General features: G+C 40.9%; 3 protein-coding genes and 1 non-coding gene across 10 annotated transcripts; 3 read left to right on the forward strand and 1 right to left on the reverse strand.

The window, feature by feature from the left end:
• Window positions 1-5,357: 5,357 nt before the first annotated feature.
• Window positions 5,358-5,463, forward strand: LOC114018707. The gene has a single exon (XR_003563978.2). It is a non-coding gene; the product is annotated as a U6 spliceosomal RNA (small nuclear RNA).
• Window positions 5,464-11,867: 6,404 nt separating this feature from the next.
• On the forward strand, window positions 11,868-29,424 carry LOC102934689 (dehydrogenase/reductase SDR family member 9). 5 transcript variants are annotated; one of them, XM_027819083.3, is made up of 5 exons: window positions 11,868-12,302; window positions 22,034-22,382; window positions 26,534-26,792; window positions 27,670-27,833; window positions 28,941-29,424. In XM_027819083.3, exons 2-5 carry the CDS (start codon window positions 22,064-22,066, stop codon window positions 29,165-29,167), a joined length of 969 nt encoding a protein of 322 aa, XP_027674884.1. In that variant the 5' UTR covers window positions 11,868-12,302; window positions 22,034-22,063; the 3' UTR covers window positions 29,168-29,424. The 5 variants fall into 5 exon arrangements, with proteins under 5 accessions (XP_027674884.1, XP_027674886.1, XP_037768324.1 ...); XM_027819085.3 differs by lacking the exon at window positions 11,868-12,302 and adding an exon at window positions 15,834-15,945; XM_037912396.2 differs by lacking the exon at window positions 11,868-12,302 and adding an exon at window positions 15,843-15,963.
• An 8,889-nt stretch (window positions 29,425-38,313) lies between these two features.
• On the forward strand, window positions 38,314-49,758 carry LOC102940068 (retinol dehydrogenase 7-like). Its single transcript, XM_037912820.1, has 5 exons — window positions 38,314-38,448; window positions 38,775-39,105; window positions 40,974-41,232; window positions 46,029-46,192; window positions 47,082-49,758. Exons 1-5 carry the CDS (start codon window positions 38,314-38,316, stop codon window positions 47,330-47,332), a joined length of 1,140 nt encoding a protein of 379 aa, XP_037768748.1. The 3' UTR covers window positions 47,333-49,758.
• Window positions 49,759-51,038: 1,280 nt separating this feature from the next.
• LRP2 (LDL receptor related protein 2) lies at window positions 51,039-233,258 on the reverse strand. Of its 3 annotated transcripts, none has more exons than XM_037912394.2 (79): window positions 233,042-233,258; window positions 210,243-210,350; window positions 207,414-207,536; window positions 204,701-204,817; window positions 191,062-191,172; window positions 190,816-190,929; window positions 190,522-190,638; window positions 189,091-189,234; window positions 182,873-182,992; window positions 180,406-180,534; window positions 179,372-179,541; window positions 175,374-175,597; window positions 174,068-174,274; window positions 172,076-172,278; window positions 171,043-171,183; window positions 170,458-170,661; window positions 168,179-168,371; window positions 165,107-165,232; window positions 164,626-164,756; window positions 163,573-163,710; window positions 162,366-162,647; window positions 161,058-161,297; window positions 159,190-159,309; window positions 158,661-158,777; window positions 157,569-157,946; window positions 156,369-156,617; window positions 154,842-155,053; window positions 153,548-153,732; window positions 152,039-152,267; window positions 150,242-150,419; window positions 148,120-148,248; window positions 143,857-144,023; window positions 137,806-137,949; window positions 136,672-136,781; window positions 134,986-135,163; window positions 133,608-133,821; window positions 131,631-131,870; window positions 130,874-131,062; window positions 128,413-129,333; window positions 126,964-127,129; window positions 125,331-125,489; window positions 118,608-118,897; window positions 116,253-116,456; window positions 115,583-115,825; window positions 113,903-114,028; window positions 110,882-111,001; window positions 109,379-109,510; window positions 108,268-108,469; window positions 107,323-107,618; window positions 106,207-106,723; window positions 104,676-104,828; window positions 104,234-104,404; window positions 102,262-102,485; window positions 101,618-101,795; window positions 100,309-100,505; window positions 98,109-98,354; window positions 96,165-96,293; window positions 94,762-94,881; window positions 93,996-94,112; window positions 93,551-93,667; window positions 91,870-92,007; window positions 90,825-90,947; window positions 89,459-89,587; window positions 86,457-86,588; window positions 84,622-84,753; window positions 83,295-83,438; window positions 82,268-82,433; window positions 76,900-77,028; window positions 75,484-75,704; window positions 74,841-75,017; window positions 73,635-73,754; window positions 68,567-68,657; window positions 67,935-68,002; window positions 67,672-67,792; window positions 64,864-64,993; window positions 58,173-58,283; window positions 57,406-57,513; window positions 53,974-54,045; window positions 51,039-52,577 (listed from the first exon to the last, which is right to left on the reverse strand). In XM_037912394.2, exons 1-79 carry the CDS (start codon window positions 233,133-233,135, stop codon window positions 52,416-52,418), a joined length of 13,977 nt encoding a protein of 4,658 aa, XP_037768322.1. In that variant the 5' UTR covers window positions 233,136-233,258; the 3' UTR covers window positions 51,039-52,415. The 3 variants fall into 3 exon arrangements, with proteins under 3 accessions (XP_037768322.1, XP_043381051.1, XP_043381050.1); XM_043525116.1 differs by having other exon boundaries at window positions 67,672-67,789; window positions 74,841-75,020; XM_043525115.1 differs by having other exon boundaries at window positions 74,841-75,020.
• Window positions 233,259-256,039: the final 22,781 nt, after the last annotated feature.

The raw sequence follows: 256,039 nt of genomic DNA on the forward strand, positions 1-256,039 counted from the left end.
TTCTCCTTGATGAAACCCCTCACCCCTTGGTTCACTCTACTTCCCTGTAAGCTAACCACCCTCCCCTCCTCCCTTCGATCACCACTTGCAGAGGCAATAAAGTCATTGTTACTTCACATTCATGCATTCTTTATTCATTCATCAGACAAATAGGGGGATAAGTACCAAGGTAGCCCAGGAGGGGTGGTGGAGGAGGGAAGGAAAATGCCACACAGCACTTTAAAAGTTTACAACTTTAAAATTTATTGAATGTCAGCCTTCTGTTTTTTGGGCAATCCTCTGTGGCGGAGTGGCTGGTTGGCCGGAGGCCCCCCACCGCATTCTTGGGTGTCTGGGTGAGGAGGCTATGGAACTTGGGGAGGAGCGTGGCTGGTTACACAGGGGCTGTAGCGGCGGTCTGTGCTCCAGCTGCCTTTGCTGCAGCTCAACCATACGCTGGAGCATATTGGTTTGATCCTCCAGCAGCCTCAGCATTGAATCCTGCCTCCTCTCATCACGCTGCCGCCACATTTGAGCTTCAGCCCTGTCTTCAGCCCGCCACTTACTCTCTTCAGCCCGCCACCTCTCCTCCCAGTCATTTTGTGCCTTCCTGCACTCTGACATTATTTGCCTCCACGCATTCGTCTGTGCTCTGTCAGTGTGGAAGGACAGCATGAGCTCAGAGAACATTTCATCACGAGTGCGTTTTTTTTCTTTCTAATCTTCACTAGCCTCTGGGAAGGAGAAGATCCTGTGATCCTTGAAACACATGCAGCTGGTGGAGAAAAAAAAAGGGACAGCGGTATTTAAAAAGACACATTTTATAAAACACTGGCTACACTCTTTCAGGGTAAACCTTGCTGTTAACATTACATACATAGCACGTGTGTTTTCGTTACAAGGTCGCATTTTGCCTCCCCCCACCGCGTGGCTACCCCCTCAACCCTCCCCCCTCCCCGTGGCTAACAGCGGGGAACATTTCTGTTCAGCCACAGGCAAATAGCCCAGCAGGAACGGGCACCTCTGAGTGTCCCCTGAAGAAAAGGACCCTATTTCAACCAGGTGACCATGAATGATATCTCACTCTCCTGAGGATAACACAGAGAGATAAAGAACAGATGTTGTTTGAATGCCAGCAAACATACACTGCAATGCTTTGTTGTACAATGATTCCCGAGTACGTGCTACTGGCCTGGAGTGGTAAAGTGTCCTACCATGGAGGACGCAATAAGGCTGCCCTCCCCAGAAACCTTTTGCAAAGGCTTTGGGAGTACATCCAGGAGAGCCGCGAATGCCAGGGCAAATTAATCCTTTCACATGCTTGCTTTTAAACCATGTACAGTATTTTAAAAGGTACACTCACCGGAGGTCCCTTCTCCGCCTGCCAGGTCCAGGAGGCAGCCTTGGGTGGGTTCGGGGTTACTGGCTCCAGGTCCAGGGTGAGAAACAGTTCCTGGCTGTCGGGAAAACCGGTTTCTCCGCTTGCTTGCTGTGAGCTATCTACAACCTCCTCCTCATCATCATCATCTTCTTCGTCCCCAAAACCTGCTTCCGTGTTGCCTCCATCTCCATTGAAGGAGTCAAACAACACAGCTGGGGTAGTGGTGGCTGAACCCCCTAAAATGGCATGCAGCTCATCATAGAAGCGGCATGTTTGGGACTCTGACCCGGAGTGGCCGTTCGCCTCTCTGGTTTTCTGGTAGGCTTGCCTCAGCTCCTTAAGTTTCACGCGGCACTGCTTCGGGTCCCTGTTATGGCCTCTGTCCTTCATGCCCTGGGAGATTTTGACAAAGGTTTTGGCATTTTGAAAACTGGAACGGAGTTCTGATAGCACGGATCTCCCCATATAGCGATCTCCCGTTCAGTCCATGCTGGAGCTCTTTTGCGATTCTGGGACTCCATCATGGTCACCTCTGCTGATGAGCTCTGCATGGTCACCTGCAGCTTGCCACGCTGGCCAAACAGGAAATGAGATTCAAAAGTTCGCGGTTCTTTTCCTGTCTACCTGGGCAGTGCATCTGAGTTGAGAGTGCTGTCCAGAGCGGTCACAATGGAGCACTCTGGGATAGCTCCTGGAGACCAATACCGTCGAATTGTGTCCACAGTACCCCAAATTCGAGCCGGCAAAGCCGATTTAAGCGCTAATCCACTTGTCAGGGGTGGAGTAAGGAAATCGATTTTAAGAGCCCTTTAAGTCGAAAAAAAGGGCTTCGTCGTGTGGACAGGTGCAGGTTTACATCGATTTAACGCTGCTAAATTCGACCTAAAGTCCTAGTGTAGATCAGGGCTAAGTCTACTACCAACAACTACTTCCTTGTTTTACAGTATGGCAAACAGACTTTGTTCAGACAATGACAATCGATCAGCCTTGTTAGGGTTAGGGTATTAAACTACAAAGAGCAGACATGTTTATTCATTATGATTATTATTTGTAAAGGGTTAGATGTTTCAGATGGGTATAACCAAAATAAATCCTTTGTTTATTAAGTTAAACACATTAAATGGACTAGTTCCTTGATCTCAGCTCTAATTGCTGTGTATTGTCACTGTGTTTACAGAACAGTAACTGACTGTACAAAGAAGTTTGTTGACTACCCAGTATTTCCAAAGGCAAACTCGATAATGTTTCTTTAACCTTTACATTCACACAAGTGTAATTATAAATGGAACTGCAAAACCGGATTGTGAAAATATATGTTCTGCTATGTAACGATGACTTCATTCCCAAGTTGATTTTCTGCACTGTGTGAGCAAATTCTGCGGAAATGCTCATACCCTCAATTCTTAAATATTTGAAAACTCACCTGGAAACTGCATTGCGCCAACAAATATGAGACTTTTTAAAATATAAAGCTAAGAGGCTCGATTCACTGGTACATTCCGGCTTCTTTCAACAGCTCTGTGAATGCAAAGCAGCCATGAGCCTGATTTAACTGGATCGGAGGAAAGCAGCCAAAGCAAATGAGTAAATCTGGCCCTATGATGAAAATCTATACGATGAAGCATTTCCACCTCAGAAACATAATGTCATAGTCTGCAGTGAGGGAGTCCGTTCTGAGTTAGGCAAAACTCCCTCTCCGTCTCTTTCTTTCTCTGCAACTGTAGTATTTAACTCTGTAAAATCATTTGAGATGGACCCTGATCCTGTGAACACTTGCTGCTGAGCCTGCTGCTTACTGTTGTGTGACAAGTTCCATTGAAGTGCTTGCCAAAATGCTGCATTGTATTGCATTTCCTATGTCAAATGTATGCGGTCAGCTAAAGATCACTGTGTTAGAATACATGAGATCACAGTCATTACATTGTTTTGTGTAACAGATCTGCTACCTTTCTAAAACAAAGAGCCTGCTTGCTCTGATGCTCACATGCCATCCCAGGTCACTACACTGAGAGCAAAACGTATGGTTAGTACTTTTATTAGGAAGGGCTTTGTTCTTTAAAACTTTCTGTAGCTGGCTTCCTGCCAGTCAGATTCAGGGCATGCTCCCTCATGTCCTCTGACAAACACCTGCTGACATCATGAATTCCGCCCCCCCCCCCCCCCCCCCCCCCGTTCTAGATGGCAATCAGAGAGGTGTGGCTTCACCCTGTAGGGGTATAAGCAAGAGTTCTGTAGTGTCAGTGACCTCAGAATCTTGAACCCATGGATCGAGATTAGATTCAGCCAGTTGATACAAATCCAACTACAGATCATCCTACACAGCTGAAACCTTCCAAACCCAAAATTCTGATGCATAAAGCCTACAGAAGGTTGCTTTAAATTATAAAAAAAAATTCAACAGGTAAAGGTGAAATGTCATTTTTCTCTCTTGCTACTGGCTTGGGCAAAGAGTCTCACTGGAGTTTTTGTTAGAACCAGACTTTGTGAAATGATCTGACTTTTCCTGTAACATTGTGAATGATCATAATAAAGAAGGAACCAATTGTTTTAAATAAGCATTTTTACCTTTCTGAAGCTCCTCAAAATACATACTCCTCAGCAAGCATCATTCTGCTGATTACCAGAAACAGATTAATACACCAGACTAACAAGCTGGGCAAGTGCTAGAACAGACTGTCCTTTTAGGGTTGGATGTCTAGCTTAGGGTGACCAGATGTCCCAATTTTATAGGGACAGTCCCGATTTTTGGGTCTTTTTCTTATATAGGCTCCTATTACCCCCCACTCCCTGTCCTTATTTTTCACATTTGCTGCCTGGTCACCCTAGTCTAGCTACATAACATTTGTAGCACTTTGCAGACTAGAGAAGCTGATATATGGTTTAGGACAGAATTAGATAATAGAAGATATCTGATCATCATATTTCTCCCCACCATGTGCAGAAACAACTAATGGCACAAGATGTATCAGTTATGGCATTAAAGTGAAATGACATTTTGCCGTAGCCAAACAGTCTATAAATATTAAACTTCTGATAAGCCAAAATCTCTAAGGAAATAGAAAGGAAAATGAATCCAGGGTCATTAAAAACAAATTATCACATTAAAATAACAAATGAAAATATGTTCTATACGAAGGAACTTTAGGTTCAAAGTCCAATCTTTCCATTGATTTCAGTAGTTTTGGATCAGGCCCTTTGTCTAGAAATTAGAAATAAGCCCTGAAAATAGGCATTGAAAAAAATGTCATAGATATCGTTCTTTGCTCTTTGAATAGTGAGCCTAGATTGCTCTGAAAGATTAATAGTAGTGTGCATGCCAAATAGTGACTCAACTTCTTGAGTAGTCCCATTGACACCAATGGACTCAGATACTATTCATTGGATACTATTCATCAGAGTATTTTGGGGCAAAAATACAAGTCACTTTTAAAATCAGTAAATTGTAGATTATTACTTTCAAATATTCAAAATATGACAGATTTGTTGCTCACCATAGATGTAAGAAAGAACCATAGAAGAAACCGCAAGGATCCAGTTCAGTGCAGTTAGCCAAAGATGTGTACACCCATTTCCAACCACAGTCTGCATCATTCTAACCCATTAACGGGGTCTGAAGCTTTTTAAGTGGGCAATGACTATTTGCACCTTGTGTCAGTAACCTTGCAGTCACCATGCTACAGTTCATTGACATAAAATGGAGAGTTTAAACTTGACTAAAGTAATCACAGCACACAAAGTCAGGGCACTTGGGCAGCAGTCCGCTCTGCTGTGGTTAAAACATACACCTCTTGAAATTATAGGAAGACAATATTATAGCATTACTCAGCAAGCAATGCTGTGGGTCAGAGTAGGTTAGTATCCCCATTGTAAACACCAACCTCAGCCTTAATAATTGGTTCTGTAAAAAAAATTGCTGAGTAATAGACATACTGGTTCAGAGGTTAAGTTTAGAGAGAATAAACATTTGGTCCTTACCCAAAAGCTTGCTTTTCTGCCCATACCCAGGCCTGAGCACATATACTAAAATTGGAACGATACAGAGAAGATTAGCATGGCCCCTCCGCAAGGATGACACGCAAATTCGTTAAGCATTCCCAAGCCTGATCTCTGTTCCCTCCTCTCTGACATCGGCTAAAACCCTTTGTCATCACGGCTAATAGGTTGAGTTTTCTACATCTAGATAACTAACATGTGACAGTAAAATCATAGTGGAGCCAAGCGCCCTGTAGTTCTTATCACGAGGCAGTGAGGCGAGGTCAGTGCAGTATCCCCCATCGGTCGTTGATCTTGCCTTGTTCACCTTATGGTAAAACTATGGTGGCTCATCTCCGCTAGATCTTTACAGCGAGACAGGCATTATTTAGCCTCAGTAAAACACATCTTTTTTAACAGTAAAGTCAAAGCTTAAGTAGCTAGCCAACCAATTAGCCTCACTACAACCCACCCCTCCTGCTGTGACCTTGCTTAGAAAGGCTCAGCAGGCCTCTGTCCTCTTGGTGACCCCCGGCCCCCTCAGCTTTCAAACACTTCTTCACAGGGCCTCATCGTGAAAGAGTCGCTAAGTCACGTTTTGATTTACAACCTTTATTTGTTCTGCTTATTTAGACAATGATTGAAGGGAGTCAGGGATTTGTTCTGCAGTTAGATGTTAACAGATCCTTCTCTGGAGCATCCAGTTGGATATGTTTGAATACACAGCAGGCTAAATATATTTTTAAATGTTTAAAACAAAAAGAAAAATGAACCCAGCCTTCAGATAAATTATTTGCTATCTTTAAAAGGAAGCAATCAGGTGGGTAAATAAAAGCATGACTATCTGTGGGGAGACAAACAAGAAATTTCAGGTTGGATGGGTGCTGCCTATGAGCAAAGGAATACATCATGGAGGTAAACACTAGGGAGGGAGAAGAGCTATTTAGCTAATAGACAATGTTTGCACAAGAACAAATGGGTAGAAACTCGCCATGAACAGGTTTGCTTGTAATGGGGTAGGGGGGACAGGGCTTGGCATGGGGGGCAGGAGTCCCTTCTGGGTTATGTTTTATGTTTCTAAAATCTCATGCTTCAGGCCTTCAGCTCGTCACCTGCAGGGGTCAGGAAGGAGTTTTCTTCCCAGTGCATTCTGGGGAGGGGGGGGTTAGCTTGGTTGGGTTGATGGTTGGTTTTGGTTTTTTGTCTATTTCCTCCGAAGCATCAGAGATGGCCACAGCTGAAGATGGGACACTGGATGGGGAGGACCAAGGCTCAGAGGTGGCACCAAGTATTCTCTCAGGTGTTTGTCTGGCTGGTTCTTGCTCACATGCTCATGGTCTAACTGATTGCCATATTTGGGGGCCTGGAAGGAATTTTCCCCCAGGCCTGATTGACAGATATAGGTTTTTTTCACCTTTGGGGTCTGAGTCACTTGCTGAGACCATGGGCTATATATATCAGTTCCTGCCTTTTCAGGGGCTTTGAGCATTGGTGCACCTCAGTCTCTTCTGTTTTCTTGTGGGCTATAATATTTTGATTTGGTTGTTGGGACCAATGTGGGGGTTCTGGGTTGTGTAGGAGGCATGAGATATACAGGAAGTCAGACGATGATTTGGTGATCCCTTCTGGCCTTAAAATCTATGACTACGACTATGATTCAAATATTCCCACTTTTTCAGTGCAAGGCAGGCCCTGTTTTGTGCCCAGTCACATCCAGCTTCATGTTTTCCAAACTACTAATAGTGCATCTGCCAAATCTAGCATTTTTCCTGGAACATTACTGCTTTCTGGCACTCTTTAGATTTGCTGGAAAGTGGGAAACCAATCTATTGCTTTCTCTGGGTTCAGTTCAAGTAGCATTTCTGTGTACTAAGTAAGAACCACAGCACTAAAACATGAAAGGCCAGGGCTGGGATTTTCAAAGGTATCTGAGGGAGTTAGATGCCAAAATCCCATTGAAATTCAGTCCATGGAATGTACACTACTTTTGCCTGAGGGATTCTTTTTACCAGGATCTAAGTTAAAAGGAATCATTTAACTTATTGTGTTGGTCTCAGTTTATTCTAATATTACTTTGCATGAGCAGAAGAAGGTCAAATTGCAATACATTTAATGTTTCCTTTTAACCAAAGTATTTATGTCACTGTATATGCAAAGTCACCATCTGTTCTTCATATTTCTTCCAACATCCTTCATGAGAGTAAGCTAGTGGGGAAATATCTTCAATATTCATAGACAGATTATTTCTCTCATGCATACGTTTGGCTGCCCTTTGGCAAACATTATTAAGTTTCCTATAGAAGGCACTCCCTAGCTCCAAGGTGTGACATAGTTGTTTACAATTAACTAAAGGAACTGGTTTTACCACAGTAGATTAGTATATTGTCCAAAAAAAATAACCCCCAAAAATCCCTAGTGGCAGTGATCCAATAAAAAGCTTCAAGCACAAGAGAGTTAGCCACAAACTGTGACTTCCTATTCTGGGTCATAGCTGTAGAGTACTCAGATGACCATATATTTCCAATATGTCACCACACATTAATTCCAGATTGACACACCAGATAACCAAGTTGCGTCCATGCTTTGGGCCAAAGTCTGCTGTCAGGTGTAGCATTCTGGACTATCTCTGACTGGCAGAGGACTTGGTTCAGAGCAGCATTCAAGTCAGGTTACTTTACACTCCGTCAGGGCCAGGGGCAAGATAACACTGGTCCAAGAGTCAGGAGCCACAATCAGCTGAGAATCTCCCAATGACTCACACACTCAAATTAAATTTTGAGTGGAATTACTCCAGATTCTCAGTTGTGCCCCTGACAGTAAAATCAGTCCTTCATCTGTCAACGTAAGGTGCTTCTAGGGAGATCATCATGGTCTCTTCTGAACACTGATGATAACACTTTGTGCTGTTCTAATGCCTTGCGTATGATGATCTCAAAGACTACTCAAACAAATCTTAATAAATTAAGCTGCACTGCAGCCCTGTGAGAAAGGAAGTGTTAATGTCCCATATTTACATATGGGAACTGAGGCACAGCTTGTTATTTTTGCAGTTTATTTTAATTCCTTCATCTCCAAACGATGGTCACATAAACACCACCCTATACCGGAAACCTACTGACCGCTATTCCTACCTACATGCCTCCAGCTTTCACCCAGACCACACCACACGGTCCATTGTCTACAGCCAAGCTCTACGATACAACCGCATTTGCTCCAACCCCTCAGACAGAGACAAACACCTGCAAGATCTCTATCAAGCATTCTTACAACTACAATACCCACCTGCTGAAGTGAAGAAACAGATTGACAGAGCCAGAAGAGTACCCAGAAGTCACCTACTACAGGACAGGCCTAACAAAGAAAATAACAGAAAGCCACTAGCCGTCACCTTCAGCCCCCAACTAAAACCTCTCCAACGCATTAGCAAGGATCTACAACCTATCCTGAAGGACGACCCATCACTCTCACACATCTTGGGAGACAGGCCAGTCCTTGCCTACAGACAGCCCCCCAACCTGAAGCAAATACTCACCAGCAACTACATACCACGCAACAGAACCACTAACCCAGGAACCTATCCTTGCAACAAAGCCCGTTGCCAACTGTGCCCACATATCTATTCAGGGGACACCATCACAGGGCCTAATAACATCAGCCACACTATCAGAGGCTCGTTCACCTGCACATCCACCAATGTGATATATGCCATCATGTGCAAGCAATGCCCCTCTGCCATGTTCATTGGTCAAACTGGACAGTCTCTACGTAAAAGAATAAATGGACACAAATCAGATGTCAAGAATTATAACATTCATAAACCAGTCGGAGAACACTTCAATCTCTCTGGTCACGCGATTACAGACATGAAAATTGCGATATTACAACAGAAAAACTTCAAAACCAGACTCCAGCGAGAGACTGCTGAATTGGAATTCATTTGCAAATTGGATACAATTAACTTAGGCTTGAATAGAGATTGGGAGTGGCTAAGTCATTATGCAAGGTAACCTATTTCCCCTTGTTTTTTCCTACCGCTCCCCCCCCACTGTTCCTCAGACGTTCTTGTTAAAGCCTGGGTTTGTGCTGGAAATGGCCTACCTTGATTATCATACACACTGTAAGGAGAGTGATCACTTTAGATAAGCTATTACCAGCAGGAGAGTGAGGTGGGGGGAGAGAAAACCTTTTGTAGTGATAAACACCCATTTTTTCATGGTCTGTGTGTATAAAAACATCCTCACTATATTTTCCACTTTATGCATCCGATGAAGTAAGTTGTAGCTCATGGAAGCTTATGCTCAAATAAATTGGTTAGCTCTAAGGTGCCACAAGTACTCCTTTTCTTTTTGCGAATACAGACTAACACGGCTGCTACTCTGAAACATCTCCAAACAGTTATTTCACCTTGTCATTTACAGTGTTAAAGCTGCAGATCATGAGCCAGTGTAGGGCAAGCCACAATACCACATACTAATACCTCTGCATCCTGCTTCTACTAGCATTTTGAGTAATTGTACTTTACCTCTGTTTAATTGCTAAAAAACCTATTTCCTCCCATTTCAGAGAACTCACATCTCTCAGCTCGCCAGACCTTCACTTCTGGACAGCAAGGCTTCGGAAGTAACTTTTTCTGTTTAGCCCCAAATGGTATCATGCTCCCGTGTCCAAATAATACAAAGTCCTAAAAAATAGAGACGCTGAACAACAGTGTGTATAACTGGTTCCAGAATTAACCCAGGAAACAGGATCTATTATTTTTGTTTGCAACTTAAATTATGGAGCAACTGTTTTAAGAAAGCTTATGCTTAAATAAATTGGTTAGTCTCGAAGGTGCCACAAGTACTCCTTTTCTTTTTGCGAACACAGACTAACACGGCTGCTACTCTGAAACCTGTTTCAAGGAAGAAATTTAAGCTATCTTCATTTTAAAAGTCTTCATTTTTAATCTTTTCTTGGAGTGTGTGTCATGTACTTTTATTAGTTTTCTTAATGCACTTGAATAATAATAATGAATAATAGATAAAAGACTTTAGAAGAAATAGAAGAGATGAGAAGGGGACAGATAGTTCTATGATACAAATGGCTTGGAAAAATTAGCTTTTTATCAGTAATTGTTGATAAAAATCAATTTCATCATACCCACAGAAACCGGAAAAAATATTTCCATCAGTAATCATCAAAATTTACATATTGGCAAACAAGAAAAATGCTGCTTAAGACCTTATTAGATTTTGATTTAAGGATATTTACTTTGTATATTTTGACTTGTAATTTTGGTAACTTGTGTTTTTGTTGAATCATATTAAAGAAGTTCTGTATTAAAATCACAAATGAATTTGATTCCCCATAGTTTAAATTCCAGGGTATTACTAATTAAGAGGTCTCTTGGCTTTCGGTACTGTTTCTCTCCCTCTATGTGTGGAACTTGCAAGCTGCTAATTGCATTAGTACATTCTAAGACAGAGTCTGTTCTCAAAGCAATTCACACAGAGAGAGACTCAAAGCAATACTCTATAACAACAGAAGCAGCACCCAGAGATTCCCCGCCCTTTTGTTGTATTAACAATTGTGATTAAAATAGAGATAGAGGATGTATGTGGATGGATGCTTGGTGTGGATAATACCTGAATGATCAGGGAGGTGCCAGCCTAAGAATCCAGTGTCCATCGGCTGAAGAAGGCGTCAAGTGGAAATAACCAGAGGACCCCCTGGAAGGCAGACTGGAATCCACCCAACAGCCTCAAGAATGGGAGAACCAAAGAACAAGATAACATCTAGCAGTACGGAGCCGTCACAGGAATGTGCTATCTGCTGATTGATTCAGCAACAGCATGATGAAGCAATTCCCATAGACTGGCATAGGAAGAAATTCCTATAAAAATGGACTCTAGAAAGTGAGAACTTTGGGGTCTGATTCTGCAAACCAACTTCCAGGAGCATCAGATGAGCATCTGAAAAGGCCCTGCTCCCTCCTCATGTCCAGGCCACCTGGCCAGTGGCTTGGCATGAGCAACTCTAAGGCTGGTAACTATGATAACAACCTTGCAGAACCTGTGTGTGTGTGTTTGTATGAATGAATGTGTGAATAAATATGAGATTGAATGGAATGTTATAGCTATAACTAACTGCTTACTATGATTCTTTCTGTATTCACAATAAATGTGGTATTTTGCCTTTTTCCCTTTAATAAGATCCTGCCGGTTTTTAATTTATTGTTTATATAATTATATGTTTAATTATAACATTTTAACGGTTATAAAGCTTTAACTTCTTGAATCTCAAAATCTACTGTCATTAAATGATTATTGTTTGACCCCATGTGATGGGCTCTCCACCCCAGACAGGACTGGAAGCTGTTAAGGTGGCCAGGTAGGCCTATTAGCTCACAGACTCATAAACTTTCAGGATGCACCTGAAGAAAGAGCCAGGGAGCAGGGAAGTGATTGCAAGCAGGTTCAGCTGTGTACGAATAAGCGGGGCCTATAAAGCCAGGAAGCTGGTAACAGACAGAGGCTGCTGCTGGGAAAAGGCAGTCATTCCCTGGGAAGAGGGAGGAGGGTTTGGAGGCAGTACACTGAAAGGAAAGGAGGGGAGCCAGAGTGATAGGAAGCAGTCCAGGGAATGAGCAGTGAGGGCTGGGAGAGGAAAGCCGAGAACTGCTGGGCTGAATGTCACTGAACTGGAACCCAGAGTAGAGGGTGTGTCTGGGTTCCCCCACCCACCACTGGGGAAGTGGCACAAGCAGGGTAGTGAATGGAAAGACTGCCTGAGTCACTGTGAGAATGGAAGGATTGTACCTGGAAGGGGGAACGTTGAGTGACCTAGCTGGAGGACTGAGTCACTAAGAGGATGCTGCTGTTCCTGGATGAGAGAGGAGCTGCGGACCTGAGAGAGAGGTGCAGCGATACAAAGGGGTGTTGACCTCAAGAGCTAATCCCCAGAGTGACTAGGAGGAGGTGCCAGACAAGTGGTGAGTAGAGCACCCTGTGACATCCCCTCCCCCAATAATTTCCCACAACTGTGAAAATGTAAGTCAATAAAAAATTAAAGTAAAAATAAACATTAATATTATCTATCAAAATTATAAAAAATACATCAAATTCTGCCAAGCCTAATTCTGACACTGGCAGTAGTAAATATGCAGTGCAAATTAGCATATGTTCATTGTAGCAGGAAAATCCCTGATCAGTTCACTTACACTGCATGGATTGGTGTTTCTTGCAACGGCAGAGTTATAAACAGAGGACAAGGTGGGTGAGGTAATCTCTTTTATTGGACCAACTTCTGTTGGAGTGAGAGACAAGCTTTTGAGCTTACACCGTGTTCTTCTTCAGGTCATTTATTTTCTATGTAAGCTTAAAAGCTTGTCTCTCACTCCAACAGAAGTTGGTCCAATAAAAGATATTACCTCACCCACCTTGCCATGATTATACACTGTCTTTAGTCAGAAGAGCTATAATACATTTAACATTAGCTTCTAAATGAAATGAAATGAAAAGAACCAACAATCAATCAAAGCTTCCATAAGATGAATGTTAAAAGCATTTATTTTTCTATGTGTGGCTTCAATGGGATATTGATCATTTCATTACCATGCATGTCAAAATAGTTTATTCTCATGTTGCCACTTCTGAGAACAACAGTTTATTTCTTCTGGTACTTCGAAAATGCTAAATCTGTGGCCTTGGAAAAAGACTACATACTTTGCTTAGTGTCTGACTTTTCTCACTGGTGTGTTCTCTTCAGTTATTCATCTAGCAATGAAAAGAAATCATCAGGTTACAAATACGGGAACTGCTCCTGAAGGCTGTGGAGCAGACAAAGTTTCCATTTAATGGGAGTCTTTGCTAGTGTTAGCAAAAATTGCAGGAGTGGGTCCAAAAAAAGAAAATTGTGGACAGACCAGCTGACCAGCTTAAAGAAAATACATTATTGCGACCTTTCCATTTCTGCATGATAAGAATGAAAGTAAATAAAATAACATGGCTCTATATATGCAGAGAGCCCTGCAAATCCATGGATATTTGCTTTTTATCTGCAGATATCCACGGATCATTTTTACCCTATTGTTTTAGGGTAACATTACATACTTTCATATCTTTTAAAAATTTAAATTAAAATCATAAGTTATTTAGAAAAAAGGAACAAGAAGATGGGTACATGACTGAATCGTTTGCAATTGTCTTTTTAATTTGCCATTCAGAATAATTTGTCATGTAATTTTGGCAAATAATTCTCAAACATTTCCAATAGTCAAAATTAGGCTATGTTGGTTAGTTTTGATTGGTCACATGGTATGATTCTTTTCCTGGATTGCATGAGCAGAACTCTTAGAATCAGATTTCCAATATAACTGTTCAGCTATTAATTCAAAAGGCACTTTCCACAAATATCCTTCAATATATTCTTAACATTTATCATTTTTCTTCCATTGCTACCAGTAAAATTACTCACTAAAATATTATAGAAAACATACACAAAACAGACAAGAACTCCACTGGACTTGCACACCACTGAAACCACTCTCACCAAAGTCTCACGAACTTCCTAGTTCAGAAACCAGTCTCTATTCTCATCCCGTTTAACCTGTCAGCCACTGTTGGCTTCCATGACCCTATTCTCCCCTGGTTCTCCTCCTACCTCTTTAACTGTGCCATCAGTGTGATCTTCAGAGGATCCTCATCATCATTCCTCCAGCTTTCTGTGGTGGTCCCACAGGGCTCTGCCCTTGATCCCCTCCCCCTCTACACTTTATCTCTGGGTAATCTCATCTGCAGACACAAATTCAGCTACCATCTCTATGCTGACAACCCACAGATCTCTCTATTCCAGACCAGTCTCCTTCTGTCCAAACTAAAATCTTAGCCTGTCTCTCTGACATCTCCTTGTGGATGTCTAGCCACCAGCTCAAGCTCAACATGGCTAAAACAGAGCTCCAAGCCTTTCCCCGAGCTCTCCCAACCACTTGCTTTCTCAATTGCTGAACACAACACCACCATCCTGCCTGTCACCCAGAGCTGTAACCTAAGCTTCAACTCAGAACTCTGTCTAGGTCCTCACATCCAGGCTATGTCTAAATCTTGTTGATTCTTTCTGCAAAACATCACTAAGATACAATCATTTCTACCCATCCAAGCAGCTAAAACCCTCATCCAGGCACTCATCATCTCACATCTCAATTACTGCCCATCCTTCTCTCTGGCCTTGACAAACTAATCTTACCTCACTTATGTCCATTCAGAATGCTGCTGCAAAGGTCATTCTCCTAGCCTGTCGCTTTGACCATGTCACCCCTCTCTGAGTCCCTCCATTGGAGCCCCTTTCTCTATGACATTAAACATAAGCTGCTTGCATTAATTTTCAAGCTCCTTTATGGTCTATCCCCACCCTACTTGTCGTCCCTCATTCACTATCAAGATGTTGACTGTCCCCTCCAATCAGCCCATGGTGTCAGCCTCCATCACCCACCGGTTAAATTCCCTAAAAGCCCCTTTGTGCTTTCTCCCATGCTGGCCCTCGTGCTTGGGAGGATCACCCCATAAACATCTGCAAAATTACCACATTCTCCTCCTTCAAAACCCTCCTTTGCTGTGATACCTACGTAACACCTGACTGCTGGTGTGCTGAGACCTCTGCCTATCGTGCTGACCAATACTGTCTCATTGTTTCCTTGTATTCCCCCATCAAGCTGTCTGTACCTGTCTCTTGTTTCTTATCTTATGCTTAGATTGTGTGCCTCTTGGGGCAGGGACCATTTTTGTTCTGTTTGTACAGCGCCTAGCACAATGAGGTCCTGGTCCATGACTGAGGGATCCAGGTGCTATGTTAACACAAATAATATTAAACGAACAATCCAAGCAAATTCATTTTTAAATGCAAGGAAATGGTCACGGTGAATTCTTTTCATTATCTGCCCCACTCTAGAATCCAGGAGTCAGGGGAAAGACACTTTTGCCCCATCCTCTCCCCAAACCAAGTGGCCTTGCAACCAGGTGCACAGGGCTGCAGCACCACTGAAGTTTGGCCATGAAAGCTACTTCACATGACAGAGAGGCAGCTGGGCCAAACCCGAATGGCACTGCCACTCCACACACCAGGTCACAATGTTAAGAGCAGGGAGCAGGACCCAGCCTCATGGGACACTGTTGCTGCAGGGTGCACTGACTCTCTAACCCTTCCTCCCCCCTGTGGTAATTTTTTGGAAGAATGGGAAGGGCTCATTTTCAGATTTTGCCGCACGTCCCCAAAAAGCTCTGTGTGGCCCTGCTAAAATCAAATCAAAGAACCTCTGAAACCAACGTAGCTGCCTACACTAACAGTGAAGTTTTGGCTCATTTCGGAGTGCACAGGTGAAATATATAATACCCAGCAATGGATCATATAACAAACATGAATAAGGAACAAACATTAATCAAGCTCATCCAACCTTCTAATGATCAAGACAGAACTGCTGTTTATGACAACTGACTTGTGAAACCGATGTAACCAGTCTTTTCCTGGTTCAGCAGTACTTCCTTAAGTAAGCACACACAGAGAACATATCTTCCCTAAACAGAGACAGAGAAACAAGGCAGTGACTACCTCCAAGAGACCATATCTCCCCTAAATCAGTTGTGAGTAAAATTTTTCATGTAAGCATTTTATTTATTCGGCTCAAACTTGTCTTTACATGGTAACCTTAGACATAGAGGGGAAGAAAAGGAAATGCTTTTCTGAATCTGATTCATTTAGAGTTACTGATAAATGTTTCCAGTTCGGTGATACTTTGCCTTTTACAATTGCCAGGGAAATACTTTCATCTGGTTTTGAAATTTTGAGGAACAACAGGGTACTTTTGTCTCTCCCTCTTATATGAGCTCACTGAGAGGCAGGGACTTAATCTACTTGCTATGTGTGCCCGCAAGGGCCGGCGGGAAGATACCAGCGAAAAGAGGACGCTCAGGCCCAAGAATAGTAAACTATGGTTTATTGAAGGAAGGAAGAACTTGCGCTCCAATCTGCACGGGGAGCCCCTAGGACGCACAGAGGGGCTGCCAGAGACTCTGGCCGTTTGGGACAGCTGACCAGACAGGACTCCGCCGGGGGCAGTCCTCTGCAGCGCTATATTCTCCACGCTTATCTTGGGGTTACCTGGGGTCAACAGCTGGTTGCAGTCTTACATGTATTATTTATTCTTATTACATAAACTGACTCGTTTACAGGCAAAAATATGCTGAGCTATGCTACAATAGCTTTTGGCAGGGTATGTCAAAGTTCATTGAAACTGCATGCATCCTCCACTTACATCCAGTCACGTACTCAGTCCACCACTTAGCTCCTCACCAATCTTCCGCAACCTTGCCCCTACACTATGCTTCTGAAAAAAGTTGTTCTCAGTTTGGATTAGAAGTATTAACACAAGATTGCCACAAATGCAAGATTCTTGAAGTGTGGCTGTGCACAGAAAGTGCTTCAAAGCTCCTGCTGGTTCAGGTATAGTGCCATGAAAATGTGTGTCTTCACTTTTTTCTTGGTGTTCACAGGAAACTTGCTAGAGATATTTAGTATTCACTTTGTCCAACACAGGTTTTACCCTCTACTTCTTTTGAGGTTTTACTGTTCAAAAGCAGAAGTGGCATCTCTGTTCTGTGAGATGCCACTACCTAGTTACAATATTTTTCCTTCATTGGTGCATGATTTTGGAGAAGGAAATGAAATACCCCAAGCAGAACTGAAGACAGTAAATTGACCATTAAGAAAAAGTATGTAATTTGTAACTTTGCCAGCTAGAAGAGAGGAGTTGCCTCTCTGAAAGGCATTGTTTGCTGATAAGAATCAATTTTCATTTCATTTAATGAAATGAAATTTCTTATATTTGTGTGGGGAATAAGTTGAACTGCTAGGTACAGTAGCTATAATACAATGGCTAAATCTATGTGCTCCTGTCTCCTTCTTGTGGCTGCCTGCATATAATGTATGTGTCTATCACCATCAGCCAGTGGAGTTACTCCTTCAGATCAAGGTGGGGAGGTCTGTGGTTTTGGTCCATAAACATCATAAGCTCTATCACAACTGATGACCTTGGAAGGGAGCTCATTACATAAAGCCAGCTTACTTTCTTGTGGTCTCACTCATAGAACTTCACTATACAGAGAAACATAATTGTACTGACTACAGCTGTTTGAAAATTTGGAATTTTCCTTTCACAGGACATTTTCACAATTCAAAATTACTTTTCATTCCAAACTGGAGCCAAAAGTCAAAATGTCAGAATTTTTCACAAAAAATGAAGAATTCTGAAAAGTTTCAAAGTGGAAATGTCAAAACAGAAAAATTAGGACATTTTCAATCGAAATGAAATTATTTGACGTAAAATTATTCTTTCAACTCAATGCTTCAAAATAAAAAAATTTCATTCCAAAATGTTGATTTGAAAAAGCAAAATGATTAGACTGAATTTCAGTCTAAAGGTTTGTTTACACTGTATACTCCTCATGTCAGGGAGTAGAGTACAGAAGCTGCAAACTCCTCCCAGCACAGGCATAAATAGCAGTGTAGATGATGAGACACTACTTAGGTGAAAAGAGACACACTAGAACCTTAGGGCATGTCTACACTGCAATTAAACACCTGCAGCTGGTCTGTGCGATCTCACCAGGTCCCAAAGCCCAGCTCCAGCCTGAACCTTAACTTCTATACCTCAATTAAACAACCCCGCAGCCTGATCCCCCCAGAGCAGTGGTTCTTAACCTGGGGTGCACACGCCCCTGAGGGGTGCGAGACGCCCTTTCTGGGGGATGTGAGACATGCCAGATTTTTTTAGATGGTAAATCATCGAAAACACAAATTAAGCCCAGGCACGTAAGTACAACAAACAGTTGTTTCGGAAAATGAAGGAATGACCATCGCAACTAAAGTGACAAAGCATTTGCAACAGCTGAGTGACTCTTTCCAAGGATATTTTTCCACTGTAGATCTTGATGTGGAAAAGAAATGGCTACTGGATCCATTTCTTTTTAACCTGGATTCCATCAACGATAGTGATTTGATGAAAGATCTCATTGAATTACGAGCCAATGGCCGAATCCAAATGGAGTTTGCGAAATGAAGCTTGGGAATTTCTGGTGTGCTCAACTAGCACCGTTTCCACAACTGATGAAGACAGCGCTGGAGATCCTTGTGCCATTTGTGACTACATACTTGTGTGAGAGGGTTTTCATCACTCTTACACATCAAAACAAAGGCCAGAAACCGCCTAAATGAGAGTGAAGACATGTGTGTGGCTATTTCAAAAAAAGTTTCTCGAACATCATTGAACAAAAGCAACAGCAGAAGAGTCAGTAAACTTAAAGTGTGTAATTTTTCATGTATTCTTAATTTTACTGCGAAATTAAAATAAATACCGTACATACTCGATCACAAGCCGATTCGTTTATAAGCCGACCCCCCCAAGATGGATAAGGAAAAATGGAAAATTTTTATGACCCATTCATAAGCCAACCCTATAATTCAGCGGTCAGCAAACTTTGGCTCCCGGGCCATCAGGATAAGCCGCTGGCGGGCCGAGATGGTTTGTTTACCTCTAGCGTCCACAGGCACGGAGGTAAACCTAAGTAAACAAAGTGTCCCGGCATGCCAGCAACTGGTGGGGAAATTCTGGAGGAAGGAGAAGCTGGGGTCAGGGGAGTAACCCCTGTGACCAACCCCAACATGACCCCACCCCTAGCCCGAGACCCCCACACTTTCCCCATCCCATCCTTTCCCACCTTAGCTGGGGCGGGCCAGGGGAGGATGTCTCTGTCTAGCCAGAGCTGCTCTGGCAGGCTGGGCAGCGTGGTCACAGCCTGCTCCGGCAGGCCAGACCTGGCGGCGTGGCTGCAGCATGTTCCAGTGGGCCGAGTGGCATGGCTGCAGCATGCTCTGGCAGGCGGGGTCGGGTGGCGCAGCCACAGTCTGCTCTGGTGGGCGGGGCCGAGTGGCATGGCTGCAACGTGCTCCAGCGGGCGGGGCCACAGTCTGCTCTGGTGGGCGGGGCCGAGTGGCGTGGCTGCAGCGTGCTCCAGCGGGCGAGGCCAGAGCATGCTCTGGTGGGCGGGGTCGCGCGGTGCAGCCACAGCCTGCTCTGGTGGGCGGGGCCGAGTGGCGTGGCTGCAGCGTGCTCCAGCGGGCAGGGCCGCAGCCTGCTCTGGTGGGCGGGGCTGAGCGGCGTAGCTGCAGCCTGCTCTGGTGGGCGGGGCTGAGCGGCACGGCTGCAGCCTGCCAGCCCCGGAGCTGCAGCTGCTTCAGAGGTTGTGGGGAGAGCAGTGTGGCCAGAAGCCGAGAGCCTCTGGCCCCGCCTCTTCCCTCCTGGCTGTGCTGCCTCTCCTTGCCCCCTCTGTTGGGGGGTGGGGCTGTGTCCCACCTCTCCCGCTCTCTATACCTGTTCATAAGCCAACCCCCTTCTCTTGTGCTTCCCTTTTTTACTAAAAAAATTCAGCTTACAAACGAGTATATATGGTATATAATTCTATCTCTTTCAGTCTATAATTATGATATATCTAGGTTTAAAGAACTGACCTACTTCAACAATTTTTGATAAGGGGTGCGAGAACATATTTTGAGAACCAAAGGGGTGCAGGCTGCAATAAAGCTTAAGAACCACTGCCCTTGAGAGTCAGCTGACACAGGCCAGCCAGTGGGTGTTTAATCGTGGTGTAGACACACCCTTAGATTGTGTATCCTCTGTGGCTCTCCACACACCCAAGCAGTGTCTCACCCATCTGCACTATGATAAACCGAATTATTTTTCCAAAGAAGCTGATTAAAGGTCACAGAGAAAAGCAACATTCTTTTGTGTATATATAAGTTTACATACTAGAACTCCTTCTTCTACTGTACAAAGGAAATATACTTAACCACACTGGGATCAAGCATTTGTTTATCTAGTTCAGTGACCTCTCCCCACAACTGAAGTCACAGGGGACAGCAAAGTTAAGCAACACAAATTAGTATATGTATGTATCCTGTTCTGCAACACTTATGTGCAACACCTTGCAATGCAAGAGGTTGCACCCACTTCCATCAAAGATATTTACAAGAAGACGAGCATAACATGTAACACAGGCCACTCTAGCTATAGGCAAATGAGGAAACAGCCTAGGGCAGCAGATTTCTGGGCAGCTCTCTAGGGTGGCAGATTTGGTCCAGCCGACTCTCCATCATAACAGAGAATCAGCTGGGCCAAATCTGAGTGGCATTGCAACCCAGGGTGCCCTGTCACAACACCATTCACTTACATTTGCCCTGGCTACTCTTCTGTCATGATGGAGGCGCAACCAGGCCAAATCTACTGCCCTAGGAGGGAGCAAGCACACTGAAGTTTTGCCTAGGGCAGCAGATTGTCTTGAGCAGCCTCTGACAAGCAGCCACATTAGCTAGGAAATCAGGCAAAAGATATATGGGTCCTTGTGTTTTAGGGCATAAAGTGATTACATGTGGGGATAAGAAAGGAACACCCCTCCCTCCCACAATACAATACAGGAACATCCCTCCCTCCCACAATACAGAACAACAGGTTAAATGCATGTGCTTTGCTTTTGCACTGTTTGTTTGTTTGTTTGTTTTTGTCTTCTTCCAGATGGAGAATTTGGCCAGAGTGAATGTAGCAGCAATGACTGCCTGCAGCAGTGAGATAGCAGTGTCTATATGCACTGTATAAAAATACTAAGTTACCTTCTCTCTGTTTAGCAGGTCTCCCAGATTATTTCATTGTGTCTTGTTTTCTGTGTCATGGCCCTAGATGAGGAGGTACAACCAATTGGTTTTTCACTCAAGTTATGATTGTAATGAATGGTGGTATGTCCATTGTTAATTATTTATTATTTGCTCATTATTCTTATTATTGCAGTCGATCCCAAAATGTGGTAGACTCTTACCAAACACAAAAGGCAACACAGGGTTGAATGGTCAGATTCACTTCTAAAGGAGCAGGGATGCAAATTGCACCCTCCTGAACTCATGGGACGAATGTACTAGAGGGGAAATTTACTCCCTGAGGGGGACAAGAGCCACCATCCTCCTCTGGGACTCTGTCTGGGAAAGATAGTCTTAGATTCCAGCTGGGAGGAGCTCTGCTAGTGGACTGTCCCCCGGAAATGCATAATCCCAGTAATCAGCGTATTTGTGATTATAATTATCTATTTTTACCTGTATTACCATAGCACCTAGGAGCTGTAGTCCTGGATCAGGACCCCATTGTGCGATATGCTGTGCTGGTCTGCTCCCTTCCACGATGGCCCTGCCCACATTTTTGGGGTGCTGCAAAGAGGAAGGTTGGGGGTGGCTTGTGCAGCTGGACCCCTGCTCCTCATAGACCTTGCACTGCCAGTTGCTTTATTGTGCTAGTACAAATCAAGGGGTGAGTGCAGCCCAGTCTTGTCAGTCTCCTTCTATACAGCCTTCATTTTTGCTGCCCTGCTCTAGACTCTTTACATCTCAACTATGTCTCCTTTGGAGTTGAGGCTCTGAAAAGGGGATGCAGTGTTCAACGGTCCTTTTATTCTGTAAAATCCCATCATAAAATTTTTGCCATGTTAGCTTTTGTCCTCATTTTAATACAAGCAATAATCCTATTGGTGCAGAACACTGAGGAAGTCGCTTCAAGGAGCTGTGTCCTCTCCTGTTTAAATGAACTCAGAACAAAAGTGGGGGAAAGCCTCCCTTCATTGGTTCTTTCTGTTTCAGGAGAAAAGGGACCAGAAGTCTTTAGTGAAAATGTTTTTCCACATCCTCATCTTTCTGGCCATCTTCTATTTGTGGTGGAGATGGAGGGCACAAGATGGGCAGAAGATTAGAGATCTCACAGACAAATATATATTCATCACTGGATGTGACTCGGGATTTGGAAATCTGGCAGCAAGGACTTTTGATAAGAAAGGATTTCGAGTTCTTGCCAGTTGTCTGACTGAAGCGGGAGCAGTGGAGCTAAAAGCAGCAACCTCAGAGCAGCTCCAAACAGTGTTGCTGGATGTGACAGATCCAGACAATGTTAGGAAGGTGGCTGAGTGGATTAAAGCTGAAGTGGGGTCAGCAGGTGAGTGACAGAAGATCTGGATTACTTCCTATGTAGCCCCTCCCTGAGGTGTGGCTCATACCTCCTCCTTTATGCTTGCTTCTTGGAACAACTGGCTTCTCCCCTCTCCTGAGCTCTTTTTAGTGATGCTGGTGTCTCCACCCAAGATGACTCCTCGCTGTGCCTGTGACACAAGGTTGCTGTCCCTGGAGAACATTAATACTACCATTGCTAGCAAGAAGTATAAAACCCAGCACATGCAAAACAATTAAATACATCAACATAAACCCCAGTAAAGAAATGACACATCCAAAAATAACAATATAACAGCAGTGACCTTTACTGGGAGCAGGAATATAGGATCTGGGGAAGGAAAAGGTTAGGGTTAACTAATAAGTACTAAAACATGAATAAATCAACCAATTCCCCACCTCTCGACATGCACAACACCTTCCAGCCCACAGCTGGCACATCGCAGGTAGGTGATATGGTGGGGGTGAGTTTGGAGATGAGTGTTGTAGCACTGTTGGCCAACTAAAACAAAAACAAAATGGTCCTCTTACAGTGTCTTTACCCTTAGGTGGGCAAAGTCTTGTCATGGCTCCCTGGTCGGGAGTCCAATGGAGGTCTTGGTGAGTTGGATCTCTATCACTGTGGACACTGGTCTCTGCAGAGCTGGAACTGCCTGACCCATGCACTAGATTCCACAGCAATTCAAAGATTCTCCTTTGTAGGGAGGGGAAGTTAATCAAAGATCCCCTGAGTTGGTCTGCTTCTCTCTCCGCTCCCAAACTCAAAACAGAGAGACAAAGGGACCAGTTTTTGTTTGAGTCAGGGACAAAGCCCCATCGAGGGGCTGAGCAGCCCTGGCTCATCACTGGCCCAGTAAACTGCTTGTCCATATCACCTCATCCACAAACCACCCTATTGACCTCAGCAATGGTTTCTAAACCATTCTATCCCTACCCCTGACTCCAAGCATGCTTGGAAATGGTGTCAGAGGGCTCTGGTAGCCGTTATTATTATAGTCCAGAGGGTAGGAACCCCGGGAAGCTCAGTCGAGAGCTCTAGGAGCTGAGCAAACTCCAAGGAGAGGTTACACTTACGTGAATTGCAACTGTTTAAGCGGCATGGATAAAAACTGCAAAATAGATCCCTCAGGATATTTGTTTGAAATTTATATTTGGCTGTGTTGTCTCTTTTATATCGCTTTCCACAAATATTCTAGTGGATGACTTCACTGGAAGGAATTTTTGTGGATTCAGTTAATTTTAGGTGAATATTGGAGAACATTGTTGGAAAGTAGACAAATATTCACAATGGAAACTGAATTTTATTGACTTAGATGGGACTGTTTATGTGTTTCAAGCTGAGCACATCCTTAAGTGCATTGCTGGATCAGTGCCAGAGTGATCAGCACTTTGCAGAACGAAGTCCCCTGTTAGAGAGCAAAGCAGCTGAGAAAAAAGATGACTACAGGGCATAGGCACCAACTTCCCCGCTTTCTGCTGGGTGCTCGACCCCTGACTCTGCTCCTGGCCCCGCCCCCCATTCCACCCCTTCAATGTGGCCCCGCCCCTGCCCAACCCCCATTCCAACCCCTTCCCCAAACTCCTCACCCCAACTCTGCCACTTCCCTGCCCCTATTCCAACCCCTTCCCCAAATCCCCGCCCCAGCCCTGCCTCTTCCCCGACTCCTCTCCTGAGCACTCCACATTCCTGCTCCTCCCCCTCCCTCCCAGCACACCACCAAACAGCTGTTTGGCAGCAGCCGGGGGGAAGTGATGGGAGGTAGGCAGAGGAGCAGGGACATGGCGTGCTCAGCTAGGGGGAGGAGGAGGAGGAGGAGGTGGGGGGGGTGAGGGGAGCTTGGCGGCCAGTGGGTGCAGAGCACCCACTAATTTTTCCCCATGGGTGCTCCAGCCCCGGAGCACCCACGGAGTCAGCGTCTATGCTAAAGGGGGGATATGAGTAAGGTCTATAAAATCATGAATGGTGCAGAGAAAGTGAATAGGGAAGTGTTGTTCACCCATTCACATTACACAAGAACCAGGAGTCCCCCAATGAAATTAATAGGCAGCAGGTTTAAAACGAACAAAAGGAAGTGCTTCTTCACACAACACACAGTCAACCAGTAGAACTCTTTGCCAGGGGATGTTGTGAAGGCCAAAAGTATAACTGGGTTCAAAAACAGATAGTTTAATGGAGAATAGTTCCATCAACATGGCTATTATTCAAAATGGTCAGGGATGCAACCCCCAAGTTCTGGGTATCCCTAAGCCTCTGACTGCCAGAAGGTGGGCATGAATGACAGGGAATGGATCACTCGATAATTGCCCTGTTCATTTCCTCTGAAGCATTTGACACTGGCAACTGTCAGAAGACAGGATTCAGAACTAGATATAGCATTGGTCTGAACCAGGGTGGCCATTCGTTTGCTCTTTAAGTATACCGTGAGAGCTATGTACAGAGTTAAAAGACTTTTAATATTGAATACTCTCAACAAACTGCTCATGAACAATAGACAGACCCATTATTATTTATAGAACTTTATTTAGTGGATCATTTTGAATATTAAATGCATTTTTTGAAAATTGGGCTCTGAGTACAGATCATTTTCAAATAGGAAAAGAGACAAAATTCATTGAACAAATTATTCATTTACATATTAATCACCTCGATCAGTTATTTATCCAGCCATAAAATATTTCATATGCAATCCCATATTAACTATCCAGAGGCTACCTTCATAGGACCCAATTCTGATACTGCTACTCATGTTAATTAATTGATTGCTTTGATTTCAATGGGGCTACTGGTGGAGTAAAAGCACTACTCAGAGGTAAGATGAAACAGAATCTGGCCTGTTGAACTATGCAGCTTGGAACTTGCAATATGCAACTTCCAGTCTAAGCTCCCTCGCTCCCTTTTTAATTGCTTATAACTTGCTCAAACAAGTTGTTTTGAGGTTGAAATTTTCAACGTTTGGTCTAAACCTAAAGGTGATTTTTTTTCTGTAATGTTGGAGGACTATCCGTTCAATTCTTTTTTGAGTTTTGTGATTATAAGAAAAATTCACTTTCCTATGTCAATATCAACACAAATGATGGAAGAACAAAACTTCAGATTTATCTTGTTTGAAAGGCTTCACTGAAATGTAAAAAATAATCCAAGTTTGAAAATATCAGTTCAGGATTTTTAAAGTTATGAATCTTTAAAGCTGGCAGTTTTACACATGTGTAATAGAAGAATTTTTTGGACACATTTCCAAAGATAAGAGGGCAGAGAAACCTGAGCTCAGCTCTTGGAAACTCAGTCTAAGGGCAGCTGAGTTAAGAAAGCACTTAGCTTCCGAAGGCAAATAACTACAAATCTGTTATGCCAATGTTAATACCAACACCTTTGTTAGGTGGTGCTTCACCATACTACATAGCTGTGACTAAAGAGAAGCCAGGATATGGGAGCTCCTTTGGGGAACAAATATTTTCTGGATGGAGCACCCATACAAAAAAAGATGCCTAAAACAGTTATGCAATTCAACTTTAACTGCTCTGTTAATACAGAAAGAGATAGAAGAGAAGCCATGAGAAGAGAGTCTACAGAATGACTCTGAGATTATTGTAACTAGGAGATGCAAGCCTTCCACTACAATCATAACATGAGTGGAGGGAGATATGATATTGATGTTTCCCATTTATTGTGCTGTCAGCTGTTTTCAAAAAGATTGACTTCAATTTTGGTTGCAAGTCTAGGTCTCTTATATTATACAGACCATCTTACCCCACCCTGATATTCTGGATATTTTACTTTTAGCTGTGTCAAAAATATTATAGCTCTTTGTTTCTAACACCTCACTGCCCCACTGACTTCCAAAGCCCCCAGACTTCCCACCCAACCACACACCTTCAAAGGTTATCAAAGGAAAATGTTAATACAGGTTGTGAAATGGTTTGGAAAGAGTGGTGGTGAAACGCAAGCATCAGGTAAAATGGTGAAGGCTGCAGGAGATATAGAGGTATCTTATGTATGAGTCCCTGCCCATCTTGTAATCCATCTGGCTCTCAGACAGTTCTTGATGAGTTCTCAGTCGGTTTGGCTCCTCTTTATATTACATAGAGGTGAATATTTGCTTCCTAAATCACTACTTTAATTTTTTGTTTGTTTCTGTGCAGGTCTGTGGGGGCTGGTCAACAATGCGGGGATTATGGGACCATCAGCGCCGACAGACTGGTTGAATATTGAGCACTTCAGAGCACCAATTGAAACTAATTTAATTGGCCTCATAAATGTTACATTACATTTGCTTCCCTTGGTAAAAAAGGCCAGAGGGAGACTAGTAAACATATCCAGCACTGGAGGTCGCCTGGCAGTCTGGGGGGGTGGCTATGTTCCTTCCAAGTTTGGGGTGGAAGGATTTAATGACAGTTTAAGGTACAGTAATGTTAATTTTGAGGAAATAATACATTTTTGATAATGCTGAGAGACTTGATAGTGAGTTAGTACCCAGCAGAGGGGTAACTGTCATTTAATGCTAGTTGGGGAATCTAAGAATTAAGAGGCCTTATTGGGTCTGATTCTCATTTACACAGAGTCTAGATGACTGCAGGATGCACTACAATTGGCATAATTTAAAATGCAAGGTCACTTATAAAGTCCCAGAAGCGCTATCCTGAGGAAATACCTGCCAGATAGTCGTGTGTTATAGTTAAAGTTGTCCTAACAAAGTTGGGCTGTAACTATTGCTTTTTCCTCAAGCCTCTTCAACTGAGTACATGGGCTTTTCTCAGCCTTTTAACCCTGATTTTTTTGCAGGTAGGGGTTTTTTTCCTGGGGGAGGGTGTTTTTTGTGATTGTTTTTTAAACAGCGCACAGCAAGATATTCCAGAATGCCTGGACTAAGAGCAGAACTTCATGTAATAGACAGGCAGTCTTATGGATGGGTGAACCAACTCAGATTAAAAAAAAGCAATGACCCATATTTTTGTTTAAAACTACAACAAAAGGCAACTTTTGAAGTTTAAAGTGTGTGTGTGTGTGTGTGTGTGTGTGTATAGTCTTGTATGTACAGCCCCCTTTGTGTATCATTGCAAAGGACATCAAATAAATAAAAACAGTGGCTGCTTCCCTGAGCTGTCTACACACTAGCTCACCACTAGATAACACTTACTTACAGTTTGATCTTGGCCTTACCAATACGCACAATGAGCTACAGAGATAGGAAGAGAACATTAGTGCAGATATAAATACATCAGCTATTAACAATGCTGTCTAAAATAGCAATGACATCATTAACTTGCTGTTTCTGCAGACGGGACATGAAAGCTTTTGGAGTTAAGGTTTCTTGCATTGAACCTGGGCTGTTCAAAACTGGACTATCCAATCGAAAAAAGGTCATCGAAGAAAGGGAGGCCATTTGGAATCAACTTCCTCCTGCCATTAGAAAACAATATGGAGAGGGGTATATACAGAAAGGTGAGACATTACTTGATTAGTTTGTATTGAAGGGACCATGGCATTTGCAGCTTCAGGATCCTTGGAAAATGGCCCAGACTTTTCTGATTTACAGTGAACCTCTTTCTTCTGAAATTGGATGTAAAAATGGAAGCTTAAAATGCTAGACGTCATAAAATGACTGTGCACAAAATAATCATTATTTTGTTCCTTCTGCCCCTTACGATTTCATCTGAGTTTTGAATGTCCAGCTTGGCATGTGACCCTTAAACAAACAAATATGCATATGCACATACCTTTGACCCAAAGATGCAAGCAGAAACCAATGAGAGGGTAGGAGAGAGATGTGTGTGTCTTCCCCACTATTACCAGTTTTCGGCAATTCAAGGACAAACTTTCTTTGCTCCTATTAGATACTATGGTGATGGAACCCATGGAAAAAACCTAAGGCCACATTCTGGCAATAGGCTCTGCATAGACAGATCCCTGCACCTGCAGAAAGCTCACTGCAGGATCAGCTCCTCTGACAGAGAGATTATTGCTGAATCCAGCTTGAAATGGGATCTGCTTATCCAATAACCCTTGGAAATTCCCTACACCCTCCTCCCCTAGTGTCTTTCTCTACAGCTGCCTTTTGTATCTTCTCCCATCCCAATGAGCCAGATTCACTGCTGACATCAGCAGGTAGACTCCACTGAAGTCAATGAAGTTGCACCCATTTACACCAGCACTGAACCTGGCACCAGAAATGTCTGTCCCCTTCAATTCTACTTCTGTCTCTTCCTTCTTCTGAGCAAATGACTGACTGACTTTCCACAGACGTCATGAGCCAGGCTTTGCCACCCTTGCTCAGTTTAAGTAGTACCCCACTCCACAAGTGAAATCAATAGGAATATTCAGGGAGCAAATTACTACTTAGCTTGAGTAAAAATGACCAGACTTGGTCCTTAGTATGGACCGCTTTTCCTCCTTGTCTTGGGGAGAACAGCAACTGCCATTTGGCTCTGCCATGCCAGAACTGAAAATCAAAGTAACCATCACAAATGCACGCTGAGGAAATGGGATAGAATTAGCTGTCCTTTCCTTTAGGTCCTGCCACTGAAGTGAAGCCCTCCTTGATTTTTGCAGATGCAGCAAGGAAAGAAAAACTGACTCAGAGGCTTCAGAACACAAACCTCTCACTGGTTGTGCAATGTATGGAGCATGCGCTAACGAGCATTAATCCTCGCTCACGTTACTCTGCGGGCTGGGATGCGAAGCTTCTTTGGATCCCCCTTTCCAGCATGCCTGCAGCACTACAGGACTTTGTACTCCTGAGAAACAAAGCAGAGCTTGCTGACCCAACTGCGGGGTGAATTCTCCTCCTTTATTTACACTTTCCCATTGAACTGGGGGGGCCCTGCTGTCTGAGTCAATGAGAACCGGCCTGTTCTTTTAGCCCTCTGCCTGCTGATCCAAACTGAGCCCGACACCTATTCTTTTTTATATTTCAAAAGGCTTTTAGAGTGCCTGTTTCTCAAATCTGTGATACATATTGTAGCCATATTTTTAATCTTATGTATAAGCCAGGCCACATTTATCAAAGAATCAATAAAAAAGGAAATGTTGCAAAGAAGTGACCAATCCTTCATGTGTCATCCAGCTTTAAGCACATAAAGTGTTATAAAGTGGGCCAAAAATCACCAGCTACAAACCTTACAATATTTCGTGTTGGATTTTTCTTTATTCTGAAAAATATGAAATAGAGAGGTCAAAATGACCAGTGATTTCGGGGGCTTACCTTGTGAAACCTAAAAGATGCCAGGTTTGCAGTCCGTGCTGAGCACCCACACTCAGATTGGGCACTTAGCAACTTTTGAAAAATGTAGGCCTCAGACTTTAGATTAAATTATTTCCAGGCAAAGAGACAATAACCCTGGTTTTGCTAAGTGCTGAGTGACTCCTGCAAGGGGGCTTTAACTTTTGTTAAAGTACAAGGGAAATGAGGGCACACAGTACATGACAGGAGGAGCTCAGTATTTTTCAGGATTGGGCTCCTTTAGGATTAGACATGACCAGAGTGCTCCAGAACGGCACAAAATTCACCTCAAATCATAACTGTTTGGTGGTTTGCCCAGGAAGTGGTTTTCCACTGGGCAGAAAACTGGCCAATGGCAAAGCCAAATGCTTTCTTTGGTCTGAGTTTGTTGTGACATGACTTGACTAAACATTAAGCTACCCCGTGCCTGTCTAAACATTGCAGTTTTCAATTTAACTTCTCTAGGGCTTGCAAGGTATCACTCTGCTTTCTGACTGCAGCTTGTATTTAGTCATCAGTGTGTTGAGTTAATCTATATTTTGCATGAACAGAATTGTGTAGGGGTTATTTCCTATTAGAACAAATTTGAGGTGTGCTGTACATATGCCTGTGGCTTAGCTATTCTTACTGCAGTGAGTATTAGTGGGCCTGCTATTGTAGATTTCTTTTAAAAATATTTGTACTCATGAAGGCAAAGGGACAGAGGGGTGGGAAAGCAAACTCTTTTTATTTAAATCATAGGCCAGATAGCTGCAGTGTGAGCATCCACCTGTTGCCACCCCACTAACCTTAGCCTGGGCCTGGAAGAGCTGCTGGTTTTTTAAGCTAGAGGTCAGTCGGTCCTTATGTTAGCCAAGTCTTTGGCTTCTACAGAACTGAGATCACCAGACTGCGCTCATGTGCCGCTTGTCCTCAGAACTGAACTGGAAAGTATTTTGTTCACTGAGGGCAGGTCGACACTACCACTTAAGTCGATATAACTTATGTCACTCCGGGATGTGAAAAAGCCACCCCCCCTTGAGCAACACAAGTTACAGTGACCTAAGCACTGTCCACACCGCCACTATGTTGGCAGGAGACACTCTCCCACCAACATAGCTTCTGCCTCTTGCAGAGGTGAAGTAATTATGCCAACGGAAGAGAGCTCTCCCATCAGCACAGAGCGTCTTCACCAGACGCGCTACAGTAATGCAGCTGTGCCGTTGTAGCACTTCTGGAGCAAACCAGACCCAGGCTGTTGGAGTGATTAAGGAAGCAAAGAAAATGAGTTGTATCTAACCAATAGAAATAATCCTGAATACATCAATGCCGCTTATCGTCCTACTCTGATCTTCATTATTTATATAGCCAACTACACCTGAGTTTGCATCAGTTCCTTCAGAAGCTCATTCATACTATCACCTGCTGGGATATCACAGATCTATGAAATCTGACAGTGAAAGTAAAGAATAAACAGAGTTTTGGGAGTGGGTAAGATGATCCTAAATGTGCCTTATGTGATGTAGCTATTTAAACAGCTGGCTCTTCCCCAAATATATTATACCAGATCTTATAAAGGGCCAGATTCTGCTGTCAGCAACACCATTGTAACCAAACTCCTCATTTACTCCATTGTCAATGAGAACAGTATTTGGCCAGTGACCTACCGGAAATGAGCGAGCCACACTTCCTTTCCCTGCTGGGGTAAAAGTAATTAATAAAAAAGAGCAGAAATTATTCTATTTTTATGGAAGTAAAACATGATTTCTGTTTCTGATTAAGCAACTGTATTCCCTGAAATGTTAATGGAATTGCCTGTATATAATAGCAGAACTTTTCCCAGTGACATTATGACTTTTCCTATTACTCTTTTTCAAGCATTTGATCTCATGTAGCTTTATGCAAAACTGGTCTCCAACTCTATTCTAATCCAATTACCAGAATCATTTTTATCAGTCTGTTCTTTAGCTTGAGACAGAAAGAAAAACAACTGGAAAGAGTAATCTACGGCCCATATTCTGGACCAATATCTAGCAGCCACTTGTAATAGTAAATGATTCAGAGAATACTCCATTTAAAATTGCACTTTAAGCAATGTTTTTATTGTCTCAATACCCTCTTCTGCTACCTCCTTCCTTTAATACAATGTTTACTAAGTCTAATGAATTGATTTGTTTGGTTATTATGTAAAATTAGTCAGTGGCCCTTCCTCCTTGTAAAATTTATTTCTGGGATATGCATGAATAATTTGAGTGCAGCTAAGTAGTTCTCTCTAGGGCTGACCTTCAGGCCACTACATTATGCAATACCTAAAACATTAAATTATCTGTTTACCTAGTTGCATATTAGCTTAAAGTGCTGGGGTATTTGAACCCCACTAAAGGCATTTTGCACACCAAAGCCTGTGTTAAGGATGTTAGCATTCCCCATGGATTCTTAATTCTGCACAGTATTATTAAAATACTTACGGGTACTCAGCTAGTTAAACTGTACACATATAATATTGCATCATGTTGTGGAAATAACTTTTAAACCGGAGTCTTCCATTCTAACAGTTGGGCTACTCCGTTTGAATATTTCATTGAAGAGAAAAAACCCCCATCATTCTTAGGGTTAACTTGTGGCTGACTCTGTGATAAAAAGAGGTACAGAAAGGGCTCAGAAAGTTTCCTCCTATTTCCTTGTGCCACTGTGCAGAGTGCTGGCACAGGCACTGTCCTTCCACCTACACCCCCCTTCCTTCAAACACACTTCCTCCAAAAAGGAAAATGGATGAAAGAGAGAATTCAGAAACATGGGGCCAACACAACACAAGCTAAAGTAAGCTGCTTATTGAGGGTCAGACTGTGACATCATTACTCCCACTGAGTAGTCACCGGCGGCTTGACTACACAGGAGGGTAATGCAGCTTATGGGGGTGTGATTTCCAAAGCACGCTAATATGTTGCGCTTTAATTGGTCCATGTAAACCCCAGTGATGTACACAAAAGGTTCCCAAGTGCACTTTAACGTAATGCTGTTTCAAACGGCAGTACGTTGAAGCACGCCAGGGAATCTTTAGTGCACACCAGCAGGACCCATTACTCTTTAAGGAGTCCCACTGACGGCTCAAAGACTAACGCACCGTTTGACATGAGTGAGGGTGTCACAGTCTAACCCTTTGTGTTTTCTTGCATCTTAGCCCCCCACATGTTCATCATTCCCTTTCTCCACTTTCACTCTACTTAGGACTCAGCCTTTTCCCCCTGAAAGTCAGACTCCTCCCATATAGGCCACTCACCAAAAATCTGAAACACTAGGTTGCTAAGACCACCCACTGTGTGCCATTCTTGTTTAAAATAAGCCTCCCTGTATACTTAAATAGAAAGTGCCTCTCCTAGTCGCTGTGATTTACAGCTGCAGAACATTTGCATCAGACACAAATAAATGTATTTACTTTGTTGTGGACCTAATTAAGAAATGTGATTCTACACAGATGCCCTTTGAATATTTACAGTCCAGAAAGAGCTACACAGCACAGTATGGGTATGTCTACACTGCAATAAAATGCCCGTGTCTGGCCTGTGTCAGCTGACTCAGGCATGTGGGGTTTGGGCTGCGAGGCTATAAAATTGCAGGGTAGATGTCTGGGCTCAGGTTGGAACCAGGGCTCTGGGACCTAAGGGCTCCAGCCTGATCCCAGACATCTACACTGAAATTTTATAGCCCGGCAGCCCAAGCCCCATGAGCCCAAGTCAGCTCTCATGGGCCAGACATGGGTGTTTTATTGCTATGTAGATATACCTTATGTTCCTACAACTTCTCCCAACTCTCAGAACAGACAGTTTAGCAACGTTTGGCCAGTCCTCAGTGAGTGGATACATTCTGCTTCCCTGATCATAAAACACTACAAACATGAACGGCCTGTTACTCACTCAGGGGCTGAAAATGGGAATGAGAAATATTAACCTTGATCAGTGACAAGGTGACAAGGATACTGGCAACCTGCAGGGCAATTTGGTCTCCTCTCTGAGTTTTGGGGGGGGGGGTGTCTGTGATTTAATCTTCTGCTGGTTTTGATCCTAGGAATTTGGGGACTCTCATTCTGTAATCAGATTTAATTGGTACTTCTTAGCCTCACGTTTTGACCGGCACCCAAGATGTGACTAATCTTTCAGTCATGCGCGGCTCTCTGCTAGGACATCTGCTGGTGCTACCTACCCCAACGGGAGCAGGAAGCTGTGGAGTGAAAGTGAGACCCAGGCCTCCTTCAACATTAACCTCCACACCCATGCTAAAAATGTACCATTCATTCCTCTTTTCCCTTCTCCCGACAATACCTAATCCATGACAGACCTTTACCTCTCACAGAGTAACTACTTAGTGTAATTTCCTCAGTAGCCTCTTGTGAGGGACTTTAACGAAGTCATTTTGAAAGTCCAGATCAATTGTGTTGACCAGTTCTCCTTTACGCACTATTTAGTTGACTCCGCCAAAGAATTCTAGTAGACTGGAAAGACAATTTTCCTTCCCATATCATATCAGATTGTAATTATTTTTTAGCTTATTAACCTGACACTGAAGTATGACTCACTGGTCTGTTATTCCCACAATCACCACCTTTTTCACATTGACTACTTTTCAGTCATCTGATGTAGTGACTGATTTTAATGAACTTGAAGGTACTTTAATAATATTTTGTACTCCTATAACATCTTTCAAGCTACATCTCTCAAAGTGCTTTATAAACCTAGATTAATTAAGCCCATAAAGCCCCTTCAAGCAGGTAAATCCTTAAATGTCCATTTTACAGATCAGAAATCTGAGGCACAGAGAGATGACAGGATTTGCTCAGGTCATACCGCAAATAAAAGTAGCTCAGGGGTAGGGTTGCCAATTTTGGTTAGATGTTTTCCGGGAGATTTCATCATGTGATAATCTTTAATTCCTGGAGACTCCAGGTCAATCCTGGAGGGTTGGCAATCCTATTCAGGGGTCCTGACTCCCACTTCCCTATTCTAGCCAACATACCACACTCCCTGTCGTTATAACCATGGTGTACGAAACATACACCTTAAAAATGTTCATGTGTCTAGCATGAAGAATGTTGGATTCTTCTTTGCGCCTGGGGATTTGTACATCTCATTTCCTTTCCCAATGCCAGCCTTCAAGTACTGTCATTTTTCCTTGTACTTTCTCAGGCCTAGAGATTCGATTACGAAATAAGCCTATGGAAGTGATGAGAAATGCCAGCTTTCAACTACGGCATTCTGTAGATGACAAGCTGTCTTGGGCCAGGCTTTACACTCTCTCTCAGAATGTCACAGCCCGAGCTCACATTTTGCCTAAGTAATTTCCATTCTGTTGTGTTCTCTCATATCTTGTGTTCTGAGGGTGCTCAGGAGACTGACAAATTATCTCTGTCACAGGTGAAAAAGCTACCTGTGTGGAAGAGTGCCATTTAGTCACTGGTTTGGGGAAGATAAGCAGGACTTTTAAACCCCTCCAAAAAGTTTTCACACGGTTCAGAACCCAGGATCCTCAGCATAAACAGGGAGTACTGAGTCTCCCTTTAGATTTTTTTCTACTACACCTGTTTTCAGTCAGGGAAGGCCTGTGACATCTCAAAATAGGGATGCAACCTGACAGCAAAAAGACCTAGAGAAATGCTCCTCCAGGAATAGCCTGGGACTTCTGATGGAGAATAGTGCAGTGGGGGGTCATTTTAACTATGTTTTGCATTATATGCTGACTATCCTGACAATGTTAAAGCATATGTGACAGACATTTTGAATCTTTGGGCAGGTCCAGACTGCCAGGCATGTACTGGGGAGCCGTACATCAGTCACCTTTTTTATAGAGAGAGAGAGGTGGAGTCAGAAAGAAGCAGCAGGAGAGACAGACTATGAGAAAGAGAAGAAGAAAAGATACAACTGGAGATAGAAATAAAAAGGGAGGAATGTCAATGAGGATTGTCCTGCAAAACAAGCGCAAATATCTCCTTTCCATCTACACACCTAAAACAAAAACCATTAAAATAGCAACTCACATGAGTAAGGGCTCAGCATTGTAAGGGCTGCACAAACTAGCTCCTAATTATTTTAAATAAAAGTTTAAATTCAGTGAGATTCAGTGTAATTCCCACCTCGGGGAAAAAAAATCCACCTCCACAATGCTACATGCTAATACAGGATTTAAAATATAAATAAATAAATAAATAAAATAAAGCATTGACCCAAGTCTCCAGGGAAAGTCACATAGTCCACATAGTGTCATGAATGGTGCAGTTTGATTCAGGAGTTCTAATTTAGCTAAAAGACACGTATATGGTCATAGAGCCAGAGAGGTCTCTATTGGCTACATTACATAGCAGGCATAGGAGGAGTAGGCATTTTCCTTTTCAGTTTAAATTTTCACTCAGTTAGGTTCAGAGCACTTTTCACAAGCAGTTATGCATTCATTTCAAAATCCAGAGTTGTCCAGCCTAGCCTGGGGCAGCTCTGCCTGTATGAGGGTAGAGAATACGAAGGGCTGAGGGTAAAAGAGGGAAGGACAACAAGGTACAGGTAGAAAACTCTTTTGCATCCAAATCCAAAATGTAGCGCACAAGATTTTGTGGCACCCAGGCGGGCAGCTTTGGGCCAGCTTATAGCAGTTTGTCCGCTGTTGTACATCTGCGTGGACGCTTTTCCCAGATGGGGGCTTGTAGACCTCACGGATTCTAAGCTTTTTGTTTAAAAAAAAAATTTGCTGTCGGCTCCTCAGAGACAGCGTTTATTCTAGGGGTCAGAAATAGGCCCTGTAGATCAGAAAAAAGAAATTGGCCCTAACCACGATCAAACACAAGAGTTTATTTTCCTCACCTTTTCTGTGCCCACAACTCCAATCAATGCAAACAGAAATTGTGCACATGTGTAGGGGGAAAAAAAACAAGATTAATTCCCAGAGGGCTGGATCCAACTCCTGTTAAAGTCAATGGAGGAACTGAAATCAATGGGAGTTGGATCGGGCCTCTAATGGGATAATTCTATCTCCCTAATGAGTCTTGATAATCTCTGTGCTTTGGGAATTACTGTATTTAGGCCAGCAAAGCTTAGACAACCGAGGTGGGTTACACAGGCATTTAGACTACACATAAGATTAATTCCCCTGGTAAGAGACTAAAATAGTCATCGGAATGTAAGTCATAATCAACAGCAGGGAGTTGTACCGGGCTTGTCAGCTATTGTACAGTGATCTCACCGTGCCACAGAGTACAGAATCTATGTTGAGACTTTCAGCAAGGTATCACTGTGCAGATCCTACTGAAAAGCCTTGTGAATTAAAATTTGCAACAACTTCTTCACTCCAGCACTAGCTGTAATTGGCAAAGACTCTGTTCTCTTGGAATCTTATAATGAGCTTGCAGATGACTCCCCAGAATGTAAGTACCAGCATCAGAACAAAACCAATGTGTAAAACTACAGGCTATATGAGTTTGCAGAGTAGTAATAGAACAAATTACAGTGGGAAAGAGGTGACAAAGTGACACTCAGATTTAAGTCACTACTTTTCCAAAATGATTTCTAGAGATTGTTATATAACAAACCAGCTATGGGTTCTGTCAACACTTTATTGACAGACGTTAGTGACTTGAGTCCTACAGACTAGAATCATTTTGTGCTTCACACAGTGTCCTGTTGGCTATTGCAGTTAGTGCAATAAAAGATAGTTTTTTTTCTATGGCTTTTAGAAAATGATGTGATTACTCCAATGGTCTGATAGGAATATGAACATGAGTAAGGATTACAGGGACCAGGCCTAATATTTCAGCATCTCCTCCTTGTTTTAATGTTCATTTATCCAAACAGTTGATTATTGTGTGATATTTTGGCTGTCTAAATGAATTTTAAAAAACAAAAGAATTCTGAATTCTAGGAAAACATAAAAATTGGAAAGGTTGGGGGCTCATTTAACTACTTCAAGGATTTAAAAATGATCAAACACATTTCTCTAAAATGTAATTATTTTTAAAAATGCTATGAAAAACTAACAGTAAAGGCTCAGATGTTCAATCTGGGTTCCTAAAGTTAGGCAACTAAAGCCAAATTTAGGCACCTAAGTAAAAGTAGACTTCAAAGTTGCTGAGCAGCCCCAGATTCCCTCAAAATCACTGAGAGCTGCAGCTGCTCTGCACTTCTGAAAAACAGACCTTTTCTGTTTAGGTGTCTGCAACTGGATTTGAGTATCTAGTTTTAGGCCTGCAAGTTTCAAAACACAGCCTCCTTGTCCCACAGCTTCAGTTTAATTCTTGCACCAACCCAAAGTGCAAATGCATCCAAAGCCAGCCCATGACAATGAAGAAGCATGTGAGAGTGTGGACTGTCCCCATGAATGAGAATGTTGTTGTATGTTTAAATATACAACAATAATCACGGTGGCAAATTGTACTGAACAACGTTTTTGAAGTCCACTTTCTCACAGTAAAGTCAGGCTGATCAGTGCTCCCATCAGCACTTGCCTGCTATAAGTATTTCCATTCATTTTACCACTTATTTAGTGAGAGGGAGATAGTGAGAGAGGGAGAACAGATTCAGATCCTGCTCTGAAGTGCTGCCTTGCTCAAAGACCAGAGGTTAAAGAAAGCAGATTGTGAGCACCAGCATTTTTGACATTTACAAAGCACACAACAAAGGAGTCAGTGCACTCAGCCAGTCTAGCCCAGACTTTTCTGTTCTTGCCCAGAGCTCACACAGTCTCTGTGCTATGAAGCGAAGAAGCACTGTGAGTGGCAAGAAGCAGATGATCATACCGAATTGCACTCCTTTGCAGCAGAATTCTTCTCTCTCCAGCAGTACCCTCAATAATCAGAAGCGTTCACAACAGGAGGCACTGCTGCTAGTGAGGGACATGCTTCCTTTCATCCTAAAACATTCTCCAATCACCTTGCAGACGAGGGAGAAGGGCAAGTGAAGCTGCATCTTGAAAACAATGGAAATGTATTGACAAGGAGGTTTAGAGAAAGGCTCTGCCGACACATATATTATTCATGGACACCATTCAAACTGTGCCCAAACATCTAAGCTTGTGCCCCATTTTACTCACAATAAGACAGAAAAAGCTGGAACTAGACACAAAGCCTTTTATAGGAGCTGTGTTGAACTTGGAGATAGATATAGTAATTGACTCCATTAAGTTTCCAGATCTCTAACATTATTTGTTTATAGGCCTTGCTTTCAAACTCAGCGCAGATAGGAATTTTGGCTTCCATACTTCTCCTCATTATTTGCTGGCTCATCCGAGACAGCCTTAAGGTGAAAGACCTGAATGGAAAGCACGTCTTCATAACTGGATGTGACAGTGGGTTTGGAAACTTGCTGGCTAAACAGCTTGACCGAAGGGGATTCCATGTCATTGCCGCGTGTCTAACAGAAAATGGAAGCCGAGAACTACTAGCCTGCACATCCATCTCACTGAAGACTGTGATACTGAACTTAACTGACTCCAGCAGCATTGACAATGCAGTGGAGTTTGTGAAACAAGAGACAGATGGGGAGGGTAAGTGGTATAGCCGCAGTCCATACAAATTACTAAACATACTCCAGTATAAAACAGAAGAGTTCTGGTAGTAACCTTCCATAATAACCGCACAGGAGCCTTTCTTGTGCTGATTAAAGCTGTACTTTCTTCAGTGCTATGGTTCTATCTAGTTAGGTATTTATTAGCACCAACCACCATAGTTCCAAGAGTGTTTTATGTTCCAAAAGCCAGTTTCAACTGCTGCCATTGTGTTTGCTCCTCACGTTTATCAATCAGGGGACTTCTAAGTATCAGAGTCCTTGATATTTTAACAGTCAGAAAATATACTTGTACACGTTCTTAAGTCTCACTCAGCTGCAGGTAAAGTGGGAGTGCTAATTGGAACTAATCAGAACTTCATTGACCTACCTAAGCAATCAATCAACCTGGCCAATTAAAAATACCTAGTCGAGTTCATGCTCTCCTCCTTTGGGAAAGCAAAGGGTTAGTTTTTTCTCTGTCAACAAGTCTGATTTTTGTAATGCTCACATAATGATGACGCTGACTGTAGCAATCAAACAGGGGCGCTGTCCAAATCCGTCATTCCCTTTGGATCGTTACTGCAGTGGTGTTTCCTTGTACCAGAGAGTGCTACTGCTGTGCGCGCCCGTGAGTTTAATGATGCGAAAGGGGGAAGAACATGGGTCTCTGAATGCCTGTGAACAGAGAGTTTAGATCATTACTTGGCTTCTGCTTTTGGCAGAAAATGTTAAAAACTCTGTCTTGGTTCCTAACCCAATGAATTTTTCTGCTCTGGCGAGACTCATCTTGCCAGGGACTTTTCTGAACTCCTCTCCACCTGCCATATATGGCAAGCACTGTGGTGTCAGGCTAGTCTATAAGGGACAGGCAACCGCAGCTGACACTCACTGTAATCCTCACTCTAACCATATAATTAAAGAGGCCAAGCACTGACTCAGAAGGGAGTCTACACTATCCTCTCTCTCTCTAGAAATAGGCCGTCCTGAGCAGGGAGCTGTAGGCATATTAATAACATGGCACTTACACAGCACTATTTATCCATAGAGCCCAAAGTATGTTACAAAGGCGGAGACACATTATTATCTCTGTTTTACAGATGGGGTAACGGAGGCACAGAGAGCTCCAGGCCCACTTAGCATATGTCTACACTGCAGTCAGGAGCAAGGCTCTAAGCCCAGCTAGGCGAACTCATGATAATGAGGCTCACTCTAGCATACAAAAGCAGCTGTGTGCATGTTGCAGGACCAGTGGTGGCATGGGCTAGCTCTCCCAGTGCTGCAATGTCACACACCTATTTTTAGCATGCTAGAGCAAGTCCCACTCGCACTAGTCTGTCTCCGTGGGCTGGAAGGCTCACCCCCACCTGCAGGGTAGACACACCCTTTGGGTCTAAAGAAAAGGAGTACTTATGGCACCTTAGAGACTAACCAATTTATTTGAGCATAAGCTTTCGTGAGCTTTCGAAAGCTTATGCTCAGATAAATTGGTTAGTCTCTAAGGTGCCACAAGTCCTCCTTTTCTTTTTGCGAATACAAACTAACACGGCTGTTACTCTGAAACCTTTGGGTCTAGTACTGAGAAGGCCTGGGAAGCCATGGCTCCAACTGAAATCATTTCTCCATTAATATTTACCCAGTTCTAATTTAGAACCATTGACTAAAGCATTAGGAAGGGAAAAAAAGTTTGCCAGCTGCACAGTATAAATTCAGAAAGTCATGAGGAAACCCAGTCAGCTATATTCATCTTGTTAAATGGTGTGCAAAATGTGAACTCTCGCAGTCTATTGCCATAGGTCCTGTCTCCAACCCCCCTCACTGCTGTGATATTGGCACATACCGAACGTGATATTTTTGGAATACTCTTAGGCCTCTTTGGTTTGGTAAATAATGCTGGAAGAGCAACGCCGATGGCACCCACCGACTGGATGCAGATAGATGATTTCCACACAATTACGGATGTTAATCTGATGGGGTTGATTGAAATCACCCTGAAGCTTCTCCCGCTTTTGAAGAAGGCTAAAGGAAGAGTAGTCAACATTGCCAGTGTTTTGGGTCGCTTGGCGTTTTTAGGTGGTGGCTACTGTTTGTCAAAGTGGGGCGTGGAAGCTTTCTCGGACATTTTACGGTGAGTCAGAGATGGATTTGTGATGCTAGTTCTGGATTTCAAATGCTCTACCGTTTGTAGCTCTTTGAATCTGAGGCTGTGGCTGAGTTCATAAAAGGTTAGAGACCAGATGTGAAATTCTGATCCTCAGCAGAGTTTGGGTTGTTCCCTTCAGCAGGGGGTTAGTTTGGAGCTTTCTCTAATTTTATCCCATTTTTAACAGCATAAACCTTCCTGTACAAAGTCCTAGAAATGCAGCTTTGACTCAGCTAACAAGGTGAAAACCCAGCAGAGTTAACATCTGAGATGCCTTGCTCTGTGTAGTCACTTTATCCCTATGTCTGAGGCTGCCTTCACCAGGGGGCACCCTCTTGTGACTGTGTGCGTGCTACCCTGAGTTTGATCCAGTTTGTCCCCTTCACACAGTCAATACTGATTTCTTGTTATGACCCCAGTCCTCCAGCCAGGCCCTTATTAGTCACTACCCTTTAGGGGTAATAAAGGGTGAGGAGGAGTCCAGTGGCTCTAGTGAAGGGTAGACAGTTCTAGGCCATGCAGGCCTAGGATCTTTTCTTGCTCCAAAGTCTTTACCATGCCTTGTGTTGGAGGGTAGTAGGGGAACCCAAGCCCACGGACTCCACTGGGTTACAGCTCAGGGACACTGTCTGAAGTAGCTTGAACCAGTTCCTCCCAGACCCTTGCTGCTCTCTGAGCTGATTCCTACCTCGCCTCCTTGCTAGGCTTTCCCCAGTGCTCTTGTTCTGGTTCTCCCTCTCAGGAAGTCTGATTTCCCTTGCAGCTCCTCGCCAGTCTGTGGAAGGGGTCTCCTCTCTGGAGTTCCTCTGGCAGCCGACCTGCCCTCCTGTCCTGCAGCCCTTTTATCTTTAGAGCTGTTGTGAGGCTACCAATCAGCCCCATCTGAGCAGGCAGACAATTTAACTAATAATTTCCCATGTGGAACTATATCAAATGCCTCACTGAAATGCAGGTGGAGTAGATCTACTGCATTTCCTTTGTCTAACAAATCAGTTCTCTTCTCAAAGAAGGAGATCAGATTGGTCTGGCACAATCTACCTTTTGTAAACCCATGTTGTATTTTACCCAGTTACCATTTATCTCTATGTCCTTAACTACTTTCTCTTTCCAAATTTGTTCCAAGACCTTGCATACAATTGAGGTCAAACTAACAGACCTGTAGTTTCCTGGATCACTTTATTGCCCTCTCTTAAAAATAGGAACTATATGAGAACTATATTCTTCTGACATAGGTACAACCCCCAAGTTTACAGACTCATTAAAACATTTTGCTATCGGCCTTGCAATTTCATGTGCCAGTTCCTTTAATATTCTTGGATGGAGATTATTCGGGGGGCCCCGATTTAGTCCCATTAAGATGTTTGAGTTTGACTTCCATCTCCGATGTGGTAATTTCTACCTCCACATCCTCATTCCTATTAGTCACCCTGCCACTATCTCGCTAAGATCATCATTAGCCTTATTGAAAACAGAGGCAAAGTATTTATTTAGGTGTTGGGCTACGCCTATATTATCCTTAGTCTCCCCCCATTCCCATTGGTTAGTGGTCCCACTTCTTTCCTTGTTTTCTTTTTATTTATATGATTGGTTTCAATTCCCTTTGAAAGTCCAACTCTGCTTGGCTTTTGGCAGTTCTCACTTTATCCTTACACTTTCTGACCTCCAAGAGGTAGCTTTCCTTCCTAATCCATCCCATCTTCCATTCCTTTTAGGCTTTCTGCTTTCTCTTAATCACCTGTTTGAGATGCTTGTTCATCCAGATTGATCTGCAGCCCTTCCCTACACATTCTTTCCCCTTGCTTGACATGCAGGCTTCAGATAGCTCCTGGAACTTTGACTTAAAGGAATTACAGGCCTCCTCCACGTTCAGGTCTTTGAGTTCTTTGGTCCAGTCCACTTCTATAACTAATTCCCTTAATTTTTTAAAGTTTGCCTGGTTGTAAGCCAGGACCCTAGTTGCAAATCTATTTTTGTTTATCCTTCAATTTAATTTAAACTGAATTAGCTCATGATCATTCGAACCAAGATTGATCTCTGCAACCAGTTCTTCTATGAGGTCGTCACTACACACCAATACCAAATCTAAAATGACATCACCGCTTGTTGGTCTGGCGATTATTTGGTGAAGAAATCTGTCAGCCATCACATCCAGGAAAATGTCAGCCCTACTATTGTTACTAGCGCTTGTCCTGTGATCTATAGCTGGGAAGTTAACGTTTCCAATAATCACTCAGTTCCCAATAGTATTTATTTCATTAAAAACATTACAGAGGTCTTTATCCATATCCAAATTGGATCCTGGAGGTCTGTAGCTTGCCCCAAGCACTAGCCCATGGGAACCTCTAGTAGCTTTCTTCCCCAAAGTGATTTTGCCCCAACAGATTCTGTCTTATCCATTCCATCACTTCTCATTTCTTTACAGTCTACCCCATCATTAATATACAATGCTACTCCACCACCTTTGCCTTTATTTCTGTCTTTCCTGAACAGCACAAACCTTTCAATACTCCAGTCATGCTTACTATTCCACCATGTTTCTGTTATCCCTATAATATCCGGTTTTACTTCCTGCACTGGTAGTTATAATGCCTCCATTTTGTTACTCAAGCTCCTTGCATTGGTGTACAAAACGTCTTAACTCTTGCTGCTTGGCTTCTCCCACATTCCTTGCCCAGTTGGGTACAGTCATTCTACTACCAGTATTGCCTATCTGACTCGTATCAGCACTATCCTTCCTCCTAATGTCCATTCTCCTACCCACTGCTGTTCCTTTCTCCATTGCTGTATCATTTCTTACTTGATTTTCCTCCTTCTCAATGTTAAAATCAGGCATGGAGATTACATGAGCATCTCCCAACTGTCCCTCCCCCTCCCCCGAGCTTTTAGTTTAAAGCTCTTTTAATGAGTTCTGCCAACCTCCATCCCAGAAGTCTATTTCCTTCCCTATTCAGGAGGAATCCATTCCACAAGAACACTCCTCTGTCCATTAATGACTCCCAGTGGTCAAACATCCCAAAGCCCTCCTTATAGCATGACTATCTGAGCCATCTGTTGATCATCATGATCTTGTCTCTCCTTCATTCTCTCCCTCTAGGGACACAAAGAATCCCACTGAAGGTCATTTGAGCCTCCATTTCCTTTAGGGTCTTCCCTAGCCTGGCATAGTCTCCTTTGATATATTCCAGCAGGAATCTAGCTGTATCACTTGTTCTCACATGAAGGACAATCAGTGGATTCTTTTCTGCTCCCATTAGGATCCTCTTCAACCTCAGATCCACATCCTGCATCTTAGCTCCTGGCAGACAGCACACCCTCCTGTTCTCTGGATCAGCTCTGGTGACAGGCCTATCTGTTCTTCTTAGTAGGGAGTCCCCAGTCGCATAGACTGGCCTTTTCCTGGTGATGGTGTGATTCTCCTCTGGCCTTATTCCGGTTCTTTCTGGCTGCAAGTCCTCTTGTCTTTTATTCTCCCTGGCAATCTTCTACAGTCCTCCTGAATCCCCCTCGGGCACTGAACTCTGTGTATCTCCATTGACTCTTCCCCTCTTCTTACAGGACTAGTTGCTCTTCTCTTCTTCCTTGCCCTCCCACCTTCAGTTACTGCCTGCTGGCCCCTTTCTTCATTCTCCAGCTCTGCTTCTGAGCTCTATTGCTCCTCTGCTAGCTGGTTTTTCCTCTGCCTGGTTCTTGTAATCACATGCTTCCACGGGCCTAAACTTCCTTGTTGCCCCTCGTATCCTTGACCTTTGCTGTCTTTACTATCCCATAATAATCTAAGCACTGGTGATGCTGGGCAGCAGTTTGGCCTTCGTACGTCAAAGATACTTACACATAACTTTGGAATATTATACGCAATGAGGATCTGTCCCTCTGCAGTCAATGTTGTTATGCTGATTTACAGAGGCTGAAGAGCTGATCCAGAGGCTCCTCTCAACAGGCAGGTAGAATTGGTAAAATTGACTGGGAGCAGTTGTGAACATTCAGATAAAGCAGAATATGCTCCAAGAAACAAATTTAGTGGCTGATGTACAAGAGTGTTCAATTCCATTGCATGGTTTGGAACGACACATGAATGAGTCAGGTCCCCATAGGTCTCTGAAGCTGCCCTTAGGTGGAGAGTGGCAATTTTCATGGTGAAGGAGCTAAACTGCAAAGCAAAATATAAACTGTAAACATCTGCTCCCTTTCTTATTAATTAACAGTAAATGAATTCACCTTCAGCACATGAATGTTTGGCCAATGAAATCTACAGAGCTGAGACTCCTAATCCAGTCAAATGATTCTGCCCAGCTGTGTTTTGCTTTGAGATTCTTTATGGCCTACCAGCAGAAGTAGATTATAACAGAGCAGCAGGAACTGGAAACATTTCTTTGTATTCTACATCTTTGAATAGAAATGTACAGCGTTTCAGCTAGATGTATGGCTCAAATAGATTTGGGAGTTACCTTGATCCTCACTGTTCCTAAGCAAACCACACAGAATAGGTGTTTGTATACCTGCTGCTACCTTCAAACGCTGTTTGCAGCTAGATTGTTTAGTTCTCTGTACAGTGGGTCTTTTCCTGTGATAGGTTACAACAAAAAGACAATATGCCATATAATAAAGCATATTTGCACTTTTTTGACATTTTTACATAACCAGAAATAAATCAACATTTGACCTTTATGTTCTGAAGGTACATGTCACTTTGGTTATTGCAGAACCAAATATTTAAAGATCATATAATTGTTGGGTCGGCCAGCATGAAAACATTTGCTATTGTATTTTATTTCCATTCCCAGGAGAGACATGCAGCATTTTGGAGTGAAGGTGAGCATAATTGAGCCAGGATGCTTTAAGACTGCAGTTACTAACTCAGAGGTCATTGAGAGAGACCTACTAAGACTTTGGAACCAACTAACTCCTGAGGTCAGAGAATCCTATGGAGATAAATACTTTGTTGAGTGTAAGTACGAATACTTAACATCACTGTACCGGAATGGACTTGGCTAACCTTAGTCATGGACTGACCATTATCTCTTTTGGAGTACAACTCTCCTGGTGGAGTGAAGGGCCTAGTCTCTTGGTGCACCTATTAGATGGGTGGAACATGTTCTGGTTCAGATAACTCTGGTAAAGAATGCTATTCAGCTGACCGAGTGCTCTATTGATAGCCTGGTAAAACATATTATTGTCCTTTGTCCTCAACTACTGACAGCTAGAGAGCCAGTGGCAGGGGATCTCCTTCATCCTAGGGGATAGTCACGTCTTTGCTTTGCAGGACACTCCTCACTCATCCAGACAATTCATCCCAATGTTCAAGAGTCAGCATACTTCCCAATGCTTTACAGAATAGCTTTTCTTTCTACATAGGATCTCCTATTCTGCTGTTTCACTAAAGAGTATTTTCTCTTCTGCTGCAGGATTTCCTGTTCTGCTGAAGATTAGTTTTGAGTTACTCTTACAGGGTACAAGAACATTTGTAGAGAATTAGAGGGCCTAAGGAAGTTTCAAGAAGAAAGAAAGTGAAGTTTACTTATTAAATATACTTAATTCAGGCTACAAAAGGCAGGGGGATAAACAGCAAAACTTGGAAACATATGTACAGTATACAAAGCCTGCAGTTTCATAGATTAATTATGGGCTAATTAATATTTGTTTCATGAGCAGCAAACAAGCAACTATTACTAACATAAAAATAGAATGATTTCTAAAGCTTTACAATACAGATAACAGTAACATTTGGGAGTGGAGAGCTTCTTTTTCTTTTACAGGGTTTTAGCTGTCAACTATTTAAAATTCTTTTATCAGAGAATGTTTCATAAGTATTCAGGGATTTATTTTCTTCCCTGCAGATGTCAGAGCTCAAAGATTTTCAATGAAAAGATTGTGCGACTCTGATATTTCTAAAGTCATAAAATGCATGGAGCATGCCTTGATAGCAAAATACCCCAGGACACGCTATGGATCTGGATGGGATGCAAAGTTCTTTTGGCTGCCCCTCTCCTATGCACCAACCCTTCTATCTGATATGATGTTGCGTATGCTGCTTCCAGCTCCAACAGTCAGTAGGAAATCAGCATCCTGTGTTCCACTTGATGTTTAATATTTGGTACTCTAGGGTCAAGGCTAAAGTGGTGATTGTTATTCTTTTCAAAATCAGCTATTCTCTTTCCTACCTATAACTACCTGACTGATTTAATTCTCTTCAGAAAGCACTTTGATTTTTATTGAGTTTCAGTCTGGAGAAAGTTTTTGTTATATTCATCAGAGATATATTTGCAGTATAACATTCACCTGCAGAGCTGGTCAAATAGTATTTATCAGATAACAAGTTTGGTGACTTTGGACCTTTTATTTCCCGAATCAGTCCTCCTATATGCAAATCTATTCTGCTCTTAAAGTCCAAACGTCAGCCTATGAATTATATGATGTTGGTATGCAAAGTGCAACATTGTTAATCCATATATTCTAGTGGGTAGAATACACATGTTCTTTAAGAACACATTTACTCAAGAACTGATACATCTATTCATGTTGAATATGGGTATTTGACTGAATCATGCCACTGAATTTAACAAAGCTGTGAACCTAAAGGCTTAAACTTGATCAAATCAAAGTAAACCCCTAGCGTTTGAAAAATATCCACAAAACGTTAGTTCCAGTGCTCAACTACATCTATGTGCCTATTTACCATTCAATAGGCAGCTACTATAGTGGAGATAATACACAGGTTATTTCAACAATATGTAATATAAGTGACAAGCAATCAAAGACAATTGTTATCCATTACCACAATATTTATACATTACCCTGATTCCTAATTTTAGTGTGGTTTTATCTGAAAAAGAATACATACATATATGATGCCTTTTATCCTGAGGGATCCCAGGGGGTTTTACATTTCACCCCATGCTAATGTCTGATGTGAAGCAGATCATTTTGTTTATGCTGTCATCGATTAATATTACTATATGCAATGAACTAAGCATAGTAAAATACTACTTGAGGTTATAATGCCTCTTGAGATTATAATGCTAAGTGCACTATAGGTTTTTTCCCTGATAAGCCGCTGGTCAGTAGCTGACATGATGGTATGCATGGTGGTTTGAAAACTGATAGGTAAAGGTTTTGCTTACTAGAGTTTTGAGTTGCTGATTAATGATTGATATCCAGGTCAATTAAGTTTACAAAAATATCATAGCAAGTCAGATTCTACGCTCTACCAAATGTCTTCAGAGAAAGCAAATTCATTTTACCTCAGTTGACGATAAACACACATTAATAAATATTTTTCCCTGTCTGGTCCGATGGCCTGAAAGATCCTCCATCTGAGAGAAACTAATGTCATTTATCGCCCTAACACTGGCAGATTACAAAGAGAGATTGAAAGCTCATAGAAAACAGACCATCTTTCAAACATCAATCTAGTGTTCAGAAAGGCAACAAGGGATAGGGATTGTAAAGCAAAGGAAATCAGAGAATAAAGCTGTGAAGAAATGCCTTAAAGCCTCTGCTGGACTGAGTACCATAGCTACTCTCCATTCAGTGACTCAAGGAAGGGAGGAGAAGCCTTTGCTATACATTTTACGGGAGAGGAGAGGAAGCCCAAACTGGTGCCTGGGGGTCCCTCTGCCAGAAAAAGAAAGGGCTTTTTTAAGCATTAGCAAACATATACACTATGTAAACAGTACAGCCCCGAAGAGAGTACATTTCATTTGTGTCTGACAACTTACAAATCTTGTGGAAAAAACAGTTATATATTTAAAGTGAACATGAGTTTTAGCAGTAGATTTTCAGTATGGCTGAAGCTTTATGTTTGTGGGTATAATTTGCAAAATTGACACCTGCGTTTTTTATGGGTGCAAAGGGAAGCCAGATTTGGGAAACGTAGGCCTTAATATCTTCTCTCTCTAAAAATTCAAGTATAAGATCTTTGTGGGTCTTTCCTTCAAAAAAAGAAGCCACTTTTTAAAAAACACCTTCCTTTGTAAAGTTCCCCAGATTATACTAGGAACACCTTAAAGTAAAGCACTGGGGTAAAACGGAGTTACCAACCCATTATTTGTTTTACTCAGGTCTGTAACTGCCTGAATATTCATAAAGCACTAACTACACTCCTTATGTCCTATTCCACCACATACTGAGCTCAGTGTAACGGCTTGGAAAGATCCTCTTTGAAATAGTCCCTTCTTTGGTAGTTCCAAAATACTGAGCAGAGAGATTATAACAGAACTATGTACTTGAAAAGGTTTACCAGTCTGAAGCCAGATCCTCGCTAGTATTAACTTGTGTAGCTTAGTTGAAGTCAATGGAGTTACGCCAATATATACCAACCGCCAATATGGCCCCTGATTTTACAGAATAAGAGATATACTGTACACGTTTACACAGGTTCATTTGTAAAATGCAATTTATTATACAACTTTTGTGCAAAAGGCACTGTTCATAACTTTTCCAGGATGTAACAATTCTTATGTATTGTAGGATATTGCATTATTCTTTAAACTGTGAATAAAATATATCATAGAAGAGTTGTAAAAATGATATGATTTACAACATTCCAAGCCAACTTTTGGGGTGAGATGCACTTACTCACGAAGTTAAAATTGCAAGCAATTAATGCATGAATGGAGTACATCTTCTGAATCATGCTTACGTGCAAATCTGTACCATCATTAAAATCAGTTCCCACAATAAGATCACACCCGCATGGGTTTCATAAATCAATGGGTACAGATTAAAACAGAGGGTTTGGCTTGAACAAAAGTGGATGTTTCTCCAAAGCAAAACCTTTGAGTAAGCTGCCTTTCAAAATCAACACAAAAGCTGTGCCAGCTACACCAATAATATTATTCCAGTTGGAGGAGGAATAAAGCAGGTGCAGCCAGCTCTATTTTCCCTTGGCACACAGACACCAGAAAGACATCCAGGTAAAAGGTCATATCGTGATTCTTGGGCCACGTATTTGGCTAGCACTCCCACAAGAACAGGAATATTAGGCAAACACTTGGTTCAAGAAGTAAGACACAGCATAAGGATGCAGGGAGACAAACCTTGACCCTCGCAAACATTTGCCTGAGCTGGAGGCTTCCAATGTATTTAACAAGTGAAGTTTAGCACAGCAATAGCAAACACATGTGTTGGTCTAAGATCCCAGTTTGGTGCATGTGGATTTGAAGTATCCTATTACTCTAATACACCTATGTTGACCAACACAGTGACAGGCATTCATCCTCATCAGAACAGAGACTACTGGATAGGAACTCATGAAGGATATTAACAATAGTGTTAGCAGCATGATAGCGTAGGCATTAACTTGCATGTATTTTGTCCAGGGAGGTCTACAATTACTAGTATGATATGCATATTGGAACGTACAAGCTGAAGTTTGGCCTTCTGTGATTTACTGGGATTGGAGAGCTGTACAGCCAGAGCATAGGCCTGGAAACCAGAAACTTTTCACCTCTAATCCCAGTATTGACATCGACTCCTTCTATGGCTTCCAACCAGTCAGTCTCTTTGCCCGTTTCACAATCTGTAACTGTGAATAATAGTTTCCTACTTTACAGGAATGAGTATTAATATGTTAAATGGGAATGATTTTCATCTCATGCTTTACCAAGGTATAACTGACTTCAGTACAGTTCTGATTTACCCCTCAGTGTGTAACTAGGCTCAAATGTTTGGAAAGTACTAAGTACTTTTATTAGTGTTCTCTAAAGCACTGCTTTTTTTCAGACTGTACTGAAAAATCCAGATTATGACAGATTTGTATGGTGCATTAGACTCAATAATTTGTGGATTAAGAATATGATAAAATAACACATTTATTAGATTTATTCAGCAGCATCATTTTCCAGTTATCTTTTCTAATCAAAATACATTTCAAAGTCATTACAACAAGCATTCTAAATAGGGATAGCATATATTTTGAGAACTCAGGCATAAAACAATCAAACAGCGGAAGTCTCATTGATTATAAATTTAGGAACCTGCAGTTATATGAGTAACTAGCCAGGAATGCTAAATAACATAATAGAGTATACGTTCCTGCAGTGGTGCTTAGACTTTCCTTAACCAGTTCATGTTATGGAAACTAAACTGGCTAATTAATGGAAAAGCTAGCAACATGTACAGTATATTCTGATAGAACATTATGGAAATAACCGGATGACCTACAAATATTGCATCAGTAGAAACTGTTTCCCTTTCTATTAATGTCCACCTCAGGAAATAAATAGTCAATAAAAATTAAATTTTTCACATGAAAAAAGCTGGTTCATTTTTAAATTAACCAGCATCTTTTGTACTTTGCTAGCTACTTCATTTAACACTACAAACGACTTCCAGAGACTCCAGCCAAGAACAGAGTTATTCCATTGATGATCAGGAGAAAATCTCATTAAATTAAGTATGAAATTACTGCCTGGTACTAAAATTTAAATATATCAAATCTTCCTATGTATGCTGTTAATGGGATTTTTTAATTGGAACCTAGAGGGAAAATACATGTCTTATGGATCTTGGGAGGAATTATTTGATTTCAACCAGACAAAATATTGCAAGAACAACATTCTGTGTAGGTAGCTATTCAGCCAAAATACGCTGTACTGAATTTTCCATCTTTTGTTTAATATGAGATATACAGAGAGAGAGAGAGAGGACAGAGAGACCCATTTTTATATACAGTAGTATATTAAATGGGTAGTAGAGATGCACAACGCACCAGTACAAGTTTAAGAAGGTGCTGTTATAAATATATGCTCTAAAAGTTTCTGTAAATCAGTAAACCTCTATATTTACCTTGATTTTTTTTAGTTAGATCATTTATATAATGGATTTATCCCTAAAGATGCAACAACCGATTCAGAACAGATTTCTTTAGCTACATCAACAAACAAGATAATCTTTCAAAAATTTACAAATGTACAATATATTTATAACATTACTTTCAGACAGCTTCAGTGCAAAGATATACATATAGTACACCATGATAACTGTTCATAAAAATAGCACTTGGCATTTATCAGAACAACAAGGCATAGCTTCAAAAGACGTCTTCAGCTATTGGCTAAACGGCATATATATTTTTTATAAAGCATTTGAATGTGAACCTTTTTCCTTCTGTTTATAAAAAATCTACGTGCAAATGGGTATGTCTAACTATTCTCTTACAGATTAACTAGTTATACAACAGAGTCCTCTTTAACAAGATTGGCGGTGTCTTTAAATGTATCCTCTGTTGCTGTATAAGCTAAAGGTGGGTCTCTCTTGAGAGTAATCTTAGGAGGCTGTGAAGGAGAGGGGAGAGAGGCATTTTCAGTGTCCCCTTCTTGTTCCTTCTCCATCTGAAACAATCACCATAAAACCCATGGTTTAACATGAACCGTTCACTGTAGGTTTGATTTCAGAATTGCTAAGCATTCATAGCTCCTGTTGAAGTCAATGAAGTAGGTAGATACTCAGCCCCTCTGACCACCCGCCCATATATTATTATTTAAACACGGGCTTCACCTCAGCAGGCAAAGCTGAGAAAACAATCAATCGCTAAACTAGTCAGGGCTGATCCTGCCAACAATTACTACCACCTGTGGTGTTTAACAATGAGTAATTTTATATGTCCATACACACTCACTACTCTAGATAATTATTGAGGTAACTGGCACTACTTATGAAGTAAGCATTATCTCTCACAGTAGTGTTTGCCGGGCTGGGTCCTTTGCTTTACAAATTCCCACTCACATCTCATACAGTATGGGACAAATAGGGTAAAATTTTCAAAAGCACCTACATGTCTTGGCGCCTAAGTCACATTTTCCAAAGTGACTGCGGAGAAGTTACTTTCAATGACACTTAAACTCCTACATGCCTAATTTGGGACTTAGGCTCCTAAGTCACTCCGGAGCATTTGAAAATTTTACCCACAGTGTGAGACTCTTGATCTGGCCCCTTTGTGCTAGGTAAAAGGGTCCTAAGCGCCAGTGTCCAGCCATGGGAGAATTCCCCTGAGGCAGGCACTGTAGAAAACCACTGTAAGGCTGCCTTACAAGAACCCCCTCACAAGCATGCCACGGGTGGGTTTGAGGATAGAGGGGAGAGCTCAGAGCAGGGCCACAGCTTGCAGCACTTCAGAGATTTTGGGCAGTGATGTGGCTCATAGGGCAGCACCAGGGGGCTACTGTAACTTAGTCTTTGTCTACACTACACTTTTGTCAGTAAAACTTTTGTCATTCAGGGGTGTGAAAAAACACACACATGCCTAATGACAAAAGTTTTATTGATGAAAAGCACCAGTGTAGACAGCCCTATGTCGGCAGGAGAAAGCTACTGCCTCTCGTTGGGGATGGAATTATTTTGTTGGTAGGAGAGCTCTCTCCTGTCAACAAAGAGCGGCTACACTGCGCACCTTTTAGCGGCATGGCACAGCTGTGTCGCTAAAAGGTGCATAGTGTAGACATAGCCTTAGATAGCCCTGGGGACTTATGCCAGCAGCCTCTTCAGCCCCAGGAACAGCCTAAGGTTGGGAGGGTGTAACTGTGGCTTTAAATCCACCCCAGCCCCTTCTCCCCGTGCTGCATGTGCTGTGCTGTGCCTCTTACTGGTGCAGCCCAGACTCTTATCCATAATCTTTATACTATCAAAACCAACATTAATTCATGCTTCCCACATCATCAGAACCAGCCCCGCTTGTGAGCTAGGTGAAAAGTGCAGGCTGAGAATGAGAGTGATACAATTAAGAGTTACCTCTGCATAGATTGGATTTTCAAAATTAGTACTTAGTTTCAGTTTTCTTTTGAAGAAACTCCACTTTGTTTCCTGAAAGATAAAAATAATAGAACTTTACTAATGAACTCTTTAGCAGAAGTTTTCTCCACTTTCATTTGCAAAATGACAATACCAGTGAGGGAGGGTTTTCAATAGCATTTCCTATTGGTTCTATCCGTAAGTGATTGTATTCAGGAAACGTTCAACCCATCCCCATTTTATTTAATTTTTTTTAATTAAGCTCTTTTGATGTAATTTTTTTAAAGCCTATCACAGATTCTAAGTGCTTTGACAATTGTTAAAATGACAACCCATCTGCAAAGGAAGAAACGAAAAATGTAACAACACAGTTAAAGTCTCTAAAAATGTAATTTCTCCTTCAGAGAGTATAGACATTGTTTGTCTGGGGTTTTCTGAAGGCTCATCAGAAAAAAACATATCAGATGGAACCCACAAATTGTTCCTAAAATGGCCAGTTATACTATTATTCCTGACACAGCCTCTAATCCTTCACCAGTCAACCAGCCTCAGAAGGCAATTCAGTGGATCTTTTCAGTACAGGGAAAATAAACTAGGTTTTCACTACCACTCACTTAATTCTTGTTTAAGTCACCGTATGGGCTAACAGTCATCTCCCTAAATCTACCTTTTAATACTCAATAATGTCATCCAAATGAACTCATCTTAGACTATTTCCCTTTCACCCCCCTTTTGTTGTTAGCATTATTTGCTTATTTGTAATACAGTAGTAGCTAAAGGCCCCAACTGGAATCAGGGCTCCACTGTTCTAGGCACTTTACAAACAGATGGAAAGAGATAGCCCCGGCCTCAAAGAGCTCATATTTGAAGTACACAAGACAGAAAAAGGGAAGGAGGGGAAACAGAGGTCAGGCAAGTCAGTAGCAGAGCTTAGAATAGAACCCAGTTCTCTTGAGTTCCTGTCCAGTTTCCGATCTAATAGGCCAATTATTGTTATTTTAACTAAAGCAGTATCCACAAGGTAAGACGACAGCAGATAAAATGACAACGTTTATTTATAGAGAGTAACTCTACATATGGACTCTACACAAATCAAATGGAAAAGAAAAACCAGGTGTGAAATTATAAAATGAGAAATTACTGTAACAACTGAGCAACACTCAAGTATATACAGGAATACAAATCCCTGTGAGCTCTGCCTGGAAACTGGGGTCCATCCAAAAGGAGCAAATTGTAGAATCAGGCCCTAAAAGAATGCTGACCTGTAAACAAGAGCCACATCACTAACGAAAGTAATTCAATAGATTTCTCTTAGCCTCAGTTTCCAGAGAAGTTCCAGGGATGCTCTATCATTCTGCAGCATCAGCATTTACACACACATGCTGTCAACTCAATGGGCAGGATAACTTAGCACCTAAGCTAAACACTCAGCCTTTCAGTCCACTCACCAGATAAGCCTGGGACTTTGCTTCCACCACAAGCAAAACCCTATCCTGACTGCCTTAACGGGCCTCCTCTGCCCCTCAAGAAACCTTCAATAGTGTGCACTTTGTTATCATTTTGTTAGCAACGGGTGTACAGCCAGCAAAATATTCTCTGGCGCATGCCCACTGAAATTCATTGTGAACCTCAACTGGTAATTTATGTGAGAGATGTGCTGAAGAGTAGGATAGCCTTTGCTTATATGTATTCTCAGAAATAATAATGTGACTTCCAGGAATCACTTGACTAAGCTAGGTGAGAAGATTCTTTGATGTCCAACACTGAAAATACTCAACAATACTCAAAACAACCGTTCTGTATGCAGCTGATGCATGAAATTGCAATGTTTAATGTTGCCATGGTTATAAGTAGAATATAAAAATATGATTAAACTACACACATGATAAACCTCTTACATTTTCATTACAATGAATCAGATTTCAGTTATTTTAGATCAAAGTGTAGTGTTACTGTCTATGAAAAATTGAACATTTTTATGCACATGTATTTCAGTAGGGATTTGTTTTTTAATTGTTGAATGTATGAATGTTTGTTAAAAATATCACTTATCTTGTGAGTGGGAGGGAGCAGATCCTCAGCTGGTGTAAGCTGTCATAGTTCCACTATTGTCAACAGAGCTATGGCAATTTACACCAGCTGAGGATCTCCCTTCTCACATTGCAACTTTCATGCTGAGAGAAGGCCCTGAAAAGAGAGGGTTCTCATGGAAACACTGGTAGGCTCTTCACTGCAGAGGTACAAATGCTGCCATTCAAATGCACTGTCAATGTCACAAGCATAGCCAGTGCTGGAGAGAAACAGAGAGAACCCTGTGAAGCCATCTGGGACTGAAACAGTCTTAGCAGGAAATAAAACTTGACAAATTTTAGCAGCTGGTTGCTACAACTGTCAAGCATACTCAGTATTCAGAAGTGTTGACATCTGTGCTGCAGAGACAGGGAAGAATAGCAAAAAGGATTATGGGCCATATCCTTTGAGGTACAAATACTTTCTGTGAGGTGCCAAATGCCCTCAACTCCTCTTTAAAGGCTTGTCTAAATGGCTGTAAACCAGATTTAAAGGTATGTAAGAGTGTCCACACACAGAGTCATATTGGTTTAACTAAATCAGTGCCCCACCATATCTTTAGTTACACTGGTGCAACTTTGTGGGTAGATCGGGTGCCTAATTAGAAACACACAGCTGGCCCATGCCAGCTAATTCGGCCTAAGGGGCTGTTTGATTGGGGTGTAGACATTCACAATTAGGCTGGAGCCTGGACTCTAGGACCTAGAGCCATTAGAGGGTCCCAGAGCTCAGGCTGAAGCCTGAGCCCGAACATCTACACCACAATTAAGCAACCCCTTAAACCCCATGAGCCTGAGTCAGCTGGCATGAGCCAGCTGCAGCTTTATAACTGCAGTGTAGACATACCCAAGTCAACATTTAATCCCTGTGGCAGTGCTGTGTTGGAACTGTGCCTGAGTGGAGCAGTTGCATAGCATGATCTCTGCACTTCATGAGGAGGCAAACTCTGCACAGACTGTAAATAGACTAACATGAAGTGGATACTTGAGTTGGACAAGGGAAGAGAACTCTTGCAGAGATGCTTTGACAAAATCCTTGTACAGGAGATGAAGAAGAACTTGCATGCTAGAATAGCAACAGCAGAGGGGATGAACTACAGCCTTGTTACTGTCATATAAAGCCTGATTAGTTGGACTTTGTGCAATGAGACGTGTCAATTTCACTCCAGGTCATTATTTTACGCAAAGTGAAAATTATCTTGCACATCTTTCCTGCATTAGGTGTGAGAGTTCAGTTATCCTAACACTGATCACAAATAAAACAGTGCTCTGAGTTTGCAGCACTGAAGGGTTTTCAAAGACTAAGAACAATACAGCAATGAATTAGCGCTGTTCTAAATTTTTAAAAGCACCATTGTGTTACCTGTTTTGTTTCTGTGCTTACAGGAGGTTGCTGTGCACTAGCAGATATTGCAGCAGAGTAGACAGGATTTTCAAAATTCTCATTTTCCTCACTATTCGATGCTGTTACCTGTTCATAAAAATAATTTAAAAGGGTAAAGATAAAGCCCTGGAACAATCCAATATAACCATTTAAAGTGAAAGCTCTGTCAAGGCCAACACAAAGCTGTAGGGGAGGGATAAAGAGAAATGATCTGAATCTCTCAAAGTTTCATACATGAGACATGTTAGTTTTCTCTTCCAACCTTGGTCCTAAAAATAAACACAGTTTTCTGTAAAGCGGTCAGATCCCCGGCACAGCTGACCATAAAGTTTAAACAGATTTTTGGGACCGTTCAGTATAAAAAATAATGAAATCTCTGGACACAACAAATACATTTGTTAAAATTCAGAAAATACTTAGAACCAAGCCATTTGATAGTAAAATTGAGAATTTTAAATTAATAAGATGGGGGGGAGGGGTAGCTCAGTGGTTTGAGCATTGGCCTGCTAAACCCAGGGTTGTGAGCTCAATCCTTGAGGGGGCCATTTAGGGATACGGGGCAAAAAAAAATCTGTTGGATGATTTATACAGTTCCTAGTAATGATGAGAAAAAGTTACGACCCACAGACAAACACTGATATAATAATGAAAAAAGAAATTGGAGAAAGAAAGATCCAGTGCATAGAAGAGGAACAAGGACGTAAGAAGAAGGAAAGAAGAAAAGCAACACTCAATTTCTTTCTTACACATGTCGGCTGAGCTACATTCACTACACTGGCTCCACCTTCTCTAGTTGTATACATTGGATTTTCAAATGTGATTGGCTGCTTCCCTGACTCCACAGCAAAGTTTTCATTCTGTGAAAAAAACCCACAGTATAATATACATATAACATAGCCAGCACTTTGTAATCTAATCGGTTAGCTCAGGGAGAAATACATTTTTATTTTTGTAAAGTTATATATGAAACTCAATGTGTAACTTTACCATGCATTACTCCACTCGACTTAATTGTCTATCAGATCACCGAGTACATCACATTCAAAGCCTGAACACATAATAATGGCTCATAGTCCATTTCATAGCTAGGCAAAAAAGAAACATTTCAATAATTTCCTCAAAATGTGTTACAAAGAGGAAGAATGGCTTCCACAAATCTAGCCTTCAGGAGCAAGGAAATGTCAAAAGAAGCATAATCCCAAAACAGGTGTTTCACTGTAGAGGCTTCAACGTGACATATAAATTAATCATTCATATCTGAAATACTAAAGAATGGGATCAATTCACATTACCCCATTTGGGAGATTGCTATATTTTTCTGCAGAAGAAACACAAGTTCATCTGCTCATTTAAAAACCTATAAATTATGTCAGAAATACACCATGTGTTTTTTTCTGCAACAGTAAGCTGAACTGCTTTATGAGTTCTTTCCCAGTGAATTGTGAGAGAGCTTGTCTGTCCTTTCTGGGCACATGGGGGGATTGTGGGAAAGCACTGGAGGACTTGCAGTACTTGAGTGGTTCTAACCTGCGTTCACGTGACAGAGTGACTACGTCAGCAGCTAACAGCAGCTAGTTGTACTCTGTGTTGGAGTGTACCAACCTCACACTGGGCCTGCAGGTAAATGAGAGCTGTGGGCACAATCAGCCTCACATCCGCTACACCTGCAGTGAGTGTCAAACCTGGAGGGAGAAGTTAAATGAGTTGAACCTGGCTCAGTTAGGGCCTGACTAGGAATGAGAGCAAATCTCTGGCTCTCACTCAATGAGAGAAGCCTGGTTGGAGTTAGGGAGCTGAGTGGGACAGCTAGCAGACAGGGAATCCCTGAAGGAAGGTACATCTGTTGGAGGAGAAGGTATTTGTGTGTGCTTGGTTTTGTATTGGTAGTATTTGTATGTGTAGAGGTTTGTAGGGGCTTTGTGCTGGGAGAGAAGCTGAGCCCTGATTAGGGGGCGGGGCTTCACTGACTAGGGGTCCTATAAAGGTAGCAGCCAGTCAGGCAGCGGCACAGACAGCTGCAGCGGCACAGGAGCCAGCAAACAGGGGAGTTTGAGTGGGAGTTTGTCTTGCGGTGCTTGTGTTGGGTTTGGTTTTGCTGTGGGTGGTGGTGTTTTGGTGTGGTTTGTGTTTCCCAGATTAACAGGATTTAGGTGGGAAGGATATGACAGATACAGAGGTGGCAGTGGGAGTGACCCATGTAGCAGAAGACACAATGAAGATGACTGGATGTGGAAGCTGTGGTATGTACATGATCCTGGAGGGGGCACCTGGTAAGAGTTTTGTCTGCATGAAGTGCCGTCTGATAGAGCTGATGGAGGAAAAGATCCGAGGTTTGGAGATGCAGGTGGAAAGTCTGGTAGAGTTTAGGAAGGGGTTTGAGCAGATTATGGAGCAAAGACATGAGGTATCTGAAGGGAAAAGCTCAGACTTGCAGATGGAAGCAGGACTAGGGAATTCTGAGGGGAGACTGGGTGAGGAAAGTGGTCAGTGGAAGCATGTGACTAAAAGAACTAGGCAGAGGAAAAGACGGGCTAGTGAAGGAGAAATAGAGCTTAAGAATAGGTTTGCAGAGTTGGAAAATGAAGAAGGGGCTCAGCAGGTAGTCACTGAAGGTGACAGGGCAAGGAAGAAGAGAGGTTAGTCCTATAGGAAAAGGGGAAGAGTTAATGGAGATTACACCAAATATGAGCCCCAGGAGGATACAGGATGGGTTAAAAAGGATTACAAGGGAGAATGGGAATGGAAAGAACTTGCAGCCAGAGGGAACAGGGGATAGACTGGAGAATAGCACAGTCACTAGGAAAAGGCAGGTCTATGTGATTGGGGACTCTTTACTGAGAAGAATAGATAGGCCTGTAACCAGAGCTGATCCAGAAAATAGGAGGGTGTGCTGTCTTCCGGGTGCTAAGATACGGGATGTAGACCTGAGGTTGAAAAGGATTCTAAAGGGAGCGGGAAAGAATCCCCTAATTATCCTTCATGTGGGAACAAATGATACGGCTAGATTCTCGCTGGAAAGTATTAAGGGAGACTATGCTAGGCTGGGGAGGACGCTTAAGGAAATTGAGGCTCAGGTGATCTTTAGTGGGATTCTGCCTGTTCCTAGAGAAGGGCAACAAAGGTGTGACAAGATTATGACTATCAATAGATGGCTTAGGCAGTGGTGCTATAAGGAGGGCTTTGGGATGTATGGCCATTGGGAGGCATTCATGGATAGAGGACAGTTCTCTCGGGATGGACTTCATCTGAGTAGGGAAGGAAATAGACTTCTAGGATGGAGGCTGGCACAACTGATTAAGAGAGCTTTAAACTAGGAATTTGGGGGAGATGGTTGGGAGATGTCCAGGTAATCTCCACGCCAGAATTAAGCATAGAGTGGAAAGAAAATGAAGTAAGAGTGGATACAGCTGTAGGTAGGAGGAAGGGCAGTGTAGATACAAGTCTAATAGGTTATACTGGTAGTAAAATAACCGTGCCTAATAGGGTACAGAATGTGAGTGAGGCTAAACAGCAAAAATTAAGATGTTTGTACACTAATGCAAGGAGCCTAGGTAACAAAATGGAGGAACTAGAGTTACTGGTGCAGGAAGTGAAACCAGATATTATAGGTATAACAGAGACCTGGTGGAATAGTAGTCATGACTGGGCTACAGGTATTGAAGGGTATGTGCTGTTTAGGAAAGACCGAAATAAAGGTAAAGGTGGTGGAGTAGCACTGTATATCAATGATGAGATAGAATGTAAAGAAATAAGAAGCGATGAAATGGATATGACTGAGTCTGTCTGGGCAAAAATTAAATTGGGGAAGAAAACTATTAGAGCCTCCCCTGGGATAGTGCTTGGGGTGTGCTATAGACCGCCGGGATCTAATTTGGATATGGATAGAGCCCTTTTTAATGTTTTTAATAAAGTAAATACTAATGGAAACTGTGTGATCATGGGAGACTTTAACTTCCCAGATATAGACTGGAGGACGAGTGCTAGTAATAATAATAGGGCTCAGATTTTCCTAGATGCGATAGCTGATGGATTCCTTCAGCAAGTAGTTGCTGAACCGACTAGAGGGGATGCCATTTTAGATTTGGTCTTGGTGAGTAATGAGGACCTCATAGAGGAAATGGTTGTAGGGGATAATCTTGGCTCAAGTGATCATGAGCTAATTCAGTTCAAACTGAATGGAAGGATTAACAAAAATAAATCTGCAACTAGGGTTTTTGATTTCAAAAGGGCTGACTTTCAAAAATTAAGGAAATTAGTTAGGGAAGTGGATTGGACTGAAGAATTTATGGGTTTAAAGGTAGAGCAGGCCTGGGATTATTTTAAATTAAAGCTGCAGAAGCTATCGGAAGCCTGCATCCCAAGAAAGGGGAAAAAATTCATAGGCAGGAGTTGTAGACCAAGCTGGATGAGCAAACATCTTAGAGAGGTAATTAAGAAAAAGCAGAAAGCATATAGGGAGTGGAAGAAGGGAGGGATCAGTAAGGCAAGCTACCTTATTGAGGTCAGAATATGTAGGGATAAAGTGAGACAGGCTAAAAGTCAAGTAGAGTTGGACCTTGCAAAGGGAATTAAAACCAATAGTAAAAGGTTCTATAGTCATATAAATAGGAAGAAAACAAAGAAAGAAGAAGTGGGACCGCTAAAAACTGAGGATGGAGTGGAGGTCAAGGATAATCTAGGCATGGCCCAATATCTAAACAAATACTTTGCCTCAGTCTTTAATAAGACTAAAGAGGATCTTAGGGATAATGGTAGCATGATAAATGGGAATGAGGATATGGAGGTAGACATCACCATATCTGAGGTAGAAGCGAAACTCAAACAGCTTAATGGGACTAAATCGGGGGGCCCAGATAATCTTCATCCAAGAATATTAAAAGAATTGGCACAAGAAATTGCAAGCCCATTAGCAAGAATTTTTAATGAATCTGTAAACTCAGGGGTTGTACCGTATGATTGGAGGATTGCTAACATAGTTCCTATTTTTAAGAAAGGGAAAAAAAGTGATCCAAGTAATTATAGGCCTGTTAGTTTGACATCTGTAGTATGCAAGGTCTTGGAAAAAATTTTGAAGGAGAAGGTAGTTAAGGACATTGAAGTCAATGGTAAATGGGACAAAATACAACATGGTTTTACAAAAGGTAGATCGTGCCAAACCAACCTGATCTCCTTCTTTGAGAAAGTAACAGATTTTTTAGATAAAGGAAACGCAGTGGATCTAATTTACTTAGATTTTAGTAAGGCGTTTGATACGGTGCCACATGGGGAATTATTAGTTAAATTGGATAAGATGGGCATCAATAGGAATATTGAAAGGTGGATAGGGAATTGGTTAAAGGGGAGACTACAACGGGTCCTACTGAAAGGTGAACTGTCAAGTTGGAGGGAGGTTACCAGTGGAGTTCCTCAGGGATCGGTTTTGGGACCAATCTTATTTAATCTTTTTATTACTGACCTGGGCACAAAAAGTGGGAGTGTGCTAATAAAGTTTGCAGATGATACAAAGCTGGGAGGTATTGCTAATTTAGAGAAGGACAGGGATACCCTACAGGAGGATCTGGATGACCTTGTAAACTGGAGTAATAGGAATAGGATGAAATTTAATAGTGAGAAGTGTAAGGTCATGCATTTAGGGATTAATAACAAGAATTTTAGTTATAAGCTAGGGACGCATCAACTAGAAGTAACGGAGGAGGAAAAGGACCTTGGAGTATTGGTTGATCATAGGATGACTATGAGCTGCCAATGTGATATGGCTGTGAAAAAAGCTAATGTCATCTTGGGATGCATCAGGAGAGGTATTTCCAGTAGGGATAAGGAGGTTTTAGTACCGTTATATAAGGCACTGGTGAGACCTCACCTGGAGTACTGTGTGCAGTTCTGGTCTCCCATGTTTAAGAAGGATGAATTCAAACTGGAACAGGTACAGAGAAGGGCTACTAGGATGATCCGAGGAATGGAAAACTTGTCTTATGAAAGGAGACTCAGGGAGCTTGGCTTGTTTAGCCTAACTAAAAGAAGGCTGAGGGGAGATATGATTGCTCTCTATAAATATATCAGAGGGATAAATACCAGAGAGGGAGAGGAATTATTTAAACTCAGTACCAATGTGGACACAAGAACAAATGGATATAAACTGGCCACTAGGAAATTTAGATTAGAAATTAGACGAAGGTTTCTAACCATCAGAGGAGTGAAGTTTTGGAATAGCCTTCCGAGGGAAGTAGTGGGGGCAAAAGATCTATCTTGCTTTAAGATTAAACTCGATAAGTTTATGGAGGAGATGGTATGATGGGATAACATGGTTTTGGTAATTAAATATTCATGGTAAATAGGCCCAATGGCCTGTGATGGGTTTTAGATGGGGTAAGATCCAAGTTACCTGGGAAAGAATTTTCTGTAGTATCTGGCTGATGAATCTTGCCCATATGCTCAGGGTTTAGCTGATCGCCATATTTGGGGTCGGGAAGGAATTTTCCTCCAGGGCAGATTGGAAGAGGCCCTGGAGGTTTTTCGCCTTCCTCTGTAGCATGGGGCACGGGTCACTTGCTGGAGGATTCTCTGCTCCTTGAGGTCTTTAAACTACAATTTGAGGACTTCAATAGCACAGATATAGGTGTGAGGTTTTTTTGTAGGAGTGGTGGGTGAAATTCTGTGGCCTGCATTGTGCAGGAGGTCAGACTAGATGATCATAATGGTCCCTTCTGACCTAAATATCTATGAATCTGCAACAGGGAGCCCAAGGGAGCTGGGAAGCAGTGACAGGAAGTGAGCCCGCCCAAGATTCTGCATGCTGGTGGAGGGGCCTGCAGGGAGCAATTCATAGTTTTATCATGTAAGACTCGAAAAACAGTGCTATTTCTCAGACACAGCGATACATCAGCCTGGATAAAATCTGACATGTCCAAAAACTGATAGAAACATCCAGGATTTGTACAGACTTCCAGCAGCAGTGAATTTCACAAGTTTACAATCCGATGCAGAAAGTCATTTTTCCTGTGACTGGTTCTGAATATTATGTCTGAAGTCTCAGTTATGTATAATATTACTGGGGGGCGGGAAGCGGGAACCCTTGTAACTTGCACATTTTGACTTGTTCCACGAGATGCCTGAGTACACAAAGACCTTTGCAGGGAGATCTAGTAATATCTGTAGAATTAAAGGACTAAAGTGCCCATTCATTCCCTGATGATATGCTGAAGTATTTCCAGAGTGATTAATTTAATTTCTACCACATAAATCTTGAGAAAAGTATATTATCTCAAAGAACAGTCTTTGCTTTCACTTCTTTAGAATAACCTAATTCAATATTCACTTCTTTGTTTATAGCGCATTTATCACCTCATTGTCTTTCTGTATAAAATTCTTCCGTGTGACACACAAAACAGTTACAAAACAAGGGAAAATGTTAAAGATGATTTTGGAATTGAGCCATACCATCTGCATTGCTCTGTCTATAGTAGAATCAGCTCCGAAGCCAGACACACCGATGTCCATACTCACATCCGCTCCAGATCGGAAGGTCACCCCATTGCCATTTTCAGTGGACTTTACAAGACTGCTTAAGCTTCAAAAATAAAAAATCAATTATTTGGACAGTAACCTTTTAAATCAAATGTTCTGTGTGATTGTTGCTAGGAAACTTGAAACATTCTCTCTATAGGCCAACTCCAGAAGGCTTACTTACTCTTCACTTCAGCGAACCTCTCATTGAATACAATGGCAGTTCTGGCCAAATAAGGAGTAAGAACCTCAGGGTTTAGTTATATACAAGATATACTGAGTCATTAAAAAAATAAAGGTATGCTGACTACAATTTGGTTAGTCTTATTTTCAATTTTGTTTTCCTGACAAATTCATAAATTCATTGTCTTTTTAAAACATTTTACAATTCAATAGTATAATTCTTATTAAAACCTTAGGGCCAGATTTCCATAGGGCAAAAGCCCAAAGCATACACAAAAATGTCATTATAATTGTATATCAAACTGGAGGATAAAATTTCAGGAATTGTGTGTATATATTAGTTGTCTATGCATACAAATAACCATTTAGGTTCCTCATGGGTATTTTCACGTAAATGCCTAATTTGCACATGCTGTTGGGATAACTGCAGGTGCAAATTAGGCTTGCAATTGTATGAGCAATGTTAGAAATTGGGTGAGAGGAAGAGTATAAGTTCTAAGTAATATGAACTGTGGCCTTACACATGAAGATATTAGCAGTGGTCAAAACCAGGACCTTCAGCAACTAAAACAGAGGCCTTAACTGTAGAGTTAACTCAGGTTATCTATACTCAAGTTACTTCTCTCGAGTTAACCTGGCTTGAGTGAAAGTACCCACACTGCTAAATAACATTAAAGTTGCTCAGTCCACACTGGCACTGACCTCACTCATGCGTGGCGATAAGACTTCTGGGGGCATATCACATGGTTCTTTGCATGTAAGTAAGTTGAGCTGCTCTATGAATTCTTTCCCAACGAACTGTGGGATAGCATGTCTGTCCTTTCAAGGCGGAAGGTATTGGAGGACTGGCAGCACTGGAATGGAGCCAGCCTAGGTCCATATTTCAGAGTGGTTGTGTTAATTTCTACTTTGAGCTTTAGACTATAACCTCCGATGGGCTAGTCATTTCAAGTTAAAAGCACCACCATGCTCCAAATAAGGATTTTTGTGTGTGGACTGGATTCAAGTTAGGAGCAACACTCAAGTTATAATTCAAGTACACTTTACAGTGAAGACAAGCCCTACGTGTTGAGCTAAAAGAGTATTCCTTTAGATGTCTGTAGCAGGCTTTTATAGTTGTTGGAACTGCCAGCAGAACACACGACCACATGCACTGAGACAGTGCATTACATAGGGAGAGCCTACTAGGAGGAGTTGAACAATGACAGACTTTAGTGCTAAGTCATACTCATTGAAAAAGATTTTAAAATGAGACCCAGTAGTTAGAGGAATGAGATTTAGAACTCTATTTCGGTGGACCCCATTTTCATGGAAATTGACACCAGTCAAAGTCAGGTAAGTGTTTTAAAACTTTCACTTAGTATCTGGTGACGCAATGACCATTTCCATGAAACAATACAGAAACAGAATATTACTGTCAGCAACCAACAGTTAGAACTCTAACACTTTTTCTCTCAGGGCTGTTCTACAACAGTTTTTGCACCCATTTAGCTGTATCAGCTCAGAAACCAATATAATTAAGTTAGTGTGATCACTAGTGTGGATGCAGTTATAATAGACATAGAAGTGTGTATATGGGGGTTGCTTGTTTTGGCATACCAATATAAACACTTTTTTATGAGTATAACTAGGTCCGAGTCCACATTACAAGTCGCACTGACTTAATTATAATGGTTTGGAACCCACTATAGTTACATTGGTTCATACACTGTACAGTATATCTATATACTGTAGTCTATACAGTCTGTAGACTAGCACCCAGGCACAAATTTGCGCGTGCACACACACACACACACACACACAAGTTTGATCTGCAGCTGAAAGTGTCATTTCTCACCCATGTACTTCAAGAACCAATTTTAAGTTTGAAAGGAAAAAGGAGTAAATGTTTTAAATAAAATAGATATTTTGAAAGAAATGTTTCAAAACCTGTTTGTGCTCTGAGCCCCTTCTTTTTAGAAGTATTTTCTTCATCTCCCTTCTTTCACTTTAAAATGTCAAACTTTTTAAAAAAATGATAATTCATGAAGTTGAGTTTCACTGGATTGCTGTGCTTCTAACATGGCCAGTGATCTGACAGAGGTCTCCTGCCTCACAGAAACATGAAACATGTGGGTATTTGGCATAGCATTGCTTGCAGGTGAGTACAACATTACAAAAGAGCTCATCTTTCTAATGGTTAAAGAGTTCCTGTATCTAACTTGCCTGAGTTGTAGTCTTATAACCTTTGATAAAGTAATGAAAATAAACATATTTAGCCATCCCTCTGAAATGAATACCCAGTCTAAAAAGCATGTTATATTTATTTATGTGAAAACTAATTGGGGCCCAGAGTAGTGTGACAATCTGGTAATCTTTGTTGTCAGGTATGACCAGCTTTGCTATTAACTGGCAGCAGAAATCTTTAGGAATTGCTTTAACCCTGCACTTCCCTTGTGTCAGTAAAACTATTATATAGTAGACATATCATATCCTTAAGAAACATTCAGTCACAAATGTAAACAAATGTAAACATCTGGTATACACACTCTAAACAACTACCTGTCTTGTGAAACGTACCTTGGTAGTTTGGGAAGTGCTGGTAAGAGGGAGCCTGTCCGTCTGTAGTTAAAGAACCCTCCAACTGCCAATGCTCCAATTATTATTATTAGAATGACTGTCAACAACACTGTTACTGCTGCTACGAGAGATAGAAGAGTAAGTAAATATTAAAACAAGCATACCTTAAAAGTTAAAAAGAGCCTATCAGAAGTATAAGGTTGACCTTAAACTGACACATGACTTAGCTCAGTCACCAAGTTTAATATATACTTGAAGCTTACTTGTTCCAGGAGGCACTCCCTTTGACAATCCTATTTCACAATAATTTCCCGTGTAGCCATCAGAACACCTGTGAATATAAGGGAGATAGTTTGACCGTCTGTCTTTTATTAAGTCTAGCGGGTAAGCTTTATTATTATATTTTGTAATGTTTACAGACAGGCAGTAGAGTTCAACTCACTTCATAGTAATTACATGTTTCACTGACTGTAAAAATAATATACCTATTATCTGCTCAGAAATAGACATACAGTAATGCTGAGTCAGAAACTAGAGTAATTAAAATCCGGAGATTTGGTTTCCGTGGAGCATTGGCGGCACCTACTGGCTTATACCTCTGTGCATTTACAGTTCTTTTCCCCCTTCACCAAATTTGCCTTTATTTTATAGCTTGTACTAGAGAACTCTTTATGGTTTGCTTTTTTTTCCTTTCCAAACCTTTTAGTTTCAAACTACTTATTTGCTAATGTTTTATGGTCATGTGCATTTTTCCTACCATTGCTACAAATATGCTATTATCAATGTGTTAAATCTTCTGTTAATGCATCATTGTAACTACATTTTGAAGAACTGAACCCTAGTGTGATGCTAAACCAGCAAACTCTGACCTACGACCACTACAACATTGACTTACTTGCATTTGGGAAGATCATTTTCATCAATATAGCATGTTCCTCCATACATACACCTACATGCTGGTGGCATTGTTGGAGGGGATTCAATGGCTGCAGAAATGGAAAGCCATGCATGTGTTAATAAGCCATACTCAGCAAGGCATATGCTACCATGCAATTTTTTAAAATGTACTTTTAGGGCCAAATTTCAATCAGGCTTGTAATTTTGTGCATGCAATCACCCAAACTGAGTGTGTGCTAACATTTGCATATTCAAACTCAGATGCAGTTTTTTGAAAATATTGCTCTTAAGGCCAGGGACATAGGTTACTATATTTACTGTCCTGCCAAAATACCATTTTTAATCCTGGTAAAACTTCTGTTCTTGCATAATAAGGGGTTATTCAGTAAAAATGGTTCAGCAGCATCAAGAAGGGTGCAGGTTTCAACATTTTTTCTTGCATATAAAATGAAGAAATGTAAATGAAAATTGATGGACACTGCAGTGTATGCTTCTAACACTGGAAAGTGGAAAGTGATGGACACAGCAAAGTCAGGTCAAGCAAATCTCCTGTTCCCTGCCTGCAGGGCTCAAAATTCAGAATGCAACATTATCCTACCTCATCTGTCCCAAACTCCTCTTTAAGCCAGCTGGCAGATTCCGTCCCATAGGGATGGGCATTAAGTGATTTGTCCAGAAATGATGCATTTATTTTTGGAGATAATGAGGGCAATAGTGGATGGAAACTTGCTTTTAAACAGGAGGAGGGAACCTCTGATGTGCCCCAATTAGGAAAATGACAAAAGGGGAGAAATCCCAAATCCGAGGAGTCGCCATTTATTATCTACATTGTGCTCTGTCAGCACAAAGCAGCTCAAGCTCCACATTATTCAGCACTGGAGCCCATTAAACGTCATGCTAGTGCTTCAGTCACTCTTCAGATATCACCTGAGGCTGCAACATTGTCTGACTTGGACCAAAGACACATCCATATAATATTGGATTGGTATGTTTTTTTAAGAGAAACCCACATTCTTCTGAGTAGCAGCCGTGTTAGTCTGTATCCGCAAAAAGAAAAGGAGTACTAGTGGCACCTTAGAGACTAACCAATTTATTTGAGCATAAACTTTCATGAGCTACAGCTCACTTCCTCAGAATGCATCCGATGAAATGAGCTGTAGCTCACGAAAGCTTACGCTCAAATAAATTGGTTAGTCTCTAAGGTGCCACTAGTACTCCTTTTCTTTTTCCACATTCTTCTGATGTTTTGATATTGAACCTAATGAAGATCTTCAAAAAGAGAGTAAGTTTCTTTAAAGTATAATTTTACTGGCCTTAATTCGAATTTCGGGAAATCTACACACTAAAAAGCATGGTACAAATATTACGGAAAAGGTCTGAATCCTCTATGCTTTTATAGTCTATAAATGAAAGATGCATTTTGGCTCTCTCTTCCTTACACTTACAACCTAGATATACTAGATGGGCTATAAAAGTTTTAACTACTTTTCAATCAGAAGTAGTCCATTCCTGAAACCTTTACTCAAGCAAAACTCCTATTCGTGTCAATGGTAATTTAGCTTATATAGGGATCCCTGATTTGGGGCTAAGGTCTCTCCTTCCAACTAGAGGCCTTAATTTGGGAAAATGATAAAAAAACAAGCAAAACTATATCTGACAGATATGACAATTAATTGGGTAAGCCCCACTGTGTAGTTAGGTATTACATAAAAAGCTTAAAGCAAAGTTCCAAACAGGAACAGAAAATTGAGTCACTGGGCCCAATATGGTAAAATACCTTTTGTTGTACAATTATTTTTTTCCAAAACAAAATCTTCACCTGGCTTCAGAGTAGCAGCCGTGTTAGTCTGTATTTGCAAAAAGAAAAGGAGTACTTGCAGCATCTTAGAGACTAACAAATTTATTTGAGCATAAGCTTTCATGAGCTACAGCTCACTTCATCAGATGCATTCAGTGGAAAATACAGTGGGGAGATTTATATACATAGAGAACATGAAACAATGGGTGTTACCATACAGACTGTAATGAGAGTGATCACTTAAGGTGAGCTATTACCAGCAGGAGAGCGGGGGAGGGGGGAAACTTTTGTAGTGATAATCAGACATTCTTGTCAACTGCTGGAAATGGCCCACCTTGATTATCACTACAAAAGGTCCCCCCTCCCCCGCTCTCCTGCTGGTAATAAATTTGTGAGTCTCTAAGGTGCCACAAGTACTCTTTTTCTTTTTGAAAATCTTCACCTGTTTTTCTTCGTCTCTGGCCAGATTATTTAAAGCAGTTTAATTAAGGGGAACAAATGTAGGCGCTATGAGCAATAAACAGAAAATTACTGTCATAAAATGTAGCTAAAGCAATTTGCAAGGTTGTTGCTTCAAAGTTCAAAACAAACTTGTGCTAGATACTAATGAGATGCAGTGGTAAACTGAAACATCTCCTTGGCCTGCCTGGAGATGATCCAATACTTAATGCTTAAATAGTATCTTGTGACAATAATAGGTCAAAGTACCATAAAGTATTGAGTAAATGTAAATCAGAGGTGGCACTATCTTTGTGGAGTTGCTTGTGAAATTGTCTATCACTGACCTGCAAAAAGACTAATGCAATTCATAGCAGACAGATTAACTCTTCTTCTATCTTGCCACTTCCCTATTTGAGGTTGGCAACTTTTGTAGCCTTCTTCCAAAACTCATGACTGTATACCTGGCTATCAGGCAAATTGGTCTCTCTAAGCTCCACCGATATCCAGTCCATGAACTGGGTCTTTTGCCTCACCTTTCATCATCTTCTGTCCTCAATTACTGCAAGGGTTTACCCAATGTAACTCTTGGGTCTCTGCTTGGCATGTCCATACCAACATAGACTAGCTCCCTCAACTTGTCATCAATTGGGGCAACTCTCATTAGGACCTTCTCAATCTCATGTAGCTGACTATCACAGAGCATCCAGCCATTTGACCATTTTAACATCTTCATTTCCATAGAGCAGAGCATACTGATTTCTTTTCTCATGGCTGGCCAAGTCTCTGTTCCATACATTGGGATGGATGAAATTACAACGCACTCTACCTTTTAACCTTATTAGCATCTTTTTTTTCACAGATAACTGGTGCCAGCTCCCACCATTTGCAGGAAGCAGCTTTGGCACAATGCTGGGCATGACTCAGGAGGGTACCATTGCCAGCAATCATTGACCTAGGTATTTAAATTCTTTCACTCTTCTAAGCTCTCTGCCTGTAATATCCTTCATGGTGGGTCCTCCTCCCTCTGCTATCATAGCCTCAGTCTTACCAATGTTCATTCTTAATCCTGCAGATGGATTAACTGTAGAGAAGTAGCCTAGATTTAGTTTCACAAGGACCACTTTGTTATAGTTATTGCCCATCAAGATGGAAATAAGATTAGGATATGTTTGGCTCATCTTTTGTACTTTTTGTTGTGATAAGGTGCTATCAACCAAACTAAGCCAGAACCCAGACTCCCTGGGTGCACAAAGAAGAGAACACCTGGAACCTCAGTTAACAGCTAAGTAAAATGGCAGCCCTCACACTCACAAAGTGCAAGGCCTTTTCCTGGGTATTGCCCCCATCTTATCTATTGAGGGTAGAGAGAGGTGGGAGCTTGCTCATGGGCCCCATACCTCTCTCTACCGCTTTGGGTGCGTGCTCAAGGAAGGCACAGCAACTGTGCTTCCCAGGTGCTCCTGATAGCACTGTGTGGTCTGGTGCAATTCTACAATTTAGCACTGAATGCTTATATTTAACAGGTTTGAATGATAAGCCAATTACTTGTAAATGATCTCTGGATGTATTTTGAGCATTGTGTCTTCTCTCGCCTGTATTGTATAAAAATGTTTACTGATCACACAAAAGAAAAATGTATAGAACTGTAATTATAATTTGCATTTTGTCAAACACTGATTCATTTTCCTATGTTTCTAAGGTTCCATTTACACTAATGTATATGCACTAATGTATACACACAAATGGTTTATAACAGAATAAAAGAATCTGGTTGCTCATGGATTAAACTTGTAGCGTAGCTGATGCCATTCATATCCGTTAGCCAGGCCAAAATCCTGGATTGACCAAGGCTTTTAGCCCAATTATGGAGTGTTTTTTAGAGCTGGGTGGGAACTGGATTTTCTGTTTCATGCAAAATTCCACGATTTCAAATTTGTTCCATTCCAAAACAGAATGAAACAAAAAATTCAGTTACCCACAGAATGAATTCGTTTTAATTTAAAAAGATTTGTTTGGGGTTGATCTAAATGTTTTGATAAAATTGAAATGTTTTGTTCCCATTTTGATGTTTAAAAAGATTATATAATATTATATCATATTTTTTAAATTTAAACAAACAGCAATTTTGAAACAGAAAATCAAAAAGTTCTATTCTGAAAAGGCCAAAAGACTTTCCGTGAAACATTTTGCTTTCAACAAATTAGCATTTTCCTACGAAGAATGTTCCACTGGAAAATTTCCTCCCAGCTCTAGTGGGTTAGGTTACATTCCATCTGTATCCATGTTGTAACTTGGTCCCCTGGCTATCGCTGTAATGTACACAGGACCTAACCTAGGCTACAAAATTTGAATCCATATTTGGAACCTAACTTCCCCAAAGCTCAAGGGTGTATGAGTCTTCAGTTCTGGTTCAACTCACTAAAAACAAATCGCCAGGGGTCTCTGGAGACAGCTGTACACTTAGTGAACAGTTTTTATGAATCAGTGTCTGTTTCACAGCTGGACCTGAAACCTGGCAAATTTTATAGAGTTGATGTTATTATATCCATTTCACAAATGAAGAAATTGAGGCACAAAGAAGTTAAGTGACCTGTCCAAGGTAACAGCAAGTCAGTGGTATAACTGGCTAGATAATTCACATGTCCTGGCTTCAGGGCTCCTGCTTTAACCACTGAAGCACCCTCCTCCCAGTTTGTATTTCTAATTCAAGAATGCTTTATCAGTCATGGAAAAGCTATATACATTCCCCCTCCAAATCAGAATGACATATTAAAGGAAAATAGGACTGAGTCAGTGGTTCCATTTGCAGTTGGACTATTCACTCTACCTGCATCACACTCTGTGGTGCTGCCTTCTATAAAACGAGCCCCTTGTGGACAAGAGCAAGTGTATCCCCCTGGTCTCAGCAAGCAGAGATGGCTGCAGACATCTTTACAAGGATTAGGCACTGAAATGCAGATATAATAGAGGTTAACTGGAGAAGCATTCTAGCAGCATTTCTGAGACATAAGCAGGGGGGTTTCCACCTGTCAGCAAAGTAGCTCATGATTGTTACAGTAATAAATTCTAAACCGAGTGCTTTTTCTACATGTAAAACAACCAAGATGGCTTATAAATATTGTATTTTACATTAAAGTCTTCTGTCTTCTTTTACATTCATTATAAGGGCTCGAAAGCTGTATTTAGCCAAGTGCACAAAGAGGTGAAGGAACAGAACATCTCCATTGTTTGAGCACCATGAAGCATGCCTACTAAAGGTACATCTATACTGCCAGCTTCTTTCCACCAGCTCCCTGCTGCTGGAGCCCTTCCCTGCTGCAGTGAAAGACTCCAGCAGCAGGGAAAGGCTTTGGCACAGGAGAGGCAGTGGGAAAACACTTGGCCAGCTCCCCATTGCTGGAGCCTTTCCCTGCTGCCTCCCCCTTCCCAGAGCCTTTCCTTGCCACTCTCTGCTGCTGGAGTCTTTCACATGTAGCTACACATCGTAATGTGGATGCACTTTGCGTTTCACTGTGGCATGTAGCTACATGTACACTACACACCACCATAGTGCAGACAAAGCCTTCTGGGAAGAGCATGCTAGAGTAGTATGAACTGCTCCTGGGCAGCCCTGCCATTACAGGAGAGTTAAGACAGAGGTGGTCTATACTGGAGGCAGTAACAAGTTGCCTGCACTTTGTGCTTTTGGAGTACAAATATAAATTATTGTTGCCTCCTGTGTAGAAGCTGCAGGAGGGGGAAAATGGACTCAGCCATAATTTTGTGCTAAATGACTGCAAAAGAGAAATGTACTGTTCTTCTGTATTTAAACCCTGCTTTATTTTATATGTTCCCCTCTCTCTATCTCTCTCTATATTTAATACACTTGTCAATCCCAGTTCCATCCTTATGCTTTCAAAAATACATACTTTTCAATGTGCTTAGAGATCTGCCTATTCCCAGGCTAATACTAAGCTTTCTGAAGGCATTGTTATGGATTTGGGATAGTAGTTTCCAGATAACAGGGAACAGAACACCTGAGACTGGTGATTACCTGACTGATTGTATCTATGCTGATGATAGATGCGCACTTGAGTGAGCCAAGGGTTTACAGTCAGCAATTTCACCTTTTCTCCATTTCCAAATTTATCTTCCTTCCAGACTTCACCTCTTTCCTTAGAAATCCAATATAAATGGCCTTCAAAGACATCAAGGCTGTACGGACTGCTGACTTCTCAAAGGAACAAAATTATCATCAGTTAGCAAAGAATCCCTAGCAGTATCGATGAGCCAACTATTCTTCTTCTTGAATCAAGTATTTTATTCATTAACCACTTGCATTTGTATTGATGGAAATGCGTGACTGAAAAGAGCAGGCCACTGTTCCTGCAAATTGATAACAACACACGTAAAACAACAATTATCCATCCAGTTTGTGCCATGTTCTGTCTGTTTTGCTCATGCAAGTTAATCGCAGTGGACCTAATTCTCAACCACCTTGCACAGTCATTTACATGCACGCAAAGTGAATGGAAAACACTACCAAGTTTGGTTCTTAATAAGGTGCCTAATTGGGAGCTGAGCGTTTTTGAAAATCTGGCCCCAGTTGTGAGATCTGAGTACTTGAAAATCTGGCCCTAAGTTCACATTAATTTTTTAGACCAGAAATATATACAACATTCATGTTAATTTCCTACCTCCATGTAATACAGTGGTTCTGTCTGTTCCATCAGGTCTCATGGATTCAATAATATTTTCTTTAGAATCACTCCAGTACAGCCTGTCATTGTTGAGATAATCTATAGAAAGGCCTGTGGGCCAGCCAAGGTCTTCAGAAACCAGCGTTTGCCTTTGCTGTCCATCCATCCAGGCACATTCAATCTTTGGCTGCCTCCCCCAGTCAGTCCAGTACATAAGCCTACAAGAGTATAACTAGAATTTAAAATGACTTAGAATTCGGTGGTTGGGATTGTTTTCTTTGGCATCATCCAATAACTAAGTCGTAGGACTCATCAAAGAGTATGTTGTGTAACTCCTGATCTGCAGACTGGGATCAGGAAAAACACACACAGAGCTCAACAGATGAGCAAATTTTTATAAAAGAATAAAATGGAAAATAAATGTCAAAGGAGAGTTTCTGCATCTTGGCACTCAGGTGGAGAAGGGACAGTTGCAGAGGCAATTCTAACAGGGTCATTCAGGAAAAAGAGTTAGCAGCAGCTTCCTTTGGGTGCTATCCTCAGCTCATGTAACTCAATATAGCTCCTTTGGCTTCAATGGACCTACCCTAATTTTGACTTTAAGGGGACCACGTATGGGCTAGACACAACTTTGCCCTAGTGCAGCTGAACAGGGGCTAGTGACTCCCCCTATTTCTGTGCATCCATGTTAGGGTTGCCCAGATTACAGCTCTGGGCACAGATGGGGCTGAGTGCCTGGTGCTATCCCCTGTGAGCAAGGGGTTACGGAAGGGATGGGAAGAAATGAGGAGTGGATGGAGATAGGGCTCCACCATCCAGCCCAGTAGCAGAGCTGGTCAAGCACAAAAGAGGTAAGCTGCATCCAAAAAGGGGAGAAGTAACTTGAAGAGAAGAGCTGGGGAGGAATTGTGCTTTGCTGGATTGGCCATAGGATGTGTCTTGTGTGATGCTGAATACAAAATGGGGACTGGTTAGGCCAAAACAAATAATTAAAAAAGGAAAATGGTTTCTTTGGTTCTTGTAGTCTGAATAAATGGAAAGATATCCCCACAGCTTTTTCTGTCTCTTGAGTAATGATAATATGATAGGCAGGAGGAGTTGTAGGAAAGACATCTTTAATAGGTATGTTAAGGAGCCAGCATCTACAGTTTGAGACACAACAGTTTGAACCCTGAGCCCCTGTTGTAACACCAAACCAGACCCTTCCTGAAATCTGGCCCTGAAATATATTCCCTTATTTAAAAATCCCCTGCAGCCAGTATATGGACAGAAATTTGTATGGACATCAACAGCAACACATAGCCTTAGTCTTTTCAGCTATTGAGGTAAAAGCTCTCCTATAGCTTATTGTTGTGTTCTGTCTTGCTTGCTGCATGCTATTTCACAGAACTCCTTCAGGTCCTAAATGCTTACCCAAGCTTGGGATTCACAACAATAGCTGCTGGTTGATCCAGTAGAGAGGAAATAAGCCACTTCCTGTACCGTCCATCTAGCTTTGCTACTTCTATTCGATTTGTCCCAGCATCAGTCCAGTAAAGATGCCTGAATTATATTAAACACAATTAAAATGCTGTAAAAGGTTAAGATGTTATAACTGGGGATAGGGCTGAGAAAATCTGCTTATCTTTTAATAAGTTTTTTGTTGTTTTTCCTGTAGCACTCAGTATTCAAATGAAAAACAAAACCTGGCACATTAAAAAACACTGGGACCCTGTAAAATCACATTAATTTAATACCTATATAACTAATATAGGAATACTGCACTGATTGCATTGTAGAACTCCCAGGATGCCTCGCCACAGAAACCTCACTGTTGAATTTAGGTGCAGCTTGTTGCAGAATTCAGCAGACCTTACCTATAAGGTTAACTAGGTTTCTCTTTGCGCAGAAGTTTCTGCAGCTGGCCTCGTTTCCTGTCAAATAACCTTGATAAAAGTCCTACTGTGAGGTTTTATTATTACTTTTAGGCACTGCAGGTAACTAATGAGCATCTTCACAGATGCCATAGTGTTCTGGGAACAGAAAGCTGATTCATTAAAACTGAAAAATTAATTTACATTTGAATTAATCTGGTAACTCTTGGGAGTGCATCTGTTTGGATTGCTGGGGCCACAGCTCCATTCTGTATTTTTATCTTTTAACAAAAAACATTTTCAGAAACAAGGTTGTTATAAATTTTTAAGTATCATACCTGATGTAAAAGTTTTCTGATCCTATGTGCAGAGCACTGTTTGCTCTTCCTTGGATTTTGCTAATCTTTATTGTAATACCTTTGTTAATCTTCTTAGCTGTCTCAAAGAAGATCATATATTAAACAAAATAATATTTAGCACTTGTACCATGCCTCTTCTCTGAACCAATGTAGCCTCATCACCACCTTGTGAGCATAAGGAAGTATTGTTTTTCCTTAGGGCTTTCAATTAATCACAGTTAACTCACGCATTTAACTCAAAAAAAGTAATCACGATTAAAAAAATTAATCGTGATTAATCGCACTTTTAATTGCACTGTTAAACAATAGATTACCAATTGAAATATATTAAATATTTTTGGATGTTTTTCTACATTTTCAAATATATTGATTTCAATTACAACACAGAATACAAAATGTACAGTGTACACTTTTTGCACTGTAAAAATGATGGAACAAAAGAAATAGTATCTTTCAATTCACCTCATATAAGTACTGTAGTGCAATCTTTTTATTGTGAAAGTGCAACTTACAAATACAGATTTTTTTTTGTTACATAACTGCACTCAAAAAAACAAAACAATGTAAAACTGTAGAGCCTATAAGTCCATTCAGTCCTACTTCTTGTTCAGCCAATTGCTAAGACAAACAAGTTTGTTTACATTTACGCTTCTTATTTACAATGTCACCTGAACGTGAGAACAGGTGTTTGCATGGCACTTTTGTAGCCGGCACTGCAAGGTATTTACATGCCAGATATGTTAAACATTCATATGCCCCTTCCTGCTTCGGCCACCATTCCAGAGGACATGCTTCCATGCTGATGGCACTCGTTAAAAGAATAATGCGTTAATTAAATTTGTGACTGAACTCCTTGGGGGAGAATTATATGTCTCCTGCTGTGTTTTACCTGTATTCTGCCATATATTTCATGTTATTGCAGTATCAGATGATGACCCAACACATGTTGTTCGTTTTAAGAACACTTTCATTGCAGATTTGACAAAACACAAAGAAGGTACCAATGTGAGATTTCTAAAGATAGCTACAGCACTCAACCCAAGGTTTAAGAATCTGAAGTGCCTTCCAAAATCTGAGAGGGATGAGGTGTGGAGCATGCTTTCAGAAGCCTTAAAAGAGCAACACTGATGCAAAAACTACAGAACCAATCCACCAAAAAAGAAAATCAACCTTCTAATGGTGGCATCTGACTCAGGTGATGAAAATGAACATGAGCCGGTCTGCACTGCTTTGGATCGTTATCAAGCAGAACCCGCCATCGGCATGGACGTATGTCCTCTGGAATGGTGCTTGAAGCATAAAGGGACATATGAATCTTTAGTGCATCTGGCATGTAAATATCTTGCAACACCGGCTATAACAGTGCCATGCAAACACCTGTTGTCACTTTCAGATGACATTATAAACAAGAAGGAGGCAGCATTATCTCCAGCAAATGTAAACAAACTTGTTCGTCTGAGCGACTGGCTGAACAAGAAGTAGGACTGAGTGGACTTGTAGGCGCTAGAGTTTTACATTGTTTTATTTTTGAGTGCAGTTTTTTTAACATAATTCTACATTTGTAAGTTCAACTTTCATGATAAAGAGATTGCACTACATTAATAGTACGAGGTGAATTGAAAAATATTATTTCTTTTGTTTTTTACAGAGCAACTATTTGTAATAAAAATAATAATATAAAAGTGAGCACTGTACACTTTGTATTCTGTGTGGTAACTGAAATCAATATATCTGAAAATGTAGAAAACATCCAAAAATATTTAAATAAGCTATATTCTATTATTCTTTAACAGTGCGATTAATCACGTGATTAATCGCGATTAATTTTTTTAATCACTTGACAGCCCTATTATTCCTATTTCACAGATGGGGAAACAGAGGCACAAAGACGTGACCCCTGTCTCACTGTATAGATCCTGTGTAGTGTGCAGTGTAGTCTGAGGTGTGAGTACAGCTCAGGTAGGCACCCCCACACAAGCTTTAATTTAGCTAGCGCAGCTAAAAACAGCAGTGAAGAATGTGGCGGCCCACACCAGAGCACTGGCTAGAAAGGCGAGTACTTAACCAGGGTTCCAGGTGGACTTGTGCAGCCTACCCCACATCTTCAATGCTATTTTTAGTCAGGCTAGCTAGATCAAAGCTAGCACAGGTATACATGCCTAAACTGCAATCACACCTCCAGTTGCGTGTAGAAATACCCTAAGTATACACTGAGCGGTTTTTTATTTAAATCTCTCACCATTGCTCTAGTACTAATTCAAATCCATTGCCAGTAATAACAGAAGTGCCAGGATAGACAGGCTGCTGGTGTGTTTACCACTATGTTGCCTGTACCTGCTCACAGCTGTGGAGATATTGACACATAAATGCAGGCAGCCCCCACTGCCCTCAGAGATAACCTTGGTTTTTGGGTTGATCTGCCATGGGTAACATAGACAGTAAGAGAACATGAAGGCTGACAGTGTAAATCTAAGGCTTTCAACACAGAGGTTTTCTCCAATGTTATCACACAGCCGTGGTGGAAGAAAAGAGATAATTTTTCCCCTCAGCCATTGAGTCAAAACCAGCAGATCTTTTCAGGGTAGTAAATCACGTCATCCCACCAGATTGTCTTCGCCCTGCCCTGGTAACCAGCACAACATACGATGAGGAGCTGCCAACCTATTTCACAGAGCATATTACCCAATCCAGGAGGCAGAGCAACAGGAGCCACCCATCAAGCCCACAACTAGAAACATCTGTCTCCTTTCCCCAGTCATTCACACAAGAGGCTCTGAAGAACTACAGGAAGTCTGACTCAACACTGGTAACTCAGACCCAACAAGCTAAAAAGGGCTGTCTCCAACTATGCTCATCCACTACCAATATCCAGGTCTCCTCCCAGTCAGGTTTCAGGCTAGCACATGCAAATAGAAACAACATTAGTCATGCTGATGGATGACCTTCCACCACCCATAATGGGAAAGCAGTGAGATGGCCGAGTTCCTTCCTCTCAGGCCATGAATTCAGAGCTATAATGAGCAATTCTTCCTCACTTTACCAGACTGCTCACTATGTTGTGCTTCTATCACCACATCTTGACTGAACCACAAGGAAAAACTATGAAACTTAACAGTCTTAAATGTCCACACTATTCAGATGAATAACTCAGCACAATAATTTCACTCACCTCCAAGACAGACACTCAACTATCTCAGCGCCTCGGTGAGATCAGCCAGTAGATGAAAGGCAGCTGACTGACGCTAAAACTAAGCAAGGCGGCGGTGATGCCAGAGGGTAGAGGGAAACATTTTACAGAGATAATCACTGCCATGCTATCTCCCACCATTAAGGAAGTCTGTCTTCAGACAAGCTGTTTCATTGGCTGGGAGTTGTTTTCAGACTCCTCACTGTTTGTGCATGCTGAAATAGCTACTGCTGCCAAAAATGCTTTATTCCCATTGTAGATAGCAAGAGGCTGTGTCCCCTACTGACCTGGTCACTGTGACTTCTGTCACCCCCAGCTTGGAGAACGGCAACTCCCTGTATTTGGAATGATTGCACCATCCTTAAAACACTTCAGCTGGTCCAATATGCAACAGCCCATCTCAAAAATGAATCTTGCTACTGAGAACACATTGTGTCCCACTCATGATATTGGCTCTCCGCAGAACACTGGGTACATTTTAAGATTTCTGCCTACACCCATAAGGCACTCCATAGCATTAGATCAAGCTATCTAAACCAACATCTCCTATTCAGGGACCACAGCCTCCTTCAATTGTTCCATCCCACAAGAACAACAAAAGGGTCAGCTCATAATCTCATAACAGCAGAGGGGCCAAGCTTCCTCCACATCTGGCGCAAGGCCAAGGAATTCTCTTCCAGAGGAGCAACAATGACCACAGACCACCTCACCTTCAGGGTTAAGTGAAAAACTAAATTCTCTAGCCCAATAACTGAAGGAAGAAAAGGAAACGCTTTCACACACACTTAATATTCTAGTACCCTCAGATAATTCGAGTCTATGTTCAACTCTTGCTTTTGTTCTGTTCTGGGTGGCATTCAGACACTCTGGTGATAAGAACCAGGTAAGAACCTAGACAGATAGAAGACAGACAGACAGAAAGGGGGTTGGGAGCCTCCTCCCTTTGCAGAAGCCACAGGGCAAGTTCTTTCACAAGTTCTTAATTTAATGCTAGGGAGAATGTTCAGCAAACATAGTGGCCAGTGCACCGTAATTCAAACGAGGCATGACTGATCTGCCAGTGGGGAGTATGTGCAGTGCCCAGGCAGCTAGCTAGAACATATAATGCAATCAGCAACAGGTGTTAGATTGAGGCATATGTTGCTTCTGATCAAAGAAGCAAAGTGCAAAGAAAAGTGCATTCATCTGGGCCACCTTGAGACCTCCCATCTCCAGCTCGAGGACGGCTTATGCAGGATGCAAGACTAGCACCATATTTCTCACGTCTCCTGTATGCCTGTCTAAGATAAAGGACTGGATTTCACATGTCTAACCGGTGATCAATATCTCAGACTCTCACCATATTCACGTGTGTACAATTCCTAACTTTTCTGTTTACTCACCTCCCAACCCAGTCCACAGCTAGACCATCAGGATTAACTATGTATCTCAGATTCAAGTCAACTTCCTTCACAGGATTGTTTCCACTGCCATCAAATGTGGGGAGATAAGCACGTTTGATGGATCCAAACTCAGAGCCATGTCCCAAAATGCTGTAGTATACAATACCTACAAAAAATTCAAAAATCATTTTCATTGTGAAGTCATTTGAAATGTTTACTCATTTTTGGAAGATCCTACCCCTATTGAAATAACTATGGTATATGAGATACCAATTTAACATATTTCTATTTGTGTGAGAATCTCATGTTAGCCCTCAATGAAAATGAAAAATATAGGAAAATTTGCACAAATTCTAAAATCATGAGTCTAAAATATACAGTTTGGATAAGACATGCAGCTGAAGTCATTAAAGAGCCCATGCCACATTTTGCAAGAGTCAGTGCCTTACCTCTCATGTCTATTTCATTGTACAGGACAGGCAGGATCCTGGGAGCCCATACAGGGGCTACACATGGCAGAGGATGAGTTCATTGGTAGGGTGACATATGACAGAACATAAGGATCCACCAGCCTTTTCCCCCTTAGGGTTGAGTGGTGGAGGAGAGACACATGACCGCAAACTACTGCAGTCCTGAAGCCCTGTTGAGATTAGAAGAGTGCAGGAACTAGCTGTGGCCAGCCCTGAAGTTGGGGGTGCCAGGGTGAGGGGCTTCTTGCACCCTCCTACGCTTGCACACATAGTAAGGGCCAGCCACAACCTTGTCATAAAAGTCACAATGTCCTTGGGTAAGAAATGAAAGGGAAAGAAAGAGACCACAGAACAAAACAAAACTCACTGACTAGATGTAGTAAAAGAACTGACAGGGACTGAGGGAGGCATATAGCTGAAGGACACATCCACTCCACCAGAACTGCTAACTAATCTAGTTTGACTGTAAATTAAAAAGGAAAATTAACCTCCAAAACTAACACTAGTTCTGAAACAAATAATGCATTGTTAAGTATGAAAGCTTCAAATATACTCACTCAGGCCTATTCCCTCAGGATTCCAGTCATAGTCTATAGCTTGGATGTGCTCCTGGTTATCAATGTAGTCAGAGTACTGCTGTGATGAGATATTGTATCTCCGAATTCGCACATTGTCTGGCAGGAGTAACAATGGGGGGTTACCTAGAACGCAACAATAGATTTTACTTCTCTGAATTCAATAGTACTCTCACAAGAGAAGCAGGTGAAAATTACTGATGGTCAAACCTAAATTAAAGTTTTAGAGGTTACATTTGGATAAGAACCTGATAGAAAAAATACTTACTTGGACAATCATCTGAACTACCCAGCGCTTTTGGGTCTGCAAAACTGGTGTCAGATCCTACAGTTGCTTACTACCAAGCTTGGTGTTAACTACAATCACTAGTCCTGTTGACGTCAAGGCACTCACTTACCATAGGAACTAAGCCTAGTAGTAAGTGTTTGTAGGTTCAGGCCTTTGGACTGGAAACCGTGAAAGCTGTTTTTTTTAATAAGTTTTCTTACACACCTTGGGTTTTCAGCTTTTAAAAATTCTTACTGCAAACAGGCCGGGTGCCTTGCTTCCTCTTTGTAAGGCTATGTTATTTAACTCAATACACCACAACTTTGTCACTTAGCCTTTAAAAGCTCGAAGTATCTTTTTATACACAGCATAACCCCGCTTCAATCACCATATATTATTACTGTTCCATTGTCAGCCCTCTTTTCTGTTTTCTCCAGCTCTTTGTTTTTCATTTTCTGAACCAAATCAGAATCTACCTACTCAATGACTGTCACACACTACGGCCACTGACATTAACCTAAGAGACAGAACTAATGATTGGAGTTATAAATGAGCTGTTATAAATCCTCTTGTTTGTGTTCATCAGTCCATGAACAATAAACGGTGATCTGTCAGCAAACTGTCTTTGATTTGCACCACTTCAATACACTGTCTGCTTCTGATACATTACTTAGGGGGTGGGAGCTAACGGGCAGCTGTCTTTTGCTGATAACCTACAGCACAGACAGTCTTTTGTTTTCAGGAAATCTGGATGAAGGGGAGAGGAGGGCAGGCACCCAACATATTTTAGAGTATTTATCACGTCAGATACCTGCAAGAAGTGGGTATTATTTTAATTCTTACAAATGGAAGCAGAGAGGGAGTATTTACATTCCTGCACAAAGATGTACAAGGTTACAAGGATGTACAGAATCTAATGCTGCACAAAAAGATTTTTGTTTTTCCCCCCCGTTATAACGGAGACGCCTACATTCATTAAAGTTATTACAGTTAGCTTGCTTTTCACAGGTGGCAATCAGTCAGGCTGTCAGTTAAACATACCATTGGCAGCACACTGTTTTCCCTGTTGATCACCCATGGACCTAAAGCCATCAGCACAGAAACATTCATAACTTCCTTTGGAATTTTTACAGTCCTGGGGGCAGGTTCCAAAGATCTCACACTCATTGATATCTAAACACAAATGGAGACAGAAAATATCTCAGGTTTAATTGTTTCCTTAGCTGAACTAGTCACATTTATAATTTTGACGTTCTGATTTGGGGCAACTAGTGGGGAGGAACACAAAGGGGACACCAGCCAAAGGGGGGCAATGGTTTCACCATGTGACACCCCACATGATTCCTCCCCGCCCCACCCCCAGACTGGGGCCCCCACGCTCTCCCCATCCTGTCCCTTCCCCATCCCACGTTACCTGGTGGAGGGGGGCTCTGTCCCACTGCGCTGCACCATGCTGGCAGCGTCCCCTCCCAGGCAGCGTGGCCAGAGGCTGTCTGGGACTTGGGAGAGTGCTGCCGTCCCCATCCCAGCATATGACTTGGCGGGAGCTGAGGGCTCTGTCCCGCTGCGCTGAGCTGCTGCACTGCGCCAGGCAGCATTCGCCGCCTACAGCGTGGCCGGAAGAGTGTGAACAACCAGGACTCACTGCCAACACCATCCCAAAAGAGGAAGCTGTGTGTGGCAGGTAGAAAAGTGTGGAGTGGCCCCAGCCCACCCACTCAAACAGATACACCCAAATCCTGGCGTAAATACTGGGGGACATCTGCTGCTCCTGAGGGGGAGGGCCTTTGCTGCTGCTCTGGTGGGTGGAGAGGAAAGGGCCCCAGGCCTCTGTGGGAAAGGACACCACCATTCCCACTCCAAGGGGTGGGGAAGGCTTCAGAGCAGGGGCGAGGCCATATGGGGATGAAGCCACAGGGGTCCTCATGTCAGGGTGTGCCTAGGGCCTTAGATTGCTCTAATCTGGCCTTGCACATGCCAAGATACCCAGGATGTGAAATGTTCTGCTCTGTAAAGGGATTCTAAACATGACATCACAGGCTCCCTGTTTATTTTGTTTATTTTGTCTCAGTTATTTCCAGATCCAGTGTGCTTGCTTTACTAAAGTTTGTACTAACTGTCAGTCTGGGATCTGAGAGTCCAGCTAGGTTCTTTCCATAGAGCACATCGTCACCAGCATTAAAGCTTCTGTGGGCTATATGCTGCCCTCAGCAACACTTCAGTGTACATCTGTGCAAACCCCACTTCTTAGAATTCAGTAAACAATTCTCTAGACTGAGAGCTGACGGATTAGAATCCAGCTCACTCTTTTTTAGATGTGCCTGGTTCTATGGCCCTAGCTAGAGTAAGAAGCAATACAAATGTATTTTCATCTTTAAAGCGAGCATATATTATACTAGCTGCACAGGAAACAGCTGCTGAGCAACAGTGTAGAACTGCACTGTAAGCAAGTCAGTGAATTTCTCAGAGCGGAAGCTTTGATTCTAATCTAAATATAGACAGTGGTAACTCAGATATGATCTAGCCTTAAGTCAGTGGAAAGGCTCCCCTTTATTTCAGTGCAGCTGGATCAAGCCATAAAACTCTAATTCGGCAAATAAGAACGTGCTTACCTTTAAACATCTGAGCACTCCCATTAAAGTCCAGGGAGCTACTCACATGCTTAAAATTAAACATAGGTTAAAGTTCTTTGCTGAACTGGGGCCTAAATTCTGGGAGAGAAAATATATTTCAGAAGCCAAATCTGTGTCATACAAGGTCCAGTGAAGTGCAAAAATCCTCTTTACATGCAATAATGAATAGTTACATTTAAATTATTGTAACAAAACCAAATTGAACATCTTTCATGGAGAAGATTAATAGAATATTGAAAATACCATCGCAGGAGTTCCGGTTCAGCTCACTGGCATTGTACCCTGGCCTACAGGAACAGATAAAGCCTCCTTCACTTAAGTTGGTACAGTTGTGTTCACAGATATTTTCAGCACAAGTTCGTCCTGTTCCTGAGTCTGAAAAGAATGTAAATCATTATTATTGGAAAAGCATAAACCATACTGAGAGCTACAATTTCTATTATTTTCTCTTATTTGTAAACAATTTTCAAATATTAAGTTGGCCTTCTTCTTTCCTCCTTGGAAAAAACTTTCAGCAGACATGAAGGGCTTTCAGGGATTTCCCTGGCCATGGTACTACTTACTAATTACAGGGAGGTCAGGAAACTCTCAGGCAGGATCATTTCTTTGGCTATGAATCCATGACATTGCCATACTGAATGACCTCATTACCCACCCAGCCTCACCCAGCACTAAGGGGAATGACGTAAAATATTGGACGCCAGTTCAAAGCAGCTGCAACTATTCCAGGGATTTGGATAGGTTGACAGCCCCACTACAACCATCACCTCCCTCCCATCTCACAACCAAAACAGAATGCTTGCTAAATTCCTTTTACATGGGATATAGACCCATGTCAGCTATACCTTGGAATTAGGGTAGGCACCTAATTCATGTAAGGCCTGACCCAACATTTATTGAAGTCAGTGAACTCCATTTACTGTAGTGGCCTTTGGATCAGGCCTCATATGGGAAGAAGCAAGGGACCTCTGACCCAGGGACCTCTGGTGCCAACTGGCAGAGGACACAAAGAGGATGCATGGGGTTTTACAGAGATCCCCTGGGTCAGGTATCTACATAATGATTCACTAAAGGGTGGCTATGAGGTCTCTATTGAGAGCCAGCAGTCCGCTGTTCGTCATAATCACTGCAAAATGTATGCTCATATAATAATTAAAAGCTATATAATTATACTGGAAATTATGATCCTAAAGTCTTGAAGTTAAAGGCAGGTCTCCAGGATTTGAATGCCTTGGACAGGTTCCTTTCAGGTAGGGGCTAGCAGACACGTATCTCTATCTGGTCATGAGTGTATTGTGCATTGTATGTATCACCTTGAAGACCTGTTTGCATTACTGAGCCTGATGCTAATGAAGAGATTATGAAATCACAAGAGAAGAAAGCTGCAGTAAAATACAAAAACAGCAGAGGAGTATCCTGTTTAAGAGTGAAGACAATGGATTTTGGGGGTATAACTAGGAGTCCTGAAGTGCACCTGGATCCTTCACCAAGAAGACAAACTGTCAGCATGTTCTGTCTTATGAAAGGAGGGTCACAGCCAGCCTGACTGGAAAACTCCGCGAAGACTTTGGGTGAACTAAACTTCATTAGATAGGAGAGTACCTTGTTATTTAAGTGTTGGCTCTATAACACATTATGATTTTAATTTAGATGTAACTATTTGTTTCCAGTACTCTTACATGGTACTTCTCTTATCTCTAGTCTTTGTTAAAGAAACTTACACTTGTTTTCACTATAAACATATCTAATGTGCTGTGTGTAAATGAAGCAGTGATCTATGGCGATACTGGTAAGCTGAGGTGCACTGCATTTACAAAAATTACTCTGACACTTAGAAAATACAGCAAGTAGATCTATAACATATAAGTAGAAACAATTAAATAACAAATGTGTATTGACACAGGATGAGGAAGGATGCAGATTTATGCCCAAAATATTATTTCACTAACTCAGTTAACTGTTTCTGTCCTACAACTATATATCAATGCTAATTACAATAATTATACACACTTACCTTTATATACATACGTATTATACACACACACACACACACACACACACACAGTGTCTTTGCATTCATATTTAAAATTTATACCTGCAATTAAAGTTAGACACCTTTTACTCCCATCACAAAACAAAAGATATTTGTCATCCTGATTAGGTTTATAGAACTATTTAGTGTTATTTATTCTCTCTCTGTTTAATGTTGATGTTTGAAGCTAGAAAGGATCCAAACGCCATCAGTTTGGTTTGTGCTCATGTCTGCCCATGAACAGTACAGGGCTGAATGCCATCAAATTGTCTGATTTGCACCATTTCACATCCTTTTTATACTTTTACATTTTCATCAGGTCACATCATTATTTTCCACTACTCAAAGTCCACTGGGATGGATATGAAATAGAGATGCAAGCCACCTCAGAAAAGACTATGCTAACAGTTTGTGAGTTATTTGTGATATGCGAACATACTAGGTTTTAATCCCCAGTACATCATTTGGCACATTTTCACCTGAAGCCATAAACACCTGACAAATTGAAATCACAAGTGCATACTCAAATTATGAATCTAAGCTGTCTATTGCAGTCAAAATGCTTTATTCAGGTGGACTTCTCTAGGATCTCTCTGCACTCCCTATCACACACAAATATTTTACTCAAAGTTTCCACATTGCAATGACTTTCCTGATTGGTGTCAAGTATCAGAGGGGTAGCCATGTTAGTCTGGATCTGTAAAAGCGGCAAAGAGTCCTGTGGCACCTCATCTTGTGAAAAACTGTTAACAACACAGATGACTGGAGGTGACTTCAATCTGAACACTGGCCAATAGGGTGCTGGTGTGAGATGAGTTGTTCACTTTCTCCAGAGATGGGTACTAAGCTGGTGTAAATCATGCTAGCTCTATTGACTTCTGAGGAGCTATGACAATTTACGCCAGTTCAGGGTCTGCTCTAGCCTCCACAGAATATCCCATTTTAGAACAAGACCAAATTGCTTCTTGTGAAGCACAAGACTCTTAGCCTAAACTTGCACAGTTCAGGATACTGAGCTTCTTAGTTTGCAAATGTCAATGTTTTGGAAAGATATGTGGAGGATGGTAAGATAACAGGAGCAGAGAGCAGTTCCAATTTATTATATTTTAGCTCTAGTCAATACTACACGTTTATTATTTCTGTTTCAAAAACTGTTTTTATTTCAGTTCTACTGATTACTACTACACCGCGTAACAACAACATTGTTACTTACTGCAGCCTATTTCATCAAAATGGTCTCCACAATCATCATAATTGTCGCATACGTAATGTAGAGGAATGCAGTTTCCATTACCACATTTGAATTCTTCAGCCATACAAGGTCTTGGGGTAGGTTCTCGACCTACAATTCAAAAGACACACGCTACTGTCACCTATGAAGCCTCCCAACATCCACAAGTTAGGCATTATTCCTTTCACAGAGGAAGGAAGTGAGGCACAGAGAGGTTTAATAACTTGATCACGTGAGTCAGGAAGTCTGTGGCATAGCTGGGAATAGAACCCAGGTCTGCTAATTCCCAGTCATGTGCCTCAACTCAAAAACCAGACTTCCTCCTTCTACAGAGATACAAGGACTATTTCATAAACACTTTTTGTTACATATTTTCTACTCAACAGTGGATTCAACTTCTTGCTTTGGCAGGGCTATTTAATATCTTTTATCTCTATATTTTATACTTTAACTCCAGTCTTTGATATTTTAGTTTAGTTGAGATCATTCTAGCATATACAACATGCTATTACAATTACAAGACATTGGGTAATTTAAAAAGTCAGTAAATAATAAACATTCTTACGTTTGGGGCCAAATTCTGCTATGAAACGTGCACATGCAGTTCCCATTGAGTCAATGGGTACTGTGAATATATCTGGGAGCAGAACTTTGCACTGTATAATAAAGATATATAATAGAATGTATCTATTATTCCAGGTGCTAATTCTCGAATGCTATCACTGGTTCTTCATGGGCAGACTCATGTGCAGAGCCCCAGTGAAATTAGTGTGGCTCCATGTGACTGCAGGGGTCTACCCATGCAGAACTAGTTGCAGCATCAAGGCCTAAACACTTAAGATCCTCATACGTATTATTCAGGGTCCAATATTGTTGAGTCATGCATAACTATGGTCAGAATTCAGAGACAACCATGTTCAATACAACTTCAACAACATTTGCCATCCTGACCATTACTGAATTGCCAATTCTTTCTTCTTCATTATTTTAAACAAACTATACCATAACATTATAATTTGATATTTTTTTTCAGACTATACTAATTTATCAGCATGCTTATGGTATATGGTGGGCATACAGTTGCTGGGGGAGGGGCTTGTTACACATTAAACCTATACTTGCATCTATATGCTGCAAATATTCTGCGCTATAATAACCACAGTTCAAATCATTTCCTGCTGAACATTAGTTTTAAAATATTTGTTTCATTTTGTCATTCAATGTGGGTGTTTTTTATTATTATTAAACATTACAAATACTTTACACTGATGGAAGTCCAAGTCTAGGATTACTAGAAAATGTATCTACTGATTACTGAATAAAATTGGCTGTACATGTGTAAACGTACAGTGCTCCTCTTTCTCATCGCTTCTATCTCCACAGTCATCCTCCTGGTTGCACAGCTCGTGACTGTAGATACAGCGATTATTTTCACAGCGGAAACGGAATGGTGGTTCACAGGGAATATCCACTGAAATGAAATAGATCAAATAAGCAAGTATGATGCAAACACTTATTGCATACAATCCATCAAATCAATACGTCACTTTTTTTGGTTACCATGTGCCTCTATTTTAAAAAGCACTAGTCTTTCAGGCCAAAAGTATACACATTCTTCAGTCACAGCATTGAATTAGGTTTGTCAAAAGATAACCTAAAATCTGTGTTTCTAACATAGTGATAATCGACTTTCTTGAAAAAGGTAGTCTGTACTCCAGACAGCAAACATTCACCATTACTGCAGGGAATGCAATGCCGTAGTTACCATGCTAGTTTGTGCTCTATATCTTTCTAGACAACAGCAGAAATCATTTATAGAAAAGACCATCCAATTTATAAATGCAGTTGTTGTGGCTGCCTCAACTGTATGTAACGTATGTTTTTCATAGGTATTGGTCAACATTTCCAAACTTGAGTGCCTAAAGTTAGGACCCATAATCCATATTTAAGGACATGCCCTGACTCTAATGGGAGTTGAGGATGCTAGTCAGCACCATTGAAAATCAGACCCTTATATCACTAAATTTCAGTTAAGGGTCCTAACTTTAGGCACCCAATTTTGAAAATGCTGACTGTTATTCATATTTCTAATTGCTACAGGGATTGTCTCTCATCATTTGACTTCTCCCCTCTCTTACAGCTGCATATTTAGATGCCTGCAAAGCAATTAATGAGTTACAAAATCACAAGAGAGAGTATGAAGTGAACTTAAAAATGCTTCTTGTGAAACAACACTTTCTTGGTGTTTATCTTTATCAAAACCCATGAGAATCTCCAGTCAAAAGAACATATTTATGATTTAGCTCTTACTTCTGTACCACTAATGATTGTCATTATATAGTTTTACTAATGGAGTCAACATTGTTCATTTTTATTTCATTTTTCTCTCTTACAGCAAAGGTGAAGTTCTTCATCAGAGTCATCTCCACAGTCATTGTCACCATCACATTTCCAATATGGCTGGATACAGACATGGTTTTTACACTCAAACAACATAGGTGGACAGTATGTACCATTAGGATAGCGTGTTGCTGGTGAAAAGAAATTTAATTTTTAGTATAAACAAGTTAGCTTGGTCTGAAATAATATTCAGGCATTTCGTAGGTCATTATTTCTTCCGCACCCTCTTCTCTACAGGAGAAGAGGGCTAAAAGTTTGCAGGGGTAGCAGACTGCAAGGACTGAGGGCCACTGGCTAACTACGTTGATTAATTTAGATTAAGATTTTACAAAGCTAAATAATACTCTAAAGTTACTGCCAGAGGCCTTAGAACCACAATACGGTGATGTGAGTTTTACTGGCACTGTTTGCGTTTATCACCGGCAATCCATTAATATAATCTACACAAATTTCATACCAGCACCCCCAGCGAATGGTCAGGTAATTAACCAGATAATTAATTATTAATGTATTCACATTTATAAAGTGTCCATCCAATTATGTGGATCCTATACAAAATTTGAAAATAAACACAACTCAAAAGATCCAGAGACCATATATGGAACTCCCCCTCCTACACCGCACACACACAACCACCCTCCAAATCATTTCCCTTTCATCAGCTTCTACAGCCCATCAGTTGCTTTCTAAGCAAACTTCTTTCCCTTTCTCTGAACTAAAAACAGGGAAAATATGTGATTTTCAGCATGCCACAAAGATTGTCTAATCCAGCCTCTGTTGGACCAAATATGCTGGGAAATAAACTCCAGAATATAGGACCCATCATTGAAAATGTCCTGAGTCTTCTCCTTCCCACTTAATCCATGGTTTCTAGCTCAACTGCCTGGAAGGATGATCACAACTGCTATGACAGCAACACGAGAAGAATGGCATCATCCCAGGTACCAAGGCTACAAACCATTTGGGCTCTATAGATGAAAACCAGCACCTTAAACTTCACCTGGGAATCATCTAGCAGCCAGTGTAGCTCTATCAATGCACAGGTGTGAAATGCCCCCCAAAAAACATTGCTTAATGAGGGAGCAGTCACATTCTGCGTAAGCTGCAACTCCCAAATGGTCTTAAAACGTAGCCCAGTGTAGAGATCAGGGGCACAATCCAGACCAGAGGTGACAACAAGGGAAACAAAGTGTTTTCCTGTTTTCATTTATAGTGGGGGGAAGGGAAGAGGAATGAGACCATCTACAGCCCTGTGCACATTATAAAATCAGCCTTGTTAGCCTGTTATAGTACAGTAGGCCTTGAAATGTTTAAAAAGCTATTCTGTCTTGCAGTGTAGCTGGGTCAGAACAAAATCCTCACACTGTGCTAGACCATCCTTGCAAAGAGCAGGGCTTCTTGGGCATCACTCTCTCCAGCAGGTTTATTCTTTTAATCTATTTATAATTTGCCGGTGGAATACCTGAGAACCCATTAGTATATTAAAAAGTAGCTCTATGTATTACATTTTTCCTGAATTATTACTGAAGTCATTTGAGTTGCAGGTGTTCAGTACCACTCAGCATTTTGTCTATTGTATTAAACAGGCAATAAAGACTAAGTTTCTGTAAAATTGAAGTGTGTCTTATGTGCTGTTCTTCCCCCATAAGTTCCCACCACACGCTTTAAACTCACGACAAGTCGCTTCATCAGAGAAATCAAGACAGTCTGCACTTCCATCACATCTGAAGCGTTCTGCAACACAATGCCCACTGCTACATTGGAAATATCCAGGATGACATGTCCTCAGCTCTAAAAAGATTCCAAAATGATTAGTGAAATGTCTTCACTTGAAAAACAAGATCAAAGTGGATATTTTTCATGTACGGAAGATACCATGAAAATATTTTTCATGTACGGAAGATACCATGAAAAACTGGGCATTCACCATCCACACTATCTAAATGTAAGATAGTATTTGTGGCATATCCTGTTCTAAATAAAGGTAAATAATGTAGTGCAGTAAAGGTTGCTTCACTAATGCTGCTTGATGTAAAATATGGTTTTGCAGAATGATTTCAAACCTGCACAAACCTTAGTTTCTAATATGATGAAATGACACCCAAACGTCAATACGCACCACAGTCACGTTCATCTGAATTGTCTTCACAGTCATCGTCATGGTCACAAACCCACCGAGAAGGAATGCAGCGCAAATTATCACAACGGTATTCACTTTCCGTGCATTCGCGAGGGCCTTCAATTTAAAAGACAAGTGAAAACAACATGTGAAGTCACTCAACTGTAACTCTAAACATCCAAGCCTGTCTCATTAAAATAGGCAAAATGATTGCTGGGTGAGATGTGAGACAATCATTAAAATGGCAAGTTGATATTTCTGCATACAGATTATGTGATATTAAACACTTCATGTCTCTCTGTGGGTTAACTCATCTCAAAATTGTTTTGTTACAACATTACCCAAGAGTGATTTTTATCTTGAGGAAATTACAACTCCTTATCAGAAAATAATAAATTCAGTTTGGGCTTGATCCTACACTCTTTACTCAGGGAAATGTTTTTACACACACACACACACACACACACACACTAAAAAGTGCAGGATTTGAGCCCTTAAACCCTAGTGGAAATCAGGACTAATACTTTCACACACATTATAACATTCTTCTTGATAACTGGATTTACTACCATTTATTTCTGTACAATGCAGAGATTATTCTTAACACAGCATTCCAAATGGCTCAGCAGCAATAATACAGACTGCATAGTGGAATAACTGAACTCTTGCAATTAAGAACAACATGCCTCATTTTCAGAAGAAATGGGAGGCTATAAGTGAAAAGCAAGGAATACTAAAATATCATGAGAGTGGAGTGACAACTCACTGCAGTTGTTCTCATCAGACCCATCTCCACAGTCATTATCTCCATCACACTTCCAGCGCAGCGGGATGCACCGGTGATTATCACAGCGGAAATCTCCCAAAGGATTGCAAGTCATCTCCTCTGCAAAGCACACAATTTGTCACCAAGACAATAAGCCAGCATACATTATCATACTCTTGAATATGCTTTGGACAGGGTAGAGAGATGCTTAGAGTAGGGTAGGATGCTTTGGATAGGGTAGAGTACCCAGAGGGTTGTAGTAGATGGAATTTTCCATACCATAAATTGGGACAAGTAATTTAGGGAAAGAGCAGTTTGGAAACATCCCATCAAGTAATGATATAGGATTGGGAGGGGAATGCTCAGGCAGAGACTTTGCACTTTCAGTAATTTACAGTAATTTTCTGGACATATCCATCTTCTAGAAAGGGAGACTGCTACTCCCAACACAAGGATTGCAGAGTCAGGGAGTCCTAAAACAACCCCCTTTCCTACTTGTGCAGAAACAACAACTCTACTGTCCCTCAGAGGAGAAAAGTATAAAACAACCAGCATCTATAGAAACAAATATTACCTGGAGAATAAATGATTTGGTGCAAGAAAAATGGTCAGGCTCTGTGTATATGGGTATGTATCTAATGACTCTCAGAGTGGCACATGCTTTTACTGACAAACAGCCAGAGCTGAAAGCCATATGGCACACTGTAGGCCAGACTGTCACACCCTGTTTTTCCTGAGTTATTCTGATTTAGATGTTGTGAACTCATGGCCTGCAAACTTAGTTTGTAGCATTTTAAAAGGTTTCAGAACACCTCTTGCAGCATCATAAATCCTCAACACTGGTGATTTTGGTACAGTGTATCCCCAGTTGAGCACTGGAAGTAGCTTTGAAGATATGCAAAAAGAATACTGAATGACAGCTTTCATATGAAAAAGACTTCAGTGTAAGCTCAAAAGCTTGTCTCTCACACCAAAAAGAAGTTGGTCCAATATAAGATATTACCTCACCCACCTTGTCTCACTAACATCCTGAGACCAACACAGCTACAACAACACAGCTTTCATGTGTGTTCCTAAATGTAAGATTTGGAAGCAGGAAAATATATTTTCCTCTATTTTATTCAGTGATAAGCACAGAATCAACATTCAATAATGAATAGTACAATAATAGTCATAATCTAGCTTTCAGGGGTTATAGGCTGTGAGCTACACGACCTACAGCGAATTGTTGTCCACAGAATTTTCCACCACACAAATGGATATCAGTGAAGTCAACTGACAGAAAATGAAAGAAGTACAAGCATATGAATTGTCACTGAGAAGACTTCCATGAGGGTTTTATAGCTTGGAGAAATATTCGCAGCATAACATCATTTCAGAAAAAAGCTTTTCCCTACACCTACCACAGCCTTGTTCATCACTGTTGTCTCTGCAGTCATCATACCCATTGCATACTGCCCACAGTGGAATACAGCGGTAATTGGTTCTACAGCTGAATTCGGTGTGGTTATCACACCGATAGGCAGGACCCACTAAAACACAAGAGAGAGTTGTCAAAGAACATTGTATTACTTCTGTATGCGCATAACTTAAACATCTGATTTCTGTTTTATGGTGCACTACTTCCATTAAAAGGAGTCAACGATTGAAAAAAAAATCTGTCAGGTCATATAGCCCATCTCCCTGCTGGTGCACAATGGAGTCCTATTATACCGTTACCAGCATTTTGTCCGCTCTATTTTTATGCTAAGTGACTGGGTATCTACCACTTTGCTTGGGCAATTACAATTAGTCACCCTCAGGAAGTTTTTCTTGATAATCAGACTAACTTTCCCCTTTCTTAATTTCACCTCATTTCTTAATTTCACCTCCTCCTTGCCATCCTAAATAATTCTTCTCCTTCCTTGATGACTATTCTACAAATATTTAACTTTTATCATGTCCTCCTCTGGGGCTAGATTGAGCCATTCGGCTCAGCCCTCTGTAAAGGATGGTAAGTAGCTGTGCCAACCCAGGAAACACAGCAGGAGGGAACTTGGCTTCCCTACTCCTGGAGCCCTTTACTGTGGCGAGGAAAGGCTCTAGGGGGCAGGCAATGTGGAAGGGCTCTAGCAGCTCTCCACTGGCAGAGCCCTTCCCCACTGCCTCCCCCTTGCCAGAATCTTTCCCCACTGCCAGAGCTTTCCAGTGTGATGGGCTCCAGCAGAGGGACACTACACTGCTAAAAATAACAGTGCAGACAGAGACACTGTTTGGGCATGTAGAGAGCCATGTAGGATATACACCTTATGGTTCTGGTATGTCTCTACTCTGTTTGCCTAAGGCTATACCTCACCATCTACATCACTATTTATATCCATGCTAGCTGGGTGCGCAGTGTCTGTACTCTACACGCTGCCTTAAGTGTTGACCTACTTAAGTATATAGCTCAAAACTGCACTGGCCTTTTCAGCTGTCACATTGCATGCAAACTCCCTGTCGATCTGCTAACTATTATCACTCGTAGGTCACATTACTGCTTTCCAGCTTTCAGACTGCTGCTGTTCAGATTATTTTATTCCAGTTGTACTAGCTTGCATTTCTCCAAGCTAAATTTCATTTTGTTGCTTTCTATGTCTGTATCTAATCTTTCTAGGTGCTTTTTTATTATTTCTCTGTCATTTCAGATGCCCACAACTCCTCCCTATTTAGTAGCATTTGTAAATTTCATTAATATGTTGTTTACTCACTTCCAGATCATTAAATGAATATAAATGAAAACCAGGCCTAGTACAGATCTCTGTAGTACCCCACTCGATAGCTCCCCTCAGCTTGACACTTTGTGGTTTATCATAACCCTTTATTCGCAAACTGTCAGACTTTTTTTTTACCCACATGACTGTGTTCATATCTAAGTCAATTAAATTTAAATTTGAAAGTAAGAGATTTATGAGCAACTGTATTAAAAGATTCATGAAAATCCAAGTGTATTATGTCTGTCGCTTTCCCTTCATCTGCTAACTTGACCAGTCTGGCAAGACATAATCAAATTTGCCTGGCTATATCTGTTCTTTATAAACCCATCCTCTTTGGGTTCTGAGTTTGTTACAAACCCCATGATTGGTTCAAAAACCTTGTAGATATTTAGTGACTTTTTTCCCCTTCAGTATTTGTTGCTTGATATCTCATGAGACTCTCTTACCAAGTCACAAAGTGTTGTGTTGCAGTGCCAGTTACCTACTGCAGTTTAGCAGTCAATTTGTAGGATTCATATCTCCTCAAAAGCAAACCTCTTGAAAATTAAGCAATGCTGTTCACTCTGCCTATCATGCTATAATATAGACAGCTGCCATTGATTTAGTGCTTACTGCATTCGTGGAACGGTTCGTCAGAGTGATCACCACAATCATCATCCACATCACATTTCCAGGACTGAGGGATGCAGCGGCCATTGTCACATTTAAACTGGCCTGGAGAGCAGGTCCTACTGGCACAGTGAGAGCTATCCTCATCTGAGTTATCCCCACAGTCATCTTCTTTATCACACTGCCAGGCTTCTGGGATACACCGTTTGTTGGCACACTGCCACTGATGTGTCTCACACTGGTGATTAGCTAAAAGAATACACATTTTTATTAGGCTGTTGAAGCTTATAGGAAAGATTGAGCCCTTCAGTGTTATGGGAATTGAATCTGTCATCACTCCATATTAAAGAAATGCTGGTAACTCAATCTGAGTTTAGAATTTACTTGTCCAGTTCAGATACTGACTTCTAATCCTGGATGGCTATGGCCCACAGGCTGCTTTCATCCAGCTCTCAAAGGCTGAGCAATACAACAGAGAGCCTTTGGGGAGAAGAAAGACATCCAGAGTTGTCATTGCCCAGTGCAGAGTGAAATACAAGCCCAGCTGTCGCACTGAGTCAGGGCAGAGGAGCACAGTGATTCAGGGCACCTGAATGACAACATGGCTTTGGGCCATCATGCAAATTCTGACAGTGTGGTGGGCCAAAGAGGAACTACTCTAGTTCTACCCAGCATACTCTCCTGCTAAACTAGCATGCTCAAGCCAGGACACTTGGCACAAATTAATGCTGCTCAAAGCACCATTAACTTTAGATCCACAGTTTCTATCTTCCTCAGAGGGGAACTCATGCATAGTCACAGAGCAGAAGTCAATGTTAGCAGTGGTGGGGGCCTGGTGAGGCTTTTGATGTTTGCAGATTGGGAGTCACATTAAGTGCTAGCCTGTGAGCTGGGGTGTTCACTTTGGCTTTCCACAGATCTCCAGCCTACATGGTCTGGGTACCTCTCCCACTGCCCCTTTTAATACACAGTAATCCCTTTCTCCAGGAAGAGAGAATATAGCATGATTTCTGCAAACTTTAACACACAGCTTTTCTAGAGCAAGTTTTCCCCCTTAGGTAACTGTATGATATACCCCAAAATCATCTGTATTCTACCCAATAAAATAAAGAGACATGTGAACTCATTATTATGCAGCTGTCAATTTCTTATTTAATATTCCCCTGTGCCTTACTTAAGAGCTTGATTGTTTGAAATTCATGTCAAATTGAGGTTTCACTTAATTATGATATTACAGAAAATACTATTATATGCTAATGAAAGTCAGTGAAACTATCAATTATATGACTACACAGCTTTCTTTTTTCATTCTCACTGCTCAGACTTCAACTCCCAGTGTAATATTATTTACAAGAGGAGAATAATTAGCTTTCTAATTAGACACAAGCACATGAAACAAGATGGGTTTTAAAAAATGTTAATACACTGTCTCACAATTATAATTAGATGCCTACAATTTTTTAAAAAATTCTATCACATTCAGTTCTCCAAAACCGTCTGCCTGGGTGTATTGCATGTTGAGCAATTTTCATGTGAAATAATTTTTTCACTGTTTAAAGATGCAGATTATGGTAAGAAGGAGCATGGTTTGATGGACTGAGCTGGGAGTTAGGAAATCTTCAGTTCTGATCTTGCCTCTAACACCGAGGGTTTGTCTACATAGAGTTGTTTGTTTAAGATGTTGCGCTTTAACTGCCCCCAAGTAGCTCCTGCTAGCACAAACTAAAAGGTACTTAGTTTGCATTAACCTAGTCCTGTTTGAAATGAGACAATGTTAACCCAAACTAGGTAACTTTTAGTTTGCACAGCATGTTAGTGCAAGCTACAACTCACACCCTTGAAGTCTGCACTGTGGGACCATGCAGCCAAGCTCAACTTCACGTGTTGCTTTGAGCACACAATGAAACCTATTTTCCAGAGCCTTGTATTTTACACCAGTGCAAGTGAAGCAAAGTGAGTGTAAAACATTGCCACTCTGATTTGGTAGCATTTTACATCCTTTTTACCAACACTTTGCACTGGGGTAAATGACTACATAAGGTGTAAGGCAGCAGAAATTCAGGTCTAACGTCTGTAAAATACGGATCATGATTCTCACCTACCTCTTAGGGCAGCTTGTGAGGATTACATGGTTAGTGTTTATACAATGTTTTGAACATGTGAAGTGCCACACACGTGCCAAGAATAATTATCTGACATTTACCACAAAGTACATGATCTTCATCTGATCTGTCAGGACAATCTGGCAGAGCATTACACAAGAAATGGGGACTGGTGCAGTTCCCATCACTACATTGGAACTGCCCAACACGACAATATCGGTGCGCGCAAGTCGGCGGTTCATCAGAGCCATCCCTGCAATCTCTCTGTCCGTCACATTTCCACCAGATCGGTATGCACCTATAAAGAGAAAATAATATTTCCTTTGATGAAGCAATGACTTTACAGGTGTCCGGCCATCCCTTTAAGGATCAATTGTTAGACAAGCTTTAGCCAGTGACATATCATCTTGCAACATTTGGCTTCAGATATTTCTTGAGCCTCAGTTCTACATGACATGAAGCCATTTGTCATGTGATAACAAAATATACCACAAAATGGTGTTGCCAGTAACAGATGTTGATGGTGAAACCTCTGTAACAGGCTCACGGCAAATTAATGTGGACTCAAGTTTGCAGTATTTTTGTGCAAACTGTCACTCTGGGCTTTCTTGAGACTCATCATTCAGACAGACACCTAAGCAAGTCAAATAGGTAACTTTCAGTTTGCACAGCATGTTATAGCATGGATAGGCCGAAGAGATGGAGAAAAGATACATTTCCATAAGTGATCTGAAATTTAGATAGAGAATTCTATTAAGTGTATAATTTTAACCATGACCTAACCATATTGGCAATGGGTGCTCCAGTGTGAGGCAGCACTAAGGCTGGCAGAATGGGCCATTGGAGAAACCCAGCTGCCTACAGGAGTCCTGGGGTGGTGCAGAGCCAGGATAGCAAGACTTATGCCTGTCCCCCCAATTCTGGCTCCTGCCACATAGGGGTGGCCATGGAAAAGGGCCAGGGCTGTGCCCCCGCATCAGCAGACCCCTTACTGCCAGAATGGGCCCTATGGGCCACTGGCAGCCAGAATAAATTAATCAGTTAACAGCAGAAACAAACATACTGCACAGCATGTAGAAAAGACAGGAGCAGATTCATATTTCATGAAATCACTGGGAAATGGCCTCTGAAGCAATGCATGACTAACACCCCAGTCCTTATTGGATTAGCCATGTGATACAGCAAAGAAAGGGCATTAATAAGGACTCATCCCATTAGCCAGAAAGGAGGACTCTGCTAGAAATTTTTGCCAGCACAGGAGTCAGACTGGAATTGTCTTTACCACCAGACTTCAGAACCCACAATATGGAGAATTACTACATACTTTCAAGCCTTCCAGGCAAATTAGCCTTAGATATAAATGTTATCCGTAAAGAGCTATTAAAAAAAGATACTGAGCAAAGGACTTACCTTTCACTGTCTGCACAGAGGAACTGGGTGCTGGAGCACATTGGAAGGCAGTGTGCAATGTTGCCAAGTTGTACTACCATGAAGTTATCTGGACATTCACAAGAATAACCCTGACCGCCAACTTTTATTAGACACAGATGGGAACAGCCACCATTGTTGGTACCACAAGGATTATTCACTAGTAAAATGGAAGAATAATCATCACACTTCACATCCCCATACACGGAAAGACCTTGCAATAGTCTCCTTTTGCACAGAAGGGCATTGATATTATCTCTTGCAAATCAAAACAAACAAACAGATAAATCAGGCATTCAGACAGAAAAAATCCGGTCTCAGCTGTAGTTTACTGAAGATGTATGAACAGTGAACCCTGAAACCCTAGAAACTGGCTTTAAATCCATACTTCAGGTCTGATTCTGTTCTCACTATTTATCTTACTTTACCAGATAGCCAAATCGAAGACCACCTGTGTAGGTTAACTAAGGGCCTGATCCTTCAAGAAACTGAGTGGGTCTCCTGTGAGATACCAAGTGCCTTCAACTCCTTGTAAGGCCAATGGGAGATATGAACACGGCATGAACCAGGGTTAGGCCCTAATAAGGGCCAGACATCCACATTAAATTTTAAATCTGTTTCCTCACCAATTGGCTGTCTGTATGGATGGTAGACATGGATATCAAATGGCCTGTGTGTGGTATTCACCAGAACAGTCCTGCCCGATCCATTATATTTATTTCCCTTCTCAACAGTTCTTGTGTTCCAATCAGTCCAATAGATAGTGTCTTCAAAAACTGTAACTGCAAATGGATGAGGTAAAGTCCCATCATATACTGTGTGACGATGTCGTCCCTCTAGGTCAGAGTACCTACATGAACAAAAAACATGCATAAGACTGAGATCAAAGCTGCAAGAACTTCAGGCCTTTAAGGTATCTTCTTACAGCAAGCAGTTCATTAGTGGTGATCAGTGGATTCAAAATAGTTTAGTTCATTTTGAGACACATAAGGTTTAAATAGCTTTTACTTTAGTTATAAAAATAGACCACACACACGCAAAAGGAAATACAGAGCCATCCCTAAGAAATGTATCTGGCTGTCCAATGAAGTTTTGTGCATAGATTATAGGTTACTTGTCATGCAGGAAAGTGGCTGTATAATTCAGATAGCCTCTCAAGTGACACTTGGAAAAATATAACACCTTTATTCCTAAATTTTAAATATCCTAGGAGTGCTATATGTTACTTTTAACAACATTTTTAATAGAAAAATGTTCTGTAACTCTCACACTTTTTTCTGACTGTATTAATAACAAAGAAGGCTAAGTTAGAAACTCTGAACAACAACTTTATGATTAATGAACAAATCATTTAAGAAACTTGGCAAAAATGAATCCAATGGAGAATCTTCCAAGTCTAAATTTTTGACAGAAATGCTAACCATTAAAATTTTAACGTAACAGTTCACTTTCATATTACTCTAAAAACACTGATTCTTTGTGACTTCACAGTGTCTGTTACAGTAAAATATCTTTAATGGGTTATCTCTTTTTGTTATGACCAGGCACTAGCAGGAAATTATGGGAAAGATTTTTTTTTTCTAAAATGGTTCATTTTAACATGGAAACTTGGAACGGAGCTAAAAGAATAAACACAAAGGAGATTTTTTAGATGTGCTAATTTGGAAACACCTGGAAAGAATCAGAAAGTTAGCTAATTACTTATGCTGAAATTGAAGTCTAAGCATTTCATCATCAGAAATGTATTTGACATTTTATAGACTTGTATCAAATACAGTAAATTAACGTAACAAAGCAATAGGTTCCATGCAGTATTGTCATGAACTTTTAATAAGGGGAACACATTAATGCCAAACTTTCAGCAGAACTCTACAAATGTTTGCACATACATTTCTTTGTCACTGTCCTCAGATCTGTGGGCAAAAAAATGGTAATTACAGATTAAAATGATGATTTGCGTATTCAGTTCTGCCTCAGTTTTGGTTTTGCATCTACATGAAGATGCACTGGCAAGTTCTAGCCCAGACTCTGAACCTCTTTCTGAATTTCTGAACAATTACTTCCATGAGAAGTTTCTGAGATTCCAGTGAGACTACTCATGTAACTACTCACTAGTGTGAGTAAAAGGTTTACAGTCTAACCCCCTGTTGCAAAGTTCTGAAGACCCACTGCACATATGTCCCTTATTATAATTATTGGAGCTAGCAAATATATGCTATAAAACTTCAGAACAAAAGTGCCAACTGCAGCAAAAGAACAAGTGGAAAAAAACCCCAAAAGTTAATTTTATCCAAATAAGGAGGCAGTCTTTCCTCTTCATCCCCTTTATACCTAACTTCTGATTCCATTTTAATTTAGAATTAGTTAACCCTTTCAATGCTGATGGATTAATTGGATATGTCATTGTCTAACTGCACTGTAACGGTACATAAAATGTCTCTGTACGTTCGATTTAAAAAAAAAAACAAAACCTATTGCCTTGATCCATGCACAAACTGTCAGCAGTGACGGGGTTAAAAAATTCTTAAAATAAAGTGCTACCACTGAAATTTGGTATGAACAGTTACCCAGTTGCTTTATTCTTCTCTATGTACGTACTCAATGTAGTTTAGATGGGCATCTGCCCAGTAGAGCTTGTCGTTGGTATAATCTATGGTGAGTCCATTGGGCCACTCTAACTTGGTAGAGATAATCACCGTCTTGTTCTTGCCATCCATGCCCACTCTTCCAACATAGGCTCGGTCTGCCCAGTCAGTCCAGTAAACCTGTCTATTTAAACAACATCCATAGTTAGTTTTCTAGGAAAAGATCCTGGGACAAATTCTAGAAGCTATATTTGCAATATAACACCTCATGCACTGAAACAAAACCCATCTCCCACCTTTGGCGCGTTTTTGCAGAACAGAAGGATATGATCCAAATATTCTGTAATTATTCTTACTAACAGATGCAAAATGATAACTTAGCATAGACTTTCACAGAAACAGCATGAGACTGTCGAACTACTAGGTGAAAGAGAATCACTCTGGAAATATCATACCCATATTTTGGATGAACGACAATAGCTCTGGGATACTGAAAGCAGAAGGTGTTGTTGGAGTCCACACACCGATCCACCAATTTTTTCCGAAATCTGCCATCAAGCTCAGCGACATAGAGACAGTCTTTGTATGCATCCACCCAGTACAACTTCCTGAAATGTTTTATAATGAATATTTTACACACTACTTTATACAAAATAAAGCACCGCACTTTAATTTCACTGCTTTTTTCTCTCTAGAGTAATGATGAATCCACTGTAATGAAAGAAGAATTAATCAGGACCACATACTTCTCAATCCTCCAATCTGGCCAACGTTACAAAAGACAAATGCTGCCAACTGTTGCTCAGGGCTCAAACTGGGTAGATACAAATCCATATGCTGTACTCCCACCTTTTATAAGCCATGTGCCACCTTGCCCTATCCCCTCCCCTGACATTGGCACCACTGGCCAATTACCACTACTGGTGCCAAATTCAAAACTGTAGCTGGTCAGCTGGGGAATAAACCCCCCATCTCAGGCAGCTGCCTGCAGCACATGGCCAGCACAAGGTGTCACTGCCTCTCCTTTTCCTCCCCTCTTCTCTTACCAAGAAATGGCAACAAGGAGATGGCCTGGAGAGGGGCCAGGAAGGGAGATGTGCAATGCACGGGGTTGTGACTGGGGTTGCGGGTGGCGCTGCCATAAGAATCACCATCTTTCCCTTCCTCCCCTGCAGTTTTATCCCTGCTCTCACCAAACCAAAGGAGTGGGGAAAAAAGCATGGTTATAAAGTACTGTCACTTATGGAGACAAGGGAAACACACTGGGTAAGACCTCTGTTGCAAGAATTGTTAATCACAGCACACCCAGCAAAATCTGGTTCTCAAATGGCACTGTCAATGAGATTTCCCTGGTTAATAAGAGTATTTTTAAATATAAAAATTCAGGATTTATCAATTGTCTTTGTTTGCTTGGTTAATATATCCCTCCCAGTTAAGACGTTTCCTATCACATCAAAGAGGTGGATCTTCTATTAATTATTCTTATTCTTATTACTATTATTAAACTTGGTCCATTAACATAAATGTTCAAAAGTCTTTGCATTACCGTGGTGCCCTTATTGCACATTCTGACTATAAGAACACCAGGCTAGAACATGTTTTGTTGCCAGCAGGACTGAGCACAGGGCTAGGAGCCAGAAACTTTTTAATCATGCTCTGCAACTAGTTTGCTGTGTGTGTTTACTAAACCTCTCTCAGTCTGGCTTCCCCATCACCAAAACAGGAATAACACAATGTAGCCATCTCACATGGCTGTTGTGAGGATTAGTTAGTGAATGTTTGTGCAGCGTTTTGAAAATATAAAGCACACTATAAGAGCCAAATAGTATTATGAATAATTATTATTGATATTATTAGGATACTGTTATACTGGGTGTATGGTATGTGGGTTGAAAACCAGTCCCAAACAAGTATCTGAACTCATATTTTTCACATTAAAAAACATAACTCCTCAATAGCTCAGAAAAGCTGAAAACATTTTCTTACCTGCCAACCCAGTCCACAGCAATACCTTCCCCATTTGGCACATCATCACTTATTACTGTCTCCTTGTTTGTCCCATTTAGGAACATTCTTTCAATGACCTTTCTCCCCACATCAATCCAGTACAACCTCTTTTCCACCCTGTCAAAGTCCAGTGCCACCACATTTCTTAGTCCTTGCAAAATGAGAGAGTAAGACTGGCCATCTGCTGTGAGATTTCTCAGATAGTAACGGTTGCTAAAAATAAGGTAGGGGGAGATATTACTATTTTGCCGGCAACTTTTTCCATCAGGCTCACGGATGTAGCCTGGGGCGCACTTACAGATGTAGGAGCCAGCAGTGTTCTCACAAATCTGACTACATACTGATGGCGTTTCATTGCATTCATCAATATCATCACATGTCCGTTTATCAGACATGAGTCTGTGTCCAGTACGACAAGAACAATAGAAACTAGTCAGGGTATCTGTGCAATTATGATCACATCCGCTGATTGAAGGGTCATTACATTCATTAATACCTGTGGTACGAAAACAAAAACATTATTATTCAAGCAACTGAGCTACCCAGAAAGTATTCATAAGAGTCAACATCATGACAAGTGGGCAACAACTTTTATTCCAAAAATACCAAAATATTCTGAATCTTGGGTGGCTACAATTGAGTTGCCAGGGGCAGATCCACACCCACTGATTTCAGTGGAGCGTGATAATTTACACCAGTGGCGGATCTGCCCCAAATTCTGTCAGTGCAGAATAGTATTATTTCTCAGAAGGAATATATATAGTTATAACTATTTATCTGGCATATTTTCATATCTAAAATCTGTGATGATATATTTATTCTATTTACCAAGTACTGGCTAGTTTTCATGGCTTAAATATATGAATTGACATGTTATATTTAAAAGATAGCATACTGTGTTATGATTTAATAATTAATAAATGTGTGGTATATGTATGCATTCTTCATACATCCTATTGGCAAGTCCGGATGGAACATGTATCATCTTAATTAACCTGCTGACTTCATTAAGCATTCATTTTTTTAAAATTGTCTGAAACATTTAAAATAAAATATCAGAACCCTAATCCCCTACCCCCAACACTCCACACGTACCACATCCTTTTTCATCGCTATTATCAAAGCAATCATCCAGCCGATTGCAGATTTTAACCATTTCAATGCAGTTTCCATTGTCACATTTAAAATGATGGGGAGAGCAGGTTGCTTCTGGTGTACTACAGAGGTGTTCCAGCTCATCAGATTCATCCCCACAATCATTATCCCCATCGCAGATGTATGCCTTTGAAATGCAGCGCCCATTTTGACATGTGAACTGGTGCTGTTGGCAGGGCTGATAGATGCACCCTCTCTCATCGCTGCTATCACCACAGTCGTTCCGCCTGTCACACCTGGAAAGAAAGGTGGTGTTGTTAAACACATAAAGGTAGTGACTGTCGGATGGATGGAGGGGTAGATACACACCTGGTCATGCAAATCCTTACTCCCAGCTGTACCCCGTTACTCACATGAATAATTATAATGAAATCAAAATGTACTCATGCAAGTATGGCTACTAAAGAAACCAGTGAGATTCCTCCCATTAACAGGTATCAGAGTAACAGCCGTGTCAGTCTGTATTCGCAAAAAGAAAAGGAGTACTTGTGGCACCTTAGAGACTAACCAATTTATTTGAGCATGAGCTTTCGTGAGCTACAGCTCACATCCGATGAAGTGAGCTGTAGCTCACGAAAGCTCATGCTCAAATAAATTGGTTAGTCTCTAAGGTGCCACAAGTACTCCTTTTCTTTTCTCCCATTAACAGTTACTGTGCCCAGGAGTACAGGTTTAATGCCATTGGTAGGCTCTGCTAATATTAAACTACTCAAGCATCCTAGAGGTTTTAAAATTAAAACTTACATGTGAATGCATTGCACATAAATTATTTCACACTTAAATGTAATCCTATTTAATGACAAAGTGTAAAAACTGAAATGAATTCATTCCTTCATTTGAAACTATTTGCAAGGCTTTTGTATTGTTGCTGAAGTACATACAGACCTGTAAGAGTTTCGGATGCACAATCCATTGTTACACGTGAATTCATTTTCAGTGCAAGACCGTCGCGTGCAGTTTTGATGTTCATCGTAAGCATCACTGCAGTCAGCATCTCCATCGCAGACCCAAACCCGAGGGATACACCTCCTCATGGGCGGCCTATTGTTCACACATGTAAACTCAGTGGCTGTGCAGCTGCGGTTTGCTAAAATAAAGCACATTTGCTAAGTAACAGAAGTAGAGTTATTTTCATTTTACATGTATAAAATGTGCATTCCCCATTCACATCTGGGCATGTGTACCAGAAATTTCATGCAGAAATTCATTAAAATGCATCTTATCCATTGCAAAAAGCCAGATTCATCCCCGGTGTATCTCCACTGACCACAGCTGTGTGTGGAGGGTAGGTGTGGTGCCACAATGACCCAGGGAGAAGCAGCATTCCTCCCAGAGCTCCCTGGCATGCAGGGGAACCACCCCTGCTGTTACCTCCCTTCTGGGGATGCAGCATTCTTTCCCTTGGTGCCAGGCCAGAGGCCTGATGCCAGGTGCATAAGGAAGCAGAGCTAAGACCCCTACTCTCCCTACTCACTCCTGTGAGATGCTTGTTCCCCAGAGGGCAAATCAAGGGAGCCAATAACTGCTGAACGGCACAAGGAAGGGGCCAGGTTTCCTGCACCTCTCCTCTTTATGCATCCGCTAAACAGCCATGCAAACCTGATCCTCTGCTCTCCAGCTAATAGAATTTCTACTGGAACCTTGCTGACATTAATAACTGATACTGATTCACAAGAGAAGATGTACTGTCATGATCAGGCACTATATATGTTGAAGTTGTTACTGCAGTCTGTGTTAAACAAACATGCCATGTAAATTTCATCTCAAGGCAGTTTATAATTCAAGGCTATTGAATGGAACGGGACAAAATGAGAAGGGATTTTTTTATTAGAGTTTAGAATTTTCATTCCAAAAATGTGGAATAAAATAAGGAATTATACAAAATAGTCTGACAGAAAAAAAAATTACGTCATGCAGACTTTTCAGTAAATCTATCCTGGTCTGAAAGCCCGTGGGTTGCCCCTAGCACAATACTTTATTTGTATAGGACACCTACCACAGTTATGTCTTTGATCTTCATCACTCATATCCCCGCAGTCATTATCACCATCACAGATCCAGCTTGCTGGGATACATCTGCCATCATCACACCTGAACTGGTTACTTGAACAAGTCCGCACATGGGACACTTAAAAAATGAATAGAATTACTCTGCTTGTTAAACTAGCCTGCACCGTTGTAATAACCTACTAACGGAAGCATTCTTTAGGGCAGGTTTACTCTAGTGAAATGTAAGAGGAAAGCTGAAATATTAGAACCTAGGTCAAATCACACTTGCTGAGATAAGGTGAACACCACTTCTCCATGTCCCCATTTTCTCTTTATTGGTCATTTGCACTAACAACCCCTACAAATACATTACTGCTTTGCTTATTAGTATGTCAACCTTGTTATACATCAAAAAGTAGACTGTTAAAGAAATCTGAAATTAGGAAACTTGGTAAACTTGAAGCAGGCATCAAATCTAACATGAATTCACCGTCCTGACAGTGACAGTACTAATTTTACTATGTATGTTTATAATTGCTTGTTTTTAATCAAGGGCTGAGGTTTTTGGAGCAATCCAGAGACCTTTTAGACAGGTCTTAATAAGGTTGAAGGTGTGTCGATTTGAATTCCCCCAAAAGCAGGCATGTGTCTCAGAGCCCTAGAAATGCAGGCAAAAGTCACAATCATTTCTAAGTCTGAAATTAAAAGGTGTAGTTTTTATTTTAAGAAATACATTGCTAGTAATAAACCAACACTGCATTACCAGCTATCACTTGAATTTCTTATACCTCATGAAATGTGGAGAATGAGACATCAGCCCATTTTCAATCACAGGAAAATCCTACTCTCCTGTTACAGTACCAGTTTTTTCCACTGATATCTGCCATGTTGTACTCTACCCGTTTCCCAGTGATTTTGGTCTTCCTCTTCTTCCGCCCTATGGAGAAAATATCTGGCTTCTTCCCTACTTCCTTCTCCCTTCCCTTTCTTATTTCCCTGTTTACTCTAATCAGTTTCCATCCTGCATACAGGACCTGACTACTCCAAGGAATTATGGGACACTCAGAATCCTAGAATGCCCCAGTCTCACACTATCTGAAGTGTAGCCCTCTGTCCACACCTTTTTTCCCAAATGTCAGAGTGCATATGCACTCTTCATGTCCAAGCCAATTCCAAAATACAGGCTACCTACCCCACATCAGCCAATTCACCAACACTGTTGTTTCAAAGGAGAAAGGAATGGTTTTCATTTACCAGTAATCAATCATGATTAGCTAAGAAGATTCACTTTCCAAACAGAGCGTTTGTGATGCAAACACTTAGAAATAAATTGAAATTACAGGCTCATATCAGACAAGCCACTGAACAGGCCTTAAAAGGTTTTTCCAGTTACTACCAGCCTGGACTGGATCTGTACTGCTGATCTAGAAGAGAAATTATTTATTTCCCATAACCGATTTCCTAAGCCATCCCATTCCCCAGAACAGTTCTCTTTTAACTGCACACTCACCACAAGAGGCAGGTTCATCAGAGCCATCAGCACAGTCTACTCCTCGATCACAGTACCAATGAGCAGGAATACAACGTCCAGATGTACAACGAAACTCACTATTTGTGCAAGTCAGTGAAACTGGAAGAAAAAACCTACGTATGACTTCTTTCTTTTTGTTACCCTTCCAACTTGTTTTAAGTTGCTTTTGAGTCCATGACACACAAAAACATTACAGACTCCAAAAAACAAAAAGAAAAAATTATGCTAGCAAGGATGCCCTTTCATATTCTATCTGCAAAGAGCTTTTTGTACAATCTAGCTGCTCTTTCTATTCAACTACTGGGCCAAATTCTCTCCTTAGACAAGTACATGCAGCTTCTATTGTTGCATCCACTTATGGGAATGCAGAATTTGCCCCTAGTATAAGATTCCACAGAGCAACTAGAGAACAAAGCACATTGTATATTTATAGTTGAGATGAGACTAAGATGATTTTCACTTTAAGAATAATAGGAAAATGGAACTCTACAAACTAGAAATCTGCTGTTTGGCCTTGAACTTGTTATCTTCACTGTTTCCCTACAACTAAGGAATTCAGGGGCATTGAATGTATTGCTCATTAACACCCTTCAGCTTGTTTCCGTTTCCCTTTTGTCCCTCTCTTCCTCCCACTTTCCCTTTCTCTCTTTTTATTCCACAATGCACTACACTTTTGCCATCTCTCACCCCTTCTCCATGCAGAAAACCCATCAGTAATATAGCAGCACTTCCGAGATTTATGATAGCTGTTTACAGATGGGGAATATATAAAAGAAGTTTTTCTCAGTAGTTCGGAGATTTTGTTCAATGATTTACCAAATAAAGATACAATCATATCTAGAATAAAAGAACTGCCCATCTCTGCCAGAACAGTTGAGAGACGCATAAGTGAAATGGCAGAAAACATTAAGGAAAAGTAAACGACTGCATTGAAAGACACAGCAGTGTTTACTGTTGCAGTTGATGAGAGCGTGGATATAAATGACGTTCTACGTTTGGCAGTTGTGGCAAGATATTGTGCTTCCAATGAAATCCAAGAGGAACTTTGCTGCCTAAAACCCTTGCATGGCACAACAAAGGGGGAAGATATACTGGAAAGTTTTGTAAACCATTTTGAAGAACGAGGAGTTGACCTCAGAAAAATATTTTGTGTGACAACAGATGGTGCTCCTGCCATGGTCGGAAAACAGAAGGGATTAGTAAAGTTACTTGAAGATCAAATTGGCCGTCCGACAGTCAAATTTCACTGTATCATCCACCAAGAAAACCTGTGTGCTAAAATTTCTAATTCAGAGCTTAATAATGTGATGAATACAGTGGTGCGAATTGTGAATTTCCTTGTTGCTCGATCTGCTTTGACTCACCGACAATTTCAAGCACGGCTAGAAGAGATGGACAGTGGTTATAACAACATCCCACTTCCCAGCAACATTCGGTAGCTAAGTCGTGGCAGGGTTTTGGTGCGCTTTGTAAACTGTTTTGACACAATCAAGGTCTTTTTGTCGAAAAAAGAACAAAACTACCCCAAACTGGATGATGACAAATGGCTGTGTAAGCTCATGTTTCTATCTGATATCACCGCTCACCTAAACAAACTCAACCTCTGTCTCCAGGGTGCAGGGCAAACAGTTCTGGATCTTTATGAAGCCTGGAAAGCATTTGTTGTGAAACTAGCAGTTTTTTCCAGGGATATTCAAACTTCTACTTCCCACTACTTCCAACTCAGAAAAGAGCTATCGACATGTTGCACTGTCAATGTCGATGAGATTCGAAAGTACACGCAAGCACTGGAATCAGAATTTTCTGACAGATTTCAAGATTTCCAGTGATTTGGCCCAATGCTTTCTTTTCTAATTAAACCTGAAAAGTTCAAAGAAAGCGACTTGGATTTGTCTGTATTTCAGTGGATGGGTGTTGAAGATTTCGAAATGCAACTCATTCAGTTAAAAAGCTCAGAATTGTGGACATCAAAGTTTGTGGATCTGCGGAGCGCATTTGAAGCTACTGAAAGAGATCATGGGGTCTCTATTCTGACCTGCTGGATGTCTCTGCCAGTGAAATTTAACTGTTTGAAGAAAATTGTGTTTGCAATGCTTTCAGCATTTGGATCCACATACCTGTGTGAACAGATATTTTAACACATGAAATCTGTCCTCTGTCCCTCTCGAAGCCGGTTAACAACTGATCACTCAGAAGCCTGTGTGCAGCTTATAGTATCCAAATACGTGCCAGACATTGGAAAACTCAGCAAGGAAAAGCAAGGGCAAGGATCACACTAAACTGATAAGATCTGCATTTTAATTTAATTTTAAATAAAGCTTCTGAAACATTTTGTTTACTTTACATGTAACAGTAGTTTGGTTATATAATATGTAGACTTATAGAGAGACCTTCTAAAAAACGTTAAAATGTATTACTGGCATGCGAAGCCTTAAATTAGAGTGTATAAATTAAGACTCGGCACACCACTTCTGAAAGGTTGCCAACCCCTGGTATAAACCAAAGTATTGAGCAAAAGAGAGAGGAAATTATTCTAGCACTAAGGAACTGACAAAGGCACATTCAGAATAGTTTGCTCAGTTCTGGTAACCTTGAAAAATATGTAGTTCAGTGGTTTTTAACCTTTTTTCATTTGCGGACCCCTAAAAAATTTCGAATGGAGGTGCAGACAGCTTTGGAAATCTAAGACATAGTCGGCAGACCCCCAGGGGTCCGCAGACCACAAGTTGAAAACCACTGATGTAGAAGGTACAGCAAAGAATAATCAGAATGGATAAGGGATTCTTGAAATACTATACAAAAAAGATAGAGAAATTATGCCTGATTTCATTGGGAAAAGCTGAGGCTACATAAATGGTGAGCACGTTATGGTACATATACCTCATAAGCCTCAGGGAGTATAAAGAACAGATGTTACAAGAACATTTGAGCTTGTACCAAAGGCACCTGAGGAATGAATTACTGATGTGAAGAAAGGTGATTAGGGCACTATTTACTTACCACAATGAGTGGGGCTCTCATCACTCATGTCTCCACAGTCGTTATCTCCATCACACAGATACGTTCGAGGAATGCAAATGTTTGTGCTTTGACATTTTGTAAAACCAGATTGGCAAGTGCGTTCAGCTTTAAGAGGGAAAGAGACAGCAAATGTTTAGCTCATTTTTATCCCACTAAACTGTATCATTTTGAAAGAAACACAATGTTGTTAAAATAAAATTTACTCTGGAGTAAATTTTCAGTCTCTTATAAAAGTTTTAGGTAAGAGACTGCCACTATATCACTGTTCACTCAAAAGAAACAAAAGTGGCTCTAAAAAACACCAGAGGGAGCTAAAACAGCTGCAAAACTTTAGAAGTCTGTTTTCCTCACAGTTAAATCAATAGTAAATTAACACAAAATAGATTTTTTACATATTTTTCTGGGATATTTTCTCTTGATTAATAGCTAAACATGGATGTCTTGAGAAGCTACAAAGAGAGTTGGGCAAATAACTCAAAATGTTTTCCACTCATTTTTGTTCAAATGTTGATATGAATTACTTGGGGCCATGCTCACGGCTCTGTCCTGCTACTCTCTGTGAACATTCAGGCAATTAAGTTTTACTGGCGAAAATGTTGGCAGAATGCATTTTCAAAGTAGCATGTGCTGGTCTTCACAGAAACCATATTGTAAATTCACATGCACATATATTCACATTGGAAGTGCTTGTACATTCAACCAATTGTGGCAGAAATAATACCATGTGAATTATCTGACCAACCACAAATAAGAAACATAGCTGAACTTTCGAATACCTGTGATAAATCTATAGAGCAAACATCTCAAAAATTTTAGAAAAATGCAAATTACAAGTACATTCCAGAAAATCACAATATACCAACAAATATGGTACAAACAGAAAAAGGGGCTACCTTAACTGTATAAATTTCTCATCATGAATTATTTGCTCAGCTCCACTTATGAATGTTCCATAGGAGAACTTCCTACTGACCAGAAGGGCTGATTAGCCTGATTAGCCATGTTATTGGTCAATATTGACTTAACTGCATTTTGTATTTTATTGAAAATAATACTCATTTCCAAAAACAATTATGTTGATTTTGAAATGAACACTTAAGTAATGAAGCATTTCCACTTTTTTAACTATATAAAGAATACATATTAAGCAGTAAAGTAACTCTGCAGTAACGTGCATAATATTTGCTGCTGATGATTAAAGCTATTGCAATTAACACAGTAAGAATTATATAAAACTTTATAGCATATACCCACCGCACACATTTGGGTCCCAACCTTGTGAAGACTTACATAAGGACATAATGCACCATGAATAGCCTTGTCAAACTGAATGGGACTGTTCACAGCACATAAAGTGAAGCACATGCATAAATCTTTCCAGGGTTGGGGACGTACAGAAGACAGGCTGTTTTTAATAATAAAGTAAAATAAAATAAAATATCTATGCTCTCATATTGCTCATAAATATTTTAATTACTGTGTTTTGTTTCAAAATAGCATAAAGCAGAATATTGTTAAAATAAACCAATCATGTCAAGAGAAGTCACTTGTTCTCTTTTGCTGATAGCTTCATTATTCTCCACAAGCAAAAATATTTGCCTCTTCTTTGGTCTAAAGAGTCAGATCCAAATATACAATAGGTAGTTATGATGAACTTACGGCAATTTCTCTCATCTGAAGTGCCATTATCATAACAGTTGTTTACACCATTGCAGACGTATTCAAGAGATATACACCTTCCATTATTGCAAGTAAATTCTGTGTGGGAGTCACAAGTTCGGAACAAGCAGCCCACCTCATCACTGTTGTCTCCACAGTCATTGTAGTGGTCGCAGCGGTAGTGATAAGGTACGCACCTCCCATTGCCACAGGTAAAAGCTGTTGGCTGACAGGTATGGAAAGCTAAAAGGGAATAAAAACAGGGAGGAAAAGTCATGGATACAATGTAAACTCAATTCTTTGACAAATGTAGCAAAGGAAAACACGCTTCACTTTTACCTGCCAGGGCAAACATCGCTGCAAAACGGACTGCATGAAAAGTAAAATACACGTTTTGAATTAGACAAAGTCAAAAGGTAAAGTCAGATAAACATGATTTAAAGTTAAAGGCATGCCTACAAATCCTTTCTTGTTTCTAATGCAGATTTGTTGTCATAATACACATGAAGATGCAGACGCAAAATCAGAGAGCAGGCAGGAGCCCGCTCCGAATTACTACCACATGACTCAATCCTACTGCCACCAGGCCAATGGGAAAAGTGCCACTGATGTCAGTGGGAGCAGGACTGAGCCCTGTGTCACTTTCCAACACAGTTATTAAAATGCTTACCACACACACTTTCCAGCTCATCGCTGCCATCCCCACAATCGTTATCATTGTCACATTTCCACCGCTCTGAGATGCATCGCCCATTAAGGCATGTGAAGAGCCCTCCTTCACACCTGGTACCATTGTCCACAATACAGTGCTTGTTATTATTGGCTAAATACCAGCGTCCTTCAGAAGGACACTGACACTCTGCGCCAGTAGGACCTGCATACATTTGAGACAAAAAAAGAAAAAAGGATGAGAGTATCAACACATTAAGATAAGCCTTCCATAAAATTATTCACAGCTACAGCATTCATTATTCTTGAACTATAACAGCTAGCTTTGTTGTATGTATCAGCCTTTTAAATAAGCAAGGCTACTGAGTCAGATTCCGATCTCAGTTCACCTGTGTCAATCCACTTAACTCCACAGCACTATTCAAGAGTTACGCTGAAGTAACTGAGCTCAAAATCTGGTGCACTGATTTATAATATTTGTTTGTCATAAATTCCATGAAATCTCTGGGCTGTTCTCAGTGTGATAACAAGTGCACTTTTTGGATCCAAGTGAGAAAGTATCCTGCTGTCAAAAATTAAGGCCACACCAGCTGAAGATCTGGCCCTTAAAACTGGAAAACATTAGACTAACTTTGTTCACATTGAAGTCAATGGGAGTTTTCCCTTTGCCTCCAGGCCAACAGTTACTGGGAGATAAGTGCCTAGGTGCTTTTGGAAATCCCACTAGGCACCTATCTGCATCTTTAGGAGCCTTTAAAAAACTTGCCCCGGGTGCTTTTAAAAATCCCTCCCCAAATTTATTTTCAGTTTCAGCTTGTGCCAAACTTGTACAACATTATCAACTTATTAAACCCACTCATTTTCTATTGGAAATTGGAATTTCAATTACCAAAGCTTTTAAAATAACACAACAAAACAAATGGAGATTGTACAGCAAGGGTTCTGAAAGAGTCTGGGAAATAATGGTAATGAAAAGATTTTGTAATACCATGTGATAAAGAAATCCAGATTATGACAAAATTTTAAATTTGCAGCATGAAATATTTAGTGATGTGGTACCATTCGGAGGTCCCAGTGTAATCTACTGGTGAGTATGTATTATAGGCCCCCTCTGTGCCGAATCCATAGAGGACAGGTGTCCAGTACAGCCCCAGCTAGAGTGCTTTAGCTCTAACTGTAGCAGCTCATGTAGTTCAATCCCTGGTGTGTCAGCCAAAATGGCAGCTGTCACATTAGCACAGAAAATTCAGTTTGTACAGTCTGGACCTCAATATATTTTAGTTTAGACCAGGAATGGGCAACTGTAGACATAGGGGAAACAGCCTGCTCACCAGATCATTTTATTTGGCCTGTCCATAGACAGCCAGTAAAAATATTATTCGGGAGGACTGAGCAGGGGCGTAGCCTGGGTGGGCCATAGCCCAACCAAGTAGCACCCCGGCCCACCCAAATCTGAGCACCAGGCACAACCACTTAAAGTGAGAGGGGTTACAGGGAGTACAGAGTGGAGAGAGTACCGGACTGGGAGCAGGAGCCCAGGCACTGAGTCGCAACACCACTCACTGGCCCAACCAACTCTGTCACTTATGCAGGGAAGGGCTCATGTCTCCTGGCTCTGGTTCCTGCCTTCCCATTGGCACCCATCTTCCACAGCCAATCTATCTGTCATCAGCCCTGACCCCTCCTAGCCGTGGGCGAGCCAGGGAACACTTCTGCCAACAGGGAGGCAGTAACCAGAGCTGGATGGTGTAATGTTCCTGCTGACATGACAGATTGGTGGCTGGGCCAAATTTGAGTGGTGCTGCGACTCTGTGCATGGTCTTTGCCTTCACTCTGTTCCCCCATAAACACAGACTCCCTGACATGGGGAACCCATACGTCAGGCTCCCCATCAGCACAGGCTCCAGCTCTGGCCCATGCTACCAAGGTCCGGTTAGTTCCTCCCTGTTGGCAGAGGTGTACCCTGCTCTCACCCACTACTTGAGGGTGCTGGGCAAAACCTGATGTGCTCTCAGCTCCCAAACAATCATCCAAGGGGGAGACAGTAACTGGAACTTGGTGGCATAGTGCAGAAAGGCTGATGGGGAAGCAGAGCCAAGCAGAGGGGTATGAGGCAGCAGCAGCTTTACTAAAAGACGGAACCCCTCAGTGACCCGGATCAATCTTCAAAAAAAAATTCTGTATAGCCTGCCCGGGCTTTTAGGGGATTTTGTGGTGCTATGCTACCTTAAAGTTGCCCATCCCTGGTTTAGGTGAATAAATATTTCAGCCATTCCCAAGTAATTTTTAAACCTAGCACTCCACCATACTATGAGTTCTGCTACAGTCAACATTATCATCAAACATAATAGTTTACCTGGTGCACAGATGTGACTGCAACCGCCATTAAACTGGTTGCAAGGATTGATGCACTGTTGTTGCTTACTTTTTGACCAAACATGAATATCCATTGGTCTTTGTGGCAGATTCATGATCATTACAATCTGATCTGAGCCATCGTATTTGTTAGCTCGGTAAATACTTCTGGTATTCCAATCTGTCCAGTAAATGTGTTGATCAAACAAGGTCATGGCAAATGGATATAGTGCAGTACTAATGATTACTTCACGATTGGAACCAGAAAGGGAGCATCGCTCAATCTTCTGTCTAAAATAAATAAGGAAATACTAAAGCTTTGAACTTTTACAGGTACCAGTACCTACTTAATTACACTCTGTGACCAGTTTCCACCAATTAAGTACTGGAGCATATTTAACTAAGATTTGTTATTAAATACAGTTTGAGGTCTCAGGGGCTTTTCAAACTACTGATTCAATAATGATGCAAAGTAATGACTTTGAAGCACTAATAAAATAATGTACTGGAAGCAATCAGTTTTTAGAAGAAAACTTCTAAACATTTAAGCTACACTATACATAACCAAAATGAGCACAAATTTCATGACAGAATTCTTTCCTTTGAAAGGATTCAAAATTCATGTAGCCTTGCACTAGGAGTACAATGGCACCATGAAAGGGAAAGATACTGTCTTTTTAGTGGGCACTGCTGAAGATCCAAATTCATGCTACCAGGAAATACATAGCAGATCACATACAAAATAAATACATAAATCTATGTGCTAAGTTTCCCACGAATAAATATATGAAAGAAGAAGAGTTGCTATAAAACAATCACAAATTCTTCTCTGTTGACCTTGGAGTTCAGGCTCCCCTCTGTAACAATGACCAGAACTAACGGAAGCAGGACCTCCCAGGCCCACAGGAGATATAAGCTCCAACCCTACAGATCCTGTGGCAAGCAGTGTCCCTGCTCCATACTGTCTACCCATCCTATCCCTAGCAGCGCTATTGACCCACCTGCACCTGCTTCCAGTGAAGGTCAGATAGTGCTGCTTCAGGAAGACTCAATTTATGCTACAGTTGCCGGTGCATTATTATGTAAAATTATTTTATCAGGCCACAAATGTTTGCAGCACTTAAGGCACACAGTTAAACAAGTTCCCTGCCTCACAGAGATTACAGTCCAAGCAGACAAGCCACACAAGAACAAAACACGAGATTACAGAAAAAGGAGGGTGTGGAAAGATTGTTGGCAGGAAGGATGACAAAGTAGGAAGGATTTCTAGAAGAAATGCATTTTGAGGAGGGATTTCAAGGAGGAGAGAGAAAGTGCTTGGTAAGAAAGGAGCATGGTATTGCTAGAAGCTGGGAGTGAGAAGAGAAAAAGGGAGCAGTGAGGAGAAAATACTTGGTGGAGTGTAGGGGAATTAGAGAAATTAGAGCAAATGTGAAGAGTGTATTATGCCCCAGGTAAAGGCTGCTGCCTGACTCCATTTCCCAGAATTCTGGTGATCAGACAACTCAGTGAGGTGTTATATACACATGGCAGGGCTTTGGTGACAGGAGAAAGAAGGTCATGTGAGTTCTCCTCCTCTCCTTCAAAGATGTGCCTGTGCAATTGCCATGCTTTTGCTTCTATCTTCACAGTGCAGTTAAAGGGAAGACAAGGCCCATCAAGGTTGCAGACACAGAAATACAGGTAGTAAAGCTATGTTTGTGTGTAGACTGTCAATGGAACTGAAAGGTTTTCTGAAAAATTACACTGTAAACGATAACATTCCCAGTGTCCAGAGGTGAGTTCAATGTTGCAGCTCCAGGACTAAGTCCCACCCTTCAATTTAACACCCAGACAAGCTCTTTCAAAGCTGTAGAAGCATGCAGGTAACCAATCATTAGCCTTAAGTGAATAACATGAACTTACATTAGCTAATCTTAGGGCAATTGTATGTTTAAGTCTCCCTTAGAGAAACACTTCAATTGTTACAAATTGCATTCTGGTCATTCACCAGACTACTAGGGTGGGCTGAATGAGGAGAGAAGCTGCTGACAGAAAGAAAATTATCATGTAAGAAATTTTTCCCTCTGCTGCATGGCTTCTCTCCTCCTTCATCACTAATGGGAAGTAAGAAACAGTGAATCATAGAAGTGGAGGAGGGGAAGATAAAGCAGAATTTTAATTATTATTACAAGATGAATAATAGGCAGACATACAAGTTACCTCATATAAAGCAAAAGCTTTGTAATTTAAGGAATTATGTGGGAACCAACCCAGTAGCACCTTCCTACCAAAATGCTCCCTCTGCAGAGCAATGAAAATCTATTTTGCAAATCTTCTTCAGATGAGCCTCAGACACTTTTCCCCACAATGCCAATAGGGACCTTCTGAGTGTACGACCTTGATTCGTACTCCATAAATAGTCTCCCAGATGCCTAGGATGTCAACTGATGAAGGATTTTAATGTCTTGCCTGCAGCAAGTTTGATGTCCTAAGGCCATGGCATTTTGGATAGAATGAGACATTTTGGGAATATCCATTTAGGTCACAACTTTCCAAGGGAGTGTAAGGATTGGAACAAAATGATGGAAACGTTGTTTCACAGGAGTTGTGAAAAGATGAACTAATCTTGATCAGAATGATTTCTGGAGCTACAAGAATAACCTTTTCCACTTGACAACAGCTATGTCGTTCTTGTACAGATAGAGGAACTAATTCCAACCCTGTCTTTTGGAAGTAATGGCAAGAAAAAAGCTGCACATAAGCTCGTCTAGTTTGGCCATTCTGATGAATTTTGACTCCTGATGATACTCATTGGAGAGTCTGGTGTATCTCCATGAAGAACACTGCTAGGGCTGGTACACACCTTTTTATGGTATTTGGTTGCTGGATTCTGACCAGTCATCTGGGAAAACCTGTAGTGTAGCTGAGATCATCAGAACTTTGTGATTATTAATTGTTTGTCGTAAATTAGTGGCCAGGGCCCCATTTGCTGGACACGGTACAAACAAAAAACAAAGAGACCATACTTGCCCCAAAGTGCCTTCTGTTTCCCCTCACACCAGAAATGAAATCTGACCTGGTTAAATTCTGTCTGGATACCAAACTGTATCAATGAGACTAATGGAGAAACCCTGCTGAACTGCACTTCTCTTCCCATGCCCAGGCTTTTAACTGGAGGTGGTCCAGGTCCAGATGAAGAAGGAGTCTTTCAGCAGATGTAATGGAGGTTCCTCAGTTGTTTATCAAATATAAAGTGCCTTCTGACCCATGGAGGATTAGGACTTCAACTCTACTTTTTCCTCTTTTCCACATCCTTTACGTGAACCATCTTGAAAGGCATCAGACTTTTCTCTAACCGTAACATTATGTCCATTGTCACAGAGAAACTTTGACCTCTGGTTATTCCCTGGTTTTGGAAGGGGTATAAATAAGGCTATGTTTTAGTCACTGATATTTTTAGTAAAAGTCACGGGCAGTAAACAAAAATTCACAGCCTGTGACCTGTCCATGACTTTTACTAAAAATACCAGTGAATAAAACTTGAGGGGCGGCTGCCCAGGGGCCCCGCGGGTGCTGGGGGAGGCACGAGCGGTGGCGGGGAGGGGCTGGATGGTTGGGTGGGGGCATGCAGCCTGGGACCCCCGTTGGTGTTGGGAGTTGGCAGGGCCAGAAGGCTCCCTACCTGGCTCCGTGCCAATGGGAGCTGCGAAGCGAGCTCTCTGGGCGGAGGCAGCGTGCAGAACTGCCTGGCCATGCCTCCGCCTAGCAGCTGAGTGAGGGGGATGTCGCCACTTCCAGGGAGCCCCCCAGGTAAGTGCCGCCCAGAGCCCGCCTCACCCCATCCTGTGCCCCAACCCCCTGCCCCCTCCCACACCCAAACTCTGCGGCTGGGGGCGGGGAGGCCAAGACTGCCCCAGCAGCAACTGGTGTGCCTCTGCGCAGGGGCTGCCTGAGCTGCCCCTGAGCCAGTCACACTGGCCGCTGCAGAAGTCACGGAAAGTCACAGAAAGTCACAGAATCCATGACTTCCGTGACCTCCGTGGCAAACTCACAGCCTTAGGTATAAACACTCATGCTTTGGAGCATAAACAACCCTCTAACTGGGAGTTAAGACAAAACTTCCCCTGTAGGCAAGTTGTTATATAATTTCCCTCTATAGGGTTTCTTGTACCTTCCTCTAAAGGATATGGTACTGGTCAATGTCAGAGACAGGACACCATACTTGATGGATCTGATCCTGCAAAACCAACATTATGGCTGTGCTCAGAAACACCGCTAACAGAGCTGTTGAAGTGAACTAAAAGGATGGGCATTCTGAGATACTGGAAATTGGTACAGCTCAAGGGGTGACCTTGAGAGACCTGCATGCTTTCCTTTTTCTGAGTGGAGGACCATAATCCCTGGGTCATCTTGTCTTCCAGGTATGCTTCCAACCCTCCAAGGTTTACTTTCATAGCAAGTATGCAAGGATCTCTAGGGAAAACTGAGTTGATTTTCAGCATGTTGTTTGTACTTACCTGTCCACAAGGGAGATCCAGATGTGATTCAGGAATGACGGTTAATTTTGTATTACATCTCCTCAGTGGTACCATGTTCTCAGGAGGACTATCTGAAGGCACATTGTGTGAAATCGGGGGATAACACAGATGCTTGGTACCAGCAAACACATTCACTTAGACAATTGGTTATGAATAAGCACTGCCAGGAAATGATTGATGCAATAAAGTTTGTATCTTTGTGAATATTTACCATAATGGTAAAATTACAGTCAGACCCATGCTTATTTTGACCTCTGGTTGAACAATTTTCTGCACTGGGCTCAAAAGATTTTTCTTGATTTTGATCAAGTGGTGGGGCTGAATTTTTTCCAGCAGCTGGCAAATTCTGAGTGAGTCTGTTTCTCTGGACAGGGCACAGGTTGTGATGTTGTCCGTGCCTGGGTATAGATGCCTAACTGGGGACCTGAGCCTTGCTGTGACTATTACCAGCCATTTCTTAGGATTCTGGATGCAGACGGCAGATTGAAAGAAAGAGTCTTGTACAGGAATTTTGATCTCTCATGTACAAATCCTCAGGAATTTGTTGGCTTAAGATGAAAAATTTATATAGGTCTTTCCTGGGGGGAGAGCAATCTCAAAATTTTGGAGGGTCTGTCTCCTGAATTTTGAACTTCAGGGATCAGCAACACTCAGTGGTTAATTTGTAATGCAAGAGGTGCTAGGGCACAAACAATTAGGTGCTCGGACTCAAGCATTTTTTTACTTTCATAACTGATGCAGCAAGCCCTGAGGTGCTGGGACTATGAACTGTCAAGCCTACAGGTGCCAGAGCTCAGCCCTTGACAAGCCCTGGAACAAATTAAGCACTGGCAACACAGCTGCTGCCTGAGGCAGGACTCCAGGGGTGCACCGGGCATCTGCATGCCCTGACAAAAGCATGCCGGGGGGGAATCCTGATAAAAAGCCCAGCAAATGCTCCTTCATGGAGGGAAGGCAAAGGAGAAAGGGTTTAAATCCTGGTTTTATACCACTTGCCCATTAACTACATTAATCACTGCCTTATGAATAGGATGTTTGCTTTTGCCTTTTTGAGGCCAGAGTCTTACTCTGGGGCAGGCTGTGACGGGTCTTCCTCTCTGTCTTGGCTAAGCCCTCCACAGTGGAGTCGCAGCTTCAGGCAAGGACTGACACCCTACACAGCTGTCCAATGCAAATCCCTATCCCCTAGCAGTGCAAGGGTCAGTAGCTTACAGCTCGCCTTCTCCAGCCTCCTGCCCTGGCAGAGTGAGGGTCAGCAGCTAGCTAGAGCACAGCTCGTCCTCCAAGGCTCTTGAAAAGCTGTGCACAGCACCTCTTGGACTTGGTTCAATGCCTGCAAGGCTTCTCTGCTGCTGTGAAGGGGAAAGGGGGCAGAGACAGCCGTGGAAGAGATGCTGTACTGGGGAACCCCAAGGGTTAGAGCCTCAATGCTCCAGTGACTCCTCACCTCAGGAAAGTCAGAGACACACACAAGCTGAAATGCAGTCACTATGCAGCATGAAAAAACTTTAAACTTAGAAAACAAAGTGGCTTAGAGAGACTGAACTGCCAACTTGTTCTGCTGCTGAAGGCAGAAATTCTGGTGGCCTGAGCTTGCGGGCGGGGTTTAGTCCCGGAGCCTCCAGCAACAACACTGGGCCATCTCCAAATGCCACAGTGAGAGGCACTGCCCATTAGTGATGAATGAAGAGAGAAGCTGTGCAGAAGCAATGTATAGATCAGAGAAGATGCTAAAATACTGCATTAAGAATCAGACAAATGAGCTAGCACAGCATTAGAGTAAATTTAACTCCATGTGAATTTCAGGAAACCCAGTAATTCTATGTGCCTGCAAATTACTAACATACATTGCTCTCAAAATCACAGGTCAATTCTAAGATTTGTTAGTTAATCAAAACTGCCAAGGAAGTCATGGAAGTTTTGATTGAGTAATGGTGGCGGAATTTGGTCCCTACAATTTTGGTTACCTGGTATAAGACAGAAACAACCATGTGATTAAACAATTACAGCACTACGTACTTACTGATTACTTTTCACAATGGAATTTAAAAACTATTAAATGATTATTAATGGGCCACAGTATAAAATGGTACCAAATGCATCTGAAGTGACAAAAAAAGGAGAAAAGAAATCTGAGCTCTGAAAGTAAAGTGTTATAATAAATTTCTTTTAAAAATCCTACCACAGACGAGACAGATACATACAGATGTGCATCAGCCCAGTAAAGCTGCTGTTCCTCATAGTCCAGGGTAAGTCCGTTTGGCCACACCAAATTGGTGCTTACAATAGGTATTCTGAAGTTTCCTCCAAGTGTAGCTCGTTCTATTTTAGCATTGGTACTCCAGTCAGTCCAGTACATGTATCTATCAATCAGACAATTGCAAAGTTATCTCTTTGGCAAACAAAATCCACAGGACTCAATTCTGTCGTAAGAGACATCCATTCTGGTCTCTCCTACTGAAGTCAAGAGTCAGCTGGAAATATATATGTGAGGGAAGAACTATCTCCATCAATTAGGACCCTGATTCTGCAATAGCAAGGACTACTGCACCCACGTGAAGCCCCACCACTTCTTGTGTGACCTTGGGAAAGTCACTGAATTTCTCTCCTTTGGTTTCTCCATCTGCAAAATAGTGCTAATAACATTATTTCCTAATTCAAAGGGCTGCTGTGAAGATAAATTCATGAATTCTTGTGAGGCACTCAGATAGTACGGGGTATTGGAATCATATAGGAATCTAAATAGGTAGATTTCCTTGGTGTGTCAACTAATCCTAGGGACATGCTACTCTCAGAGAAGCCTTATTTTGAACAACCACCACTTGGTCCTCTGCTCAGCTCAGTTGAGTGGTAGAGAGATACCTTCCCATTATCTTCTCTGTCTAGTTTGACCAATATCTGGTGCTGGATGCCTCTCCTTCCTGCTGGTATAGAGCTCTTTCTGGCACCTATCCAGATTGGCTAGCATTCTCTGTCAGATGAAGGAGTCTCTTGTGGGTCCTCTGGTTTCACCTGCAAAGCACTGTCTCATATTGTCTGCATATATCTGAATATACTTGCACATTCTGTTGCACTGGCCAGGAACAGAACACAGAACTCTGTGCAATTCACATAGTACCCTCAAGCTGTTATCTTCCAGCACACGTATTTCCAAACTTACATCATTTTTCTCCTCTATTTCTTTTCTAAAAATAGTATTACTCCCACTGTAGCCCGCACGATTTACCTCAGAGTGCCACTGCTTTTGTCTTTTTGAAAGTTAGTTGACAAAGCCAACTACCAAAGGTCTATATCTAAATTTAATCTTATATTTATACTACATCCAAAAAACCACAAATAAAGAATATCAAAGTTGCAAAGTCAAACACGCAAAAGATAAGAAATGCCAGAATTAAGGATCCCCATGCAACCTTAATTCTGACCCCTCCACTTCCTCCTCCACACTTGCACAGGCACCAGCAGGAGGAGCCTGAGTGCATAGCAGCTCTCAGTTCTGGTGCCCCGCACCACAGCAGCCAGAAACAACATTTGCAAGGAAAGTCCTGCTCAGCCCTGCAGCCTTGGATGCATGCCCAGTACCAAATTTGGCTGACAAACTCTTAAAAAGTCTCTACTAAACATGAGCAAACTCATATTTTTCAAAGACCAAATATGGGCAGTTTCCTCACAGGAACAGCAAAAAAACCCACATTGCTGAGAGCAGGGTGATCTCTCTGCCAAATGGGTCTAACAATGGGAAGTGTCGGGCATCCTTAACGATCAGCAGCACTACCAGCCCCACCTAATATAAAAATACAATTTTAATGAAAACTTTAGAAGAAAAAGAGAAAGACATACCCTCTGCAAGGATCTAGTACAATAGCTCTAGGGCGTGGAACACGGGCAACCACTGTGCGGTTAGATCCATCCACAGCCATTGAGCTGATAGTCTGGTTCAAATAGTCACTGTAATAAACTCTGTTACTGATCCAGTCAAAGGCTATGCCATCTGGAGTTCCCAACCCTTAAGAAAGGAGAACATCTCTTCATTACAACTTTCTGAAACATTGCCATACACTTCACCAAATCATCACCATCACAATGGGCCAAATCCTATGGTACTTATCCAGTTAAGATTCCATTGACATCAATGGGTGTTTGCCTAAATAAAAATCTAAGAAACTGGCCCTTATAAGGGCACGCAGTGGGAGTGGGTTCTCTCAGACACTTGGGTGGCCTACTTAAGGGCAAGAGGAATTGCAGTCTCTATCCCCCAGGAAGTGCAGGGACTCCTCCCACACTACTACTCTGGGAGTGCACAGTGCTCCAAAGGAGGCAGAGACAGGTGGGGAAGAGGCAGAGACATTGCCCTACTTTCTCTCTGCAGCCACCCTGGAGTGGGACCAAGGCAGTCAGGGCAGTAAGTTGTGCCCCTGGAATGGGTACAGCAACAGGCAGGATTCCAAGACAGAATCCCTCCTTGAGCTCTCCCAGGGGAGGTGCAGCCCCACCCTCACCCCCACCACTGGGCTACGCTGAAAAGCCCCCTAAGGACTTGGCCCAGTATGAACAACCAGTGTAACTCAGCAATTATGATGAGTAGCTCTGCTTTCTCAAAACACCCTGTAGCTCTTTTCAAGCTTTTTCTCTTCTCCATGTCTTCTTCCACCCCATCCTCTATGCACTGAAGGCCTTCTCTGAGCTGGTCTGCAAGATCACTATCCCCCTCCCACCATGAAATCTCTGTCGAAGACCCACTTCCCCGGTGACACCTACAAGAACCCAAGATGACTGGTAATGCCAAGGGTGACAGGAAACTGCAGATATTCTATAGTAATTAAAAAAAAATTAAAAACCCAGAACATTGTGGTACCCAACACTGTATTATCAAGACATGGCCAAACACCACCTTGAACACTCTGCTTGTACGTTACATCCAGCTAACCTTTCATCTGTCTGTTTTGTCCTTTTATATTGTACGTTCTTTGGGGCAGGGACTATGCCTTCCCATATGTTGGTTCAGTGCTCATTACATTGTGGGAACTGCTGGAAACAAACAATAATAGTACTAACTAGTCTTATACTTTCATAGTTTGTGTGAGTACTGATAAAGATGGAGTAAAAACCTGAAAGGAGGGAAAAAACTAAGCAGAAATGTCAACAGAAGCTTTCAAGAGAATATCTTAACTCAACAGTCTGTCTTGATCATTAGAATAAACATACTGTAACTATTTAACTAATGATCAGGTGCTATAATCCTATCTGGTTAATATCCAGTTAGTTTAGATCAAGTTTAATGGCATTTACCTGACGCAACTATAGTTGGAGTGCCAGTTCCTGAGTAAATATTAATGTAACTGATTTTTCCTGTTCCAGCTGGAGAACTTTGTGTAAAATATATTCTGTTGTTCATGCTGTCAAAATCTAGAGCCACTGCAGTTCTTAACACATTCACTGTGCGAAATGGGGGGCTGTGATTCTCGGGATCGAGCTGTATGCTTCTAAGTGCATTCTCAAGGGCAAAAATCAAGTAGTCGTCTGTTGAAATGGAACATCTCTTGCCATCACTTCCTAGTGTGCCAAAGGCACACCCACATTTAGGCGTCTGCAGATCAGGCAAGGCAAAACACAAATGAGAACAACCTCCATTGTTCTCCAAACAAGGATTGTTGTTGATACTGAGGGGAGACCGTGGTTGAAAACGGCTGTCGTAAATGGTAACATCTCTTAGCCAATTAATATTGTCTCGTATAACTGTTGGCTGCTCAGTGTTGCCTGGCTCTTTGCTGGCTTGGAAGACTTTTTTCAGGTTCCTGTCCACCCAGATCATAGAATTTTCAAAGATGGTGATGCCATATGGTGTTGGGTAGCGACTACCATAGCGAACAATTTCTGCCTCACCCCTATCAGGGTGAATTCTTGCGATCATATCTAAAGAATCATCAACCCAATAAACATAGCCATTGCTGTGATCTACTGCCAAGCCACGAGGTGTGACAATGCCTTCAGACACAAGCACTGTTCTGTTGGTGCAGTCAAGAAACGCACGTTCAATCTTTGGATTCTGTCCATAATCTGCCCAGAAGAGGTATCTGTTTTTTGGGTCTACTACTATATGCCTTGGCATATCCACTGTGGTTTTCAGGAGAACACGTCGATAAGTAGTGTTTAAACGCAAAACTTCTACAAAAGTCTCTGTCAGGAAAGCGTTTGTAAAATAAAGGTTTCCTGTATTTGGAAAAAAAAAAGATAAAATACAATTTAATTCAAAACCAGAGAAACACAAGCTGGTACCTTCAAATGGTGATCAAAAAATGAATCATAAAATTATGATAAGCAAAGACCCAAGTATTTATCTGGTTAGGGCATTTGCTTCTTCAGAAAGAACTTTAAAAATAGATGCTCAACTGTGAAGAATTAGACAAACAGTACCACAAAATAACATCATTCAAATTCTGCCCTGGATTCATTCATCCATCCTTACTAACTTCAGTGGGCTGCATGGGCATAATTGAGACAGAATTTGGCCCATTCATATAGCTCATCATCATGGTTTCATGTAACAATATCTATTTAGTTCAAAGGTCTTATTTTATTACATTGCTTCAAATCAACATTAACATTTTTTCCTTAGCATTTTATTTGAAACTAAAGACACTATGTCTATACATACACCACTGGTGACGGCAAGTAGTATATGTGCAATGCATGCCACAGTGAAAAGCACACACCCTGAGGTGTGTAGCTACACATGCCAGTGACAGGCTCTGGGAGAGGGAAGGCAGAGGGGAAATGCTTCAGCAGCTCCCTGCTGACGGAGCCTTTCACTGAGGTGAGGAAAGGCTGAGCCTTTCCCCGCAGCCTTCCCCTGCAAGAGCCATTCTCCACTATTGGAGTCAGTCCCTTCTGTGGAGAAGGGCTCCAGCAGCGGGGAACTGGCAGAGCCTTTCCCCACTGCTTCACCCCTGCCAGAGCCTTTCCCCACTGCCAGAGTCTTTCCCTGCAGCAGGGATGGGAGCTGCCAGAGACTTTCCCAGTGGTGGAGAAGAGTTTCTGCAGTGGTGAGGGAGCTGGCAGAATCTTTCCACACAACTGGAGTCTTTTCTGGAGCAGGGAAAGACTCCAGCAGCATGACACTACGCTGTTAAAAACAGCAGTTTAGATGGGGACACAGGTTTGGATGTGTACAGAGCCATGTAGGGTAAATAGTCGGGTACATATCCACACCCTTCAGGCATGTCTGTAGTCTACTAAGCTAAGCCATGCCTCACCATCTATACTGCTATTTATACCCATGTGTATGTACACTACACACCACCAAAAGACGGGTGCAGCATAGACACAGTTGGAAGAAATTACACCAAAGAAACAAAAACAAATGTATGCACTTGACAATGATCTCCTGTTTAGTGTTAAATGAATAAATGCTTTCTAAAAAGTTGGTATTTGCATTAATTATAACTTGCTGTTTGATTTAACTTGCAATATTAATTGGAAAGTATGGTTTTAAGTCTACAGCTTAGAGCCAAATTCTGTCCTCTACTTTGTTCATTCAACTCCTACTGTAATCAATGGGACTGCTTCCCTTCATACATTTTTTTCATTTTAAAACCACTCTGCATATACAGCACTACCTAAAAGCACACGTTTTCCCTTTGAAATGTTTCCATGAGTTCCTTTTTCTATAAAACTAATTAGTCTAAAGATTCCTACGACATATACAGAAAAACTTTTATTATAAATTCAGCTATGCAGCAGTTCTGCTTACCTGCTACCCAATCAATTGCAATGCCACGGATTCCATTTCGTCCTATTCCATTTGTAATAACGTTTCTAAAATAAGAACCATCCGGCTTAATTTTACGTATTGCATTCTGAGAAGAAACAGTGCTGCTGAAGTCACACCAGTAAATGAAACCAGAAGGCATGTGAACATCCACATGAAGTGCATTTCGTCCTGAAACATTTTTAAAAAGCAATCAATTATTTTTAATATAAAGTATTTTATTTAAAATTTGTGGTTTATGTTATTTGCAAAGGACAAGTGAATTGAGGTTTACAATCTCATGGCATAAAATCTACCGTCAATTTACATTGCCATGGTACTCTTTATATGTAAACATTCAGATAAGATCATATAACTGGCTTCTCTGTTAATGTGCAGAGCATCGTATATATTATGGCTCAGTTGTTCAATATTTAAAATAGTGCATGAGAATATTAAACTAATGAAGTCTGATTATTACAGTGTGCTAAAATTAAATTCACAAACTACATCTGCAAAAAGAGGTTGTCTTCTGAAAATGTAGGCCTTTATGTGGAGATCAGTACATGCCACTGAATTGTATGCATTCCTTACCTCCATGGCATGATGCCTAGGCAATATTATTATTCAGTATATTAGTCTCGTTGTTAAATACACCATATGTCAGATAGGCAATCCCCAGAGCATTACAAATCTTTAACAGAAAATGACAACATTAGCCATAAAGAGATTTTTCTCATCTACTACTATCTTCACATACCTCTTCCTGCCAACGGCACCATGGCTTCAGAGTGATCAGATGTCTCTAAGCTAAATCCTTTAATTGCGGACAGCATGGAAACAATTACAAAGGAACTGTATGGGGAACAAGTCCTGTTATCAGGATTTAGCTGGAAGCCAGTAGCACAGGCACAGGAAAATAGCCCACCAGGCACAGGCAGACAAAGCTGCTGACAAACTCCAATATTGTTACTGCAGCCATTCGACAAACCAGCAGAATCTGTGTCGGAAACAAACAGATGCATGTAAAACCTCAACAGTGCAGCTGTTCATTATAAACTCTCGTTGTTCTAGAATAAAATGTGTACACACCACAAGCTTATCAGGAAAGTGACTAACAACAATAAGCAGCTAGCAACAGTAAGAATCTTAATAATTTTGAACTGTGGCAAATAAATAATAAAATAATCGCCCGGATTCCTCTCACCTAAGATGAAGAGATCTTCAGTAGAGCATATTTTTTCAGGATCAGATATGACTCTCATATAAATTTGAAGTAAACTAGCTAATAAAATTCCAGAATTAATTATTCAGTTAAAATTACAGCTGTAAACTTACTGTAAAAACAAATGAGACAGCAAAATCCTAACTGGATAACCGCACAACTAATTATTAGAGCTGGGAAATGCCTCAGATGATTGTCCTCAAATAAAAAAAACAAAATTTGCTTTGCAAGTATTCATACCCCTTTGTGTTCTATTCCTGAGAATATTCAAGCAAATGAGGTTATATCCAGGAATGTTCATGAAAACAGAGAATTTTACAGGAATATTAGAACATCCAGCGAAACTGAATTTTTGAACTCAGAAATACACTTTCACAGAAACTTACTTCAATAAATTGTGCTCTTTCAGTCAGAAAAAAATGACACCATCATCTGACCAATGTTTCTTATGAAAATTAACCACATGGATGGCATTTCAATACCAAATAATCTAATAAAATGCTGAGATTTATTCACAGAAATTATTAGGTGAATAATTTTGAAAAAGGAACACACTAGAGAAAACTGAAAACTGCTCATGGACAATTTGCAAGTAGAAAAGGATGCTAAAATTCACAGCAAAATATTATTCACTGTGAATTAATCAACTAGTTCTACAAATTACTTGAGGACATTTGAGCACAGAAATGAATAAACTGACTAGCAAGGAGCCCAATGTCAAAACTAGAGCATAACACCCTTGGACATTGTGGAAGTTCAGATCTCAACTATGCATGTGACAACGATCTCTACAATCAATGAGAACTCCCTTCTCTCCCAGAAAAAGTTAACACAGCCTGTGTAAGTATAGAGCAGTGAAAGTTAATGTACTTGAATTCCATACTGCACTACTAGAAATCATACTGAAATAAAAACTAACAAAAACAACCCTAAACTACATTCATACATTTTAAGGCCAGAAAGGACCATTATGATCATCTCCTCTGAGCTCCAATAAATATTTTGAAACTCTTAAAATAGAGATACCTACATGAGAACTATAGAAATATTTGAAAATGCAATAACATTAGTCTCAGAACTACAAATACAAAATAGTATTAAAATGTTGTGATGAAGACATATATAAATCCTACTGTGCATCCCATAAGTAAGTTCATGTTTTATCAACATATCATCAAAGCCGACAAGACTAAAATTAGCCCTACCCACTTAGTTTGGTTTCAAAGGAATGCTCTTGTAGAGCATTACTCTTGTATACTTCAGTAATCTGACTGAACAGAAATGAGCAGACAAATACTGTAGAGCTGAGGAATGCGGCTATACACTTCTATGCACCTGCATGATGTGTAAAGATGCTCTGAGAAACCCAAACCACCACCTGACTAATTTATGGTTTGCCATGCCGTCTTGTTGGCAATTTAATAATGTTTCGGATTCTTGTTTTGAGGATGGTAGATTTTTCAAAATTAAGGCTTCCTGACTCTGCCTCTTTAAATTGTAGCAAATACTCACTGTCTCTATAATACACTCGTAGGCACTTCAGTCTTGGAACATTGTCTCTCATCACCACTTTGTTCGCTCCAGTGGACTTGTCAACCCGCTCAATGACCTCATAATCTCGATCAGTATAGTACAGAAAGGAATCATAGACAGCGATTCCCCATGGGTGAGACAGATGAAGAACCAGGGTCACACGATTTGTACCATCCACATTGCCTTTTTCAATCTAAGAGATCAGTTAGAATTTAATTAGAATTTTATACATGCTGATAAACTCTGTGAACAGAAATCTATGCATTTTCCTTGGGTTTGGGGCGAGAATTGGGTTTTTTTTAGAACTATTCTTTTCTTTCCATTAAAATTTAACAAACTTGTCATTTTTCAAAACAGCTAATGGCAATCTAAAATAAAAGCCTCTTTGGAGAAAAGAAAAAAGTATAATTATATAAGAGCAAAGTTAATGTTAGTAAAAATATTATTCACACATGTCTCATTAACACACACAAGTATTTTAATGTACTTTATTCTTTTTTTTAAGTGGGCACCACTACCTGCAGTAGTTCTCAAACTTTTGTACTGGTGACCCCTTTTACATAGCAAGCCTCTGTGTGCACCCCCCCTTAGAAATTAAAAACACTTTTGTACATATTTAACACCATTATAAATGTTGGAGGCAAAGCGGGGTTTAGGGTGGAGGCTGATAGCTCGCGACCCCCTGAGGGGTGCCAATCCCCAGTTTAAAAACCCCTGTGCTAGAAGGATACACTCTGTTCAATAAAACCGGCAGAATGGAGTGAATAGTTCACACATTTTCTCTCGCAAACTTTGATGTCATTCATGGAAAGCCTGTTCTAACTAATGCCCTCCTGGACCTCACAGGTACACCCATGATAGTTATGAATCAGAAAGATACGTTCCTGCTCACACTGAGAGATTCCTCTGGACTCTGCCTGACCCACAGCAGCATATATGAGCAGGATATAGGAGCCCTCGAGGGGTCAATTGTCCAGTAGTCAAAAATCACTGGAGGAAACACTATGGCTTTTTTAATGTTATGGAACATGTGAGTGCACACTCTTCCACAGGACACTGGATAAATAGTTTATTTGGTAAACAAGACTACTGGGTCATCCCCATACCTAACTGCTGTTTCAGTATCCATGGAGGGAGGGGCACAAAAGGCAGTTAGGCATTCAACTCTCATTGAAATTCAAAAAAGCAAGATTCATTCCAGTCCAGCAGCTACTGTATACTGTATGAATCCGTCATGTTTGGCCTGAAACTTTTAGTCACATGATTAGTCTCAGTGAAACAAGTGAACTACTCATGCGCGTTACGGCTGCAGAAATGGGCACACAGATACTACAGCAACAGTATAAAAAATTCATACCACTCCCGTGCTTGTGACGGCCCAGTACAACTTCTGCTCCTTAATGTCAATGGTAATAAACTCTATATGGTCAAGGTTACCAGTGAAGAGGGTTTTTATATCTGAGCCATCCATGTTTGCACTGGCAATCTTTGCTGGGACCCCGCTGTCAGTTCCCTGGTCTGTCCAATACAGTTTCCTGCAACAAATGTTATTGCAGCAATTACAGAAGCAGGTAAGACTCTAAGGCCCCAGTTCACCAAAGCATTTAAGAATATGCTTAAGTCTACTGTGCTACCCAGCAAAATACTTCAATATGTTCTGAGTAGGGATGGACTGCTGAATCAGGTCCAAAAACATGTCTCAATTTATCGGAACATTGTCATGTTAAAGACAGTTTAAGAAAAAATATTTCCTTTCCTGAACCACTCACAACATCTTAAATTACTAAAACTCATTGAATTTTAAGAATCTAACAGAGCTAATTTCCATTTTGCAGAGGATTCTGAGATTTCAAAATTGGGTTTAGTTCTGATTAGGAATGAAAACCAAAAATGTCTAAGGCTATGTCTACACTGGCAACTGAACGACAAAACTTTTGTCTTTCAGAGGTGTTAAGCCCCCTCTCCCCCCCCGAAAGAAAAAGTTTTGTTGCGACAAGTGCCAGTGTGAACAGTGCGTTGTCAACAGGTGCGCTCTCCTGCTTGTTGGTGGTGGAAGTTTTTTGTCGGCAGGAAAGCCAACAAATAGTGACTACACGGCGTGACTTTTAGTGGCACAGCTGTAGCAACATAGCCATGTCGCTAAAAGCTGTGTAGTGTAGACATATCCTAAGTTCTTCACAACATGGAATTACCATTCTCTACCCAGTCCTACCAGGAGTCCCGGCTGCTAAGAGCAACAAGTCTGGGAGCTCTAAAACCTGCCTAGATTCCTGCAAAATTTTCGTGAAATCCACACAGTCCTGCAGAACATTTCCATTTAGACAAATCAGCAAATTCTGATGAAAAAATGTTTGTCAAAAATTTTCCAGCCAGCCAGAATCTAATTTATTTTTAAATGTTTATGAGGGTTTTTTGTATTTTGCTAGGCTTGATCAGTTAAAAAAAAAAAAAAGAATAAACTTTTACCCAAAGACATTATCTTAATATTTATAATATGGATTAATATGGAGAGTTGCCATTTTGGATGGGGGAGGTAAAATCATGTTAATATCATGGTAGTTAATATGTGAGAGTTAACGTGTTTTCTAACATGATGTCTTTTCCCATTATAGACTAGGCCCCAGATAGTCATCCTTGTATCACTTTACACTGGGTTGACATTTTGAAGGTTTTCTTTGCAGTCAAACTGGCTTGAGATTTAATTTTTTAAATGAAAGCCATGCTCCAGAATTCAAGTTATGTGACAATTAAAAAATAATCTGCAACTATGCAACAATTTATGCGTTCGTGTAATTGATCGTATCGTATATTAGGTTCTAGCTATTGTTTTAAAAGATTAACTGATTCAACCCAAATATAATTTTAAAAAACAAACTCTATGTATGCCAATTTTATGCCTGCAACAAATTATCACCGCCACCTATCATACAAACCCTAAAAATTAGGAGAGAAATAAAATAATTCAGAAAGTATTTACTATACCAAGCTGATATAACTTAGAAAATAAAGTATAAGTAAAGAAAAAACTATTTTGGAAACTCACCCTCGTGCTGGATCAACAGCCAAACCAATTGGCACTCCAGCTCCAGTAGGGGTACCATCATTGGTAATCAGAGTTTTTCTGTACATTACTTCACCACGTAGCTTCAGTACCTACATAAATGTTTAACACAATTAGGGTATGCAATGTGGAATTGACAGTATAATTTCAAACTAAAACCTGGACAGCCTGAACCCACATAGGTCCAAGCTGAAGAAAAAGCTAACACAAGCACTATGAAGAAAAAGCACTGAGTTCTGTACTTCTCCAATGCGTTCTCTCCTCTGACAGGTACTTCTCCAACAAACTTCCTGTGATACTTAATTTAGCTAGCATAACTGCAAATTATTCCTGCTCATAAAAATCACTAAAATCCCTACTAAACTGTTTCCATACTTCAGTATAACACTAGAGGTGTTAAGTGAGGTTCAGGTTGATTTTATGCTGCTTTACAAAATATTTCTTTTCAACCTGTTTAAAATTAGCTTCCTTTTAATTTAATCACATGCCCCCTTTTATTATACTGGGACAGAGAAATCCCTCATCATCCATTACATTAGATCCCTATTACTCCTCTCCTTTCCACCCTAAATAACCCTTGTCTTTTTATCCTTTAGCTACTTTCAAATGGCTAGTCTCTGGGGAGCCACAACACACCAAACCATACCACAGCATCTGGGACCTGAACTTTCTTTCATTGCAGCCAATGGCAAAACTCCCACTAATTTCAATAGGCATGGATTTGGAGCTTAGACTTTAATGCAGAAGTGTAATACAGCATTCCACTCTAGTGTTCTGAGGATTTATCAGCATCAAACAACATCGGAGAGCTTACTGATTTGAAGAAAAAATAGATCTGTGCACAGGTTAATGGATGCTCCTATGAAGTGTTGCTTTTAAAATCACATTGGCTACATACATATGTCCAGATTCGAGTTCGATTTATTTAGTTTGATTCTTTAGGCAACTAAATTTTCTAATTTTTTTTCTGTTTTTTGTCCTTAATACTCAGTTTTAAAATAAAGCTGCTTTCAGGTGTATTTCCCCAGAATGACTTGCTGCTTTGAAGCTGTATGTATGGCCTCTGAAAGAAAAATTCAGGCTTTCACCTTTAAATGGTATTTATCAAATAAGTACCTCAACTGACTGCGTGCCAGGGTTACTATAATACAAGTTTGCAGATATCCAGTCTAAAGCCAGGCCAATAGGCGCACCAATCACAGCTGCTGGAGCAAATACTGTCCTGTTAGTTCCATCTGACTTCACCCTGTGGATTTCACCCTTGGGGGAAAAAGATAAGAAAAGTGAGAAAATGTTGAGGGAAATGTCACAAAGAAAATATCACATTTCTTCCTCTTCACAAGCACTTCCCTTACATGATACTAATTTGCTTAGGAAAAAGCATATCCAACACAGCTAGTAGAATGTATACGTATATGCGCAGTACACAAAAGAGGGGCAAAATTATTATTCTAAATCATAAAAGCTACATTATATAAAGAAACATTACTACTCTCTATCCTAACTGGAGGATATAAAATTGTGCTGCATAGAACAGAAGGTTGGAGTTTATATCTTCCACGGTTATATATAATCATACTATAGTATGAACACTTTATTAGGAAAAACTCAAGGAAGGTCTGTGATAAACATCTTTGATACAGTTTAAACACAATAAAAGAAAATTGAGGTCTTTTCCCCAGTATAACTTTTTAAGATTTGTACTTTGAAAACAGTTATAAAGTCAAGAAACTTGACTAAGTTTATCCCAGTGATCCTACCCACTCTTGCTCCAGGAGTGTAAACCCTATGGAATCTCCAACACTAGTTGCTATCTTTCTGTAGATGACACTTAGGGCAAGTCTACAGTACAGCACTACATTTGCGCAGGTGCACTGATGCATAACTTCTCCGCCTTCAACGGAGTGGTACCTGCTTAAGCCAAAGGCTACAACTGTGTGGATACTGGGTCAAATTTACTGTTGTCATAAGCAGGCATAACTTCTCTGCCTTCAATGGAGTAGTACCTGCTTAAGCCAAGTAGCATATCTCCACAGTACTGCTATACAAATAATCCTCCCTCAAGTCACTATGTCTATGGCAAAGAGAAAAACAAGAAAGAATATTATTTTTTGTACTGTTTTCTAGTCTCATTTTTCACCTTGAAAACACTAGACTTCTAGGACAAAATGCTGGCTTCCTATAGATTACCTCATCTGCTTACTTGATGCTCCAGGAAAGGATCTACATTTTAAACAGAACAATAAATTAATTTCTTTTTTATTGTTCGCAAGACTTTGTATTGCACATTCTTGGAAAAATGTGTCTTCTCCTGTGGAATTGTGATATAGTGAAATATGGACTGTCCTTCAATGGAAAAGCTTGCACACCCAAGTACGTACACAAGAGAAGAGCCAAAAAGAGGACTGGTATTTAGAAATTCGATCACCCTTTTTAGCACACTCAGAGAAGGAAGGCTCACAAGCTAGGAAGCCATAATCTTTAGCCAGGTTCTTTGAATATTAACCAGACGCTGTATAAGTAAAAAGTAACGTACAATGTCATGTGTTAACATTTTATTGTAACTTCACCTTAATAAAAAAACAAAACACAAGTCTTCAAGAGCTTGGTAGATGCTTATTATATATGTATTCACTGATCCAACTAAAGTTACCCAGGCACCTCTCAGACATATAATAAGACAGATAACTGTTATGAAGTGTTTACAGTCTAAGGCATGCTGCTCTTCAGAAGTGACTATGCGGCTCCTTGTATAGGCACCGACTCCGGGGCTGGGGCTACAAGCGCCAACTTTCTGGTGTGCTGGGGGGTGCTCACTGCTCAACCCTTGGCTCTGCCACAGGCCCTGCCCCCACTCCACCCCTTCCCGCTCCCCTCCTCTGAGTCTGCCGTGCCCTCACTCCTCCCCCCAGACCCTCTTGCACGCCACGAAACAGCTGATCGGGAGGTGTGGGGAGGGTGGGGGAGGCGCTGATCAGAGGGGCTGCTGGTGGGCAGGAGGCGCTGCGGGGGAGCTGCTGGGGGGCTGCTGACGTATTACTGTGGCTCTTTGGCAATGCACATTGGTAAATTCTGGCTCCTTCTCAGGCTCAGGTTGGCCACCCCTGGTCTAAGGAATGGAAGGTAAACACATAGGGAATAAGTAGTGTGAATGGGAGTCAAGGGTTATAAGCAGAGGATAGTGAGAATGCTGTGACAGTGCTGCACCTACCTTGGTGGTGTGTTGAGTGGGTGTGGAGGGGTGGGGGGGTTCTTTGTTTGTTTTTGTTATTTATAATTATTTTATTCAAAAATTGTAATTAAGGGGGATGGGTTGTGTGTAGACGAACAAGCAGAAGCTGGGGCACAAAATGAGGACAGGAAGGGTCAGGAAGAAAATGGAAAAGGAATAGAACTGGGTGCTGGCAGACTGCAAGTTTTGCCTTCACGAGGAAAATCGGGGTGTGTGTTTTTGCACCATTGCTACCTGCATTTTAAGTACCAGTGTAGATGAGGCTCAAGCATTTTTACCATTGTGTCTTCCAGTCCTGAGTAAATTAGGACGCGGGTAGTTCTCCATCCATGTAGGTCCATCAGCAAAGACTGTAGTGAAGGCAGGGCTCAGGTATTTTTCCACCATGTCGTCTAACCTTTCTACAAGCAGAGTTGGACAACAAAGTGGGAATTACCTAAGCTCTGTCTATACTACAGCCTCAACTGTTGCCGCCATGGAGGGAGAATTATAGCTACAAAGTATGCTAATGTAGGCAAAGCCCAAGGGACAGAACCAAAATGGGGTGATAAGGAAGAGTGGTGGTGTAAGCAAGGAACATAAGGGAAATGTAGGCAATTTGCTAACACATTTAGATCTGAGAGAAGTGCATATTGTAGAGAAGAGTCCATGATCCAAAGACTCTGTATGTGCACCCTGGGTGCCTCAGTCCTGTCAGGACTGACAATGGCAACTACCAATGGCAATGTGGACTGCCCAGCAGGCCCACCTGGAGGTCAGGGATCTGGATTGGGGCAATAGTCCCATAATCATCCTGAGTCCCTTTGCCCAGCTGGGGCTGCAGACTCTAAATGAAATATAGTATTTGCAGAACTCAGCCTGCAGCTGCACCTGGAATTTCAGCTGCCACTTATGTGAATTGATACATCAGCCTGCAGCCTTCAGGTGAATTATTAGACTTTTGGTAAATTTCAGCTGTAGCTTCCAGCTGAGATCTGGCAATGATCTTTTTCAAACAGCAGCTAGGATCAAATTAGACTCTTGAACTCAGTACTGTTTCTCTACTGAAAAAACAGTTTAAATAAATACATTTATTTTACAATTCTTGGCAATTAGGAACTATGATGATGGGCAAACACAAATCCATTGTTCGATGACTGAGAATGTTTCAAAAGAAATTATTTTACGTCTTTTTTGACTTAAAAATGGATAACTAAATTTTAAAATTTTCTGACATTTGAAGATAAAACACAATTTTTTTATAGAAGCAATAATACACTTCCAAAAGTGCAGTGCTGGATACAAACATTTCTCAAATAGTTGTGAATACCTGAGCACTAACAGGTATCTAACACATGCAGGCACCCAGGATAACACACACCCACACATGCACGCACGCGCGCATGCACACACACCTTGCCATGCATTGCTGCGTCTGATAAAATATATATTTTTCCTTTTGACCCAAGCTGCCAAACTCGGACCCAAATCCAGCAAGAATTATATACATGTTTAACTATACATAGTGTGGGCTAGATCCTTTGCTGGGCCCAGCTGTCATAGCGCCATTTACTTTATTTCAGATACGACAATCTATACAGGTTGCAGATCCAGTTCACAGTGGGTAAAGTTAAGCACATGCCTAAGCCACTGCAGAATGAGGCCCTTAGTTCCCCATGCTCCCAGGCAACTGCCTAGCTTGAAAAATTCAGATCAGAGGGTCTGGTCATACAGCTCTGTGAAACTACCAACATTATGTTTGAAACCTGAGATCTTTGTGAACAACAGAGAATTTGAAACTTTGATGCATAATTAACTTTCGTAAAAGGAGGGGCAACAAACAAAGTTTACTGAACGTGTACCAAACAATATTTTGTCAATTCATCAGCAAAACAATTTTTTTCACCATAACGAATTAAAGTATTAGAAAACTTACTTTGTAGTGATTGAGCTCTTTCAGTCAATTTAGCTTAACAAAGAGAAGGTTAAGGGGTGACTTGATTACACTCTCTAAATGGAGAACAAACACCTAATAATGGGCTCTTCAGTCTAGCAGAGAAAAGTATAACACAAGCTAATGGCTGGAAGTGGAAGCTAGACAAATTCAGACTAGAAATAAGGTACAAATTCATAATGACGAGAGTAATTAAACATGGAAACAATTTACCAAGGGTCATAGTGATTCTCCATCTCTGACCATTTTTAAATCAAAACTAGGTGTTTTTCTAAAAGATCTGCTCTATGAATTATTTCGGGGAAGTTCTATGGCCCGTGTTACACAGGAGGTCAGACTAGATGACCACAATGGTCCCTTCTGGCATTGGAATCTATGGATCTATGAAATAGCTGCTATTTTTTTTAGAGCTCAGTAAATTATTCAAAATGAATTATTTATTTAACTAAGGTAGCCACTTTTTTCCTCCCAGAATATCTGTGAGGCGATAACTACTTTCTCATATTTATTATGGGCTTGATTCTGCAAGGTATCGAAGGATTCTGCATACGCATAAATGTAAGCACATGAGTAGTTCCATTAATGTCAAAGAGACTACTCAGATGCTTAAAGTTAAGTACATGCTTACGGGCTTTGTTGCATTGGAAACCGGGTGTGCAGCACCTTGCAGGATCAAGCCCTATTGGAATTTATTTGATTAACATCTATTTGATTTTTATTTATTTAATGCCTTCATTGTGAACATTAGACATTCCAGCTGTGTTGCTTACGTGTGATTTGGCAGATAAATCACACAGTATTTTCTCTGTTCCCTGACCGAATTAAAGTACTTCTGCCACAAAAACATGAGCATGTAAATTTAAAATGAGGTTCTGATCCTGCAAACACTGACGTATGTGTTTAAACAAGCAAAATAATCTTTGCAGAATCAGGGCTTTGATTTCCATGAATACTTGCTCATGAAACTTTGAAAATCATCTTTTGCTACTATTTTTGCCAGTAAAATTTGATTGCTTGAAAGTTCATTAAAAAAAATGGGGACATATACATAGCTGAATCAAATTAATTACAAAATTAAATACATATCTACAGGGGAAGCTTGCTTTACTAGCCCTATTTTTAGTTTCTTTCCTCCAAAACACGTGGTTTTTTTTATTTTTGAAGAAACCTGCAAAAAAACCAAGGCAAAAAATAATGAAAAAAGAAATTTTCATCACTTTCACTTGCAGGGCGAAGTTTAAGGAAATCCCTACATGGATGGAAGGTAAGAAGCTGACATGAATAACCTGCTGTACAGCACAACTCATGAGAACTCCTTGGTTGACACCACACTTCTCCTGGACTTAGCAGAGCAAGAAATTAAAAAAGGAGTTTCCCTGGCCTAACTTGCTTGCTGCTGAATCAGCACACTCCTTGCTAAGTCCATTTCAGTGACTTCCACAGACTTTTAAATAAGCTTCCACACTGCAAAAGCTGGGAAATATTTTGTGTTGACCTTAGAGAACAAGCCCTTTTATTAGCTCAGCAGGAGCAGTCATTAAAGGGGCACCATCAACTTCAAATGTAGTCAGTTTTTCAAAATCAGGTAAAACTAGTTTCAGAGCATTATACCTCCCCAGAGCCCCCTGCAAATTGTTGTGTTTTTGAATCACTTTCCCCCCCGCCTTTTTTTTTTACATATTTTTCTGTACTGACAAGCTATGGGCCCAACCCTTGAAACATTCACACACATGAATAACTTTACTCTAATGAGTAGTCCCATAGGTAAAATTACTCCTGTGTTTGTAGGATTGACCCCTAACTGAATATACAGAAGAAACCAAGAAACTGACTAATAAACAAAATGGAAAAACTATAAAGAAATATTTTCTTTCATTTCTTTGAGTTATTGTAATGTAAATATTATCTATAATATTAGTATGTTAAAAAATTAGTCAGAAGTATCATTTTTAAGTGGGTGTTGTCCCTTTAGTGCACATTTCAAACATAAGTATTAACTTACTGGATTTTCAACCCAATAGATCATCTGTTCCGAATCGTCAAAGTCAACATCAACACCATTCTGGACACCTGCTATTGGAACCATGGCATCATTGCTCTTCTCCGCAGGGTTAAGAGAAATCCCATAAATGATATTATCTCTTACAGCAATAAGGAAGGGATGTTCAACTGTGAAAACAACATAACAGAAATCAGAATTATATTCCTATATAGTTCAGTCAGTAAAGGAAATGAGATGCTATGGGATGGTGTTTGCTAACTTTGTGCCAGAATTTGTGAGCGCATACAGTAAGCTTTTCAAAAATGAGTATTAGTTATAACCCTAAAATGACATTTAAGCCCTGAAATCAATGACCTGGTTTTCAAAAGGGCTGAAAACTTAGCAGCTACCCCTGAAGTCAGTGAAACTAGTCACATGAGTAAAGTTACTCAAGTGTAAGTGTTTGCAGGATACTATAATATAGGCCTAATTCAGTAAAATACTTATATGCAGTATTTTCAATATGCCTACGTGATTTAGGAGCACAAGCCCCACTGAAATTCAATAAAATGTATGCTCCTAAGTCATCTAGGCACTATTGAAAGACCCTTAAGCATATGCTTGATTTTAAGCATGTGCTTAAGTTCCATTGAAGTAACTAGATCAGTAGTTTAAAGATAAGCCAAAGTGCTTTGCTGAATTAATATAAGACCATAACAAAAAAAACTTGAAAAATTATTGCTCTGATAAGCAAAGCCAGCTTTAGTCATTAATCATTCAATTCTATTAATTGAACAAATAATAAAGGGTAAGATTGTCACTTGCCCTAATGCAGATGCAGAGGCGAGTAAGAGGGCATGAGCCAACACATAATCTCTGCCAGGATCACCCGTCTGGGAACATGGGAAAGAGCAGGTTCAGCGGGACTGCTGCTCAAGGCCCTTGCCAATCGCCATGAACAAATAGGCAGGGAATGAGTAGATAGTGGTGAGGAGTGAGAGCAATGCATCAGCTCGCACAGCTGAGCCAGTACTAGTGGAAAAGTAAACTGCGCCATGTAAAGGGCAGCAGTAACTTACGTCACCTCCGGGAGCACAGTGGAACCAGGGAAGGAATTGTGACACTCTAAGGCAGCGGTTCTCAAACTGTGGGTTGGGACCCCAAGGTGGGTTGTGTCCCCATTTTAATGGAGTCACCAGGGCTGGCTTAGACATGCTGGGGCCCAGGGCTGAAGCCCGAGTCCCACTGCCCAGGGCCAGGGCTGAAGTCTGAGGGCTTCAGCCCTGGGTGGCGGGGGATTCAGGTTACAGGCCCCCTACCTGGGGCTGAAGCCCTTGGGCTTGGGCTTTGCCCCCACCTCGGGGTGGCAGGGCTCAGGTGGGCTCAGGCTTCGGTCCCCCCTCCTGAGGTCATGTAGTAATTTTTGTTGTCAGGAGGGGGTCGCAGTGCGATGAAGTTTGAGAATCCTTGCTCTAAGGGGTTGTTTACCCTGGGGATTTTTTGCATTGGTTTAGAGCTGCAGTGCATTGACAGCAGGGTTTTGTGTGCAGCTGCACTCGTGCAAAAATACCCCAGGGCAAACAAGGCCTCAGAGTCACAATTCCCTGCCAGGGAGGTTCCTCATTAAGCACAGCTACATGCTGGCCCTTGCACAGATGTTAAGTGTCGACCTAGCCTAAAAGGAGGTCACATGGGAAGTGCCTTAGATGCACATTTATATTATACCCAATAACCTACTTATAAGTTCATTACATACCCATGGAATATTAAAAGCAAGGAGTTTGGTTGGGTTGTTTGTTTTTTTTTTTTTATTATTTCACAACTATGAATATGTAAAGCCTGATTCTGTGCTCTGGAGTAACTTCACTGTAGCTCATGGAGTTACATGAGTGTAAAATCAGTGAAGCTGAATCAGGTCCATAAAATATATCCTTCATATAGCTATTACTTTTAATATACATTTACATGATTAAGTTGTATTTTATATAAAATTAATGTCTTATTCCATTTCAATTAAATGTTTGAGACACTAAATTTACTTTGTTAGCATAATATTTTACATTTCAGTGTTACGACTACATTTTTTTTTTAGACTCACCGAGGAAAATGGTAACTTCACTAACACTCATGTCACAAAAAGTTTTAAAAATAGAATTACTACAAAACCTAACCTTGACATCAAAATTACCAAAGCCATTTTGTAAAGCAAGAAAATGTGCAATCTGGGAATTAACACTTTTCCACCAACATAAGGTTAGTAATATTAGATATGCCAATTACCTATGCAGAGTTCCCCAATATCACTCTGTTGGAAAGACCACTATGCAGCCAAAATGTGCGTAAGTCAGTTTAATCTTTCTGCTGAAAGTTTGTGCTGGCAAGCTAAACTAAACAATGTCAGCAAGGATTACGATCATAATAAATCTCTGAAGGAGAATGGCAAATCTCTATTCTTTTGTAATCATTAGCGATAATTAAAATCGTTCACCACGAAAAGAATCAGCAGTGTTGTATAATACCCTTTGCTGATAAGTTCTGACCTGTAGTAAATCTAATGCATACATAAAATCTGCTGTTTTCTATATGCTGTTTTTTCAATGTATAATAGAAATTTTAACTAAACAGAATAAAGAAGCCTACACAGATTAAAATTGTCTGAAGTTGTATTCAGTTTCTTCACTCATACAGAAATTTCTACAGATCCCTTTTTGTTGCACAATTCTATGTATTGCACAGCTATGGAATTTAGGAAAAGGTCACAATGGTAAATAAATGGATTTAGGAAGTGTCACAGTATGCCCCTGGTTTATGGTCTAGGAAGAAAGAATAAGACTTTCCAAATATTTTGACCCGTTGGCTAGATACAGTGGCATAAAAGATCCTGCAAACACTTGCAAACATGCATAACATTTCTCATGTGCATGCTTGCTTGACCACAGGTGTAATCTATCTCTTTCACGGTACTCTCTCTAAGCCCATCCCTACACCCTCTTACTCTAGAGTATAGTGCATACTTCCATGAGTAGCGCCCTTCTCTCCAGATTGTAAAAACAAATGTGTGGTGCACATACACTTAAAACACTTTATTTAGTTTATTGTTTCTTATAGTAAGGGGAAATCGATATGGCTCTTTGAAGCCATAAGAATCTATTAGAAGCCATAAGAATCAGCTTAAGAATCTATTCAGGGGGCGGAAAAAAAAGCAACATTGATTTTCCCTTGAAAACTCAGAGAGTTAGGAGGTGTCTGCTGAATTAGTCAGACAACCCCACTCTCTGCTTAACCCAGAAGCATTTCCACCCTAAATTTCACGTGCTCTGGAGCTTCCTCTTGAGAAACACACCAAAGGACTTTGCACATCTCCAGAGCTAAGTGAACAATTCACAGCAAATGCTTTCTTTGACTAATTTAGTCTCTTTTTCTGGTCATGAATTCCCTCCAAGCAATTTATGATTTTCTTGAATTTTTAGAAAATTAATTTGCTGAATGACTTCTGCAAACAATCCTTGGTCTGCAGATTGGTCCAGGGCAAATCAGTGTAATTATCTTATATCTGAAATTCGAGTTGGGTAGGTTAGTTTTGATTATCCCAAATCATGTGTATTTGTAATACTAGTTTGTGCCTCTAGAGGTCCTGAACTTCATACTCAGAATTTTTAGCCAAGGAACAGTAGAGTGCATGTTGCAACAGTTTCGGTTGTTCTCCATAATTCATCTCTTGCCAACCTCGGCAATTAGGCATTATTAGTTACACACTAATATATATAACATGTATTACATACAACATAATACATACAACATGATATTCCTTTGGTTCTCTGATTGGATTACTACAAGTCTTAGAATGAGGTGTCTAGTCTGAATAGTTAAAAAAAAAGTTCAACGTTCTGTTAATATTCTCTAATATTTACTAAAAATTAACTCTTTTCACTAGTATTTCTGTCAAAAACACCCAATGTGCTGAATGTTTTTTAAAATATCTGGCTCCTTTGTAGGTGCCTCAATGGGAGCTGAGTGCTTTCAAAAATCTGCCCCCAGAGATTGTGAGTGCTGAGCATTTGAAAATCTGGCCCAGAGCTCTTGCAAAAATTTGGCCCCAAGTCTTCAAGAAAAAGTACATTCCATGCGAACTGCCTAAAATGATGTAGGATATATTTTCCACAAATAGCCGTCCATCATTTTGTGTGGTACATCCTGCCCTGGCAGAGGAATGGACAATGATCTAACAGGGTTTTTTTCTTTGCTTGTTTTATTTTTTTGCATCTCTGGCTATTATGGTCTTACCTCTCATGCAGTTCACATTATCAGGAGAAAGTGTCCATCCTGAAGGGCAGGCACAAGAATAAAACCGTGGCCCTGATGAAGAAAGCAAGCACAGGTGGCTACAGGAAGATGATGCACAAGAATTGATACCTGAGATTAAAAAGAAAGCACTGGTAAATCTACAATAGGTCATGAAGTTCTGTATGCATACACTCTGAGTCAATGTCTATTTAGGTCCTAATCCTATAAAAGTTAAAACCGTTAGACTGGGTCCACTACATTACTTTACTTGTATTTCTTTAAATGCAGGGACTACATTTTCTGGAACCAGGAACACACTAAGACACTGTAACACTGAATAACCTTCCCACGCTGTTTGTTAAAACAACAGTGCTGTTGACATACCAGCCATTTCATTTCATTTGTATAATGCAGAACATTGGAGTCTATCTGCAATGTCTGATGTCCCTGCATGGCAAGGGGTGCAGAATTCCCAGTCCATGATCATGCTAACCTTATCATTAATGGCAAATGTAGGGGGTTTTAAATTAATTCTCAAGGCTGGGATTTTAAAAGCAGTGCTCAAATCCCATTCAATTTTAGTGGGAGTTGATTGCCTAACTCCATGGATCTCTTTGAAAATCCCAGACTAAATTTTTAAAATGCAAATTACAGAGAGAACATGGTCTCTCTGATCACCACAGATCTACTTATTGCATTTCCAAGTTAGATTGCTTTGTTTAATCCCACACGCTTGCCACTAAAGAGGAGTTCTCATGAAGAGTGATCTTCACATAGTGAAATCATGTTTTGAAGTTACCCCTAACAATTAGCAGGAGGCTAATCTAGCTACTCTTAGAGGCCTAGAAACTCAAGGATAAAATGTCATCATTTCTAATTTAAAACCTACTGAAAATTAAAGAGATTAACAAAACAGCAGTAAGGCAGCAGCATAAAACCAGAACTCAAGATAGAGAAGAATAATACAGTAGATTAATATAAGAACATAAGAACAACCATACTGGGTTAGGCCAATAGTCCATCTACCTCAGTATTCTGTCTTCTGACAGTGGCCAATGCCAGATGCTTCAGGGGAATGAACAGAATAGGGCAATTAACGAGAGATCCATACTTTATCACCCAGTCTCAGCTTCTGGCAGTCAGAGACTTAGGGACACCCAGAGCACTGGATTGCATCCCTGACCATCTTGGCACATAGCCATTGAAGGACATAACCTCCGCGAACTTACTTAATTATTTTTTGAACAAAGTTATGCTTTTGGCCTTCATAACATACCTCCAGCAATGAGTTCCACAGGTTGACCATGCGTTGTGTGAAGAAGTACTTCCTTATGTTTGTTCTAAACCTGCTGCTTATTCAGTTCATTTGGTGACCCCTGCTTCTTGTGTTACATGAAGGGATAAGTAACACTTCCCTATTCACTTTCTCTATATCATTCATGATTTTATTGACATCTACCATATCGTCCCTTAGTCATCTCTTTTCTAAGATGAACAGTCCCAGTCTTTTTACTCTCTCCCGGTATGGAAACTGTTCCAGACCCCCAATAGTTTCTGTTTCTCTTCTCTGTACTTTTTCTAATTCTAATATATCTTTTTTGAGATGGGATGACCAGAGCTGCACATAGTATTCAAGGTGTGGGCACACCATGGAATAGCACCATTCTTTTCCCTTTCCTTTTCACTATGAATCAAAGTAAAAGTCTTTAAGAAGCAAGCCAGCAAGAGATCTCATCTAAAAAAGTGACATAATTGTGTGCAATCAATTCACCCACCTATTCCAACCAGAGACGTTTTACTAAGTAAAATGCATTCTAAGGTGTCAGTTGTCTTAAAATAAAGAAATAAATAAGATAAAAATAAATAACAGAGAAACTCCAGATACCAATTCCTTACTACACATTTTGCCTGTTTTGAGTTTGTATTGGCAAGACTACTTCGTTTAATTGACCACCAGGATGGATGGACTGGATCAATCCTCACCAGCCAGGGAATACCATTAGCAATGTCATCTTATTTTAAGTCATGCCCTTTGTTGGCATGAATGATTCCAATTGTGTTTATGAATATGCATATAGCAGATTTTGCTTTTGTGTTGTCAAAGTTGCTTTGTGTGACTTACCACCAGGTTGTTTAACAGGATGGACTGCAACAATTCCCAAAGGCTGGTGAATGTTATAAATCATAATTGTTTGGTTTCCTCCATGCCACTTGTTGGCCCGAATGACTCGATTAGTGTATCGGTCACTCCAATACACAAAATCTTCAAAGACAGTCAGAGCATGTGGATGCCGTAATACCTAAAAGCAAGAATATTTACCAATTTAGTTCCATTGGTATTATTATCTGGCACTTGCACTGAAATAACAGCAGAGCTAAGCACGGTGGAGAACATAACAGTTGTCGCCCACACAGATCCTTCCATAGGAATACAAATGATTTACCCTCTCCTCTGTCACCTGATGATAGGTGCTAATTGCTTTTCTGGAAAAAAAAGAAGTTTTTAAATGAAAAAGCACTTGGTAAATAAACATTCGTCTGTCATTGTAAAGTATAAGATGCATAGCCTGGAAGATCAATAGAACTGTCATATGTTGTAAGGGTAGAACAGAGGAGCCTATTAAATAAAGGGGGGGGGTATAGATTTTCAAAGGCATGAGTGGAAAAGTCAATGGGAGTTGGGTGCCCTTTGTACCTTTGAAATCCCCTGTTGCTTACTGGCCTGTTGGAGAGGGTCGCTTATCCAAATCTGGGGAAAATTAGGTTTGGGTTAAAAAAGAGGGCTGAGGATTATAGTGGTCCAATTTAACAAGAACTGGTTTGTCCTGCCATAGAAAAGTAGGGCCAGAGCTTCAATTGTTGTAAATCCAAGTAGCTTCATTGATTTAAATTGAGTTATGCCTATTTATAGTAGCTGAGGATTTAACACATCCTTCATACTGCAGTACAGAGAACTCATGTTTATGCAATCCACAATTATGGCAACTGTTACCAAGACTATAACTGAAAAAAGAACACGGACCAGTTTGTTCCCCCTACATACACACACTCACTCTGAGACACACACCTTTTATCCACTTAATAAACTAAACCACACAAAATGGACAGTTAACTTCAGTTATGTCCACTCCAAATAGATCTTATATTATGTATTACATATGCATATCACATATTACAGATTTAGTTCATATTTTCTATCCCATATAAAGGGACAGATTCCTGTTTTAATATGGAAAGATTTGTGAATGTAATTCTTATTAGCATTAAGAGGAATTCCATACATTAATCCTCACATACTTCTACGTTTCTAATAGCATTAGCTGATAAACCTGTTCAGCACTACATAAAGTACTGAATCCTGCTTGTAACTAAATAGGTGGTATAACGTGTGGATAGGCAGCCATGGGCAAAGTTGTGCTGCAAGTAACAATGTGAACCATGAGGAGATGGAGATGCGAGCTACCAATGATGACCTGAAGTATAGTAGCAGATATTAGCTGCCACCACACTGGAACTCATACCATGACGATAGGTGGGGGCATGGTTTCCTCATCTGCTCCTCTCAATAGCGAGTATTAGCAACACAGAGCAGTAGCAGAGAGCATACTGTGGCAGTCTCATTGTTGGTGAGAATGTCCCTTATGTTGTTCAAACCTTTACATAACATATTCAGCTCATCCAATGCACTGAGTTTAGTAGCAATGGAGGATAGGGCCCTTAGACTTCATGCTATTAAACAGAGCCGGATGAGAGGAAGTGTTGAGGTCACTAGCCTGGACTCAGGACCCCAATTTCAATTTCCTGATCTGCAATATGACCTTTGGCAACTCACTTAATCTCTTAGTTCCCATCTGTAATGGGGGCCATAAAAGAACCTTAGAACCATGGGAAACAGTTTTTTTCATTACTATTGTCTTACCAAGTCACTTGCTACCACCTGTCGCCTGTGGTTTCCATTGTAATCACAAAAATCAATATAATCAAGATAGGCATCAGCAAAGTAAAGCAGTTTATTTGGGTAATCAATGGAAAGTCCATTTGGCCAGTAGATTTTATCACTAATGATAACTGTTCGCATTGTGCCATCCATGCTAGCTTTTTCAATTCGAGGATTTTGGCCCCAGTCTGTCCAGAACATCACATGAGCACTGTAAAAAATAATATGTGGTTACTAATCGAGAAAAATTATTTGGATATTGAGAAATTTCAGAGAAAGTCTTTTTAGACAAAAATAAAATGACACTTACGAAATATACTATGCAATAAACACTACTGAAATCAATGTAGGATTAGTGGATTAGGATACTTTTTTTTCAAAAGAAGTGTAGCCATAATTTTTTTATAATAAAACATTTTTAAACATGTTTTCTGCTATAGCTTTAATGCACAATTGGTAATTCTAACTGGAAGTTATTTTATAATCATGTAATTATTTTTCAACTCTTAGATAAAATGGTTTACATTCCAACTCCTGAACTGCTTAATGCCAACTTAATAAAATAGATATTTGTGTCTTTCATGGTGTGTCCCCTATACAGCTACCATATTATTGTAACTGAGCAGCTCAGCATGATTGACAGCATAGTTCAGAGCTCAAGCTGTTAGAGAGCACAGTAGATTGCCAACGCTCTGCTAATAAAACAGTATATGGACGCAGGGGTTTGTCAGTTTACCTTCCACTATTCAGTACAGTCAGCAGCAGTACACAAATAGTGGGGGAGAAATTCATCTGCCACTAATATTCAGCACTGACTGTTTTGTCACGTCTTCAGATGGGAAAGCACTTAATGAGTTACCGGCAGCTCTCCCAAATGAACGTAGTGAAAATGTTTTCAGCATGCAACAGAACCAGCTCTTTGCTATACAGGCATGACACATTAGATGGTAAGTAGCTATGTGATGCAAAGCTGAATAACCACAACATATTAACATTATAAAGCATAAGCTCTCATCTGAGAAATAAGTGTTATTAGAGAGACAAGGTGAGTGAGGCAATATCTTTTATTGGACCGACTTCAGTTGGTGAGAGAGACCACAGAAGTTGATCCAATAAAAGGTGTTATCTTGCCCATCTTGTCTCTCCCATATCCTGGGACCAACACAGCTACAACAAGACTTCATACAAGTAAGTGTTATAACGTCTGTTTCAAGATAACAAAGACAGTAATTAAGGTGAAAGACAGTTAACAAATGGCTGTATTATACTGTGGTTTGAATAAGCTTAAGTGTTTGCTGTAACTGAGACTTGTGAACAAACTTAGTTTAGTAAACTTGAAATTTCCTAGAATCCAAACCCTAATTGTTATTTACAATTACGATAAACTTGGTTACATCTTAAATATTGCATTTTGGGTACAAATTAAAATCATTTTACCATTGAAATCATTATAAAATACTTTATTTTTTAAAAACAAAAAAAAAATCTTACTTAATTCTGGGATCTAACACTAGTCCCCTTGGGTTTGTTATATTTTCACTAATCAGCACAGTCCTGTGGCTCCCATCCATTCTAGAGACTTCAATTGTTTCCAGAACAAAGTCTGTCCAGTAAAGATTGCGACCTACCCAGTCTACCCCTATACTTTCAGTCACGGTGACACCACTGTCAAACACCTGTTAAAAAAACATCAAAGAGTTAGTTGGCATTAAATAATTATAATTCAATATTGGTAACATTTTTTAAAAAGCTGTAGAAAAGAGGACACAAGTAACCCTTACCCTTTAGATTTCTTATACAAAATAAGGGCCAGTCTATGAATCCCATGCTCCCATTGGTGAGCAATTACCTGAGTAGTCCTATTGACGTCTATGGGACTACCTGGGTGAGTAATGGCCCACTAGCAGTAAGAAGGGTTTACAATCTGGCACCAAGAAAGGGTTGGAATAATGTCAGCATAGCCTTAATACGTGCAAGACTATCTGTAGTGTGTGCGTGTGTCTGTGTGTTTCCTAACAACTTTAGCTTCTCTTTCAAAATGTTATACGTAAAAGTGCTTTATCATCTATGGAATTTTAAACTTACTTCCTGCAAATCGTGAACCGCTTCACTTTCTTTAAGTTACCTTCCTTTTCATTACAATACACGGAGAGCTGCCTCTTACATCTTTAGAGAGACAAGGTGGGTGAAGTAATATCTTTTATTGGACCAACTTCTGTTGGTGAGAGAGTCAAGCTTACACAGAAACAACAAGGAGTCCGGTGCCACCTTAAAGACTAACAGATTTATTTGGGCATAAGCTTTCGTGGGTAAAAAACCCACTTCTTCAGATGCACTATAAAAAAACCACCTCCATGAGCAGCGTGGCTCCCAGCGCTGGTGCCCTATCTACACAGGCACTTTACAGCGCTGAAACTTGCAGCGCTCGGGGGGGTGGGGGGGGGGGGAAGAGTTCACACCCCTGAGCGAGAAAGTTGCAGCGCTGTAAAGTGCCAGTGCAGACAAGCCCTTAAGCACAGCAGCTGTGCCGATGCAGAGTTTTAAGTGTAGACATGCCCTGAGTACCTTTCCCAGACCTGAAAAAGAGCTCTGTGTAGCTCGAAAGCTTGTCTATTTCACCAACAGAAGTTGGCTGAATAAAAGATATTACCTCACGCACCTGGTGTCTCTATAAACATGGGACAAACACTGCATCTTCCATCTTTGTTAATGGAAGGTATAGTATGTACTCTCGTCCTTTACATAATGAAAAGAAATAAAAGACAACATTCCCCAAGAGACTTACTATTTTTCGGTCTGTGCCATTTTGATAAGCACTCCAAATCTTATCTTGTGTGGTGTCAGACCAATAGATGCGACCAGTGACTGAATCAAAATCAATAGCTACTATATTCCTCCCATCTCGAATCAGAGAATAAATGCTGTGTGCCTGAGAGGTGATGTTGTCTACAACAATTTGGTTACGGCTTGCCACTAGTAAGAGAAGATTCCCAGACTCTGCAAAAGAAAAGAAATGAATGCAAACAAATAAGCTATGCAATAGTAACCCCATAAACCATTCAGAATGTTTTTCTAGGGGAGGAAAATGAACCACTAAAATTTATAATTTGGCCAAATTGGAGTGGGTTTTTCTCATGCCAAAGTATGGAGGTGCTACAGTTTCTTAATAAAACAAGCTGTTTACATTTTTAATATGGGCAAAATAATGAACTTTTCCCTAATTTTGTTCTTGAAAGCGTCTAAATCATTTCTGTTGAAACTTTCAAAAAAAAAAAAAAACAGCCTGAGGTAGACATCTCATAAAGAATATTTCAGCCAGAACAGCGAAAAATTTGGCAAACGTTATAAGCAACTGAAAATGGGAGCCGTTGGTCAACCTGCACGATAAACAATGTTACCTGCATGACCTATAATGTAGATATTGAATACACGATGTATATTTTGTCTATAGTGTGTGTTGAGGAGTACCACACAATGATCCCAGTTATTTGTTTCAGCCAAGCTATGTTTGGTACAAGAATGAAGGTGGAGGGTCAAAGGTAGCCTTAAAGTAGCCACTTTTCTAGGGCCATACTAGGACCGGCTGGCCCCCAGCATAAGTCAGGGTATCTTCAGGGCCATTCTAACATACAGCTGCCCATGATGTCAAAGACCCATCACTCCAGCAGGCAGTAATTGCCTAAGTGCCACTGCCATGCCCCTTCTCTAACCACACAGTCTGCAAGGAGTGTGGTGCAGAGCTGCTCCACCATCTGGGGATTCCCCCATCACAGGGGAATACTCTGCTGACCAGATCCACTGCGTTTGTGGCTCCTTTGTACTTCCGGAGTGCCATGAAGAGACTACAAGACAATGGAGAATGACGACTAGTGGGTGACATTTGCTGTTCTACAGAAGGCTAGCCCAAAGCAATATTTAAGTCTTATGTAAGGCTGGGACTTAAGTAGTTCACAGACCTTGCAATCTGCCCAGAGGCAAATTTTACTCAATAGGTCAAAACCTGAGAGGTGCTGAGCATCTGCACACCCACTGAACACCTTCCTCCAAAATGTACTTTCACAATCCCAACATTAGAAACGCAGAACAATCCATTTCAAGTATATTGAAAAGGACGATAATTACTAGCTAGCCTCACAGCTAACAGTTTTAATATCCGGGGTTATATGCCAGGAATTATTTAAAATGACTATTTTTATAACCTCTTGTAAAACAGAGGGTTTGTAGCATTATCAAAATGTCTGTGTACATGATGCTGTAGAGTGTACCTAAACCCCCTAGCCACTGTTTTGGATTTTATATCAGTATTCCTCACCTGCAGCTTTACAAGTCCTTCCATTGGCTTCTAAAATGTATCCTTCATCACAGTAACACCTCGAAGACCCTCTTTCATTGTAACAACGCTGACTGCAAAAGCCTGGAGGGTCACATTCATTAATATCTTCACAGGTCTTGGAGTCATTAGCAAGATAGTATCCGACTGGACATGTACACTGAGCTCCAAAGGGCCCTTGAATGCATTCGTGAGTACAGCCAGCATTATTGTCAGAGCAACTCTCCTGATCTGAAACAGGGGTGAGGGGAAACAAGCAGATTTTCTATTCTTGCGTCAATCCTGTACATTTGCACTATGAGCCACATTCTGCTCTCCAATATACCCATGCAACTGCCAATTATTGAGAATGTAGCCAGAATCTTTATTCATCACATTAAAGTATAATATGTATAATTCATAAAAAGTAAAGTATGTTAGTAATATTTGTCACTATCACGTAAAAGGAATTCAAAACATAAGAGTGCTTTCCTAAAGTTCTATAATGCTTAAAAGCAGAGTTAGCTGGAAGTACATAAATCATTTACAGTGCAAATGGGAAACTAAAATATTATATAATTTAATATATTTCATAATCATACCTGGCTGGGGTTCATCTGAGAGCGTGCATTGATTAAAGAGAGGAAGGAAGCAAGGAAAGAAAGAAAGAAGTTACACTTAAGTGAAAATCAACAGTCACAATCAACATAACACAAATTCTGCTCACTCATGGGTTTTAGATTAAAATCAGAAAAACAAAGTTAGAAATATCTAAGAAAATATTAAAGATTGAATCCAATTTAATTTTAAATGACAGCATATTTGATCAAGTTCCATTTTTTAAATGTAAAGCATAAGCAAATAGGGTCCAATATTTTACTCCTCAATAAAACAAAATCTCTACTGAAGTCAATGGAACGCCACTGAATAAAGAATGCAAGATTGGGCTCACAATCACATGGAGAGAATTCACTGGAATTGCCTTTCTACTGCAAGGTGCAGTTCACCGGTCTGAGATTCACACTTAACCAAGCTTCATATTGAATCCCAACACATTTCTGAGTGAATCTCGCATTTTCTGCTAGAAATGTTTCTATGCTGAATATACAACTAAGAAGCAGTGATGATGCTCATTGTATTGCATAACTTTTTGAAACAGCACAAAAGTTTCTAGACTATTGTATATGCTAAACAGCAACTTACTGCAGAGTGGGGATTCATCAGCTCCATTAGGACAATCTGCGACGTTATCACATACTTTGCTCAGATTCACACAAATGCTGTGACCTGGACATTGCCACTGCCAGCTGGGGCACCGGAAAGGCTGAGTGGGACAATCTCTCTCATCACTCATATCCCTGCAGTCATTGTCACCATCACAAATCCACGCTCGATAGATGCAGTTTCCATTATCACAGCGGAAAAGAGATGGAGGACAGGTCCTGGCAGGACATCTTTGATGTTCATCAGAGCCATCTGCACAGTCAGGATGGCCATCACACTCCCAGTTAGCAGGAATGCAATTGCCATCAGACTGACACTGGAACTCATTCTGATGGCACATCCCTGGTGGTCTTGTAGCTAGAAGAGTGATATTTGGTGTTAAGGAAAGTATTTACATGCTCAAATGGAGATGCAAATACTGTACAATGGGTCTAATTCAACTCTGGTACAAGTGGGTACAATTCTTGAGAAGTCAATAGAATTGTACCCACTTGCCACAGGTCCAAGTCTGGCTACAGACATGAAGTTTTAGACTCTCCTAAATACTTTTGCTACTTTTTTAATGCAAAAACCAGGTAGCTTCATTCACTTTTCACACTGTGTTGGGTATGTACACATTAATATGCACACGCACGCGGAGACTCACACAAATTGCTACAAGTCTTTAAAACAGCAATTATCTGCTCGTTATACCTCAAAATCTTCATTAATTTTAATGTACAAAATTACTCAAAGGAACTAGCTCAAATTACAAAGGGTTTAAGCTTCTGTTACGGTCTAGCTCTTGTGGGTTATGAGATTTCAAAAAAGTATCATAATTCAAAATATTATAAAATGCCAAGCCCCCCATTCACGGTTTGGATCCACAAAGAATGAAGACTCTAGCCTATGCCAGAAAATTGGCTCTTGGCTGGAACCTACTGTATGCAGAATTTCTGCCTGGGAGAAATATTTTTAGACTAAGTATTTTGAAAGCAGTTTTGAGGTTATAATAGTGGGTGAGATACAGTTTTTATTAACTTTAATAACCAGAACCTTTATTTTAATGTCTATGCAGTACAGTGTACTTACGACAACCAGTCTCATCTGAGTGATCATTGCAGTCAAAAACACCATCACACTGGTAATAAGTACTGATGCATTGGTCTCCACTTGCACATTTAAACTCTGAGGCACTACAGTTGTATACTACAAATGAATAAATACAGTATTGCATTAGCTATTACCTTATAAAGGGCTAGATTGTCCCCATCTTATCTGTAGGTACAAAAGATAGGGAAATGCAAGAAACCAGGCTTTATTGTAGTCTCTTGCTCTCTGGAGCACAGAAACGATAAAGCCTTTGCACCCCCTGTGAAACCAGATTCCCCCCCAGGGGCAGAGAGAAAGCAGGTTGCTAGCACTCTGCACCAACTCACCCAGCAATGGACACACTACTCATACACATTGGGGAATTTTAGGAGGAATTTCGCCTCTCTGAGCAGCTCCATGCCAAACCCACTAAGCCTGTGCTTACACGGCATGAGAGAGTCCAAAGAAACCAGCATGTGCAACAAACAAATTCATAAATAACCCTGTTTACGAGGGAAATTATACTTACTGCAATCACGCTCATCTGCTCCATCTACACAATCCTTGTCCCCATCACAAACATAAAATGGGTCAATGCAGCGATGGTCAGGACACTGAAATTGACCAGGTTCACATGTCCCTGTAAAATCTATTAAGAGCAAAATAAAGGTGTTTGCTTTCTTGCCTTTCTACCTTGAACCAGGAAAATGGTCAGAACATGAAGACAACAGAATCAACTCTCTTAGCTATGCATGTTATCTAACAGCTAACAGCAAGATAAATTAAAAACATTCCACCATAGACATTAGTACAAGGTAATGATTTATTTAGATGCAGGTTGGAAGTCATGCAAAATAGGACCATAGAATCATAGAAATGTAGGGCTGGAAGGGACCTCAAAAGGTCATTGAGTCCAGCCTCTGGCACTGAGGCAGGACCAAGTATATCTAGACCATCCCGACAGGTGTTTGTCTAACCTGTTCTTAAAACCTCCAATGAAGGGGATTCACAACCTCCTAAGTAATCTGTTCAGTGCTTAACTATCCTTGAAGTTTTTTCTAATATCTAACCTAAATCTCCCTTGCTGCAGATTAAGATGATTACTTCTTGTCCTACCCTTAGTAGACATGAAGAACAACTGATCTCCATTCTCTTTCTAACCCAGACTCCAACCTGTGAGAAGGAGACTTGCAGAAGGGTGACCAGAGAGCTTACGCTCTTATTTCATTGCAAAAATTCTGTGAGCTATTGCTGGGTGAAAACAGTCACCCTTTATCATCTGATGGGGCCTTCCTATCAATAGACTAGTCCAGGGGTGGGCAAACTATGGCCCAGGGGCCACATCCGGCCCTTCAGACGTTTTAATTCAGCCCTCGAGCTCCTGCCGGGGAGCGGAGTTCGGGGCTTGCCCCGCTCCATGTGTGCCATGGCTCCACACGGCTCCCAGAAGCAGCAGCATGTCCCCTCTCCAACTCCTACGTGTAGGGACAGCCAGGGGGCTCCCCACACTGCCCTGGCCCCAACCACCGCCCCTGCAGCTCCCATTGACCGGCAACCATGGCCAATGGGAGCTACAGGGGTGGTGCTTGCAGATGGGGCAGTGCGCAGAGCTTCCTGGCCGCGCATCCACACAGAAGCCGGAGAGGGGACATGCTGCTGCTTCCGGGAGCTGCTTGAGGTAAGTGCCACTCAGAGCCTGCACCCCGACCCCCTCCAGCGCCCCAACACCCTGCCCCAGCCCTGATCCCCCTCCTGTCCTCCGAACCCTGAAGTCCCACCCTCCTGAACCCCAGAGCCCGCATCCCCAGCCGGAGCCCTCACCGCCCCCACCCGCACCCCAACCCCCTGACCCAGCCCAGAGCCCCCTCCCGCCCCTTGAACTCCTCATTTCTGGCCCCACCCCAGAGCCTGCACTCCCAGCCAGAGCCCTAACCCCGTCCCGCACTCCAACCCCTAATTTTGTGAGCATTCATGGCCCGCCATACAATTTGCATACCCAGATGTGGCCCTCGGGCCAAAAAGTTTGCCCACCCTGGACTAGTTGATGGCACCACTCCTGTATGTAAGTGTTTACAACACTGCACCTTAGTTTCTTTGATTTTGTAAACTGCAATGCAATGGGGTTTTGCAGATACCAAAATTCAGGGCAATATAGTTGTCACAATTACATCATTTTTAATAGTGACTGCTTTGTAATTCCATGGGGTCTTAATATTTGAATGTATGTTGACTTTTCCAAGTCTCATAAGATGGAATAGTATTATTCCAAGTTCCATATTGGTTCTTTCTTTCCTTCTGAACATATTTATCCCTCTCATATACACATGTACATATATTTATGTAGTCATATGTAATCTATACACACTGTACTGCAAACCAGATAATTCTGACACTTACTGCAATTTTTTTCATCTGACCCATCACCGCAATCATTATCTGTATCACATAGCCAGATCCTGGGAATACACCTGCTATTGTCACAGGTGAACAAGGTTACAGGACATGAAGTGGGACCCTGAGTAGGACAGTGCTGTTCATCACTGCCATCAAGACAGTCATTATGTTTGTCACAACGCCAGCGACCTGGAATGCACTGTCCATTGCCACAGGTAAAGGCTGATGAAGCACAAGAATTATCTAAACAAGAAACAATATATGAAAACATTTGTACAGCAATAGCTCCAAAACTTGCCTTCCTTGAAAACACATTCAAGGAATGTAAATGTAATTATGCAATTTCTAAAACTTATATCAAAACCATTATTTATGGCAAGAAACCATCAGTAATTTTAAGAAATATATTCTTAGAACAATTTTTTAAATTGTAATTATTAATGGTAAGGTAAAAGTTTTAAAAAATATTTCAAAACAATCAAAAAAAGAAGAAAAGTCACTTGCTCCTTCATTCTCACCAGAATGACATCTTAGTTTTTCTCCTGTAACAGTACAGATCCAGATTCTACCTTCAGTTACATACATGCAACTCCCAGTAAAGTCAATGAGACTCTTGCTTATAAACCACCTTGAAGATGTCAACCACCAAATAAATATGTGGTATTCATCCAGTATCTTGTCTGTATTATATCATCAACAGTAATTCTCCTACTACTCTCACAGTTTATTTTTGATCAACAAATTTAAACACTTTGCATGTTTGAGCCAATTTACAGCAAAGCCAGGAAATGAACAGTAAAGGCTGAAAGTGCACTCTTAATTCACTTTACTGTGGAATGGGAGAAAAGACACACAGGCAACAGGCCTGGGAGAACTCAGGGAGATAAAATAAAAACCTTTCCAAACCTTTACCCAGAACCCAAACCCTGACACAATTTTGTTCAAGCATCCACAGGCCTCTGCATTTACTAATTTCATCTGGGAGCAGAAATATCAAAATATCACAAGCAGCTATTCTTTTAGTACCTTGCAGGCTTACTAATCCCTTAAAGTTTACTAATGGAAATCTCCTAGGAAAAGCCACTCTTGTGACACTGCAAGCCCCTTTTTCAGTCAAAAGATGTACTGTCTAAGCTCTAGGGGCCCAATTATATATCCCGTATTCATGTAACTCCAGTGGGACTAGTCACATGAATTAGGAAGACTTCTAAGATTTGTGCTCAAATAAGCACTAAAAATCAATGCAGACTGAGCCACCAAAACTGTCTGCAGTGCAAGTAACACTAACGGTAAATTACAAGGACTACTTACTTAGTGAGCCACAGTTTTGTTCATCACTGTTATCATGACAATCATCAACACCATCACACTGGTAGTATCTTGGCACACATCTTCCATTGCCACAGGAAAATGAATAGGAACCACACTGCAAAGTGGGTGGCTCATTTGATGGATCTTCAATACATGTCAGCTGATTAGAACCCAGCTTCATACCATATGGACAGCCACAAACCCTCTGAAAATTAGGTACTGGGAAGCAGAAGTGGCTGCAGTCTCCATTGGGATTTGTTCCTCTATTACAATAGTTAGATCCTAAAAAGAAAATGCCCTCAGCGATTAATATATGTTCAATTTGTAATCATCTGGAAACTGTTAAAATACATTGTTTATCATAAAACATAACATAAACCGTGGATTAATGATGTAAAACTAAATGATCTGGGTAAAGTTTTAAAAAAATATTTAGGGCTTAATTCTGCTCCCACACTACTGCAAAGTCAACAGGATTAGAGTGGTATAAATGAGATCACAAGCAGGCCCATAGAACAGTAAGTGTTTAATAACACATTTCTCCTAGTAGGAAACAAATCTAACAACATGCTACTTATTTTGGCCCCAATTCTGGCAAGTGTCTGGAAACAGATACACATGTATGCTGGAAACTGGAACTTCTTCCTGACTAAAGGCAGTGGGATTTGACACAATATTTGTATAGCACCTTGAAAACGAAAAGCACTACATAAGTGGAAAGGCTCACCACTAGATTTTGTTGCATTCTTTGTTAAACTAGGTGGGTTTTTCAGTGCCAGCATACTGCATGTAATACTTTATTCAAACAACCTAATGCACAGACCTTCAGCTAAGTGAAAAGACTAAATTAAAATTTCAATCATGTAAAAAGGTGATAATTTAAAGAATGGTACAGCATGACTTAGAAGATGTTTGGTCCAGTCTTCAAGTTTTTGCCACAGACAAATAGTGCAGCTTAATCAAAATACCCTTTATTTGTGAAAGTGGAAATATTGGGTTGTAATGAATATTAATTTGGCAGAAATGTACTGAAATTATAATTTCATCTTTATGAGGTTATTAAACAACTAACAGATACACCCCATGCAAAACCACACCCAGTCACAGAACACTGAACTACATAATCACTCACAGCCCAAGGGGGTAACCTTTAAAGGTGAGAGGGGAAATCCTTTTACTCTTTTGTGGGTACAACAAGCTAGCTTACCTATCTGAGAATGAGCATCATAAGATTTTACATGCATAATATTACTAATGCCCCTCCTAATAATAGTAATTTCTCCTCCATCTGATTTCCTCACTCGAACTATTCCTCCAAGTCTCCAGTCAGTAAAATATGCATAACCTGCATTGAAAGACAGTTAACACTTAGTAACAGCTATAGCACAACATGATACAAAAGGTCAAACAATGCTGGATAAAACCTCTGTGCTGGTCATGTAAATCTAATGAATTCTTATGCCTAAGTCTTTCAGGAAAAACAAAAAATGGCAGCAAGTACAAAATGATTACATAGTGCATTGTGGAAGATATTCCATAAACTGATTTGCCACTAAATCTGTAGAAATACCTGCTCCAAAAACCAGATCCAACCTGCCCACCCAGACTTTGTCCAAGCTCAAATTCAGATCTGATTCTGTATCAGAATGTAATAACTTTGTCCCATCTCAACTTCTAATACAACATTAAAAACTGTTTGCCAATAAACTTTTCCAGCATCTGAAGATATTTTGCAAAATAACTTTTTAATATAATGTCACAAAGAGAGGGCAGGTTCTGATACTCTTACTAACATCATGTGAGCCATTCTAGATAAATATCAGGACATACCCTATATGCAACTGAGTCGATCCTGCAAGTACAGAGCACCTCTTGGGAGGTCAGTGGTGGCTGAAGGTACACAGAACCTCTCAGGGACTATGATTTAGTGTCTAGTGATTACACAATCACACCCTTTTAGAAGCTGCAGATAGTAGTGTAACGTACCCAAGATATTACACTGAAAAGGTTAACTTAGTTACAAGAACAATCATTTAAGTTCTCAGATGATTTCAGTACAAATGTGTGAAAAGCAGCCTTCAAAAGTAAACAAGCAGCACTGAGTATATTTTATTACAGGAACTTTCAAAACAGTGTTTTTGTAGAAAACCTGCATCGCAAAAGATTGCATAAAACTTCATCGTGTACAGTCTCAGCTCATTTCATGGTAAACTGTTATGGATTGTAATAGACAGCTAATATTTTTCAATGCCAGACTCACCTCCAAAGATAGTCAGGCCAAATGGATGAGACATCTGATTAATGCGTTCAAGAGTCCTTCTGTCTAACCCATCAAAGGTACTGTGCTCAATTTTATCAAAAAAGGCATCCACCCAATACAGCCTTAAAGCACTAAAAACAATAAAAAGGTTTCATCTCAAAGAATTACGTTTTTACAAACAAAAATAAGTTTCTCAGTAAGTGAACAGTCCTAGACTAGATTTTTCATGAAGTTATTTCAGAATTTTTTTCTGAGAAAGTCTCAAATTTCATGTTTTGACATTTTGAAAAAATACAGCTCCCAGAGAAAATAAAAGCACTGCAACATGCAGTATGAAATATAGTGTTCCATACTTTTGCTTCTTGTAAACAATAAAAGATAGTTGCAAAGGTGTCTTTTACAATGCCCCCTAACTGTTTAAAGAAAGAAACACATATTTGCTCAAAAGGCCTCCGTGGCTTCTCATTGGTCTTTTTCTTACCCCCAGTCAATAGCTAAGCCATTGGGCCAGCCAAGTGTTGTGTTCACAATTGGCAACGCATGGGATCCATCACACCAGGCTCTCATGATTTTAGCAGGGCGGAACCAATCTGTCCAGAATATATAGCTGGGGAAGAAAAGAAAATGCCTGGGAAATATTCATAACCATGAAGAAACAGCTGGTTTTGTCCACTGGAAATAGTTTGGTTAACCCAACAAACGCACAATTCAAAAACCCATGCACGCTCTTTTTTGTGTCACACCATCGTAATCATTTTAAAAAATCAGATTTTCTCTTGGTTGGAAGAAATGGCTCCATCCAGCAACAATATATTTCATAATACTCATCCAGGTATTCTGCTAAAACTAAGCGGGGAAAAGGACCCAGATTCACTAAAACTACGCAGGGGAAAGGACCCAGATTCATTACATCTGACCCAGGGAGGTGTAAATTTCATATCCCAGAGCCAGCAGAGTCCCTTGCATATCCTGAGAGATGGGAGGAGGTATTTGCACTGCTCTAAACAGTTTCCACGGCCTTTCCTCTATCCACAGTTTGATACACATGAATACACTCGAAACTAGAGATGGTAGATGCAAGCTCATGAGGAGCCAAGGCAATCTTGATGCAGTTAGGCTGCATTATAGCATATGTGAACAGAGCACTAATGGACACTGAAACCAGGCTATGCACAGGGAGAGAGAAATCGCTGTTATCATTTGGGGAACCAAATGCTTCTACTTATATTTTTATGGTAACAGGGGGAACCAAATGCTTCCACTTATATTTTTATGGTAACAGATCAGTGACTACAGCACTGGGAAACAATATTTTACAAAACAAACTTAGAGTACCAACATGAACTGGGAGGTGCAGAATAAGATTCCATGCATATGACTTAAAGGTGAAACATCAAATCAAGATGACTACGTGTCATAATAAAACAGATGAGAGCAAGAGCTCTGAAGCACACATTGCTGATTCATTTATTATATTGTCATATATTCACATCACTCCTAAATCTCCATCCCTTGATGAAGTAAAAAGGTACTCCAAAATATGATTTCTTGCAGAAGATAAGAGACTCAATTCAAAATGGTGGATGGTAGACAATGAAAGCTGAGTTCGAACACCACAACAGACTTTATATATATTTGCACAGATAACTTACTAATTGATTGTGTTGGCAGGTAACAAACCTCTCTTAAAAGTGGCTAATTTGGTGATTCCCAAAATCATTACAAAACAAGTGGTGGAGCTCGAACAATAAGGAACCAATGAATCATAAGTACAAAAAACATGTTGCACGGAAAAGGCATATTTCAACAGAAAGCAGAATTAGGGCAAAAGTCACAAGTAAAAGATCATGCAGATAAACCTCATAAAGCAATAGAGCACCTAGAGCAGAAAGAGAGATGTTAGACAGACAGCAGAAAGAGGAAAGTTGTTCGGTCCCCTCAGTGCCAAAACAGTACAAACAACAGGAGTCAATGGTTGCAGCAGAAAGTGGAGTCTGTAAGATCACAAGGAACTCCTCTCATCTTAAAATAATTATGAAGGACCAACTGGCTGTGCTGAAGAAGATGAAGATGAGATGAAGGTTATGACAACACTTGAGTAAGATAATACAGAACAGCAGGAGAAAGGAAGGAACAAGCAGAGAGAGAGTTACTAAACCAAAAAGACAATCTATAAAGAGAAAGAGGCATCCTCCTAAATACTTTAAAAAGAGTGTGTGTTGAGTAAGGTTTATAAATCTTGGAAACTACCCTAACAAATGCAGAGTATTTCTTTAGATGGGTAGGAGTGCAGTGTTCTGCAATGCTAAACATTTAATGAGCAAAAAGCAAGCACAGCAAGTGACCTCCAGGTGCCAGATTTAACAGGTTAATGAATACAATATGCTGGGTAAGAGCAACAGCTTCAAGGATCTGTGTAGTTACTGGTCTTCAATAGTACATTTATCACCTCCTTGGTCCACCCCTATACAGTCAGTGGCACTAGAAGCAAAATATCTATTTTATGCCCAGTACCCTCTACATTTCAGATGTTTTTTTCCGTTAGGCATGAGGTAGCCACATCTTTGTCAAGATTTTAATGTATAGTGCGATTTAATTCAAAAAGAAAAATGAAACCAAAAGATGACAAATTTCTTTCTTAATATTTACAGGGTAGGCATTAATATGTGCACAGTTTTGTCCTGACCTTTCAACGCACCTACAGGCATAGAGCTGAGCTTAGCTGCTTAACACAACTCTACCAGTGAACAAAGCTTCACATTCCAAGGGTTAGAGATTAAGAATGTTCCTTATCAGCTCATCACTACACTTTTAGGATAACTCAGCCCCCAAGGGGAATGGGTTATTAAAAATGAAGATGCAATTAAGAAAAATATGCAAAGAATCATTAAGATATTCTATAACAGGGATAGGAACCTAAAGTATGCAGTGAAAGTGACACTTTAGCATAGCTGCAGTTGCATGGAGAGTTGCAATTAAGGTTAGGCATTTCCATCAAAAGAAACACAGCCTCTTCTTTTCATTGTATTACACAAAGCAGAATCTTATTGCTTAGAGTGTATGTCAAAGACAAACAGCAGCATCTTACAAGTTTCAAACATAATTATTCAAATACAGAAAATGAAAGTCAAAAAAGGATCCAAATTATACTTCTCAGAACTATCCTGTGTTAAAATAATACATATATAACTTTATCTCTAGACTGTGGAGGCGGAGAGCAATTTTCTAATCCAAATGATACAAAACTAACAAGCTTCTCTTGGCCTTATATCAATAGACAAAAGCAAAAGAAAAAAATCTGTGCCTTTAAAGATAGTTTTGTTGAATATTCCTTTCATGCTTAATATGTATGATCTTGCACTTTGCTTGGGGTGCTGTAATCTGGGCCAGGATAAGAAAAATGCAGAAGGAAGCTGGAGAGAGAGAGATAATATTTTGGAAAGGAGCTGAAGTCCAAAAACAGAAATTCTGAAAGGTAAATTTAACTTGTGCTGGTGCTGCTAAAACATACAATTGTTTGCAGCTTTTAAAGTAAAAACGAAATCAGACTTACCCAATAACAGGATGAACCACTATTGATCGAGGGTTATTTAAATTCTGGACAATGGTTCGTCTAGATTTATCAGTCAACCTCATAACACTAATGCTCCTATATCGAGGATCTGTCCAGTACAGGTTCTTTGAGATCCAATCAAAGGCCAAATCTTCAATGCCTTCCACCCTATTGGCTGTCAGAATTTCTCTGCCTAGAATTTGCAATATATACAGTATAAATTCAGTCCTTTGGATGTGGATAAAATCACAGGAAAGCACAATTTTGTTCACAGAACAGAGTGCTTTTGGATCATTTTAATTATGAGTAACCGAGCAATGATATAGCAGGCTGGATTGCACCCCTTGTGCCAGAGAGGGTTTGCTGCACTCAGGGAGATTCACCCTAGAAAAGGGAAATTAAGGTTTGGCCAGAAAAGGGCAGCTATAATTTGCAAACAGGGTTTCATAGGAGTCCTACAAAGGAAGGTCATTAAGGGACGCACTGAATCAGCACATCCTTTAGGCACCCTGGCCATGCTTCCTCCCTCCCCCCAGCCAGAGCTACCCACTGTTTGAGCAGCGCTGGCCAACTTCAGGCTCCCTGACGGAGCTGGGTGGTGAGCACTCTGGGGATTTTTCACCAGTTTAATACAGGAGTGAGTCAAGTCCAGTAAGGCCAAGTTCTCCCCTCTCATATGTGCATGCAGCCCTTGCTGAAGTCAATGGGAGGTATGCATGTGTATGGAAGGACAGAAACTGGTCCTTAATCTGTACCATAGTCAGGAACACTCCTAACAATACCACAAATATGATTCTTATTAATCATCACACAACTAGTGTGGTCTCTTGCTATATTGCACTGTCTCAAACAATCAGGCCAGAGTCTTCACTTATCTCATGGAAGGAGATAAAAACAAGAAACACCTAATTTTCACCATTTAAAGACATAGCAGAATTGATGAATTGGCACTAGTTGAGAGAGTAGGAGGAGGGGGCACAAATATTTCACTCCTAAGTGAACACAGCAGGAATAATTCTTAGTGACAAAGTTGCCAAGTTTGCCAAAGACCAGCAGAAGTGTCAGTTTATGGATAACACAATCACATTAAGATTATTATTGTTCAATATTTGCATTTCAATTTCGCCTCTAGGGCTCCCAATCAGGGACTGAAGCACCATTATGCTAGCCAGCATATACACCTATAATGGAAAGAAATGAGGATAAAACAGAATCCAACAATGACTTGAGTGGGAGTTTTGCCTGAGTGAGGACTGCAGTAGTGTGCCCTTAAACAGGGAAAAATAACACAAAATGCAAGCGTCAGTCCTTGCAGATCCTTTAAAGGAATTGGAAGGATCCTTACTGCCTTCTTATCTTTTCGAATATTTTCAGAGTGGTATTTACAGTAGTCCCATAAAAGATTAGTACAAATATTTGTGATTGTACTTTCTCAGCCTGAAACTGGGATTGATATTCATCTGTATTTCTCTAGGATATTCCTTTTTGTGGTTTTGATATTTTACCATCATTGTTTCAATTAGCTGGCATTTTCTAAAAATGCAAGATTATTTACATATCTTACTATGTGAATATGTAATGGACCAGAATCACTGTACCCTCTGCCTTGGTAAAAGACAGTGCAAACCCTACTTGAGGGCCTCCGGGGGTATAATATCCTTCCAGAGCTGGGTTGCAGTGGTACATGCTAATCACAACATCCTGTGCAAACAACAGTGGTCTGCAGAGAACGAGCAGAGTCCTAACATAGAGGGTTGGGTTTGGCTATGGATAGGGTGACCAGATGTCCCGTTTTTATAGGGACAGTCCTGTTTTTTGGGACTTTTTCTTATATAGGTGCCTTTACCCCCACCCCCTGTCCCGTTTTTTCACAGTTGCTATCTGGTCACCCTAGGTATGGAGGACTGGAGATGACACCTGTGTAATTTAAAGCTGCCCTTTCCTACAGGAAAAGCAGCAATGGAGAGGTCACCTGCATATGGCCAGTGGTGAATCCAGCTTGGATACACAGCAGGCAGCAATGGTACGAAGACATACCATTTACAGCAGCAGGGCACATGTAGACTACTGTTTTTTGCTATTGCAAAACGTCAGTTTTGCGTGGCCTGATTCCATACCCACCGCAGTTTGGGTGTACAAAGAATGTAAGACTGGGGCTTGAGTACATTTGCAAAATGGCTAAAATTTGCAGGAAGTTACAAAATTTCCTGCCAAGGCAAATACCCAGCTTTTTCATATGAAGACACATAGAGAAACCAAACCAACAGTTTGCATCTCACCTGACCCATCCGTTTTTTGTTTATAAATTATATCTCTAGTTGTATCTGAAAAAAAAATGGTGTCATCCTGGGCACAGAAGTCAATTCCAACAAAGTATGAAGGGCTCCCAGTCACTGGGATAATCACATCTTCCTGGGTGGACAGATTGAATGGGATCCCACGCACTGCCAACTGTGATGAAAAGAGCAAAAACTGTTGCACAGCTATAAAAGAAAAGAACATGTATAGATTTTAGTGACTTAAAGGGCTTCCTCAGGCTCAGATGATTCAAAATTAATTAAATGTAAGGTAAGGAACTTTTTAGTTTTATTTTGCAATGTTTGTTTTGGCAATAAAATTTAAACACATAACACAGAGGGACTGGGGAAAAACGAGAGAGATCGGTAGAAGATGAGAGAGAAGAAGAGAATGAGAAAAAATCAGAGTTTCAAGAAGAGGGAAAAGGAAAGAGCAGAAATGGAATTTAAGCAAATAGAGGCTGAAAAAGGAAAATGGAAGAAAGAAGAAAAATGGAATCTCTGAAAGAACATATGGTGATGTGGCAGGGTATTCCACTTGCAACAGCCACTAATACATTTTCTTACCAATGCAATGTCGCCCATCCACGTGTAGATCAAAGCCCAGGGTGCATTTGCAGCGGTAGCCCAGCCCATCGTTATCTGTTTTGTGACTGAGAACACAGATTTGTTCGCAACCCCCATTATTACTTCCACAAGGATTTCTTACTGGAAAATAATATGGACGGGATTAAATCTTCATGCTATAAACTTTCCATACATCATCAATTTTTATATTTTCAGACATTTTTTCAGTATTTATGGCAAATCATTTGGAGGTATATTAACTAATGAGGGCAAAACTCCCACAGGAAAATATGAGGGCCCTGTAAGATGCTGAGTCATTCCCAGGAGGCACCGATCATCAACTATTGCTAAAGTTAACTGGCATTCAATTTGCTCAGCACCTCTCAAAAGGTATTCAGCACATTGCAGTTTGGGGGCCGTAGCTTTTAAGATAAACTCTTTGGTCTATAAGTTTCTGTATTCTGGCTATGGCTACACTAGAGAGCTTGCAGCAGCACAGCTACACCACTGTAAGCCCTCTCGTGTAGCCACTCTAAGCTGATGGAAGAGAGCTCTCATATCAGCTTAATTAATCCACCCCCAACAAGAGCACAGAAGCTCTGATGTCAACACAGCCTGGTCCACAGTGGCGCTTAGATCAGTGTAACTTACGTCACTTGGGGTGGCTTATTCACACCCTTGAGCGACATAACTTATACCTACGTAAGTGGTAGTGTAGATATAGCCCTACACTCAGTACATAGTTATGTCTCACATACAATATTTACCTGTCACTGAGGGCCTGATCCAACTGCCATTAAAGTCAATGGATATATACGTCCACTTACTTTAATGGCAGCTGGATCAAGCCATAAAAGTGAAAATTGCTCATAAACACAAGTTTGTTTCTTCCAAATATCAATACATTACTCAGACGTTGCTTTTAAATTTTGTATAATCAGCTTCTTTGCAACTAATATAACTGTCTAGTGTTGCTTTTAGCAACTCTAGAGAGGGCAATCCCAACACTTCTCTTGACAATCAGTTGGCTTACCATATGGCTGCCTGAGAGCATGGTAAACTGTCACTCCATATGGCCTCAGTGAAGACTGGTAGATAACTTGAGGGTTAGAGTCTGCAAACTTATTAGCCTTCATCACTGCCATCCTTGTCCAATCAGTAAAATAAACATTATGTTCAAAAAGGCTTATTCCATAGGGATGAGGAACCAGTGATCCTCCATGAGCTATTGTTCTCCTGTTACAAAAACATTTTTAAGGTTACATGTAGAATAATGTCAAAAAGATAATTTCACTTCCTTTTGATCAAAAACAACAAAAAATAGAACTTTACTAAATCATGATAAACTTTACTAAATCATTAGCTTCTGCTTTTATATACAAATAAGCTGCCAATACGTAGATGGGAAAGACCAAGAGTGGTCTAAGAACTGAAGCTGATACAATATATGCAGAGTAATGTCTCAGAGGAAATGCAGGGTAGGCAGAGAGTGAATAATGCAGAAAGCAAATCAAAATTACTAAGGGGATGAGAGAAGCAGAAAGTGGCCAGTCTCCACAGAGAGGAGATCAGACAAGCATGGGACAGGAGACAGAAGAGGCCTGGGATGGTGAAAAGATAAAATGTCAGGACATACTGGAGAAAAGAACTAGTCAAGAGGAAAATTTGGAGAAGGCTACAGAAGGCCAAATCAGAGAGGCCTGCACTAGTTAAATGTGGACACATGAAAAGACATCATAAAATATGGTTTTCACACAAACGCTGCAATAATGTATGCTAGATCAATTATAGGGATAATGCAAAGTGTTTACTTCACTAAACAACACTTTACTATTAAATATATTAACATTAACTTGGATTTATGACTGACGGTTCTTTTCCTTTATGTCGGTCAAATTCTATACCTCCAGAGGCCTCCAGTTGTGAGGAGACGTGTGCTGTGGTTTTCTGGTGTGTTACTCAGGCGGACATTAAACTCTATTTTAAGAGCACTTTCAAAATATACCATTGACTCACTTCAAAAATGCATTATTTGTACATTAATGTAAGATACTCAATGTTGCAATAAGTGATAAGTTTTTATCTTAGAAAAATAGAGATTGTTCTAACCACTTGCATTCCTGCCTTACTAAACCATGAAAATGGCCTTGAAAAGTGCAGATATAAGGAGAAAAACAAAGATACCAGCATTGCTTTTACATGAAGAAACGCTCTCTTGCAAATGAAGCAATCAACTGAGTAATAAAATTGTTGACTTGACACACAATTGTTTTCTTGGACAAGATGTTGAAGGGAACTAGAAAGGGAACAATTTTTGTCTCATGTCTGAGAAACACAGAGGCCATTATTAGCAATGTAGAGGTGAGGGACTTTCTAAATAATAAATAGTAGACAATAAATTCAGTGGTCACCATTAAAAGTCAACAATTACTTCTGTGGTAGCTGAGATACTGTGGTTACTCCCTATTTTTATATCAGGAGTGACTGCAGTGTCTCAGACATCACTGTGTGTGGTAAATGGTGGTAAATGATGGCTTTTTAATAGCTGTTACTGTAGATTTGTGATTAGGTTTGAAGTGCAATCAAAAAGAGAAGAAATCAGAACATTTTATTTCCATTGTGGTGTGTGGGGTTTAGGAAGCTCAAGTTTAAAATGAATGTAACAAACTAGCACAAGGAAAAGACCTAGAAAGAAAATGTAAAAAGTGTTAAAAGAAATAAAAATGCATGCCATCAAAAGACATGTATCATGGGAGTGGACAATACAAAACAATGTGAATGAAGAAGGAAGTGCAAAAATATAATCAAGGGGAAAATAGGACATAGGCATAAAACATGAGGTACAGTGGAGGAATTTAACATTTTCCAACTGTCAGAGTGACGCTTCTCATAAATGAAGGTGTCCTATATCACATTCAAGTTATGTTATAGTTTAGATGTTGGGAATCTCATTTGGTTAGACAGATCTTGAACCAGACATATTGCAACTGGCCCGTAAAATATAAGAAACAAAATTCTCTTCTACCTTTGAAGCCCATCATAAGTTACAGTCTCAATGTAATCAAAGCGGCTGTCCACCCAGTAAAGTCTCTTTGATACAATATCCAGAGTTATTCCAGCAGGCCAACCTAATTTTGTTTTTATCAAATCTTGTCGGTTTGTGCCATCCATGAAGGCCCTTTCCACTTTAGGATCTCCAGAAAGATTATCCCAGTCTGAGAAAAATAAATAACTATAAAAGAAAAAAAAATTAAGGTCCCACATTTCCTTGAGATTTTATATAAAAGCTACATTTTATGTGGAATTTTCAAATTGTTTCATCATTTAAAACAGCACATTTTTAGAGTTGGAGCTATAGTATCAATTGATGCACAATGGAACTATGCCAGTTGACACCAATTGAGGATCTGGCCTACAGTTTTCTCTGCAGATGGAGTTCAGAAAGACTGTGATTTCACCCAGACGTTTATGGAACTTCTAATGTGCACAGCAATGGACAGAGGAATCAAACAGACCACCAGGAAAAAGCCAGGATCAACCGCGCGGGGAGTTCATCATTATAAAGGGCATGAAACTCATCTTTCTGTCCCAGAGGAAGATCATTTTTTTTCATGCCTCTAACGTACTGCTGAAGTATATGGGGCAGGGACAAACACAAGCGTTACAGGGTTCACCCACTATTGCATCCCAAACAGCAAAAGGCTAGCAGCCACAACAAAAACCTTTACGGAAAAATTCTACCCCCAGGATGCACATCACAATTCTCACTGGTTTCAATGGTAGCTGCACGTGCACATTGAAGGCCAAAATCTTGTCATAATACTCAGGCTCCAAACAATGAGAGTAAAAGCATTTCATAGTGCTGCCGTAACAGACAGTTCTATAGCATGGTATATAGCTAGGGTCTTAGTCCACATCTGTAGTATATAGGTAATATTATTTATCAATTATAATTATATAGTCTTCCTCACAAATAATGTGACACTGTACAATACATCATGTACAGAAATACGTTCACCCACAATGAAATGCAGACACTTCTGAGGGGCAAATGTATGAGCCATACTACAAAGGGATGTGAAAGGGAGAGGGTTAAGTAACTTTTCAAACCAAGCATGATGTTTAAACTGGAATTTAGTTGTGGTGCTGAGTTTAATACCCATAACTCTTGTGAAACGAGAGATCAGCCAGTAGAACACAGATTGTCAAGACCTCCCTTTTATGTTTTATTTCAAAAGACAATTATTGACTATTTCTTAGTTACTGTTCCTTTATATACGAATACAGGGATTTTAACCATCTTTTCTCATTACCTCACCTGTATCACTTACCCAACAGTTGGGTCGAGTGCTATTCCTCTAGGATTTCCCAGATTTTCAGCAATAAGAGTTACACGGTTAGTTCCATCCAAGTTTACCATATCTATTCTGTTCACACTGGTCTCAATTACATACAGTTTATTGTTAATCCAGTCGACTGCGAGATTTTCAGGTGTGTCAAGTGAAACATTTAAAACTTCATGGATACCGGAACCATCAATACCAACAGAAAACACCTGAAAATAAAATACATATTATTAACCTAAACTATTAACTACCATGACATTCCATTAGTCATCTTAATTACTCACACAGTAGTTGTCATGCCTGAGGTAATCACATGGCCCTATAGATATGGGGCCAAATTCTGCCTGTGGTTACCCATGTAAACCCTTTAAAGCTGCTCTCTAGGCTTTTGCAAAAAGAAATAAGGAGGATCTTTGTGAAATTTAGGATCCAAATGCAGAAACAGAGAGTTTGATCCATGTGTCATTCCCGCAGACTGGACAAGTTACCGGACTGAAAATGACTTCTACCACAGTAAAAATGGCAAAAGTCCTGCAGTGGCTTTTCTGGACCCCAGCAAAAGCATGAGTTTTCAACAGTTTAACCAAGGGTGAGTCTTTTAGCAAAGCTCTAACCTTGGTTAAGTAAACAAACAGGAGAAGGATCTCTTATTGCACCAACCAAGCAAGCAGGGGGAGCTGCAGGGAAGCCTTGCTCACTGAAGTGAAGAAGAGGACTGAAAGCTCTCCTGCTTTAGCAGAGGGGGGGCTGCATTCCCTTTGCTGCCCCTTACTGTAGCCCCTGGCTCTTAAGAGTATAAGGCTCAAGGAGACATACCATTTTAATTTATGTGAGCTGACAGCTACAGTCCGATGAAGCAAACAATGAGTGAGTCTTTTAGTCTTTTTGCTACGATAAAGATTCATACCAAAAAAAGTGTTTTTCTGGGGCGGGGGGCCTACATTAAACCAATGTTACGATGCACCACAAATTAATACAATCCAGAAAGCTTTGAACTAAAAAGGTCACAATTTTAACTCCACACTGTTGGGTCCACAGATTGTTGAACATATGAACTGTTTAAGCACCTACTCCATTGTTCTAAACCCAGTGATAGAGGATCTTGAGGATTTTAGGCCAAATGCAAACTAGATGAGATGAAGAATGTCGTAGGTGCATAACTCATAATGTTCTTGATTAGTCTGTACCTTAGCTTAATTGTTAACAGAGTGTTTAATAGTATTTGTTTTTCTAACATTTATGTAATTTCTGTTATAATAAATATTCATTACAATGCATTTCACATGTAAGAGAATGCCTTATGTATTGTTGTTGTTACTCCTAGAAGTTGCAAACAGGATTGGAACTCTACTGTGTTATGTGTTACACAAACATAGATAAATAGATAGTCTCTGCCACAAAAAGCTTTTGATGGAAATGTCCATTCACTGAAGTGTTGGTACCTTTTACAGTAAAAGGTAAAACAACAGTATAATTGCAGGCAAAAACATTTTACAGGTAAAACTCTGGCCTCAACCTTAAACTATGCTGCTGCATCTGTCTTAAGCATAATAAATGGAAATATTCTGTGGGGAAAATGCAAGAATTCTGCAAAGCTAACGACGATGGGGCAAATTCCGCCCTTTCTCCATGGCCAGGCAGGGCCCTTAACAGTGTGGCTCTGCTGTGGAAGGCCTGGCAAATTTAGACATGTGGTAAACACCAGCACAGTGACAGTCACCTTGCTCTGTGCAAACCCTCTACACCGGGGTCGGCAACCTTTCAGAAGCGGTGTGCCAAGTCTTCATTTATTCACTCTAATTTAAGATTTCACATGCCAGTAATACATATGAACGTTTTTAGAAGGTCTCGCTCTATAAGTCTATATTATATAACTAAACTATTGTTGTATGTAAAGTAAACAAGGTTTTTAAAATGTTTAAGAAGCTTCATTTAAAATTAAATTAAAATGCAGATCTTATCAGTTTAGTGCAGTGGTTTTTAAACTGGGGTGCACACATGCCCTGGGGGTGTGAGATGCCCTTTCTGGGGGTGCGAGACATGCGAGATTTTTTTAGAAGGTAAATCATTGAAAACACAAATTAAGCACAGGCACATAAGTACAACTACTTTGTTTCATCAAACCTATGTATTTATTAACATTATACATTTTTTAATGATTACTGTAATATACAAAGTTTTTAAGTTTCTAAGTTTTCAAGTTTTTAAGCTAAGTTATTTTTGTTATTTTTGTTATTTTTGATAAGGGTGCGAGAACATATTTTGAGAACTCCAGACCGTCAGCGGGCTGAGCAGGGCTGGGTGTCGTGTATTAAATTGCTCCGCATAGGAATGTGCTACTTATGGTGTACTAATTATGGCTGCCACTCCTGGTGCTCTGAGCAGCATGGTAAGGGGACGGGGAACAGGGGTGGCTGGATAGGCATGGGAGTCCCGGGGGGCCTGTCAGGGGTCGGGGGTGTGGATAGGGATCGGGGCAGTCAGGGGACAGGGAGGCTTGGATGGTGGGGTGGGGTCTGGGGGGGACGGACAGTCAGGAGACAAGGAGCAGGGGGTGTTGGATGGGTCAGAGGTTAATGAGGAGGGCAGTCAGGGGCAGGAAGTGGGAGGGGGCGGATAGGGGGCAGGCTGTTTGGGGAGGCACAGCCATCCCTACACGGCTGTAGTTGTATTAAATTAAAGTAGGAATGTGCTACTTATGGTGTACTACTTATGGCTGCCAGTCCTGGTGCTCCACAAGGAGCACATTCCTACGGGGAGAAAAAGTTAATACACCGCACCAGCGGGCAGAACCCCAGACCGGCGGCGGGCTGAGCGGCGCAGCCCGCCGCCAGTCTGGGGTTCCGTCCGCTAGCTCCTGCCAGCCAGGGTCCCAGCCGCCGGCCCCGCTCAGCCTGCTGCCGGCCCGGGGTTCCGTTCACCCAGGCCAGCAGCGGGCTGAGCGGGGCTGGCGGCCAGGACCCCGGCTGGCAGCAGCGTGCCAGTAAAAATCGGCTCACGTGCCGCCTTTGGCACACGTGCCGCAGGTTGCCGACCCCTGCTCTACACATAAGGGTCAGCAGGGAGTGGGTCACAGGTGAACCCGGAAGATCTTCCTGTCTCCTATTCCCCATCCAGCAAGGGCAATAAGTAAGTGTCCTATAAAAATTTTTATTACTGAAATTAGGCTCTTTTTTGGTAGTCTAGAGTTTAGAGAAATGGGGTGTGTAGGTAACATGACATATAACATTAGTGACACGGTTCTATACTCAGAAATATACAGATTCTTCCAGACACAGAGTTATCAGCTTATTTCCAGTGTTGGTTTACTTGCCCTACAAAGCTCTTATAAAAGTTTTGGATTTATACAACCGAATTGCAACTTTTATTCTTTTCAGTGAGGAAGGAGAGAAGAGACAATGGGAAAAATATGAGCCTACCTGCTTTGACATGTACCCCAAACTGACTTCTGAAAATTACTGTTTTACTCTGATTTAAACTGAACATATTTCCTCTTTTTAAAAAAAAGTAGTGTAACAAAATATTGGCTCATTACACAAAATATTGTCAATATTTGTTACCCAAAGCTCAATTACAATCCCATTTGGAGTATATGGGAGAAATCTGATTTTTATCATCTTGGAAAGCACAGCAGTTTTACATTTTAAATGATCAGGTTTCAAAAAATTACTAAGAAAAATTTGTCCAGTTTTGAAAGAATGTCTACTATTTCTCTTAATTAGGCTTTTGGACTCCATTTCTAATAAAATTAAAAGTTGCTCAAGATAGCACCATATAATAGCATGCTTTGTTTAATATATCAGATGTAACAGTATAGCTTGGAAAATGTGGTGATTAATGTAAAACTTCTCAAGGGCCTTTTTTGTTAGAAAACAAAGATACTGCCTGCATCAGCTCACAAAAATGAAACGCTATCAACACATTCCGCTCCTGGGTCTTTTTGCTTCCAAAAAAATCATATTTTTCTTGAAATTTCTACCTACCTTATCTTGCACTGTGTCTGTCCAAAAGATTCTACGCAGGAAAAAATGAAAGTCCACTCCGACCGCAATGCCACGATTCTGGGATTGCACCAAAGTACGAAAACTCCTTCCATGGACATCTCCAATCAGCAAATCACGACCATTGGAGAAAATAATTGATGCAACACCAGCTGAAAGTGTTATTTTGCAAACAGGCATTAATGCATTTGCAAACTACAAATAGAATACACAGGTATAAACTGACACTTATCAATATTGAGTGTATACCTGTCTGCTGGTGGGTGCAAATATGATTTTGTTTTTGTAGACTGCATACATTGCATCCACCTTTGCAAATCTGGCCCTTTAAGCACTGCGTGGTCTACAGCCTGTTTTGGAGGAGGCAACTAAGGAATGTGCAGTAAAAACACTTCTGTGTGAAAATGTTACCAAACCTGTGTATATCCACATCCTGAAGAAGGTTCTCTCTCTCTCTCCCTCTCTCTCTTGCCACCCTCCACCTTCTCTCAAAAGACCTTTTCCCACGAGAGATGGATATTCTTTGAGTTTGCCATGCAGCCTATCTTCTGTGAATTTTTATTTATTGCCATTTCCCATATGTATTCTTCATTCTCACATCTCATTAGAGCATTTCATAGCAGCAGAGACTCTCCAATAAGAAGGCTTTGAAAGTTTGCCTTGAAAATATATATCCATGGAGACGGCTAGTGGATCTATTTCAGTGGATGATATTTAAGACCCAAATGCTGCTCACTTCACTCAGAAAAAGCTGCCATTAAAGTAAATGGAGCGAGCAGCCTAATAATGATCCACCAGTCTGAAAATCCTGTTTCTAACTGAATATTGCATTTTGCAGATAGGGAATATCTCTGGAACCAGCAGAATCTTTCATGCCACTGGAACATTTTATGTGTGCCTGCTGTACTCAAGCATATTTCACTACTTTTTTTCCCCAATACACAGAAAATTACAAGATAATATTTGTTTTACAAGTAAAATTACAGCAAGAATCACACCTGGAGCCATTTACTTACATGAAGTGTTGGCTCTACAGTGGCGGTGATGCTCCAAGAAATAACCTTCCACACAGTGACACTGGTGATGGCCAACACGGTCTTCACACAACTGGTCACACACTCCCCACATCTTACAATCATCAAAATCTGTTAGGTGGATAAGGCACGCATATAAACACAGCTTCCAGTAAGGAGGACACTGTCATACTTGGCAGGCCTGAGAAGATTGTCCTCCCTCTTTTCCTTATATTTGTTTGCAAAGTCCCTGTCGCTATTGGTAGGTAGGTTTCCCTTTTGACAACAGATGCTTTTATTTTCTTTTCCTCAAAAGAAAAAGATTAGTGAAGCTGCGTAAGCTTCATGGGCTGCCTGATAACAACAAATCTGTTTGTGCAAGCAATGGAGGAAAAAATAATTGGTAAGAAAGGGATTTCAGTGTCTACCTTCCAAGAGTGATCAAGAACAATGGAAAGCAAATGATGGAATGAATGTGAGATACTTTAAGTAGATACCCACCCGACTGGGCTCAGAAATATCTCTCTTATTTGAGACTATACATGGGGTACCCGAGGGTGCAATGCTCCCAGAAGTACAGCCCCTAGTACCAGTACAACCACAAGGAACATCACGTCAGCTATTTAGCATGTATAACATATCAACAGCCACCTTCTTAGAAGTGCTGCTATCTAACACAGTAATTCCATTAGACTTGGCAGAGAGAACAGAACTAAACTGCTGTTCAGAGGAGATGAGTAGTTCAAAACCCATATTACATGTGAATGGCCTGCAGGTCCCTGTATTTTGAGGTACTTAGAGCTAGTTAGACAATATAGATCTGCTCTATAATTCCAGGCAAAAACCACAGGCCAGATCTTCAACTGCTGTAACTGTAACTCCAGTGGAGCTCTACCAGCTTACGGTAGCTGAAGAGCATCACCCCGGCAGCTCCCACTGGCCACAGCTCCCAGCCAATGGGAGTCGGCGCTCGGGGTGGGGGTGGCATGCAGAGACCCCCCTGCTCCCACCCCTCCCAGGGACATGCCAGCCGCTTCCGGGAGCAGTGTGAGGCCAGGACAGGTAGAGAGCCTGCCTTAGCCACACTGCGCCGCCAGACTTTTAGCATCTAAAATCTCCCGGTTTAGCTTCAGTAGCCTCTGGGAAATAGAGCCTGATTCTGGGAGACTCCCGGCGAAACTGGGAGGGTTGGCAACCCTACCAGGAGCAGAGAAGAGGGGAGAATGAAAAGATTATGGGTTTGGGAAATTAATGCTTTCCACTAAAACCACTTCCCAGTGAATTCCTCAGGTATACGACCAGTAAAATGAAATTTAAACTAAAAAGTGAAAGAATAACTTACTGAACATTACAGCTAATAAGCCAACCCCTTCACTTCTTATCTCAATAGAGGAAATTACTCACATGTCCGCTGGCCCCCACCTTCTACTTATTGAATCAGGAGTTGAGCAAGGGGCTTCCCCTTTTACATGAGAGTCAGCAGGAGGAAGAGAGGAACCACTGATCCCTTGCTAGATTTTGAGTAAAATGACTATGGCCCATCTCTTCTGTGCAAGACTGAATCTCACATGATGAATATCACCTGAGATCCTGTCACAATTCCTAGCAAATGTGGAGAGTTGTTTTATAGGCCTATCAATGGGATTAAGAGAAGAGCGATTGGCATTACATTAGGTCAGAGAGTAGGTTTCCCAACTTGCTCCTGAATCAGAGTTAAAGAAGAGGGCTCTCTGCATGTGCATTTGCTTTAACACAGAATCAAACAGCTACATGGGGATCTACTTCCTTGGATACCTACTTCAGTGATTCTCTTCTTCCCAATGACTTGTATATAAGCCAAACAACACCTTGAAATTATGACAGACTTTTTTTGGTTTATATGCAAGGCTATATGATGTATTCATAATAGGAGATACAGCACTCCAGAGTGGCAAAGTAATGTACCATACTCATTTTACCTTACCCACAACAATCTGCATTTTCACATAAGGTCAGTTTTGAATTATAGATCAAATGTTGAGTAACTTCTGATTTCCCAGGTGTATAACCACACACCCCAGCATGCAGGATCAAGCTCTCAAGAACAGTAAAAGGGCTGTTTCATCAGATTTGAACATAAAGTTGCCATACCAGAGTCAGCCTTTCTAAACACAAACAACCTCTCCAAGTATTAAAAAACTGGTCTTTCCTTAGCTGGGAAGTGAAGACCTCATGACCGCTCACTGGCCTGTTCCTCTGTCCCCACAATGGTTTTATGCTGCTACTGAGCTTTTGCTCTCTTGCTATTTTTCCGTTCAGCTTGAGGTTTAACTTTGTAACTCTCAAGATTTACCTGCTTGCCAATGTGTCCACCCACACATACTTATCCAATAATCATGGATTCTTTTTCATATTTGTGGAATCCATAATATCCAGGACCCCTGTGAGAAAAGTCCAGACTTATATATCTGCATCTCTACTGTTCACTTACCAATGCAGGTGCGACTGTCATTGCTGCTGATTACATATCCCGCAGGGCAATAGCAAGTCCCTCCAGATGGTGAAGAATGGCAGCGGTACTGGCAGCTCAAGGCAGCACAGTGGGATATGTCTAAAAATAAAATGAAGTCACTTCAGGAATGGCCAATAGTAGTGTCATCTGTATAGCAGCTGGCTGCATGGTGCTTTACAAGCAGTTATGAAGTCAAGATGCCAGTTGTGAAGAGCTTACAATTTGCAGAACACATCCTGAAACTGGTCCATAAGCAAAGAACCACACTCCCATGCAAAAACAAATATGGGCAGCTCTGGCGGCAGGATCAGGCTCTAACTAGACAGTATAAAAAAGGAAGGGGGAAGGGAACAATGAAAAAGTCAATGATGAAGCTAAACAAACATCTTATTTGTTCCACAGTACCATGTGTGTTTGCGTGCATGCAGGCGTACACATCTAATTTAGCAGGATAGAGAGGCAGGAGGGCTAAGGTTTAGAGAAGTCTTTGAGGATTTCAGTTTTCAGGAAGCAGTGAAAGGATGAAATTCAGTCTTGTATGAAAACCAAATAGACCACTAGTAAGAGCTCCATATAAATCGCTGCACTGAGGCAGCCATTACAGTGCATAACTGCAAGCTTTATTGATCCTACAAAACTCATCAGCTTGCTGCATATCCTTGCGCGCCATCGACTGGCAACACTACCAGCCCTCACTATTTACATATATACAGACATCTCTGCAACAATCATTGATTTTCTTAATAGTTGGGTGGTTGGGAAAGCGTTTCTTCTTCTATTCCGTTCATTAACCAGTGCAATATGAGTGTGTGAGAGTTAGGCTGCACTCATGAAATAATGGATGGGCTTCTTTTTCCTCTACCTCTCCAGTTCTTCACTCCTCCTCCCTTTCCTTATGTCCTATAAGCAGCTCATTGTTGAATGATGATATTGTGATATCAGAGAGGTCGTTCTCTTCCTTCTTCAGTTCCCTTGTCTTACTCCTTTCTCCCCTTTTCCCTCCAAAGCTATTCTCTAAGCAGCTCAGCTCTCTGATGTTACAATTACATCACTTAGCAGAGGTCAGAGACACTTTCCCAGTACAAGATTTAGGCTTTGTCTACACTACCACTTTTATCGGTCAGGGGTGCGAAAAAACACACCCCTGACCAACATAAGTTTCTCCGGCAAAAGTGCTGGTGTGGACAGCACAATGTCAGCAGGAGAGCCTCTCTTGCTGACATAGCTACCACTGCTCCCTGGAGATGGTTTAATTATGCCGGCAGGAGAGCTCTCTCTTGCCAGAAAAGAGAGGCTACACTGGAGACCTTACAGCAGCATAGCCTTAAACGCCTGTCATTTTGCTGCAACCTTATTCCAAGAAGTGCGATTTAAATGGGAGAAGTGTATTTTCTTGACCTTTCCCATAATTATGAATGCCCAATTTAAAACACCACAGCTCTATTTTGAGGCTAGCACCAAGCACAAGAGTTGCCAACTTTCTACTTGCAGAAAACTGAACACCCTTGCCCCACCCCCTGCCTCTGACATTTCTCTTTGGCCCCACCCCCCTCAATCCATCCCCCCTCCCTCAGTCATTGGCTCTCCCATACCCTTGCTTACTCACTAATTTGTAATGGGCTGAGGCAGGGGATTGGGGTGCAGGAGCGGGTGAGGGCTGTGGCTGGGGGTGCAGGCTCTGGGGTAGGTCTGGGGATGATGAGTTTGGGGTGCAGGAGGAGACTCCATGCTAGGGCCGAGGGGTTCGGAGTGTGGGAGGGGGCTCCAGGCTGGGACAGGGGGCTGGGATATAGTGGGGGGGAGACAGGGCAGACTTTACCATGAGGCGAACTGAGGCGGCCGCCTCAGGTGCCAGACTGTGGGGGGGGGGGTGCGCCAGTAGGACCCAGATTGTAAATAATTGTGTCTGCTGCTGGTGCATATGTATTCTCTCTGCTCTAGATGCACAGAGATGGAGGAGTGCTGTGGTGGAGGAAGGAGGGCACAAGAGACATAACAGGCAGGCAGGAGAAAAGGTGAGAGGGAATAACGGAAAGCAGCAGGAGCTGCAGGGAGAGAGAGGAGGAGGAGGAGCCTCTTATGTATCTCTCTAGCACCCCCAGGAGCCTGGACTGATTAATACCAGCTTCTCAGGGAGCTTCCTGTTTCCTGCTGCTTCCCTGAACCCACTTGAGAAGAACAGGCAGTCAACTGAAGCAGTAGGAGCCAGTTAGGCCCTTGAGATGCTGATATCTTCCCTCACTCAGGCCCTGCCACCAGCCTGCTTATTTGTCCCCTTCAATTGAGTGTTGAGAGCCACTATAGCTGGCACAGAACAGCAGTCATGAGAGAAAGAAGAAAACGCCCCTCTGGGGCAGCATTCAGAAAAAGAAAGAAAGCAAAGGAAGCTTTTCTATCTAAGCGGGAAGGAACTCTCCTGAGATACACAGATACAAATGTTCACGGTGAGCCTTCTGGCCCCAGTGAGAACGTGAGTGGTGAGGAGATGCCTGATCTTCCAGTTAGTCAGAGTACAGGTGACCTGGCAGCTCCTGCAGCATCCATATCTCCATCTCAAATGGATGCAACCATGCACATTTCTGAAGAAAAATGTAGATCAGAGAAGAGTGTGGTGGAGGCACAAGAAACAGCTGCTGCTGAGTTTAGTTCCTTAAGTCTAGATGATCCAGGACTGTGGACCCACTTGAGCAGCAGCCTGAGGGACTTCCTTGTACTGCATGGGCCACAGCAAGTGAAAAACTTCTTGTTCCCCAAAGACAATGAAAATTGAAGTTTCCATCCAACACATTACTGGCGTGAAATTCCCAATGGTGACAAAGTGGAGAGGCCATGGCTTATGTACTCAAAAACCCAGAATGCTGCATACTGTTTTTGTTGCAAACTCTTCCAGTCTAATGTTCCAGCCACATTGGGTTCTACAGGAACAAAGGACTGGAAAAATCTGGCTAGAAATCTGGCATGCCATGAGAAGGCAGCAAATCACCAGAGAGCATTCCATAGATGGAAAGAGCTTGAGATGAGACGAAGGTTAAGGCCACCATAGATGATCAGCATCAGGAGAAGATTGCATCAGTCTCTTTACTGTCAAAATGTTCTGAAAAGGCTCATTGCCATTGTGAGAATGCTTGCTACACAAAACCTAGCACTGTGTGGCACTTCAGATCAGCTGTATGTGCCAAACAATGGAAACTTTCTTAAAATTGTGGAGCTGATGGCTGAGTTTGATGCTGTACTCCAGGAGCATCTAAGAAGAGTCACCACGCAAGAAACGTACACACACCACTACCTTGGAAAAACCATACAAAATGAGATCATACAGTTACTGGCAACAAAAGTCAAACAGAAGATTTTGGCAGATCTGAAGTCAGCAAGATATTACTCTGTTATTCTGGACTGCGCACCTGACATCAGCCACACGGAACAAATGACTTTAATGGTGCATTTTCTTACAACAACAGAACCTAGTGAAAATGTCCCTGCAATGGTGACTGTCAGAGAGCATTTTCTAGAATTTATTGATATTGATGATACTACAGGAGCTGGTATGACAAATGTGCTTCTTAAAAAGCTGGAAGATACAGGAATTGCGATAACTGACATGAGAGGTCAGGGCTACGATAATGGTGCCAACATGAGAGGAAAGAACAGAGGAGTGCAGACATGGATCCGAGAGTTAAACCCTCGAGCTTTTTTTGTCCCATGCAGTTCTCATTCATTGAACTTGATGGTCAGTAATGCAGCATCAGCATCTAGTGAGGCTGCTGAATTTTTTAATGTAATTCAAAGCATCTATGTATTTTTCTCTGCATCAACTCATCGATGGCAAATTTTGAAACAACATCGGGGAACATCCTCTCTGACACTGAAACCACTGAGTGCCACACAATGGGAAAGTCGAGTGGAGGAGATAAAGCCTATCAAACACAAAATTGGGAAGATAGATGATGCCATAGTTGCTATTATGGAGGATAATGCTATGACAGGAACTGTTCGTGGGAGAACAGTGGCAGAGGGAAACGGAATCACCAGAAACATACATAACTTCAAATTTCTGTGTGGCTTAGTGTTGTGGCATGACATACTGTTTGAAATAAATGGTGTTTAAAAGCAATAGACTCCAAGGTGTTGACCTTGATATATCTGGAGCAATGGAACAACTGGACAAAGCAAAGTCATACCTACAGTCTTACCGGTCAGATGAGAGATTTCAAAACGTCCTGAAGAGTGCACAGAAGTTGGCAGAGGAAGTTCACAATGAAGCTATTTTCCCACCCAAGAATACAAGAGTCACCGAAGAAGAAGACATTTTGATTATGAGGCACGGGATAATCCCCTAAGAGACCCCAAACAACAATTCAAAGTTGAATTCTTTAACCAGGTGCTAGATTGTGCAATACAGTCAGTTGAAGAACGTTTCATGCAGCTCAAGGAACACAGCAGTATATTTGGGATGTTGTATGATATTCCAGAACTCCTCACTATAGCTAAAGAAGACCTACACCAGCAATGCAGGGCACTAGAGACAGTGTTGACACATGATGACATGCGCAATATTGATGCGAGTGATTTAGGTGATGAACTGAAAGCCCTTTCAAAATACTTTTCAGCAAGGTCAACTCCAAAGGCTGTTCTGGAATATATCTGCACAAATAAGATGACCACCCTCTTTCCAAATGCTTTTGTTGCTCTGCGCATACTTCTAACACTTCCTGTAACAGTTGCCAGTGGAGAACGCAGCTTCTCCAAGCTGAAGTTAATAAAAACACATCTATGCTCCACAATGACATAGGAGAGGCTGGTCGACCTTGCAACCATCTCAATAGAGCAGGAGCTGGCCCAGACTGTGGACCTTCAGGAAGCAGTTCAAATCTTTGCAACCAAGAAGGCACAGAAAGCACCACTTTGATTATTCAAACAGATAAAAATGCCAGTGTTTACTATGCAGACAAGAGAAGTTACATTTGCTGTTCAGGCGTTTGAAAGTTAAGTGTTACTTTAAATTTTTGAACAAGGCATTTTAAGTTGTTAGTTCTCCTTTATTGGGGCAGGTAGCAGAGCAGTACCATGAGAGGAGTAGAACAGGAAGAAGGCAGAAATGAGACCTTTCAAAGTTTTGGCCCAAGCGATGGGGCATAGGGGAGTCATTTGAGCTCTCTGCCTCAGGTGCCAAAATATTATGGGCCGGCCCTGGGGGGAGATGCGGGGTGCAGGCTCCTGGAGGGAGTTTGGGTGCGGGAGGGGGTTCCAAGCTGAGGCAGGGGGTTGGGGAGTGAGAGGGAGTTTGGGGTGCGGGCTCTGGGAGGTGCTTACCTCAGGCAGCTCCCAAGAAGCAGTGTCATGTCCCTCTGTCTCCTAGACCGAGGGGTGGTGAGGGAGCTTTGCATGCTGCCCCTGCTCCCACAGCTCCTATTGGCCATAGTTCCCGGCCAACCGGAGTTGCGGAGCCGGCATTCGGGGTGGGGGAGGTGTGTGGAGCCCCCAAGGCCACCCCTTAGCTGGAGGGACATGTTGGCTGCTTCCCAGGAGCCCTGCAGAGCCAGGCAGGGAGCCTGCCAGCCTAGCTGCACCGCCAACCAGGCTTTTAACGGCTCGGTCAGCCATGCTGACCAGAGCCTCCAGGGTCCTTTTCAGCCGGGTGTTCCGGTCGAAAACCGGACACCTGGCAACCCTGCTGAGCACCCACAAGTCCAACTGAAGTTGATGGGACCTCTCTGTGTTCATCATTTCTGAAAACCAGGCCCTGAGTTTCTCAGGCTGAGCACTAAAACGCAGATACCCAAGATCAATGGACAATTTTGAAAATTCTGACCTAAGTGACTTGCCCAGACCAAGGTTACACAGCCATGCAGTCCTGTGCTCTAACCATTAGACATTACTCTTTCCTGTTTAATGTGAAAAGGTGAAACAAAAATATTTTGGATGAAGAGAAACAACAGCCCACAAGAGCTCAACCCTTGACTCTTCAAATAAATATTGAAAAAAATTATCAGAAATGTTTATCTATCAAACCTTCCACACAAGAGGTCAACAGAACTCTACATGCATGGCAGAGAATACTTTTCAATATGTCCACTCAGCGCTAATAAAAATAACACACCTCCTAATTCTCAGTGCTGTTTAGAAAACCCCAAAGACACAAAAAAGACATCAATGTGGTTTTCTGCTATTCCATGCATCCTGCTAGTTCTAATACTCACTGCAGTGTCTGCCTGCAGTTATGTTAGTTTCGTCTTCTCCGGCAGGGCAGTCTGCAGTCCCATCACACACTTTAGCAATTGGAATGCAGTGTCCTGACACAGGACAGGCCCATTCTCCTGGGTAACACTCATGGCGACCACTTTCTAAGGAAAAGAGAAGCAACACAGAATAATTGAAGAACATGCTTCAAGTACTACTTGGAGCTGCTTTCCTAAAAGCCTCCTAGGGAATAAGCATCTTCAATTATTTTTCATTCAGCTTTTGATTGTTGCATGTAGCTGTGACAGCCCATAAAAGAAATAGTATCTATCCTAGTCACCATATTCTTTCAGTGATCTTCAGATTACACTGTGGAAAATACTCATGCAGTCAGGTGAACCCCTTCCATTTTTCCCCATTGTTCAGATACCTATTACAATTTAGCTTTTGCTTGACTGGTGTACTAAAAATGGAACAATGGTTTTGTTCTTTTGAAACATGCCCGTTACAGCTGGTCTAAAAATGGTGGGGGGAGAAAGGTAATCACAGAAAATTTCAGCACCAAAAAAAAAAAATGTTTTAAATTTTCCCACAGAAAATTTCAATTTTTCACAAGAAATTTGAACTGAATTTTTTGTCAGAAAGTTGTTTTTAGTCAGTATATTTTGGTTTTTAAGCATCATTTTTTTGATGAAAAATCAAAAATTTCATGGGAAAGGAGGCACTTTCTGCACTGCAGATTGTTTAGCCGAAAACCCAGTTTTCCATAGAAAAACAGTTTCAGCAGAAAACTCTTCACCAGTCCTAATGCCTACACACTCATTTCTCATTAACTGGTATATTCATGTTTACTACAAATTCCTCTGAAAAGGGTGATTTGATAAATGGAAGATCTTTGTTAAAGATAGAGATGGTTATTTTGAATATCACATTATTAATAACAAAAATGTTACTCAGAATATTTACACAAAAATTGCATTTTCCTTCCAGCATGTTATCTCCTCCTATACTCAACCAACCAGAAATCATAATCCTGTACTTGTAACATCAGAGTTAGTTACTGTGGAAATGGACATTCTGTTACAAACTGAGAATTCTGGCTTCACATGGGGACATACCCTGCTCCCATGAAAATCAATGGCAAAGTTTCCATTGATTTAAATGGTGCAAGATCCAGGCTACAGGGAATAAGCAGATGAATTCTTGACATACCCTGGTTTATACTCACCATCTTAGCAATACAAAATAAGAAAACCCAAAGTATTAAAAGTATATATATTATATTAGTAGAACTGTATCTATAAAAACAATTAAAAGTTTTCCAGGAATGTCCATGGATCTTTAAAAATTCTGATATAAAACATTCTTATGTTAAGACTTTTTAGCAGTGAGGTTAGCAAGGTTTTTCTTTGTAAATTGCATCATTAAAATAAGTTTGCTTCTGTCTTTACCACATCCACTTTCATCTTCGTTATCTTCACAGTCATCATCTCCATCACAAACCCAGCTCTGATGAATACAGCGGCCACTTGGACAAGTGAAGAAATTGCCTCTGCAAGTTGCATAAGCTGAGGGAAGGAACAAGAGAAACTTCCATCATTCAGCCACAAAAAAAAAAATATTAAAAGAACTTTTGGATTCTGTCTGCTACATAACAGAGCATTGCCCCTGCTTTGTGCTAACTGTCGCGCTTTCAAAGAAAACCAGCTCTTAACAGGCAAACAAGCCAAATAAAACCACCGTACTGCAAGAGTTTTCATCGCTCCTGTCTCCACAGTCATCATCATGATCACAGATAAAGGCTCGGGGGATACATTCTCCATTGGCACACTGAAACTGGGTACTGGCACATTCATGAGCTGAACGATATCATTTGAATGGAGAAAAGAAAAAAACATATTCAAATGTAGTAAACAAACTCCAGTATTTCTCTTACAAAGAGGATACATAGTACTACAAATGTTTGGGGTTATGCTAAATGTGGCACTTACTGCAGTTGGCTTCATCAGAGGCATCCCTGCAATCTACTTTACCATCACAATGCTGGCTTGCATTAAAACATGCTCCATTTGCACAAGATAACTGTTCACATGTTGGGTAACCTACAAGAAAAAACACAGTAGCCATAAGTATTAGAATATACAGTATCTCTTTATGATTATATTGTTATGTATGCATTCTGCACTATGCATGGTGCTTTACAGACAAATATAAAAAGGAACATAAGAATTGCCATACTGGAACTGACCAGTGATTCATCTAGTTCAGTATCCTGTCTCCAGCTGTGATCGGTACCAGATGCGTCAGAGAAACATACAAAAAACTTTGCAAGAAACTAGGCAATTATGAGACAACCTGCCCCTATCCCAGGGCCAGGTTCTTGCTCCAAGGAGTTTACAATTCAAATAACCCATGGCAATATGGAAAATGACACAACACCAAAGAAAGCAAGTATTTTATTTATTCTTATCTTAGTTTTAAATGTTATTGATCTTAGTAAACATGTTTAACTAGAAATGGAGGTACTTGCACTCAGATTTAGAGCCTCTTAGAACTCCATGAGCTCTCAAATTCAGTGTCTCGGGACTTTTACATGGAAAGAATATTTAGCCAGTCAAATGAGCTCAAGAATAATCAAACTTCATTCATTTTGTGGCCCTAAATTTTCACTCTGTATTTCTCTTCCCATTTTACATCCTTATATTATTAATAAACAGGACAAAGTTCTCGTTCTCTCTCTCACTCTCATCCACGTTTTCATACATGCCAACTGGAATTTAAAACTTGGATTATTAATTCTCTCCAACAGACTTCACACAAAAAAAACAATAAATTCCACAGATAAAATATTTGTGCCTAAACACAACGACAAAACTAGTTGTTCTCATACTGTATGTTACCATTTTTCTCCTTAAATTTGAAATAGTTATTTATGGACTCATCTGGATGCATTTTTAATGGTATCTATTTACAAAAGTTCTTAATTTTACAATATAAATAGGTGTATCAAATGTCAAACATACTACGCCAAATTCAGGTTGCATCTCTGTGCGGGCCCGTTCCTGCAAGGTAGCAAGAACCCTAAACTCCCATTGTAATTAATGTGGTTTGCAGTCCCTCAGCAACTTGCAGACTGGGGCGCTGTATACATCACTGAAAAAGGGGTGGCCAGAAGAGGAACCCCAGAGCATAGCTGCTGTATCCTTCTGGGGTTCCCATGAACCAGTACAGTTCCCACTCCAAAAGGTTTTGTGGCTGGACCCAACGAGGGAATGTTCTAGGTAGGGCTGAATACAGTCCCTTATTACAAGGGACATTCCCTATTTTTTCATCTCTGTACAACAAGATTGGGAGTTGCTGAATGCTGCAAAAAGCAGCAAGAAATACCCATGAAGGTGAGTACATCTTATTAATTATTACTATTATAATGATTATAATATTGGGAGGAGAGGTGAGGCAGGCGTGCTAAGAAAACAGTCCCTTATTTTTGAAATATGTTGGCAACTCTAGTTGCAGGGCATGGCCTGGTGTCAGAAGGCTTGCTTAACATCTTTTAGCCCAAACACCCTGACCAAGCAGCCCCACTTCTGACACAGGCTACTCCTGGCCCTTGCATGGGGGACGTGCTTGGGGTTGTGGGGAGTCGGCATACAACTTCACCAATAGTATAGATTCTGCAGTCTTATGTGTATGGCTGTGTTTCTAGGGCCTGACTTTGAGCCAAACTATGCTATTCACTGAAAGTCAAAAGCTTCCTCTGTCTCTGGAAACATGGAGGACACCATGGCAGTGGAACCTACAGTATACAGTGAAGGAGACAGCAATGGGTGGGGGCACACATCTGTATTTCCATCCATAGAGCCCAGGTGGTGTGGAAGTTTGCAAACTTCCACACCACCTGGGCTCCATGGATGGAAATACACAAGGGGCAGAACCTCATAAGGAGTGCAGGGCATTAGCCGCTGTGAGAGTCCACCAGCCCCGTTCCCCTGTGGTGGGGGCATGTATGGGTACCTCAGATACCTACTGGCACCACTTCATAGAGGAAAGATTCTCCTAGCCCTGGAACCCTGTCATCTACTCAGTGCCAAGACCTACTTTGCAGACAAGACTATGATGATCTTGCCCCAAAGACAGTTTTCATTAATGCATTTATCATTCATAACCCATATGATTATGGTAAAAAAAATCCCATGTCTTAACCATAAGCCAAAGTGTACATGTGTACCTGGTATCACTGTATCTTTTGCCATTTATTTTAACACTGTCTTTTATAGTTATAGTGGAGAGTAATAAGTTTTCTATTGTCTTGCAACTCATAAGCCTGGCAAATCACTCAGATCTAATTCTGTGCCTTCCTTTAACTGTCCCTTTAAATTTTTTCATTAAAATAGCAGATTTTTCCAGCCTGGAAATTAACTTCCCTTTAATTGTCGGGGCTGCTAATGATCAAGAATTTTATCAAGATCACAGAAAGCAGCTGCTGATTTAGAATGAACTCCTAGAAAACTTTAGCTCTAACAGATGAACTAAGTGTAGAATACATTGAACCTATCCTGATCTCATTTACCCCAATGTAAATTGGAGCAATTTTAACTAAAGTTAACATGGGGGGAAATTTAGTCCCAGATTAGGATGTTTAATATTCAGACAATATATTATTTACCAAAATTTAGGGGGTACTCATTAGAGACTAATAGCTAATAATTAACATATCTAACTGTAGATATTTTTTCAAACTACAAACCCCAAAATCTGGGCTGGTCTTAGTAAAACTCTATTTTGCATTAAATGTTAGGTACAGCCCTCCTGTTCACTAAAATCAACTGCAGTTATGTCATATAAAATCCTGTATTGTTAGAACAGCTAAATTAACTAAAGCATCTTTATACAGACTGAGTCATACAGAGTAGCAGGCTTCCCACTGGACTCTGAAACCTAACCCCAGAGACAGTGGGAGGCCATTTGTTTTGTTTATTTAATTTCAGGCCATAGCCATGGTATTGCTCCCCCTAGCTGACAGATTTCTCAAGCAACTGACTGATATGTATTCTGATCAAGCTGGATACAAGATGATGAGGAAAGGTGCTGGCAGAGAATGCCTAACTGGGCATGCCACAGAAGACATTTCCCACTCGGTACCTCTGCAGCTAAGGAGCTCAGGAAGCCAAAGTTCTTTTGGGGACCAATAGCCTGAAAGGCTAAATCTGGCTGATCAGGCCTTACTAAGCATATAAGAATATTCCACCAATCAGATCACTCAGCTGGTGGAACCTGACAGTATCTCTGTTTGGAAAAAAAGAGGTTAGTTTGAGCTAGAGAACCACTAACGGATCATTTCTGTCACCAAAAAAGAAAGAGTAAAAATATCATGTGTGTTTTATTTTCAAAACTTCAAACAACAAAACAACATTTTAGAGCATATTAATAACTGCAGCCAGCTCCACAACCTGCTCCATTTCTACAACTGGAGGGGAGACAAAACCCAGAGACCTGACGTGGGGAAGTGTTTTAAGGGAGGAGTAGTTTTATCTCACCTGCACAGAAACCCTTCCAATGATATTCTGGGTTGTTTCAGATCCCCTGAGCAAGGCTCAGAGGGAAAAATATGAAAGCTGGCCCCATTCCCCTGGACTGTCCCTTCAGAAACCTACCACCAAACTATTGTAAATTAATGACAATCAGTTCACATTAGTGTGCACCATTTTCCCCCACTGCAGACTGGAATCTCTCTGGAGAAGAGAGAACCTATGGCAGCATCACTCCTGCAGTGGGCATGCTCTCAACTCGGGTCTTGTGCACTCTCCTCATGTAATGTCAATGTAAAAAGTTAAAAAGATGTCATCGGGTGCCATTAGCAGAGGTGTTTCGGTGTTATTTAAAATATGTATTTTGCCCAGTTTGCAGTTTATTAGTTTTTATAATAAGTACTATTAAGGAAGGGGTGGGCAAACTTTTTGGCCTGAGGGCCACACCTGGGTGGAGAAATAGCATGCAGGGCGACAAATGTAGGGCTGGGGCAGGGGGTTAGGGTGCAGGAGGGAGTGCGAGGTGTGGGAGGGGGTGCTGTGTGCAGGAAAGGGCTCAGGGCAAGGTGTTGGGGTGCAGGTGGTGTGCGGGGTGCGGCAGAGGGCTCAGGGCAGGAGTTTGGGGTGCGGGTGCAGGAGGGGTGCGGGTGCAGGAGGGGTGCAGGGCACGGCAGTAGGTTGGAGTGCAGGGTGCAGAAGGAATTCGGGGTGGCAGCGGCGCGCAGCGGGGATAAGGCAGGTTCACTGTTCCCAGCCAATGGGAGCTGCAGGGGGCTGTGCCTGCAGGTGAGGGCAGCACACAGAGCCCTCTGCCCCCCGCTCTGCCGGGGCCACAGGGATGTGGTGCCGGCCGCTTCCAGGAGCAGCACAGGTCCAGGGCAGGCAGGGAGCCTGCCTTAGCCCCGCTGTGCCACAGGGGTGGCAATCCCGCAGGCTGGATCCAAAATCCTGATGGGCCAGATCCGGCCTAGTTTGCCCTGTACTAAGGGAATAAGTACATTATATTTTTTTTCCTCCATTTTATTTGTTGTGGAGATTATTTAATTAATTTTTCCCTTTCCTCTGAGCAAAAGCATTCTGTGAGAGGCCAGATGGAGATAATGAGTTAGAGCTGGAGGGCTTCAATCCTTACTCACACAAGTAATTCCATGAATTTCATGGGTTAAAGGGTAAAGCCCCTAACCACAGTATAGTTTTCCAACTGATATGAAAATACTCTATCATATTTTTCACTACATGATTAGGGACGAGGGCTCTCTGGAGGGGGCAGTCAGGGAACAAGGAACGGGGGGGGAGGGGCCAAAGCATGTTCGATATAACACTGTCTCACCTATAACACGGTGAGATTTTGTGTCTCCCAAGGATCGCATTATGTCGGGGTAGAGGTGTAATTGTTTTCCCCACAACTCCTATTGGGAGGCTTTTCCAGACCCTCACTTCTCTGATGGTTAGAAACCTTCTTATTTCCAGCCTGGTTTTGTTCATGGCCAGTTTATGTCTATTTGTTCCTGTGCCAACATTGTCCTTTAGCTTAAAAGGTTTACCCACTGATGTATGTACAAAGAGTAATCATATCCCCGTCAGCCTTCTTTTTGCTAGGCTAACCAAGCCAAGTTCTTCCAGCCTTTCCTCATAAGATAGGACATCCATTCCCCTAATCATTCTAGTAGCTCTTCTCTGCAGCTGTTCCAGTTTGAATTCATCTTTCTTGAAAATGGGTGACCAGAACTGTAAAGAGTATTCCAGATGCGGTCTTGCCACTGCCTTATATAATGGCATGAACACTTCTCTACCTTTATGCCTCACGTGATACATCCTAGGATTACATTGGTGGCTCATCGTCATCCTGTGATCCACCAACTCACGCACATCTCTCTCCTCCTCTGTTGCTTCCAACTGATGAGCCCCCAGTTTGTAGCAGAAATTCTTATTATTAGACCCTAAGTGTATGATCTTACACTTTGTACTATTTAATTTAATCTCATTTCTGTCATTTCAGTCTAAAAGGTCATCCAGATCTTCCTGTATAATATTCTGACCCTCATCTGTATTGACAATGCAGCCTAATCAGATTGGACTCGTAACCTCCTTCCAATCCAATCGTTCACCTTTTAGCACAACCCATTGCCTTCTCCTCTTTAGCCAGGTCCTTACTGACTTTACAATTCTTGTACTAATCCCCATCTCTTTAATTTAATGTGTGTGTCATTTGTGTGTGTGTTCTACAGTGTGGCCACCCTCAATCTTTCAAAACCATAATTCAGGCCCCCCAAAATCATGACTTAAAAATCATGAGATTTTGTAAATAAACATGGAGTTCTTTACATTCTCCTGCTGGATGTGGGGCCTTCAGGGTTCACATTTTCCAGGTTTTTCCAACCATTAAGGCTAGAAACTTTTTTCTTAATGAAAGCTGAGATTATGAGATCACCTGACTCCAAGAGCTGGAGCTTGTAGGAAAAAACACCAAATATGTGTGAGACTTGTGATAAATCACAACTGCTGACAATACTGTTTCTTTGGGTTTGTTCTGAGCCTATGGCTGTTGGGTGTGAGAGGTTTCAGAACAGACTAGCTGTGGAGAAGGAAAGTAGGCAGTAGAAGGGTTCCCCAAGATACTTCATTTTCTGTTTTTACTTTGTTTAAAACTGTCCAGGCATTTATCAGTGTTTATTACAAAAATTTAAAAATGGGTAAAAATCAGTGCAAAAAACTAACTTCACGCTTTTCTGGTAAATATCTGGGTTAATGTTGCGGGACAGGAGGACAGAAAAAAATTTTATATAGAGAAATGTAAGAGTACTTTTGACCCGGTTTGATTACCTGGGCTGCCCAGGTTACTGACCTGCCATCTCTCCTTCCGGAGCAGGGAGCCAAATCCTCATATTTACATTTAGACTAATTTATTAACATAAACACACCTACCTAATGTAATGTATTGGATTTTCTTAACACAATCTGTGTTTTTATGTATTTGAGTGGTCCAAAATTCAATAAAAAACAAATAGCATTTTAGCTTTTGTAAAACCTGGGAATTTTTCAATAAAAAACAAAAATTAAGGGCCTTGCTTATCCCCATCCAAAGCACTTCTCTGTGAGCTTCCAACCACATTGTCCCAGTTTTCCACTTCCAAAATATGATCAACCATCAGAAGAGGGCAGGTGGGAGAGGAGGCACCATATTACCCGCAACCCGACAAGCTATCTTGGGCACCAGTCGCCACTGTTATTTTATTTAATTGGTGCATTTAAAACGTAGCTACGCAGAGGACACACTATACTGTACCTTCATAAACAGTTTGAAAGCTATTCTACGGCAGCGGCTAGAACAACACTGTTTTGCTTTCCACCTAATATTTTTTGCTCTGAGACCTCAGGGATAAACAGTCGTGAGGAAAATATAACCACGCAATAATAATACTTAGCAGATTAGCTGTAACAGTAGCCAGTGGAAGCAGCAGACACTGACTTCTGCCACATGATGCAGGAGTGTAACCTCTTGTAACCCTGACCATGTCCTATGAGAGGGGCCAGGGAATAATGAGCAATCTCTTACTAGCACACCTGCATGTCACACCTCTTATTACAGGGACATTTTCAAAACATTTTACCAACCTTAACTTATTAAAACCTCTTAGGGTAGTCAGTATGGTCTCCATTTTAGGGATAGGGTAACTGGGGCAAAGGCTGAGAGGTTAAGTGATTTACCCATTCAAGGAACTCAGTGTCCAAATTGGGATTAAAACTCAGGAGTTCCTAAGCCTGTGGTGAGATCATCAACCTCAATGAACATGTCCTTCTGGGAGGATTTCCCTTCTTCCCTCATAGCCCCACACTGCAGCGACCTGCCTGGCTGACAAGGCTGGATCCATGTAACTACCCTTTTCCTGGCTACAGCAGTCACTGCAGAGTAGAAGACAGAGATGCCAGGTGCCCCCACTCCAGGTATAGGTTTTTACATTTTTAAATTGAGAGGATGGCAAGAGGGGTGGGGGAACACTATACTTTACCAAAATAGGAAGACAGCTCGGTATCACACAGACCTTAGCTATTTATGGTTAAAACACCATTTGTGATCAAATCATTCCTGCAGAAAGTTTACATTTTCATTCTGCATTTTTAAGTGTTAACAATAAGTATTTTAAAACTGAACTAAGAGTTAGCAGTTTTCTATAAAACAGACAAGCAAAGTGATGCATTTATTTAATGAGATAAGAAACCTTATTATTTTTATGAAATAAAAACAGCTTCAATACATTAATTAAATGGCCTGCTGCTGAAACATTTTTCTGTTGTTTATCTTAGCCTTTTACTGCTAATGGGATTATTAGCAAGGACAATGGACTGTGGCTTTGAATCTCCATGTTGCATTTTACTACAGGTTTAATTGCTCAGTTACTTAATATTGGTGGCATTTTGCATTTGACTGGTCTCTTAAATATTGCAACTCATTCAGAAACAAACTGAGTCTTTATCTTCTTTACAATTTAAATCTGCTTCCAAAAATAATTAACTGGCACAACACTATACAAAGTTCTGCTGTGAGAGACCTGTCCACTAAATGTTTACATACACTTTACACTCTGAGGAAAAATGGCAGCAATTTCAAATGAACTTTGATGTCTCCTCAATAAATCGTGACCACTATATATAGATTTTTCATTTAAAAATGCTTTAGCACAAATTACTTGTGCTAGAGGAAAAGTCCAAATTAATGATATTTCTCTTACCATTTCTTTGCATCAACATAGATTAGAAAGGAAAATGACTGGATGGAAACAAATAGTGCTTACTAATATTAACACACCACCTGCACTGCTAGCAAAGTATAAAATCTAATCTAATCCCCATTTTATAGTATATCAAATCACCACGATTCAATATGATTCATGGTCTCTGCTTATAGCCCCAGTCCTTGCAAAGACAGAGGTGTAAAATTCACCAGCTCTTTGGGGATGGTCCTCTGGATCCTTACATCTTTCTCATCCTCACCTCCTCCCCCCACCACTACTTTTTCTCTAACAAGCAGTCAAGTCAGAGTCGTCACCCTTCTGACTAAGAAAGACTGTCAACAGCAGTCCCCAATCAGCCAGAGTGGTTGCTGCTGAATGACATGGGGCAGTTCTTCTCCTCAGGGCTCAATGTGCTGCCTCCACAAAAATTCCAAGATCTAATGACCCGTGGAGCAATAGATAGGGCCCAAGAATGGGTCTCTCACCCAGCAGTGGAGAGCAACACTGCTAAACCATGCAACAGGCCCAATTCCAATAACTTTAAACCAAAATCTTATTTTTCTATTTATCTGGGAGCATTAAAATAAAAACACAGAATATCAAAGTGTGTAATTTCATTTTCAAACATTGTTGTGTTTGCTGCTCAGAGCAAAGGATTTTGAGTTCTATTGCTCGATCTGCCACTGACTTACTGTGTGACGTTGGATGAGTCAAGTACCCTCTCTCTTCCCCAGTCTACCCATTGAGAAAATGGGTATAACATCATTCAAGTACATAAAAGGTTGTTACAAGGAGCAGGGAGAAAAATTGTTCTCCTTAACCTCTAAGGATAGGATAAGAAGCAATGTGCTTAAATTGCAGCAAGAGAGGTTTAGGTTGGACATTAGGAAAAACTTCCTAATTGTCAGGGTGCTTAAGCACCTTGGAATAAATTGCCTAGGGAGGCTATGGAATCTCCATCATTCGAGATTTTTAAGAGCAGGTTAGACAAACACCTGTCAGGGATGGTCTAGAAAATACTTAGTCTTGCCCTGAGTGCAAGGGACTGGACTAGATGACCTGTCGAGGTCCCTTCCAGTCCTACAATTCTATGTTCATCTATTTTACAAGGAGTTTGGGAGGCTAATTATTGTTTATAAAGTGCTTTGCGACCCTTGAATAAAAGGTGCTATATAAATACAAATTGTCACCATCAAGTTTTTCACTTCACAAGAATGTTTATTTTTAACAATATTTCATTTTCAGGAAAACTATTTTCCCCCCAAAATATTCTGAACATTTGCTAAACAAAGGCTAACACCATCTCCTTTCTCCTAAGCTTTTACAGGACACAAATGCCAAGCTGTGCAAAATATTCGTCCAGCAGTGACATCCGTTCCTGAATCCTTGGCAGACTCTTCAGGCATTTGTGCTGGTGACTTTAGAGTTGGCTGGAGGTCTATCATGTGGAATAGCTCCAAGCTGGCTGTCTGGGCTGCCTTTTATTCCAGCGTACCATTGGCTTCTAAATCACTTTTCATTTTACAGACAGCACCCATTTTTAGCCACTTGTAAGTAAGGGATAAAAGGCACAGGCTGTTGGCTGAGTAAGTAATATGCTGGTTTTCTTTTATATAGCATGTACACCAGCCTTTTTTATGTAAATAAAGCCATTAGTGACTTTTTATTTCTTGTTGCTCTATTAATGACCCAGTATCCAAAGCTCTACTTTTTTTCCAAATCTGTTTCCTGATCGTGTATTTTGTAGTTCACTGCTGTCTTCTTGCTAGCAACACTGTAAACACCAGCACCTGCTTCGTGGTCTATGAGTGTAGTTTTTTATTATTATTAATGCTATCAGCAAGCATGCTGAGGTACACTATTTTAAGTAGGTGTTAGGCACAAATGACACTCCCTTGAAAAATGAGGCCTCTATTCTGTAGCTCAGTCAGTAGTCTCTTCCATGACCATGAACTCTAGGCCAGGACTTGGCCTATGTGGTGTCACTAGGCAGTCCACAGCTATTTTAACTCTGCAGTTGTGGGAGATAGACTCGAAGAGCTATAGGATCTGTCTGTGTCCAGCAGGCCCAATGAAAAATCCTCTTTATACTCATAATGACCCAGTTCTGTCTCTTCTCTGCCATGAGACACTCCGTATAGTCCAGAGTTCAAACTGGAGGAATCCAACACTTTTTTTCCCCAAAGGGGTAAGATGTCCTCAAAGAAATGAAACTGAAATTAAAGAAGAAGCACAAGTGACCATAGCAGCCTCCACTTTTTCCAACTCACAGCTACTAGCTGTTCCAAAGCAGCAGGCCCCAAGTATAGGGGAGGCAATGGGTACACTTTACTAGAGTCTGGTCCAACAACAGACCCAGCCAGAAAGCCCATCACCATGAGAAAAAAATTCAGGCTGAATTGTGGATGTTTGCGTTTGATTCAATGTTATATATCTCAGTGAATATGTTTTGTGCCTATACATCTATGTGGTGTCCAGATCTCACGTGATCTTGCAAGATTTACCTGAGCCAAATCAGAAGCAATGTTAAAACAGAAGCAACATTCCAAACAGTGAGCTAGTCCTCAAGGGTACTTAGATGGCTGAGACCATACCCCAGGGACAGGAAACAGTATCTCCAGGGTGCCTAGAGAGCATCTGTCACTTGTGTATCATTAATATGTGCACCATACTGCCATGTTTGGCTATCAATACAAATCAGGCAGCCAGAAATGTCAAGAGCTTAAAGAAAGGGAAAGAAAAGAAGCCAAAGGACAACAGTCAATCCTCCAATATTTCCAGATAGACAAGGCCTCTCAACAGCCTGGCTCAAACAATGCACAAACTAAGGAACTGGATAAACAAAAACTGCAAGGTGACAGTGATTTCAGTATAAAGACTGTGGAAACTGAAGAAAAGCAGCCAGATTAATCATGTGATTCCAATTTAATGACTTTCAAAGATAGTCAAGTAATATTACCACCAGACTTAGAGGAAGATTTGCAAGAAGCAGGAGAGAGAAGTGCTACACTACTTACTAAGTCATGCTTTTTACAAGATCCAGTATTGTGGCCTAAACACATTACAGATTCTCTTTATCAAAAAATTGTTCTATCTGGTCCTCCGAATTTCGAACCAATGCAGAAGCTAGTGAAGTCTATCCGAAAGCTGTTGACAGTCATAGTTTTGCTACATTTGTTCTGAAATGTAGGACTTCCAGCAACAGAGAAAAGATTCTAAGAGACTGGTTTCAAGTCTACTTTTGGAATAGAACTTGATCTGCTACCACTCATCTGACTTAATGAGATTTACAACAAAAAACTACGACTAATTTTCAGGGAAGTGTGTATAGCCCTACGAACATTTTGTATAATGCCAATGATCGTGGCAGAAGCCAAAAGAAGTCTTCAGCAAGCTGGTACTCATCAAAAACACAGCAGGTGATCTACTATTGCATAGGAACGCTTAAGTCACTTAAGTGTGAACTCACAAAAAAAGTCGACTTTAGTGAGGTCATTTGTGAATTTGCAACTGAAAAAAGATCAGAAAGTAAAGCTGTAAAGTGATAAGGCTCATCTATGCCAGTTCAGAAATAAAATATAATTTTTTCTTTCATTAATTATTGTCTCCGTGGAGTAGGTTGGGCACCCATGTTATGAGTTTGCCCTGGGCCCAGTGAAATGTTGCTTGGGGGGCCTGCAATGCAGCCCCTTGGGTTGTTGTGCATATTACTTATAGAATTCTTAGTAATATATGCAAAACACAGTATGCTCAATTCTGACCTCTAATCCACCCAAATAACTCCCGTTGACTATTAGGCAAGACAAGGTAAGCATTGACCATTAAATATTTGACCAATCTTGTGCATGAAAAGTTTGCACACATATATATTGTGTGCACAAATCATACATTTGCATGTATAAACAGGAATCTGGTTACACAAAATGACGCGCTGTGCTTTTAAGTAACAACTGTCCGGGCAATTAGCTATTTTGCTTGAGTAAATTTGCATTCACAATGGTTGTGCATGCAAATTTTGCAAGCGCAACTTATGAGCCAACTTTTGAACATTTTGTTATTTATATTTATTTATACCTTAAGTTTTCCCTCTACTGAATGTTACATTATTTGTAAATCTTTGATAATATTTAAATTAAAATTATCCTCTTTTTGTCTTAAAATATATTTTTTTATTCCAAAGCACCCATTGCTTCCACATTATCACCCTTCTGATACACAACTGGTGGCGCATACATGCTTACTTTCTTCTTCCCTATGTATAACTGTCTCTTCCTTCAGCGCCAGTGTATACTGACTCCTTCCCTCCCAGTGTCCCCTTCTCCCATTCACCATCTCCTTCTCCCACATCCCCTCCTATGATGTTTCCCACGCTTGCCTCCTCCCAAATGCACAATAATTATTCAACATCCCATTGTCTTCACCTTCACCCTCGCTGCATACAATGCTTTTTTTCCCATGCCCCATGAAATTGTCAGAGGTGAAAACCTGGCCCCATTGAAGTCAACGGCAAAACTCCCCAGGCCAACACTTAGATTCTGACCATGCATGTGCTTACCTTTACACATTGAGCAGTCCCACTGAAGTCACAGGACTACTCACATTGCACAAAATTAAGTAAATGCTTAAATCTTTGAGGGATCAAGACCTTGAGCTGTACTTTCCTTGTTAGGCATCCTAATAAGCACTGAAGGAACACACTCTCTACTTATGGTTATAAAGCATACCACAATATTTGATATAACCCCAGCAGATGATACACATTTGCATAAAGTGCTATAGACAATAAGTAAAAACAAAGTCAAACCTCCTACAATTTTTCTATTGACCACTTTTATATTTAAACTTAATATGTAACTTTTAATTAAAACTACTTAAGAAAAAAACAAAGACAAGAAATGCTTAAATTTCCCCTACATTATTTTCAGGCAGTTGACTTAAAAATAAAATACATGAAATACCTGGGGCCAAATTCCATCTTTAGATACATGGTCACAATCCCCACTGAGAGCTATGCAAAGGTTTGATTATAAAAGTTCTTATGGAAAATGAAATATTTTTTAAATTTTCCAAAGTTTAAAAACATTTTAAAGATGTTTTTAAAATGAAAACTTTATTATTGCTGAGATGGGCAAACGAAAATGCCCCTGACCATAAGGCAGCAGTAGGGACTTAATAAGTCTCACAATAATGAAACTGTATCAGAACATCAGCTCTAATCCATGAAAGAATCTGCAATGAAATTCTGATAACAAGAAGCATATTGTGGTCATTTCTGTCCATCAACAAGCCCCTTAATCTTACAAATTGATTAAAATGCCAAAGAGAGACAGGATGAAACCAGATCTAGTGCTAAGATTTAAAAGACTTACGGCAGCCTCTCTCATCTGTTCCATCAGTGCAGTCTTTAACTCGATCACATGTGTAACCAGTCGGGATGCATTGTCCATTTGAACATGTGAACTGCTGACTTGAACATGTCCTCCCCGCTGCAAAAAACAGTTAATTTAGATTTTCACCAATGAACGACCTACATGCAGCAAAGTACTTCTCCTCTTGCCCTTTTTATTACTGAGTCCCTCTCATGAAATACACAATCTTCTATTACTTGACCTTTGTGTCTCGGGCAGAAATAAAAGTCCCCTGCCAACCAGTGGGCACGCCACACAACCATAATGCATTTCCTAATGCACAGCCACTGCTCCAACCCATGCCAGGGCTTCGAAGCACTTAATCTGCATCGTCATGGATCCTGCAGCCTCATCTCCAATTTTTCCTCCATGCTGAGGGCTGGTTTATCCTGTGCCCAACACAATAGGTTTCCAAGTCCTGACTGAAGTCTCAGGACACTACTGTTACCCAAATAATAAGTGGAACCAGCCACAGCAGGCCCAAAACCATTCCGCCAGCTACTGCAGGATAGTTCAGGATGGCCAAAGTGGCATGCAATCTTGAGCCTATCTACCACTGCCGACATGCAAGGAGAGTGGAGTATGATCTTGCCTTTAGTCAATAGACCATGCTCTCTTGTGGCTGTGATGCCTTTACCTGGTGTGCTAACTTGTTCCCCCCACCTCATGCTCTGGAAAGTGCTGTATGGGATCCTGGTCGGCTCTTGTACAGAGACTCTCTATGCCTTCTTCCCTCACTAGCGCTCATATCACGGGCTCTGCTGTTAGGGCACTAACCCAGTTAGAAAAGTGAGAAAGTAAAACTTGGAGTAAAACAAACTTCTCTTCGTTCCAGTTGTGTGTGCCTTTCAGAATAGCTCTCATGGAAAAAAAAGTTTTACGCATTCTAGGGAGGAGCAATATAAAAGTGCCTTAAATTAATTAGCATCAATGCATATTCCCAGAGGTGGCTCCAAAGCAGAAGCAGCAGGATTTTACTGTGCAATCATTGAGGGGCACTTTCTAAACTGCTCACAATTAATGGGCACACATAGAATGAAAGCAAGTTACAGTGACCCATTTCAAATCTTGACCTAAAGCCTTCATTGGATTTTGACTTTATTATCTACTCTGTCCTTAGTAGATATATAACTAACTAGTGGCTGCATCACATACGCAAAGGAGAATGGGGGCAAAAGACAGCCCAGTTTTATTCCCCTCTGCAGCAGAGATAGAAATGAAGTTTTAGGACCATGTGCCTGGTCTATGATCCAAATTCTGATCTAAGTTACAGTCATGAAAATCCACCAAAGTCAGTGGGGTTTAACAGGTGTAACTGAGCAGAATTTGGCTTATTAACTGTAGAGATATTTAGATACTTTAAATAAAATGTCAAATCTTAGGACCAAAACCAATCTGTGTAAGAAGAAAAGTAAATAAGCCCCATCCTACTCAATCAGAAGTCATTTGTTTTCTAATGATATACTAAAAATGAGTTATAGCTATTATTTGGACCACCCACATCCCACGCACTACCAAATGCTAATAATCTGAGGGCAAAATTTGACCTAATGCGCAGCAGCCAAATCACTCAAATCACTGTTTGTTTCTATGGCATAAAACCCAACTGATACGTATTAGTTACAATGTCTGATTGCTTGAGCCCCAGTACCTCTTTCATTACAAAATTAAGCACTGGTTACTGAATTCAAACAGCTAGTTAGAATATTTAATATCTTACCATCAATACTTAGAAAAGAAACTGGTCTATAGCTATTATACTTAAAATAACTTATTTTACTAAAGAAGAAAAGGAACATTAAATATTTTTTGTTCATAAATACCAATCCATGCATGATTAATACACAGAGTATCATCAAAATATTTCCCTTTCAAACTGAAATATTAACAGGACTTATGTACTAGCTTTAAGCTATCTAAGTGATAATGGAACATAACACTATTAACAAACGTGAGGACTTTTTGGGATCTGAATATAAGGGATAACAGCTCTGTTCATTATACAGTGAAAGATTGCAATGTCGGTCTAGTATCTTATTAAAGAGCTTCACCAGATATGGCATTACAATCTCTCTAAGGGTTTGTTTACTTCATTACTCTTCTCTACTTAGAGATTTACTCATTTTTCCTTTTATAGATTCCAAACCTTTTCCAGGGAGAAATGTAGTTTCTTTTTTTGATTCTGAGCTTGATCAATAAAAGTTTTAGTAAAGAATGAATGAAGAGGCTCCTAACTGAGGGTGATTGAGAAGCGTATAACTGTTCATAAAATGATGTAAATTCACTATTCAATTTTTGTAATCAGGTTCCCTATTACTTCTGTAACTGATACGCATCTTAAATTTTCTTTTCTTTTCTATTTAAACTGAAAAGCCAATTATTTTTCTACTTTACTGCAAGATTTGAAGAGGTTTTATTAATCTAAATAATGCCTATCTAGATTTATTTGATTATGTTTTATTTCATTATTATTTTAGTGTATTCCATTTTCAGCAACTCTTTATTACAGAGATCACTCTGATAAAAAGTTGTTATGCTTGCACTAGCCTTGTTTATTTGTGTGTGTGTCTGTGTGTTTGTGTGTATGTCATGCGCTTTACATAATCAATATGTTCACATACAAATGGTTTGCACTTTCATGATGTTGGTATAATGTTCTGACGGAAATACTTACGGCATTGTTGAAGCTCATCTGAGCCATCTTCACAGTCCTCCTCGTCATCACAAACCCATGACTGTGGAATACACTCTCCATCGGTCTGACACTGAAACTGATTTCCCTCACAGGTAGGTTGTGCTAGTACAAACAAGCAAATCATCTGTTATTTCACAATGTTTATTCAGGAGAGTGTGCTTCACCTGCGTGAACTAGCATCTGAGACACCTATAGACAACAGAATAGGAATGAGGCGTTTTACCCTGGGATTACAGTTCTTGGACAAGACCTATAACTTTTGAGCTAAAGGGAGAGGCCTCTTCCAAATTAAGCACATGATTTTCCTTAGTGGATTCATGATGCAGGGTTGGGGTTGGAATAGTTTAAGTTCTACTGTCCCTGCTCTTTTGATTACTTTATAGGTGGTGTGATGGGGCAAGGCCAGATGGCTATAGGAAAGTAGTGAGAAACAGGTATGTTAGCCCCAGGCTAAACAAATGCCTGTTACCATGATAACCAAATGGCAGTTGCTCCAGGTTAATCAAGACACCTGGGGCCAATTAAGATCCTTCCAGAAAGCAGTGGAGACAGCTAGGTTGATTGGGACACCCGAAGCCAATCAGGGGCTGGCTGAAACTAGTTTGAAGCCTTCCCACCTAGTGGTGGGAGGTGTGCGTCAGGAGCTGTAGAAGGGAGCCAGGCTGCTGGAGAAATGGACCAGTACAAACCTTATCGGGCACAAGAAAGGAGGCCCTGAGGTAAGGGTGACGAAGATATTGAGGAAGGGGGGGCTGCTGTGGGGAAGTGGCTCAGGGAATCATACTCATCCTATTTCCAAAAAGTCAGCTACCAAGAGCTGCTACTATCAGGGTCCCTGGGCTGGAGCCCGGAGTAGAGGGTAAGTCTGGGCTCCCCCCTCCCTTCCCCGACTAATCACAGAGGCTGGGAGACAACAGAAACTGTGCGAGGGAGGATAACTTCTCCGCACCTCCCTTGCTGGCTTATGATGAAAATGGGTCAGTAGGCTGTGACCCTTGCCTCTAGAGAGAGAAGGGCTATGTGGAGGGTCACAGTGAGCCTCTGAGGCTAGCGTAATCCGCCAGGAAGCGCGGGACCCACTGAGACAAGGTCGGAGCTTTGTCACAGTGGCTATTAAAAAAAGAAAGGGGGAAAAAAAACAGTGAGCACAAAGAGAGACAAAATAGACGTTTGAACCTAATTCTGGAACAGTTTGCCTAGCCCTAGTTAATACTCATCTTGTGATTCACTAGCACAACACCGTCCAGTTTGATTTGTGCCGGGCCTCTCTGTTTAATGACCCTTCTCCCTGAGATCATGTCTTCAGACTCTGCCAGTTGACAAGCATTGCAAGCCAACCCAGCAACAGTCTGAGCCCATGGGATGAGATTTAAGGATTACCCAACTATGTAAAGAAGCCATTTAAAGAAGTGATGTGACGCTGTATTGCAGCTTCATAGATGAGGAATGCATGATTAAATTAGACACAAGGAAAGGGTTTAGCTGCGTATCATAAATATTATTTTGGATTCCTGCTTCAGGAACAAAAGTGAATATTGAGTTTCATTTTAAAAATATTTTTGTGTTCTGTTGATTTAAAATCTGTGTAGGTACTTAAATGGCCCCATCATTATACTATGTGAGTATAATTAGAAAACAAGATAAGCCAATTAAACAAAACTGAAATTCATTTTCACCCTCCATCTTTTATTTTTATGTCCATTTGTAAGAAGATGAAAACAAAAACAACTTCACTTATTTAGGGAAATACATTAGGAGTGAGATTCTGGTCCAACTGAAGTTAATGCAAGTTTTGCTCAGTAGTTTGTTCAATAGCACCATGGCTCCTGTCTCAGAGGAAATCATTCAGACTTAAATATCTTGGGTGACGTGGCCAGTTGACTCAGAATGGCAGTTATTTCTAATGCAAGATATTCATCCAAAACACTGTTGGCTTTGCACTTGGCTGACCTATTAATCAGAAAATCAGCCAGTCTGGCTGCAGGAACTACCCCCCAATTACTGCAGGGCTCAAGCTGAGAAGAGCCAAGCCAATGTGAGAGGAAACAATGTAAATTAGCCTTTTCACTCCAAATCAACTCAAGGACAAAACCTGGCCGAACTGTAGCATAGGCTAACTGCCACAAAGGGTTCCGAAACCTAGAAGAGTGCTGGCAGATAGCAAAACGTAGAAGGGTTTCTGAAAATGGGGAATCATTTCTTCTTGTTTGTAACATTTTTAATAGACACACATTTTAAAAATCTCCATAGTGATTCAACTGAAATCTGTCAAGAGCCACAGAACCTTTTTTCATACATGATACAGTGTACCAATTAAATGTGTATGATGCCCTCTCGTGAACTTGAGTGGCCATGAATACCAAAGGTTATATCCATGCTGAAGACTGTGGTGTCTGTATGTGTGCACCATTCAGGTTCATTGCAGTAATATCAATTAGCCATCTACACATGCTTAGAGTCCACAGACATCAGAAAAGATGTCCTTATTAGACATATGGCTATGGATATTGGAGGGAAGTGCAGCATGTGACCTGAATCTCTTTCTAAGGGTGAGCTGGAAATTTGGCACTATTCTAATATCCATAGAACCGGTACTACAGAACTCAAGAAACATGAGTCTCAATAAGATTCCAAAGCCATTGCCCACCAAACCAAGAGTTTTACACCACCTTTGTTCTCTCTCTCTCTAAGAATTAAGAGGCTCCTCATCATGGCATGGTGCACCATGAGCATCGTGGTAGCTGAGAATTCTGAATACTGTAAAAAAGTGGAAATGCTTTGAATTAATGCAGTGGCTATTCCACTTACGACAACCAGCTTCATCCGTGTCATCCGAACAGTCCCTTGCTCCATCGCACCTCCAGTCTGCAGGAATACAACGGCCATTCCCGCAGCGGAACTGCCCACTCTCACACCCTGCAACCAAACAGCAAATCGAGAAGCTTGGTTATAGCGTCATATCAGAACAGATATGGGAGATTGTTCCCATCAACAGTTCAGGGACACATTGAGAACAATCATTTTAAACACACTTTTTCAGGTAAAACAGTGGGCCAAATTCCACATTCCCCATGCAAGCCCACTGAACTTCCATAAGGTTGCCCAGATGTAAGAGAGAGCAGAATTTGACCCAACATTCAAGTGTAATAACTCTTAATATAGAAGGCTATTCCTATCTAGCCTGTTGTATAGTCTCCTTCAATAGTCTACTTTAATAGTCAAACAAAAGGGTAAAAGAAAAAAAAAACAAGGAAAGGTTTGCCAGGTATGGAAGCCTACTAAGACAAAAAATGTCCATTTTCATTTCATGGACTCAGGTTATACAGACTTAAATGAAGGAGGAAAATGGCCTTCCACATCATTTCTGGAGCCTAAACATTAGCCCACCCCCTTGTAGTTCCTGAGTATTTAAGAAAAATACAAAAAAAAACCCCAAAAAATCAGAGTTAATCCATTTAGCTGCTGTGGAAATCTCATTTTGCCAGCCCTGTACTGGTATCTGGTTTCAAAACGTTGACACAGATTTTTTTTTTTAATAAAAAAATATATAAAGTCCATCTCTCTGCAGTACAGAGGAAAATATATCTCCAATGAACATCTTAGTAGCTTTTTTAAAAACAAGAATCTGAGCTTTAAAACTCTTTCTCACTGATCAAAATCTGACCTGCTGTCAATCAGACTCTAAAAGCCACCACCCTATTTGCTATGTCAGTGGACTGAGGACCTGATCAGATGGTTCTTGCTCCCATGTGTGAGGACAGCAGGATCAGGCCCTTACCAAACATGTCTAGAGAAGTCCCTTGATGCCATAAGAGAATGAAATACACTGTTTATAGCCACTAGGGGAAACAAGATCTAAGTCATAGGGGAGAGGAGGTGAACATTTAGCCAATTTTCTGGTCCCCAAAACTGAGAAGTTGTAACTCTTTATTAGTTTCACAAAGTTCTATTTCACATAGCCTCAGTCAGCACCCTGAAGCAAAGAATACTGAAAGAACAGAGTTAGTAGCAAAGATCAACTCTTAGAACATCTAAGAAAAAGCAATTTCCTGTTAATTAATAATAAAGTGATGAAATTACCATTCAATTATTCTAAGTGACTTGTCCAAACGAAATAACTTTACTAAATATAAAGCACAGACACCTACTCTTGAATTCACAGTGACATAAATAAACAATGTGTTACCCTAACTTTCATGTAAAACCAGACATACCAACACGGTCACATAAGCACAGTTAAGTGATGTATTCCTAAGGGATATAAGCAAGCTATTTTATGCAAGGAATGTTCAAATCTGATTGTCTGGTAGTGACATCCTGATTTATAATGTATCCTGCAAATGGTCAAAAATTGCACTCGGGTGAATGGTGGTACCGAGTGGTACAGGAGTATGTACACCCAAATACCTTCTACAGACTAATGTACGATGGTGGTTGGTGGTGCAGGTCTGGGGTTGGTGGTGCAGGTCTCTTATCAACTACCTTTAAAACACAACAACCTCCCTTGCAAAAATGCCCTGAAAGAATGTACAAGTTCATCCTGGAATCCCAGACCCTCTCACTAAATTCTGCCCTACAAGACAACGTTTCAATTTGAGATTCTTAGGGCCTTTTTAAAGGTTAACTGTTAAACACAGCATATATTGAACAATTTATCACTTAGAACTATTATTGGAAGTAAAACAATCTGTTTCTACATTTATTGCATCAGTAGCATCCAAGAATACAAGAATCCTAACAGCACCTGACTGAAAAAGAAATTACAATACAGAGTTTAATCAACATCCAAAGGGTTTCAGGTTTCTAAATGGGAAAAGTATATGCTTAAAAACAAACAGCGTGGGAAATAATTTCATTGTATATTATACCATTAGTTTCAAATAATTAACCAGCAAATGTTAAGCATTGTCTATAATACTAATATTTTCTTTTGCCTTTCTTCTACTAAGTTATTAAACATATCCTTATGGTGACATAAAATGAGGTAACGCTGGTTACACTTTTTGGAAAGCATTATAAATACAGCAGTCTTCATACAGCATAAAAAACTGTAATTGAATGTAAAGAGTATTTGCAAACCAACCAGTTCTTTTACACTCTGTAATACTTTTAAAAATTATAGTTCAAATCACTCAGAACTACATACAGTAAATGCTGTACCAATGCCCATTTATACAATTCATCAGCAGACCTATTATAATTCATTTAATTATGGTATCAGTCTTTTCAAATGTAATCTTCCATGCTTGCTTATTTCTCCTTAAAGGCTGAGGTTCTGAAATAACTTTTCAAAAAATCAAAACAAACTGATGCTTCACATATCATTGCTTTGTATCCTCTCAGTACAAAAGTACTAGTACATTAGATAATACAAAATGATTGTTTATTTAATAAAAAGGCAGAGGGCTCTGGTTGAAAATAAATTATGGGTGATAAAGAAGTAACAGTAATCTGCAGGTTCAAAGACATTTCTCAAGAAGGTTTTAAAAGGTATGTTGTTTTTTTCAAACTGTGATCAAAAGAAATCCTGGCCATCAAAAGGAGGAAGTATGCAGAGTACACACAATTATTGAATCCATTGCTAGAAATGTCCACCATCCAAAAAAAATTAACAGTAAAATGACTGATTAAATGAATAAAAATAATTTCAGAAGTAACTCCAAGTGACAACCCATAGAAACATGCCCCTTGTTTCAAAATAGAAACTGACATCATCTACTAAAACCAACTTCTGAAGGCTTTATAATAGTTTGTGTTCAAGGACTGAACTGATGTAAGAGGCAGTAACCCTTGTTAAACTAAAGTATTAATTTGGGGACATATTCGGGAACCATTACTCACAACAAATAGCACTTACTCACATGAGTAGTCCATCAAAGCGAACAGGACTACTTGCATTAGTAAGTGCTATGCCACATATGGATGCAGAATCTATTGCTCTACACTAGGAGGGAGATGTTAGAAGATAAGGGGTGTCCTCTTGTTAACTGACATTAAGTGGAAGACTGGATTCACTGAGGGGTTAGTAACTACTGACATCCTATTGTATCAAAGAGTTTCTTTTTAGTAAGTGCCTTTTTAAATGGTAAGACAGTTCATAAATTAGTCCGTGACTGCCAAAAAATTAATACTAATGAGCTAATTTTAGTAGAAATGCTGATTTACCATGGCAATGCTGACAAAGCCAGACACTTCTTTCAGGCAAACAGAATCCTGTTAGCAAGATTCCTGCAGGAAATATTGTTGGGTTTAAAAATACATAATCAATCATTAAAATTTAGTCTTTATTGTCTTCCTTCATATTTCCTAAGATGAAGTGTCTAGGTGACTTTTGAAAGTTCAAAATCTAGAGAATTATTTTTCCTTGCTTTAATTTGATTATATTTTTTTACCCATGGAACTGCGATGAAACTATCACTCAAATACAGACCAAAAAGACAGATGGTAAGATTTTGTGAATCCCAGAAGAACCCATGCAAAGTAGAGTCCAAGGTTGTTGTTTATTTTAAATAGTATGGCTTCTAACTTTTCAAAAATTGATGAATGCCTGTTTCAATTTTTAGGGATTCAAGAAAGCAACTGGAAAAAACAAAGCTACCACATCCACTTTCTTAGAAGGCAATATTGCACTGAAGAATCCAGCCCATAGCTTAAAATGTATCCCTTGGGAAATATACAGAGAGAGTACTGTTCCTGAGGTTTCTGCTAGACTTGCTGTCTCTGGTCCTTAAGCTACAACTGCTGCTGCACCTTCTGTAGCAGTGTCTGGGATTCTCTTGTAATAGTCTCCTGAGTAAAGATGTCTGGGATTCACAATCCACTTAGGTCAAAACAGAAAAGGCCAATTTCCATGGCACAAAGTAAGCTACTTGTACAAAAGATAATGCAGGATTATGACTTTCTATTAGAAAGCATCATAGAGTGATCCTGTGAGGAGCGAAAGATTTGGGGGCAAATACTTATAACCACGGCATAGTGATCCTGGCCTATAATTCAATATTAAAGATAAAACTATATATGGTACCTAAACAGATGCAGAATATCAAGCCTTACAGTACCACAATACCACGCCTGGATAGCTGTATTATTCAATGCAATTGTTCCCCAAGACAATTTAGGGCAAAATTTTCATTTACATCAGTGTAAATCTGGAGTAATCCCCCTTGTCTGTAATGGAGTTGTTCTAGATTTACACTGTTGAAATGGATAGAGAATTTGGCCCACTGACTGCATGGGGTTAAAGTGTTTAAATGAAGCTGATGCTAAATACAGACCTAGTGACCCCCTGAGAATTGTAGTAAAGCTCCATTCACCAGCTAATAGACACTATCCAATGCCACACTAGGCCATGTGGAACTCTGCCAGGTGGCAGTGGGTGAGGGTAGTGCAAAGCCCTTTCAGCACAGAGGTTTTGGAAGCTGGAGGCTATCTTTAATTTGTAGGTTCAGATCCCTTATGGATTTTCAGCATAAAGGCAGTTTGTTAGGACTTTCCTATTCCTATGCTATATTTGACCCATATTCATATTTGATTCATACTCAATCCTAATATACATTTGGATAAATATTTAGATTGAAATCTAAAGTCTACATTCAAACCTTCTACATTCAAGCCCAAATGTGATGCACAGTGCACACGCTAAACTGAAATTTGAAAAAAGCTGTCCAGGGAGGTAACCAAATGCTGTCTTACAAGAAAGACATAGGATCTGATCTGGACCTGAAGCCTTAGAGCAGGGGTAGACAACCTATGACACGTGCACCAAAGGCGGCATGCAAGCTGATTTTCAGTGGCACTCACACTGCCCGGTTCCTGGCCACCAGTCCGGGAGGCTCTGCATTTTAATTTAATTTTAAACGAAGCTTCTTAAACATTTTAAAAACTTTATTTACTTTACATACAACAATAGTTTAGTTATATATTATAGGCTTATAGAAAGAGACCTTCTAAAAACGTTAAAATGTATTACTGGCATGTGAAACCTTAAATTAGAGTGAATAAATGAAGACTTGGTATACCTCTTCTGAAAGGTTGCCAACCCCCGCCTTAGAGTTTGCATTCAGTGAGGTAGACTAGATATTTTTATTCACCTTCTCTCACATAATAAAGGAACAAGGAAAACTCCATATGAATTCCAAGAAAGAAGCAAGCATAAATCAGCTAAGACCCTTTGCTTGCTTTTCTTCCACCACAGGAACCCACTCACAGATCACATACTGATGCAAGCTTTCTAACATGACACCAGACTGCTTTTTCCCACAAAAAGAAAACTGCGGATTATTAAATACTTAAGATACTCCTATTTCAAAACAAAATTCATGTAAATTTAAACCTTAGTTTATTTAAAATTATTTGGTGTACTAGTAATAGTAAACTGGCAGATTCTAGGTCTCATTTCCTAATGAGGTTGCATCTCCCAGCCAACCTAACAATCTTGATTGATTGAAAAATGTTATTTATATAGGCCTTTCAAGTGCTAGCATGCTTAGCCCCAGCCTAGGACTACTGTTATGACTGCTCAGGGGACAACATTTCCCAAGAAACCCTGTTCTTGTGGCTCTCAAGGAGAGATTGGAAGGGAACTGTCCTGAACCATGGACAAGGTTCCCTCTGTACTGAGGGAATGAGGGATGTTCCAGCCCATCCTGCTCACAGACCACCAGTCTCTGGCCATAAACAGCCAGCAGTATAAGCAGTGTCCCCCTCCATGATCACATCCCCTGTTCAATTGTCAGGGTTCCTGGAATGGGGTAAAAGTGGCCCAGGAAGGTCTCCCACCTAACTTTAAAGAGCAAATACACCCCGCTATAGTCTCCATTTGTAAAATATATAAAGGTCGGTGACTATTCATTAGTGTGTGTTACGTACTATATGATGTTAAATATTAGTATTGTGTTGCTAATTAAATGTATAAGAAACATGCAGAAGAAGCAAATAGAGTAGATCATAATGAGAAACAAAGAGGTACCTGCCAAAATTATGCTGTTAAATTCCACATTTATACATTGAATTGATATTTCATTGCAATAATAAATCTACACAAAATAAATACTCTATCAAATAATGTATTGGTGTTAAAGGCAAATTATTCAAACAAAAAATCATGTTAAAACAAAATACCCTTCAGCCATGTTATTGTGCTTTCTTATTAAAGGACACGTCCTACAGATTACCTTTGGACAGCAACCTCTTTGGAGCAGGAAACATGTCTTCCTAGACTGAATATTTGGAAACTACCATTTATTTTACAGTGCTGGATTAGTGATTTAAACAAATTAATTAAATAAATGACAGTATCATTGTGGAAGAATCTTTAGGTGCGTATCTGAGCATAACTTACACTCCACACTGCTCCCTCTTCTGGAAGATCTGCACATACAAATGAGGCTGTGGGTTAGGTTTTCCTTTAAGGGAGTATCCCAGGGAATATGTAGACCGGGGAGCTGTGCTGATTGGGAGCCGGAGCTATGAAATGAGGGTATGAGGGCTTCTAAGTAGAGCAGCAGTAGCTGCTGGGGACTCCAATCATGGACTAGCACCCCATTATGCTAGGCGCTGTACAAAAAGAGAATAAAGATGGTCCTTGCTCCAAAGAGCTTACAATCTAAGTATAGAAGGTGTTGTGCTTCCAGTTCCCCACCGTCCAAGATCAGCAACCAAGGAATGCCACATGCATGTTGTGTTAAGTCTTTCACTTCCCTAAAAGGCATTCTGCCATAACTTGCAAGTTCACTACACTAAGTGATAGTATACATGAATCAGGTATTCAGCACTGTTGGTATATATAATTTATAAATGGTAGAATTACACACAGGATACGTAGGGTGACCATATGTCCCATTTTGGCCAGGACAGTCCCTTTTTTAGGCCCTGTCCCGGCAATCCTGACCTTTTTTTTTTTTTGAGAAAACTGGGCATTTGTCCCATTTGCTCTTGTCAACTGATCATCGGCCTGGCCTGGGAGTGTCCTGTTTTTCCTTTGAGAAAATATGGTTACCCTAAGGATAGATAAAATGTCAGCACATACATTTCCAGCTGGTGCATGTGTTGATTGTATTGTCAGACCATGCAGATCTAGATGAATACTGTTAGTCACTCCTGCAACACTAAGCACAGTTACCATTGGGGTTTAAAGGGAGAATGAACCTATCTTGCAGAAAGTCCAAGAATAAACCAGGTGAAAGAAAAACTCATCCAGGAGAGCTTTGCAGAACTTGCCCCACGGAATGAACAGAGATTTCCATCCAGAAATCTATGTAGATTTGGGGGGGAATATGTGGATTCTGGGGGCAGAAACCCCTTTGCCTTTGCTAGGAAGCATGGTAAACCCGACCTTTACCCCATCGATTTGGAGCCAATTCTGCAAGGTTCTCTTTGCTGCGTTTTCCTACCAAATGGACCCCTCTCATGGGTTTTTCTGAAGGGAGGAGGGGGTATTGTCTCTGACTGTCTCATTCCCAAATTACAGCTAGTCTAGGCATGTTATATGCCTGACCAATATGTACTGTAACTGAATGAAATTAGGGTTATATAGGACTCAGTGAAATGAATGACATATCACAATATGACAGGATTCAGAGTAGCAGCCGTGTTATATCATACATACGTATGATAACACCCATTTTTTCATGTTCTGTGTGTATATAAATCTCCCCACTGTATTTTCCACTGAATGCATGATAACACCCATTTTTTCATGTTCTGTGTGTATATAAATCTCCCCACTGTATTTTCCACTGAATGCAACCGATGAAGTGAGCTGTAGCTCATGAAAGCTTATGCTCAAATAAATTGGTTAGTCTCTAAGGTGCCACAAGTACTCCTTTTCATATCACAATATGGCTCTCTCATTCTGTTAAGGCATTTGGACCGCACCTCACCTCAGTCCAGAAAGAGTACACCCGGACTTTCAGAACACTGGAAAACATTCCACATGACATTTGGCCAAAGCAATTTCCATTCTGTTTTGCTCTCTTGTACACAGTGTTCTGACACAGTAAATTAAAATGAGTATTTCCAGCATTCATTAATTGTACTTGGATAATTAGTTATATATCTGTAAAGACAGCAAAATGCCTAAATATATAGTGACTGGAATCTATTTGCATTTGGATCTCAAATGCTTATAAAAAAAGCCACATGATGTCTCAAAGTGATGAATTTTGCATTTACACCTCGGAAATCAGCTCCTTACTGATTATATAGCATGGGAAACACACATGCACTTTGAACTGTATCGTATAGATTCTTTTCAAAATGGATGCATGGATTCATTTTACAGTACCTTGCTTCAGCACCATGAGAAGTTATATTAACTGGCTTTTCATTAACTGCTACTATGGTACTTTTCCAGCTAATGTGGGGAATGTGTTGCACTTGTTACATTCTCTTTTCCATTTGCTACTTGAATACTACAGAATTAGGAAAATAAGGAGGACTGTAGTTGTACAATAAAGCTATACAATATGATCTGAAGGCAAAGCAAGATTTGGACACTTCAGAAATAACTCAGACTTCTGAGACACAGGTCATATACGATATGCTGGGAAAAGAAAGATTTAACTTGAAAAGCAAAGGATCCAATTCTCCACTAACCCAATCTTCGGCTGGATGTCAAGCTACCCAATCTTAATTGTGGGACCTTCTCAAAATTAAGCAGAAAGCCAATGGTGAAGCCTTTTTTATATCTTGCCAAATTGCAGAAAATGTCATTTCTTGCCCGTCTCCCTCCCAAAAAAACTGTGATGATTCCACACAAATAAGTCAAATAATTTGATTTGATATTACTAAATCCGATATCAGCTGTGAATATTTGTGGGAGGAGGGGACACAAGGGGGAAGGAGGATAATAGGAGGGGGAAATTTATTTTATCTCTTATTTGTACATTTCTTTCCATGAGCCCACCTGGCTATGCAGAGACTGCTCCCATGTCAGATATTACTTCCATCTCAGATGTCTCTGTGTGATACCTGTTTTGATTTTTATACAATCAGCTGCCCTGCCCCTTTGAGAGAGCCAAATCCTGTCCTTTCCCCAATGGACACCAAACTGAAAGCCTCGGGCAAGTGCGGAATTTGCACCCTCCTCCTCCTCCTCCCCCCCACAAGAAGCCCCATTGGTCTGACTACAGCTTCCCCTCCCCCGCACCCCCTCCAAAAAAATTATAGAAGTCAAACTACACCTATGCTTTCCCCCAGTCATGGTTTCCATAAGGAGTTGCATTGAATGTGTCTATACACTCAGAAGGGACCCCAGGATCCTATTTTTGTTCATTCTTATTTTACTCAGGTGTTCTTAATGCAATGTATCTTGCATATACAAAAGCAAAAGCATACATCATGCATGGTAAATTCAGAAGTACAGTGTTTCAGAGAGGACAATGTCAGGTTTGTATAGTTTCCTCTATTGAAACAGCTTAGCAAAAAGTACTGTGTGCTCGCAGTACAAAAAAAAGGATTTCTATCAAGGCATGTAGGGGACAAGATCCGCTGTTGATGTAAATCAGCATAGCTCCATTGAAGTCAGTGGAGCGAGGCCAATATACCCCACCAGAGGACTAGGGTATATTCTGCATTACTAGATGCTGGATTCCCAAAAATATTGTGCATGTTTTGCGTGTGTGTGTGCACATGCAACCCACATACACCCTCAGCAACTAAATCTGAAATGAGAATATACACAACACACACTTACTGTATCTATGTGGAAGGAAAACTTCAGTAAAAAATGTCATCTTAAGACCATTAATATGCAAACTCTTTTAACAGTTAGAATAGAGTCATTTTATGTATGTCAAACTATAACCTTTTTATTTTCCAGTTATTGTAAGAGAGTCATAAAGGGGCGGCTATAGATTCATTTCTGCGAATGCCTTTACATAAATCCTAGAATTAAAGAAATTCAGGATTTTAATCTACTGAAACTAAGCAGAAAAGCTTTCCTGCAAAGAAAAAAGAGTTCAGCTCTCCTAAGGACATGAAGTTCAAAGGAATGACACTGTAAATGCCTCCTAGCAACATTCAAGATATTCATAATCCTCATCCTCTGTAACTTCACTTAGCTCTTTTAACTGAAAAATTCTACAAATGCAAATAGCCTGTTAAAAATAGAAAACTTTTAAAATTTATTTCCTAACAAATCTATTTATTTTTCATTTTCTCCACATATGAATTTGAACTAATAATATGGGGAACAAGCTCTTGGTTTTCAGACAAGTCATAATTGAACCATTTAACCAGTAAGAGATCAACTTCCAAAACAATCCAACTTTTAAATAAAGTTCATGTGTTCGAATAAAGTGTTAAGCTACCTGGATATTATTTATCACTGATTCCAATAATACTGAAAAATTAATATTTTTTATAAGTTTAGGTCATGCTTAATCAGCAACGCCAATACTAAATGTGAAAAAAGCTTTCTAACAATTAAAAATAAATCATATGTTATGCCTATGTATATGCATGGGTATACACATAGCATGGGTTCATATTCTTATCTTCATTTTGATCTTACTACACTTCTATATTCATTTTAAAAGTATCATGATGAAGTTTTCTTTAAAAATCCACTGCTTGTTTCTACCAGTGAACTAAAAAAACCCAGCAAATCTGTATCACCCTCATCCTTTAAGAGAGCAGAAATAATCTTTATTAATGTGGGCTTAATGTAATAGGTAGATGACCTAAATGTAAAAGGTAAAGTTTCCCATTACTTCTAAAGTATACATCCCTTAACCATATCGGACATGCGCCTGCACCCATCAAAGGAAGTTTCCCCTATTCTTCCACAAAAAAGAGGATCAAACCATAGAGAACCTGTCATGAATCTATCTTTACAAACTTTCTTTATTATAAATGTTTATTAAAAGTACTTTTAAAGGTGTCCAGTATAAAATCAGTTGTACTCTTATTTTACAAAATTTATTTTGTGATTAACTTTAAAGAGTCAGAATTTTCGATATTAACTAAAAAGAAAAGGAATACTAGTGGCACCTTTGAGACTAACCAATTTATTTGAGCATAAGCTTTCGTGAGCTACAGCTCACTTCATCAGAATGCATCTGATGAAGTGAGCTGTAGCTCACGAAAGCTTATGCTCAAATAAATTGGTTAGTCTCTAAGGTGCCACAAGTACTCCTTTTCTTTTTGCGAATACAGACTAACACAGCTGCTACTCTGAAACCGGTATTAACTACTAGCCTTTACAAAATGTCAATGATTTCAAATACACTGTACGGAAATAACATGTTCTGCACTAAATTGGATAATATTAACCAGTTGCCTTCACATTTGGTATCTTAATCCATATAAATCAGCTGTGATTGTATTAGCTGGATAAGTGAAGCACACACTGTGGATCTCTAGTGAAGCACACTCTGCTGAGCTCTACTATTGCTGTTCAAAATCTCTTTGTTGTGAAGCACATTAAATATGCAAAAATCTATTCTAATTGACTAAATTACATGAGGAGGAGGAAGAACAAGCAAACTGGAAGAAAGTAAAAGGCACCCTCAACTACTCACAGAAAGAAGCATCCCAAGCATTTTCATAAGAATGAAACTGGCTAATAGCCCCAAGGCTGCTACAGAATAACAATTGGGCAATGGGGGACCAAGTGTGAAAACCTCCACGAATTGGAAGTATTTACAACTGTATAGCATGTGGAAAACAATGACAAAACCCACGCTCAGATAACTCTGATGTGTCATGTATAGTATACACCACCGGGAAATTCTGATGAATGCAGTTTCAAGCTACAAAACCATCCTCTCAGGAAGCCACTTTTAGTTGAATGGTTTCGAGGTTTTAATAAACTTCCTATCCAATCAGCTGCTTGCTCTCAAAATTAAATCTCATGCCACCGCCAGATTTAATTAAGCTGGATGCAATTAAGTTATCTATCCTAAGAGGTGATGAGTCCCGGCAGCTCCAGGTATCAGCCCCAAACAATGCTTTCCAAATGCATTAGGCAAGACTGAATCTTAAATAACTTGTTTTTAAAAATCCATTATATATTTCATTGCTATATTTAAGAAGACACATAACATATAATAATTCAAAAAAAAATGCCTGTATTGACCCAACTTTATTGGGGAATATTCTCATAAATTCTTCAATGCAGGAAAAAATAATTGTAGGTATTAGTTAAATGCAAGTTGTAAGTGCACATAACAAAAGATACTTCTCTCTCCCCACAGCACATCCACATATCTATGGTCAAATCTGGCTTGCCTTTACCACTCAAATAGCACCACTGTAACTAATGGAACTGCCCAGGCAAGTAAGGCAAGTTGGGTTTGGCCCCTATGTTCTGTCTTCTAGAAGATTAATTTGTTTGTTCCTTAATTTAGACACTGCTCACTGAAGTAAATGGCAAAACTCTCACTGATTTCAGCAGGAGCAGAAGCAGGCCATAAGGATTTAAATTATGCTGTCTTTGCCTCAAGCATTTACCCACGTAAAATCCTTGGATCCTGTCCTGCTGCCCTTTTTCATGAAGCCCAATGCAACTACTCACAAAAATAAGGGATGCAGGATTGGACCCCCTTATCTGCCCAGTTTTTAATCATTCCAGTCATCTTTTGAAAGAAACAAACCCATTGCTGCAGACAGTCTATATGCAGACAAAAGCAAACATTGGCTTCAACAGGAGTTTGGCCCAGGTAAGGACTGAAGACTGGAACTGTATAAACTATATGGGCAAAAGGAAATTTTACCAGTCGGAGCTGCGTCTACACTGGGAGGGTGTGCTGGTGTAAATATAGTGGTATAGCTGCTATAGCTATACTAGGCATAGTGCTACTGGCTAACCTTTTCTGGTGTAGACCTGGCCTCAATTTTAATTTTCTTCTCACACGGTCTCAAATCCAGGCTCTAGCACAAGCCCAACAGCACTGCAGTCCGTGTCCCACAAACCAAGTCAGCTGACCTGGACCAGTCGCAGCCATGCCACGGGTGTTTTATTGCAGTGTAGACATACTCTTACTTAACTCTTTATGCACAATTAGTAGTCCTATGGAAGTCAATGTGACTATTCCCAGTGAATAAATTAAGCATCTGCATAAGTCTTTTCAGTATCGTGGCCTTAGTGTGGTGGTAACCAGGCCAACTTTTCTATCGGACTAGGCATGGTAGCACTGATCAGTTTATAGTCTAACTTGCCAAAAACGGTGCTTGTGATTTATTGCTAACTAACCCGCCAACAAGATCATTTAAACAGAAAAAAAAGGTGAAGTGTCAGGGGGCAAAACAGATATGTGACCTTTATCACTAATAGGTATGATTACTTAGCTGTCATAAGTCATCCGTTTTCAAATTTTGCTATTGCCATTGTTTACTTCAGCGTGTTTAATTATTTGTAAATTATCAAAGTGCCTGTTTCTTCCCCAAATTGATGTCCAAATTCCTAAAGCACTTCAGGCATTTAAGTTTTGATACATTTGCCACACCCAAACTAGGTCAGAAGGGTCATAGCAATTTTTTATTTCCACTATTAGACAGCCATTTCTATATACTAGACTGCATTCAGTCACAGTACAAATCCCATAGCAGGAGATAAATCCCTAGCAAGTGCTCAGGGAGTTTGTTGTCCTCCTCACTCAGGCAAAACTCACACTGAAGAAATGGGCTTTTTGCCTGATCAAGGAAGACAGAATAGGCCCCTCAACGCGTATCTGAGATTCAATTCAGATTTCCTGGTGTTCTGCCAGTTCACATTTGTCAACATCCAGATTAATTACTACAGTGAATACCTTTCAAGTAGCCACAGAGGTAATGAAAAGAATATTAGTGCTTCAGTGCATTTACACAATATTTGGAGCTAAACTGGTTTTAAATGGTGAAGTGGGCCAGGTTTTTAAATGGCGCCCTTGGGCTGGTTTGAAAAGAGAGAGGAAGGGCAGAATCTGAAAAACTAATAAAGAAAGCTCCTACAATCGCAAGCAAGATGCCAGAAGCACGTCTGCTAATTTCAGACCAGTATGTACCCTATTCACTACAAGTGCAATAGTTTAAAAGCCTGTTATACCTTGTAAAAGTAAAAATGAATGCATGAATAGCCTTTTCATATGGCAAAAATGCCAATATTAGTTACAGTAGCATTCTTGTCATGGTTTTAAATCTTCCATCTTGTTTATTTTATCATATATTGGGCCCAATCCTGCAATCTTTGCTCAAAAGTAAACGCATGAGCAGCCCCCTTGAAGTCAAGTGCTATCCTTACACGAGAGAATTTTACCGAAGTATTCCCACTAGTGCTAACACTGGTTTCTTGCAGCTCTGATGGGAGCCCTACTGTAAGCAAGGCTCTGGGGGCTTACACGTTAGTTAAGCTTACTGAAGAGTAGGTTCAGCTGACACAGCATTAGTCATAGTTCCAGTCACAATTAAATGAGAGCTCTCATTGGTGCTGACATGGTGGGAGCACCAAATGGAATTCTTGGGGTAAACTTTCCTATTTTAGGCATGCCTGAAGGGATTGTTCACATGAGTATAAGGCCCGATTCTGCAGCCCTTACTTCCCCAAACCAAAGGAGAATCACAAGAGTATATTTCAGGGATTCTCAAACTGGGGGTCGGGACCCTTCAGGAGGTCGCGAGGTTATTACATGGGCGGGGGGGTCCACGAACTGCCAGCCTCCACCCCAAACCCCACTTTGCCTCTAGCATTTATAATGGTGTTAAGTATACAAAAAAGTGTTTTTAATTTATAAGGGGGGGTCGCACTCAAGGGCTTGCTATGTGAAAGGGGTCACCAGTACAGAAGTTTGAGAACCACTGGTATATTTCCTTGATCAGTAAATGTGCATCAAGGTTTTTTGAAGATGAAAATCACTCCATAAGTGCTAGACATTATTATTATTATTATTTTGATTCCTGCAACTTCTGTATATGATACAAATTGGTTTGTTCCAACCATGCTGCAAACCACAATAAAGGCCCCAATCCTGCAACCTGTAATATACAAGCAGACCCCAAATAGCATCTGGGGCTCCAAACTGGAATTGGGGTGCGTGTGTGTGGAACAAGGCCTACCCAAATATGAAAAAAAAAAAAAAAAAAGAGAGAGAGAGTCAGAACATCAACTGTCTAAATCCATTTATACCAGCTGAGGATCTGACCCCCTTGATGTTAAATAGGAGTGTATAACAATACAGTCAATCAAATTCAAACCAACCAGATTATTACTGCTAAAATACAACTGTTCAGAAAACAAAATTAGTCTCAATTAACTCCTACATGTCTTTTTTTTAATCTAGAACAAAACTACTAATAGTGATCCTTAGATCTCAAATCCAGTTTAAGAATTGCAAAACAAAGAAAACATTAAAAAGCTTGATACCAACAGTAAAAGCTTATTGTGGAATCCGCAGAAAACTATCTATTCCATTCAACATTTCCATGTTTACTCATTAAGCTTCATTTTTTTAAATCATTCCAAAAAATGTGCTGAGCTGGAGGAGCAAAAGCTAATTAATAAACTGAACATTCAGTAAGAGAGTGGACTTCAGACCAGACCTCAAAATATAGTAAATTATTAAAAGAAATTTTTACCACCTACTTTTTAGTGTCTGGTTCTGATACTCCCTTCCCTTACACTAGTGCACTTCAGGAGTAGCTCAACTGAATCAATGCAATTAAACTAGTTTAAGTGAGAGGAGAATCAAGCTGGAATTGGTTCAAGATATCTCGTAAGACTGAAAAAGGAAAACAAATCCATGATGTATCATTAAGAAGTTATATCAAGAAATATATTTTAGTTTTAAAAGTATGACATTTCCATCCTTTAGTTGCCAGACTTAATGTAAACTATTAACAAGCAGATAATTGACTTATTTGGTTGCCATAGCTACTTAACCACAGTGACACAATCTTAACATTAGCTAGTCTTTACATAGGTGTCAATCTGTAGAGGATTAATTAAGAAAAATCTTCTATGCTTCTCACCAATGAATCTTCTAAAAAGTGTTGTTTCTTTTTCAGCTTCCACTCAGAAGGTTATATTGTGCCATCAGTTTTTAAGCAAAATTGGGAGGAGAATGAGGAAAATGAGGAGAAATGGGGCTTCTGCATCTGTAATTCTGAACAGCTTTAACAGTTTTCCAGTCCTGAAACAGGTTTGGTTTTGTCCAATAAAAGTGAACAGTATTGGATGCAATATATCAAAGATGGAAGATATTGTTTCAAAAATGTGTGGGGAATGCTAAGCATAACTTATTATTGGCAGTCAAATCCTGAAGTTCGTAATCAACTGACTTCAGACATTTCCCTGAGTAAAATACTGAAAGACCCAGAGATTTGGCCCTAAATAACTAGAAGAAAAAACAAACACTACTGATCTTTGATCTCCCAATAATCTAACAATGCAAAAGGCGTATACAGAGTAAAGGCTCAGAACAGCGTGATTGATTTCACGTCAACCCAGGAAGCCCAAAAAGAAAAGAATTAAAAGGCTTTAATGAAATTGCATTCTAACGTCCCACAACTTCTCCCTCCCCCTCAATGAATCTTTGCTCATTTCCTGCAAAACACATGGAAAGTAAATCTGGATTAAAGTGGGATTTCATTGCTCAAATTTCCAGTCAGCTCAATATATAAAAGAAGGTTTTGATTTGCTTTATAGGAAGTGTTGCATACGCTGCACATCTATCTTAGCTCAGATCTTCTTGAATGTCCTGTCCCTGTTTGTCTTGACTCCTGCAGCTTAATTATTTACAGTAATTCTAGCAGTCGGTGAAGAATCTAAGTCTAACCAGGTGTCAGCTAATTACTGCTTTCAATTTTTAACTGAAATTTTGTTTTTTAACGCTATTCTTCACTTTAAATGATTACTTAGCAAATTCCTGATATACTTCGCTGCCCAGGATATAGAAAAGGAGTAAATAATTAAAGAAAGATCAAGACAAGTACTAAAAGTAGATTACTCATTTTAAAAAAAAAAACCTTACGAAAACAAATGCCGACATTAAGTTCATAGAAATGTCACTTTTATCAATTAAAAGGTAAAAAGATTGTAATGTGTTTCACTGATGCGTATTTTTAATTTTTAAGCCATCACAACTCCCCCTCCCCAAATCAGAGGTCCCAGTCCTGGTCCCATTGAGGTCCAAGGGTATTCTGCTGTTGATTTCAGTCAGAGCAGATCAAGCCCAGCATTCCTTTTATAATGGTTCACTGACAGAGTACAAGAAAATTATACCAGTGCAGGATTTTGATAAACAGTTCAGCCTAAAGGTCCTCTCCCATATCTGCCTTTACCAGCAGTACAGACTGTAAATTGGACGTATTCATTTTCTTTTCAAAACACCTACTTGACTTTTTTTTCTCCCCTTAAGACCCAAATCCTCCCTCCCCTGTGTAAAACCTCAAAGTAGGGGTTTCACCGAGAGGCTCTATGCAAGGGACATAATCTTCTGCTCAGATGTCCTGGGCTTCTACCCATACACAGAACAGAGATAGTAGATAACAGTGCAAGCTTCACCGTGTAATCCTAGCAATATGTAGCAGTTCTGGTCTATAAGAACCATCCATGCCCATTTATTTCTTGGCCTCTTTTGTGAAACTATCAGCAAAAGCGTCAATTCATGCCAAATGCGATTGTGGTTTCTGAGATGTGGACACCTATCCACCAGGATATGGACTGTGATCACCTATTAATTTTACAGAGGCCACTGTATATCCATAATGGTGTTAAGTATACAAAAAATTGTTTTTAATTTATAAGGGAGGGTTCTCACCGTGTAACCCTAGCAGATCCAGCCCTGGGTTGGATTTAAACTGGCAACCTGGAAGTGAACAGAGTTCACCTTTGTATCCTAATATAATCCACTCTGCCATTGTATGCCCCTGTTTTACACTTTAGAAGGCTTTGAAATCACCTCCTCCTTTTGAGAGAATATTCCTGTTGCCCAAAGTTGTTCACTACCATTGTTTGTTAAGGGATTTGCTTTTCTACCGTACCTCACTTAAACACAGAACACATTTTCAGTTGTGCATGCATGAGCAAACCCCAAATATTACTACTTTTTATATCACTTAGTGCTCACATTTGCACACAGAGATTTGTAATTGCTCACCTAAATATCCAATTTGTGGTTTGTACATGCAGGTACATGAGCCAATTTTAAACTTGCACAAAATGGAGGCTGGCCAAAAAATTGTCAAAGAATGTGAATTCACCAATATACATAAAAGCTACAAATCTCAGTTTATCAGTTATGATGCCACTATGTAAGCCAACATCACTTTTTCATACGTGTAGCAGAATTACATTTCCATTTTGAACAAATAAGCTTTAACATTTTAAGGTTTTGCAATCAAGCACTCAAAAGACAGGAATTGTAGTATTACAGCTGAAGTTTCAACCTTAACTCTGTTCTGAGTACAGACTTAAAATAGTCTCTCCTAAAACCATTCCATATTATTTGTCAAATAACTCTGAAGTTTATTTTAAACCCTTATATAAAGTAAATCATGGCTCATGTAGCAAAACTGAACTGTACAAGTGCAAAATTTCCAAATTTAAATTCTCCTGGATGGAAGCTTGGCCCCACTTAAATTAACTGGAGTTTTCCCTTTGCCTTTAATGGGGCCAAGATTTCTCCCCTTGCCTTTAAAACTACTCTACCAATTTGCTTCAAACTTGGCTTATTCCTTAGATCTCAATGATCTAAGGAATTGTGTTATCTACTTGCAAAATTTTTGATCAGGTTATACTGGGAAGGATATATATTTTTCTCAATGTACACGTAAAATGGATGAATCAGATTTGTTAAAACTTTATAATAAACTTCACCTCTGGCCTGAGACCAGCCATGGAAAAATCTCAGCCCATGTGGATTTTGCTTCAGGAAATTATGAGCTACTTAAAAAGGAGGAATAGACTAAAAGTTGGAAATCAACTTAATTGTAGAGTGCATTCAGGCAGCTGTACACATTTAGTATCCAGGGGATTCACAGACCAAACAAGTGTGTCCATGTAAGGTGAAAGGCTATCACCAGAAATGCTCACCTCTCCAGCATTATAAAGGTTTAGACCAATATCATGATATTACTTATTAACTATGGAAATGCAGAGCGCAGTTCTGCAATCATTGCTCACACAAGTCCAGCTGACTTGGACTGGACTCTTAATCTGGTAAATTAAAGAGGATCTGGCCAAGATATACGGAAAAAAAAGTCTCGTCATTTAATGCAATGCTAGGAAGAGTACTGAGGAAATGTAAAGATACAGACAAGACCAGATTCAAAGCAGGGATTTAAATGTTGATGTAAATTACACATGGGGTGAAATCCTGGCCCTACTGAAGTCAATGGGAATTTTGCAAAAAAAACAGGTGTGAGTGACGATGTTTTGTAACTTGCAGTAGTTTGATATTGAGATGGTGGAAAAATGAATGCAACTTACACACTGAGGAGATCGAAGTGGTGTAGCAGGAAAAGAAGTTAACAGGAGCATATCAGATAAAGTGGGAGCTCCACTACCTTATGCTTTTCCTCCTAAATCCTTGTCACCCTCCTCCTTACAATGTATTTTACCTCATTTTGCCTATCAACTGAATGCCAAATACATGCTAGTTACTTTACTATGTATATATACTCTTTTTCTGACAGATGTGTCATCTCTCCTGAATTTGAACCAAAATAAGGTACTCCAGAAAAAACAGTCATGTAGGAAGCTTAACTGATTTGTGATTAATTGAACATAGGTTACAAAAATGTTATTTAATAAAATCGGGTTTGTGTGAGTTAGAAGTAAATTTGAGAGTCCAAAGAGGAATGTTCCTTCTAAGAAGGGAAAATAGGTTTCTTATTCATGGATAACCACTATAAAGACAAAACAAGAACACAGACAGAAAACATTGTCTATGGAAGTGAACTATTAAGAGCAGCAAGGTTTGAAACACCTACACTCCCAGGAACTAGAGGGTCACATTTTAGCAGACTAGAGTCAGTCCTTCCATGAGTCCCATAAAAAATACCAGATAAATGGAGTACTGTGTGAGTACGCAAATCCTTAAAGACTGCCAGATTCTTTAGCAAATTCAGACATTTGCCTTGATGGTCTTAATCCAGATTTGCCCTTCACACACTGCTGTACACCGCAATGTCCACCCAAGATGTGGCTGCATTTCAGCAGTGCTGTACAGGTAGCTGTCTGAAGTGCTTTGGGATTCTTCAAAATGAAATGCCATGGTAATATAAAATATTGCTTATAAAATTCCATATAAAATGCTACTTTTGGATACCACAGTGAGGGAACTTAAATTAGGCAGAGTATGGACCTCATCGTGAAATCTCTACGCATGACAGTAATCCTAAGTAATAAAGACTGCTGGCATGAGTAACAGGTTGCAGGATCAGTTCCTATGCAACTTTGGATGGTGAGAGGAGTCATTTTTTCTCTCAGTTTATCCAGTACCATGTTTAACAAAATTCAGGAGTCAGATTTGTCAAGGGAGAAGGCACAACACTGCTTAATATAGGCATAAACACCCAGATTAAACTGAGTCTTCTTAGGCTTCTGGAAACATCGAGTTTCCACTCAGTACTCACAAATTCAAATTGTTAGTATTCAAAAATCATGAGTCATGCTTCAAAATATCATGAGACTGGATTAAAAATCATGAAATACTTTTTTTAATTAAAAATTGAAGGTTTTTTGAGGGTGGGGCTTCTGATTTTTGAGCCGATAGTGTATGTTTGGGTCATGTTTTCAAGTTTCTCTCTCTGCAACCACAAGGTCTACAATCATTTTCTTTTTTAAATGAAAGCTGAAATCCTCACATAATCACAGGATTCCAAGAACTAGAGTTTTAAGAAAAACACCAAATATAGTGAGACTTGGAATAAGAATCCCAAGAGCTGACAATACTACTTTAAGAGGTTTAACACAGGTATTACCATAGACTCCATTACTAACATTACATCATCTCATTAGCATAGTTATTCTGATAATTCTTACATCCAGCACAGCAAAGTTCTTAACACCTGCCCTGCTTTTGGGTTCCAATTCAAGATTTTACCCTCACTTTACCAAATAATTGGTAAATTCATATTCACATCTACTGTACATTTGTCCTAAATTTTCTAAGGTGGCTGCAGAGCAAGGAAATACGTATTTAAGTCAGCACTGTAGCTTTAGTTCTATGCAGTGTAAATAAGAGTGCAAAGGAATTAGCTCTCTACCCAGTGTGACCTCTTTGGCTGGACCTTTTGCAATGCTCCTGCTGTACATTAGCTATCTCCTAACTACTTCCCTGCTCAGAAAAGGGAGCTGTTAGCAGCATAATTACTTACTTGATTCCCTCTAAGGAGCTTACACTAAGAGTTGAGCAAAGAAAGCAGATTAACAATTTGAATACATCCACCTAACGCACACACATAAAACAGTGGGGCTACCAGGCCAATAGATGCGGCCCAGGAAATTCACTTCATCTCATCCAGCTGGAACAATAAGGGGTTTCATTTTAATGGTGGGGCAATTACACTGTGTGGGAGAGGGAAGGGGAGAGACAGGAAGAGAGGGGCTGCAGCTACAGGGCGGGAGGGAGGGAGTGGAGATAGGGCTCCTCCATCCCCAGCAGCCAGCTTAGTACCAGAGTAGGCGGCGGCGCAGCCTATCGTGCTCAGCCTGCTCGGCCAGTCACATGCTCCCCGATGTAACCTAGCAACAGCAAAGCCCGGAGAAAAAGTTCTCTCTCCCCCAACTTCAAATCTGCGTCTGGGGCTGAGGGAAGCTTATTGTGCTCCAGACCAAGCATCTGTTTCTTTATTAGACTCTTTTTTATAAAATACCGCATCTGTTACACATACAGCAGACACGTACACGCTGCACATGCACGATCAGTGCAAATAAAAACGGCAAAGCCTGGGTCTGCCTAACGGGACCCAGCTCGAGGTGCAACTTTACCGAGGAGCGGGCTGCAAAACCCGCTCTCAGAAACTGGGGGAACTCACTCAGCCTGCTCACTTTGGGCTCCCAAACCACCTGCATTTGGTGCGTGGAGAGGGGCCGGCAGCACGGCCCCAGACGGATCTTTATAGATGTGCTCCAGACTCCGGGGCCAATAAACACGTTTCAGCAGCAAGCGCCAGGGTCCGGCGATTGTCTTGCCCCGCTTGAGGCACGGAGCCCTGGCCGGCCTCCTTGCGAGGAGCGCTCCCCGCAGTTAAAGGCTTCTCTCTCCAGCGCATCTCCAGAAAGTGAAAGCCCGGCGTGACTTTACGCTGTGGCTTTGCACCCCCTGAACGGCCCTTCCAAACGTAACCCCAGCGCAGCCGCTGCTCCCCCGCAGGACTCCGGCCCCTTCCCTGGGTAAAGACCCACGCTGGGAGAGGCAAAGGTCGAAACCCGCCTGAGGAGGAGCTGTGTCAGAAAACGCCGGGCTCGCTTCTTACAGCCCCCGGGCTCGCTCTACTTTCCACTACAGGATAAACAACTTCTGGGAAGAGTCACCTCCTGCTGCTCGAGCCCGCTGAGGAAGCCCCGGGGCCGCAGCTCCCTTACAGCCCGGCAGCCACCGACCCTCTCTCCTCCCCCTGGCGTTCCCGGAGGGCGCGGAAGAGCCCCGAGTCCCACTCGGACTAGGCTGCAGTACGGGACTTACCTTGGCCACGAGCCTGCATGATGCATGCAGTGAATAATATGAGCACTTTGCAAGAAGATGCTGCTCCTCCGTCCATCCTGTGGAGAGATCCCATCTGGGCTGGGATGCTCCAGCGCCCTAGAAAGCACGCTGCTGGGCTCAGGAAGGCTGCTTGGCCCTGCAACAGCCCAAGCCGCCTGGTGTCTTTTTCTGATCCCGCTAGTTGCAGACGAAACTCCCACCCTCCAGACATTGCATAAAGCTCTTTATACCCAGCAGCCCCGGAACTAGCATGAGGGAATCAGGCATTGCTCCAGGTCCCTGCAGCCACAGGCTGCCTTTGCCCCTCCTTCCGCGCGCACTTTGCCGGGTAGGAGGGATGCTTTCATACCAATGCACTCCAATGACTTTACATCACAGTGGTGCTGCTTTACAATACATTTGGGGCAGATCCGGGGTGATTTTAAATAGCAAACAGCGTTTGATGCTCCTCAGACGCCAGTGTCCCAACTGACAAACAATATGCCCCACGCAAAGAAAAGGGGTTTAAACGAAGGAGCCTTATAAAGGCTTTAGAACTAGTCATTACATTCAGACATTGGTATAAAGTTTAAAACGCTGATTTAGTTGATTACTCCATAGAGAGACGCGGTCAATCACCTCTAAAACGCTGTTGAAGCCTTGACAATCACAGAATGAATCTTATTTCTCCACCCCAGCCTTTCATGGATTTCCCAGGGGAGAAAGTCAGTTTCACTAAAAGCTTGGGCCGAGTATGAAGCTATTGCTAAGGGAAACTTTAATATCCCTGCTCCTAATTTGTCAACAGAGGGTACTGTGACGATCCTGGCTTTGGTAAGGGGACCTTTGTATCACAGGTACACAACAAATCACGGGTGAAATATCAAGGCACGGTTCCGATAGTGTTGCCATTTCAGGAATTAGATACAAGACTACTGTAGGAAAGTAGAGGATTCGAAAGGAGAAAGACGGGATATGTTTGCATTTTTCGGAGATTACCCTTTAATCTAATCTGTTTGAAGTATTTTTGGAGCCCATCAGAAGATTATGGTGGGAAGGCAGTATCGGCAGTATCACACAGAAATGATGTTAAACTAACAGTATTTATAATTCTGTTAAAACTGCTGAGAAGTTGATCGTGTAGCTTAACATGACTGACAGTGGCACTGTAGTTGTTTTAGAGAGGAAATTTATCACGATAAAACTTTAGGTGGGGAACTTCATTTAGCCCTCCCTCCCCTCAATTCCTCCTGTATGAAATACAACATACGCCTGTATTTCAGGAACAAGAGATTGCTGTATAAATCGTGGTATCAGAGAGAGAGAGATGCATTTATCTCACAACATGATTTGTCCTATTCATTTTAATTGCCCCATCTATACAAACTCCTTATATTGTTTGCATAAAGTTTACCTTCTATATTAAACTGCAGGGCTTGTTTGTAGAGTTTGACAGGCATTTCTGAAACATTACTTAACTTTTCTTGGCCCTGTCACAGACTCTAATTTCCAAAGTGCTGTAATTTATACAGGCTGGTTTGTTGCTGATTAGGAGATAACGGTATTTTTCTTTGCGTTGATCGCTTAGGACGCTAATCCCACAAACGTTTCCGTAAGGATTTTTTAATATCTATCATGCTAGAGGAGGAAAGGGAGGGGGGAATAAGAAAGATAAGATGTGGAGTGTAGGCTTTGCAGGGTTGTGATTTATGCAGGTTCAGGGCTGCTTGGTGTAATGGTACGACACAGCACCGGGGTCAAGCCACAAGAAACACTGGGGCAGATCAGAATATTCAACGAGTTTCCTGGCACCTCTGAATCACAGAGAGAGGATAAGATCTCTCCATCACAAGATCCAGAGCTGCTGGGGTGGGGGGAAACTGCCCTCTTCAAATCTCTCTCCTCCTTCCCTCCCTCCCTCCCTGTCTCCTTTCACTGTAGGAGAACAGTGTTTGAAACATTCCTTTCTGCACGGAAGGACTTCTCCTATTGTTGTTTTCTTTGTGTGAAAGTGTTGCCAACTTACTGGAATTCTTGTCGTACTTTCACAGCAAGTGTCTCAGGCTGACCAAACGGAACCAGCTGCGTTTGTGTATGGGGCCGCGCGGCTTTAATCCCACAACAACGCCAAGGGGAGGGTAGGACGGGATCCACACGCAGGGGTACAGCCGATCCTTTCTATAGAAATGGGTGTCTGAAAAGCAAACACACAGATTGGCTACATTTAATTAGAACGGAGCAGTTTGACCAATTCACGCCCGAGCACGTACTGCTGCGAGCCCGGCACTGCCACAGGAACTGAAAGCAAGGCGGGTTAGGGATAAATAACGTCGCCAGCCACTGCAGAGAGCTCCAGCGCCTGGAACCCCAGCCTGCGGGCGAATCGTACGCCGTGCGTTGTTCTGCCTTGAGATGTGTGTGTCCATTCGGGACAGAGAGTTTTCAAAAGTATTTTTATCTGGGGTGGATTTCGAGATTCAGATTTTAATTGAGATCAACACAAAAGCAAGGGGAGTTCCTACTTAATCTCGGAGGCAAACGCATTGTCCATATTTCCTCCCCTAGCTGGAGAAAGATCACTGGTTCCCAAATATGAACAGGGTAACTGAGCGAAAGAGGAACTCTCCCCCCTGACAGCTAGGGTCAGTGGAGTTTGGGTTTTGATATATTTCTGTTCCATTCCACTGTGTAATTGACTTTATTCATTCACAAATGTATTCGAAAGGTTTCTTCCTTAGAGGTCAGCCTTTCAATTAATTGAGGCGAATTAAGTCATGAGTATTATCAGCTTCGCTGCTCCTATGGCTGAAAATACAGCGCTAGCGTAACAGCTCATCTTTGGGAAAGTGCCTGGGGCAAGCAGAGCAGCACTGTTTTCTCCCTCTGAAGTCCTTTTTCTCCACTGAACCACAGCAACTCAACACAGGACCCGATTCTTCAATCCCTACACCAACAAATGACTTAGATGGGAGTTTGGGTGCGCAAGAAAAGCAGGATCGGGCCCAAATGCCTCCAAGCCAGAGTCAGCTAGAGGGAAAGGGCAGTACAAGAAATGCAACTAAAGAATACAGATTCCGAAACTACATTCAACGATCACTTCTATCAATGTAGTTCTCCTGCTCGGCTGGGCTCGCTCTGTACCGTCAAGTGAACGATGTCAAAGATAATCATCAACAAAGATTATTTTAGGTTTAAGGAAATTTAATTACTCCACTTAGAAGTTTAGAAGAAATACAGCAAAATCTGTTTACTCTGGTTTTAATGCAAAATCCGCATTGGGAAAGGTTTGCTTTTCTTGTTTTCCTGTAAACAAGCACTCAGAAAAGCTGTGAAAACTTTAAATTTACAGGGATTGGACATATCGCTTACTAGTTAAGGAAGTGCCCTGAGCAGAAAAGTTAAAAATTAAAAGGATTGATTTTTGACCAGAGTTCACTTTTCCTGTCCCGTCTAAAAGGAGAACTAACTCTTAATAAACTTGTAGAAATGTTGAGATTGCTGTATTACTAACTACCGAACCGACCTAACATCCAGCAAAACGAGATGTAGGCACCTTTACAGATTGTGGCCAGAGCCTCCGCTGTGACTTGACCATTACAATTTACCCCAGCCGGGGATCTGCCCCCTTGTGTACAAACAGAGCTGCAATCACCGCTAGCATTTAGTAATCCTGCAGCCAGTCTGCACTCCGAAGAACTCCGATTTTTCCAAAGATAAATTATTTTATAGGTGCTATTTCTAATGCCACATCATATTATGCTCACCACACCTTTTCCTGTAAAGGTTTTATTGTATATCATATGCACAGGTACATCTGTCTATGTCCTCCTCTGAATATGAGGCTAATATAGCAGACAGCCTGCACAGATCTGAAGTACAAGATGTCCCCATATCTCTGTGGGGGTAACAGTTCACCACAGAGCATTAAAGCTCTGTGGCTTCCTCCCATGGGCTTTACCATAGTTCTCCAGTTTAAAAAGTCACATTTATTCTAGAGTTCCTACTTACTATATACAACAACCCACCTTGTTTTTATGTGATAGAAACTTCACTTACCTTATGTTATGTTTGGGGTGGGGGTGTTTCTGGAACTATTCACAGTACAATCAATGTCTTCTTAAATTCACTTGAGACCCACCTCCGTTCCCATTGAAATCACAGGCGAAACTCCCACTGGGGTATTGCAAAAGGCTAGGAATTTTCTCAAATTTGCAGCAGTTCTTCCAGTTCAGTAATAATTCAGGTCTTCACGAACAGATTTCTAATGCTTTCCTCCTTTTCCATTCATTACACATGTATCCAATTGTAAAGGGCTCTGGATTTTGGTGGTGGTTGTTTAAGATGCAAGTAATAATGCTACTAGCGGCTAAAGTATTTCCCACTGTCTCTAGTCTGGGCTCTTTCATTCATAACCCTCTTTCAACCCATAATTTGATCATAATGCAGTTTAAATTTAAATGAGTTGCAAACAACAGAGTCTGGAGCATGCAAGAAATATCATATTGGTAACAAACTCCCTCAAGTGAAATTAGCAGAGACAGGAGAGCAAAATAAATCTCCATGTGCACTTTGTGCTTATCCCAATCCCATAATGAATAATCACATCTACCATACTTGGAATTGTATCTGTTCAATGGGTGAGAAGTATATAAATATGCAGCAAGAGAAATGTAAAATTGGTAGTTTGAACCCAGGCCATTAAGCAAGCACAACCCTAATATATTTATTATCAGTTTCTCCTTCTTAGAAATGGAATTTCATCCTGATTTTATCTTTTTTGATTGTCCTGTGCCATTCAGGCATCCTGGTCTGACCTTGATTAAAAGCAATAGGTAGAATTTACAGTTGATTCCTTTCCATAGTACAAAGAAGTGTTTCCAATTAATTTATTTTTAAAATAACTTTCATAATGCAAATTGGATGGGTTAGGGTAATGCTGAGTTACCTTAAACACTACTTTTTTTAAAAAAATGGAAATTTTACTTATTGAGAAAAACTGGAGCCATTGTCTTCATATAAAATTTGTACAAAGATCTTCCTGAAACAAGCCATGACAGTAATGCAAAAAATGCAACATACAAAATCTAAAGGTTTTTTTCCCCCACTTTCCACTATTTATATTTGCTTGAGTTGTATGCGCCTGCAGTGAAAAACAAATAAGGACAAATAAGCATTATTATTATTCCCAAGTTCTTATTTGGACTGAATTTTTATATGTATTTTCAGAGTTACATGCTTTACTGCAATGTCCTGTAGGGGAGGGAGCTACAGCATCTGGTGGCATGTGATTTGCTTTTCACTGAAGTGAAAGACATTGCCTAAGGACTGGCTACTACAGGATCAGGTGATGAAGAGAGAGCCAGAACTCTCAGTGAAATCAGTGGGAGTTTTGCCTGCCTAAGGACTGCAGGAACCAGAATCTGAACACTAGTGATATACCATAGTCAATCATTAGTGTTAAGTGTCCCGTACTGTACACCCTCTTAAAACAAAACAGCTGAAATTTCAAACGTCTTACATTTAACTTAAAGACCGATCTTGCTCCTACTAAAGTCAATGGGAGTTTTGCTATTGCCTTCAAATAGGTGTCATTCCATACTCTTGTTTCTAGGGAGCCAGGGTGGGTGAGGTAATATATTTTATTGGACCAACTTCAGAAGAAGAAGTCTGTGTATGTGTAAGCTCAAAAGCATCTTTTCTTCAACAACAGAAGTTGGTCCAATAAAAATATATTACCTCACCCACCCTGTCTCAAAAATCCTGGGACCAACACGGCTACAACAACACTGCAAACAACTGTTACTAGTGGCAGACTGTGACTTAAAAACTTGATTTAGAGGCAGCTTTTCAGGTCATTTGGAGTTGGGGGTGGAGAAACTATCTATCCTCAAATTGTGGATTTTTACATATCAGTGAATTTTAAGGCCATATATTATCTTCACAGAAAAATGTTTAGTGTGTGTGTGTGTATATATACACATATATATACACACATATACATAAAATATAACACAACATATGTTAAAGGAACATTAAAACAAGGTTACAAAGTCAAGCATTGAAAAGTTGGGAAATGCCAGAATTAATTTTGCCTATGTCACCTTAATTTGCCTGCTTGTGCAAATGCATTATGATAGTCTTTAATTACATACTATTTTTTCCTAGATTAAGAAAACTGAAATGATGAAATTCCTATTATGTGGCCTCATATTGATACCCACATGGGTCATCGGCAGGGTTGGCACCTTTAGACCCACGGCACAGACTTTTGCCACGTGAACTAATGGAGTAACTAATAGCAGTAGTAGGTTGTCATCCTCTATGTGGACCAGCACCAGAGGGCAACAGGAAATATTAGTGCATACTTTGCCAGTAGATTGCCCACATATTTGCTGACAGCAGAGAAATTGGGAGACTCAGGAATCCTGGTTTCCATTCCAGGCTATGGAGAGGTGTGCTCTAGTGGAACAGTCTCTGCCCATTTCCCTCAAAACTAACTTTTCTGCCCGTTCCTTCTAACCTGTCCCTGTCTTCTCTTCTTCACTCCTAGCTCCTTGTTGTAGTTCTTTTGTCCTCACCTAGCCAGTCCCAGTCTCCACTTCTCAGGCTTCCCATCCCAGTCACCTTACCCAGCCAGTTCTAGTCTTTATTGCTGTGCTTGCTGTCGAAACCCCACCTCCCTCACCCCACTGCCAGTCTTTACCCCTCCCCGCACCCAGTCCCAATCATCTTGCTACCCAGTCCCACTTCCCCACTCCTCTCTCCCCTGCCCCTCACTAGTTCCCAGTCCTAGTCTCCCTCCCCAGGTTCTTCATCCAATTTCAGTCTCCCTCCCTAGCCCCTTCCTCCAGTCTCCCCACATGCAACGCTTGGTCCCAGTCTCTATGCCCAGCCAGTCCCAGTTCTCCCTCAGTGCTTCAGCTCCTGGTCAGATCTACCTCTCCTCTCCCCTGCCCCCATCCTTTCTCCCTGTCTCCCTCCAGCTCTTTGTCTGAGCTCAGTGTTTCCCTCCCCCTAGAAAACTGACTGCCAGTCCCAGCCTCCCTCTCCAGCTTGGTCATTGTTTCTTTCTGCTTTCTAGTCCCTGTCTCTGTTCCTTTCCCTCCCTCCAGACCAGCTTTTGTCCACTCAGCATTTGAAGCAGATGGCTTCCTCCTCCAAGTTGCCTGGTTGCCAGCACACTCCCTACTCTTGTGCCCAGCTCCACCTCAGCTTGGAGCAGCCATTACAGGGAATGAGCCTTATCACCCTGGGCTGGGTGTGCTCAGTCACTCTGTGCAATGGTGCATGCGCAATCCAGTCAGGACTCAAAGCTGTTTGATTCAGTGGAGACTTACTAGAACATAACAACAAAAATCTCTGAAGATTCTATCCTCACTGAGCATGTTCTTGCTGCAATTTTTCAATGGCTTATAAATTTGACCAAATTTAGGTGGACTTTTACAAGGACAACAGAAGATACATCCATGACACACAGGCTACCCCCTGCCAAATTTCAAGCCCCTGCTCCAATGCATGGGGGCACAAAAACTGTTTAAAAGAAAGAGCACCCGAATTTTTTAACAAGGGCAAAACATCATATTTTTACTAGCCTCATTCTCAGAAATGGATAAACCATTTGGGCTGAAATTTTCAAAAACATTCAGCCTGAGATAGACACTCTGCCTGCAAAATTTCAGACCAAACAGTTAAAGTTTGGCAAAGTCATAAGGAATTAAAAATAGGATTTTATAAAGGGAAGTGTTGGGCAATCTTTGTAAATAAGCAGCCCCGCCCCTCATGTTCAAATCAGCGTGCCCAACAAATTACTATTTTAATCTCACTTCCCACTGGAGTCACACTATTAATTGCCAAAGAGATGTAACTAAATAAATAAAACAATCTATTCTATGTTAGATTATCTTTATTTCTTGGGAATGAGGCAAACAATCAAATGGTGTAATATTAACAGTGGATTTCAATTAGACTTAGGCTCGTAAGTGCCTAAATTGCTTTGAAAATGGTATTTTTTCTCCTAAACCACTTGGATGGTTTACCCAGTATCTATTTTCTTAGCAGCCCAAATCAAATGCCCACTGAGATCACAGTGACCGTCCACCAAAAGCACGGGGGGAAATATATGAATTAATACTAGGGGATTAGTGGCACATGAAGTAAAAGTCTGTTCTGTGCTTTTGGATCTGAGCCCAGGAAGCCCCAAAACACATAACCACTAAGTATGTATCAGGAAACCATAATGCCCACAGCAGTTTCAGCAGTAAGGAGAGAGGGCAGGGTTAGTGATATGGGGTTAGAAGACGGATAAATCCTAAACCATTTTGATTTGTATTTTTCTCAATTGCTTAATAAACTGAAATTTTATTGGTCCAGTTCCATGAACTATGTGTCCACGTCTCTTTACCAGGTATGTAAGACCCCTTTCTTATGATAGGCAGCCATAGGCCTGGGAAATGAATCACTTGTCTGAGTGTGATGAGACCCAGCATGATGGAGGAGGAGCTGTAATAATTGATGAATACTGTGTGTTGACCTGGCTATTGGTCTGTTTACACCGAACGGTAGTATGGGATGTTTACTGCATGAATATATGGGCTTAGTTTAATAGGGAGCTGTAGTGAAGAACAACTAGGAAGAAAGCAAAATGGCTGATGACAGCAGTGGCTCATGAGGATTGCTAAGAAACAGTGCCCATACTGGTAGCTTTGAAGACTTCTCAGCAGCCAACCTGCAAATCAGTTTTTCCCAGAAAGGATTTAAATTCTTATAGAATAGAAAATATTAATTTACAAGACACCACCTGATGGAAAGAAACAGTTACTCACCTTCTCGTAACTGTTGTTCTTTGAGATGTGTTGCTCATATCCATTCCAATTAGGTGTGTGCACAGATCGCCGGAAGGTTTTTTCCCTAGCAGCATCCATCAGGTTGGCTCTGGAGCCCCCTGGAGTCGAGCCTTCATGGCGCCGTATATAGGGCCCTGCCAACCCGCTGCCTCTCCAGTTCCTTTTTGCCGTATACTCCGACAGAGGGGAAGGCGGGTGGGTTTGGAATGGATATGAGCAACACATCTCGAAGAACAGTTATGAGAAGGTGAGTAACTGTTTCTTCTTATTGGAGTGCTTGCTCTTATCGATTCCAATTAGGTGACTCCCAAGCCTTACCTAGGAGGTGGGGTCGGAGTTCATGGAATTGCTGGTTGAAGCACAGCCCTGCCAAACACTGCATCGTCCCTAGAGTGGTGATAGTGTAATGGGAAGTGAAGGTGTGGACCAAAGGACCACGTTGCCACTCTACATATCTCCTGGATTGTGACCTGGGCTAGGAAGAATGCAGAGGACGCCTGAGCTCTGGTGGAGTTAGGGCAGGGGCAGAGACCTTTGCCAGGTCATAACAAGCCAGGATACAGGATGTGATCCACAATGATATCCTTTGCGCGTGGACACTGGGAGGCCTTTCATCCTGTCTGCTACCGCAACAAACAGCTGGTTCGACTTGCGGAATGGCTTAGTTTGTTCAATATAAAACGCAGGTGCACACCGCGAGGCTATTGGCATCGGGTTTCAGGAAAAACACCGGAAGGAATAGGTCTTGATTGGCATGGAAATTCGAGACCACCTTTGGGAGGAACGCTGGGCGAGGTCACAGTTGCTCCTTGTCTTTGTAAAAAATAGTATATGGAGGGTCGGATGTGACAGCCTTGAGCTCAGACACCCTTCTGGCTGATGTTATTGCAACCAAAAAGGCCACCTTATAGGATCTTGTGAGGGAAACATGTTGATCCACTTGTGTCCTGGACCGGCCCTTGACTAGCCAGTTATCTAGGTATGGAAATACCTGAACCTGCCTTTTCTGCAGAAAAGCGGCCATGACTGACATACATTTGGTGAACACCCAAGACACTGATGATAGGCCGAATGGTAGTAATGTGAACTGGTAGCGGGTACTCCCAATTACAAACCTTAAGAAGTGCCTGTGGGGTGGGATTATGGAAATGTGTGTCCTTCAAGTCGAGGGTGGCATACCAATCTCCTGGATCCAGGAACGGGATAATAGTGGCCAGGGAGACCATACGAAACTTTAGCTTCTTCATGAACCTGCTGAGATTGTGCAGTCCAAGATTGGTCTGAGGCCCCCCTTTTGTTTTTGGTATTAGGAAACACTGGAAGTAAAATCCCTTTCCCCTGTGCTCCAGTGGAATCTCCTACACAGCCCCTGCTGATAGGTGGGTTTGTACCTCCTGGATGAGGAGTTGCTCACAAGAAGGGTCCCTGAAGAGGGACGGAGCAGAGGTGGGGTGGGCGCGCGAGGAAAATTGGAGACAACATCCCATTTCTACCGTGCAGAGAATCCAATGGTCTGAGGTAATTTGGGACCAGGCCCAGTAGAAAATGGGACAGACATGACAAAAAGGGGAAAGAAGGATCTAGTTGGGAGGTTGGTATAGCACCCTCAGGCACATCCTCAAGAGGTCTGCCTAGAGCCTGGACGACCTAGATCCCCTGTTGTTCAGGGGTTGGCGTTGGCGACAGCAGTTCTGATTTCTGGATCACCTACGGTTCTGGTCCTACCTAGACTGCCCCTGGTATGGTCGTGGCATGTGTTGAGGCCTAAATTGTCTATGCTGGGTGGCAGGAGTGTGCAGCCCCAGCAATCTCACAGTGGCTCAGGAGTCTTTCAAACTGTGGAGTCTCAAGTCCATCTTCTCTGAAAATAATGTGGCACCCTCGAACAGGAGATCCTGAATTGTCTGTTGGACCTCCCTGTGGAGGTCTGAGGCCTGCAGCCATGAGCAAAAGTGCATTGCGATGCCCGAGGACTTCACTCGCGTTACAGAGTCCGCCAAGTCTAACGCCGCTTGCAGCGACATCCTGGTGACTGTCTTGCCTTCATCCATGAGAGCCAAGAATTCTGGCTTAGAGTTCAGTGGGACAAGGTGTGAAAATTGGAACATTGTGTCCCATGATTTAAAGTTATATCAGCTAAGGATCGCCTGCTGGTTTGTGATCTGAAGCTGGAGCCCTCCGGTGGAGTATACCTTCCCCCTGAAGATGTCCAGCTTCTTTGCATCCTTAGCTCGAGGGGTAGGCCCTTGCCTCTCCCTGTCATTGACAGCTGCCACCACCACAGAGTCTGGCGGGGGTTGGGCAAACAAATATTCGTAGCCCTTGGAGGGCACAAAGTACTTTCTCTTGACTCCTTTAGCTGTAGGAGCCAGAAAGAATGGTGTTTGCCAGAGAGTTTTTGTTTCTCCTAAATGGTTTTAATCAGGAGAAGGGCCACTCTGGTGGGTCCTGCTAGGGACAAAATGTCCACCATTGGATCTGATACTTCGGTGACCTCTTCCATTTGTATCCCAAGGTTCTGAGCCACCCGCTTCAGAAGTTCAAGGTGGGCTCTTCTGTCCGGAAGGGGAGGCCCCGATGATGTTCCTGCCACAGCCTCATCTGGAGATGGCTATGAGGAACCCCAAACTAGGGAGGGTCTGTCCTGCCCATCCGGTTTGTCAAAACGCTGTGGCTCTGCCCCAAAATCAGAATCCGCCTCAGTGCCAGCCATGGTGCTGGCCGCAGTGCCTTCCGTGGCACTGATCATAGCCACAGTGCTGGACACAGTGCCGGGTGCAGCACCAGTCCTGCTGTCAGTGCTGGGCGCAGTGCCGATTGTAGGGCTAGCAGCTGTAGCAGCGCCTTATGCTTGAGAGAGATCCCTGGTCCTAGACTCAGTCCTTCTCTCGGAAGTGACCAAAAAGAAGCATGCCAAGGCAGACTACTGGGATTGGTGGTAAACCCATGGGATCCAGAAGGGCCACTGAGTCAGTATCTGAGCCAGTACTTGCCATTGTGTTGGCCATGGTACCAGGGGAAGGTCTGAGTCATCCCCGCAGTCTGGGAGTGCTGGTGGCTATGGTGCCAGCTTCTCCGGGGACACACATGAGTCTGTGTCCGATTCGGAGTCAGATGAGTCATAGCCAGCTTGCCTCTGGACTGCACAGGTGGCCTCTGTGTCATCTGGGCCTTGGGGCTGGTACAGTGCCACTGTGATTGGGAAAGACCGGACCTGTCAGAGTTATCAGGGCCACCTCATAAGTTTCAGGTGTGGAAGGGAGGTCCAACCACCTGGGTCTCCTCTGGTGGCACCGGACTCAACGGTCCCTCCCTTGGGCCCGGAGTCGACAGTGCTGGCTGTTGAGCTGGAGGGGAGGTGCAGTGTTGCACCGGTCGCCCTCCCTTGGGTGGTTCCCATTCCCTTCCTTGGGCAGGGGAGCGCCCTCTATCTGTCTTCCTGTGCTTCTTCTTTGAGACAGGAGACTGATCGGTGCTGTGACTGTTCCCATGCCATGCTCGGTGCCAGGGAGTGCCGGTGCCGAGGGTCTGTGACCCCAGAGTCCTTCCTTGGCACCTTCCAGACTGAAGCTGGTGTGGTGTGCACCAATGCTGAGGAGCCCGGTCTTACACTTGTCCATTTGATGGGACTCCCCCAAGCACTTTAGACCGAGGGTGGTTTGCCCTTGGGCATAGGCTTGTGGCAAACCCCACACAACTTAAACCCCTGGGTCCGAGGCATGCCCCAGGCCCGGGAGAGGGACAGGGAAATGGGAAGGTACCCAGAGTTCAAATATCTAACTAACTACAAACAACTTTTAAAACTAACTATTTACAGAAATACTATGCTAGAGGATCGCTCATTGAAAACGAGAGACGAAACGCTCCGACTACTGTCACTGGCGGTAAGAAGGAACTGAAGAGGCGGCAGGTCAACAGGGCCCTATACGCAGCGCCATGAAGGCGCGACTCCAAGGGGCTCCAGAGCCGAACCGACGGATGCTGCTAGGGGAAAAACCTTCCAGCGAACTGTGCATGCGGCCTGCACACACCTAATTGGAATCAATATGAGCAAGCACTCGAAGAAGAACAGATAATTAACAAGTATTCTCTAATATTAGTGGGGATCAAAGGGAAGTGCAGTTTATAGAGTATTTCCCGAAACCCCAGCCTCCATCCCCCAACATGCTATAAAAACTCTGGCTGAATTTAAGCCCTGGCCTAAGCCCAGGAACACACAAGATCAAAAAGACTATAAGCAGTTTTAAAAGGGACTCTCTCTCTCTCTCTTTGTCTCTCAAGAGAGGGAGTTGTTAGGGGGAACAAAACTAAGATACAGGTATTCACTGGGGTATCTGAGGAAGCTAGGCCTGCCTAGGCTACTATCAGGGGATGGGTAAGCCATTAGGTAAAACAGACTTGTGTAGATTGTTTGTTGTTTAAAAATCCTTTATCCTCTAATGCTTTGCTCCTACAGTTAAAACAAACAATACTCTTTTTTAAAAAAGAGTGGCTTTGTCACCAAATACCACTGGTCACAGACTCCTGAAGGGAAGAACTCCAGATAAAAAACCCAGTTGGATCTGCTAGGTAAGCCCAGCTGATACACAAGGTACTGTAGCCCAGAACCTGGTCTGAGAGTAGGAGATTCATGTGATTCCATCACAGGAGAGGTAAAGGCATGAAGTCTGACACCAGATAGGGTGCATTCAAAAGAAACCAGGAAAGGGAACAGAGGTGCTGCTAGTCCTGTAAACAGGAGACACCGTTTTTTGCTGCATAGGTGTGGGAGTGTGGTAGAGGTGTATGAGGGAGCAATTTTATTTTATGGACTGCAGACTTAATGCAAAGCCCTAAGTTAAAGGGAAAATTCACATTGAGTTCAATGAGAGGTATATCTGGTCCTAATTACAGAACCTTTGTTACTAGTAAAAATAAACAAGGTAGAAAGAACCCAGCTTGACACTCACAGAAGAGGCTGTGATCAAAAGGCTGGAAGGTAGAAAAAAATAATCTTTTTACTTGTAAAATGAAGATATTTTCTATGGAAATCAGTGAGGGAAAATAAACATAGGAATCTGCAATGTCACTTTTATAGTCACTCTTCAGAGTTAGAACTCCCAGTAAGGGGAAAGGCAATACAGGGCAGCTTCTGTTGCTGATAATATTTGTCATTAATAGCTTAATGTTTGTTCTGTAAGACATCAAAATCAACATGTCATCTTTTTCCCATTGCTACTACCTGCCAGCAGAAACAACTGTAACAATCTGCTCTTCCACAATTTGAGATTTTTTTGGTCAAGATAATTTTTTAAATGACCCATTCCTGCAAGGTGGTGAGTATGTACTCCTGAGCAACTGTATTGAAGACAATAGGAAATTAGGGTGATCAGCATTCTTCAGGATAAGGTTTTAAATGAAACACAATGTAAAAACTGACTTTAAGTACATAACTTTCAAACACAGAGCACATGGAATAGCAGTATAACTGCTCTACCTATTTAGCTGCATGGCATATAGAAGAGACTGGGACACTACTCATCTTGTCTACATTTTCACTGGAAAAGTTGTTCTAACGTTTTAAAACCACTTAAATGTAGAGCTATGCAACATATCTGTAAATACTGGTGAATTAGAAGGGGTTTTAAAAGATATAAAGCACTTAAAGTAAATGACAAGTTACATATCACTTTCCCCAAAAATACCCTTTTGGTCCTTAGCATTTTACTTTTTAATATTTAACTTTTGCACTACAACTGCAGCTGCATCCCTTTGTGTCAGGCAGTTCAGAAGAGACACTAATGAAAATGTCCTAGTTCCCCATAATCTTTTGTGGCTGACTAGGTACAGTAGAAGAGCTGTTTTACTAATCCAAAGGTCATGAGCCAGAGCCTTGTTAGACTAAGAAGTAACATGTTACTCTATTTTAATTTAGCTTTTTAGTTAAAATATTCACAGGAAAATAATTCAGACAACAAAGTCTCAAACTTTAGACCTCTGAATTAGCAGCTTAACTTGGATACCCAGTTAATTATTGTACAGTGGAGACTGGAAAGGGAGTTTTTTTCCTGTTTCTACATCATGACATGTCACTCTTGCATGGTACTAAAAGAAGTTGATGGGTGACCAAGTTTATGTCAATAAGGAGTATGCCTCAAAATCTTTCAACTCCTCAAACCTTCAACTAAATTACGTTTGTCACATTTAAAGAGCTTTTTCTGCATTGAAAGATTCTGCCAGTTTGAGCAAGGAGATTAAACTCTGGTTTTATTAGACCAACAGGGAAAACTCCAGAGTTGAGGAGCCTCTGTTGTGAACACCCTGCACGCAGTCTCCCCTCATGTTCAAATCTTAGAACTGTCAGGAAGAACACATCAGATGATTGGACTTGCTGCAGTGTTTCATAGGAAAGAGGAGGTCTTTCCAGTAAATGACCCAAGTTATCTAGGAATCTATAGATCAATATCGGACACCTTTAACTGACCGTATAGGAAGCCAGTGTAATTTCTTTAGTCATTTCTTTAACTAACCTCATTATGTAGTCAGTCTGCGGCCTTTTCAGGAACCCTGGAAAGCACAATACAGTGATTCAACCTGGAGGTCAAAAGCATAGATATCTGTAGCAATGTTCCCATCGGCAATAGCCGTAATTATCATATTACGAGCAGATGGGGAAAATAGTACTTTGGCCCATGGAAGACACCTGGAGCTGCAGGAGCATAAAGGTATGAAGAAATCTGAATCACAAATCTCCTTCAGGAAGGCAGGGTGAACCCTCTCAATAATGGGTGCAGGCACCATCGTTTTCATACTCTTTTGCCCCCCAACAATCAGCATGCCCTCTATCTTGTCTGAATTATGTCCTAGATAGCTTGTTCACAACCCATAATACGTTAATATTTATAGTTTCTTGTGGAAACCTTCTAATCTTTGTAATAAATTCAGACCAATTTTTTTTGGCCTTTTCTCCTTCTTTCTGGGCTCCTACCTCTTCATGTCTTTCTCATATCTCTTCATGGATATTTAGTCACTTCTTTAAAGATCAAAAGTTCTGAAAAGTTACATGTAACAAAGCAGGGAGTTAGTGTGGAAAAGCCTTAGGAGCCTTAACTGTAACAGTTCTTATTACTCTTGCTGTAGTATAATTAGGCTTGGAAGGATCAGATTTTTATCATTAAATGTTCACTGCACGCACGCACACACACACAGCCCACACCCCCCCCCAATGAAAAAAATATTTCCATCGATGATCACTGAAATTTACAGATAGGCAAAATAAGAAAAATGCTGTTTGAGAACTTATTAGTGTTTGATTTAAGGATAAGAACATAAGAATGGTCCTACTGGATGAGACCAAGGATCCATCTAGTCCAGTATCCTGTCTTCTGATAGTGGCCAGTGCCAGGTGCCCAAGAGGGAATGAACAGAACAGATAATCATCAAGTGATCCATCCCCTGTCGCTCATTCCCAGCTTCTGGCAAACAGAGGCTAGGGACACCATTTCTGCCCATCCTGGCTAATAGCCATTGATGGACCTATCCTCCATGAATTTATCTAGTTCTTTTTTGAACCCTGCTTTGGTCTTGGCCTTCACATCCTCTAGCAATGAGTTCCATAGGTTAACTGTGCATTGTTTGAAGAAATACTTCCTTTTATTTGTTTTAAATCTGCTGCCTATTAATTTCAGTTGGTGATCCCTAGTTTTTGTAAAAAGAAAAGGAGTACTTGTGGCACCTTAGAGACTAACAAATTTATTTGAGCATAAGCTTTCGTGAGCTACAGCTCACTTCATTGGACTTCTTGTGTTATAAGAAATAGTAAACAACACTTCCTTATCTACTTTCTCTATACCAGTCATAATTTTATAGACCTCAATCATATCTCCCCTTAGCCATCTCTTTTCCAAGCTGGATATTTATTTTGTATATTTTGACATGTGATGTTGACAATTTGTGTTTCAATGGTTATAGAGTTAATTTTGAATCTCAGTCTACCGTAATTACATAATTATTGTCTCACACCCCACATAATCAATATTATCCATTAAACCTATTTTTAAAAAAAATCAAATTCTGCCAAGCCTAAGTATAATTGAAATTTCTTATTTAACTTTATATATATATATATATATATATACACACACACACACACCAAGTTACAATGCAAGTCATAGGGTTAGATTCATGACTATGCTGCATGTGGAGAATAATGCTACATCCACTTCGTAAAACTGTTTAGATCTGCTGATGAAAAAGGTGCTGTTTAAGACTAGAAAGTGTTAGTAGTATTCTAGAGATGTGAAAAATGTGGTTTTGTCAGACCAGTTCCCAATGGGGAGGAATTCACCACCACTGTCGGTGGCACCCTTAATGGCAGAAGAGGTCAAGTATTAAAGGGAAACGGAGACAACCCTCTCGCGTAAAGGGGGTCCTCTCTGTGTCAGGGTTCTGGGTTTGCTGCAGGAAGCTTGTATTTGTCACTCATGCAGCACTTTTTCTGAGAATAGAGGACGTCAGGATTTTCCAAGCAATGCTTCTCATTAAAACTAAATGTGTGTGTGTATATAAAAAGATTAATTACATTTGTACAGTTTTCCAAACCTCTTAACCCTGGTTCCAAGTGGGGCATTTGGGTGCTGCCATCAAATAAATGTTTACTATGTTGTCACTAAGATCTCAGTTATTATCTTCTTTGACTAATAGTGGATTTCAAGAAGCCTAAACATACATATATGCCATTGGCTTTTAAATATGGATGTGTGCAGATTATAAACACAAAATCTTAATTTTATCTGTTTTATGGAAAAAACAAACAAGTGAAAACACCAGTTAATATTTTTACATCTGCTTACTCATATTGATAAAAACCATTCTGCATCATAGCACTTGCCAAGCTAGTGGCTTTTCATCCATTTCTGTCAAAATGTCAAAGACTGATGCTGCATTTTAAAGAATTATTAGGAGTATTTGAATCAACAGATAAGCATTTGTCAGATAGGAAAGTCTACTCAGGAGACTATCATGTTGAGATTTAATTCAGGTCTCACTTCACTAGCCCCACCATTAGAAGACAAACATTTAATGTGAATTTATTAAAGGTGTTTTACTTGGACTCTTTCTGACTTCTTTACAAGTGGATCTGTAAAAAAGAGGTAGCAAATGAGGCTTCCAAATATACGTAATTTATCTAATTCATTAATAGACTGATTTTTCCTATGGGTCTAGATTCCCATTTCCACCTCCCAAACAGAGCTAATATTTCAAAAAAGCTAAAACACATTGACCATTAAAGTCAATTGGCATTTTGCCATTGCTTTCAATGAGCATAGGAACAAGTCCCAAATACCAGTATTTTTGTTTGCTGGAGCATATTCTATCAGTGCATAGAAAGTCTAAAAACACAACTTCAACTCTGTCTCTTTGTGCATATATATTACAATACAGTATTTATGTGATCACATACTATTATTCCTGTAGGACCTCAGTCATTCATTGCTCAGATTAGACATTGTGCAGTAAATGAAGAAAGTCTACTCATCGAACAGTAAGGCTAAAAATAATATATTTACATATGTGTTTACATTACTAATTTTTATAATCAGGATTTTGTGTCCATAGAGAAAATACAGCATTTTTAGTTTTGGTTGATGTTGCAGTCACCGCATACTTCCATTTTTATTTGTTTTAGTAATGTAAATAGATGTCACTTTTTCCTCTTTTATTGGGCATCATATAACTTATATGCAACCCACAAAATAATAGCATATAATCCTAAAAAGGGTAGCATAACACATATGCAAAAAGGAGCAGAGTTAAAATTTTGCATGCAACTTTAATGTGGGCATTTGTTAATGCAGAACACTTAAATTTGCAACCTTCTCACAGATTCTGAGGAATTTAATATTAACCATTTGGAGAGGAGTATCCCCTAGTATCAGGGTTGTTTTTTTTTTAAAAAAATAGTTTTGCTTATATTTTTTCCACAGAAAGCTGACTAACAAAATGCAGAGAACAACTGCATTCCTTCATCTGAAACTTCTGGGGTTTTGTTTGTTTGTTTGTTTGGGGGGCAGGGGGAAAGAGTTGTGGTTTTACACACTTATTTCCAAAGGTGAGCCCTCCTTTTCACAGTATCTCAAGAAAGGCACCTCTTCTACCATTTCAGATAAAGGAGGGTCAAATTCTGTGTCTATGGGTTGAACTTCTTCCTAATGGATTTCTTCAGGTAGGAGGGGGGAGATAGTAAGAAGAAAGCCTGGTTCTTTTAATCTTATCATTGCTCTCCTGAGAGGGTTAAAGCTGTAGATAAAGAAAATAGAAAGTCACATGCCTTCTCCACTTTAGAGCTCTTTATCAGGAATGCGGAGTGGTCCTAGTTCTGTTCTCACACCAGTTTTATGCTGGCACAGTTCTAGTGACTTCATCGGGGTTGTTCCTGATTTATAAAAAAAGAGTAGAAGCAGACCCAGTAATAATATGAACTAGAACAATATTATATCTAATATCCATTATTGCTAAGTAAAGACTGGGTCTCTGAAGAGAGCTCTTCTTCAGCTGGGTCCCAGCTGAGGAGGAGGGAGGTATTTTCTGACCTCTGTAAGGTGACACTGAGCAGGCTTGGGGAAACAGGCACCAATTTGCTGCAGTTCTCTCCTTTCTGCATAAGTAGGCCCAGTCAAGAAAAGACTCAATATAGCATTAGCCAGCACTAAAAGCAAGCTAAGTAATAATGGACTCAGTAAACTTACACCTCTACTTCTTCTCCATTTTTTTAAAGGAATTTATTTCTTTTATGTAGGCGTTTTCACTGACAAATGTGATGGAACAACGACCTGATGCAGAAGAAGGGGTAAATGTGTATCAGTTAGGAATTTCCACCAAAATTAGGAGCTCTGCAAATTCTGCCTGTTTATGTTTGGCTCAGCAAAATTCTTTGCCTGGACTAGTAGAAATCTAAATACAGGAGTATACAACAATTTATGTTGATGCAATCAATCAACAGTGATACTATACCAGGGCTGTGCATAGATGTTAATACTGGTATTTTTAGATTTGGGGACCAACATTTGAATACAAATAAATGCAAGTATCAGTTGCTTATATGCATCTTTCCTGGCTAAAACTAACACCAAATATAGTAATCTTTGAGATAAGAGTCCTTCTAATAGGGCCCTACATTTTTGGGACTCAAATAATTTTTAAAAATTATAGGTGTCTCCTACTCTTACTTACTGTTCCACTATGCTCCCTGATATTGTATCCAATATCTGGTTGGCTACAGTGGGTGCATAGTAGAGCAGTGATTAGGCCTATCACTTTTATCGATCACCAAGGCCAATAGACTTTGCTTGCAAGTTTGGAAATTATTTCCAACCCTGGCAAAACTATTCAGGATACCTAAAACTTTGGCCCACATGTTGTCCTCAATGGAGTTGCAACATATTTATACCAGAGCTAAATTTGGCACACTGTATTTACAATATTTACACAGTTGAAAAACTTTCACCACCGCTTTGAAAAAGCAAACTCACTTAGTAGCATCACAAACATCACTACAAAATATGAACACAGTTCTATGTGATCCAGTTCATATATGCCAATTTAATCACCCTACACTTGCCATTTTTGTAACTGTTAAATTCACTTAAGATAGGTAAGGGGCTATATTTATATGCTAGAAGACCAAAGCCCTCTCGGTCTACAGAATAGGTTCCCCAAACTGACTAGCCAACTTGCCTTAACTGAACCCCTCTGGGAGAGATCAGTTTCCATTCCTATTCAGTCCTTGGAGCGTCTACTGAAATATACTAATTAGGTATCCACGCCAAAAAAAGAAATTTACCTGATCACTGGAAACCAGACTGAAACCACAAATACATTCTACACAGGCTATAAGTTTGTTTGTTTGATATCTACAGATATCTGATGCAATCACAAATTAAAATGTCCTCACTTTTTACCCTGGAACCAAAGTAGCTGCTTAAGAACTTTGTTCAGAGAAAAAAGAAAAAAGAAAAGGAGTACTTGTGGCACCTTAGAGACTAACCAGTTTATTTGAGCATGAGCTTTCGTGAGCTACAGCTCACTTCATCGGATGCATAGCATATCGTGGAAACTGCAGAAGACATTATATACACACAGAGACCATGAAACAAAACTTCCTCCCACCCCACTCTCTGAAACCTGTCTTTGTTCAGAGAGTGTCTCCTAAATAATCCACAGAATATTTGTTCTAATATATAGGCAATAGCTGTCTAGAATTTACAGAAGCCAGTTTTAACTAGAGTTCAGGAGTATAAGAAATTTGTCAACAGTAAAATTAAATGTCTGTTCTTTTGTAATTTTTAAGTGGCATTTGCAGTGGAAACCCTAAGTGCTTGTCATGGAGAAGTTAGAGTACAAAGGAAAAATTACACCCATCACTATTACCTCACTATCAAGGAGGGAAAGAATGGGCTTCTGCTTCAAGCACAGAGGCAGGAGATCAGCATTCTATTCCCAGCTCCGGAACAGGTTCCCAGTCAGGTGAAGTTAGTACATTTCTCTGTACCTCAACTTCCCCAACTATACAATTGGGATGACACCACCACCTTACAAAAGATTGTTGAAACGCTAAGTCACAACAGAAAAATCTTCCAGAAAATTAATAAAACACTGGAGAGAAAGAAGAAAGGGTTACTAACCTGTTCCATCCCTCTTGTTGTACATGTCCATTCCACTTCAGGTGTGTGCACACCCAGTGCATTGTTGGAGATTTTTCCCTCAGCAGTACCCAGCACCCTCTGCTGCCTCATGCTGCTGTGTGATGGTACAAAGGGCAGAACTGCCCCCAACCCTCCTCAGTTCCTTCTTCCCAGACAGACACCAGTATAGAGGGGAAGAAGACTGGTTCAGGAACAAGTTAGTAAGTTTCTTCTTCAAGTGACTGCACAGGGGGATTCTACTTCAGGTGACAGACAAGCAGTTTGATCTGAAGGTGGGATCAGAGTCTATCTGAATAATGACTGAAGGACCACATGTCCAAATCTGGCATCAACTCTAGATTGCTGAGAGATGGCATAATGTGATGTAAAGGTATGTACTGAAAACCAAGTTGCCATGTTAGAAATGCCCAGAGCATACACTTGAGCTAGAAAGGCTGCAGAATGTGCAAGTGATCTAGTTAATTGTCCAATTTCAGAGGAGTAACACTGGTCAAGTCATAGCACAAATGCATGCAGGAGAAATCCAGAATGAGATTATTTGAGAAGAGACCAGAAATCGTTTCATCCTGTCTGCAATCATCACAGGCTATTGGGACGATGTTCTAAATGGTTTAGTCCTGTCCAAGTAAAATGCTAATTCTTTCTTACCATAGGGATGAGTCTCTCCTCATCCCTATAAACATGACTTAGAAAAGGAAATTGGTAAATATATCACCTGGTTGATGTGGAAGTGAGACATCACCTTGGTAAGAAATTTCAGATAAGGGTGTAGGTATTAGGGCTGTCGATTAATCGCAGTTAACTCACACTATTAACTCAAAAAATTAATTGCGATTAATCGCACTGTTAAACAATAGAATAGCAATTGAAATTTATTAAATATTTTTGGATGTTCTTCTACATTTTCAAATATATCGATTTCAGTTACAACCCAGAATACAAAGTGTACAGTGCTCACTTTATATTATTTTTGTTTACAAATATTTGCACTGTAAAAATGAGAAACAAAAGAAATAGTATTTTTCAATTCACCTCATACAGGTACTGTAGTGCAATCTCTTTATCATGTAAGTGTAACCTACAAATGTAGATTTTTTTTTGTTACATAACTGCACTCAAAAACAAAACAATGTAAAACTTTAGATCCTACAAGTCCACTCAGTCCTACTTCTTGTTCAGCCAATCACTAAGAGAAACAAGTTTGTTTACATTTACAGGAGATAATGCCATCTTCTGGAATGGCAGTTGAAGCATCAAGGGACATGAATCTTTAGCGCATCTGGCATGTAAATATCTTGCGATGCCAGGTATAACAGTGCCATGCAAATGCCTGTTCTCACTTTCAGATGACACTGTAAACAAGAAGCGGGCAGCATTATCTCCTGCAAATATAAACAAACTTGTTTGTCTGAGCGATTGGGTGAACAAGAAGTAGGACTGAGTGGGCTTGTAAGCTCTAAAGTTTTACATTG

Source organism: Chelonia mydas, chromosome 11 (genome assembly GCF_015237465.2).
Source record: "Chelonia mydas isolate rCheMyd1 chromosome 11, rCheMyd1.pri.v2, whole genome shotgun sequence".
Classification (NCBI taxonomy): Eukaryota; Metazoa; Chordata; order Testudines; family Cheloniidae; genus Chelonia; species Chelonia mydas.

What these genes read in the sequence shown, in the direction of transcription:
- LOC102940068 (XM_037912820.1), top strand. Translation starts at nt 38,314, where the DNA reads ATGAAGCGAAGAAGCACTGTGAGTGGCAAGAAGCAGATGATCATACCG. An exon ending in AACAGGAGGCACTGCTGCTA is followed by an intron (nt 38,449 to 38,774) that starts GTGAGGGACATG and finishes ATTTGTTTATAG; the next exon opens with GCCTTGCTTTCAAACTCAGC. An exon ending in ACAAGAGACAGATGGGGAGG is followed by an intron (nt 39,106 to 40,973) that starts GTAAGTGGTATA and finishes GAATACTCTTAG; the next exon opens with GCCTCTTTGGTTTGGTAAAT.
- LOC102934689 (XM_043525117.1), top strand. Translation starts at nt 16,577, where the DNA reads ATGTCAAAGTTCATTGAAACTGCATGCATCCTCCACTTACATCCAGTC. An exon ending in GGATTTAATGACAGTTTAAG is followed by an intron (nt 26,793 to 27,669) that starts GTACAGTAATGT and finishes CTGTTTCTGCAG; the next exon opens with ACGGGACATGAAAGCTTTTG. An exon ending in AGAGGGGTATATACAGAAAG is followed by an intron (nt 27,834 to 28,940) that starts GTGAGACATTAC and finishes TGATTTTTGCAG; the next exon opens with ATGCAGCAAGGAAAGAAAAA.
- LRP2 (XM_043525115.1), bottom strand. Translation starts at nt 233,135, where the DNA reads ATGGGATCTCTCCACAGGATGGACGGAGGAGCAGCATCTTCTTGCAAA. An exon ending in GCCCATCTAAACTACATTGA is followed by an intron (nt 102,486 to 104,233) that starts GTACGTACATAG and finishes TTGTTCATGTAG; the next exon opens with GTACTCTGACCTAGAGGGAC. An exon ending in GTCTGATGAGAACAACTGCA is followed by an intron (nt 94,113 to 94,761) that starts GTGAGTTGTCAC and finishes TTTAAATTGAAG; the next exon opens with GCCCTCGCGAATGCACGGAA.